The sequence below is a fragment of the Polistes fuscatus genome, unplaced genomic scaffold (assembly GCF_010416935.1).
Source record: "Polistes fuscatus isolate 324 unplaced genomic scaffold, CU_Pfus_HIC Scaffold1, whole genome shotgun sequence".
NCBI classification, from domain to species: domain Eukaryota; kingdom Metazoa; phylum Arthropoda; class Insecta; order Hymenoptera; family Vespidae; genus Polistes; species Polistes fuscatus.
Genome location: NW_025112997.1, coordinates 14,262,723 through 14,551,080, shown reverse-complemented (window position 1 = coordinate 14,551,080; position 288,358 = coordinate 14,262,723). Strand labels below are relative to the sequence as shown.

At 31.4% G+C, this 288,358-nt stretch overlaps 15 protein-coding genes and 9 long non-coding RNA genes across 39 annotated transcripts in view; 14 read left to right on the top strand and 10 right to left on the bottom strand.

The window, feature by feature from the left end:
- LOC122514032 (inactive rhomboid protein 1) overlaps positions 1-54,384 on the bottom strand; it is a 255,032-nt gene extending 200,648 nt beyond the window's left edge. For all 5 annotated transcript variants that reach the window (XM_043630648.1, XM_043630639.1, XM_043630659.1 and 2 more), the window contains exons 1-2: positions 52,488-54,384; positions 24,537-24,779 (exon numbers count right to left, since the gene is read on the bottom strand). The gene's annotated coding sequence lies outside the window, so the exon portion shown is untranslated. The remainder of the gene's footprint in view (positions 1-24,536; positions 24,780-52,487) is intronic.
- On the top strand, positions 27,693-28,558 carry LOC122514049. Its single transcript, XR_006302927.1, has 3 exons — positions 27,693-28,151; positions 28,286-28,395; positions 28,519-28,558. It is a non-coding gene; the product is annotated as an uncharacterized LOC122514049 (long non-coding RNA).
- Positions 54,385-56,084: 1,700 nt separating the features above from the next.
- On the bottom strand, positions 56,085-57,193 carry LOC122516400. Its single transcript, XM_043634213.1, has 4 exons — positions 56,904-57,193; positions 56,782-56,828; positions 56,369-56,671; positions 56,085-56,189 (listed from the first exon to the last, which is right to left on the bottom strand). The coding sequence occupies exons 1-4, from the start codon at positions 56,968-56,970 to the stop codon at positions 56,085-56,087; spliced, it is 522 nt and encodes a 173-aa protein (XP_043490148.1). The 5' UTR covers positions 56,971-57,193.
- A 324-nt stretch (positions 57,194-57,517) lies between these two features.
- LOC122515137 (facilitated trehalose transporter Tret1-like) lies at positions 57,518-61,102 on the top strand. Its single transcript, XM_043632357.1, has 5 exons — positions 57,518-58,148; positions 58,200-58,379; positions 58,907-59,103; positions 59,424-59,730; positions 60,168-61,102. Exons 1-5 carry the CDS (start codon positions 58,070-58,072, stop codon positions 60,791-60,793), a joined length of 1,389 nt encoding a protein of 462 aa, XP_043488292.1. The 5' UTR covers positions 57,518-58,069; the 3' UTR covers positions 60,794-61,102.
- A 5,074-nt stretch (positions 61,103-66,176) lies between these two features.
- On the top strand, positions 66,177-67,783 carry LOC122516329 (DNA-3-methyladenine glycosylase-like; the record flags this gene model as incomplete). Its single annotated transcript, XM_043634088.1, has 4 exons — positions 66,177-66,204; positions 66,274-66,483; positions 66,560-66,769; positions 67,275-67,783. Coding segments are annotated over 4 exons (840 nt in total), but the record flags the coding sequence as incomplete, so codon positions are not given.
- A 215-nt stretch (positions 67,784-67,998) lies between these two features.
- On the bottom strand, positions 67,999-73,024 carry LOC122515107 (vacuolar protein sorting-associated protein 18 homolog). 4 transcript variants are annotated; one of them, XM_043632326.1, is made up of 20 exons: positions 72,933-73,024; positions 72,544-72,628; positions 72,288-72,471; positions 72,058-72,215; positions 71,801-71,974; positions 71,643-71,690; positions 71,327-71,516; positions 71,130-71,251; positions 70,825-71,043; positions 70,604-70,720; positions 70,410-70,522; positions 70,225-70,336; positions 69,954-70,136; positions 69,536-69,853; positions 69,323-69,458; positions 69,023-69,244; positions 68,787-68,938; positions 68,612-68,709; positions 68,210-68,521; positions 67,999-68,121 (listed from the first exon to the last, which is right to left on the bottom strand). In XM_043632326.1, the coding sequence occupies exons 2-20, from the start codon at positions 72,622-72,624 to the stop codon at positions 68,058-68,060; spliced, it is 3,003 nt and encodes a 1,000-aa protein (XP_043488261.1). In that variant the 5' UTR covers positions 72,625-72,628; positions 72,933-73,024; the 3' UTR covers positions 67,999-68,057. The 4 variants fall into 4 exon arrangements, with proteins under 4 accessions (XP_043488261.1, XP_043488252.1, XP_043488243.1 ...); XM_043632317.1 differs by having other exon boundaries at positions 72,544-72,645; positions 72,933-72,992; XM_043632308.1 differs by lacking the exon at positions 72,933-73,024 and having other exon boundaries at positions 72,544-72,916.
- Positions 73,025-73,033: 9 nt separating this feature from the next.
- On the top strand, positions 73,034-76,378 carry LOC122515128 (DNA-directed RNA polymerase III subunit RPC5). Its single transcript, XM_043632345.1, has 8 exons — positions 73,034-73,177; positions 73,492-73,748; positions 74,196-74,389; positions 74,464-74,636; positions 74,722-74,914; positions 74,993-75,195; positions 75,475-75,638; positions 75,728-76,378. Exons 1-8 carry the CDS (start codon positions 73,127-73,129, stop codon positions 75,987-75,989), a joined length of 1,497 nt encoding a protein of 498 aa, XP_043488280.1. The 5' UTR covers positions 73,034-73,126; the 3' UTR covers positions 75,990-76,378.
- A 7,452-nt stretch (positions 76,379-83,830) lies between these two features.
- Positions 83,831-93,085, top strand: LOC122523269. Its single transcript, XM_043644933.1, has 6 exons — positions 83,831-84,050; positions 90,922-91,150; positions 91,231-91,365; positions 91,445-91,642; positions 91,894-92,139; positions 92,767-93,085. The coding sequence occupies exons 2-6, from the start codon at positions 90,923-90,925 to the stop codon at positions 92,983-92,985; spliced, it is 1,026 nt and encodes a 341-aa protein (XP_043500868.1). The 5' UTR covers positions 83,831-84,050; position 90,922; the 3' UTR covers positions 92,986-93,085.
- A 7,134-nt stretch (positions 93,086-100,219) lies between these two features.
- Positions 100,220-105,295, bottom strand: LOC122523249 (WD repeat-containing protein 48). Its single transcript, XM_043644911.1, is given in 13 exon segments — positions 100,220-100,857; positions 101,046-101,170; positions 101,253-101,446; positions 101,449-101,498; positions 101,609-101,800; positions 101,882-102,047; positions 102,122-102,224; positions 102,306-102,623; positions 102,723-102,908; positions 102,989-103,284; positions 103,350-103,562; positions 103,650-103,866; positions 104,905-105,295. Coding segments are annotated over 12 exon segments (2,046 nt in total). The 5' UTR covers positions 104,953-105,295; the 3' UTR covers positions 100,220-100,857; positions 101,046-101,107.
- Positions 105,296-105,435: 140 nt separating this feature from the next.
- On the top strand, positions 105,436-108,306 carry LOC122523260 (CD2 antigen cytoplasmic tail-binding protein 2 homolog). The gene is given in 8 exon segments (XM_043644922.1): positions 105,436-105,712; positions 105,824-105,979; positions 106,226-106,383; positions 106,457-106,637; positions 106,740-106,924; positions 106,984-107,101; positions 107,197-107,223; positions 107,226-108,306. Coding segments are annotated over 7 exon segments (969 nt in total). The 5' UTR covers positions 105,436-105,712; positions 105,824-105,885; the 3' UTR covers positions 107,432-108,306.
- A 10,713-nt stretch (positions 108,307-119,019) lies between these two features.
- Positions 119,020-144,243, bottom strand: LOC122514020 (leucine-rich repeat-containing protein 15-like). Of its 2 annotated transcripts, none has more exons than XM_043630617.1 (2): positions 144,044-144,243; positions 119,020-121,087 (listed from the first exon to the last, which is right to left on the bottom strand). In XM_043630617.1, exon 2 carries the CDS (start codon positions 121,053-121,055, stop codon positions 119,100-119,102), a length of 1,956 nt encoding a protein of 651 aa, XP_043486552.1. In that variant the 5' UTR covers positions 121,056-121,087; positions 144,044-144,243; the 3' UTR covers positions 119,020-119,099. The 2 variants fall into 2 exon arrangements, with proteins under 2 accessions (XP_043486552.1, XP_043486560.1); XM_043630625.1 differs by having other exon boundaries at positions 119,020-121,082.
- Positions 144,244-155,726: 11,483 nt separating this feature from the next.
- LOC122516253 lies at positions 155,727-175,999 on the top strand. The gene is made up of 10 exons (XM_043633965.1): positions 155,727-156,009; positions 165,702-166,097; positions 166,164-167,789; positions 171,622-171,928; positions 172,999-173,168; positions 173,350-173,560; positions 174,228-174,340; positions 174,560-174,797; positions 174,910-175,075; positions 175,206-175,999. Exons 1-10 carry the CDS (start codon positions 155,963-155,965, stop codon positions 175,385-175,387), a joined length of 3,456 nt encoding a protein of 1,151 aa, XP_043489900.1. The 5' UTR covers positions 155,727-155,962; the 3' UTR covers positions 175,388-175,999.
- Positions 176,000-177,420: 1,421 nt separating this feature from the next.
- LOC122516119 (prolyl endopeptidase) lies at positions 177,421-181,616 on the bottom strand. Its single transcript, XM_043633692.1, has 13 exons — positions 181,376-181,616; positions 181,034-181,147; positions 180,347-180,570; positions 180,082-180,269; positions 179,768-179,993; positions 179,528-179,687; positions 179,233-179,433; positions 178,975-179,157; positions 178,778-178,891; positions 178,554-178,702; positions 178,257-178,469; positions 177,642-177,969; positions 177,421-177,538 (listed from the first exon to the last, which is right to left on the bottom strand). The coding sequence occupies exons 1-13, from the start codon at positions 181,532-181,534 to the stop codon at positions 177,473-177,475; spliced, it is 2,325 nt and encodes a 774-aa protein (XP_043489627.1). The 5' UTR covers positions 181,535-181,616; the 3' UTR covers positions 177,421-177,472.
- Positions 179,308-180,727, top strand: LOC122516147. Its single transcript, XR_006303502.1, has 3 exons — positions 179,308-179,322; positions 180,049-180,248; positions 180,405-180,727. It is a non-coding gene; the product is annotated as an uncharacterized LOC122516147 (long non-coding RNA).
- On the top strand, positions 181,139-185,133 carry LOC122516143. Its single transcript, XR_006303501.1, has 2 exons — positions 181,139-181,413; positions 185,098-185,133. It is a non-coding gene; the product is annotated as an uncharacterized LOC122516143 (long non-coding RNA).
- Positions 185,134-186,068: 935 nt separating this feature from the next.
- On the top strand, positions 186,069-188,736 carry LOC122516130 (lipoyltransferase 1, mitochondrial). Of its 2 annotated transcripts, none has more exons than XM_043633710.1 (4): positions 186,069-187,067; positions 187,410-187,517; positions 187,628-187,841; positions 188,174-188,736. In XM_043633710.1, exons 1-4 carry the CDS (start codon positions 186,519-186,521, stop codon positions 188,521-188,523), a joined length of 1,221 nt encoding a protein of 406 aa, XP_043489645.1. In that variant the 5' UTR covers positions 186,069-186,518; the 3' UTR covers positions 188,524-188,736. The 2 variants fall into 2 exon arrangements, with proteins under 2 accessions (XP_043489645.1, XP_043489636.1); XM_043633701.1 differs by having other exon boundaries at positions 186,069-187,079.
- Positions 188,737-189,636: 900 nt separating this feature from the next.
- On the bottom strand, positions 189,637-191,497 carry LOC122516190 (toll-like receptor 2). Its single transcript, XM_043633847.1, has 4 exons — positions 191,249-191,497; positions 190,884-191,117; positions 190,610-190,770; positions 189,637-190,339 (listed from the first exon to the last, which is right to left on the bottom strand). The coding sequence occupies exons 1-4, from the start codon at positions 191,495-191,497 to the stop codon at positions 189,769-189,771; spliced, it is 1,215 nt and encodes a 404-aa protein (XP_043489782.1). The 3' UTR covers positions 189,637-189,768.
- A 908-nt stretch (positions 191,498-192,405) lies between these two features.
- LOC122516085 lies at positions 192,406-192,984 on the bottom strand. The gene is made up of 2 exons (XR_006303485.1): positions 192,797-192,984; positions 192,406-192,509 (listed from the first exon to the last, which is right to left on the bottom strand). It is a non-coding gene; the product is annotated as an uncharacterized LOC122516085 (long non-coding RNA).
- A 457-nt stretch (positions 192,985-193,441) lies between these two features.
- LOC122516057 (zinc finger protein 395) lies at positions 193,442-287,887 on the top strand. 6 transcript variants are annotated; one of them, XM_043633618.1, is made up of 9 exons: positions 193,442-194,803; positions 195,193-196,067; positions 239,305-239,468; positions 248,799-249,016; positions 250,099-250,418; positions 253,559-253,630; positions 283,237-283,337; positions 284,032-284,308; positions 284,504-287,887. In XM_043633618.1, the coding sequence occupies exons 2-9, from the start codon at positions 195,684-195,686 to the stop codon at positions 284,723-284,725; spliced, it is 1,758 nt and encodes a 585-aa protein (XP_043489553.1). In that variant the 5' UTR covers positions 193,442-194,803; positions 195,193-195,683; the 3' UTR covers positions 284,726-287,887. The 6 variants fall into 6 exon arrangements, with proteins under 6 accessions (XP_043489553.1, XP_043489544.1, XP_043489562.1 ...); XM_043633609.1 differs by having other exon boundaries at positions 195,079-196,067; XM_043633627.1 differs by lacking the exon at positions 193,442-194,803 and adding an exon at positions 194,810-194,999.
- LOC122516112 lies at positions 235,426-236,029 on the top strand. Its single transcript, XR_006303497.1, has 2 exons — positions 235,426-235,491; positions 235,723-236,029. It is a non-coding gene; the product is annotated as an uncharacterized LOC122516112 (long non-coding RNA).
- On the bottom strand, positions 254,960-275,265 carry LOC122516098. Its single transcript, XR_006303494.1, has 3 exons — positions 275,185-275,265; positions 255,326-255,527; positions 254,960-255,148 (listed from the first exon to the last, which is right to left on the bottom strand). It is a non-coding gene; the product is annotated as an uncharacterized LOC122516098 (long non-coding RNA).
- On the top strand, positions 263,509-265,542 carry LOC122516102. The gene is made up of 2 exons (XR_006303495.1): positions 263,509-264,098; positions 264,989-265,542. It is a non-coding gene; the product is annotated as an uncharacterized LOC122516102 (long non-coding RNA).
- LOC122516088 lies at positions 266,570-269,039 on the top strand. 2 transcript variants are annotated; one of them, XR_006303488.1, is made up of 3 exons: positions 266,570-267,188; positions 267,830-268,262; positions 268,858-269,039. It is a non-coding gene; the product is annotated as an uncharacterized LOC122516088 (long non-coding RNA). The 2 variants fall into 2 exon arrangements; XR_006303486.1 differs by having other exon boundaries at positions 266,570-268,262.
- Positions 275,964-276,627, bottom strand: LOC122516105. Its single transcript, XR_006303496.1, has 2 exons — positions 276,250-276,627; positions 275,964-276,149 (listed from the first exon to the last, which is right to left on the bottom strand). It is a non-coding gene; the product is annotated as an uncharacterized LOC122516105 (long non-coding RNA).
- Positions 287,888-288,358: the final 471 nt, after the last annotated feature.

Genomic DNA, 288,358 nt, shown 5'->3' with positions numbered 1-288,358 from the left:
TAATATTTTTCAGTATATTTCTTTCTCTCTATAGATATTATATATATTTAAGGATTGACATGGAATGAGAAAAAACAAAATATTACACGAAATAATCCATTGGAAAGCTTAACATAAAATAATGAAATAACACGATATCGAATAAAAGTACGAAATAAATACGTTCGTTGTCGTTTTAAATAAATATTTTTTATTATATTGAAAATGACGTTGGTTACTTGTTTTATTTTATGTTTCGTTTTTCTTTTAAATATTACTATTATTATTATTATTTTTATTATTACTATTTTTCTTTTATTTTATTTTTTCAAAAAATATGCACCAACATGTTTTCTCATAACAGTCGAAACATATTTAAACGAAAATTAAAATATCTATAGTATTCTTCGTTCGTTCAAATATCTTTTGTATTTGTTTGCGAAGATGTTCGCGATTTTTTAATAAAAAATAATATTATAAACAATAAATTTATCATTAATTCAATATACTACAATTAAAATCATCGAATTATTTCTATTAAATATTACATATTATTAATTCAATAATAACATACAAATATACACATTATTTATTTTCTTTTCTTTTACCAAAAATGTGTATAAAAAAAAATTCATATTTAAAATTTATCCAAGTATTTAAAAAATTATTAAAAAATAAAACTTAAATAAATAAATCTAATAAAATTTGATCTATTGCTGATTGCAATAATTTACATTATAATTAAATAATACGTGTAAATGTGCATAATCCATAAGTATAATTATTTAATTTACACAAAAACGTATACAAATATTCTTGTTTAGGTAATTAGCGAAGGGCTGGATAATTGTATAAGGGACGAAAATTGTCGATGATGGGTAAAGTGCACGTTTGGACAGTGTGACAATTAATGCTAAGTATTTAGAGAGACAACGAACCCTCGTCAGCCTTCGTTACCTCTTCCGGTAGGGTTTGTTTTCTCTTTTGATTTAACACAGGAGACCCTTTTCTCAATGCATAGTCTAAAGTAAATTGTTTCCAACAATTGCAGAATAGGAATCATTGTTATCCAATTTATCTTATTCGTTGTATATACACCTGTAATGTAAACCTATTCTGAAAACCCTATCATATTAAAAACACAACAATAATGTGTAAATTTAAATATGAAGATCATTAATAAAATAAACAAAATATATATATATAAACATAGCAAACAATAATGAAGGGAAAAATACTAAAAATGGATGTGTATTAATTAATAATTAAGAAAATATAAGCTCAGTTAGATGAAAAATATTCTAAAATGTTGGTATCCAAGAAAATTTTCAAAATTGACAAAATACAAAATAAAAGAACATGAATATCATTAAAATATATTTAATAAATAAATGAGAACTTTAAATAAAAGAAAAATATTGTGTTCCAACGAATTTTTATTAATTATTATTATAATCGTGAATATTTGAACTCATTTATGTTAAAAACAATGAAATTTCTATATTCAAGAACATTTAAATATAAATTTAAAAAATTACAAAATAATAGAAAATACATAAACATTTATAATAAGAACTAAAGAAAAAATAATAAAAAGTTGTGGCTATGAATACTTATATTAATTACTAAATTTAAAAAAATATTAGTCCTGTTATGCTGAAAATATTCGAAAAATTATTCATCAAAGAAAATTGTGAAACTTAGAAAATCAACGAAAAATGTTTTAAATTTATACAAAAGTAGACAAATTTTTAAAAAATAAGAAAAAAGAAATAAAAGAAGTAAAAAGAAACTATGCTAATTGACAACAAATAAGTCTTACGATACTAAAAAGTAGAAAATAAAATTGATATATACGTAAAATGACAAATTTCAAACGTCTTTTAAGAGTAAAAAGAAAAAGAAAAAGAAGAAAAAAAAGTTCTTTCATAGATATAAACTGATAGCTTTCGTAATAACGTTGATAATAAGGGCCCTCAATGAAAGATCGTAAATAACGAGGAAATGCAATTAAAAATGAGCTGGCTAAGGGTATAAAACTCTATACTAAAAGCAATATAGGTTTAAAAGGCAAAAGCAACTTTGCACACACAATGCACACGTCTCACTTCTATAGTTGTTATATAACGACTGACTCGAAACCAATGACGATAAATACTATCGAGAATGTTGACATTTCCTTCCTTTTATTTTACCCCCAACTTCTACCCAACATCCCTCTCCCTTCTCTCTCTTACTCAACTTTCATACTCAACTTCTACCACGAATCAACACCTACCTCACACATTCGTTCTCTCTCTCTCTCTCTCTTTCCCTTTCTCTTTCTCTTCTACACTCTCACTAAAACTAGAGACATCGAGTTAAAGAGAAAGGTAAACTATGGGAACGATGATGCGAAAAAGGGGGTCGCTCATGATCGTTTTAGCATGAAACACTCACGTCATAACAACATGACGGCTGTCGAGCACACATTAATATTCTCCGATTATTCGAGCTTCGTTAATGCATTCGTGTTTGCCAATCATATTATACTAATCGTCCCGAATATCCAACTAACCGGTAAGAAATAATTTCTCTAACCAATCTGTTGTCGGTTACGCGTTTAATGTTAGTTGCGTTATTACTGTTCGATTTAATACTTAGAATTTAATATTCGATTACGTTATTAGATTAAACGTAGATAATATGTTTTGACTATTTTTCTTTTTCAATTTATTTAGCAATTTTTTATTAAGAAAAACTTCAACGTAAAAGGAAATTCAATAAGTAAACGAGATTGATGAGAAAAATAAATGATTCGTTGAATAATGCGAACGGAATAATAATGCTAATTGGTGAGTTTTAGAAGTTTGATATGAGACTGATTTTTATTTGATTTTTTGTCTTCTCTGATTTTAAGAGACACCTTCTTACCTTGATTTTGACCTTGGATTTAACGTGAACGAAATTTTATTTTGATATATATTATATATTTCTTTTTTTCTGAAATATTTGATTATATATTCGTATGTGTGTGTGTGTGTTTGTGTGCATGTAGATATTTTATCGAATTTTAGATAAAAAAAGTTTGGAATAATTATATAATTCGAAAAATGATTTATAAATATTTTCAGATTTATAGAAACGAATAAAAGAAAAATTTAATGTCGATAGATACCTTTTTTCTCGTTAATTGTTCAATCGAAATGAACAGATGAGAAACGTACCATGATTTTTGATGTCAGTCTATGAAATATTACAATTTACGTAAACCCGTAAACTAAGAAAATTGTCTTATTTCTGAACCATGAGAAAGCAATAAAAGTAAGAAAAGCAATGATAAAATAATGGAATGATCATTATTATATTATGATACATATATTAATAGCAATATATATATATAAATATACACTTATATTATATTAGATATACATATATATATAACTTGGTAGATGTGATCAAATAAAAGTTCTACTAGTACTACATAAATCCACGCTAAATGGTAACTATAAATCTTACATGTATGTATGTTACTATGTACCTGAGTAGTTACTTGACGAATAGCCAAACTTTCTTCCCTGAATAGATCTTTTCCTAAGAATATCTTTTCACAAATTTGCATGGAAAAATAACGGTCACTGAAGTACCTTTATACATATAGAACGCTAATATCTTAAGTATTATATCACGTTCATAAATATAATATCATGATCGATTTATACAAATTCTAACATCGCTCAGAATCAACTGGTTATATTAAAAAGAAAAAAAGAAAGTAAATTTCACTTATATATGTATAACGAATCGGCTGAAAATTTTTTTAGCCTAACATAGAAGCAATCATTTTGTCTGTCAAATTCATTTTCATTGAAAGAAAAATAAATAATACCTTTTTTATCGAAGCTCAAAAATTTGATATTTAATTATTTATCTTAGAAAATAAATCGTAAAATTAATATATTTTCAATTTTGTTGACTTGTTAGATCCCTGACAGAAATGCTGAATAATGACTGAAAATGATGTCTCGCACCGTTTTTAAAGTAAATTGATACTATAAATATTTGTTTTCTCACTGATAGAAAGGATCACATTTACTAATTCAATCCATGAAAAAGAGAAAGAGAAAAAACAATGAACATGTTTTTTTCTTTCCCTCGTTTACCCTCGGGATTCGACTCCCGATCTCAGCACTAAACATACATATGTAAGTATTTACCTAACATTTCAAACAATATGCGAAGAAAAAGAAAAAAGAGAGGTTAGATAGAATGTAGAAAATCAATTCCCAAAGCTACCCCTCGATCTTATCGATATTCCAAATAAAATTCTTCCTTCCTTTATCAGGTTAACACGTTTGTTTCATAACAGATTGATTTTCGGTGACTTTTTCAACAAAACTTCCTTATAAAAATTACGATTCTGTTTTTTTCTTTTATTTATTTTTCTGTAAATCACATTTCTCGAATTAAAAAATTAAATACATCCAAGTGAACAAATAAATAACGAAGATATAAAATAAAAATTAAAAGATAAAAGAATTTTTTCGTAAAAAAGATTAAGAAAAAAGTAAATTGTGTTTCCAATTAAAAATAATAATTCAATGATTGAAAATAACATTCAACGGTTAAGAATAATTTTTAATGATAGAAAATAATTTCGAATCGTTCCGAACAATGGTTAATGTTAAAAAAATAATAATCAATGGTGAAGAATAATCGTTAATGGTGTAAACAATAATTTTTAAACTTAATAAATAACAGTCGAGCATTATATGCGTTTATAATTATAATATATTGTATAACATTATCGTTCTTTGGGTACTATTTAATAATTATACTGAAAATACAATAATTATTTCTTCGTAGGAAAGCAAAACGGACAGATGGAGAGAGAGAAAATAGAAGGAAGAAAATGTAAACGACGGGGTCGTTCGTTCGAGAATAAGATGGTGATTTAGATTAAGATTAAAGATAGCTTAACGAATTTACTTCTCCTAAAATTACGACATGGCGGTCGATAATAATGATGATGATGATGATGATGATAATGATGATGATGCTACTGCTACTGCTATTGGTACTGTTGGTAACTAACTGAGCCTAGGAAAATATCAAAAAAGAGAAACACAGAAAGAAAAAGAAGAAGAAGAGAGAGAGAGAGAGAGAAGGAATTCAGTTTGCAGGGATGATGATAGGAAAAGGTTAAAAGCAAGCAAGCAAGCAAACAAGCAGGTAAGCAAGCAAGCCAAGAAAGGAAGGAAGGAAGAAAGAGAGGAAGGAAGGAAGGAAGAAAAAGGAAGGAAGAGAGAGAGGGTTGAAATTCATTTCCCTAATGGAGAAAGGAATATCGTTGCTTCTAACGACGCCCGCTAGCTAAACAACCCTCGTCCACTTCTACAAACTTATCCTCGACCCTCTGTCAACCACCCTACACCCCGTCATTCCCTTCACAGTAACTAAGACCCGTACTGCTACCTTGCATCTACTTTAAAATCTTCCTTTTAACTTCTTCCCTCTTTCTCTCTCTCTCTCTCTCTCTCGCTTCTATCCCTTCTTAACCTACCACTCACCCTTCTGGTCTTTCAAAATATTCGAATGGCCACCAAGCTTAGGCAGCATGCTTGCTCGTTAAAATTTATGGAATTCATTGGGAATTCAGGAGCACGCAAGCCAGACGTAAACGGAATTCTTTTCAATACCCACCCTTCTCTCTCTCTCTCTCTTGGTAGCACTATCTCGTTCTCTCTTAAGTCAGTATAAACTGTCCTGCAGAATCCTGGCTATGTGAGGTTCTCCGATAACGCACATATACACACGTGTATAGTTACGTATGTGGATTTACGCGGTAGGAATGCTGACGTTGTTGATCGGATTTAAAGAAAGAAAGGAGGAGAAAATAGAGAGAGAGAGAGAGAGAAACATAGAGACAGAGAAGGAGGATAGGGGGTGGATAAAGGGAGGGGGAGGTAACGGAAAGTATCTAAGGAAAAGCTCTACGATCCGGGAATTTAAAGCTTTGTTTGGGCTTGTCTTTTCTCTGGACCTTGCGCACGTCTTGAATTAGAACGAACAAATGGTGAAAACGGTTCCTGTATCGTACCATTCCAATTGGAATTCGAAGGAAAAAGAAATCCAATAACGAGTTCAGAAAAGTGTGTAAATTTTTCTCAGCTTTCTCTCTCTCTCTCTCTCTCTCTCTCTCTCTCTTCTTTCTTTCATTTTATATACTTCTATCTTTCTCTCCCTCACTCACTCTCTATCTCTCTTTCTCTCTGTCGATCACGTTCGTTCTCTTTTTAAATTCTTTCTTCTCCTCCTTCCTCTTTCTTTTTTTTTCTTTTTGTTCTTTTCGTTTATTTTTTTTTTAATCCTATCTACGTGTATTTTCATCGACGTACTTTTGTGTATGCGTAAACTAGACTAACAATTTTTATTTATTTTCCCGATACTTTCTATTTATTTCTTTTTCTTTTTCAGTAGTAGATTCTTTTTTCTAAAAGTTTAACGATTGAAAATTTAACATAAAGCACGATCGAGAAAAAAAATTGTAAAGAAGAAAAACGGAGTCGAGGGAGGGAATTGTATTTATGCTATTTATTTATTGATTGCAATCAATCGAAAGTATTTATAATGTTAAATGGAAATATTAGTGTAAATTAAATTTCTTTTTTTATGTTAAATCTTTTTTAAATATTTTTACGATTCTTGATTTCATTCTTTTGTAAAATATATATTATTCGAGTCTAAATGACCAAATGTTATTGAGTTTTTATTAATAATTATTTAAATACTAATTTGTACAGAAATAATGTACAAATGAAATATAAAATTTATAAATAAAGTAAGTAATTTCGTTTATATATATTAAAAATAATATGTATTATATTTATGTTGGAAAAATGTATAATAAATATTTATTAATTTATAAATTAACACGGATCTTCTGGCTAACTCAATAATATTAATAAATAAAATTTAATATCCAAAAAGAAAAAGAAAAAAACTGGAATTCTTACCTTTTTATCACTTAAAACGAGCTTTTTATGCATTTGTTATAATTTATTTTTTCGCCACTGTATATATAAAATATCAATCATTTTTACATAGCAAACTTCAAGAAGATTTACATTTAACCTAATCGAAAAATGTGAACAACCTAAATTACAATGCGATTGAATTCGAAAAATAAACTCTAACAACAAAATAAAAATGAATTATCAAATATAAAATATTAAAATTCGCTTGGTATATAAAATAAAATGTACGGGTCAAAAGTCACAAATAATCTCGAAAATAATTTTTACTTCGAGGAAATGAATATTCCCCAACAAGAATTATATTCACAAACATATTATATTCGGTAAGCTACTTTACTTAATTAAAAATTAATATTTCTTTTACAACAAATCATAAAAAAAAATTATCGCAAAATGTCAGAGAGAATAATGGAAAAGGAAACAGTTATGAAAATTATCAGAAAAACATCGACGAGTCCAATTCTTGTACTTGTCCTAGAGAAAAAAAGTTGCACGACATAAAATCATTTAAAAGAAAAAATCTCAAAGCATCGTCGACCTTGAAAAACACATCGTAAGAAATATTAACGTTACATTAAAAAATCAAATTTAAAAAGAAAAAAAAATTTTTATCTAATGCTTTAGAAAAAGATCTAACGTTGGGTATATTTGATATTTCTATTTCAAAAATATATTTTATAATTGGGGTGTGGATATTAGCTTCGGTTTGTAGAATTTATGGTACGGAAGAATTAGAATTTAATAACAAAACTAAGATATATATATTATTATTATATATATTATTATATATTATATTATATCTTTAATAATAATTTTTTTCCAATTAATAATTTTTTTTAAATTATTTGTTAAATATAATAAATATAATAATATATTTTAGAAATTATATATATACGAAAAATATGAGTTGAAAAATTTTAAGTCTACCATAGAAACAATCTTTTTTTCGTATCGAGATTCAAAACTTCTTAACCCACCTTCCTATTAAAAAAAAAAATGTTAATGCTTTTTTTAAATTAGTATGTAAATGGTTTATTATCTCCATTTAATTATAGTTAATGGAATAAAATTGTTTCTATTATTGACAATAATATTCCAAATATACTCAATGATAGATCGAACATCTTAATCATGAAAAAATATATTTTTTGTTTGTAATATTATATAATAAATAATATTATTAGAGAGATAAATATGAATGATTCAAGAATAAAAGATAAAACGCCGAGAACAAGCAATAAAATATATCAAAGTAAAGAAAAATGCAGCGTTCCAAATTGTTCGATTATTTATTACAACAAAACCGGGAATTACGATCGAACAGAAAACGATTGTCATAGCCCATTGAAATCAACGGAAACTCAGGTTCATTTAATATTTAATCTTATTTTCCTGATATAAATAAAATAGTACGATTGATCAAACGAATAAAAATTAAAAAAATAAAAAATCATACGATCCAAATTCGTTTTTTCTTTATATCTAATTTAGAATTAATTTTACAGAAAAATATGAATTGGATAGAAAGTGATTTGAATATTTACACGTTTCCCGTAACAGAAAAACGTAGGTTATTGTTTGGTATTTACATCGAATATTTCAAAGTTTAGTCGTCCATTATAAATACATTCTCGCATTGCGTAACACGAATATTCCATGGTTATAAAGCATGAAACGTTCCGTTGCACGTAATAAAACGCAACTTCCTTTTGAGAGCGCACACACCCCCTTCCTCCTCCTCATCCTCCTCCTCTTCCTTCTCCTCCACCTCTAACTCGAGTTCTTTCGCGAAATGAAATATTTCTCTCAGGAGAAAAGTAAATAACGCTTGCTTGGTCCATTCACGATGATTTTCAACAACAAAAAAATAAAGAGAAGAGAGAGAGGGAGAGAGAGAGAGGTAACAAGTCATTGAAAAATATTTTTCATTTTAGCAAATATTTTTCTTCTTCTTCATTTCTTACTTGCTTTATACATGAAAATGAATGAAATTAAAATTAATGGACATATATTGTTACGTTGAAAAGTTAAATGTAGCATTACCGCGTGTAACTACGAAAGAAAATTAAATGAACGCGAGAGTAAATCAAAAAATTTGTTAACGGATATACCATCGATTCCTTCGTGTGATTTACCCGATCTCGTGGAAAGAAAACCGGAACCGGAACTCCTAGCAACGGTATTTATAATGTCCGAAAATGAAGACTTAAGAAAAGCTAAGCCGGACGACATTTTTGATAAATTGTTTTCAACTTCTATGAATGATCATCATTTCAGTGAGTTATTTTGATTATTTAATAAGCTTTTGATAAAAAAGAAAACGTTATTGTTAAAAGAAATTATTGTTAAGAAAGAAAAATATTAATACGATAGCAACAGATCAGAACGAAACGGTGACTAGAAGCAGTCGTGTAAATGATAATGTAAAGACAAACGTTATTGACAAAAGTAAAAATTCCAATTCGGGGAATATTCAGATCGAAGAATTTGCAGAAGAAAATCAACAAAATTTTGGGTGAATTATTTTTATAACAAATAAATACTCAAAATTAAATCTTCGAAATTGTACTTAACATATATTGTCTTATTTTATTTTATTTTTGTTTTCTATGTATTTTTTCCCGTATTTATAATACTATTAATATTTAAAAATATAATGTAAAATAAAATATTTTCTTATGTTTTCTTTTCATATATATATGCATTTATTATAACATCTTTCTTTAGTAATTAAAATTAAAAAAGATACGATATAATGCGAATATAATAAAAACAATAATAAATATTTATTATAGATCAAAGAATCCGCTCACACCATTGAATGAGAGTACTCGAGAAAAGTGGATGAAAAATGACGATATGCTAGAATATATGATGAAAGCAGAAGAAGCACCAGCTTATAGGAATTACGTTCAATTGAACGGTTCTGTAAAACCATCCTGGTTTCCTGGTTATGCTCTGATCTCACCCTTTATACCGGACTGCATCAGGATAACCTCTGACCCCGATGAACCGTTGCTAGAGGCGTGGCGCCTTTTGTCGACCTCGACACTTTGACGAGTTCTCCAAGTCGTTCTTGAATACGACTTGATCCACTTTCCAAACTTTTCGATCCCCATTATTCCCTTTCTTTTTCTCACACGCTCACTCACTCTCTACCTATGTCAGAGTTTTCTTTCAATCCTTGGAAGAAGGAATGAGAGAGAAAAACGATAGATCGTGAATTTGGTACAACCCGAAAATAGTTAAACCAGGAGAACCGACAAAATTTCTTTACCAAAGTACGAGATACTTGTATCAATTATTGTTCAAAAATATCATATATTATGTAAAATATAATTAATCGTAGATAATATTTTAGTTAATCACTTCTATTGTCAATTTTAAATAATTCATATTCACTTATAATGCAATGTTTCAAAATTGACCGAGTCTTCTTTTACTAGGAAATATATTTTATTAAACCTTTGTAAATTTTTCTCTTTGCATTTTTTTTATTTCTTTTTGTTTTTCGTTTTAATACTACGAGTCTTTATACCTGCTTTTTGTAATTAAAACAAAAATATATCAAAAAGAAATTCTTAATGTATAAAGTGACCTAATTAATAAAGACAATAAAAAAACATTATATTCATAAGATTATATTCTATAAAATCAAACACGAAATGTTATGTGATTATATCCTGATCACCAAATTTTTCATCTCTTTAACACACATTGATAAAATATTTCAATAATATTCATAAGGACATGTATTAATAAAAAGGATCAATAGTAAATAGATGTGTCCTGTGTGAGGCCAATCTAACCTTATCCAAATGATAAAAATAATCTTCGCAAACTAATTACAACAAAAATTTGTTAAATAAGATCACTTAAATAATAATAATAATAATAATAATAATAATAATAATAATAATAATAATTATAATAATATTAATAATAATACTACAAACCATGTATTTATATTCTATGAAAACAAACACGAAATGTTAGATGATAATTTTCTGACCACGAAGTTTTTGATCTCTTTAACACATTGACAAAACCTTTCAATTATGTACATAGACGGATGCATTAATTTCTATATCCCTTTCACTAGGGTTTATATGGGTTAATAAAAAAGATCGATATGTGTGTGTGTGTGTATATGTGTGTAACCGATCTCGTCTTTGCCCTTATCCAACCGATTAAAATCTTCAGCTTTACGAAACTAGCCAACCGACCATCGGCCTCGTCAATGGCCTTGTTTAATAAATGCTGTAGTCTCTCTCTCTCTCTCTCTCTCTCTCTTTCTTTCTCTTTCTCCCTCATCCAATAAATCGATATTCTTTGAGTCGTATACACATTTCACAAGGTAGGCAGTTTAATTAAAGAGACCTGTCACGTTCATCGTGTCTCGGTTTTTCTTTTTTCAAAGTCCACCTACTCCTTTCTCTCTCTCTCTCTCTCTCTCTCTCTTTCTCTGACATGGGCGCGCGCGCACATACGAGTATGCTGTTATAATGAAATACGTATTGATTTGATGTACATGAATGTGTGTGTATGAAACGATTACAACGCGACACGCTTTGTTTACACCGTTAATTAATTCCTAACAAGCGTTGGATATGTTGGCGAATTCGTGGCAATTAAGTTCTAAACTAACGTTTATCGTTTCATCATATAATTTTAAATAAATAACATTTTTTTTCTCCTAATTTCTTTTTCTTTTTTTTCCCCCTATATATAACAAAGTATAATAATCTCTGTAACAGAATCGATCGATTTGTTATTAACAATATATTTACGTTTGTTCATTTATAAAAAATGTAATATCACATTTTAATTAAAAAAAGAAGAAGAAAAGACTATTCCAAAAATTGTATTTAAATTGAACCACATGAAATTCTTCGTAACAATAAGAACAACAGAACAACAGCAACCAACAACACTAAGGAAAACAATAACAACAATAGGATCGTTGATTACATTGCTGCAGTATTTTTAAAAGAGAAGGGAAAATAAAATGTGAGAAAGAAATTTTTATTCAAAAAATAAATCCAAGGATTAACTGAACTACTAGCTATCGCTGTTCCTATCGTTTTTATTATTCTTATGGGGGAATTAATTTCTATAGTCTTTGATCAAATAGATCCTGTTTTGTGACTTATATTTGATACAATCTTGATAAAAGATATTATCGATCGAACAATCAATTGATTTAAATCGCATGAAAATTGGACCAATGTTGTTAAAAATATTGTGCAAAATTTTGATTAAAAAAGAAAAAAGATCATAAAAAAAAAGATGAATTTAATCGGAACCAAGAAATTTCCCGTAACAGGAACAACAATAGCGATAGTATCGTTGACTGAAGCGTTAAGCCTCCTTCACACATGGAGGCCCAACAATGGACGACGTTTTGACAAGAACCATTCTCTCACGTTCAAGCATTGTTCCTATGTTCCTCGAGCAAGGTAGAAAAGCGATATAGATGAACAACATCTTCTCCTTCCCCTTCCCTTTCCCCTCCCCATCCCTCACCGATGAACATTCTGCCTACCTTTTAGAATTACTACGAAGTGGAAAATCTTTCAAGGAAATATCAGAAGATGGACAACAGTGCAACTGGTCATTACTAACATTATCGCAATCTCAAGTAAATAGAAAATCATTATGTAACATAAGATTCTAAAAACATTGGATAAATGTTAGAAAACAGATCAGCGAGTACATGTTCTCTCGTGATTTAGAAATATATTAATATAATATAATAGAAGAAAATCACACATTGTGCAAAAGAACAAAATTTGAGATACAATTGGATTATTCTTTTAAGTAAACATGCAAAGATGACAGTAACACGATTGGTCAATATCGGCAAACTGATAAATGATTGTTTTAGCTAGAATTTAAAAATCATTGAATAAATGTTAAAAGATAGATCAACGATTATATTTCCATGATTTAGATCCAAGTGCAAATCGATTAATGATTCAACAAATAATCATCACTGCTTGTGCGGAAGAATAAAAGTTAAAGTACAAGTGAAACATCTTTCAAGGAAACATTCGAAGATTGACATGTCAACAGGATCACCATCACTACCAACACTATCAACAACTAACTGACAAACGTTTTTAAATGGATTGGGTAGATCAATAATTATATATACGTTCACGGTTTAGAAGCATAAAATAATGGAAGAAAATCGCTGCTTGTGCAGAAGTCGAGATAAGGGTTGGTTGGATAGTTGGTATCCTTGAAGAAGGTTACATGTTTCTACCGTTATTAATGTTGCTTCTAGTACTGCTAGCTACTGTTACTGGTGCTGCTAACGTGGAGATGCACTATCCCCTTTTCTCGAGGTCGCATCACAGCACACCAGCTAGTTTGCCACTTCCGCACGACCGCACCACTATCCCTTCGTTGGTCGAGGTGCAAACATCCGGTTCTCTCTCTCTCTCTCTCTCTGTCTCTCTCTTTCTTTCACTCATAGCCGGGTCGATAAACCCTTCCAACGTTGAAAGCTACCTGAAAGCCGCCTGAATATTTTGTGCGGCGTATAGTAAACGAACTGACGGCTAAAAAGATGCTGTTATACATCAAAAGAATCTATACATAAACTTGTTTTTCTTTTTTTTTTTGTTATCGATTATGCGTGTACGTGGTTTTCTTTATTTTTTTGTGTTGTTCAAACACACGATAAATTCGATGTTTTTCTATTTTCACAAATTTACTACGAAAATATATCTTTATTATCGGATGGTTAATTCGTTTAGTGTTGAATCTATCTACAAATGAAAATGTAATTCGTGGTGTATATAGGACAGAAAAAAAAAGGATATGCGATGCCTATAAGTGCGATAGAAATAAAACTCTTATTATCATGTGGAAAAATAATCAATCGATTCGTTTATATAGTTAGCGTTGCTTAAAACTTAACATCGTTACGTTTACTGAATTCTTCCTTGGTAATTGATGATATGGTATGCTTAGAATGAAGAAAATTTAGAAATAAATACATCAGTATACCTTAATTACATATGTAATGAGTTTAACACAAAAGCTTTATTTATAACAAGTGAATTGAACGAATGCAAAAATAATGTACAGGAAATGTCCGTACCTTAAAATCGTTCATGTTTGTATAACAGGAAAAATATATAATTCAAAATATCAGTAGAATAAAATAATATGTTCGATTTACCTTAATTGATTGATAATTAATCGAAAAAAATGTATATTGTAATTTAGAAACACGTAGTATAAGTTCGATGTACCGTCCTCTTCGAAATCCAACGTTAGACTGACTCATTGTCCTCTATGAAAGTTCTTTTATTGATTATTATTTATATGACTTTCCGAAAGAGGAAATTCTATTTATTATGCATATTATTCTCCTTATATATAAATTTATATCCATCGGAAAGTTATATAAACTGCGAGAAACTGAATAGAAGAATGTTTACTGACTTTCATAGAGTCTAACGGGAAATTTTGAAAAGAACCGCACGACGAAACTTATATAATTCCATTTAAAAAATCAAAATTAATCTTCATGTGACCTTTTTACGCGTCCACCTACATCAAAACTAATAATATCAAATAATGTACCTTCTTGAACCATTCAACTTTTGTCTAACACATTTTTTTTTACCATCAACAATTTCGAAGATATTTAAGTGGATCGATTTAAATAAGACACACTGTATATATTATTTGAAATGAATTAAACATAAAATAATTCAATATATTTTTAAACTTTTCTATTTAGTAACATAAAAAGTCTAATAAATATCCAATGTACATTCTATACAAAAAGAAATATATCAAACGTATTTTAATCATGCAATACATAATATTATATGTATATATTTGATTTTAAATATTACTAAACATAAACGCATGCAATATATATATATGATTTTACATTCGTATATTAAACATATGGCATACATATACATATGTCGCGTTGAATATGAGAGAAGATATTTTAATTACAAAACTAAAACCATGTAAATGTAAACTTAAAATTAAGTACACGTATACCGGATGGCGTATGGCGGTGAAGAGAAATTCGAAATACTCCCGAGGAATAGATTAGTAAAGGTCGAATGTAAATTCCAAGAGAGCTGTTTCGGTCAAGGAATAACGTCAAGAGAGAAAGACGGAGACAAAGAGCAAGAGAGAGAAAGAGAGAGAGAAGGTAAGAGGTTTCCAAGACATAACTTCTCTATTTCGTGTTCGCCTTCCATTCTCCTGGCTACAGAATTTAGACCGCAAGCGAGCAAAGATTCCTACGTTCTAGTCCACCCTTCTAAATTCAACATTATATATATATATATATATATATATATAAAATATATAGATACATATATATATATATATATATGTATATATATATGTATTGTACGTATATACAGTTCGCAGTTGATACTTTGAAAAGCACGTGAATTGTTCCCAAAGTGGGAAATATTTCTTATCGTTGATCCTTCATCTCGAAATCTCGCCATCTTTCTTGGAATCTCTTGGAAAACGAAAAAGAAATCAAGTATGGTATAGTATGGTATGGTATGGTATGGTATGGTGATTGGTTCTTTGGTAGAAAGAAAAATGCATGGATTCAAGAAGATTGAGGAAAAAGAAAAAGAAAAACTCATTCGCGAAATTCCATTCTCGCAATTTACTGTGATAAGTGAAAAAGAAAAAGAGAGAAAGAGAAAGAGAGAGAGAGAAACTTTATTACCACGACTTTCAGACAATTTAAATCTTTCCACGTTGTGCGAATGAAATGACATTAAGGAAAAGTCTACGTAGAACTAAATTTCTGTAGAGAAATTGTAAGGAAAATGGAGTAGGCGTAGACAAAATGATAGGGGTCAGGAGTAACGGGGTAAGAAAAGGGTTGCATAGGAAATACGAAAAGGAATTAACGAATGGGAATTACAAAAGGGATAAAAGATAAATGAAAAAGGGGTAGGAAGTATTGGAAAATGATGGTAGTATACGAAGTAAGAAAAGACTAAAGGTAGTAAAAAGGACAAGGGTAGTAAAAGGGAGAGGTAGTAAGAGAACAGATTGGAAGGTAAAAATTGAAAGAAACCACCACGAAGACCTATTTTTATTCGTAAATGATTATTTTCTATGGTTAGTTTTGGAGAGCACAATTTATGATGCAATTTTTATCGAGAACATAACTTCGTTCTGTTATCGACACGTATTACCTGCTGCCTTTTTACTTCGACCAACAAATAAAACTTTCTGACTGTTCTTATTTCGAATTCTTTTACCTCTTCCTCGAACAGATTCGTGTAACTTCTTTCATTCTCAAATCTTCTTACTTCGTTTCATTGGAAAAGTATCAATTGTAATACGATATTTCAATACCAGACTAAATATCTATCGTCAAGTGAATCAGTCAAATTATAAACTTCAACGATTTGGTATAATAAATTACTATTATTATATATATACCTAATTATTAAAATATAATTTTAATAATGAAATGCATGCAAAGAATTTTTGTTATCGAATATTTCTTATTTTGAACAAATATTTTTATCTTTTAAACATTAAATAAATCTTTTATCTGAATTTTAGTATAATTTTGTTGAATATGTTTTTATAAACACATTATATATAATGTAATCTTCATTAAAATATTTTAATAACATTGTTCGATTAAAACTTAGGAAATCCTCGAAAATTATTGTTTACATTATTCTTGCATAAAACGATCATAAAATTACAGTATAGACGTAGTCATAATGGTTCATAAAATAGAAAAACTAACGAATAATGCAACTTCTTTTTAAAATATAATTAAATAAAAAATAATAATGGATATATATATATATATACATATAATTTTACGTTCACAGAATGTTGAACAATTCGTTTAATTAAAATTTACACAATATTCGCACGGTTCTAGATTCAATCATGTTTTTACCTTAACAATACCTATTATATAAAGTATAGTCGAAGAAAATGTGCACGATAACGAGCACGTCGAATTTCTATAAGGAAATGTATTTTCATTGTACGGAAATAAAATAGAACGTAAGCTTTTTATTTTCTCAGATAATTGTATCAAGAACAAGAGAGAGAGAGAGAAATAAGACGAAGGCAGAAAGCAGTGGCGTGAAAATCTAGAATTATTTCTTAAGAAAAATTTCGCACAATATTTATCTCGCGAATCGATTCGCGTATTTAAGAATATTATTTTTGAACAAAAAAAAAAGAAAATAATTAAGAATTATAGTAAAAAGAAATATTTTCTTTTTCGATAACGAGCACGTCCAATTTCTATACATATTGTTATATATATAGACGGAAGTATAATTTTTATATTAAAGAAATAAAACGGAACGTAACCATTTTTTGTTTCCGAAAGAAAGAAAGAAAAAAGATAGAACTATAGATGAGAAAAAGGAAGAAAATGAATAGGATGAATAAAGTTGTGAAGGATGAAAATCTATAATTTTTTTCCTTGAGAAGAATTTTATACAATATTTGTTCGCGAATCGATTCATTCTGAAATATTTTACCTTAACATAATAACTATTGTATGATAAATAAACTATAGGGGGAAGAAAATTATTTCAATAACGAGAATGTCGAATTTCTAAAAGGGATAATATATTTTTGTATTACGAAAATAAGGTCGAATGTGTGTGCAACTGCTTAATTTTCCAGAAAAAAATCTATTGCGTTCGCATAAAAGAAATAAAGAGAGAGAGAGAGATGGAAAAAAGGAAAAAAATATGATGAAAGAATACGATGACGTAAGAATACTGAATAATCTTTAAATAATAATAAATTGCATATTTTTCTTTGTGAATTTATTAACAAATATTTTACTAAGACATTACAATTATATGTAAATAATAATATTTAATTTCTAATTGGAAGAATACTTTTGTTGTATTTACGAGGATGAAGTTTAATTCAACTTTATTAATTTTCCAAACAAAAAAAATGTATCGCGTTCGCATAAGAAAAATAGAAAGAATAAATTAGTATACGATAACGTATAAAAAAAATGTTGAATAATTTTGGTAAGAAAATAAATTCCCACAATATTTACTTGCAAATTGATTAATGATTACCACAACAAGGTAATTATAATATTATATTTAATTATATTGAACAATATATATATATCAAATTTTTAATCAGAAAATATTTTTTCATATTATTACGAACATAAATTTCACAATGCGACTATTTAATTTCCCACTGAAAAATGTACAACGACGAAAGAAAAAGAATGAGACAGAGAAAGAGAGAGAGAGAGAGAGTGGATAAATAAAAAATAAAATGATAGAAAGAGAAGATAGACGAAAGGAAAATGCGGTGGCGTGAAATTAATTAATTTCAAGCCCGGAAGACGAAAAGTAGAGAATTTCTCGTTGACGTAAGTTACATCGTTGAGAATTTTCTGTTATATTGTACAAAACCGCATCCGATAGAAGTGTACACCAAACACAGTGTCGTCATAAAACTTTCGGTTCCATAGGTTTTCTACGCGAGCGTTTTTCCTCTCCTTCGTTTTCAGTCAGTCTGTCTCACTCTGTCTGACTCGTTGAAGTTACTACTTCTTATTTTTTTTTTTCTTTTTTTCATGAAGCGTTAGCCAGCAAGCAAAAAAGAAGAAGAACAAGAAGAACAAGAAAAAGACCAACAACAACAACAACAACATCAACAACTGGAAGTAAAGAAAGAAGAAGAAGAAGATGTTGAAGCAAAAGTCTCGTTGGACGCAGCCCGTGCTTTTGCTTGTCCTCTACGTGATCCACATAAAAAGAACAGTGAATGAGAGAGAGAGAGAGAGAGAGATAGAATGGGGAGAGGGATGAAGAAGAAGGGTAGGAGGGAAAGAAAGGAGGAAAACATTTCGTCGGGAAGAAATTGCGTTACTTTCTCGGAATGAGGGCTTCACCCCTCTGTTGAAGCAACGAAATTCCGGTTGGTAACGAGGACACGCGTTACAACACGGAACTAAACTCGTTTTCACCTATTTCTTTTTTTTTATTTTTTATACTTGGCAAATTGATGCCAACATACGGGGCTGCCTGCAGGCGTAAAGACCCTTTTTTCCTTCCCTTCTTTCTTTCTTTCTTTCTTTCTTTTTATCTAATAATATGAAATAATATAAAGCAGATAGTAAAATGGACGGTATGGCACTGGCGTTGTCGAAGGGAAATTAATTTAATAATCTTGATAAGGAAAAACGGAAATTACGAGTGGAATATTTTTATTGATTGGAAATGTTTTACCCAATTAATGACAGGTTCGAGAGTCTACGGTAAAGGGAACCGTTTTACTTTCTAATAATAAAATATTAATAATAATAATAATAACATGAATGAAAATTTTAATTCAAAACTTGCTCATTTTTATCGAACTGATGTTAGCATATATTTATGTTCCATAGACGAAAAGTCCCTGTATTATTTCTATTCAATAGTAGAATAATAATAATAACGATGATAAAAAAAGTAAAATATAATCGAGTAAAATTCGGGTTTGCAATTGAAACAAATTTCTATAAAAGTAATAATGATTAATATGAAGAAAAGCACAAAATTACAAGTAGAATTTTGTGTTGTTTGTCGTAAATGGGAGAACCATCTAGATTTTTAATAATAATTATTATTATTAATATTAATTTTTTTTAAGGGAAAGATTCGATAGAAAAATGTTCTCTACTTTCTCTTTCTTTTTCTTCTTTTGTTTCAATCCGTAAAGACAAGTTAAATATTGGCAACCCCATCGAGACGCGGACTAATTTCGTCGACCACTTGCAGCGCCATTCGGTGAAACGAGTAAGGGAAGGGAATTGGAGGGGAGGGGTGGACCGGGTCGTAGCGTATAATTAATCAGGAATTCCGACAATTAAGATGAACTTCTTCAGGCAGCGTTTTTCTATTTCCCCTTCTTTTTCCCGTTTTTCTGGCCTCGAAGAGAGATTATCAACGGTAGAAGTTTAAAGTTAAGCAAGTATTTCGATTTCGTTTCGTTCAACTCCGAGCCAACGCACTGAACTCACACCCCGTTTCTCGTACTTTCCATTTCGACGAAGAAGATCTTCAAAACTTTCCTAATTGCCCTTTCTCAGTCCCCTCTGTCTCCACCGTTCCCCCTCGGCCCCCATTTCCTTACAATCCTCGAGATACAAAATGTATTTATTATATTTATTTTATTTTATTCATCAAAATAGTATCTCGATCTATGTTCACCGATCGGTGATCGCAAAAAATTGTATTATCCTGCGATTAATCAGAAAATTATTTATAATACAAAAATACGAACATCGATGTTATATTTGTTAATAGTACAAAAAGGAAAGAAAAATAGACGCCAACAAAATACCGAGTTTACATATATGTAAATCGGCAAACGCGGAAGTAAAAAAAAAAAATTCGACAGAAACTCTAACAATACCCGTATTATAGATCGCGATCGACAATTGAACGTTTCCAAAAAAAAAAAAAAGAAAGAAAAAATACCAACGACTCAAGTATCACAAAACGAAAAGATATAAAAAAAAACGACAAGGGAAAATTAATGAGAAAAAAAAGACCAAAAGTTAGGGGAAAAAATATTAATAAAAAAGCAAAAGGAGAAATCGGTTAGAATTCAATAGGGACGGAGGGGGGAAGAGGTGAGTGCGTGGATTCGTGTATGTGTCGTGTACTGATTGATGGACGAAGTTACACAAAGCGGACTTCCGAGCTCACGAACGACACACCCCACCAGGTCGGCCCCATTTTACGAACCACCACCCTCATTCTCTCTCCCAACTTTACCCTCTCTTCCACCCTCTTTTGAACGAGAAACGTGTAGCAAACCAAAACCCTTCTGCGCGTTTCTCTAGAGGTTATTTCTCTTTTCTGAACAAAATCAACCGCAACGACGGATGTTTTCACATTAGTAACCGTACTCGTCCCTTCGGGGAAAGACTTCACGTGCTTATTGCCACCCCACTCGCAATGATATAACATATACATACACACACACATATATATGAATACACTAAAGGCCAAAAGTTTGAAATTGTTTACTTAATTCCGATAATATCCTATACAACGATCAATTTTGAAACGATTTATCATTGTTATACATTATTAGTTAAACAATGTTGTACGACGCGTTGAAATATATCAACATTTTCTTCACGCGATCCGTTATTCTCTTATATTATTTATAACACTCAGTTGTAAACCAATGCTTAGAATAAATTTTTTTATCGGTACATCATCTTTCTCGATTTTTACAAAAAAGCATGAATAAATATTAGAATAAAACACTCAACAAAATTAATTGTTACTTTATTGATTATTAATAAAAAGAGTCGGGAATTTTCATTCGTCGTCCCTGGGTAAAATAGAATTAACACAAAATAGTAAAAAATTCCAGATGTAAAATTTTATTTTTTCGACAAACAAATCTATCTCGATTACTCCAAACGCATTTGTTTCTTCTTAGAAATATCTTGTATCTCTCTCTCTCTCTCTCTTTCTCTTTTTTTTTCTCTCTGACAATTTATGGAGAGATTGCAAACTTTTGGGAGATAGTGTACGTGTATATCTACACATGTTAACAGTTGCCTTCGGCGTCTTATATTCTTCGAACAAGTGCGGAAAGTCGACGAACATTATCAGGAAAAAGACTGCAATCACAAGAGATTATTTTCCTTCCTACCCTTCCTCCTCCCTCTCCTCCACCTCCTCCTCCTCCTCATCTTTTCCTCCATCCTTTCTTCCTACCCCCATTTATTTCACAATCAATTCTTTCTCCAATATCACTCCATTTTCAACGTCCCGTTTTCACGCGACGAACATCGACGCGTTGAACTCTTATGTTAGATAATAGTTTATGAAATATCGAAGAAATAAAGATGCGAAAAAGAAAAAAGAAAAAAAAGGTGAAATCTCGTGCGCGAATGTTGCTTATTACAATGAGATATATTATATTTATCATTCCTTCTTTTTTTTTTGGCCTTTTATTTAATCGGATAAAAAATAATAATGTAATTAATAAATTTGTTTTCTTTATAAAATAAATCATATGGTTAATTGATCGTTGAATAATTTACCATAAAAATATTCTTGTCATTAAATATTGTCGATCATAAAGAATTTTCATTTAAATATAAGAATTTAAGTATCTCGATCTAATGATACGATTCTAACTTGTTAACGATATATTAATTTAAATCGTAGATTCAACTTACAATTAGGAGAAATCGAAACCTTCTAACTTGGAAACACAGGAAAAAGGTTTAACGACTCGAGCGTAATACAACATAATTACCAATCACGAATCACCAGTGTGTGATATAGGATTTGTTATGTAATGTTTATCCCTCCCCTATGGATAGTTCCGGTTGGGAACATTATAAATGCAAATGGATTGGTGCTTCTGTTACGAGCGAACGAGAATGAACGAAAGAGAGAAACATAGATCGATAAAGTAAGTGTGAGAGAGAGAGAGAAAGAGAGAGAGAGAGATAAAAATAGTCTGTTCTTTCAGGTTGCTTCCTTTCAACGGATAATCAAATTATATTTCAATTCGCCATGAGAGCTTCTCTAAGGGACTCAATATAAAAATTAAAAAATAAAATAATAAAGAAAAAAGAAAATAATAAGAAAAATTATACGTGAATAATATATTAAAGAAACGACTATATTTGATTCTATATTTAAATGATTACATCCGAAATAATATGATAAATAATGAAAATATCGAATTCTGTGCATATCAATTAAGCGAGATAATAAGCTTCGTAATGTCCTAACAGTTTGCGAAGTTCAACTCGAGCGAGGATGATCGCTTTGAAATTCGTTAATCTAGTGAACTAAAGTTATCTGAATGGGTCGATAATTAGAGGAATTAGTGAGATGTGTGATGAGAAGAAAAAATTTATAAAAAAAAGAAGAAATATAAAGAAGAGGAAATTAACGAACGAGTAATTCACCGGATGGATACTTATGTGCGTATTTAATTATTGTTGAAAGCTTATTTCACGCATCGTCCGGTAGTGTATTTCTATTTATTATTTTACACATTTATATATATATATTATAAAATGTGTAATATATATAAATTTATATATTCTGTATTAAACTATATTATATTATACTGGACCCAGTATAAAATACAATACAATATACAGTATCAGTATTTTTTGTTATAATTTTATAATGAAGCATTTTAATAGATCACGTTAATAAAACATTTAATTCATATTTTCACGTATAGAACATACTGGTAAAAATTTTAAACGGAAGAAAATTGGGACACTTACTTTCATATACGAATTGTTTCAAAAAAATTGAACAAAGTTTCGAAAATGGTTGAACTATAACTAGGACAAGGAATATAATATTGCGTTTGAAATGAGAGTTGACTAACAAAATCTGTTCTTTAGAATTAGAAACTTTGTCTGTGAGTGTGTGTGTTATCCACTTTAATACTTATCTTTCTTACATTTTCTCTCTCTCTCTATCTCTCTTTCTACTTTCTCCCATACCCTTTGTCGTTCTCATGACATGCATGCAGCCTGCTGAAGCTCGCGTTGAAGGTCAGGACTATGTAATACCGCAAGAAACTGCCGCAATTGCGGTCTGTACGCCGGCAAACGTTCCGTGGCACAATGAGCCACGAAATTCACTCTCCCCAAACCACGGCCCATTTACTCCTACTTGTTTTACTACCAGATTTCAACACTTTCGCACAATATTCGTAACGTAAACTATTACATATTATATTATATTAAATTATATTATATGACATTTGATAAACATAAATAATATTCTTATTATTATTCCATAATTTACGATACGATCCTACGATTATGTAGACAAGTTTTTAAAAAGATAATAAAATGAAGAACAAAACGCGTTAGATATATTAATCGAAATTTTGATGAAACGTAGAGACAATTATAACAATAAAATCAAAATATTATTATTTATTTCTCTCTCCGGGGAGGAGGGAGGGGGTGGAAACTTATTACCTGTTGTTACCAGAAAAATGATGGTAATTATTTCTCACAGAATAATTTTACTAACATAACGTAGGTTGTAATAAAATAATCAGGGCTTCAAATTTGTATTTATGTAAATATAAGAATAAAAAGAATTAAAAAACTAAAAAGAATTATCGACAAATGCGTCAATAATTTTACAAAGCGCTTACTAAATAATAAGTCAATTAATAAAACAAACAACAATATGCGATTTATTTTAAAATAAAAATTATTGATGCAATCGAATAAATCGCAAAGATAAATTGTAAGTTAACAAATTGGTAATATATATTTTCGAAATAATAACATCCTACAAATGTAAGCAAAAAAATAAAATAATATTTAATTTTCGTAATTCGATTTCATACGTTTCTGAATAAAACGAAAAAAGAAATTGTTATTTAATAATAGAATAAAATTTGTTCTATCGAAAAACAAGAAGAAGAAAACAAAAATCCCCCCCAAAGAGAAAAAGAAAAAATAGGAAGGAAAATGAAGCGAATAATTGAGCAACGAACCTGTTCTGCTGTTCGTCGACGGTAACAGACTCGAGGGTGGTTTGTAGACGTTGACCGAGGCAACGGGGTTGCTCCCCCCGTTGCGGTGCTCACCGGCCGGTTGTTCGGCCCTCGATACGCTCCAAAGCGAGTAGACCCTCTCCGACACCCTTTGAACCAAAGGTAATACCGAGAACTAGCGCTACTGCGCCATGCTTTACGCCTCTACCCTCGTCGTCCTTTGGTTTACGCATACCACAGATTCTGTAAACACAAAGGAATTGCCATCTTAATTCAATCGTTCCTTAATTATATTACCATATTCGTATATTTATTATATGAATTTAAAGAAAGAAAAAAAAATAAATATTTCTAAATTAACAATTTCATCTTCGTTCGTTAACGTCATATCAAAAATTAATATAGTAATTTAAAATATTTATTATATCAATTTTAGTTCTGTTACATAGAAAGTAAATATCCAATAATATCTAAAAATTAAAATAAGAACAAAAACTTATTACAATTTTTGTTTGTTTCCTTTTTTGTTTAATTGATCGAAAGCAAATATTTGTGATGGGTGAGCGTGTAAAAATAAAAAAAAAATCATCTTCGTGCACTGACGTCAACGTTCATTCTTTTGCGAAGCAAAAGCTTCTTCTTGGGATGTCATTCTTTTAAATAAATGCAAACGAATAAATACTTTGATATTTGTTACTTTGAAAACCGTTATATAAACAATCTAACTTAATCAGCATATTTACATATACACACACGCGCGCTGGCGCGTATCTTAAAATTTCCAATGGTTATGCATCTATCGAAACTGATTACAAATAAAAAAGATAAAAGAAGAAAAACACCAGACAATTTTGTAAGCACGTGGTATACGTGCTAAACAAAATTACATAAATCGTAATGAAGTAGTACTAATTTGAAACGTGTTTGAAACACATATTCATTACGTACGTATGTATATTATATATATGTAGAAAATATTCAAAGGTAAAATGAAGACACATAGGAGAGAATTTCGCATGCGCATTATAAGTAACGCTTAGAGAAGGTGGTATACGCAACCCCTCTTATTCCTACTATATGCTTCCATCCCCTTTTCTCTTATGTGTCGCCAACTCTGTTAATATTCATTCCGTTAATAACCCCAGAATTTCCCTACAAACGCGACGACGACGACGACGACGACGACGACAACGACAGGGAGGACGAGTTTTCTGCAGCCGCGTTTCCCTCGAAAGTCGTAATAGTTGTCAGGTGTTGGCACGTAATTAACGCAATTTTTTAAACGCCACTATCTCCCTTTTCTCTTTCTCTCTTTCACACACATACTCAAACTTTCAATATATTTATATTTTCTATATTATTTCTACACACACTACCAAACTATTCAATTATATCTATCATGCGTTCGCTCACTCATATTTATACATTTTTTACACTACTACTATCTACACCACTTCTCGCACACTACATTATATACACTAATTGGTATTATATATACCAATTCGTTAAATACAAGACACTGATATCTAAATTTATCATTTTTTCTTTCGTTTCTTTTTTCCTTTTTTTGACTTTCTGTCTGTCTCTTTCTTCCTCTCTTTTTCTCTTTTACATTTCTCTCAATGGACAAGTCTTTTATTTTTTTTCCTTTTTATTTTTTCTTTTTTTTTTTTTGTTATATTTTTCATGTTAGTTGACACCTCTCATGATGAAAGGAAAGAACGATGATCGTGCACATATGTATTTTAAAAAAAAAAAAAAGGAAAGAAAGAAAGGGAATAAAAATCCTTTATCGTTATTACGAGCTCACGTGTCGTCCAGTTGTCAAGCTAGAACTATGGAAAAATTTGAAAATGGGGCTAACATTTTTTTCTACCATCCCCTATTTTTTTACTTTCCTTTCTTTCTTTATTTCCCACTCTGTTGGATTAAGTAGAAGGTTTTATTAAAAAGTATAATAAAGCTGAAGTTCCTTTAAAGAGATCGTGTGTTCTTCTTTTTCTATCTTCCATTTCTTTACTTTTCTTTTCTTTTCTTTTCTTTTTTTTTACGATAACATTATTCCACCCCTCGTTGTAACTATACTTTTATGACAGAGATAAACGTGAAAGTAGATAGATAATAGCATTTTTAAGGATTCCTTATATTCTCTTTCGTATGATTTTTAACGAACTAAAATAACAATAACGATAATGAACGAAAATAATAATAATAATAATAATAATAATAATGATAATAGACATTATTGAGATAATTTATAAAAGACGAATGAAATATCCCTTAAGTGGGATAAAAAAAATTTTTAGATTATTTTTCCAAATCAATTGCTCTTCTTTGAAATATTTTTTAAATCGTAATTAAATTTGCACTATTATATACTAAAAGTTTATACTAAAAAGTTTGTAAAAAATCTATGCTTCTCGTAAGTGCTCCTGCCCTTGTAATCTTGCAATATTTATTAACTGAAAGAGAATAAGATTGAAATATCTTGAAAGGAAAACAAAATTAATGAATTTTTAATATGATCTAGTAATTTTTGGTTCACCTTGTAAAAGAAATATCAAGTATCATAAACAATTTATAAATAGTGGACTAAATGTTCCTAAGTGATATGAAAAATGAATTACTCTTCTTCAAAATTTGTCGAGCTCTTAGTTTAACCTGCAATGTAAAAAAACAAATATTACACGATTAACAACATGAACAATAATTAGCCTAAAATGTCTCGAATAAGAGTAATTAATTCTTAATATTACCTAAATAACTTTCTTTTAGTCCAATTTGTAGGAAAATACATTGAAAATAAATTCGAGGCTAGAGAAAATATTTTTCCTTTTATTTTTATTTTTTTTCGTCTTTATTTCTTCGCATCTGCCTCGTTTTTTTTTCTTATTTATTGATGGACTCGTAAAATATTGATAAGAGGGAAAAAGAAAAATGATAGTTAATGATAGGCACTCACGAGTGGGAGACTCGAAACGAGCCCGGATGGGTCAAAATTAACGTGAAAACTCACGCAATGCCGTGACGTGTTACTCTTTCTCCTTCTATCATTGGTCACGCGATCTTCTTCTTCTCATTTTGTTTGTACAGTACCTACTACAAATTATTCCAAACTCATCTAATTCATTCTATTTTCTTTCGCCCCTTTTATCTAACGAAAACAAAATGAATTCGAGTAGTTAACCCGTTAACCCGATGAAATTTGTGATCGACTTAACACGAAACCTATGCACGTCCACCACATTACTTATTTCATTTATTTTTATCTGAATCCAATAAAATTGTTCAATAGTCGTAGCCGGCAAATGAAACGAGAACATTTCTAAAAAGTAATGGCATTCGATCAAAAAATTCGAATTTTCACAACGATCCCGCATACATTTTTATTATGAATTCTTCCCAACTCCCCTTCCGAGATAAAGGAAAAAGAAATAAAAACTAAATAAGATCTGATAAGGAATAAGAATTTTCGATGGACGGGGTTGGGGGAAAGAGGAGAAAAAAATAAATTGAAAAATCCAAAAAGTTAAAAGGAAAATCAGAATTCAATGGTCGAACCTCAACGACGATTGTAAAACTCGTCGTTAGCATGAAAATGGAGAGTACCAGAAAGTAAGTAAGCAAGAAAGAAAGGAAGCAAGCAAGCAAGCGAGCGAGCGAGCAAGCAAGCTAGCTAGCTAGCTATAGTAATACACAATTATCGTTACTATCGTTTTCACGTTTAACCGTAGACTTTTTTTTAACAGGTTTTTCTCTTAAGTCGATTTTCCTCGGTGCGTGGAGTCTAAGCACGATCGTTCTTTCCAAGTCACTTTTTCATGGTGGAACAGAACGGCAATGGTTAAAAGCTGGTTCGGTAAGGGTCCCTTTTACATTTTTTACCCTTAACTCCTACTTTCATTCGGCTAAAAGAACGCGTCGCTAAACGACGTAACTTTTATCGCCGGCCATCTCGACTTTGCAAACTGTGCTGTTACAGGGGGGAGAAGAAGAAGAAGAAGTAGAAAAAGAAGAAGAGGAGGAGGGATTGAGGGGAGACAAGAAGAGAAGAGAAGAGAAGAGAAGAAAAGAGAAAACGAAAACGAGAACGACAACGACGAAGACGATGGCTTCGACCTAACGGGGAGAAGGTTGGAGAGGTTCGAAGTCGTTTAAAGTTCTACGAGCCTTTGACGCTGGCATCTCTTCCTTCAAATTGCTTCGAGCGCAGTTGACTACAACAGAAAGAGAGAGAGAAAGAGAGAGAGAGAGAGAGGTAGCTGAGAATATAGATTTGTGCATATATAGATGCTTTTATATAACTTTGTATGCGTGGGTTTATGTATGTGCATATATAAGCGTTTACAAGTATGCTTGTATATAAATTCGTGTAAATGTACATATATAAGCGTTTACAAGTATACTTGTATATAAGTTGTCGTGCGTGGGTTTATGTATGTGTGCATATATATGTGTTTGGATGTATACTTGTATATAAGCGTGTGTGAATGGATTTATTTTCGTACTAATATATATACCTGTATATATACTTTTATATAAATTTGTGTCCGTAGAGATTTATATTTTTTATATTTTTATATTTTATTTGTGTTAGTGTATATATACTTGTATTGTATGCTTGAATACATGAATTTATGTGTGTGCAATGATACGTACTTGTATATAAGTTTATATACTTGGATTTCTTTTTATATAAATATTTGTGCACGCATGTACGTTTATATGTAAGTTTTGTGTGCATGGATTTTATGTGTTTTCGTGTAAATGTGTACGCATAAATGTTTGTATACATATTTGAGTGCATAGATTTATATATATGCGTATACAAACGTATTAGAATATATCTGTGGGCACGTTTATGTGTATGTATGTATCTATGTATTTATACATATGGGGATGTATATACATTTGTGTGAGTATATGTGTATCTATGGGAGTGTATTTGGGAAGAAAGAGACAGAGAATAAACGTCGATGCCAAGCAAGAAGGAAGGTACTGTGTGCTTACAACAAACTTTAATGAGCAAGTGAGTAAGAGAGAGACAAAGATAGATACGGAGACACAGGAAGAGAGAGAAAGAGAGAGAGAGGCTATTCGCAAATCGATAACTCGCCAAGTGAAATGTACGCACGACCGAGCCGAAAACCAATCTACGGGAATTAACTTTAATTCGATATCAATAATTTGCTTCTCTCGAAGGCGTGGCAATTCGTTATTATCCCCATTTCCAACCCTCTTAAACCCTTCTCTTCCACCATGGAAACGTTTAAATGGAAACTTCATCTTTCATTTCATTTCTTTTTATTTTATATCGATTATCTGAACGTCCTGAATATTATTAAACATATTATCTTATAGTCATATTTATATTTTATTAACAATAATATTTTATAAAACGACAAATAACTTTCTTTGTATATGTAGGTCAATTTTGTTTTATGTAATACATTTTGTATTAAATAAACAAGTAACCAAAATAAGTTAGTGCTGATTTTAATCGATAGAAATAAATGATAAAAAAATGTTAAAACTCTGACAATTTTTCTTGGGTTATCTGAGATATTATAAATGTAGAAAAATATATATATACATGTTGGATATAGCAAAGAGAAACTTTTGATCATTTTCAAAGTCCGAGTAATGCTATTATGTACTGATAATAAGAAAATCGATCAGCTTCAATCAGGCTTTTCAACGGTCTAAGAAGATATAAAGAAAAAAAGGAACGTTGTGAAAACAGGAAAGAGGTAAGAGGCTTTTCTTTCAAAATCGAACACAATTGGATTAATTTTTCTTCATATTGATACTCAAGATCTATAATCCAATTATATTTTATATATGTAGGTACAAATTTGTAAAGAAATAAGAAACATTTTTATTTATTGTTTATAATAATTATAGATACCTTTCAAATATATATTATTATTTACACAATTATTTCCTCACAAATTATTATACATTCTACAGTTTAAGATCCATATAAAATTTGATTTTCTCTTTAAATAAGGATTAATGAAGATTGAAAAATATTTGTTTTCTTTTTCATCGTGTATAGATTTGTTTTATTTATTTTATATTATATTTTGTCACGATTATTAAAACAAACGAAGCGTTAAACGCTTGTTCTTCTATTATATGAAAAATTATCTCGTATAAACACGTCTGTCTCAATTAATTCATATAACATAGACTCTACTGTGTACGTGCACGCAATAATTTGATTTAAAAATAATCGTAATAAAATAAAACGATCAATAATTTATAATATCACATCTATAATATCTGTTGAATAAAATAAGATTAAAATCTTTGTTTCTGATCAATCCAATACGTGCATAAAATAATTCGAATTGAAAATAATCATAATAAAATAGTAATGAAAAGTAATATTAATAATAATAATAATAATAATAATAATAATAATAATAATCATTGACACGAATCTCGTCATGAATTTCGACGAAAAAAGAAAAAGGAAAAAGAATATACCAAAGTGAAAAGAAAAAAGCGAATTATGTTCATTGGAAAGAGTACAAAAAGAGATGATAGAAAATCACGCGAGAATGTAAACATATATGCTAGATATTTGTTCGTAAAGATCTGGATAAGTTTGAACGGGTACACTACTGACGCACGCCATTGTAACGCAACCATCGGATACCTCCTCCCCCGACACCCCCTCCCATTGATCCATTGTCCGTGACGAAATTCTTTTGGTACCCTGAGTACCTGATGCCGCCCACTTTCTTCATTAATCTTCGTCAGGTGGTTGGAAAATAAGAATACCTAAGGTCGCTTCTCAACACCCCTACATTACTACTACACCATCACAAATCATCAATTCCCTTAACTTACACACACACACACACACATACGCGTAATATATATACAAATAAATTCTTACATAAATTCATAGGTAAATAATATATGAACATAGACCACCGATCAAAAATTAGGGTACATTTGTTGGTTACATTTTTGATTACACACTTATGCACAAACACTATCGGTTAGATTTCCTACAAAGTCACGATAATATTCGTGCGACCTTCAAAAAAATAATTAGAAAAATTCTTAACAAATTAATCGCACGAACTGGAGCAAAACTTTATAAATTAGTTAAATTAAGTTTGATGAGAGAGACATATTTAGCAACAGCTAATAATGTTTTAACAAGTTCGTATATTATAGTAAGATTTTCTAATTAATTTTCTATATATGGATAAACAAGTATTTTTATATATAAAATAATAAACTATTTGAGAAACAGTTTTTCAATATTTCAATAATTTCAATAACTTCGGGATATTTCATATATGAATACGTATATCTAAACTATTAGTTGGAATATGTGTAAAGCATATACACACATATATACGTACGTGTTATATATATCTACAAAGATAAGAATATTTCTGTTTCTTTTTTTCATTCGAGCTTAGATATCCATTTGTTATACGCCCAGATGATAACGTTCGTCTGACACGTCATCTTTCCATTTCCCTTGAACTCGCCCTGAAAATTCGATTTCTATGACACTGATGTGAGTGAGTAAACATGTGTAAAGCTTGAAGAACTTATATACAAAAAAAAACAAATTTATGAGAGTCAAAGCTCATAAATGATTTAAAAAAATCAATTCTACTCTTTTTCGAAACATTTAAAACTAATTTTGATTCTCTTGCATTAAAAAATTCCATGCAATATAAACTTTTGACCCTCTTTGTGCAAAATTTGAGATTCTTTTCAATTCAATGCTTAGTATCATCTATTTTTTTTTCTCTATAGCATATCTCGAATTTTGGAGAGATTCAGTGATGAATTTTCAAATGGATGTCAATAGTAATTTCAATTGTGAATATTTTCACTTCCCTTTTCGGTCGAATTTCAATGTGTGAAATATTATGGTTAGGAATGTAACAGATTAAATTTAAAACTTCAACGGCATTTTATTTCTTTTTATCGAATTTTGACGAATAAAATTTTATTATTACTATAACAGGTTAAACTTTCAATGATAAAAATCTAATTTTTTCTTTCTTTTTTTCTTTTTTGGTTAAATATCGTTGAATAAAATGTTATCAAGGACGAGTGCGGAACAAATTTCCAGGAAATATATTCGAATTCAACGATATCTTAGATATTTCCTTTGGTAAATGACGTTCTGTTGACACTTGGTATCATGCACTGGGGATTCCATTTTTTGGTATTTACGAATAAACATACTTGTTGCATTTATCTATAGAAGTGAAAATACACACACGTAATATATTTCATACGTAAAACGAATATTTTTGCAGTTACGTATCCTTTTAATCCCAATTTGTATTTTAAATAATAAAATATTCGTTTCAAATTTACGATTGATTTTATTTATTTTTTATTTTGATTTTATTTTTTTATGACACATCATACGATTGGACGTGTTCCAGATTCGTAAAATTGTTCGTCAGCACGTGCGACCTACTTGGAAACTTTCATTTTCCGAAGCTAGTTCCGATTTCGAAAAGAAAAAAAATATAAAAAAGAAAGAAAGAAAGGGAAAGTAATTTTCTTTGTAGCTTTCAAAGACAATCAAATAAAACGAAATGAAGTCGACTAAAACGAAAAGAACAAGTTGATCCGGATTGAAAAGTACTACTATCATATCTGGTTTAGTTTTATTTTCTTTTACCAAAGAACACACAGAGACGAATTTTCCGAACTAGTCATTTTCTAGTTGACTATTCCAACAAAAAATACAATGCACATACATACGTTTACTATCCAGAATTGTGTATTTATATTTTGCACACAAAACAAAACGAATTCTAAATATTTCTCGATTAGTCAGCGTCCCTGTGTGTCACCGTTTTTCTTTTTCAGCCTAATTTTTCTTTTTTATTTTCTCCATCATCTCCATCATTTTTTATTTGTAAGATAAGATATCTTTTATTTATTAAATATTTCTTGAGACCCACCATCGTGTTTTGTACCAAAAAAAAATCAAATCTATCTCAGTAAATAAAGTTTATACGCCTTTTCATTTTTTTTTTTTTAATTAAATCGTTCAAACAAACATATCAGCATATTAGACTTTGCAATGGGAATGAGATTTGAAAATATAGGTCCCATATTTAAAAAAAAAAAGAGCTAAGTTCGTGCCTTAAAATAAATGCGGCCTTGTTTTTCAATCTTCTACACTCAAAAATAATAATCTTACTTATTTGAAACATAGGAAGTTAACGTTAACTTATCGGAACGAAATGAAAAAAAAAAAAGAAGAAAAATAGAAAAGAAAAGAGGATAGGGTAGTCGACCTAACGATTGCTCGTTCCATTTTGAAGTACCAGGGAGAAATAATAAAAGCGAACGACGATGGTAGAAAGAAGAAATCGTGCGAAAGTAGTAGAGACGTGAAAGGATCGTGTCCTTTCGTAAAATTGCCACTACAACTCGTCCTTCTTTTCTTTTCTTTTTTTCTTTCTTTCTTATTCTCTTTCTTACTCACTCTTACATATACACACAACACGCGTACATACAAATCGACTGCTTTCCATTCTACATCTCTGTCTTTGTCTATCTCATTCGAGCATTTTAGAAGCCGTCTACGAAACACGAATTGCTTGAGTTATTTAAATTCTTCGAAAAAAATGAAATTCACGATCTCTCTCGTGCATCGTTACAGTCGTTTTCGCGCACGTAACTAAAATTTAGCGACGAGGGAAAAACAAGAAAAAGAAAAAGAAATTAAGCCAAACGATACCCAATGCAGTAATAGTTGCGTGTGAAATACGCAATACAGTTGCCCAGAAATCATTTTTAAAAGAAAAAGAAAAAAGGAAAGAAACAAAAATTAATGTTGTAATAATTATTAATAAAAAAAAATATAAGAGATCTTTGAAAACATTTGATTAATATTAAATATTAATAAATTACAATATTATTTTTTTCTCATTTCAAAATATGAATTTTCTATAACATCGTAGATTAAAAATTATAAGGACCGACGATATCATGACTCCAAATATTTGCTGACAAAAATAAATCATATTATATCAGTCCGGTAAAGTGACTTTTGGGACACCTATAAGGGATTCCACCACCTTAGAAGTTCAGAAAAAACTAGTATAAAAAGAAAATTTTGTAGACGCAATTTTCGAGTAACGTCCATCCCTCTTTAGATCTCCAACTTAGGCCCGCAAGCCAAAATTAGCCACTAATCGTAAGCCTAAATCGGGCCAAATGTGAGGCCTGATGGTTAATGGAAACATTATTGGAAAATTACGTCAAAACAAAATTTTCCTTTATGGTAGTTTTTCCGAATGTCATGATGGTGCAAACCTCTTAAAATAATTTCCAACTATAAACTTTCAGTTAGAAGTTCTTCTTTCTATCTGAAAGAAGAAACAAAAAGGTAAGAAATAGAAAGAAAGAGAGAAAGAAAGAGAAAGAGAGGGAAAACATGTTGGAAGAGTAAGCGATCCCTTTAAAATAATCCCTGAGGGACTTTCACCTCGACTGTGTTGTGGTTGTACTTACTATCGATCTGCCCTTTGTTTCTCTCTCTCTCTCTCTATCTATCTATCTATCTATCTATCTATCTATCTATCTATCTATCTATCTATCTATCTATCTATCTATCTTTCTTTCTCTCCTTTCGATTCGATTAAACCCCTCGTATATTTCATTCTCGTTTCGATTTTTACAAAAGAAAGAACAGTAAGGAGGGACCCTACGACAAGAGATAACGATGAATGATACTAAATAAAACTGCTAAAGCTTTCGTAAATACACAGATACATATATTCTTATGTATACTCTTTAACCATGAGTAATGTGTCCGAATATATATATAATAGGATATTTCAAAATATGCGAGTATAACTTCAGGAATAGTTACAGTACGTTAAAATAAGAAAGAAAGTAATTCATACAATTATAGTCTCGATGACCCCGTTTCCAAATTTTAGTCATTTTTGTCTTCCAATAATTCATGTAACTTTACTGGCCGTTACAATCAATATACAATTTTACCATATTCAAGAAAATTGTCAGCATATTCAAACATCTGATATTTTTAAACGAGTAAGAAAATTTATTACAAGGTGTTTGGTAGCCCGCATCGAAGCCAAAATTTTTCTATAAAATATCATGTAACTCGTATAATACAAAACCAGCTATAATTCGAAAACAAAGTCATATCTAGCATCCTTGAAATTATGCTGAGATATTTTGTAACACCCTGTACATCTATATAAGTATTCTGTTTACTAGTGAAATGTGTGTGTGTGTTTGTGTGTGTGTCTCTTCTAATGCTCTAGATCACAAAGAGAAAAGATTTGCTGCTAGATTAGGGAATATATGCAAAGATGAAAAAAAAAATGGTGTGTTCTCTTAAAGAGAAGGACTTGCAAAATTGTCCTGCAGAAAAGAGCCAGATATTCGCCTAACCTATATATGTATGTATGTGTGTATGTGTGTGTGAAGCGTATATCGATTTCAGAGAAAGAGGAAATGTAGGTGGTGGTAACCCAACTCCTCTATTCTGCACGACACAATACTAAATCCATACTCTCGTAGATCGAGCTTACATTTCCGCAACAACATGACATTTATCTACAGGATGCTCCAAATGTTACTATCCGTAACAACCTTCCAAATTGTTATCTAAGAAATTAATAAAAATATTGATCACATTTTTGTTGTTAATTAGTACAAGGGAAATCATTTTTCTTTCTTTTTATGACTTTCTTTCGAAATTTTTATAAAGAATAATTAATATTAATTCAAATAAGTTTGTTGACAAAGTAATTTGTTTAAAAAGTTTCTCATTGTTTTCTACGAAAGTCAATTAAAATTTCTTTCATCGATTCTTGTTTATATGAATTTTTCGAAGGAATAATAATAATTACAGAATGCAAATTTTCCTGTACAGTGAAACCTTAGTTTGCGAACATAATTCATTCTAGAAATGTAAGCACTCGTAAATATATCAAAGGAAATTTCATCACAAGAAATACATAATGGTTAATCGGATAATTCATTTCTACTATTATTTATTCACGTATTATAAGAAATATTATATATGAGATATAAGTATTTAACCATTACCGAACCAACAAGCTCTAAATTAATATTTATCTATTTATTTATTCATATAAAAATGATATAAAATATTAAATATTAACAATAAGTAAAAATTATATAAACAAGTTAATTCACATTTTACTTAATACGAATACGCTTCGGGGAAAGATATTTTATTTCATTTTATTTTATAGTTTGTTCTCGATCGTGTGTTCTATTTCACTCTCTGTTTCATTACTTTTATGCTTCCTCTCTTCATATCGTTTTATAATATTTTATCGTTACCGTCACCTAAGAAGTTTCATTTTCAAAGTTTAAATAGCATCCTATTCGTTCACTTCAACAAAATTTCTTCCGCGTTAAAAAATGTTAACACTCCTGTACTATTTAATTACCGTAAAATTGAAGTATCTTTATTGAAGTATCATTAGTAAAAGAAAATAATAATAATAATATCGTTAACATTTCATTTGAAATTACCTGTACCATTCGATTCTGCTTGTCGATATTATATTCAAATAAAAGAAATCGGAATATGTTTTCGTATTCTTGTGATTCCCTTAGCAAAACTAGGAGCATAAAAAGAATATAAAATGTGAACAATATATGAAGCTAATTTGTTCGAGAATCAATAATGAAGTCAACGCTAAAGGACAATGAAAAGGATAATAATAGTAGATAGATTACACGCGCTAATACACAAGGCTATTGTTCGACATAGTTCGTCAACGTGTTCATTAATTACCTAAATGCACAACATCATGACGTGCTTGCTGTACTTTGCGTTCATATTGCCTTCCTAATTTATTGATTTATACGGACGATATATAATAGCGCTAATAATTAATATCTCTAATTGGACGCTTTCCATTGGCTAATGGAAAGATTCGATGTACTTGCAGATAAAACTAAAGAAGAAATAAAAAAAAAAATAAAAAAATAGAAAAAGCAAAAGACGGATATTAATTAAATTTAATCTTCTATCTTTCTCTCCTCTTCCTATTTCTCTCTCTCATTTTTTTCTTCCTTCGTTAGATGATTTTATCAAAGAAAAAACTTTTCTACAATATTTTCTCAAAGATATCTCAATTTGCTTGAATAATTAATGAAAAGGAAAGACGGGGTGAAGTAAAAGCAAATGATAAAACAAAAAAAAAATATATATATATAGATATGAAATAAAGGATATAAAATGAAAATATAAAATATAAAATATAAAGAAGAATACTCGCGTAAAAAAAAAGAGAAAAAAAAGAAAAAGGAGATGTAGGATGGGGGCATAAATTAAGCGCGAACACTGAATCAGACCGAAATAAAGACCCACCGTCTGTTTGTCGAGCACTCAGGATATCCGCATGAAAGTTCGTCGGGTAAAGGTTGGAGTGGCCATTTTACCGACCGAAAAATACCAGACTTACGGCCGCAAATTTCCCCGAGAATTTATGCTCCAAACCCCGAGAAACTGTGATTAATTTTGTTCTTTTAAAAACCGCTAAGCACTAACACCGCCAGGCCACCAACTATAGCAAATATTTTAACCTGTGTGCGAAATTGATTTCTAATTCATCAGTTACGACGTCGCCCGGTTAAATTTCAATTGAAAATACCAAAACAAAAAATAGTATTCGTTCGAACATTTTGTCTAAGTTAATAAAAATAAATAAAACAAAAATGTATGTGTGTGTTTTTCATTTTATGTTGAAAGAAATATACATATATAAAAAAAGAAATACGCGAAAAAGAATATGAAGAAAAATTCATATTAAAAGTGAAATCATTTTTCACGAGGTCAAAATTTCGTTTCACAACGATGAGAACGCAATCGACGTTAGGTCGATTTTGCACCTTTGAATGAGACTATTCAAAGGTGGTGGTATTCATCGTTAGCCCCATACCATAGCGCATAGTTTCATTGAAATGACGCGAGACTCGCATTCACGCAAACCACAACGGCTCTATTTCGCGTTTCCAGTCACCCTGGTCCTTGCACACATATACATACATACACACACGCAAAATCATACACATATACATTCTCTCTATCTCTTTCTCTCTTACGGTAGGCAGCCCTATGCTTTATCCAGAAATCGTAGCTGCAAAATCCCGATAGGACATTAGGATATTGCGAAGCTAGTTGCGTTGTGTCAGCCATTCATTCGCAGTATCTACGGAGATTCGTAGCAAACAAATCTGTCTCTCTCTCTCTCTACCTTTCTCTCCCTTTTTCTCTTTTTCCTTTTTTTTCATAAACAGAAAAGAATCCATAAAATTCCTATCCTACAAACTCTTACCGATTCTTTCCACTATTCTGAAAAATAGAAACAGGATATTACCGTACAAAGTAGTCTTTAAAGTGTAAAGAATAAACATGTACATTGAAACTGGTCCTTTGCATTCGTTCCAATCAATATACCGTTCAAACAAATATAATACATTACATATTTACTTCCTTTGCTTTGGTCGAAACAATTTCTAAAATACCAATAATGAGAGACAGGTATTTATAATCCTATTCAATAAAACTATTTGTACCTTGCAATTTAAATCGAATTGAAAATATTATATTTATTTAATACATTATATAAATCTAATGAAATAATAATATAATTTAAAGATATTATTATTTAATATTGGTACTGATTAATTATGAGAATATACTTAGTAAAGGAAAGAAATTACAATAATTAATTTTATAATTTATTTTATATTAAAAAAAATCGTTTCGAGCGTATAATTTTATGAATTTTATTTTTTGGTACTTACTTTAGCATAGAAATCACTCCCCTCCCCATAAGTTATGCCCGATTTTGAAACCCACTGTATACCACATGCACAAGTCGAAGAATTCTTCTACTATTGTTTATATTACTTTTAAACAACATAAAACAATTATATCCACTAGCGAGAATCCTTTGTCAGTGATGACGAAATAACGATGATTAACGAACTTCGTCTAATTTAGGTATGTAATTTAGGTAGGTAAGTTATTAATTAACTAACGATAATGAAGCGTGCTACGATGGACGTATGCGAAGAGGAATACAATCGGATTATAATCGAGGATACCATGATTGCGTTAGGTTAACGAGATACCTAGTCATAGTTAAATCAGAGAAACTACATTCCTAACGACGTATCGATCATGATGAATTGCTAGGATAAAAATAATGATCGATAAGGTTTCAGTTTTACTATCAATTGAAATTCGAGAAATATTTCATTATTATCTAAGTGGCCTGATTAAAAGATAAAAGTTTTCAATTAGTAAATATATATATTATTTCATATTTTTAATATTCTCTCTTATTTTTAGAAATATTTAAATACTTATAAATTATTTGCAAAAAAAGAACGCGTGTAGTAGTAGGGTTTGCCTAGTCAGTTGATTTTTATATTTTGATATAAAATTTTTTCCCTTTTTTTCCCTTTTTCTTATGAAATTATATATATAAATATTTAACAACACACAAAATTTTGTAATAAACGAAATATTTAAATGTCAATATTACTCAAAATCTATATATGTGTTTAATAAAATGTAGTAAGAGTAATAGTAGTAGTAATGTATAGGTACGTACGTGTATATAGAAAATATATCGTTCATTACAACATTGTTCACGTATTTGCAAAGATTAATACAAAAATGGTATATTTGTTAAAACCAAACGTATCGAACAAAAATATAATAAACACATTTCGAGAAGAATTTATTCTGCGACATGAAAAATATAAGCGTAAGTAAATATGCGTATGCTAGAGAAGGGGAGAAATAAATCCATCGGTTTTCGATTCATCGTTGATAGGAATCAATCTGCCACGAGAGACACGGTAATATTTAAAATTTTCAAATACACCTGCGAACAATCGCCTGGCAATATCTACCGATAAAATGCATAGATACGCTTTACGAATTTTCGACGAACGTTTGCGAATGCAAATGAATTAATGTATAATAATAATAATACAAGAGAGAAATGAAGATAGATTAAAAAATACGAAAATATAAAAAATAATAATAATAATATGACGATACTCTATTGTTATGTAACAATAACTTAAAACAACAACTTAACTCCATTTACTACAAAAAAATTAGAATATTCCATTAAGGACTATCACAAAAATATTAGACAAATTTGATGGATATGAAATAGAAAATTACAACTCTTAGGAATGTATGAATTTTTAATATAATTTATAACATTTTACTATGAGAGAAATACTTTAGAAAATAATATACGTGTGGTTCCATTAAAATCAAAAACTAAAATTTACCCCACATGACTCCTGTCTTCCTCCAACAATTAAAAAAAAACATATTTATATATGTACTTCCATTAAAAAACAGAAATTAATTTAGCTTTAAAATTACTCCAACCATTAAACCTAAAAAACAAAAATAAATACATCAAATTGACACCATACTTACTTATCTTCTTCATCAACAATTTTACGCAAACAAAATATTCGTAAATTCAATCATTTAGCAATCAAAATAATATTCCAATTTTTCAAGAAAAAAAAAAGAAAAGAAAAAAAACAACCAATATATTTATAATATATAAAATTATTTTTATTAGAATAAAAAAATTGTCTCTAAAAAAATAAGAAAGACTCTATAAAAATAAATAAAATTGATTTTTTTTTCTCTCTCTAGGGGTATGACCGAACAATCTCAAAAAGAGACAGAAAATAAAACACGTATGTTTAACGGTTACTGCATTGCAAGTAAACATTTAAATGCAAGTCCTACGAGAAGTCTCAGAGACGAGAGGATTATTAATCTCTTGGCAAACATTACTAACGAAGGACGACCCCGACACAGCTATGTACCTATCTAAGCAAGAGGAGGACTGTGCAAAGTCGGGATTGGCCCTCGAGCAAGCAATCAATCTCTTTTCCCTGTCACCTTCCTCTACCTTCGCTTAGATTTTATTTCAGTCAAGAAAATCTTCTTCTTCCTCTTCTTCTTATCTTTATTCTCTACCATTCTTTCTCTTTCTCTTATTTGTTCGTAAGAAGATAACACCTTCTACATTGTATTACAACAAAATCCCAAAGTAATTCGATTATTTTTTTACGTTGCTACTTGTTCAAAATTATTTGTTAAAAATATCATAGATAAAAATGGAGAAATAAAACGAATTTATTTTATCTCTAATGATATGCGTTTACAAATATTTTCTATTGAAATATTTGATATTTTATCAATTGTTGTAAAATAATAAAGAATGTTAAGTAATGAATGATTAATTGAACGTGTTTCCTTGAATTCGTCTTTGATACGTAAAAAGAAAGAAAAAAAGGTAACAAAAATAATACAGCAAAGTGAAATTTTAATCTCTGATAAAATTTTAATGAAACTACCTTATTTCTTGCATGTCCTGTGAATTCTAAGATGAAACAAAAAGTAAAAAGGAAAATAAAACTCGTGCAATTAATAAAAAAAAGTTCCTCGTTTATTTCTTCCATACGATTATTATCCAGATTATGATCCAAAGATCATAATTCAAATGTCGGAGAGGTTCGTCGATTATTCGTGAAAGTGGCATTCAAGGCCATCTAGTCTACATTTATTTATTTATATTTATTTGTATTATTTTTATTTTTATTTTTTTATTTCAATTTTGTCAAAAACTTTTCCTTTTGACTTTAGAAAGGCTAGAAGACTTGACTTGAAAGATAGAAAGAAACAAAAAGGAATATGAAAAGAAGCTTGTATGAGTCTCAGTTGTGTGGCCAACTGGCAAGGTTCGTAAAACGAATTATAAGGGAAGCCAGGTTAGTTATATGGAAAGACTAAGAAATATGAAAAGATATCTACGTGTGTTGTGTTAGCGCATGCGCCTATCACTACTACTAGTATTAGTAGTAGTAGTAATCTAGCATAAGGATAGTAGACGAGCATTCCATTTACTGCAATCGCATTTTTGCCGTCGCAAGAGGGTGCAAACGGGTCGGCTGAAAGGAGCAAGAAAAAGGATGGAAAGTGGTTCCCATTTCTTAATTAAATTCGCAAGTAATAGCCTCCTCGTCATTCTTTCTTTCTTTCTTGGCTTCTTTTTTCTTTTATTCTTTCTTTTCTTCTTCTTCTTCTTCTTCTTCTCTCTTCTACTATTACTACTACTACTTCTTCCTCTATTATAATTTATTTTCCCTTTTTCATTTTCTTCCCCCTTTTATATTTTTTTTGTCGAGGAACAATATTCGTAAAAATCCACGGGTTCACAGATCGACTAGACCGTTTGGCATTTTTTCCTTTTTCTTTTTTCCATTCTATGTCGGTTTAATTCTCCTTTTTTTCTCTCTCTCTCTTTCGTTAATTAAAAGAATGAAAGAAATACGAATTACGTTTAGACCAAGGTAACGCATTCATACCTTTGAAGGTCTTAGGCATACAATTATTATGAGATCTCAAAAAATCAAATAACTGATGCATTTCAATTAATCAAATTCGTACGCTTGTTTTCTTTGTTAGTTAATATTTTACTATCGTGTTTTCTTCCCTTCCTTTTTTTCATATATATATATATATATTTTTTGTATTTTTTTCATATATATATTGTTTGTTATGTAGGAAAAGTACAATTGGAAAAAGGACCTGGAAGTGTTCGTTATTTTTATATTTTTTCTATTATTTTTTACGTTCTATATATAGAAAATATATACTATATTTTCTATTATATTTTACGTTCTACCATAAGGGACCAACCAATACATTCTGTGATTAGTACGAAACTGCGTGCAAAAAAAAATATTAGGTTGCAACGAAAAAATTTCGGGCTGGTTTATAAATATTTCGAACATGGTGCACACATTTTTTACTTTAAATCGGCAAACATTTTCCTGGCAACCTAATGTAAAATTGTATCGTTAGCAGGAAAGTTTTTGCCAATTTTAAGAAAAATGTATGTAAAATATTGAAAGTATCAATCAACAACAACTTTCAAGGCAACCTAATAATCCATCCTATCGTCCATATTGTTTGCTTATCACACAAGCATATACCCTTCTTATGTAATCCTATAAATCAACGTTATTTGCGAGGTGTTTTAATCTTTTAACTGAAGATGAATTCATTTCATTCCAGTACTTTGAAAATACAAATAAATTTAAATTAGATGCATCATTCCTTTATCTTTTATCTTAAAGTAATTTTTTATTTTATTAAATAATATATATTCTTTATTTTGAGATCTTTATTCTTTAATAACCATGTTAAAAACAAATTATGACTTTACGTATTAACTTTAATTTTAAAACTTACATAATAAATTTGCCACGGCATGCACGAAATGGACTCTTGGAAAATTAGCTTCCCACTTAAAATGTTAAAATGTGACCCCATAAAGAGCAAGAGTCACATCTTTATGTCTAAAACACCTTATGGTAAATATAGCCTTCGTTAATATAGAATTTAATATTGATACAACTTAAAATACAACAAATTTTAAATAAAAATAAAATTCAAGAAGAAGAGAAGAAAAATACGGGCAATCAAAATCTACCTTATGAGATACTTCTTCGTAAAAGTCTTTTTCTTATTCTTTTTCTCTACCCTCTTTCTCTTATTCGTTTTATTTATTCTTTTTTTTTGTTCTTTTTCTGTATCGGAATGTTTATAAGTGATTTAAAAGTTGGCTTACTCGAAGTGAGCACGATCTGCGCGAAAGTCGGAAGTTCCAAGTTTATGGCAAAACTCGAATCGAAATCTACGGATTAAAAGTTCCCCAGTGCTGTGTTCGAGTTAGAAATTCTACGAGGAACTCGATTTATCTAACAGTAACCTCTCGATTGAGTAGGGTTAAAGCGAGAAAGATCCTACTGTTATTGTGAAAATACGTGATGGCTTCTCTTTCTCTCGTTTCTTCACTTTTAGAGATGAGATTTTATCGCATGGATTATAAAATGTGGATTGGAGGAAAGGTTATAAGGATAAAGGTGGGAACGGAACTTCTCATAATTTCTAATAAAATGCTACAACCTATCTGATTTTACGAGTTATTCGAAACCTCAACCAACCCATTTTTTGTTCCTTTTTTTTTATTATTTTATTTTTCTTTCTCCTTTCTTTTCTTTCTTCGATAACACGGCTTCCATTGTAACTAAGATAAATTCGAACACACGCCAACAACACTTTTTTGTCTCCCCTAGGGATTTTTTTGGTTTCTTTTCTTTTTTTTTTTATATATACTCGAATACTTATCGTCGCGTGTTCACAATTAAGCTTACGAAAAGTAGGTAGACCTCGGCGATCTCCATCTTGAATTTATCAATGACAGATCAATGTCAGATTAAGAAAAGTGAGGTTAGGGGTCTCATTAAACGCACGAATGAGAAAGAGAAATCGTTTGATAACTTATTGTTGTTAACGTTGTTGGTCATTATTGATTTTTAAATAAGTCTCCTTTCCCATTTGTGTCCATTAATTTATCCTTATCGCGATTAAGCTCGTCATAATATCTCTAATACACGTATACACTTTTTACACGTACATATGTATAATACATAAATAAATATATAATAAATAAATATTTATAAACAATTTATATTTACGTGTATTTTCATATACATAAACATTTAAAATACACTGTTTTATTTGCATATAATACGAGAACATTTGTTCAATGAAACATATTTCGGAAATCTGTGTCTGGTAAAAATAAAAATTATTTTTAGCGTTTATATGTATAATTACTTATGTATACATATATATGTATATATATATATGTACATGCATAGATAGAACTTTTGGCGAAATATATACGTTTGCACTATGAATACTTCAATTCGTGCTCGAGTTAATATCGAAGGTGAATATTTTGCATGAAATTGCATCGACGAAAATCACAACATATTTAAAACGAGACACCTCGTGGAAACATTACCTTTCTTTTTTCTTTTTTCGTCAGGAATTTATTTATTGAACGTAAGAGATGTCGGAGAAAGAATAACTTAGTGTATGATTAAGGTTTAAAAATAATATAGATAGATGAAATCAACGTCATTTCATTTCCTTTTAACCTGATCGTATCTTTTCTGCGCATTATCTCGATATTATTCATACATTTATTAATGCATATCTTATACATTGCTTCAAATGATAATTGTAATGAAAATAGTAAGAATAAAATTGTATTATTGTGTTTTAAGTTTTAATGAAGAGATATTTTTAAGATACGCATGCGTACGCGTAAAATATTTAAACAAAATAATTTAATCTAATGATATAATTAGAACAAATTTTATAATTAATATAACAATATTAAGAATAAAGTTAGATTATTGTATTTTATTTTAAAAAAAAATGTAAGATATATACATACACATACACACAAGATTTTTATAAAAAATAATTTATAAAAATTTAACAATTAAAATAAATTAAAATTCTAACAATAACATAACTTTATTATATTCATATTTTAATAAAAATTACACTTCCACATAGGCGTACAAATGAGATAAATATTTATAAAAAATATTAAATTTTAATTTAATAAATGAACAAAAATTTTGAGTTTAAAAAAATAATATATGTACAAACTTCCAATAAGAATAAAGAACGTAAATAACTCTAACAATTAATTAAATAGCAAGAGATGTCAAATTGCGCAACATCTAATTGACTGGCATTACTTAACCTTCCGATTAGTTGTCAGATGGAAATAGTCAAGAGATACAGGAAGGTAAATCGTAGCCGATTGAACGAGGAATTATCCATGACGCTTTACATTCGGTATTCCTCTGCATTCTGACTTACACGATTCGACTCGGTATTCTAACTCGACAGTTGAAACGGATTCTCTTAGACGGACAGCACCAACCATATTAGAAAATTGAGTTTGGATAGAAGGAATTTTCAATGGCATTCTTAAAAATGACGCTTCCGAAAGAGAAGTTTTGCATGGTATATCTGATAGGTATATACATTTGATCGATTTACCAAAGGATAACTTGTCAAATTAATATCAATCCTTGTCAATTCGTGACAGTTACGTATTTTTATCTTTAACATTTTTCAACCTAATTCATTTTTACATATTGTTATTCGCAGTGTATGTGCACAATTAATCAAATTAGAAAGTATACGTATAATTTATATTTACTCGTAATGCAAAGTTTCAAAAATTCATCTACACAGTAACATATTTTAGGATCATTAAACATTCAACTTGATGCAGTAGAAACTTCAATATCCGAATAATAGAGTATTTCTTTTTTCATTTCAATTCGTTTCCTTTTCGATGCCATTACTATGTGAGTTGTAAATACATTAAATATCAATTTCATACCAATGCAATGAGAAAAATATAATATTATACAAAAGGTATACTAACTATCTGTTTATCTGACCATACGTTTAATATCATTTCATATTGGTGCAAGAAGAAAGATATAATATTGTACAAAAGATGTACTACGTTGTCGAACATTTGTTTTGATAGCAAATTATACAAGCCGGAGAGTATATAGATAATGTTCGCATAATAAAATGTTGTGATAATGGATTATGCGAATAGTAGAAATACTAAACCGTCGAATACTGAAGGTCCCAATGTATACATTTGATAGCAAATAAAATTTTATTGTTAAAGAAATGTAATTTGACATAAATGATAAGAAAAGAGTATTTGCATCTACAGAAGATATAACAAAAATGAAATTAGTATTTTTGCAAGTAGTACTTGATTTCTCCTCCTTTGTATCTTATAATGCGTTTTTGATGATTAGTCAAATTATGCTTCTACAATAAGACTTACATTCATTTTAAAATATAATTATCCTGAATAAGTACACATTGCATTATAAGTAAATATAAATTCTTTAAAGTTGACTAATGTAGGTTAGAATACTCGTGTAACTAATTACGTACATTTACCAAAAAAGAAGATGCATAAATATGAAAGAAAAAGAAAAAATAATCTAACCAAAACTTTTGTTTGAATAACATCAAATGAGACCGTGCCAAAAAAAAAAAAAAATATCCGTGTCAAAAAAGTCTGCTTAAACAAAGGGATTATTTATCGCATATACAAAGTATGCAGTGAATCAAGAAACAAGTTTTTTCATTTCCATTACTATTCTTTATATTATATGATACATACACCTAAATATTTTCTAAATGCAATAAAACGATACATATGTTAACAGTATTCACGCCAAACATCTAACAGCTTATCTTACGTTAGACTTTAAATATTTAATATTATAAGTGCTTTTCTCTGCGAGTCTAATCCTTCTTTCGAACTTATACTTTCTTCTGCTTATCCCCTCATCAGGGATATAGTATATGAATATTTATTAAAGTAGTTGAATTCTTGTTTATTAGAAGATATATATATATATATATAATATTATAAACAATATTAAGCACGTGTAAACATGCATGTAAGAGAAAAATAGAAAGAAAAAAATAGGAAAAAAATACAGAAAGATGAACGAAAAGGAAAAAAGAAAGAGAGAGAGAGAGAAGGTTAGGATCATAAAGTAGATAAAGTCGAAATAGGTCATCCAATCGAGCTCTGGGATTTCCCTGGTAGTAAACGCTATTCAGAGAGGGTCAGACAAACATCGAGGGAACCGTAATTAGGTCCGCGAATAGACGCAGATTAGCAACTCGTTGTTGAAAAATTTCTTCCTTCTTTTTTTTATTGTTTTTTGAAAAAAATCCTATTGTGATCTAGGATAGAAATGAAAGTTGAATATGAGAACGAAAGAGAGAATTTGTTAATAAACATTATCCTAAATTCAATCCAATGTTGAGTAATTTTTTTGTTCTTGTTTCCTTTTAAATTATATAAGTTAAAAAATTGAATTTTATTATTAAAATTATTAACTAAAAAAATAAAGCAAAATACGTTGGTAAAAATGATCCTAAAAGCGATCCAATATGGTATAGATTTTTTCTTGTTTCCTTTGGATATTTTACAAGCAGAAAAATTGAATTTTCTAATTAAAATATTCATATACAAAAATAGAACAGGATAAAGAGAGAGAAAGAAAGAGAATTGGTTGATCGAAATTTCGCAACAAAGTCAACTTTTGTTTTTCGTTTCTATTTAAATTTTACGAATTAAAAAATTCAATTTTGTGATAAAAAAAAAAGAAATAATAAACTTTTTCAATCGACATTCGCAATACAGTAAGGATCTCTTTGATTACTCGATAATAAACATTCTCATCTCGCTGGTAATCTCTTGTATAGACTCGAACTTTGATCAATATTGAATTAACCCCTTCGAAGAAAAGGGTAAAAGAATTCCGATAATATCTTACGATATTATGATTCGCGAAAAGAAAATAAGAAGAAGAAAAAGAGAAAAATCCGATAGTAAAAATTATCGATTTATGTTGAAATACCTATTTTTCTAAATCCCATAAGAGTTCTCGGAAATTTATATTACATAAACTATAAAACTCGTTTTAACAAATATTTTTTTCTTTCTTTCTTCTCTATTTTATTTAGTAGAGAAGAACGTAAGTACTGAGAAAAATGTATATCCTAACAATTCATCCTCTCTCTCTTTTTTTTTCTTATCTATCAAATACGGATTTGGATTAAATGTACCTTTTCTTTTGTTGCGAGAAGCTCAGTTACTTTTTTATTTTTAGACTGGATCGATTTTTTTATATATGCTATCTTACGTTACATAAATTCTCTGTTAAGCAGAATTCTTAGTTTAACAGAGAAGCACTAATAATACTATTATATTATATATTTGAAACACAATGTAAGGTCAGATCTTAGATTTTACAAGTGTAACTCAATAATACATCTATGTCTCGTCTCATTTCGTCACGTCTTTTAATTTATTTCCTTTGTTTTTTCAATAATTAATTTAAATTCTTAAATTCGATAATACTAAATAATAATACAAGGAAAATTTAGTTATCCTAATTCTGCCTTTTTCCATTTAATAATTTATTACACAACCATACTTAAATAAAATGTGACTAAAAAAACTGGCGCCAAATTTAAACATCCGAACTTAAATTTTGCTAACACTTATTTGTAAATAAATTGTTGCAACAGTAAATAATTATGTTTTCATTTCTAGCATGACATACGAGTTCAAATTGTTGAAATATAGTGGCAAAATAAAAATCATAATTATTTCTGCACCAACCTAATACAAGAAAGAAAAAAAAATATAATATTGCTTTCCCTTGGAAAATAAAGAAGATCATTTGCATAATAATAAGCGTTTGACTCACTCAATAAACAAATCTTTCTTTATTTCTTCTTTCTTGTTCTTGGAAAGAGAAAACGACTTCCTCTTTCTTCTCTCTCGTTATTTCATTCTTTCTCTACATTACTGATACTATGGATACTGTGAAGTCGTGAAAGTACGAATAACTAAATGAAAAAGGGCCGAAAAGTAGTGTGGTGGAATAGAATGTTGGAACTCGGCCAATTTTCCATACTCGATGATTCCCCATTAAACTTGCAATATACTCGATACGTACTGCGCAATGCGAAGTTTCAAAAGAAACCTTAATAAAGTACCAAAGAGAAAAAGAAAGATGAAGTGTGTGAAAGAAAATAAATATAAAGAAGAGAGAGAAAGAAAGAAAGAGAGTGAGAGAGAGAGAGAGAGAAAGAGAGAACAAATAAAAGAAAAATATTTTCAAAGTCATGTCTTGCGAATCCTTCCTAACTAAATTAAACTCAACAAAAATTTTAAACGTTAAACATATTTTTTGTAACAAATTAAATAAAAGCCTAATTATTTTTTAGATCTAAACAACAAAGTATACTAAAAATAGAAATAAATTTTAATTCATTTATTTTATATTTAAAATACATGAAATTATAAACTAAATTTTTTATACAAAATTAAAAATATTTGTAAAATTTTCCAATATTATACAATATCATATCAAAGTATGAAATGTATGTAATAAAAAATGAAAATGTACGAATTTATATGACAAAAACAAAGGGAAAGTGAGTAATAATATAATTGAATTCACACTCGAAAAGCTCTTTCGTAAATCCCGTAATACTTGCGGACCGTTTGGAAAAGCCACAAATCTCGGTATTTCATGACCATTAATGAAATCACATTAAATTGGTGCTTCGAGGAGTCTATTCATACACTAAATTCTATATATTTTTACGTTAATTACGATATTTGGTATTAAATAGAGAAATAGAAAAAAACTCAATTATTTTTTTGGATATACATTTATATATAATAAACGCGTATGTGTATACATAACTAAATTAATATTTCTAACATTGAACACGTTAAACTTGATATTATTAGGTATAAAAAATATATTTAAAAATATTTGTAAAAAATAAGAAAAAATTAAGAAAAGAAATTATTTCATTTCTACTCATGTATGTACATAAATAAAATTAATAAATCCAACTTTGAACTAATTTACAATCCTAGAATTAACAAAAACAAGTCAATATGTTTAAAATAATCTAAAATAAAACTTTGAAAATTCTTATTGTTATTAAAAAAATATATACAAATTCAATAGGTAATTTCGTTTAGTGAAATTGTATTTCTCCTTACACAAAATCAAAGATCTTTAAAATATCAGGAACGACAGGTAAATCATTCATATTAAAAGCAGTAACAAATCCTTATTAATAATCTTTTGTTTCCCCAACTTTGATAGAAATTCTTACATAATATCGAGGAATATAATAGAAAATAGAGCACGTATTTATACAAAGGTGATACGTCAACAAGAGAAAACTAAAACCATTGAAGCCACATTTCTACCGTAGATTAAATTTTCAAAAAATATTCAATCCTCTTAACTATTCGATTCAAATAGTCAGAGAGAAAAATAAAATAACAAAAATGCAATTAATAATTCATTTTTAAGATATGAAGAAAGTACAAATAACAGAAGAAGGAATATCACGAAAACAGTAATAATTAGCAACATAATTCATGATAGTTTACATTATTTGTTACATTAGACTAGTTCACTTTTGACTTTACATTTGAATATTAAATTGATTCCGATCTTGCATGACTATGATATACACTTTTGTAAAAATATGCGTGTTGATTCAATATATGTTCGACTTGACTTTGTTTTTAAATTTTAGATGGCATTCTTTATTCTGTACCTATATCTTTCGTATATAATTAATAAGAAGTTTGTCTTGAGAGAAATTACCGAGGAGTATTGGGAAGGATGATTCAAAATGCCCGCGCTTTTTTCACTGAACGAGTAACAAAAAAAGAATATAGAAGGATAAAAAAATAAAACAATAAAAAAACTGATTGTGCTACTAACGGACTCGTTAATGTTGTGTAGGATTATATGAATTTTGTAAACTGAATTTTCTTTTCTGTTTCTTTCTTTCTCTCTTTCATTTTTTTTCCTTTCTTACTAAAAAGAAAATAAACTGAAAAATAAAATCACGCAAATAACATTTTTTATCTTTCCCTACCATTTTTTTTTCATTTCACTTCGGTAAAATTTGCGTTACACTTCTATTAAATCTTATCACTGAATAATTCTCGTTAAAGAAATTTCACTTAACCTTTCGTTAGTAATTAATTTATTTCATCAATATGTTTCCACTGTACGAGTCACGAAATCAGTACTTTACCGGAGAAACAATATATCAATTAAATTTAGTCCTTAAAATAATATAAAGTATTGATGGAAAATCATTATAATTCAAAATACTGTTTTACAGTAACGAAACTTTAAACAAATTGTTAAAAAATAAATCGTCGTTGGTAAATTGAGAAAGTTCACTATAGACAGACTGCAATCATCATTAATAGAGAACGAGTATTAACTCAGAAATGTTTTAAGATTGTCGTGTGTTATCGAAAGGATTAATGGGAAAAAAGAAACCATAAGTAAAAATATAAAAATAGTGTTACTTACGTCTAATGGAGAAGAAAATGATGTCGTCGTAGTTTTCGTGTAATCGTCGTTGTAGTCGTCGTCGTGCGTTGACCACGCGCGTAATCCCTTGTGTCTTTGCAACAACGTCGAACGGCAATATAAATAATAATAATAATAACCATGGAATAATATGAACACACTCGTAATTGTCGCACACTGTTAAATCCGGCACTAATATATTAATAATATATATTACATTATTGCAATAATAATATAATTAAAGAGAACGAACGCGAAGAAAGTGAAGGAAATACAATAGTCGTTCACTTAGAGAGACTCGTCGAACGCGAGACCCGACACGACGAGTTACCGAAAACAACTAACGACGACAAACACTTTATCGTTCCTTCCGATACGTTCCGATAAGTTCCGATTTGAAGAATTTGTAAGAAGAAGTTGTTTATTTATTTATCTTTACTTTTCAATTAAAAACGACGACGATGATGTATTATTTATATAACCTTTGTTTTGAAGGTTACACCGGAAACAGCACACCAACAACGAAAACATTAGCTGCGAGAATGAAAACCTTTTTTGGTATCACTGCGTTCGACGAGGAAGAGAAAGAAATAAAGTGAGTGAGTGAGTGTGAGAGAGAGAGAGAGAGGGGGAGAGAGAGAGAGAGAGAGGCAGAGAGAGAGAAAGACAGACAGGCAGACAGAGCGAGGAAAACGCGCGTAGTCGAAATAAACACGAACGAATATAATCTGACACGAGTTAACGATAATAAATAAAACTAGTAATATAGAAAAAATAATATTTCACTTGTCGCGCACTTTCATATCTTCCTTGACGATAGACTCACCCTCTTTCACGTAATATAGATGCATATGCATATCATTTAAGCTCTCGGCCGAGCCGATTTAACGCGCGTAACATTCTCGCTAAATCGTAGTCGAATCTTCTAACGAACCTCCTCCCCGCTCTCACCCGTTCTTCTAGCGTTCGGCAGCTTTGCAATCGAGCGAGCGTACTCCTCTCCCCGTCGTTGTCGTCGTTGCGTCGTGCTCATTTATCTTCGTTTTCTTCCTCCCCCTCCTCCTCCTACACCTTCTGTCTTTACGATCATCGAAAGACCAAGCGTCTAGTGTCGCGTCTTCACTTTCTTTTCTTCTTTCTTTCTTTCTTTCTTTCTTTCTCTCTCTCTCTCTCTTTTTCTTTCCTTTTATTTCTCTCTCTCCCTCTTCCTCTTGCTCAAGATGCGTGCACCCAGTCCACCTGTCCGAACAACGCACGATCTGGATACACGAAAACTCGCGAATTCGAACGATCACGAGTTTGGCACACCTTTGACCGATAACAAATGCCCGCGTATTTCGATTTACCTTAGATTTTTACTTCTTCCTTCTTTCCTTCCTTCTGTCCTTACTGTTTCTTTTTTTATATTTCTTTACGTTCGTTTAATCGTCAAATAATAAAACACGAACAATTTATAGTGCGTTATGTAGCACAAACAGGAAAGCACAGAGTAATCAACCACCAGCACCACCTTCTCCGTCCGTTCGAACTCATGACACGACACCTGGATCCTTGATTTCCATAGCTACATCACCATCTACCACCCTCGAGCCCCCTCATCAACACACCATTTCTATTTGCTGATTTTCATTGTTTGCCAATGAGGAAGGACTATGTGGTCTCTTCTTGAACGATGTATCCATGCATGCATCGAATAACCTCGCGCACCCAAAATGGTGGACGACACTCCCGTGTTCCGCGTTCGCGCTTTAACTCGGTCGCTGCGACCTCCCCTCTCTCTCTCTTTCACTCTCTACCCTTGCTCATATGCTGTGTCGTTATATCTATCTCTCTTTTTCTCTCTCTTTTTTCTATCTTACTTACTCTATTTCTCTCTCTCTCTCTCTCTCTCTCTCTTTCTCCTTCTCTCTCTTTCTATAAGTAATTTCTCATCTTGTTTCTTTTCGTAAAAAAAGGAACAAGAATAAATATTTCGTCGTCACGATTACTCGGGCGTTGCTCGAGTCCGAGAAAAATAGTTCACGAGCTTCGAGGTCACAACAAGAAGACACAGCACCGCACAACTGTCACCTCGATTCTCTTTTGCATTTGAAAATGGACCACCCGTTTATTTGATTTTTCTTTCTTCCTCTCACTAATTCACTTTCTCTCTCTCTCTCTCTTTCTCTCTTGCTATCTATCTATCTATTTACCTTGCTTTCTTTTTCTTCTCGTTCTCCCTTTCCTTCTACTGTCACCCTACTTTGCACTATCTACCCCCTCACTTCATCCCTATCCTTCGCTTTGCAACTCACAGTGCGTGAGTTCTTTCCTCTCTTACTTTTCACCCTTTTCACCCTTTGACACTGACACGTCCGGCTGATGAACGCGATAACTGAGACGCGGGTAGAACGCGGAAACGACGAAACAGCCGGATATGGTGTTGGACTAGGAGGTAGTCACCTGATCGCGACGCGAAAAGGCCCCGTAGAAAGGCTCGACGGTCTCCTCCTCCTCCTCGAGGGCATTCCAGCGCAGGCAGGGTGGACCGCGACAACGGAAGCAAGGACGGAACCAGCGCCATCCGGCGATCACGAGGCGAACCTCTCGACCGACATGGCCGCCGTTTTCGGCCAACCCTCGCGTCAATAACGAGAGGGGGCACCCACTACCACCACCACCACCTCAACCGCTACCCTCTTCTTTCTCTTCCTCCTTTTCCTCCTTCGACACGCGTCCAACCAAGCAGCACTTTCTGTACTTTTCTATCATCCACCGTGCCGCGATCGCGCGCCATCGAGGAAACTTCATCCTCTCGCGACGCGATCGCGACTCCAATCTTCCCAATAAATTCTTATCCTATTCTTTCTATCTCTCTTTTTTTATCTTTTTTTCTCTTTTTCTCTCCCTCTTTTTCTATCTACCTATCTATTTACCTATCTATCTATCCATCTATCTATCTATCTATATATCTATTTATCTATCTATCTATCTATCTATCTATCTATCTATCTATCTATTTATCGTTTGTCTCTCTCCCTTTCTCTCTCTCTCTCTCTCTCTCTTTCTCTTCTCTTCTATCCTCTTTCACTTTACTTCTCCCTGCTGCCCTCTTTAGTTTATCGCTTTTCTACCCCTTTTTTTTCAACGCTTTTCGATGAAGCGGTCACCGAGATAGAACGAGCGGCTGCGCGATTCGAACTGAACGCACCCCCGCATGAGAAGCGCGAACCGTCGCCGAAGATGCTCGATTCGCATCGGAAATAAACGAGCTTGAGCTTCCGCGAGCGTGATACCATCTATCGGCGCAATAGTAAGTTCTTCGGTGCTTTGAAGATCCCTTGAATGTACTAGGAGTAGTCTCCAGTATATGGTCCGGCAGAAAACCGTTCGCTAATATTGCAGCCTATTATTGCCTGGAAATATTAATTTTTTTGTTTTCTTTCTTTTTTTAAAAATAAATACATTATTATTGTATAGTTATTACGGTATATGTTACGTTGACACAATCAAAGAAAAGAGAATATAAAATAAATTTTTTATTATTAAAATAATTGTCATGATAAAAAATTATTGTAGAAAATTAATGAATTTCAATAAAGTTGATTATGTTCGTTTCTAATTATTATTGTAACGTTGAAAATTCCAATCCACTTCTACGTTTTCCTCTTCTTCACCTGTTGTCATCTGGAGAGCCTCTTGTTCCACTTCTTCTTCCGGCGTCTGAAATGTAATTACATTTCTTAACATATTGTAATAAATCTAGCCTAATTGCGGATCTATTTGTACCAGTTGTATCATCAAACATCGTAAACGATATAACTCTTCTTCTAACTCCAAATGTCGTTTGTTATCTTCCAAAGATTTTTATAATTTAATAACCAAAAGCCTAAATAGCCAACCGGATCGTAAGGTTTTTTTGCAACAATTTCTTTGAATGCCATTCTCAAAGGAATCTTCATGTATTTTCTCAACCATTTTCCATCATAGGACAAGTTTAAGTCTTCCGTGAGCGAGCTAGGACAACTCGGTAAAGTTTCTACTTCGTCTTCTTCTTCTTCTTCCTCTTCTTCTTCTACTTCTACTTCTTTTGTTATCTCCCTCTTCATTTCTTCGTTGGTACTCTCTTCATCGTAAAGATCCCATCTAATATCTCTGTCCCAGGTAACATCGTCTCGCTTTTTTATACTCTTGCGAATTTTCTTCTAAAAATATTATGCGAACATTATGCGTAACATTTTTACCTGATGTCATTTCTTTTAACTACTTGTAGCCGTATAACCACTTGTTTTTTTTTTTTTTATTAAACATGTACCTTATATCTTCTCTGATCTTGAAGATGTCTTGCTGTTTTTCGAGGATCTAACAAGAAGAAGGAACAAGTTAAACATATTTATACGGTATCATTCCTTATACGTAATCTTCAAAAACACTTACCCAACATATCTTGAAAAGATTCCGAAATGCTAGATTGATCTTTTGATACCAGCATTAAAGATGACATCAATAATTCCTTTAAAGTTTCTTTGCTAAGAGTGAAAAATAAATATTAAGAACGGTACTTGGACTCGGAATAATTTGTTGACCAAAATTCATATTATATTTGACCTCAAGTCACCGTAAACGCGTGCACTTCTATGACCAAGTTTTTCCACAACAACTGACATAGGATCACGAACACGCAACTCTGTAAGCGGAGCCTTCTGTTTCTCCATTCTCATCTCGCGTCTCTCCATATTGTATGAAATATATTCAAGTTTCTCTGGTGTTTTCTCTGCCTTCTCCGTCAACTCGAACATATATTAAATGTTAGATCTTCACGCGAATTATAAACGTCAAGACGTAACAATAATAGAGGAAAAATAATATAAAAGATGAAGATCGTTTTGAAAAAAGTAAAAATGACTTATTGCAAATATAAACGGTGTGACGTAAAATTATTCCAAAGTTGTATACGAAGTTATCGGAAATAACAATTTTGTCCTATATCGAATGATAAGATAAAATAAATATTCATTAGAAATTTTAAAGCCACGTTAAACAATATGCTATTTTCACTACGTTCTAATCAGTGTAATAAAGTCATAACAATCATCTCTCGCGTAACGTCCGATGTCACATCGGCAATTAAATCCGACATATTTCAGCGATAAATTTCTACAATAATCTTCAATCGTCTCTAGGAAAATGTGTAAGATGATTACACGTGGCTAATGTTTTCCAACGATTCGACTTATATTTAAAACGTAAAAACGAAAAATAAGAAAACAAAAAATAAAGAGACAATGACAAAGTTTAAATTACCTGACGACGCGTCGTGGAAAATACATTCAGATAACACCACCTTTTATAGATCGCGCGATCTGAGATGCAAACACGCGAAACGTTTATGAATAATCAAATCGTGTCTTGACGATAGTAAATATGTCATCGTCTTATCGGAAAGTAAATGCATCACGTCTTGTCTCCTGTCGCCTTCCTCGTGTGGAGGATCCGTGTATTAGGGTATAGGAAGACAGTCTAGAAATCATTGACGGCACACGCAATACGTGTGCTTTTACAACCCTCTGCTGCTGCTAACTGGAAAATCTAACGATCGAAGAATGTCCGACACGAAGGATCCTGAGAAACAGGAACGTCCAAAAATAATAATATGGACGCAATGGTTAGCAGCTTGTGCAGGTAAATATTTTTTGTTCTATCATACAAAATTCTTGCTAATATTTTGAACAGTAAGTTTAGCTCCGATCGTGAGTGGTCTTGCAAACGGTTGGACATCGCCATACTTGGCACAATTGACATCAACGACAGCTGACGTATCTACCAAACTAACGGAAAACGAAGCGTCTTGGATAGCTTCTCTCTTAAATCTTGGTAGAGTTTTCGGAGCTCTAATCGGTGCGGTAATTCAAGGTAATAATGTTTCATTGAAATATCGGAATAAGGATTCGTTGAGACAACCTCCTCCTGTTGAAAATCCAAAAAGTTTCTCCGATTGTCAACAAAAGTTAATATAAAATATTATTTCGAAGAAACAATAAAACGATATAACGAGGAAGAAGAATATTCACAATATAATCGTAATAGTTTGATTCAGTTGACTCAACCGATCCTCTATTCCAGCATGAAAAAACAGAGTGAACAATTGGCGAAGAGAACAATTTGAGCACAACGCGATACGCGACCTAAGAACAAGCCAGCCACGACTCAGCAATTATCGAATTGTACGATAAAGTGGCGATATGTAGAAACAAAAAGATCTACATTCGAATTAACTCTTTGGAAGGAGGAAAGCAAAAATGAAAGAAAAAAGAACGGAACATCGATCGAACCGAGTCAATAATCCTGATGAAAGGACAGGAAGAGAGTGTTCTGAGTTGTGGTGATCTTGTTCTCAGGATGACATATCTGTAATGCGTGTGTCACGACACGATCTTCAGAGTATGTTGGACGAAAGAAACAGCTTGTCATCGGTGGTCTACCATTGGCCTTGAGTTGGGTATTCAGTATATGCGCAACGTCAGTTACGTGGCTCTACATATCGAGATTCTGTTCTGGAATTGGATCAGGCATGGTCTGGTTATCCCTCGTTTTGTACCTAGGAGAGATCGCTGATCCGAAAATTCGTGGAGCTTTGGTAATGTTCTATATCTTCTTATTTAATTTCTACAAAAATATTCGATTTATTTCTTTATCTATACTCTTCAATTTATTCAAAATTCCTATACAGAGAAGATAATATTATAATGTTATTGATTCTCATATTTCCAAAATTAGCTTGAAAATTCATATACACGTATCAGCATAAATATCGAATCGATACTTACTACATACAGACACACACACACATATATATACATAGATATACGTAATTTCTTGTGAACGTAAGATACCCTAAAGCTACTCAGCTTAGCCTTTTCACAAAAGAGAAGATCTTAACCGAGGTCACGCCTTCAGATATCCATGAACGTAAACGCAGCGTCCGTGGGTATGTTCTTGGGCAACGTGATGGGTCCTTATCTGTCCATGGAGATGTTCGCTTACGTGAGCCTCGTACCGAATATCCTCTTCATGGCTCTCGTATCCCTGATACCCGAATCACCGTACCATTACGTCCTCCACGGAGATATCGACAAAGCAGAGGCATCTTTGAAGTGGTTCCGACGAGAAGCTGACGTGAAGGCTGAGATGCGAGAGCTTCAGGATTTCGTCGATGGTGCTGAAAGCAGTATTATCATGAGACTTAAGTCATTCATACTTCCAGGTATATCTATTATTTATTATATATATGTATATAACCCCGTGGTATATATATATATTGAACTAAAATAAATATATATGGTAACTAACTTTAATATGGAACACTTCATTTTAAAAAATGACCAAATTTTCGTTAATTTTGTAGAAGTTTAAGTGTCTGAAATTATAAGAAAAAATATAAAATAATAAAAAATACAGTAGCTAAGATAGAACTCCTAGGAAATTTGTAGGCAAAACTTTATTTTTACAATAAAAAATGAATATTAATATTCAAATGAAAAAATATCTTTTGGTTTGTAAAATTTGTTTTATATTGTATTCATTTGTTGTGCTTTAGTTATCGATAGTTTACGTTATTTATTTGCCATATTAGTGACAGTTATCCTATATATTAACCTGATAACAGGAAGACTAATAATTATCGTATCCGTTTGATCATAGGTAATTTGAAGAAAGTCATAATCCTGTTCATTTTGAACGTATTCGTTCACGCAAGTGGATACGCAACAATTAACGCCTACGCTGAAATAATCGTAATTAAATCTGGCATGAATCTTACGGCTAGCGTGGTTGTCATGATTTTAGGATTTGCTACGATTATAGCTGGAACTAGTGCAACTGTGATAGTAGACAGATTTGGCAGAAGATCTTTGTTAATGATATCGGGTCTTGGAGTTGCTATATCTCTCGGATTACTGGGTCTACATTTCCACATCTTGTCGATTGGCATCGAATCGTCAATCCTCGAGTGGCTACCACTCACTTCAATGCTATGTTATAATATTTTCTTAGCTTGTGGCTTCGTGTCGGTGCCAGGTGCACTTTTAGGAGAAATGTTCCCTGCAGATTTGAAAACCTTAGCTTCTCTTCTATTAGGATGTGGAAACGCAATGCTATCCTTCATCTCAACGAAAAGTTTTCAACCTTTTATTGACCTAATTGGAGAAAAATTCGTTTTCTGGTCTTTCGGTTTTATCGTCTTGTCCTGTGTTCCTTACGTTTATTATTTTATACCGGAAACAAAAGGGAAAAGTCTTCTTCAAATTCAAAAGTCCATTAAAAAATAAAACGTCGAAGCGTTCCTTCAACGGTAATAACGTTTTATTGACCTCTAATTCTACGAATAAATTTATTTAAAATATATCATCTATGTTCAGCCAAAAATCACTAATTAACATTTATGCTAATTTGAGGTATTGCTCGTCAAACAAATTTTTAATGACGAAAATCAGGTATGGGGAAAATATACTTTTTGTTAATACTCTCGCAAACATATTTCTAAAGTCATCAATAATTAATGTAATAAATTTAATTAAGAATTTAATTATAATTTATATAATAATGTGATACTCTACATATAAACAAAAGACTGTCGCAACACTGACCGTAGATAATAATTATAATAATGATAATATTAATTTTAAGAAATCTAAATATAATGATATTTAAATATAACAATATTAAACAAACTCATATACTACCTAATTAACTAATTCTATGTCTCCTAAATCATCCTTTTTATACCTATTTTTTGTTAAACAAAAATCAAACAATCTAAACTTAAATGTTATTATTAACCCTAGTAATATCCATTTTTCTCTGGTAATCTTAATCAACCTCAAAGTGTAAAGAACGTAAATTTCATTTGTTAAATCTTTCTACAATAGCTTTATCAACGATGACATTAGTCATATGACAAACGAACGATCGCTTATCACGAAAAGTTTTTGCCTTTGAGAAATGTTATCGTGATTGAATTTTTAATTAGGGTGGGGAAAAAGTTTCTTCGCATAATGAGGGTGGGGAAAAAAAGTTTCTTCGCGTTAATATTACGTTCAGGTAATGTTATATGAATATTTTTTCATTTCCATTTCTTGAATGCTTTTGCAAACTAATGTTATACCTTTGTTGAGAAAGAAAAAAAACAAGAAAGAGGGAGAGAGAGAGAGAGAGAGAAAGAGAAAGAGAAAGAAAAAGAGAAAGAAAGAAAAACGTCGTCTCGAATAACTCTTAATACAACATCCTATCCTCGTTTCTCTTATGTTAGTCACGATATGTTGTCACGATCATACGACAAAGTATAGCACAAAGACGATATAATTCAAGCAGGAGATAGAAAGATAAATAGATAAAAAGAGAGAAAGATAAAAAAAATATGGTATTCTCTTTATATTCTTTCTTTCGAGTCTTTCGTTAAATATTAATGAAGTACAAGTCGAATGGCCGATAACAGTATCGGTACTCTATATTTTATGTTTCTTCACATCAATTCGTTTAATGAAAGAAAGAAAGGAATAGAAAGAGAGGGAGAAGGAGAGGAAGAGGGAGGGAGAGAGAGAGAGAGACAGAGAGAGAAAGAAAAGGATAAATGAATGGTGCAAAAAAAAAAGAGAAAAAGGACGAAAGGAATAAACAAGTGATCGAACAAAGTGGAATTATAAATATTACAAAACAACACCGATTGGTAGAGGAAACACAAAAGGCAGCAACAGCAGCAACAGTAGCTCGTTTATATTCCTTACCTCTCAAATATCCTGTCATTTCCTTTTAAATCCTTTTAGAGATTCTCAGTACTGATATTACACGAGAGACTCATCTTTCTGTCATCGATAAGAACTACCTTCATCTTGTCTTTCAATAAAGACTAACGTTAATTGAAGGAAAAATAGAAAAAGAATAAATTCAAGATCGTAATAAAAAGACGAACGCTCGAGAACGTAAAACGATTGGTTATTACATCGAATACTTCCCAATAAGATATTATGCAATATAAATAGAGCATAGAATATAACCGATCGAGAAGAGAGAGAGAAAGATGAGGAAGAAAAAAAAACATTACAAAAGTATCATGATGGAAAAAGTCTTTCGCTTATTTTCGCGTGTTGGTTACTTTGACAGCTGTCAGCAGTGTTCTCGTATCAGAGATTTTAACGATAATAGTGAATTGGAAAAACCTTGAAGTATTGACAGGTAAGTTTCGACTGGATTTATTTAAACACTTTAACTATAAAATGATACGAAAATATGTAAATTGATATGTATGTGTATAAAGGGTGTCTCGAAAGTCATGAACCAATATTGGGTGATAGGAAAGTTATTTCGAATAAAACAAGTCTTACGTGTTTTTAAGTTAGTGTTTATACAAAATATTCAACTGTGTTCTAATAATTTACTGCTTAAGAACAAAATTAAAAAATTAGTGATTGAAATTTGGGAATAATTTGGTAAAATTCAATATTTACAGCATTAGAATACTTTTGATTAGATTATTTGTAAAAATAAATCATTTCCAAAAGTAATTAACTATATTATTAACTATATTACTTTTTTTTTTTGAGAATGTTCTCCCCTATTATTTTCTTTTGTTTAATTCATGACTTTTAAGACATCCTATATATATCCATATATTGATAAGGCACTTGCATACTTAAGATTTCTTACTTTATAAGCAAAAGTTGCATATCTACGAGCATCGGTCAGCTACTATAGTATTCAAAATGATTTACTTATTGACCAAAAGAAAAGTATCCTTGAAGTTTAGAAGACATAAGGAAATGTTGGTACATGTCCAACGACGCAAACTATAGAAAATGAGATAAGAATCTTGCTCGCAAAGCTAAGATATTAACAATAGACTTTTCTTTTTTTGTTGCAATTTTACAACATTTACGATCATTACTGTGGAAATCAAAATTAAAGAAGCTCTCTCGAAAGATAACAAAACAAATGAATTATCATATGCTGTAAAACATCTGATAGTAATATTAGGTTGATCAAGAAACAGTTGTTTCAGTCTAACATGAAAACTTTTATTTAAAAAATGAAATAAAATAAAATATTATTAATTCTTTTTTGTTGCGGATCAAAACTTTTTAACCCATCCACATATCTAGTTAAATATGTGTATAAATAAAAAATACTAGGATTATTAATTTAAATACAAACAAGTAAATTTTCCGACATTCATTTTTAATCATCCCAATCGTTTATCGATTTTTAAAAGTATCTTTTGATGCAATAGAATTTACCTTGTCAGTCCTTTTTTAATCTATCATAAAGCAAAAGGAAGATTATTATTTTTATTTTTATTACTATTACTATTATTGTTATTAAGTATTTATAAATAGATGTGGGGTAATATTTTCAAATCAAGTATAAGCCAAATACTTTGTAATCTTCGAACTTTGAGATTGGCTTTATATGTCGAATTCTGGCATCGGTTATCTGTTGTACCGGAATCACCGGTTTGGACGCCACTGTAATGACCTTGATACTGTATATATGCGGTCAATTCAAATTAATTCAAGCATGGTTCCGCATTATTGGAAGGAATGTCGGTCAAGCTTTGATAAAGGACAATACGATTTCCGTGAAGCTTAAAAGTCAGATAAAGAAAAGCATTGAGCATTGAGCATCATCGATGAATGATAATATAAAATGAAAACTCAATGTTTATGCAAATATATACAAATACATATATGTAATGTTTACCCTAGATAAATTAACTTCGCTTAAAAAAAAGATAGAAAGAAAGAAAGAGAAGAGAAAATTTTGTCAAATTCGAAGAAACGTGTCAATTATATTTATTACTTTTATATTTGCAGTGTAATTAATGAAGCAAACAATTTAATAAATCTCATAATCTTTGTGCAACTTTTGACAATCAGATTAGAAATTTGTTTGTAAATGACTAAACTGCAATCTAACAGTGCTTCTGAATTAGGTTTAAATAAAATTTGCTTCTTATCTATCCTCGATGATAATGCAATTATTAATTTGTTGAAGATCCGCAGAATTATTTGTTTAGAAAAACATCAGATTTGTTTTACTTAGACATACATATTCTGGTACAATTTGTCAAATCTACGTTACCAGATCGAAGAAGAAAAGGGAAAATATTAAATAATAGCGAGGAAAAATATTATAGTATTCGTAATTAAATTAAATTAGAAATGTAATTACGTGTCGTAAAACATGACTCATGTCACGTGATAAGACATAGAGTGGCAGTGGGGATAATGTGACGTCATGTATTCCCTTACGAGGGATTACGATCTATTGAAGTAACCTCTGTCGGATAATTGTTAAAACTCGAGAGCTGCATAGCCGCGGTAATATTCAAAGTTTTATTCCTTCGACTCATTACCAAGAAGTTTTTATTTTATTTTAATTTTTATTTGAATAAAAACACACAATTCTTTTCGATTATTTTTTTATATAAGTATTTGGTAGGCCAATAAGTAGTGTTAGCGTTTTTAATATTTCTTTAGATAAATAACTAGTATTTTTTATTGAAAATATTTAATATTTTATATTTCTAAGTGAATTTTGTTTTAATCCTAAATTCCAATATTAATTAGTGACCAAACTAATGAAATATTCTATTAGAAAAAATAATTTCTTACTTCTGAATTTTGAAAAAAATGTAGGTTAAACATATTTTCATTTAAATTAAATTAAATCATTTGTTTCTCTCTCTCTTGTAGTTCTACTTTATTACTATTATTCCTTTAAATATCTATGCAAACTAGTATCCGACACGATATTTTTTTTTTGAGACATTTGAAATACAAATATTCTCTCTTACGTTCTTGAAATTGGATGAAAAAACAAGTTTGAGAAAAATGTCATTATACATAACCTAACAAAAGTTTGCCGATCGTTTTGATAAATATCGTCGAATATTACGAATAGATACATGTCGTCGATGAATAAAATTTTCCAACATTTGATTAATTATAAAACGTTAAATAAAGTCCTGCATCGTACGTATAATTTTATTACAATATTATACTAAATCAATGTAAATAAAAACAAACAACAAATCTGCATAGCGTTGATCTTAATAATATCAAAACTATTTATGATCTTTCCTTTTCACTTTTACCGCCACAACGAAATACATTTAATTGTAGATATTTAAATAAAATTATCTTGAGATATACATCTCGGTTTATTTTGTTTTTAATTTAATGGTGGTACCACTGACATTTGACGTTTATCTTCTCTCTCGTTCAACTTCGAACATATTCTTGTATCGAATAATCAAATTAAATGGTTAATTATCATAACATATTCTATAAAAAATGATTATTTAATATTTTTAACAGAATTATTTTTCAATAGAATATACAAAAGTAAGAATCATCGATCGTAAAATATCTAGTTCTACATTTAATAATTCCTCAATGAAAAGAACCAAAACGATTCATTCTGTTAATAATAAAATTAATCCTAATGAAAATAATACTTCTGAAACAATTATGGTTGCAGAAACGAAACAGGTAGTTTTCTGTGTAAATTTAAATTAAAAAACATTTGTTGATTTATTTTTTCTCATTTATAATTATATATAATTCTTTTTAGAATTTACTTCAATCAAAGGATAAACAAATAAAAAAATCTAAAATAAATTTAAAAGTATTACGAAATAAAAACGATAAATCTTTAGAAACTATTAAATTAAAAGATTTTGAGGGTAATTGAATACAAATATTATTGATATTAAAATTATTTTCTTTTTTGTACTGATAAAAAATCTTTATAGGAAAGAAAGAAATCATAGAAATATCTGATACGGATAAAAATGTAACAAGAAAAAAAATAAGAGCTGTAGTTGATCTAGAAATGATGAAAGATGAATTGAAACAATTAGAGGATCCACCCGTTACACCTTGGGAAAAAGAAATATGTTCTTCTCGTCTTCCATTTGAATTTTATGATACACCCTGCGAAGATCTTGCTCAAAATCTTTTAGGTAATTAAATTTAGTTTACATGCAAAAGTATATTTTTAAAATATTTATATAAAATATAATTTTTATATTTTAATAGGAAAAGTACTTGTTCGTCGGTTAGAAAATGGAACGATTTTAAAAGGTAGAATTGTGGAAACCGAAGGTTACTTAGGTAAAATTGATAAAGCTTCTCATTCATACCAAAACAAAGTTACGCCTCGCAACATACCAATGTACATGTCACCTGGCACGATTTACATATACATGACTTATGGCATGTACTATTGCTTCAACATATCTAGTAAGGGTGAGTTAAGAAGAATTTTTATTATATATTAATAATTATTTTTTCAAAGACTATATTTTAAATAAATAAAATAAAAATAATAAATAAATAAATAGAATCCAATACTTATGTATTAATCAAAGCTGTGGAACCTTTAATTGGTCTTGAGTATATGGAATTGCTTCAAAATATGCGTGTTAAAGAAAACAAAAAGGAAAAAGAAATAACAAAGGATGTTAAAAAATTTAAAACGACTGATCTTTGCAATAACTCGTTTAAAATTTGTACTTCATTCGTTATCGAAGAAGATGAATTTAATGAAAAATTAATTTATAATTGTAATTACTTATGGATAGAAAGTGATCCTTATGAAAAATCCACTACCGTTGTCAAAGTACCACTTGTAAATGTTGAAAGTTTGGTAGACGAACAACCGACTAAATTATTTCATTATATATTAGAAAATCCCAACATTAGCAAATGTAATAAAGAGTACAAAGCTAACACATAAACTTTAAGATTTTAGATGATGGAAGTGCTGTACTGATAAGAGCTCTCGACCCTTTAGAAGGCATGGAATATATGACTAGTCAACGAATCTTGAAAAAAAAATCAAATATGTCGAAAGGAACTATCAAAGATCTCAAAGTACACGAACTCTGTAATGGACCTTCAAAACTTTGTATGTCTTTCCAATTACATAAAAATCATAATAAATATTCACTCTGCGAATGGAAAGGTCTTTGGATAGAAGACGATTCGTATCAAGAAAAAATAAAAATTATTCAATGTGCAAGAATAGGTATTGATAGTTGTGGTCCTGAATGGTCAAGCAAACCCTTACGTTATTATATTTATGGTAATAAATCTGTCAGCAAACGTGACAAAAAAGCGGAAGCGTTAATAGTAAATACCTAAAAAATTAATAATTACTATATGAAAAATATGATATTAATATTATTTAAGTACGAAATTTGTCTTTCTTGCATGTTTGATATTAAAAAGTACTTGGATTAAGTATAGAAAAAAATTGAATTTTTGTACACATTTATTAATTTATTCCTGGACAGAAAGAAATAAAACTGTAGAATACAAATAAATTGCAGATTGGATTAAAAACCATATAATATTTCATATATTTTTTCATAATATATCATTTTTATATAAATAAAAATAAAATGCTTTAAAAATAGTGACTTATTTCGGTGTATAAATTACGAATAGACAATAATATTTAAACAAGGCGGGCATCATCGTTTATATTTTTATTACGTATTTTCTTAAACATTTTACTATACCTTCACTGTATTTATGCCCATTCTCTCATTACTCTTTCATAATCTTCTTCTTCTATAAATGGTTTATCAATTGATCTGAAATATAATATTTAAGAAAAATTTATTGTAGAATTATAAATAAACAAATAGACAATATTTTATAACTGACCAAAGAAAAACTTACTCTATCATTAGTTCTCCACAATATAAGCATTCCGAAGCTACCAATTCATCGATATCAGCTTTAATTTGGTCCTTAACAGGTAAAGGTGCCAATCTAGCTGACGCTGTATTTTCAGATCTATTTGAAATAACTGTAAGTTGACGTTGAAGGTCAGCGAGTTTTGTTCGTTGATCCATTGATAACATAGGCGTTAACGCAGCAACTAAACAGTCACTATGAAATCTATGACCGCAAGGAAATACATAAAAAGGCCTTAATAATAGTTGGACGTCGCAAGAATTGCATGTATCTCTCGCATCTACGAAAGTGCACCTGTAAAATTATAGTTATAACTGTATACTTGTATTTTTAATATTCTTTTAAAAGTATTTATATTATATTGATGTGTAACATGAAATACACCTGGTTCTAAAAGTTTGTATATCTTTTCTAATAACTTCAGCTGCTTTCGTTGCTTCTTCCATTTCTTCTTTCAGATCTTGAATATGCCGATTATAATCCTATTTGAATAATAATAATAATAACATTATTTAAAATGTATGCATTTATTAATTATTATTCTATTCTATTAATTTACCTGCAAGGATTTACAAATAGCATCCTTAAAATGATCTATCGTAACAAAATCTGAAAAGAATGGTAAAATATCTTCTATCCTAACTAAATCACATTGTTGTAAAAATTCCATTACTTGTTGTATATCGTTCTTTTCACGTACTACATGTTCAGCTAAAAAGAAAATAAATAAGAATGCAAACTACTGTTCGTTTAATAAACAATGCGATAAAAAATAAGAAATAATTTATATATCACCTATTTTTAACCATAATTTTTTACGTAAAGCATCGTCACGTTCGGAGGGCATTGCTGCAATTTGTTTGGCAAGATCGACTTTAATCGTCAATGCTAAATCTACTGCCGTTGTCCACAAACCAAGCAAAGCTGATAATTGTACACATGCCTCTGTTAAACCAGCCTCCTGGCACAGTTTTAAGGCATAATGTACATCGTAATGTACCATACCGATATACTGGCCTTAAAAAAAATATGATTATGCTATAAAAGAACAAAGTATGAAAAGAAAAATTTATATATACTGTAATAATTACTTACCCTGCGAACTAATATAATGCATAACTTCTTCTTCTTTATAACGAGCGTAGAGTGAAAGTAAAAAATTATGTATTGCTTGCTCCTGACAACTTTGTTTATAAACACAAAATTCTAAATATCTGATGATCTCTTTAGCCTATGCACAATACAAATAGAAGATATTAATATAATATGTTAAAGAATATAATTTAGATATTTTTGAAAGCCTCTTACATGTTTCTCGTCGCTATTACAAGATACTAAAGCTGGAAGCAATTTTGACGGTTTCAATAAAGATCCTTGCGAAATTAGAGCAGTTACGGTAGGACGTGGTAATTCTTGAAGCAACGTACCAGAAAATTGATAAAATAAATCTTTGTTAGTTTGATTTTTTAATACCTCTAGAGCTTCTAAGTAATTGTTTTTATATAAATGTTGTCGTATTACTTCTTCATAATTACTATGCATTATTGTTAAACGCATTAGATTTTCTTTATCACCATGACTTGACATTAATTCATAAATTATTTTACGATTTTTCTTTATACACTCCTGTATAAAGAAAAGAAAGGACAAATTAATTATCTTTTATAGAGATAGCATATAGATAACTATTTATTTTTATAGATTTCAAACAAAAATAATAACATACCTCAACTTTATGCATAGAGAGGAAACTGTCAAATTGTTTTTGTAACGCTATATACTGAGGATTATGTGTATATGAACTATCCTTGCTTCTTACTTCTCCCATTTGATTCATAAATAATTCTATTACCCACACAACGATCATGGTTATTTGAGTCTTATCTTGTGATTTCAAACCATCGAGTTTCTAAAAGAAAATTATACAAAATAAATTACTAATAAATTTTTATATCTATAAAATGAAAAAAGGTAAGTAAAATGAAATTTATGATTACTTTTTTTAAAAATATTTTCAAAGCTTCTATTTGCCACTCTTGTAAAAATTTCAAAGAAATTTCTTCGAAAGATGAGTGAGTATCTGCGTACGTTAAAGCGCTTTCCTCGTATCTAAAAACAAAAAATAACATTATTAGATAAATATTAATAAATAAATAACGAAAAACAGTTCGAATCTACTTACTGTTTATTTTTAAATAACATTTCTGCTTGTTTCACTAGTACTTGATCGATGTATGCTGGATTATCTTTACAATACTGTTTAGCTAGTTCGAATTCTTCTTTGTCTAGATAAACCTAGAAAAAATATAATTGTTCTTTATACAATATGTGTGTGTATTCATTAACTATTAATTATTAATAGAAAAAAATATATACCTGCCAAACATTTCTATCTTCTTTGGTTACTTTATATTTGAAGACTGCTCTTTCACTGTATGCCCAAATACTGCGGTTTACCGGATCTTTCACAATATTGAGTAACTTTTCAACTGTCTACATTAAAATATATTATTAAAATAGAAAATATAATATTATATATATATACATACACATATATAAGTAATGTATGATATAATGCAAAAATTAATCATATATACATCATTATATATATCTTCGAAAATGAGATCCTGATTTAATAACGATATGCCCTTCACACGATCCGGATAAAGTAATAAAGCATGGAATTCTGTTAATACAAAAGAGAGTGGTATAGTATTGATATAAGATGTGTTGTTTCCCATGAGACTCGTTTCAGGACATGTTATCATCTGTTGCTTTACCAATACACTCTTTGGATCTGATAAATTTGGATCTATCTAATATAGAAAAAAATAAGATTAAATGTTTTATTATTTTTCATATTATATAATTTATATCAATTTGTAACAAATTAATTACTTACATATGCATACAATATACCTGTCTCGGTCAACCAGCCAAATGACTTTGGTAATGCACCAAGCGATGGATAGAAAAATTGTAATTTTGAATAAGTTAATGAGCTTATCATTTCGATGAAACTTTCTACACAAATAAAATTAATTATTTGCAAAAATATTTTAATTTAACATACAAAAAATAATTTCAGTATTTACTTACCTTGTATATTTAAATATTTGTTGAATACTTGTTGTAATAATGGCTTTTCATCAGGATTTTGTACAGATCCAATGTATTGATAAATACGCATAACGGTAGTCACAATAATCATATATTTATCAGAGTTAGGTAATTTATGAAATTCTAAACCAGTAATTGGAGGTTTACTATTCTTTCCTATATCAAATACCTAAAAAAATCAAAGTTTAATAATAAAATAATATTTTATTCGCTTTATTAATATCAAATATGATTGTTATAGCTTCAATGAACAGGCACACCATTGATATGCTAAAATAAGTTATTTCCCACTCACCAATCCTTCTACCTCCTTAGCACCATAAAGAGGTAAATAGTTAGGAAGCTTTGGAAATAATGAATTAAGGAATAAAACAAACCAATGAACTATAATGTTATGTTAATCTATTGTACTAATGATATTATTAGTATAACGTAAAGCTTTTGCAAATTTACCTGCCGCCAATATTGTTCCAAGCTCGTATTAAATATTTTATCTCCATCGCTGATCTCCGTTTCAAAAATTAAACCTTTTGAAGTGCCCAAAAGAATTGGTCCAGTTATTGTCTCTGAAGTATTCGAAAAGTTCCATCCTACTGCTGTAATTTCATGACCTTTGAACTTTCCAGCCTAAAAATAAGAAAGTAAAAGCATAACGTTTCATATTAAATTATTGATGTACAGTGATATAATAGATTTGTATCTCAGCATACTTGTTTTAATTTTGTGGTCTTCCTATGTAAATATAATAATTCTGGTGGAGGATTATCTCCATTCTTTGATGTTAACGTTATTAACAAATGATAGCCTAAAGGATCTAAAAATAGATTAGACATTTTCATTCCTACCGCGTATTTGGAAATGTCAATTTCTGCAAACATATAAATAGTCTTTTAGAAGTTAATTAATTAATTAGAATTATATATTTTTATAAATACAATACCTTCTACTTTATCAGGTTGTTTCATATCAATACGAAGAAGAACATTATTAGCCATAGCTATTACAATTAAATTACTACTGACTACTAAGTGAATAATTTTATCTGAAGGTGAAAAAATGATTTTCTGTTTTGTGAATATCGGACTGTCATCTTGTAATTTCATTTGAATGAATCCAGCCGTACTCTGTAACAATATTATTTATTAATATAAGAAAAATAGCGTTAAACTTAGATAATAAAATAAATGTAAACTTACAATATCTGTTCGAATTGGTGGAGGGACCACTTGTTTAGATCTTTGAGATGCTTGTTCGTATTGATAGAACATCGAAGTCATTTTGCTGAATAATAAATTGTACTAAACAGTGTGATAATAAAATTAATATATTATACTAAGTTTATCACTTATGCATCAATTAGATAGTTAAACTATTGTGAACTATTTATTTCTCATAACAATTATGAATCATGTGAATATCAAAGTTGAATTTTATTAACTATAATACATAATTTTTTTTAACTATGTTTATTATTGTAAGATATAAAACTGTACACCATCCATTGTTTTAAATAATTTTATTTCTACGATGAAGAAGAATATAGGATAAACGACTAAAGTGAACAATTTATAATATTAATACGTACGTTTCTCGTTTTGTTGGTAACAATGATTAAAGGTCTCTACTTTTATCTACAGATAATTTTCTATCTCGATCATCTGATCTTCAAACGTGAACGCGTGCAAATACTGATATTACAGGATTAGTCCTGCAACGTGCTTGGAGAATTTCTGGGCTTTATCTCTCCATTAAAAATCTATAATAAAATATATATTCAAAATGTCGAATTTAAATATGACGGATAGCGTTGATGATCCAGTAGTTAAAGAGGTAAATTTAATAATATATTTATTTATTTTTTATTTTTATATAAATACTTATTACATGTCCTATCGAACGTTTATGATGTTGAGGTTAGGCGTTTCTGCAGTAATGTGATTGAAAGTTTCTTCGAATAATAAAATATATTAATAATTTACTTGAAGTTATTTACATTATAAATTAATTAATTAAAGGACGATTAACCTAAAAATATTTATTGTGCACAATGTACATTTTTTGTGTGTGTGTTTATGTATATTTATTTATTTCAAACGATTCAAGAATTCAAAGCTTAATAATATATTAAATATTGGGTATTTTAGATTCCAGTATTTTTATCTAAAACTCTTGAGAATAAATTATTCATCTTCCAATATCCTACACGTCCTGCTGAACAAGGATACGATGATGCAACATTTTTGAATTCTTCTATAAAACCAGAAAATACAGAGGTCAGATTAGAAATAGCTTATGATACGTATAGTATTAATTATGATCAAATGAAAGGAAGACAAATTGCTATTAATGCCGATGGTAATTCTAAATTTGATCAAGAAGACGACGTAAAAATTTTTGACAGGTATTTATAGAATTTCTGGTATTACGAAGGAAATATAATGATACAAGCGAACAGGAGGTGATTTTACGTATAAAACTAAGTAAAAAATGTAGAATAAAATTTATCAATTATATGCGTGCACACACACACACACAAACACACAAACACACTTGATTCAGTTTTAATTCGATGGATTTTACTATCTTATCGAACGAGGCTTTTAATTTCTAGGGCTGCAAACTCAGTTAAATATACGTGTACTTAAAAAGTTTTCAAACATATTTTTTTCAAAAATAAAACTATATGAACAAATTGTATTCCACATTTTCTACTTAATTTTTCATGTAGAAGCATCCCTCTGTTCGTTTGTATTACCAATTACAGAAAATCCTATGTATAGAGTTCCTTTTAGATTTATAAAAATATATTTGCTAAGATTCGGTTTTTATAATAAGCAATTACTTTTAGTGATCTGATGGATAAGATGACTTTGCATTCTTCTCGTACATTACCAGAGGCCACAAATTATGCGGCTACTGTTTACCAGGATGGTGAGCTACATATCACTCCAATTAAAAGTATTGTCCAATTAAGGCCACAATTTAATTATCTCGATAAGAGTGATAAACGTGCTAGAGAAGAAACTAAAGCTATTGACGAAGGTAAATACAAATATTTAATCTTTATTTATATACGTTTAATTTATATTAATATATATATATTATTAATAATATAGATACCGAAGAAGAAGATGAAGGCCCTAAACAAGTTAGTGTAACTTTTGATAGACAAAAACCAGATTTTGTTAAAAAAATGCAGGAACAATCCTTCCAAACCTTTTCAAAAATAAGTTTAGCAGAAAAATGGATACACACAAACTATGTTCCGGTCAACAGTACACAAGCCGATGTGTGTATAACCATTGATTAATTTTTTTCCAATGTATCTATTGCTAAATGCTTACAATTTTTAAACACTTTTTTATTTTTTATAGCTTACACGTTTGGAAATGTTTTGTCCATCGACCGAAGAAAGTATCAATTCATTGGATCTTACAAATAAGCAATATTTAGAACTTTTAGTGCCATCTCATAGACAGGAACAAAATGTCAAAGATCATTCCCTGTCCCTTGACTATATTAAAACATTACCACTTCTCGATCAAGTCAGGACTCATGTTAAACATAGTATGTAAAAGAAAACAATATTATTCTATATGAACAATTTGATTTATAATAATTATCTCAATGTATTATTATTTCCAGTGAAGGTGGTGTCATTCACAGCGTTACGATTGCTTATATTACCAGAACACGATACTGCATCTATATTAAAATATTTACAGCAGTTAGCTGTTCTAGTGCAAGGAAACTGGATTGTAAATAGTGAACTTATTTATACTAAAGATAGTGAATCGTCTAAGAGTGGTATACCAGCAGATCTCATGTGTAAGGCTAGAGATTACATCGTACGTATCACAAATGTTAATAAAAAATATCAATTAATCTAAAAAAACATCTACTCATAATATTTCTTAATTCATTAAACGCCACGTCGGTTCTTAAAGACCAGCTTAAGACTTTTTGTTCAGGCTGCGTCGGTCACCAATGGTTGGCATTCTAATGTTTTTTTATAAGTAACAGATTATTGTGGCATAAATGGAAAGCTCAACAAAAAAGACTTGGCGCTTAATTTGTTAAATCTAATTTAATATATATGTGTATATACATATACCTATATGTTTCAGTTATTATTGTTCACTGAACAACAATACCTTGATCGAAAGACTGTATCAACCGTTATTAAAATTCCTTCCATGGAAATAAACGAGATATTTACAGACATAGCAGTACAGATTCCAAAAAAAGGATGGCATTTACCAATACCACCAAATATGGATTTTTACAAAAAGTATAATCTTTATTTCAATTTTATACTATTACATGTAAAGTTTCAATATAATAGCATATGTATACATAACATATATTATTTAAATACAGATATCCAGAAATAGCACAAAGGCAAGAAATGTTGTGGGAGGCCAAACGAAAACATTTGCGTGAAACATTAATGTCGCAAAATCAAGTACCACAACGTCAAAGAAGAAGATCTAATAGAGAATCGATTGGTTCTGAAAATGAAGAAAGAAACGTAGGTCGAGGAAAAAAGTTAAAAGATTCGCCGATTTCGGAAGACATCGCGTCAGAAACGGTTAAACATAAGAAAGTAAATAGATCTAAAAAAGTTTCGGAAACTACATGACCAAAAGCATAGAATGATTAGGATATAAATATAAATGTATAGTAGCACTTATATATTATACAATTATTGTGATATGTTTGTTTAATACACTGCCGTACGGTGACTTACTCTGTACTGTACTGGTTATCATCACTACTTCTCACTGGAAAGATCTAGATTTTAATTCTGGCTACTGTCCTTCTTGACATTCTTTTCAAGAATTAGTGGGACTGTAATTAATATTGATTCAGAGTTTTTTTGAGCATAATTAATTCAAAAGTTTTCTGATCCTAATAGTCCTTACAATCACAAAAAATAATCATCCCACTAAAAATGTAAATTCTCGGGACTAGTCAGTGAGCACTTAGTAGGCCTAAGTTCCACCATGGACTGTCATGTGCTAAGAAAAAGTAAAACAAAAAAACTGCCGTGCGGTAAATACATTAAGAAAAACATTAACATCACATCACTAATACAACAAATTTAAGTCGTTTATCTGCAAAATTCCTTATGTAGATGAAAAATCATGAAATTGAAATATAATGCGATCCGTTGGATAAAGCAAAACTAGATATTTTTAAAATATGAAAAATTAAAAAATGAATTAAAAATTTTTGATGTACATAACGGACTTTGGAAATAAAATATGAAGAAATATTTTTATTTTACTGTCAATAGTTAATAACAATTAGATTGTTTTCGAAGAAATGATGATTTATATTGTTCATATAAACATAATATTTTTATTCTGTTAGAACCACATTTAGTAAGAACGAATGAGTTACTTTTTAGTCCTTAATCATTATTTGTTAATAGTTAATTAAATATTTACTTTAAGTTTTACTCTGTTAATATAGAAATATGAATATTTTTATCATTATTTTACCTTGATGTAAGTATAATGAATCATACATGTGATGTCTCATCAAAAATTAGGAATATCATTACTAGATATTTTTCTATCTGTCACAATTCTTTTTGTATTGCTATACACATACAAAATTAATAAGAAAAATCGTGAATAAGAAGATTGAGAAATGAATCAATGTAAATACATCTAAATCTATCAAAAATATTTAATCATTAATTAAGATATAACGAAATAAGGAAAACATATATATAGTAATATATATAACTATAAGTTTATATATATGTATGTACATAAAATCTTTATAAATATTTTTTACTTTTAGCTAATTTTTCTTTATATTACGTAATTAATTTTTATACATAAGGAATAGAGCATAAATAGAATCTATACAACAGGAAAAATAAAAATATAAATATAATAAAATAAAAATAAACTCGTCATAATTTTAAGAATAATATTGAAAACATATTTATCTATTATCGTGTATATTATTAACAATGTACATATATGCGATTATATCATTATTTATCTGCTTTATGGTAATTCTTTTTGTATCTATAGAATATGTTTTATTTATTATAGAAGATATACAAATATATAAAAAAAAAGATATAAAAATCCACGTACATAAGTTTCACTCTGCAACCTGTTAAAACTCGTATTCGTATTTTTATAATCGCTTTAAGCTTTTTTTATGTTTATACTATATCTAGAATAACGTTTCGTTATAGCTATAAGAAAAAAGACAAAAATAAAACAATATTGTATACATGTACGTTCACCGCTAACTCTGGAGAGAATTTTCCCCTTTACGATTAGCAAGGCATTTCCTGTAAAGTTACGTTGCCATTACCAACAACGTAAATGGATAAATAGTAGCGAGTTATCTCGTTGCATACCAGGTTTGGTCCTGTTCAGTTTTGTAAAATGATATGTAATATAAAATACTATCAAGTTGAAACAAATTTAATTTATAAACAAACAAATTAAATCTCGCAATAAGATTTGTTTCAATTTATCCAAATTAGATACATATGTTTACCCTTGTTTTTGCAATCATCATGTAAAATATATTAGAAATAATTATACACATATAATATTATATTATATACAGGATGGGTTAAAAGTTCCTAAGTAAGCTAAAAATTTTGAGTCGATTAAATTTTGTCAATATTAATAAATTCGAATAATAAAATGTTGGATTATTCTAAACATTTTCTTATAATTTAATTCAATTATACAACTGTATGTATGAGAGTGGGTTGACAAGTTTTAAGCCTCCAAAATATACTTATTCTTTTTTTAAATAAAAGTGACTTAAAATTTTCAACCCACCCATGTGCTTTGTGCATTGATGAGTATATTAGTTAATTCTTAATTTTTGTTACAAAACATAGAAATATATTTTTAAAATAGAATTACACACAAACATAAATTGTATATGCGCACCAAAAAAGCTATAATAAATAAATAGGTAAAAATCATCTAATAACTTTTGACCCATCCCCTGTATAATATAAAATTATTTATACTTATAATACTTATAATACATAATAAGCGTATATAATATTATATATACTATATTATGTATATAAAAATATATATTCATAATTAAAACGGATAAACCTATATACATTTACATTTATAATATCAGTATCAATTTATTGAAGTTACAAAAGAGAAATTATTTAATCGTACTACGCGATTTTGATTATATAATATTGACATGTTTTGCATATGTTAATGAGTTCATAATAACCAGAAAATGTGACTTTTCCCGTATAACAAGTCGAAAAAAAAAATCATCTAACTTATCGTATTATGTGTATGTAAATTGAAATTTATTACGAATTGTAAGAATTCTGTTAAAAAAAAGTTGATGCCATTGTATTATTATTAATGCATCTATTAATAGCAAGGGAGCTATTTAAAAATATTGCGTAGAAAAAAGGTTGCCAAAACGACGATGAGATTAACTAACTATTTACAAATGACAATGTTTCAAAATAATTGTTATGTTTAAAAAATGGCGAAATAAAGCTACCTGTTGGTATGTTACGTGATCACAAAAGAACATCAACTGCAATCTTTCTTGAAGGTCTCTCAAATAAAATCTCTCACAGTCAGTTTACTAAGGAATTTATCTTATTTCGTTTGCAATAATAAAAGATATAAATTTTTTATTTGAAAATCGACAAATTTAAGTTTGTAAATAATAGTTATCTTTGCAAAGTGGCGTCGTATATGTGCTGGTACATAGCATAACGATGAAATTAAAATTGTTGAAAATCTTGTATAAAATCACATGGAATTTAGGAATACAAATTGAAATTTATTTGTAAAAAAAATATGACGGGCTAATTTAGAATTAGTTCAGTGGAAGGGGGACGAACAATCTAATCGTCCTTGGACAACGTCCTTTCGTTCTCGGTCAAAAGATCACCTTCTATTTTCTTGTTTTTTTCTCACCGTATTTTCCTCTTTACGGTTGATTTGTGTACCACAGGGGCGTAACAGAGGGGCGTTGGAACTTTCTCTTATGAGGCCGAACGTCGGTGTCGGTGAAAGTGTTTCTTACGCGTTCGCGTTTACACAGAGAGACTTGTAGTAGACCTACCAACCGAATGTTTCTTTCTTTCTTTTATTCTTTCATTCTTTTATTCTTTCATTCTTTCATTCTTTCTATGTGGACCACTCCTCTTACTGAATTATAACGAGTCGACGAGTTCGAGGAAATGCTTTTAAAAGAGTCCCTGACCTCTGAATGTGGGAAAGTTCGTTAAGTAATCTACCAATTTCAACTTTTGAAGTGAAACTTCTTAGGAGGGTGTAACGATAAAATTTTATGAAATTATATTTAAAAGGAGTAGGGAGAGAATGAGATAGAACCCATTATACAGATTTCCCTATCCTCGGTTTATTTACCTAAAAAATATATTAAAAAAAAATATAATAAACGAATAATTAATAATCTTTTATATTTAATAAAGTTATTAGCATTAAAAAACTTAGGAAGTTTCATTACGGTCGCGTATGAGTTCCATGCCGCTTTTTGATTTTTTTACTCCACTGCCCCCCGTTAAATATTTTTATTTTTATTTAAAATATAATTTTGTTGTAAAATATGTGAAATTTTTAGTTAAAGATAAAGAACAAAGTTGAAACCTTGAAACTAAATAATTCTTGTTTAAATACATTATAATATAGTATTATTATACTAAATTAGATATTTTTTAATTAAAAAAAATATATTTTTATATTAATAATTGAGATTTAAAAAATACAGAGTTATCTTATAATGTATATTATTAAGTATCTGACTTCAAAATTGCATTTTCCTGTAGAAGAAATTAACTCTTTCTCGAGTACCCAATGATGGATGATTATAGTCTTCGATAGTATTGAAAAGATTAAGATACTAGTTCAAATCGTATAAAAATGAAAATTTTATGAACAAAATTGTGTTCATCATTTTTCCAGCGAAATCTTTGCACAAAGAAAAGCATTGAAATTATTGAAATCAATTTCAGGGATTCTTACTAATTAAAAGAAATTTCAAAATGACCGTGCATGACGTTAATCCAAGAAGTTTGAGAACGTAATTAATTCTTTCCTTAATTCTTCGGATAACATTTATTAGGAAATTTTAACGAAGTATCATCTTCACGAATAACAAGGACTAAACTTAAATACGATCTCTGCAAGAAGGTCAACTTGTTACTCTTGAACACGATGCATAGAAAAGAGGCAAATGAGCACACGAGAAGGGGTAAGATTAACGTTATGGAGATTAATTTACTTTCATAACAAATAAACCTTTTTCTTTTTCTTTCTTTTCTTATCTTTTCTACACGTTTAATATGCGTGCGTGCATGTATGTGTTCATTTAAATTCAAACGCACAAATAATTCTTTTAGTTCTCATTAAACGATTTATTTTCTTATTTAATACAAACACTAATTAAATTTACCGCGAGATCGTGATTTTCATTTTCTCTCAATTAACCGTCTTATTACAAACCATAAACGAATCAATTAAGAACAATTTTCCTCCTTATTTTCAACCCTCTCTTTTTTCTTCAAATGATAAATAAATAAATAATTACAAGAAAATGAAATAGGATTACAAAAGCGATGTTAATGAGCTTAGCTGGGAGGACCTGTAATGTTTTTTTAGAAAATCCTAAGAATTTATCGACGTGTGAAATCAAGATTCGCTGATCCGTAAATCGAACGAACGAATGAACAAACGAACGAAAAGGAAAATTACAGATCCGACGCGATACTTTCGATCTCTTTTTTTATTCCTTCGATCTTCACCCAGATCGAAAAGTAAATCCTCCTCCTCAACTCCCACCCCTTTTATTTCTTCTCCTTCTCCCCCTCCTCCTCCGCTTCTTTGATTCATCACTTTTCACTCCTCGACAAATCGAACGCACCGCTTAGCACGTAATTTATTGAAATCGTATGGAATCGGATCGTGCAACTTACTTTCTTTTGATTCAAACTGCGAGGGTCATTGTTTTCACTTGTTCTTTTTCAAAAAACGTTCACAAATTACTATCTTTCTTTTTTCTGAAAATTAAATTGAATATTTTTTCGTAAGTTCATTGATGAAAGGTCGAAAAATTAATTGGAAATTTAGTAATACTAAAATATTAATATACAGTTTTATATAATACTGTAATTAAAAAAAATATACTCATTTACTTATCAATATAAATTTATAATTAAAGTCACATTGAAACAAAATTTTGTTTAAATTAATAAAACAAAATTGTTAAGTTAAAAAACAAAGTTAGTTTTTTAATTATATTTCCAAAGAATTTCAATATAACGTAAGATATACTATATGAATACGTAATATATAGATCATACGTACAACTCCTGAAACTCTGAGCTTATTGCCCAGAGGTAGAATTTCATTTTTGAAGTACCTTTCCTGATGTTGAAACACGTACGAGACATATTACATCGTATGTATGTATGTATATACTTCGTTAAATCAAAGAGAGAAGTCTGGCAAGGTATTGTCAGTAGCTTAAATATCACTCGTTTCCTACTCGGTAACGAAATGCATACGTTTAAATGAAATTGTTCAAGGAGATTTAGAATAATCCGTGTGTCGTCTGTTTGATTGTGAGATTAACAAAATCACGCGTTTACATTTGCTTGACATCGTAAGTTGCTCATATATATTATACGTGAATAAAATTCTAATGAAGAACGAAAATACTTAAAGTTTAAAGTCGTCTTATACGTTGGCCTACTTGAAAGGAAATTTTCGTCTGGCACCTGTTAGAAAGCCGGAACGTCCTTTTTATTTCAAGATTATTCCACTCGGAAGTGTCTCCTTGCGATGTCTCGCGAACGTCGATCGAAATAAGAACGAAAGCCTCTTGACAACTTATATATATGTGTATATGGGTATATGTGTTGGGTGTGTCTTCGTAAATATGTATATATATTATGTTATGCATCGATGACATAAGCTTACCGATCAACCGTAACTCGATTGATCGAACATTTCAAACTTCTTCTTTCAATATTCAACAATATTATTATATTTTTTTGATCTTTCTATTTTTTTTTTTTATATTATTGTTTTCCAATTTTGATCAATTAAAACGAGGTTATAACGATAACGATTATATGTTTAAACAAATAATTATTAGCGCTAATCAATAATATTTAATTAAATAAACTTTTTGAAAGTTATTTTAGAAGAGGAGAAAGTAATTTTATCAATATAAAAATTAAATTTTATATTTAATTTTTCTAATAATTAATCTATTGTAGCTTAAAAAGTACAAAATTGAAAATGAAATAATTTCCACGCATTTTCAGATTCTATTAAAAATAAAATATAGATAAATAATATTCTACGAATCTAGTAGATAATTAAAACATTATTTTTATCTTTTACAAATATCTAAAATTCTAATAATTGCTTTTTTTTTTTTTAATAATTTACGGAACTTTAATTTGTGGGAATTCATGGATCGCTTAAACTTTCTTTACAGGTCTTTTACTATTACTAAAATAATAGATATTTCTTATAACCGGAAATAAATAATTATGTAAGTAAAAAAACAAATAAAAATATTGATAAAAATCGATAGATAGCAAAAAAAGAAAAAGAAAAACAAAAAATTGATCGACTTTTTAAATAACTCGTTAAAATATGATTAACAGGATGCAAACTAATGTTCACCGAAAGTGCGACAGATAATAGGATGTTGAAGCGGATCCATTCTATTGTTTAAAGGTATTATGAGTCAGAGATTATTGACCACTCATGTGGGCGTATTCCTGTCTATGGTCAAACAAAGCATAAAGACTACTTTCTTCGATGAAAAAAAAATATATACAACATGTCGGGAGACTTATACTACTATATTTCTTGTCCTTCGATTTTAAACAATCGTTATTACATTTTTGCCGTAAATTCGAACGATTCCAATAACACACATCCGGTTGATAGAAGAAAGGAAAATTATAATCGAACATTATTTATTCGAATAATTACATACCATAAAATTAAGATTTCTTATACCTTTTTCTATAATTAATTGATAGAAATTTCAATCTTCTCTTACAATAACATTATTCTTATTTAATTTATTAAGAATAATTTTAACTCGAAATTATGAAATGTTTATTTTGAAAGTTAACATTTGTTTAGAAGTAAAAAATGAAAAAAAAACTCATTTTAATATTCTTTATACACATTCCAAGTAATAATCAGTTGGTTCGTAGAACAGAGAAGAGGAGGAGACGCCTAATTGCAGAGAGTTCCAACGAGAAAGGTCTTCATTAGCATACAAGAGACAATAATGTAAGTTAAATATTTTCTTCGCGTAGAAATTCTCGCGATAACAATTGTTTTATCTTTTTAAAGATAGATCAGAACATAATTGGTAACTAATTTATGTTTAGTTTAAATTTTTCTTACAGGATCTACGATCTGACGGATCAAAGTCGTGTGGTGCATCGATGATAAAGGAGAACACAGTGTTAGAGTGTCTCTCCTCTCCCCCACCATAAAAGAGAATCCTGAGTTTATACCTGGTGGAGGCAACTTTCAGCGGGTAGCACTATATAAGAGAATGACGAGCCGACCGCTCATGATAAAAGCTCGTGTGTGTTGTCAATCCGGTGTACGTGCTCGTTGTTAACTCTCCTTCAATCTACCTTAGTGTTTGTCAACAGGTAAGCGAAGTTCCCAAAATTTAAATTTCCTTTTTTTTTCTTTTCTTCTTTTTTACAGAACAGAACAATCAACGTGGCGATTCATAAGATACAAATATAATACAAAAACTTGTTAGTTTCTTCGAATACGTGAAAGAGATGATCCAACGAGAGAACAGTGAAGTGTCTTATTTTTGTTGAATTTTGATCAAACGTTGAAAAATTATATCGATCTATTTTTTTTCATGTTAGTGTGATATTGACGGTGTCTCATTGAAATTGCATTTTAATGTGAACTCGATAAATTAATGGGATACTTCGTGCCAATTATTGGATTTAATAGATGTTTGTTTTTTATTTTCTTATTTTTTTTAAGATAAGAGAGATTTATAAAGATTTGTTTTTTTTTATATCTTTATAGAGAGATCTAAGAACAAGATTTCAGGGCAACGTCCGACACGATTGTAACATTTAATTAGACTCGCTCGAGTATCGTAAATGAACGATACATTTTTGTCGTAGTTGGAAAATGTATGAAATTAGTTTGGTCACGCACGGTGTGCCAAGAGTTATGACACGTGCGCTCACGGAAACCTCCGTGAAAACCGGTCGTTCTTATTACTACGAATCAGGAACGAATTTGCACGCGTGGATAGAGCTAGGCGATAAATTGAAAGATTTACTTTCAGTTTATATGTATACATATATCATCCATTTTGACTTATCGAGCAATTTCTCTTAGAAATTATAACCAATTTATGATTTTAACCGATTGCGAGTATTTTTTTTCAATTAATTTCTCTTTTTCCACAATTTTTTATTATATTTTTCTTTTTCTTTTTTTCAAATTGTTTTTAAATGTAATTTTTCTCCATTATCAAAATTATATTTTACATTGTTTTTTTATCATTTTTCAATAAAAATAAGTTACTTCGTTCATTGGTTCTAAATTTGACAACGAGTATTTTTTCATTCTATTTCTTTTTCACGATTAAATATTTAATTACTATTATATTACTACACATTTGTTTTTTCATATAAATTTTTAAATTTAATTTTAAATTATTTCTATAAATTTGTCAATTAAAATTATTTCATTCTATTATAAACTTTACTTTAATTCTATTTGATTTAAATTATAACTAAAACTTTTACTACTATATTTTTCAATATTTTCAATTATGTTTTTTACTTATTTTTTTATCGTAATAACATTTTTTTCTTTCTCTCTCTCTGTCAATGAGAATAATTTTAGTAATTTCATGAAATGCAAATATAAATATTTATTGATAAAATTGTATACAATTTAAGAATTCCTATAGATAAAAAGAATTCGCGCAGAATTGCAAAGGGTTTGGTAAAAAATGTCGTTACAAGAATAAAGTGTGCTCCAGATTTCCTTAAGAGCGTGTCCAGAACCAGTCGGGTGGTGGTGGTGGTGGTTGGCCGGTTACGTGTCCTGCACGCGGGTTATATTATACAGCCGCGTTCTCTGCATTTATACTTGCGGGACAACTATCTCTTTTTATATTATGCAATTGCTTTCTTCGACCGATGAACGTTTTTAAAAAGAACCGCCAACGGATCTGATATATCTGCACGTTCTTTTTTTCGTTTCGAAGAAAATCTCTAAGGTATCGGATTTAAATCCCCTAACATTTTTTTGTTCTTACACTCGTTGCTAGACATCCCAACTACTTGAATAATAATAAATTTAGAAAAAAATAATAGGATCAGAGAGAAAGAATTAATGTTTTACATTTTGTTCTTCGTTTTTGTTTCTTCTTCTTCCTCTTATTCTAGCAATTTTTTTAATTTATTATTTTAAATAAATTTTATTTATATATTATTGTTTTATTATTCATAATCACCATTAATTATGAATTCCTTACACTCGAACGTGTTTTTTCTATTCGAATTACTAACCACTTATTACACGATACTTTTTTTGGAAAGATTTAATTTACGATTTCTTAATCGAATAAATCTTTACATTACTTAATTATTATGTATTCATTATTCGGATTATATTATGATGTGATAATATATATATGTACATATGTCGGTAATAAAAAAAAAAGGTAAAATAAGAAAATCTATTCAAATTATAAAAAACTACCAATGCAAACATTTCATGATTTAGATCTCTTTCGTTATCACTGACTTAACAAACACATATCAAATATTTCAAAACCGTTGGATTAGAATTAATTGAATAGAAAAGAAATCAGATGATTCTGAATTAATGAATACACGAATACCAAAGTATTTTAATCTTGATCGAAGTGACAGTGATACTTGACCCATACGATACTACATCGTATTACGTTCGACTTGCGCAACTTTCAACGTTTTATTCTCCAGCTACAACCACAGGAATGAGACCATACGCAATCGGAGAAATGTGTCTATCGCGTTACAATTCTAATCTCGATAAAAAAAAATTCGAGATTAATTTGAGCCACTCGGTGCGAGACTCGATTTTAATTTATCTCGAATCGGAGATTGAACAATTTCTATTGCACCAATTTAGGTAGCACGAATACGTAATCTAGTAAGTAGTATAGGATTTTTTCTTCTTTTTTTACGATTACGTGAAAACAGGAAGGAGTTGTCTTTTTTGGTTTTGTTTATTTTTCTTTTTTTTTTTGTATTACACGATTGATTCTATTCTTTATCGATTTGAAAGTTTCAATGATTTATATGATTCTGTCTCATTATTACAAGAGAAATCACGAAACACGAACGGAAGTAAATATTTAAGTATATCTATATACTTCAAATAATATTTGCTAATGACGGGATGTTAATTACGAATAAAACTACCAGCTACCGGTGTTAACTCAATAAAAAATAAGACATAAACTAAAATTATGTACCATATTTATACGTACATACATGCATTTATTATTTTTCTTACGTGTAGATTTACAATTAAAATATTTTATTAAATGAAAAATTTTTATGTCTTACATCTTAATATTTATCCATAAATAGCTAAATTTTCGTCTATTCAAAACTAGTTCGATATAAATTAGTTACTCGGAAAACTTTCTACGAAATAATTCCTGTGCACGTTACCGTCTTTATCTTAATCGACTTATTTGATTTCTTTCTTGTTTTTTTTTTTCTCTTATTTCCCTCTACTTATCGCGCTCGATCTTACCTACGCAAATATCATATGAAAGCAGTCGATATTTATGCAATATGCATGATCGAATTTATGATTTTACTTCTTTCGTAAAAAAAATTAATTAGAGAAGCTAGTCGAATATATACAAAAATTATTTTATCTGATAAAATAGTTTTTGTCAATCATTGAAACATAATCAATAATTTTTTAACTATTTTATCATTACAATTATCTAGTTACAGATTAAAATGTTATTTAATCACTTTCTTCTATTATTTTATTATAATTATTTGGTATCAAATCATCAAACTTGTATTGAATTTTTTTTTAATAATATTTTTATTAAAATTATTTAACTTAAAATTAAACTTTTACTGGATATTTTTTCATCTATTCTTTCATTACAATTATCCAGCTTCGTAAATTAAAGTTGTACGCGCGCGTGCAATAATGTTCATTTATTTTTTAATTATAATTATCTAACAATGAATTATAAGTTATGTACTCAATAACGTTGGTCTATTTCAATTTTTTTTTAATTATTATCATTATTATTATTATTATTATTATTATTATTATAGTTATCTAACGCCAAGTTTAAGCAAGGATTCACCGAATAGTATCAAAATTAAATTCAAAGTGAAGGGAGACAAATATGCGAACAATTTTCTTATCCTGACGGATTTACGGGATTAAAGAAATTGGAGTGAAATAGAAGGAAATAAGAAAAACAAAGAAATAGAAAGATAGAAAGAAAAGAAGGTGGAAAGAAAAGGAATCATGTCGGAACGATTGAATTCCACGTGACATTCGGAGTAGAACCAAAAAGTCGCAGTCCTTTCCAAGCGTTGCAAGCGTACTTTTGATATCTTTCAAAGTATATATATATATACTTAAATATATAGTACATATATACAACGAATAACTCGACTTCGAGATATCCGATACAGACACGTTTGTTTTTTTCTTTTTCTTTTTTCCTCTTTGTCGAGCTGATTTTTATACGCAGCCCCCTCTCACTTTCACTTCATCGAGTCTCGAGCCACTTTTCTTAACGATCAACTTCAAACCAGAATTACCTTTATAATTTTTCGAACTCAAACAGGCCAGGGACAATTGAAATTTCTAATATCGATCAATCATTTAATATTCTAATATCGATCTTCAAAATCGTTCAAAAGATTCATCGTTTCATTACTAAATTTTTGGATAAAATTTGATTTTAATAATCGATAGATGAAACATTTTAATGAAACATAAACGTGAAAATCTTAAAAACGATCGTAAAAATCGTTAAAAATTTCGATTATTTCATTATTAATTTTGCAATTCAAATTCAATACTCACGATCGATCGATCATCTTATAAGTATCGATCAAATGTAAACGAAAAAGTCATGAACATTAATATCGATCATCCAAATCGTTAACAATCTCGATTATTTCATTCTTTATTTTTTAAAGGAAACTCAATTGAAATGATCGATCGATCGTTCAAATGTAAATGAGAAAATCGTGACCACCGATTTTCAAAGTCACGTATAAATTATAATAATCACGAGAAATTACTTGGAAAGTAAGCATCCAATAAACAATACATCTTGTACACACACACAAATACATACTTATATTTTATATTGTATATTTATCTTCTCATAAATTGATCGGATGCATTAAAGATTTCTTGTTATATTTATTATAACATTATTATAACGAGGACTTAATTTACGATTTATTAATTATTTAATAATTATTTAATATTATAATAATTTATAATTAATTAATCGAGGAATTAATTTACGTAATAACACGTTTACCATTTAACGAAAAATGATAAAAATATATTTAACTTTTAACCTTTTTCATCCTCTACCTACAGAGAAGGAATCTTATATAACAAGTCATAACTTTTAGGTTGCACTTTCAATTTTATAGCGAACAGGTGCATTAAAAGGATGCAACAAGCATTATAATTAGGCTAACAGAAGTCTAATTAATTAGTGATTAGATCGATCTTATCGAACTATGAATAATTTCCGTTAGTCTATCATCATCATGCAAATGTAACACTAAATAATTAAAAAAAAAAAGAAATTAAATCGATTAAATCATAAAGATTTATTGAGACAGATCGAATAATTATCGTGATTAGGCAAACGTGAGAATAATTAATCAACGATAAAATCGATCTTATCGAACTAACTTAAAAATGATTTTGATTAGTTTATCATCATCATCATCATACTCACCATTTTCATCATGATTATGCAAATGTAATATTAAATAAATGATAATCGGAAGGATTTATTTTTGATCGAATGAATCTCGTCTCAGATAAAGAATCTTTAACGAATCGTGAAACCAAACACTTGTCCGAGTTTTGCACGCTTAGAAAGTAGTAACACGCTTTCCACGCAGCTGTTTGCCACGCAAACCATAAATGCGCTATAAAAATGAATAATTGACTAAATGTTTAACTGTCCGATCATCGGAAAAGGACTCACGTGAGAGTTGAAATACGAACACTTTTGATTGAACGAGACAATATTGCCATAATTTCTCTATGTAAATGTGTCTTTGTAACTGTTGACTCTAATTGATTGACTTGTATTAACAAAAGAGACTATTCATTTTTTGTCTTGTAAAATATTCTACATTGACAACTTTCATCGAAAAGAGATTTATGCGAGTATTGAAACGGAAATTCTTTTGATTGAACGAGATAATATTTCCCATCATTTATACACATATATGTGTCTCTTTGTAACTGTTGACATTAATTGATCGATTTTTATTAACAAAAGTGACCATTTACATGTCTTGTCCTATTAATTTATATATTCCTACTAATTCGTATTCTAAATTCATCCAAAAATTAATTTGCAGTAGTTTGTTCATACAAATGTATCTTTGTATCTTTTGACTGAAATTTATTGATTTTTATTTTAACAAAGAGACCATTTATATGATTATCGATCCATTAACAATCTTCATTATTAAAATTGAAATAGAAATTTGTTTTATTTGGCGAAGATCATTGTTTTTTTCACTCCACATACAAATGTGTCTTTGTATATTAATTCAAATCAATTGATTTTTACTAACACCAAAGACCATTGATTTACTCTCTTCACAAATATTAGTATTAATTGTAAACGTTTACAATCAATCTTAACGATTTTTCATGCGAGGTAAGTGTGTTTTCTCTTTTCGCCTAAAACAAACGAACTCTTATGTGTGCTTTTTATCTCTTTTGCATTTAGCTTTCCAGTTTATTTCCATAAACAGAGAAAACGTTCGTTCATTGACGTGTAAAAGGATCATGAAGGAAGAGAAAATAAGAAAGAAAAGAATAAAAAGAAAAGAAGGACACAAAAAAAGAGAGATAGAAAGAGATGATAGAAAGTGGTGGTTTAGATCTTGTCGATTGGCCGAAATAAAGCGCACCCGTTGTTGGCTTTCTAAAAATTTAACTAGTTTCTTACTTTCGCTGTAACGAACATAAGCTCGCAAATCTTTTTTTCAAATACGAAAACAACGTTAATTATCTATCGTAATTTTGTATAATTGAAAAAACTTCAATGGTCAAGGTTACTTTCGCTTAAGTATTTTATATGCATTTACGATAAATGTATGCGCGCGTGTGCATTAAATATAAGAAATGAAATCTATCAATTATACTAATTACAGTATATTACAGAACGATCATAAACATTTATAATAGTTGAATTAATCTTGACTTTCTCGTTGAATATTTCAGAATGCATCGAATTTGTCTGCTGTTCGTAGCCGCAACAGCGGTTGCTCAAAATCCTTACGATTTAGATACAAGAGCTGTTACTCTTTCCGGCAAGCAAACTTTAGGACCACTTTACACGTCTGCCTTAAATGGTGGTCAAGGTTTTCGTGATAACAGTTACGAAGATAACGCAGTAACACCAACTCCATCGTCAGCACCACTTTACAGAAATCCTAATAATCAACAACCTGTAATTTCAAATTTGTTTCTATTATTACAATTGTTAAGTTCTATTGATCGAATCATGTTGATCTTCATTTTATATTTAAGTTGTATCGCAAACCATCGCCATCGCCACTCGATGGTTCCCGTGATTATCAATCGAGTGTAAGAGTAGGAGGAGGAGGAGGTGGCCCACCACGTGGACCTCTTCGTGGTGGTGGTCCAATTGGTCCTAATGGTCCGGTATGTAAATTATACATTTTTATATATCAACTATTATGATTATTAATAATTTGTCTAATACAATCATTTGTATTTGAAGATCAACGCCGAAGAAATCGAGGAAGAGAAAGAGGAACCGGATCGTCTGACGCTTCTTCTTCCACAAAGTAAATTCGATTGTGTTGGCAAACAAACAGGATATTATGCAGATGAAGATTTGCATTGCGAGGTATTCCATTATTGTCATGAAAATGCCAAACATTCATGGATCTGTCCAGAAGGATTTACTTTCCATCAGGTAAGTCGAGAACATTTTCACTTTACGATCTAGCTAGATTAGTAACATGTTTGAGAATATGCTACTTAACTTTTTAAAAATTCTAATCGACTTAAGAGTGCACCTGGTCTGCCAATTTATTCAAACAACTTCCGGGATAAAAGCACCTCGTATTTTCTTACGAAGTAAACGTAAACGATCGCGTATCGATAACTACTATACTCCTTTCGCTTTTCACCAAGTAAAGATCATTAACTGTGTTCGTGTTCTAGGTTCACTTGATTTGCATGCCACCGAGCGGTGATATCAGTTGCAAGAAGAGTTCTCAGTATCATTTCGTCAACGAGTATCTTTACAAACCATTGAACTTGGCCGAAGCTGAAACGAAACCTAATGTGACCTTGAGATATAGCGAGAGGTATTATCCAGCTGACATATATACCGATGAAAGAGAAGCAGGAGATTATCAGATTACTCCATCACCGGCACCATCGCCTGTTAGACGTCCTTTGCAGCAGGTACCGTTACCATATCATTTCTGAAGACTCCCCTTAGTTCGTCATACCAGCACACTGACGTCCACTACAATTTGGATTCTCTTTTCGTGAAGTGTCTAAACATCTGCCTTGTTTCTAATGAAAAGCACGAAAAAGAAAGAACAAAAACAAAAAAAAAAGATAAAAAATAAAAAAAATAAATACAATGAATGAAAGGATTTTTGTAATTAACGTGATCAACGTGATTATTATTCGCATGTTGTTGTTCATTATTGTTATCTATAAAGTTGAAATATAGATTGGATTTCTCTGTGCATGTTGTCTTTCTCCTACTCTATCTTTCTCTCTTTCTCTTTCTTTCTTTCTCTTCCTTTGCCTTTTCAAGCTTTTTGATCTTTTTTATATTCTCTTTTGCTTGATTCTATAATTTGCTTACTATTGCGGCCTTCTCTATTGCACTTTTCATTAAACTATGCTGCGCCATCGTTTATCGTGCTCTGCTTAAATCAACTCGAATGATAAGAAGAGTCCACGTTATTTTGGGAAAATAAATAAATAAAAAATCGCGGATGACGATCCCAATAGTTTTTCTTACTATAAGAAGATCGTCGTTTCTGTTTATTATTAAAATTTTCCAAATTCGTTCAGGTTTTCGTCGGCGGTCAACCATCAGCAGCATTGAACAGCATTCCTTCCTCGGCACGTTCTCAAATCCAACTTCCGCAATTTCGTTTACCAGTGAACCAAGTTTTTCATAGCCCGGAAGAAGTGAATATACCTCTTCAACATAGACGACCACAGCCACAACAGCACCAAGCGATCAGAAGATTCCCGCAAGTTCGACCTGCGGAAGAAGACTACGAGTAAACTTTTCCAATTAACTTCTTTATTTTTTTTTCTTTTCTTTTCTTTCTTGATCATTACTTCTCTCAAATTCATCGACAAATTCGAAATACTCGGAGACACATTAAATTCGTTTTAAGAATCATATTCGACCTCTCATTCTCCGTCATTTCATTCGTTCATTTTTCAATTTTTTCTCTGCCAATTTTATTATATCATTTTGCTGTCTCTCTCTCTCTCTCTTTTTTTCCATTTTAAACAGCATCAATTTATTTTGTAGTTTAATCGACATGATAAAAGTTTAATTATAGGAATTTAGAATCAATATTTATTCCATTATATATTTTTTTTCAAAGTATAATAATACTCGTATATATTTCTTTTTTTTCTCTTTTTCTTTATTTCTTTCTTTCTATCGTACAATGTGTGTATTTTTCTTTTTTCTCTTTCCTCGTATTTGCTTTACATTCGTAAGTTATACAAATTTAGAAACTTTGTTCCATATCGCCCGTTGGCTATGAACGTGTAACACGGAACATAAGAAATATTATTTTTAATTTGAATGATCTTCCTTTCGTTATATTAAAGATTTTGAATTTTGATTAAAATTTTAATTGAGCCGATCTTTTTTGGCATTGTTATAATTATTGTAAATAATAAGCGATAATAAATTAGGTATAATAATGCGAGATCGTATGTATGTTTCGTTTTTATTTCATTGTATAATTTTAATTTAATTACTTCGTATGGAAGATCAATAAATTGTTATCGAATTACTTTTACTTTTTTTTAGAATGACGATAATTATATAATATCAATATTTTTTATGAATAAAATAATAACAATAGCCATCCAAGGGGGCGAGATTTACACCGAATTTAATCCCAGGAAATAATTTTATATCTTTTTACAAATTCAATGAAAAACTATACAAGAAAAAAGTACCTTTGTTCTTTAAAATACGCTGTAAAATGTGTGTAAATTGTAACATAAAATATATATGAAATTACGTAAAACATCTTACATATTCTGTATTAAATTATATATTTTATTTAAATATGAATTATTTTTAATAATGGTGTACACATACGCCGAAGTGATATCACGTTAATACAAAGTAGGCGATACCTATGAAGAAATCAACATTATTTCTTTCACAGTATATGAATTTATTTCACATATCATTATCTTTAATCTCGTATCTTCTTGTTTTTTTTTTTAAATACACTATTTCAAAATAAATTTCTATATGTGTGATGATTTTCGCGATTATTACAGAGTATATGATTAAATGGATAAAAATATAACAATCTCTGTAAAGCACAGGATTAATAATACTGTCTCATCTTATAATTTACAATTAAATTTTACATCAATTATATCTTTAATACTGTACACTTTAATCATTGCAAGTACATTTCATATTTCTTTTATTTTACTATTGATAATAATAATAATAATAATAATAATAATAATAATAATAATAATAATAATAATAATAATAATAATAATAATAATAATACTAACAATACTAATAATAATATTAATAATAATATTAATATTAATAATAATACTAAGAATAATAATAATATTAATAATATTAAAATTATAAAATAATAATGATTAAAATGTTTTATTTGAATATGAATTATCTAAATTTATTTAAATGAGGCAGTATCATTCGTAGTTTGCTGCTGCTGTTGAAGAAGAAGAAGAAGAATAGAAGATGATACTCTAACGTTTCCGTAGTTATACATATTTTCATAATTTCTACACAGCATCCCTTTTTACTACTACATGCATATCTGATTTTAAAAATGTCTCGCTTCAAAGGGACGATATAGAAAGATTAAACAACACTTCGATTCTGTATCTTGCAAAAGAATCTGTGCAATCTGTAAGGAACACTGCTTTCAGTATAAAGTTTGGCACTATTTTATATAACCATTCTCTTTCTTGTTGTTCTTTTTTCTCCCTTTACAAATAATGAACATTTTCTTCTAACTCTTTTTTAAAAACAATACGCACACAGTGTGATGATGATGATGCGAGGACTCATTCGATTTGATTTATAAATCATGCACATTATTTTCGAACTGCGATTAAAGGAGTTTTGTTTTTGATATCTCACATTATTTACTACTACTGCATTCTTGGATGAATAAACAATATACATTATTTTTTTTCGTTTCTTTTTTTAATCAGGAAGGCTTACTAATATATAATAGTTTCTTTTTTAGATGGTTTTTAATAGATGTAATATATATATATGTATGTATATGTTTTGGTATACGTTATGTTTACATATACATATATATAACATCCTCTCTACACAGTAACTTTCTTCTAAATATTACTTGCACCGTGTTATATGAATCGCAAATAAATGTTTCAAATGTAATATGAACTGAGAAGGAAAAAAGAAGAAAGAGAAAGAAGAAGAAGAAAGAAAAAAAAGAAAATATGAATAAATGCATTAAAGAATGAAATATACATTTGTTAGAAAACAAAACAAATTTATCAAAAAAAATCACAATTTTAATAAATAATAATAATATTAATTATTATTATTATTATTAATTTAAATCTATATAAGTGCAATATTTAAAAGAATAATAATAATATATATCCTAGCTATTACCGCATACAAGATTAAAAGAAAACAAATAATAATAATGATTGTAATAACATATATAAATAATTAATAAATGTCTAATAATAATGTATGTGTATGTGTCTGTGTGTATGTGTGAATATTAGCATACTATTAAACTGTATTTTTTTTTTAAACAACGCAGTCACAACTTTCCATATCTGGTGGGTTTGCATAACTTTCTATAATATACAATTACAAATTTTCGATTTTGATTTTATGACAATGAACATTTAATTATATATTATTTTTCTGTCCGTTAAGGTAGAAATGTATGTAGAAAAATTATAATTCGTTATCGACAATCAAGATCTTGCGACATTTTTTATGTGGATAAAATAAACCAATGAATACAAGTTCCTGAGAGACAAAATACGTTTTGCAACTTAAACAAGAATATTTCCAATAATATTACATAATACTTAATGAAGATAATCGAGCATTTAATTTGCTTGTAGAATATAGAAAAAATTAAGAATAATTATTTCAAGAAAAAAAAATTACGAGAAATTTAAAATAAAATGAAATTTTTACAATGTAATTTTAACGATCAAGTGATACTTGTTCTTAATGAGCTTAGGCATTAAGATATGTATACTGAATAAAGTGGTACCCTGAGTAAGAGAGAGAAAGAGAAAGAGTAAGATCTTAGATAAAATAAAATTTTGAAGAAGCAAGCGTACTGATTGACTATTATGCCAATTACTCTACACACAAAAATGTACTTGTACTTATATTTAATTAAATATATATATGATCATGGGGGAAATTTGTATGCTAATGGTTTCGCATGCATATCTTTATTCTTTTTAAACCTCTTATTTAATTAAAGTTTGGCGAACTATGATAAATTATTAATTTTGGTTTGACCTCCTGTAGCAAAATGAGTGAATGAATTAAATAATCTTACTAATAATGTCATGTACATTAATACATCCTAAAACTAAGCTTTCAAGTAATACATTTAGAAATAATGAATGTATATAGGATGTTTTGTAACTAGTAGTAAAAGCGAAGATGGGATGATTCTACAATAAAAACTAAGTAGAAAATATAGAATCACCCTCTATTCACTCGTATCACCAGATACAAGACATCCTGTATACTAATAAATGCAAAATTGATACATGATCTAAATAAATATATAACATATTGCAAATCCACCAAAGATATGTTGTTTCAAAGAGAAGCAATGTAAAAGTTAGTTCATCACTGGAAATATAATATTATCCTTCTACTATTTATCTGCTATTTTTTTCTTTAGGTACATCTGAATTTGCTTGCATATGATGTAATAATAATGTGAATAATATGAACAATTTTTTAATTAGAAAGAATAACGTGTCAATAAAATTGAAGATATAGGTCTATACAAGAAATGCACTTGTATACACATTGCTGACATATAAAGATAAAAACAGGTTAAATATAACTAGGAATGTACATAATATATCTTTTTTGATAGTTATTTCTCTAATATTCTTTCTCGACTCTACACGAAAAAAATTATTCCGCTATTTAATCTGTTGATTTATTTTTATTATCCAAATGTGATTGATTATTTTAATAGCAGCGCAACCAAAATTAATACTCTATCATAGTAAAAATTCTGTGTTGCCAAATTGTGTGTACGTACACTTGGTTTTTATTTGTACGGTAACAAATCGATTTGATTATAATAACACATTACTCTTTCTTATGCGTGCAAAATTTTTTTTTTCGTGAAGAGAAGTTACTTTTATAATTATTATAGTATCTTAATATATATATATATATATATATATATATATATATATATATATATATATATTTTTGTTGTTTTTGTTTATTAATGATTACAGTAAAGTCCCCACAAGATCAAATTCTGTTGCAACACTTATATCCCTTAATCAACAAACATGTATGTCATATAGTTAAGATTAGGTATATATTTTACGTGAACCAAATTATTATTATTATTATTATTCTTATTATTATTATTATTATTATTATTATTATAATTAGGAGTTTAATTAAAACTGGAAGTCCCATACATAAAACAGAATTTGATCTTGCAATCTTGAAGACAGATAAGTTCATTCATTTCCTATATTACAGATAGGAAATTTGAACTGGTATAATTTGGCTGTTCAAATATAATTTGATTAAAGGTAAATTGACATTTCCTTTTCTCTTTCTATGTTAATTCATTCTGTAAGATATGAAGGCAGGTGTGGAGTACAATTGTCATGCTCTTGTTATTTGTAGTTTTTTTTGGTTTTGTTTTCGTTTTTATGTTTTTCTTTATACACCCAATTCTGCTGTTTTTACACGAACTTCTTTTGATTTAACTCGATTGACCCAAATTCTAAGAAGAAAATTTTACTTTACTTTTATTTTTATGACTGCGACATTGGAAACGAGGAATTAATTTTGCGTAAAAGTCAATAAATGGTAAGTTATAGTTTTAAAATCTTTGTTTTATTAACCCTTTAGCCTACAATATCGCCTAAGAGACGTAAGTCGGCCGGGCCAAATGTAATCAAAATATCTCATATTAGAAGGAGTCAGTCAGTGAGGAACATCTCAGATTACTTTCAAATTTTGCACACTTGTTGTAGTCCATGAGAATGTTGTGCCTTTAAACATGGCTTATATATCCAGCCGTTTGCGAAAAAACGCGGATTGGAATTTGACAATGAATAAAATCTTTTTATGCGTAACTCATATTATCTTGCATAATTTTTATGTTCATGAATTAGTGACATGTATTTTTTCTTTTCAAATGATAATTTACTTTGTATGATATATGTGCAATTTTTATGAAATAAAATGTTTAAGATCTTAACATGAAAACTCATGGTTTATTGTATTATTTTTGCTGATTTCTTAGAACTGGAACTAATCTTCTATTTTTCCATAGATGCAATATATTTTTTATACGAATTTTTTTTACACGTATTCTTCGGGAACGTATCTATCGTGTAAAAACAGAATTAGGTGTATATTTATATACATACAGCGGGTAACAAAATATTCATATATACTTGCAATTATATATAATAAATATATATATAATAAATAATTTATAATTTTTGTAAGTTCTACATTAATATTTTATATGTAAGTTTTACATATATATTTTATATGTATTCTTTTAGCATAAAAAATGGCTTGTAACCTTTTTAGCATGGATTTGACCAGTTTCTGGGTTACTTTTTTTGATATTTCCGTTCATTTTTTCAAAAGCACTCGCAAATCATTTTTAATTAACATTTGTAAATGATTAACTATTAATGAAAATAATTCTTGTCGACGTACCATTTGTTTGCGTATCACCACAAAAACTAGCTGTACAAATACTTTTTTGTACCCACTGTATATACCTTTAATAAATACCTAAAAATTTTACTAAAGGTTTTTCAAATAAAATATTACTCTTCTCTTATATTTATTAATGATTATATATTAAATTTATATGCTAAAAAGTGTGTTACTAAAGTTATTCTTTTTTAAATATTAAAATCATTACCAGGGAACAATAGTAAGCAGTGATTTCCTGGGCCATGCACTCGATCTCCATTGTGCTTTTGCTATTTGTTTTTATACAGGATGAGTCTCGTAACATGACTACTTCAAATAACTCCGTTATTCGTGGTACAAAAAATGTTACAAATAAAAATTACATGGTATCTAGGGAGACATATAATGTTCTAATCTGTTTTCTATTATCTTACTTTTTTATTGAGATATTAGGATCACCTTCAGTTTTTTAAATAGAATGTCTAATATTGTTTTGTTAAATTTGAATAAATAATCAAATTTTGCGTAAAAAAGTATTATACAAAGTGGGACATAAAATGAATAATTACTGAGATATTTATAAAATAAGTTTTATTTCAAGTGGTATTCGAAATACTGTCCATTACAATCGATGCATTAACGTAATCGAATTATCAGTGAATGAAGAACTTTTTCTAGTATTTCTGTAATTATTATAATCATGCACTAATAATACGTTATCGCATATCTTCAGCTGTTGTTGGTGGTTCGCGATAAACTTCATTCTTTAATGTTTCTCAAAGTAAATAATAATCGAATAATCGAGCGATGTTAATTTGGTGAGCGAGCTTGGCCAATCAATGTTATTTGCACGTCCGATCCAACAATTAGGAAATATTCTACTAATACTTACCGTGATTGCAGAGCATAATGTACTGGGCAGTTGTACTATGTGGTATCAACATGATACTATATTATTTGATGTATTAAACATGGTACATCTTTTAATAGGCCTAGCAGTATTTCAGATAAGAATATAGAGTATTGACCTGTTAGTGGTCTTTCAATGAAATACGGTCCAATGACCTGGTGACCAATTATGTCGCACCAAACATTCAAATTTCATCAGTGTTGATGGTCAACTTCGTAAATGCAGTGTGAGTTTTTCAATATTTCATATTGATGATTTCTAACATTTAACGGGGAACATGCTTATAAACATGACTTGCCGTTGTAACCAAAGTCGTGTTAAGAATCACGTTGACTATACGCATTTTTCCTAATAGAAGATTATTAATTTAAAAGTATCTCAGTAATTATTCACATTAAGTCTCACTTTATATACCTTTTTACGCAAAATTTTATTTATCCGAACTTGAAAAGAAATATTAGATATCCTATATAAAAAACTGACGGTGACCCTAGTATCTCAATAACAAAGTAAGATAATAAAAAATAGATTAGAGCATTGTATGTCCCCCTAGATACTATGCAACTTTTGTTTAAAACATTTTTCTGTACAACGAATAACTTATGAGTAAGTCATCATGTTAAGAAACTCACCCAATATAGTGATACATTTCAAATGGGAAGACACTAACTGGCTGACTCTGATAAGTTTTTTTTTAATACTCTAAATATATCCAGGTACAAAAAGCATACTAATTCCAGAAAGCACATGATTCGCAAAATAAATTTTACATCTCCTGGTTCATAAGGATAAGTTCAGCCACAGGATATAGACCATTATTTTTATATATTTAAAGAAAAGAAAAAAATAGGAAAAAAAACAAAATTAATAATTTCTGTTAATACTTCGACGTGTTATTGCCTTATAAACTTGTTCAATCTTATGTACTCCATAGGTGCCTCTGTTTTCATCGTTTTACGAAGCATCCATTGAAAACAGGCTAAATATTTCATAAAGTGAAGTTGGTATGTGATTTTGCACTCTACAAGTAGCCCATGTATTTTCCATTATTCTGTAAAAATATATATATATATACATATACATATACATATACGTATACATATATATATATATATATACATATACATATAAGTATACATATACGTATACATATATATATATATATATATATATACGTATATTATTTTATATCAATAAAAATAGGACTTTCGTTTAGTAAAAATGATCAGAGTCACGCACTTAACAACAGTACAAAACCAGGCACACTTCAGGGATCCATAATTTGATGTATTCAGCATTAACTATTTGACAGGACGATAATGAAGTGTTAAATCTGCTGAACTTTTCCAAATAAAGTGCCTTACCTACAATAATATCGAGACAAATTTAAAATTAAAATTTTAAGGATTCGTATACGTTAATCGATATTTGAATTGTTGAACTTACAGTCCTCAAGTCCATAGACGGATCTAGAACTTGATCATTACATAAAATTTCGACTTTTTCTTCGGCTAATGAAGATGAATCAGCATTAGAATCTGTATTAGCTCTATCTCCTGCTGGAGAACCACCAGATACGGAATTACCGCCGCCAGTTACTAAACCAGAATCACTGCCTGCACAAAGTGCTTTATCAAAATATGTTCTGCCACTTTTCGAATTTGTATAAAATCATTTGCAATTAAACGATCCCTTTAGAAGAGAAGAAAAAAAAGAAGAATAATATGAATGAATTAGTGATAAATCATATGTATATATATGTGTAACGTGGTGCAATTTCAAGTAAATAAAATTTACGTTACTTTTTCAGACTTTTCACTCCGGAACTTGCGTGCGGAGTTAAATAAAATGGTATTTTGATGAATTGTGGAAGATTTTTATTTGCTACGATATTGGATACCCATAACGGTACCGTGTCATTTAATAATACACTTTCTGTTTCACCTGCGGCATCTCGTACTAGTAACCTACACATTGTTCTACCGCCAACTTCGCTAAAATGTACAATTTATTTTTAATTAGTTTTGTATCGATATGTTGAGGGAAAACAAAATGCGTTTGAGAATCTTACGTACCTGAAAATTACAGGTGTATGACCAGGTACAGAGAAATACAAATTTCTACCACTATCATGTGTTGATCCATTTCCATCATTACCATTTCCCTTATTATCATCGTCAGCGTTCATTGGTCGCCACCAGTGTTCAAGAAGTGCTTGTAAAAGTAGGCTTCCGTAATTTACTATAAAGAATTTTAATGATATTCTTTTCTTTCACAAGATAAAGTATTATAACTCTCGAAATAAGATAAGATACCTTTTTGATCTTGACTCTTATTATCTGTAAGACCGGCTTCTTTAGCAGAAACCCATGCAGAAAAACAATCATTTTCATCTTGTCCTAAATGGATGCTCAACATCTAAGAAAGAAAATAATAATTTTCAACAACTGTTTAATTTCATCTTTCAAGGACTAAATCGTAACGAGTAAAAGTACAAACCCCAGTCTTGAGGTCGACATTAAACCAATTTGGAACATAAACCATCTTATTTCTCTTTTTAATTTCTTGTTCAAAATCTACACGACCTAAATCTTCCACTTTACATGCTTTTAATACATCATATAACGCTACGTTTTCATCTGTATCTTTTGTTAGAACATATCTCCTATCATTTAGGATATGGCAGTGTCGTATTGCAGGGGCTCCTGATATCCTCTGGCTCGGTTCTGTATTTAATGGTACACCAACATTTCCTGCCATTCCTCCGGCAGAGTCACAATAATCTCCAATATCTTGCCAATCTCGTTGGCTTATAGACTAACAAAATGAAATAATTATGTACGTTAATGAATTATTATCTACTAAATTAATGCTATAGTTATCTTACAAATGATGTAAATCAAATGAATTAATTACCCAATTATTAATGGTAGATTCACTAGTTGCAACCCAAATACTAGATTGATCAGGGGTCATAGCCATTTTGAGAATAGGTTCTTTTTCTTCACATATAACAACAGATTTCTCTGGATGGCTTAACTCAGTCATTACAACTCTCTTATCTCTACCACCTGATATTACATGACTAAAAGTATCTGTAGCCTACGAGAAAATAGATTACAGTAATTATAGAAGTACTTATTTCATAAATACCTGATTAAAAGAGATAACATAGAAAGTACCAATAACGCCCAAACACCTTCGTTATGTACTCTATAAGTTTGCAGACATCTTTGTTCACCGAGTGACCATAATTTAATCGTGCCATCTGAACTTGCAGATAAACATTTGGTACCATCTCTATTTAGCACTAAAGCTTTAATATTGTCCGTATGGCCACGCAGTTTCATTAATTTTGTACAACATCTTGGATCCCATACTCTAAGAACTTTTTCCGTACTTCCGCTAACTATAGCTGTTCCGGTAACGTTCATAGCAAGGCTATATATCGAATCCTTGCTGCCAGACAAAGTTGATGCTACAACATCACTATATTTTAAGCAAGCTCTGTCCTAAGATTTATAATTTGCAAAGCGCACTTACTCGTCACTGTATTATTACTCGCAGTGAGAGCTGTGAGGGTATTTACATCCCAGAGGTAGATTGTTTTGTCTAAGCCTGCGCTAGCTACTAGTTCTCTGTCTTTAGCATATGCCAATGCTTTTACGTAGTCCCTATGAGTTCTTAATGTTGACATACAAAATCCTTTATGCGCGTTCCAAACCTTGACCGTGGTATCAGAGCTAGCAGATATAACTAAAAAATATTATTTACATTTTCAATCAATAAGATAAATTTTTATTAACCATATAGGATTTTATCGAAGAGAAAGAAAATACATACGAGTCTTTCCGCTACAACATAAGACAATATCATTGACCCAATCTGTATGATGTTCCATTGACTGTATATAAGGTTCGTTCATATTCTTGCAATTCCATATTCTTATAATACTATCTCTGCCCGCAGAATAAAGTCTATGTAAAATTGGATCATATTGTAACGAGTTAACTCCAGCTCTGTGCCTTCTCTCTACTTCGTCTCTTATGACCATGGATACCTTTATTGAATATTTATTAAAAATAAATCATTTCCGTTTAATTTATAATTTACTTCTTAATTTACATTGTCTGTTGATATTTATGATTACTTGATATACATGTGTTCAATAAAATTAAAATTTACGTGATAATATTAACAAAAAAGACAGGTATTTAAATTAAAATATTAATTAATTTCATTCGACAATTGCATCTTAATAATAAATTAAATAATTAATTAATATAAAAATGTAAAATTACAATATATAATTTAAATACACGTCCGTATTTCGGTCGTTTAAAATACGTGCGTGTAAATTTCATCCAAACAAGCAATATGGCGATCGATGAATTATAATTCGATAGTTGAACTAAAGTACCTAACAAGCTACTGTAAACAACCTTGTCTTACTTCAACATAAATATTTAAACGAATGTAAGATTATTACAAAATTTATTATTCGAATTGAATTCATATATAAATGAGAAAGAAGTTTTCAAAAACGATCAATCATATGATTCTTTAAGAACTTCCAAGTAATGGAATTATAAAAGAATTAGAAAAGAAAATAAATAAATAAAAGAAAAGACAACTTGATAGGTAGCTGACCTTTACATGCTACCGTGTGTAATATCTGCTATGTACACACACTATTGTTACATATATATATATATAATATGATATGTACGATGACATACATGTGTACGAGTCTATATAAGTTGTATCCACATATAACATATACACACACACACATATATATATATATATATATATATATATATACATATACATTAAGAAAGGACGTATGATACTTTAAAATCAATGTCTCGTTAGAAACTAAAATAAAGTAAAGAAAAAAAGTAATTTATATTCCTTACTAAAATTCTAATCACACCTGATATAGTATTGTCATAAACCAGATGTTCAAAAGATAAATAAAAAACAAATAAGAAACTGAGCAAGAATGAAAAAAATAAAAATGAATCTATGGATTAGAAAGATGAAATGAATATGATGAAGAGGAAGAGAGATAGATAGATGATAAAAGAAAATGTACCTGTATCTTCTTACGTGTACTCTGTCCTCCTGTCTTATGGGCTGCCATTATTATATGCCGCCGATGTTATTTCGCTTATCCCCGTGTGTATTTAATTTATGTTGCAAAGGATGAAAACATTCGTAAAATAATTACTGAATTTCAAGCGGGATGGCGCGTCGCGAACAGTACAACAAACCGGCTAGTTGAATCATCGTCGAGCGTAACTGTAACCTCGCACGATTGTCTCGAAAATCGTGCTCGTACGAGGACGCGAAAACAATTCATCGAGCATTACGCCGTGTACGTCGTTATTCCTAGATTGCCACCAGTCGAGTAGTAATCCACGATAGTAGATATATATTATAGTACGTATTTACTCCCACTTTTTATTGCAATGGTGACCTCTAGGGTCCCTAACATTTCGAATATCTACGTTCGAAAGATCGACTACGATGTTAATTGTCTTTCTACTCGATCAGATGGCGCTTAAGTCGACGTCGATAACAAACTCGATTATTTGTTGGTATAATCGTCCAGGTGACGGTTCAGACGACATCGATAACCTCGATCTTTGAATATTTTCAATTCATTTTCTTTCTATTATCGTGGTAACATTGATTTTAAAGAACAATCGTTTTTATCAAGATTTTTATTTCGTTACCAACTTTATTATACTTCTTTGCGCGGAATAACTATAATCTATGTGATATTTTACGTTATGTATATCTACATTAGGTATCACTATCAATAAAAGTCATCTGTAGAAATTATTACTTTGAAGGTTACGAATATTAATTAGATACGAAGGAATTTGAATCGATAAGTCGTAAGTAAAAGAATAATGTATTTAAAAATTAAGTGAACTTTGTATATTTAAATATCTGATGTCTTATGATTGTTTTATATCTATTATCTGGATTATTTCTTTTTTCTACAGATAATATAAATGTAAACTCTATAAAAATATTGAAACGTCCATTTGAAGAAATAGAACCTACCATGAGCGAACAAAAAGCGTCACAAAATTCTTCGGATGAAGAGGACCAGGAAACAGAGACTACTGATAATGTAATGGATGAAAATGATATTGAAGTTGAGTTGTTTTCTTTAAATACAAATCTGTATTTAACATGTTGAACATTCAGTTTCTTTTGTTGAGCTTTCTATTTAAGCTATGATAATCTATCTGCCTTAGAAAAACAAGAATGTTAGATATTGGTGACCGATGTATCTTGGTCAGAAGGTTTAAGACTGATGTACTGGAATTGATGTGGTGTTTAATGTGTTGGAAGACTTTTTGATAAGTCAAAGAAGTTAACGATTATAAATATTGTTACAGGTGTCGAAGAGGGACCTACTGCTCCAGAAGTTGGATTTACAGCATTTAATATGAAAGACGAATTAGAGGAAGGTTATTTTGATAAAGAAGGTCATTACTTATGGAAAAAAAGGAAACAAATAAGAGATAATTGGTTAGACAATATAGATTGGGTTCAGGTCTGTTTTATTATGAAAAAAGTAATATTTACTTTTTGTTTGTTTGTTTTATAAAGCTTTATAATTTTAATAGGTAAAACCTAGATCTGGGCCAGATGTTACACAAAAATCAACAAAGAAATTTCATGGACTAGCTGATAGCGAAAGTGACGATGATGAAACAGACATTATGTTTGATCCAGTTCATCTGTATAAACAAATACTCGAATATCTAAAGCCTGGAGAAACTGTATCGAAAGCGTTATGTAGACTTGGTAAATTTTATTATTTTATAAAATCTATTTTTTATTTTTTTATAATAAATAAAATAAAATTTTTGAAATGTTTATATAAATTTATATTTATTTCAATTTTAGGCAAAGGTAAAAAGAGATTAACGAATGCTGAAAGGTGGAAGAGGAAAAAGGAAGGAAAAAGTTTAGAAATGGATGATCAAAATTCTGTGCAAATAACTAAACTGACAGAGTTAGCTAACGAGCTGTTAACACGTACTGGTAACATGGACATATATCAAGAAAGCTATGAGTTTATTAGTAAAAAGGTAAAATATTTTGTATTTAATTCTGTAATAATTTTTTCAAGCATATTCTATTGTCATAGGTTGAAGATCGTGAGAAACATTGTCATCCATCTAAGAAGGAGGCAGATTTGGACATGTATGCGGATGACTTTGACATAAAAGAAAAAGCAAAGTTAGGTGAACATAATACAGACAATGGTAAGATTGATATTTATATAATAAATGACATATTTTTTTAAGAATATTATTATAACATGTATTTTTCTAAAATATATAAAATATTTTAGAAATAGATAAAAAATCAGAAGAAATAGAAAATAAACAAATAATGATGACATGGAACAAGTAACATGGGAATTAAAGTGGTCGCAAGCAGAAGATGCCGAAGTGCATGGTCCATATACATCTGAACAAATGCATGAATGGTCCAAGAAAGGTTATTTTAAGAAAGGTGCATGGGTAAGAAGAAGTGGCCAACAAAATCAGTTTAATAGCGCTGCTAGAGTGGACTTTGAATTATATCTGTGACACACGAAACACATAATTACTAATAATTATAAGAACCTTATTATATTTTACTTTTTATAATTGATATCTAATTAATTATCTTTTAAAAAAAATTTATCTTTGTGTATACATCTCCAAATTTATCTACAAATATTATAGATTAGATATATATTTAATACATACTTACTCAACAACATTTACTGAAACTTGCGGAAGTACATTAAAATTAGACGTTTACTGTAATATAATCAAATTCTATCCGTCTATTTATATTTTGTAATTATCTGTTCATTCCGTATCAAATATGTGTATATTATATATTCTCATAATTATTTTTAAATGTTAAAATTTATTAATTTTAGATTATAATCACTTACATTTTCTATCGATGACAGGCCGTTATCAGTGATAATGAAAACAATTTAAATCAATGTCATGTTATTCTCTTATTTAATATCATGTATTACACAGGGTATCCTATAATTGGTGGTACAAATGAGAAGAGAATGATTCTACATGAAAAACAAAGTCGAAAATTTAGAATACAATTTGTTCATATAAAAATTTGGTTTTGAGAAAAATAAATATACAAATTTGTTAAATATGCTTGCATTTAATTCAGTTTGAGTTCGATGGATTCCACACTATTTTCACACATAAATTTTCAAATTTGTTTTTTTCAAAAACAAGACCTTACATGAACAAATTTTATTTAACATTTTCTATTTACTATTAATTATTTATGTAAAATCACCTCCTTCTCGTTTATAACACCAGATGAAGGACATCCTGTATATTATTTAGTGACCACAAAGTTGCTAAGAAAATAGGTTTTAATACATACAAATGGATCTCTGCATATGTGTAGGTATAACATATGTGAATACTGGCACACGTATGTGATTCTATTTATTTTCTTACCTGCATTACTAATGCCCTTTATGATAAAGAGCATCCCTATGTAGCACTTACGGCAGAGAAAGAGTGAGAAAAAAAAAGTGAACTAATCACATGCTGGCGAGACTTCCTGCGCACATGACGACAGAAATGGAACGAAAGAAACTTATAGTCTCAGCGGAGTTTCGTAGTTGTAGCTCTTTAAATAAGAGACACGAAACTAAAATATCTATTTGTATCAGGAGCTGCAAATCTGTAGCTTAATCGTTCGTATTTTTTTAACGGCATATTTAAAGGGGATCATAGAAATACAAAAAGGACGATATTACGAAATAATGCAAAAAAGAATCTTTACGAGACATTATCACAGTTAATACAAGAAACGACGGAATGATGAGATACAACGTCAACGATAATAAAAAAAAAAAAACAGCGTTGAAAAAAAGCATGGAAAGAGAAAAATTATTTTTTACAACATTCTCTCTACGATTTTTTATTAAATATATATTTTCGAATCTAAAATTTAAATGCAATTTAAGTTAACAAGGATTAAACGCGTATACAATTAAAATAAAATAAAAATAAAAAATAGAAAAGCTTTCAATGAATTTATTTTTTATTTAAAAAGAATTTGTGTTTCATTGTTCTCCAATAAAAGGAGAAATTAAATTAAAAAATCATTTACAGATTCGTGGAGGATATTAGAGAAAAATTTAATTTCCGCTAGTATGTTTGTTCGACGCTGTATATTTATACAAAAAAAGGGAAAAAAATGAAAAAGATTTAAAAAAATATGCTGTATACTCTTTTAACTTGATTGATGAGTCTTTGACACAATTTTCGAACGAATATAAAAATAACTCGCACGATATGGGTGGAAAAAAAAAAAAGAATAAACCAAACCCATTACAAATGATTCGAAAAGAGACCCTAACCGGGTAATTACTTTGGAGTCTATTTTTAAATAACTCACTCAAAATTCCTCGAGACTCGTTAGTTATATCTGTGTATATGCGTTAGCTGCCCAACAAACAGAAATATCCGAAGCTATTAATCAAACTTTCATCTATCGGCTCGTAATTTGTACTCGATAATGCATAAATATTGTGAATAGAAAAAGAAAAAGAGAGAGTAATTTTTTTTATTTAGATGTCTTAAATATTTTTTATTAGCAATGTAAGAAATTTCTATACGATTACTTAAATAAAATACCATGCATATGCATATTTGGATTTGTTGTGTTATAGTTGTATTTAAAACAAGTATCCAAACTTTACGCACACGCGTGTTATACACGTGTACATGTACATATACGTGTGAACATATACATACATATTATGTATATATTTAAATATATATATTTTTATATTATTTATAGTTTGTAATTTTAAATTCGTACTTTTTTTTTTATTTTTTGTTATATATAAAATCCGCATAAATTTCAAAGAGTTTTTAGAAGGTAGATTCGCGACGAGTATAATTAGGGATTATTTTTGTGATAAGTATAAAAAACAAATATTACGAAACTTTATCATAAAAAAGAAAGACCGATAATAAATAATTATTAGGAAATAATATTAAGAAATTTTCGAGATTACTACGTTATATAAATTTACTGATAACTAGATGTAACGTACAACGTATGCGCATATGTATTGAAAAGTTTTGAGCCTAACATAGAAACAATGTTTTTTTTTCGATCAAATTCATTGTCAGTTTTATTTAAAAAAAAAAAAATACAAGTTTTTTTTATTGTTGAAGGTCAAAAATTTCAATCTATCCACGCATACGCATACTGTCATACATTTGAAACCACGCAGTAGATTCCGAATTTTTCAAATAAACCCCTTGCAATGAAAAAACAAGGGACTATTGGTAAAGAAATGTTTGAACATAAAAAAAGAATTATTTAAAACAAAGAGAAGAAAACAAAGGATTGGCATTGCGGGATAAAAAAGGAAATCGTCAGAAACGAATTGTGATTTGAATATTCGAAGTTTTAGCTAGCGTTGCTACTTAGAAAAAAAATGTATACGTATGTGTATATGTACAGAACACAATGGACGATAAATCTTACACGGAAAAGACGACACATGGACGTTACATAAATATGTACAAACACATTGAAAATACATTGAGTTAGGTTTTACACATATACATGTATATAAACAAAACGAATCTACAGAGACTCGATGTAGTAATCAGTTCCTTCGAAGCTCTGGAACGTGTACGGTCGGACAAGGACAAAACGAAAGGATCGTTGAACAAACACATACGTAACATGGACGACGACGATGAATCATTTCACAAGCCGGTTTTATGAGTTTCTAAAACAACTATTTCAAGTTATTTTACCCCTTAACCTACAACTACGGGCATAGCCCGTAGTACGATGATCGGACCAAACGTAAATATCACGGGCATAGCCCGTAGTGCAATGACAATTATTTTTTATCTGTTTGATATTAGCTTGTTTAATTTGTACATATTATTCAGCAAAATAAATAACGGGAAAAAATAAAGTTATGTTGACTATATGATCGATATAGCAGAATAACTATTGAAGAATATGGCCCAAACTTTTGGAACGTAAATCGTAGGTTAAGGGGTTAAATCGATCAAGATCGAAGATCGAGAGAAGGCAGTCTTGAAAATCATTTCTAAAGGTAATCTCAACAGGTTGTTTTGATCAATTTTAATTTAATTTATATAAACTTCTGTTTATTTAATTTCATTTAATTAAGCTAGTAATTATGAAAGTGGTAGTTTAATTATAAATTATTAGAGATATTAACAAAGATATCTTAAGATATTTTACTAGATTTTATTTTTAATATTAGAAAATTAAATAGAAGAAAATTATTTATTATAATAAATGAAAAGTACAGGGACAAAGTAAACAGGGTCAGGTAAAATTTTATTAATAAGTTGTGTATGGTTATTTGCACATGTAATAAATTTAAATATCTCATATGGGAAATGAGATGATATTTAATGGAAAAGTCCAATATGTGCCATCAACAAATAATGTGGATTTAATAAAAATTAAATTGTTAATTAAAAAGTTGTATAATTTTGTTCTGTTTACCCTTCACATATACTTCAGTTTTTCTCTGTACTCGTCATTATAGAAAAATAATTTTAAAAAGTAATTATATAAAATTAATAATAATAATAATAATGCGTATAACTAACAAGATCACTTTCATAATTACCGACTTAATTATTCTTCCGAAGTATTATTTGCGTTAGGATTTTCAATCAAAGTTTTCTCGGTGCTACGTTATTCGATTAGCATATTAGACGTACTTACTATAGTATACATGTGAGACGATTTATTCGGGAAAAATATGAAAAGTTTGAATTGACGTTGCAGAAAATATATAATATAGTTTTATTTCTGTCTTCTTATATGAAACCAGCACTCATAAAGTTAAACAGACACACAAAAAGAGAGAGAGAGAGAGAGAGAGTGAGAGAGAGAGAGGGAGAGGGAGAGAGAAAGAAAGAAAGAATGAGAAAATGTATATATAAAAGAGAGAAAAAGAATATGTATAAAAGAGAGAGTACGTATGAGATGGAAATAGAGAGAGAAAATGTATATGAAGAACAAAAAAAGAGAGAAAAAGAAAAAGATAGAATTGCTGTATGTGTGTGTATATGAAAAAGAAAGAGTTTGTATGAGAGAAAAAGAAAGAGAAAATATATATATATATATATGAATGAAAAAAAAAAAGAGAGAGAGGGATAAAGACAGGACACGGACATTCACAGGAACGTTTACTTATACAAGAAACGTGACGTACATTCGATATTTCGTTATATATACATATAAAAATAACCTTCGTCGTCGGCGTCGTGACGCCCCTCATCTTCTTTGCACGACGCTTACACGTAGCAATAGCAATAGCAGCAGCAACAGCAGTAGCAGCAGCAGCAGCAGTAGTAGAAATGGTAGCAGTAGTAACAGTGGCAACGACGACACCCTTGCGGAAGTGTTCTTTTCTCTCTCTCTCTCTCTCTCTCTCCCTATCTCCCTATCTCTGTCTTTTTCTTTTCCTTCTTCCTTTCCTCTCCTTAATATTCGTAAATAACTTTTTTGGCCCTGCAACCCTCACAAATTTCTTCTATCTTCCATTTTCTTCTTTATTTTATGAGATCGAACAAAACGATATCCTTCATAATAGCTAACAAAAGAAAAGAAAGAGAGAGAAAGAGAGAGAGAGAGAGAGATAGGTAAAGTATCTAATCTTCTCCTATCTCTCTCTTACTACTCGTTATCACGTTTCCGATCGATGGCAAAAGGGAGACGAAATCGAAAAATTGATGAACGCTCTCGAGAAAGAACGAACGTTGATGAATACTTGTACTACCTACATATTTTTTATCCAACCTCCTCTCTCTCTCTCTCTTTCTCATACATCTTGTAATATATCTAATACAGTCAAAAAGTATCCCTATAAATTTATGTATGTATTTATGTATGCATGTATATAAGAGTATCATATATGTATAGGCGCGTGTAGGCGAAAGAAAAATAAGATGTTAAAACGAGGAGGAAGCAACGTTATATGCGCGTTTTTCCTCTCACGCGGTCCTCTTTCATCCCCTTCTGCCCTTCTTTCTCCTCTTCATCCTCTTTCATCTCGCCTCCTTCTTTCGTTCCTCAGCAAGATGCACGTAGCGTGACTAACCGTCGTGACTAACGAGCCGGGCCCGATTCTGTGCCTTCTTCTTTCCTTTATTTTACTTTACTTTACTTTGCTTCCCTTCCCTTCCCTTCCCTTTTCTTCCCTTTTCTTCCCTTTCCTTCCCTTCCCATTTCTTCTTTTCCTTTTCTTTTATTTCATTTCCTTCCTTCCTTCATTTCTTTCTTTCCTTCTCGTTTAAAGTAAACTCGCCTAACCGAGCGAAAGAGCATGATGATCGTTCGAAATATTTCCAGAACCAATGTTTCGGTCGGAGCACACTTACGTACATCAGAAAAGAGGGTTGCTCGATTTTTATTATTTTTTCTTTTTGGTACTCCTTGACGTAACGTTTCAATTCTTCTACTTCTAGACCTCCTCCCTCCACTTCCTCCTACTATTTTTACTTCTGCTTCTTTTCTTCCTCGATCTACCCCATCTACGATACCCTTCCCCGTTCTTCCTCCTCTTTTCTATTCTTCGGTAAATCACGAATGCATCCTATCCGGATAATATATTCCCATACATCATGGATGCATCTTCTTATCCGGATAATGCATTCCTTTTTCTATACGCATATACATATACGACTATATATCATTATTATATTCGGAATATAAAGAATACGTTTGTAAATGTATATATATATGTATTCATGTATGTATGTACGTATGTATGTATTTACATATGTTTGTATCTATGTGTTTGTAAGAAATCTTACTACAAAACTCGTTAGTTTCGTTTATACATTTACCGGAAAAGTAAGATAGATTTATGGAGAACGTTAAGAGGATAGATAAAAAGAAAAAAAAGGTCAGATAGAAAGAAAGGAAGAAAGTAAGAATGAAAAATGACTTCTCAGAATTCCAATTTAAGCATTAAGGTAATTAAGTAGAGTACGCGGATGTAACTACATATGTCACAATATGTCAAAAAAAACAATACAAAATTTGGACTTTTAAATATTGTTTTGAATTCTGGATTTCGACCAGTCCAGCAGTAATTTAAAAAATATCTCGATTGGAAATTTATTTATAAATGTTAATGCACGCGTTTGCGTTTGTGCACGTGATGAGTTATTTAGTTTACCTTTGTTTAAATATTTTTTTCTTCGAATTGATCATTTCTTTCTACGAGAGCTAAAAAAAAAACTGTTGTCATTGGACTCTTTTTCTTTCTTTTTTATCTCTTTTTATATCTATTTCTCTCTCTCTCTCTTTGTTTTTCTCGTCTCGTTAGAGAGAAGCAGGTTCTCTCTCTCTCTTTCTTTCTCTGTGATGTGAGCGTCGTTAGAAAATTCAACTCGCGTAAGCGTGTCACGAATGCAACTTCTTTTAGAAGGGTTGGGGGTTGAGAGGTTAGGGGTTGGGGGTTGCGAGGTTGCAGGATTGAGGATTGAGGGGAGGGGTAGTCATAGACGAGCGACAAAAGAGATACGAAACAGGTAGGTGAGAGAGTGTGCATTCGCAAAGTCGTCCGGACATTTCTATCGAGAATTTCGATCCGTAGTCGTTCTCGTCTCTCAGATAGCTACCATCTCCCTGTCCCCGTCCTTCTTCTCCTCCACCTCCTTCTCCTTCTTTTTCTCTTCCTATCTCCTTCTTTTATTTCTCCCTTTGCTTCCTTTTGGTTGCCGTCAAATTTGCGAACTACATACAAATCCTATGTTCAAATTTTTAAAAGTCTCACTAACAACGGAAACGTACGCACATTATTGTAATATTATTACAATATCGAATTATATTTTTAATTTATCTTATCATTGTCGTCGTTATCATTGTCATCGTCGTCAATTTCATTTTTTTTTTTCTTTTCTTATCATTCTCATTTGTAACGCCAAACGTAACAAATTTTTCTTTTTTCTCAAACTTAACATTATAAATTAATAAATAAATATATATATATATATATGTATATAGTTTTTTTTTGTGTGTGTGGCGTGTGTATATATATATGTTATACTTTTAATTTGTATATAAATGCGTATTTTTTTTGTTTGACTTCTTGCCGTTTTCGCATAGAGTATGTTTTAATCAGTATTCAGTATTGTGTATACGTCTAACGATGAAATTTGTATATATCTATTAATATTATTATTAATTTTATAAATATCATAATTATTATTGTTATTATTATTAATATTAATTATTCTTTATTATTATTGTTATTAATTATTAATTATTATATTATTATTATTATATTATTATTATTATTATTATTATTATTATTATTGCTTTAATTTACAATTCTCTCGAAAAAGGACCTTTCGCAACAACGCCCGTCACATTTGGCGGATTTAACGGACTGCTGTTTGTTGTTATTTTCTTTTTGTTTTTTTTTTTAAATATTACACGCGGATTACTAAACTTAAGTTTTTGCTCCCTTTTAAGCGTGTATTTCCTGCCAAAAAAAATTCGGCTAAAGTTGACCAATCGTCAACGGGGTCTATGAACGCGACACCGTTTACGCGTCTACATATTTTATTATTATTTTACTATTTCAAAAAATTTGTTCACTCGATCAGATAAATAAATCGATATCGCATCCTCGACGTTTAACGAGTTTCAATATTATTATTATTATTATTATTATTATTATTATTATTATTATTATTATTATTGTTATAAATGTGGACCGAATTCGAGTTTCGATTAGAAAATTGTATATTTCGTACATCATCGTCCGTACGATAAACTTCATCTTCAACGAGTTCATCTTCATATTTTTCCGCGTTAGATGATCTTGCGTTGTTATATAGATGTCATAAATTTTTGGCAGGATCGTATATGTTTTTATTTTGTTTTTTCTTTCTTTTCTTTTTAAAAGGAACGCGTGTGAAAGCAATATTTTTCGACATAGGTATAAATAAATCGTCGTTCTTCGCGTAGTATCAAGTTGGGACGACGAAGTGAATACGCTTGAGGTAGCTGATCGTTCATCGAGAAATCTTCTTCTTCTTCTTCTTCTTCTTTGGAAGAAAAAGATTTCTTGATTTTCAACGATTTTCAACGAACGTATAGAAATAAAGAAGATAGAGATAAATAGTTCGATAGAGATTTGAACAGAAACAAAAAAGAAAGGAAAAAGATAAAAGAGAAAATAGAAAAAGAGAAGGAAAGTGAAAGAGAGAAAGAGAGAGAAATAATCTAATCTTCCTACACACTCCAGACAGGTTTTGAAACGGACAAACGAGTATAGATAGAAAGAGATAGAAACTAGCTGCCTCATCACCAACACCCACCCTCTCCCCCGTCTCCCGCTCACCCTCTTCTCTTTCTTTTCTACTCTGTTGCTTTGATCCAACCAATTCGCCTAACTTTAAATTGCAAAATGAACGTTTGTTAGGTGCGTTGCACTCGCGTCCGAACATTCTATCCATCCATCCATCTATCCATCCATCCATCTATCCATTTATCCATCTATCCATCCATCCATCCATCCATCTATCCATCCATCCATCCAACCATCCATCCAGTCGAGAGCCAGTTTCGACTTCGATAGCTAGCTTTACGAAAATAAATACGAACGGCAGCTTTTACCCTCTCTTCTCTCGATTTTTATCGTACGCGCGAGACGAGTTCTTTTCCTTGCTTTTTGTATTTTTTTCTTATTTTTTTATTTTTCTTCTTTTCTTTTCCTTTTTTTTCTTTTCTTTCCTTTTCTTTTCAATATAATGTACAACGATGTGTATTATATCGTCTATGTTGACCCAAAACTCACTAACTAATATTATTTATATTAATTCGAGTTATTGCTCGTGAAAGGAATTTTTAATGAGAAAAGTCGAGTTTCGATAAAGCATATTTTTTGTTAACCCTTTTAGTACCGGACAACAAGATATATCGTTGTTAACAATACTTCAGGCAAGTACCAACGATGATATTATATTCTTAATGATTTTTAAAGAAACATTATTATTACGATTTTTAACAGACATTGAAATACACTTGTCGTTTATTTCTTTTGCTTTCATTTCGTAATATGTTAATTTGTGAATTTTGTAAATATCATTGTTATTTTCATTTTTATACTTGTTTTCTTGATCGGTATTTTTCTTTTACGTACAATTTTTTCGGTCTGCACTGAAAGGGTTAATACTTTCACACGCTATTATCGATACCTTTTGTGAAGTAATTATTAGTAAATTCGAAAAATATAATTTTCTCATCAAAAACAAATGAAAATTTTGTTAATGATTTTTGGCTTAACACATAGACGATATATTTATATTTATATTTTTATATTTATATTTTTATATTTATATTTATATATTGTATATGTATATGTTACCGTTAAAGCGTGAAATCCGTTAATTCATGAAATAATTATACCGACCAGTTAAAGCATGGAAGAAGGCAGAATTACGTACTTTAACTAACATAAGTATTATAAGAATCCACTAGAGGCGAATAGTTAAAGACGGATCGAATTTCAACCTTATACTTTAATTATACATACGTTTCTCGTAAATTTATACTTTATCTAGTTGTTTTTTTTTAAACAACCAGCTTAACAAGTGTACAATAAAATTCTTTTCGTATGCTTTCCTTTAAAACGCCAAGTTTATTTCGTACAAGATCTGAATTTTTCATGAATTCATTGAATTATACATTTTAAAGGTAACATATAGTATATGTATGTGTTATTTATGTATACGTTGTGTGGATTATGCTCCCTCAATTTTTTAAGAATGCATCCTAGTTATACTACCGGCGCAATTACATATCTCGGAAGACATTTCATTTCATTTTTTTTCGTTTACCTTTTGCATAGAACTTGCCACTCCCGGTACAAGAGTGAAAGAGTAGATGATAAACGAGAGGAAGAGAGAAAGAATGAGAACGAAAAAGAGAGAGATAGAGATAGATAGATAGAGAGAGAAAATTCAGCGTGTTACGTCATCGAGTACACCGATCGATCGTCTTCGAAGAGGTGGAAGGAAAAATCGTGAATTGCTGTTTTTTCCTGATACGTCGAGCCTTTGACCGGAACTACTGCAACTATTATATCGACACTACTACTACTACTTCTACTACTATTACTATTGCTGCGTGAAATCTAGATTCTCTCGGTTTTAAATGTACTACGATGACTAACGAAATTTCTTCTCTCCTCTTTCTTCGAGTTAATTTGCATGAATCCAAAAAAAAATAAAACAATTCGAAAAGAAAAATATTATAAAAAATTAATTAAATGCGTACGTAGGTACGTACGTTTGCGTAGATAGAGAAAATTAAAAAATATATAATAATAAATTAATATCAAATCGAATGAAAGATAGAGAACGTTTCTTTCGGATAAGGTTTTAAAAGATAAAACGAAATTTAAAAAAAAAATAATATTCGAAATAAAGTATGAATGTAACAACATATTCGATGAGCCTCGTAGTCCGATATAACCGATATTCGATATCACGGATCGTATCGAGTCGTCCGATCGTCCAAGTGTCCTTTCCAAAATTTCTTTTCTATCCGGTTACAACGACTACGAGAGCAAGAGAATGAAAGAGAAATAGAAAACAAGGAAATAAAATAAAAATAAAATAAGGGAAGCCGGGGATAAGAGAAAAATCGAATAAAAAATAAACTCAAACAAAATCAAACCTTTAGTATAGATATAAATATGTATAACACGCATATACAAACACACGCGTACGTATTGGGGATGGAGGGAAGGGGGGGGTAAAGAACACACAATATGTACGTATCGACGAGTTATCTCAGACATTCCCAAACGAGTAAGTTCGTTCTCGAAAAGATCGAAGAAGCGCAGCTGTTCTTGTCGAACGAAACGACCAGAGAAAGAGAGAAAACGAAAGAGGGGAAGATAGAGAAAGAGAAAGAGAAAGAGAGAAAGAGAGAGATATATATTTGTTGGAAAAGCGCGATTGGAATCTCGATTTGGTCGAGATCATTCTTAACGTACAACGGAATCAAGAAACTCTCTTTCTATCTCTCTCTCTCTCTCTCTCTCTCTCTCTATCTGTTTCTCTTTCTTTCCCTCTTTATTTCCTTTTTCTCTTTCTTTGTCTCTCACTCTCATCCCTTCTATCTATCTATCTCTATCTTTGTTCATCTAACATACACTTTCCTTCCGTTTTTCGTTCAAACGAAGACAACGTGAGGCTTGTCCGGAAGCGGTGGCTCGTAATCATAATCGTAGTCATAATCGTAACCATAATCGGCGCGTTGTACGTTCATTCGTGTATTCTGCATACGATAAAGGGATAACATTTCCGGTGGTTCCTCTCGAAGACCGGTTACATCCGCTACAGCGTAGACACCTTCGTCTAACGGTGGTTGTTGTTGCTGTTGTTGTTGTTGATGTGGTAGTGGTTGTTGTTGTTGTTGTTGTAGTTGTTGTAGTTGTTGTTGTCTTCCATGAACACCGGGTATGGAGGTAGGTGGTTCTATCACTTCTAATCGTCGTTCGGGTCTCGCGTATCTCGGTGTCTCGTAAATGTTGCGATCTTGCGATCTAGGCACCCTAACAACTGTTTTAGTTCTAGGCGTGTCATAAGAAGTATCCTCGTGCCGTGCTAATAATCGTCTGTTACAGGATTCCGCGTTCTTCGCTATATCTTCATTACTTCTACCAACGTAAACTAAAAATTCCGGCCTGTTAGGTGCCGCGTAAGCCAATCGTTTCTTCCTTTTGGCTCTCGTAAGATGAGCTATCAAAGCCAGGATACTGGCTGTTGCCGCGAGGCAACCAGTCGCGGACAAGCCCAGATAGAGAAGACTCAATCTGCAACGTAAGGATCCTTCCGGTAGGGCGATCAGTGGCTTTCCAGCAGATTCCTCGTCCGTACAGACGATGTCGTTCGTGTCGAGCTCCAATCGTGTCTCGTTACGTTGTTCTTCCGCTCTGATAACGTTCCAGAGCCAGTGCACCGAACAGTTACAAACGAGAGGGTTCCCGCCGACTCGTAGCAAAGCGAGATCGTCAACCGGAAACTGCGTTGGTTGAAGAGTCGCGAGACTGCAATGACGCAGAGAAACTGATTTTAAATATCTCGCACTGTACAATACCCGTCCAGGTAATTCCTTTAATTCACGATTACCGTCCATGGATATACGTTCGAGATTAACGTTATCGGCAAACGCTCTCGCGTGGATATTCTCAAGCGTGCAATCGTCCAGTTCTAGGCTTCGCAGTTCGAAAAGATTGCGAAAGGCTACGGGATGTAAAGTACCAAGGGGATTTCGATTGAGGATCAAACTGGAAAGAACGTTAAGTCTGGCCAATGCAGCAGTTGGGACCGAAGTCAAATTGTTTCCCGAGAGATCGAGACGCAACAAGCCTGGCAATCGATCGAATACGTCGTCGGCTATACTTCGGATCACATTGTCCGCTAGATTCAACGAGACCAAGGACGGTAAGGACGGCAAGGAGTCTCTGGTTAATTCTTGAATCAGATTCTCCGAAAGATCGACGTTCTCCAGGCTCGGTGCCAAAGCTAAGTTATCGGCTGGTACCTCTAGAAGCGAATTTCTTTTGAGAACCAACGTTCTTATCTTGTGTAGATTCTTCATCAGATCTTTTGGCAAACTGGTGATAGAGTTCCCACTGAGATCGAGCACTTCCAACTCGCTGGTATATTTAAACGCTTGCTCGTCCATCTCCGTGATATTGTTATCAGCCAGGTTCAATTCTCTCAACGATTTCAAACCGTTCAAAGCATTCTTTGCAATGGTCCTGATGGAATTGAAACTAACGTTGAGGGTTAACAAGCGCGTTTGAAGTGCAAAATTGTCCGTACCAAGAGTACGAATCAGGTTCGAGCTCAAATCAAGGCTCTCCAAGTTACCGTAGAAACCAAAAGTCAAGTGTAGGTTCGCGACCCGATTGTTGGACAAATCCAAATGTCGTATCTCCGGGTTCAGCTGGATTGGCACGAATTCGAAATCCGCGTAAGCGCAGGATGCTTTTAAGGTTTCGTCGTCGCAACGACATCGTGGCGGACAAAAACCGCCCGACACGACGACGCTCGTCAAAACGGCGAGCATCGCTATTGCGATCGGCCCCCTTCTCCTCGGCGAGGATCCACGCGATGCCATTCCATATGAGCTTCCTCCCGACCGAAACTGTTCTGAAATCATAATTACACAAACTATCCATTAGTTTTATCATTATATATTATATAGAATTATGTTCAATTTAATATATATTTTATTATTATATATTGCATCTTTTTTTCAAGTGAAACTTTGTAGAGAGTGTGAGATATAACTCAACAAAGTCTATCAATTCGTTCGGGTTGAACGAAATTATGGACAATTCTAATGTGTGTGAGTGTATGTATGAGATACGTTATATCATAAGAATATTCGAAATATCTTAAATTAGGAATGACTAATTTTATTCTATATGCGATCGACTTTTTGTTATAAAAATAGATCGCAATCTATCAATTAAAATCTCATTATCTAACACATTTAAATATGTTTCTTGTGTACTAATAGATGACAGTAGGGAAAAATGGTATTAAACCAACATGATATTTTATTAATATATATTAATTAAAAAATAACCACAGAAAAAAATACAAATTAAATTTGATTTTCTTATAATATAATTAATGGGAAGTATGCGTCTGCATCTCTTCAACAAAGCGTTCATAATTTAGTACCAGTAGCCAGGTAAAAATGATGATTATGAATTTTCAATATAGGAATCAGTAAGTTTAATATTCGTGAATTTCAAATACGAAAAAATCGATTCACATAAATTAATCTTCATCAAGTTTTTTAGCTCGTAAGATTAAATTAGTTTGCAGAGTTATAATTTCATTTTTTAACTGGGTTTTTATCAATATTAAATGCGTTAGAAATCGTGTATTGTCGCCGATCGATGAGCTGATCGCTCCTCCTTTAAATAAATTATTAATTAATTGAAGGATATGTATATTATAGTCTAAAACCACGGAATATAAGTTTTGATGTTCGTTTTCTTCGAAATCCATCGTTAAACTGTCTTGTTGTCCTCTGTTAAGTTCTTTTATTGATTATTGTTTATATGACTTTCTGAAAGAGGAAATTCTATTTACTACTATTATTATTCTCATTATAAATATGTAATCTTCGGAAAGTCATATAAACAATAAATCAATAAAATAACTTTTAAAGAGGATAATAAGACAATCTAACGGTGGATTTCGAGGAAGATGGTAAGTCGAACTTATATTCCGTGCTTTTAAATTACAATATACATTTAGTTAGTTCAATTAATTATCAATCAATTAAAGTAAATTAAATCTATCTAATGTATTTTACTTATATCTTCTCGATTGTTTAAACTAAAATACATTTCATTTTAACGTTCCTGGTCATTGATGATTTTGAGTTGAACATTTTCATTTAATAAAATATCAGATAGAAATTATTTAATATTCGAAGTATATGTAATTTTTTAAACAAATTAACTTTGTATTATTCTTACTTTAATGAATATTAAATTTATTCTGATATTAAAAAACATTTAAACAACAGTACATATAAAGGATGATCAATTGTATTAAATATAAAAAAACCGGGTATTCTGCCCCTCCCCCCTCTGTTCTTACAGTTATATCAATACTTACGATTTTAAGAGACACTTGCTGTATATATGAATTAATTGATTATTTTCCATATGATAATATAAGTTTTACTTTTATCTTGCGTGAAGACCACGTACATTTCTTTTTTATTAGAAATATGCTTGCAAAATTTTCAATCAAATCTCAACCATAAACAATGTAAATATTTAAATATTCTAATCCAAATATTTCATCCATATATTGGATACAACCATAATTAAACGATCGATTATTTTTAATATTTTCGAATATTCTTTCTCTTCCTTTTTATTATAAAAGAGATGAGAAAATTTTCAATGAAAAAATAATATCGAAGATATTTAAATGTTCCGTTTTACGTATATTGGATGCAACCATAATTAAACGATCGATTATTTTTAATATTTTCGAATTTTCTTTCTCTTCCTTTTTATTATAAAAGAGATGAGAACATTTTCAATGAAAAAATAATATCGAAGATATTTAAATGTTCTGTTTTAAATGCTCCACTTGAATACATAGAATGTAAATATAATTTAACGATTAATAACTTTTACATTTTTCAACATTTTTTTTTGTTATTTTTAGTAAAATACGAGGTAGAACATTTTTCAATAAAATAAAATCTATAAAAAGAAACAAAGACAAGTGAATGTGTTAATCTGAATTTTCCACTTTAACAGGACGTTACCATAAATAAATGATCGATTAATTTTATTAAAATATTTTCGAATAATTTTTAATTAAACGTGGGATAGCAATATTTCCAATAAAAAAAGACTATAAATAACGGAGATATTTAAATATTTCATTCTTAATTTTTTTAGATTGCTTGTATTGGATGCTAACATAATTAAACGATAGATTGTTAAATGTTTAAAAGAAGAAATAAAAAAAAAAATTTGTTTTTCCATATAATTATGTATATACATAGCAAAAAATGAGCAATTTTTGTGTTTATAAATATACAAAGTGTTTCATAATTTTTCTCTCGTCAAAAATTGTAGCAATGCTCGAATACTTTTTATCGTGTATGCTCGTAGACATACACGAGGGAGAAAAATTTGAACGTTTTTCGTCGAAACGATTCCAACGAACTTCGAAAAGTAGGACGACGCGGCGGTGTAATGAAAAATATTCTGGCTGACTGTTATCGATGACGAAAGCACTAGCGGGAGGGAGGCAACTTCGGAAATATGAGTGTCGAGACACGAAATGAAATTAATCCGCGAGTAAACGAATGATCGTTCGAATCGTTGCGTCGACATGTTAATTCGATTAATTTTTTTTTCCCGAAAAAAAGAAGAAAAAAAAGAAAGAGAGAAACGTATAGGCAATCATCAGAAAAGTCAAAATGAAAGTCAGAGAACAGAATTAAAATTTGTTTGGTGTTTTGTCCAACACACTTATTCGAGATGGAAATTAATCCAATTCGTATAAATGAAAAAAATGAAATGACAGTAGTATAAATTAAACAAATAAAACAAAAATTAATTTTACGATTTATTTTATAAATATAATATATATATTTATTATAATTAAAATATTAAACAATTTTAATATTAAAAAAATATCATAAGATAAATTTTTGTTTTAATTTTTCTATTCACAGTCCATTGTTATAATCATAGGTATAGATGTAGATGATTATTAACAAAGAATGACAAATGCATTTTGGATGTTAAAGATTTGAATCTGACAATGAAGAAAAACTAAAAACAAAATAAACCTCTAAAGAAAAAATATTAAGGAAAACAAGATAATAAATATTTATATATGTAAATATACTATGTACGTATGCATGTATAAGAAGGACATAATTCAGATATCGATATTTGGATTGTATGATTCAAAGAGATATCGTGAGTTTATAATTTATGCATTTCTGGACATGGCGGAGGAAAGATAGAAAGAGAAAGAGAAAGAGAGAGAATCGTGGTCGTTCAGTTTCCTACCTGTTGGACCGCATCTGGCCTGCCACCTGTTCGAAAAGGATCGCTCTCCGCCTCCCTCGAGGCACCAAAAGAAAAAGGACGCATTTACATTTCCCAACAGCAGCAGCAGCAGCAGCAGCAGCAGTGGCAACAGCACCAACAAGCTTGCTAGCCTAGCCTAGCTAGCTAGGAAAAGAGCTAGGCTAGAAAATATGCAGTGATGGCAGCGGCTGCTCGTTCAATTCGACACCGGTCTGCCTACCTCTACCACCACCAATCCCAACTTTTCAAATTTAACGCCCTTTAAAATCGTCCGCCTTTTAAAACCGTCTGTCGATCTTTCTCAACCATCTGACTGCATTCTGCTGGCGATCGTTAAATTTGATAACGAGTGAACGAACGCTTCTCATAATATTCCATATTAAGGATAATTAGGAGCTTGGATTCTGGCATGTAATTTTTTTCCATAAAAATGGGAAAAATGGTCTAGAAAAACTGGACTTTTAAAATAGAAATTGTTTGATAGATTAAACTTACGAGTCAAATATTTTCCTACCGTTTCTTTTAATACCATGCGCAATTCAGATATTTTCTTTATGATGCCATGAGAATATTTTCATTATTTGAATAATATAACGATGTATAAAGTATTTTCTTATTATATAAAATCACATTCTTATAAGTAGAGCGTTTATTTTGCTGGTGTTACTGTAGCGCATTTGTTCACTCGATTACACTTGATAAAAGTTTTCAGAATATTTCTTGACAAATATTTCTACAAAAATCCGACAAAAATGGTTACCGTGTATCGCGGCCAATTACATTAGCCAATCTTATTTATGCTTGAAATGTTTTAATACGATACACTGTTAGACGATTAATTATAACCCGTAAAAATAAATGCACCTCTATGAAATAAAAGTATACACGATGGTTAAACACAGGAAATTAAATGCTATATAATATGATAAAGATTTTAGTTCCGTTTTACGAACGAAATACCAGAGTTGATTTTATTTTAATAAAATATAGAACGTTTTAATGAACATCTCTAATATCGTTGAATGGTGAACTTTTTATTTCAAAATATTCTTTTAATTAACAATGATATTTAAAATTCGTTAACCGCAAACGTTCATTCAATGTTTACAATTATAAGTATTCAACGTATGCCGGTCATTGATGACCACCGTGGCGCCACAAGTAAAACAATCTGCGGTCACCAGTGCCCATCATGTCGGTCAACGCGTTAATAGATCGTATATATATATTTATATAAAATAAAAAGAGAGAGAAAAAATAAATAAAAAAAAGAAGTCGAACCTAAAATCGGCCTTTTCCGAGTTCTCTTTTAAAGCGGAAGGTAGCGTGAAATTTTCATAAAACGATCAACAGGCACCCTTTTTTCCCCCTCTTGTTCTCCTATTCTCTCTCTCTCTTTCTCTTCGTAGGAAAAGATATTTAGGTTCATCGAAATCCCCTTGTTCAGAGTACGACGTGCCTGCCGGAAAGTTATGCAAATTGGAGAAAAGACTTCTCCTCGAAGAGTCGTTGTGAGGGTGTCGAGAACAGGAGAAAAAAGGGAGGATAAGAGAGAAAAAGAGAGGGAGAGAGAGAAAGAGGTAGAAGTAAAAGGGAGGGTGAATCAAGAGGATAAGAGTATCCTGAAAGAAGGGTAAGAACCGTAATAGGTAAAGATACATCCTAAAAATATTGGAATACACGTACATACATATATAGATATTACTAGTGCAAGAAAGTATCCAAATCTAGGATCCAGATCGTAGATCCAGCCGGTAGATCGAAAAATCTTTAGGAAATATTTCCCTCTTGGATGAGAGAGAGAAAAAAGAGAAAGAGATAGAGAGAGAGAGGGGGACTCATTTTCCTATCTTCTATCTAAAAACGACGTTAACCGTTCTCCTACCTTGGAAATATAGTTTCACAGAAGAAGCAAACCAGGGGCTCCTGAACGAGCTGCGGACAGGAACCCTGTTGTAAGGAAAAATCTATCCACGGCTATCTTGCAAATTACTTTATTCCACCATTCCGTCCGGCTATTTCGAAAAACCTTTCCTTCCAATATAGGCGCGCGTATGTATGTGTGCGTGCGTATGTGTAATACATATATATAGAAATTTGTGTATCTTATCCGTTTATAGGGTAAGTGTACCTAATATGAACAAAAATACGTAATATGAAAACTAGCAATATCTTGGAAAGTACTTTATCGAAAGTACTTTATTTCTGATTTATTTATAAAAAACGTATTATAGTAACACTCTTACTTTTTAAGTAATATTTAATATATGAAATAAAATATCAGATATGTGAATTAATTTATTGAATAAAAATTAATGATATGGAAAAGAAATATTATTCATGCATTATCGCTGAAATATTTTATTCAAGATGTTTATTCGCGGTACGTAAACATGTACGATTTATAATATTGTTGTTATTAAATTTATACGAGGAAATATGAGAGATGCAAAATAATTTATTGAATAATGTATGTAATGTTATAAGAATAAATTATCTAATAAAACTTTTACATATAGAATATTTCAAATCATGCTGACATAACTTCATGAGTGGTTTCAGTATATTAAAATAAGAAAACAAAAAAAAAGTTCATTTAATTATCATAGGGGGAGATAAGAGATCTATAAAGTTGTATAAATTACCGAAAAACAAAAATGATTTTAATTTGGAAAACAAGTAATCATTTTTTTACTTTAGCGTAACCTTGAAATTATGTTGACATATTTTTAAACATCCTGTATATTAGCGTATTCTTCTCGAGCATGCACATAGAGAATTTATGTGTATATATTATATATATATAATTCATACACATACACACACACACACACACACATATATACCTATTCATATATCCAGGTATAAGAGTAATAAGAAGAGACTGAAAATCCGATAATATAACGTAGGATTAAAACTGAAGTATCGATTCCGTCTGCGCGACGTCATATCTCGCGAAAAGAGGTGGATAATAAAATTTCGATGAAACGTCAAATTCATCGACCTTCAAAGAACGCTTCCGATAAAGGATTGTTGACAGTGCTCTGTAAATCCTAGAAGACCTTTCACATTGGAGTAAGTACAATAGTAAGAAGAGTATAGAAACGGGATAAAAGTAGAAGAAGAAGAAGAAGAAGAAGAGGAAAAGTGGAAGAGCGGGATAGGTGGGTGGGGAAGAGAACATCAACGGTAAAGCCTCGACATTCTTTCTCTTGGAGATAATAAAAGAGAAGTAAAAAATAAAAAGAAAGAAAGAAAGAAAGAAAGAAAGAAAGAAAAGCTCGCGATTGTACGTTGCCGATAGAACAAATAAGGGTGGCAGACCGGGAAACACAAACTTATTCTGCTACTTTTATCAAAAAGCCGGGAGGCGGCTCGGAATACATAGGATCCGCTACTATACTTCGTTGAGAGTTTACACTGCCAGTAATATTATCTTCTAAATTACGAGGGAGAGAAAGTTCGTTTTCGTTTTTCGTATTCGCCAGATAAACGTTATCAGTTTGACGATGTCTTTCTCTTTTCCCACCCCTTCACTCTCTCTTTCTCTCTCTTTATTATTCTTCAGAACTGGTTATAGGAAATCCTTGTATTAAAAGGACAGATAGGGACAGAAATAAAAATAAAAACAAAAAAAAAAGGAGAGAAATAAAAAAAGAGAAAAAGTCAAAGTTTGTTAAATTCTTCCAGGCTAAAACGCATATGTCTTTTATCAAACGACGAAGGAATAAATCAGTTTGAATGTTACATAGAAGATAAAAGGAATATGCTTGGAATATGCTCAAAGAGACGATTCAGAAGATGAAGAAAAACAAGAAGAAGATAAGGGGAAAGAAAAGAAAGAGAGGAAGAAGATACACGAATGACGACAAGGTAGTAATGAACCAAGAGATAGAATCAAATAGAGATCAAATACTTGACGTTGACACGATCCACCCTATATACACACACTCGTAGCGTGACAACTCGAGCTCGAATTCGAGCTTGAATTTGGACGGGACTATTGCAAAGCTATTTTAAGGGGTTGCGTAGGAGATTAACGCATCGACTGTTCCCGCGTGTCCGTTTCGTATTTCCACAAGGGGAAGAAGAATTGTGCTCGATCGGTCATCGGGCATCTCAAAACCATTTTGCGTCCTACTCTCTCTCCCTCTCTCTTTCTCTCTCTATCTTTCTCTTTTTTTTTCTCCCTCGTAGCAATGGTGGTTTGTCTTCTTCGTTGCGGCTGGGGAAGTCTGCGCGTGCGACCAAGTAAAATATTGCTTTACGTGGGGTTTTGTTGCATGAAAGAGTAAGAAAGATAGGTATAAAGAGAGGGAGAACAAGTGTGGGAAGAAAAACACGGAAGCAAAGAGGGATAGGAATAGAGAGAGAGAGAGAGAGAGATAAAGAGGGTGGCAAGGAAAGAAGAGAGAGAAAGAGGGGGTTGAATGGAGTGGGAAAAAGCCGTCTGCAATTGCAATCCGCACAAATATCCGGAGCCGAGACGAACGGCGAACGAACAAAGAGAAAAGAGGAAAGAGAGAGAGAGAAAGAGAGTGGAAGTGGAGAAATTGTTCGAGCTACTGCGAAACGAGACGAAACGAGACGAAACGCTTCTCTCGTACTCCTAAGTAATATATATTTACTATACAGTATACTGTAGTATACTCATATTTAAAGAGACATGTACACGTGTATATATTTATATAGAAGAGATCTTTATTTTAATCGGTTGCATATATATTATTTAAGTTGTTGATGCAACGCAGATAAATATTAATGTTTCCATTTAAGGTTTACTTATGTTTGTTATCTTGATAATCAGGATTATGATTGATGGTAATATTTGCGTATAAATAAATAAATAAATAAAAATAAATATATATATGTTATATTATAATATATTATACACATATTTGTTTCTAATTAAATATAAATGCACAAACTAATATGTATATATAATATTAATTAAATAATTATATATTACATGGGGATATAGAATGTAATATATAATACGATAAAAAAAACAAATATAATATTATTAATTTATACCAATAAATATACTTATTATCGGTAAATGAACACACGCACACACATACATATCCATATAATATTTATCTATATAAATATTTATTTATTCTATACCAAAATGTATAATATATACCAATATCTATAATCTCAACGAAAACCCAAGCATAAATTCATTTATTAATTTATACCAATATTTTATTTACCATAAATACATATATATATATATTATGTACGTAGTAGTCGATAAACCGCGTCTGCGTAACTGAAGAAGGAAAATGAGAGAGAAAGAGAGAGAGAGAGGGAAAACTACCCCTTCGTCAATGGCGTTACCATCGACGTAGTCGTTGTCGTCGTCGTCGTAGTCGTTGTGTAGTTGCTTCACGGCAGGCTTCCTTCTTTCCTTGGGAAAGAAAGAGATGAAAAATATGAAAGTACGTAGTTTATCTGACTCTCGACGAGCGAGGGAAACCAATCGAGCTATTGTTTCTCTCTCTCTCTCTTTCTTTCTTTCTACCACTGTTACGCCCGCATGGAACTCCTTTCCTTTTCTCATTCTCAACCCAATACCACCCCAAGTATTTTCCAACGACCGTTATTTAAGCCTTTTAGTATTGCCAATGTCGTATATCGACTCTCTCCATTTCTCTAATTCAATCGGCAAAATAAAAGGAGAAAGAAAGAGAATCGCTCGCGTGTTTCCGTTTGATACATTGATCGAAAGTCAAGATTATTACTTCTTTGCGTGTGTCTGTGTGTGTGTGTGTGTGTGTGTATGCGTGCACTTTAAGTGTGTAAGTAAAAATTACTTTGATAGCAAATACAAGTACTTACAATCGCGAATTTCAAAATTTACTTTTATTCTAACCATTTTATTTTTTACCTTTCTTTTTTTTCTATGCAATTAAATTAGAATTTTTTGTTCGGAAAAATGTTCAACATTGATTTTTATTTGAGTATGAAAATTTTGTGAATTATTTTTAAATTATCTGTAAAAAAAAATCATTCGACTTTTCGAGTAATCATTTTTATAGCGAACAAATTGGTTTACAAAACCTACGAACGTATTGATAATAAATTTGATGTTTTATAAGTCAGATAGTAAATTCTCGTTTGAAATATTACATAGACATTATTTAAAAACATGTATTTGTTAAATGTTTTACATTAAATAATTAATTTCTCTTTTAAAATAATTCCAAATGTGCTGTCGTCAATCAACGCGAACATTTATCGACAAAAACTTCCTATTTAATAATTTATATCCATTTTGTGTAAAGATCAAATAGTTTCCGTCGTTGTCGTCGTTGTAAGCTCGAAGAAGTACATTTATATTTCGAAAAGGAAGGAAAAAATGGTAGAACAAAACGAAAAGGAAAAAGAATCGTAAAGATTATCTACGTAAAATAATTTTTGTAGTGAACAAATTGGTTTGCACAACGCACGAACATGTTGATAATAAATTTAACGATAAACTGTTTTATACGTTAGATGGTAAATTCTCGTTTGAAATATTACGTAGAAATTATTTAAAACCATGTATTCGTTAAACACGTTTTACATTAAATAATTAATTTCTCTTTTAAAATAATTCCAAATGTGCTGTCGTCAATCAACGCGAACATTTATCGACGAACACTTCCTGTTTAATAATTTATATACATTCTGTGTCAAGATCAAACAGTTTTCTCGTCGTCGACGTCGTTGCGAGCTCGAAGAAATATATTTCTGTTTCGAAAAAGATTGAGAGAAAAAAGAAAGGAAAAGATAGCAATAAGAAAAATAAAAAGAAAAAGAAAAATAAAAGGAAAGAGAGATGTAAAGATAGAAAGACGGAGACGAATAGAGAAAGGAAGGACATTTTCAGCGTCGAAAAAGATTTATTCCGGGTTGAAAAGGAGGTATTTTGTAGTAGTAAAGAAAGAAAGAAAGAAAGTAAGTAAGTAAGTAAGTAAGTAAGTATTATAAGAGAGACAGATACGGTAGTAGTTGTGTGCATTTTCTGGTATAGAAATAGAAAGGAGAAAATTGTAAAAAAAAGTAGTGAACGAAATCGCGAGGCAAAAGGGACGATATTTTTCTCGAACACCGAACTACCTCGTGATTCGACGATATAAATATCACTTTTATCGTACCTGCAACTTGCCTTGAGTTTTGGAAACATTAGTACGAAACACGTTTTAAAATGAGAGAGAAAGAGAAAGAGAGGGAGAGAGAGAGAGATGGTTTTAAAACGTAGGTAAGCGATAACTTCAACGTGCGCCTCGTAATCGGAGTTGAAACTTTTGAACAAGAGTCAATGAGAAGTTACCTCACCTCTTTCTTCTCCACCTCCATTTTCTTTTTTTCTTCTTTTTTTTCAATCCTTTTATTTTATTTACCCCCGCCCCTCTTCTTTTTTCGTTTTTTTTTTCACCTTTTATTTCACGAACAAACTTGCACGCCAACACTTTAAATTCACCTTATCGAGATCGACGCGTATATGTAATACTTATTGCACTTTCCACCAAACACACACACACACACACACACATACACACACACACAAACATACACAACCAAACATATATATAACGTATACACACATATATAAATAGAAGGTACATACGTTGTGTGTACGTGTATACGTAACGCGGTTAACAGAAAGAAAAACGTTTTTCAAACGAAATCGCGTTGGCAATTACATTTCAGAAGACTCTTTTTCTCGATTGTTTTAAATCGCTCGCGGCAAATCGAAGGAAGACGCTTCGGCGCAAAAGAAGGAAATAGTAAAGGAACGAGAAAATAGGGGAAGAATGAAAGAAAGGAAAAGAAATGCAAGAAGATTGACGATTTCCAGAAGGGAAACGCGACCAGTTCGATGCTTCGACATCGTTCGATGCACATCGCCGCGTCGATTTAAGTATTTGAAAAGGTGTGTGTGTCAACTGGATATTCACCTCTCGTTCTCTCTCTTTCTTTCTCTTTCTATCTATTTCACACAATCAGTCTTTTTCTTTGAGTATCAGTCACTTTCATTAACTTTCTCTCTAACTCACATTTTCTCTCTCTTTCTCTTTCTCTCTCTCCGAGTATTTCTCTCATTGTCAGTCTCTCTCTCGTTTACTTTCTCTCTAATTCACATCTTCTCTCTCTCTCTCTCTCTCTTTATTTCTTTCTCTCATTCTGTTTCATTCTATTTTACTCATTTGTATACTCTCTCTCATTCTTATATACTTTATATAACTATTTCTCTCTCTCCCTCTATTTTCCTTTTTTTCCTCTCTTTTTGCACACTCTCTTATAAACTCTCTCATTAACTTTTTTTCTCTCTCTCTCTTTCTTTCTTTCTTTCTTTTACTAATTTTTTCTATCTTATTAACTTTCTTTCCTTTTACTCGTTATTTTTCTTACGCTCTTTCTTTCTCTCTCTCTTTCATTATTTTTCTTTTTTTTCCTTTTTCCTAATTTTCTACCCCTCTTTCTTTCTCTCTCACTCTTTTACTACTTCTCTCATTTACCTTCAATTTCTCTCTCTCTCTCTCTCTTTCTCTCTCTCATTTACTTTCAATTTCTCTCTCTTTCTCTTTTATTTTTTTTTTAATTTCAGCACGATTCACTCGAGCTAATTAAAAACACGAACTTTGATTCGAATAACCGATTGCGGATATTTAAATCGTTCGATATATTCCGATAGATAGATTTTCTGGCATCGATTGAACGATACCAACGTGGAATGTTATATTTCATGCTACTTTAATTCCATCTAATCCTAGATATTTAACGTTCAAAAACATTCCATAACGGTGGTCCCGCAAAAATTTCGAGTATGTCGGTTTGTCGCAAATCATAATAGAAAAATTAAAATAAATTATTGAATTAAAAAACGATATCATAATAATAATTTGATTAAAATTTATTGAAATATTTCGTTTCAGTTAATCAATTCGCAAAATCAATTTTTTTTTAATTTCCTTATATTGAATAAACTTGGTTCACACGTATTTCTGTACGTATACATTATATATTCAGAAAAATAAATAATTAATTAACGTAGTATGGGAAATATATAAAATAAAAGTTATCGATGTCTCTGAAGGAATTTTAATGATCCTACGAATTATAGATATACATGACTTTTGACATATTTCCATATATGTAACATTAATAAAACAAGTTTTTCTTTTTTTAAGTAGATTTTATGATTTATTTTGTATTATAATTATCTATATTATAAAATATACCAGTAAACAAATTTTATTTCGTATTATTTACATATAACAACTATTTATATTATAATATAAATCATAAAATAAACATTTTCAATTGTTTGATTTAATATACTTGAATTATTAGTCCACTTTCACGATTATTGGCATATATTATACATTATGCATCGTAACAATTTAATATCCACAAAACGAATACAATTGTAATCCACATCGTTAAATCAAATATATTTCTTTACGTATGCATAAATCATACAATATACATAAATGGATTTGATATGAAAAAGAAAAATAAATAAGGAGAAGTAAAGACGCTATCAATCTCGAAGTAGGAATTACAATGATCCAACGATCTATGAATCCAAGTGTTCCATCATGTATTCATGTAGGTTTCTATGTATAATATATAAGAGATAATAAAGAGAGAGAAAGAGAGAGAAAAGAGAAAAAGAAAAGGGAAAAAAATGATCGATAGACATGTGAGAGAGAGACAGAGAGAAAGAGAGAGAAAGTAACGGAATCTTCGAGGGAGAAATCCGGTGCGTAACGCATGAGAATAATACGGTTGAGTTCTCTTTTCAACGAGGACCCTCGTATATCGGAATTAACTTGCCACCGTATAGAGGATTAGAAGACTAAATATGCGTATGGGCTAGCACTAGCTAAAGAAGAAAACAGCGTAGGAAGTATCTCACGTTCGAAATATCAAGAATAGGCACGTGTATGTTATATATGCACATATGTATTTAGATATATACAGGGTGAACCTTTTTAATCCGAATACTTTAATATCTCTGTTATTTATGGTTCTATGGAAACATTTTGAATAACAATGTTATAATATTTGAAGTAATTTTGTATCAGTAAAATAATTTCTTTTTGTCAAGAACATTTGTTTCAAAGATTTCGAGTTTCATTATTAGTTTTGTTTGTTTGAAATAGAATTAAATGTTTTTTTATTACGGTAATTGATCTATCTTTTAATTTTCTATTAAAAATTATTGATTTTTGTTTTAATTTAAATATCTCTAAGAAACAAACGCAAAAGGTTTCCGATTACATTATAATAATTTAGTACTCACACACACATACACACACACACAGTTTCTTAATAATATTCAATATAAATATTTTACTATTTTACTACATTTTTCATTAGCATCATTTTGTTTTGAGCACTTATTTCGTAAAAATGTAGAAAAATAACGAAGTTATTTAGTACATCCCATCCGTATTTTAAATGTCCCACACTGTGTATAAAAGAAGCTAACGCAGTAAAAGAACTTCTAGTCTCATTCCTTTCACGTCAAACATCATAGTAATTTTTTTTTCTGTACACATCTTTTCTTTTTTTTCTCTTTTCCTATCTCTAAACTCGACGAATGATGTGAACTTGGAATTTAGAGAATTTCATTATAAAAAAAAAGAAAAAAAAAGAAAAGGAGAATAAAACGGAAGAGTCTTTTTATTCATAGAAGAAGAGTAACGATGAAAAGTAAAAAGAAAGAAAAATGAAGATAATTCCTCGCATAGGACATCATCTCTCGCGCGTCATTAAATTTTGACGAATGGATATAAAACAAATGACGAACATCGGGTTGAGAATAAAATCCTCTCTCTCTCTCTCTCTCTTCGACTTTCATCTCCTACCACATCAAGCCTTGGTTTTTCGTTTTTTCTTTTTTTGCTGTTAGCTGTTGTTCTTCTTCTCGTGAGACGCATTTGAAAAAAACGTTTTGAAATGGACCAAAGGAAAAAAAAATATATATATCCGTAACGTACGTTCCCATGAAAGTTAACGTCCCGTTCTCGCGTTCATTATCGCGACATTGTGCTCGTGGATAATCAAATCTCGAATTTAAAGAAAATAAATAGGTACGTTTGTAGGTATATATGTATGTTTGTTGTATGTATGTATGTATATAGTATACTTACATACATGGCAGTTCGATTCAATTAATGGGGGACGATTGTTCGAGACAAAAGAAACGTTCTACGAGCGTGTTTCCTGAATCATGAGCGAGTGAGTTCCTTGGTAAGCACCTCAGAGGAAAAAGAGAGAAAGAGGGTCCAGGGGAACGACAGGGAACAACCGGTAAACAATGCTGCCTTAAGCACAAAGCGTCGTTACAAAAGCAAAACCCGATATTCGCGGACCTCTTCGAGGAGTGCAGAGTTAAAGTGCAAGTTCACCTAACTTGACATAGAGAGAAAGACATACACCAAAAGAGAGAAAAAGAGATAGAGAGAGGGAAGAGAGTTTTAAAAAAGTATGAAAGAACGATAGACGACGGATAGTAAGGTGAATAAATATTTATTTTACTTTTATCTGACAAAGAGCGGCAAACAATAAGAATATGTATTAACTAATATTAAGAAAATCATTTTTATCTAATATTGTTATTATTATTATAATGTAGTATTTTGAAGTTACTTAGTGTTGCCATCTTCAGCGTAATAAAAATAATTTTTATTAGATACAAAGAAGAATAGAAAGAATATCAAAACGCAGCGAATAGGATAAAAAAAATAATAATATATATGTTTAAAACAATATCTAACACATAACAGAAATATATGTCATAAGGAATATTAAAATAAAGCAATAATACAATATTTGTTAATATTAAAATAAATAATCTTTATATTTAAAACAAAATCAGAGACCAGGAACGCTTTATGCATTATACATACATATATATCGAAAAGGATATCAAAGGGAATAAAAATTTAATAAAAAATATAATTTTCATCTCTCAAATAATATTGAACAACAAGCGCTCGGAAAATATGAAATCATAAAAAAGAAGAAGCAAAAAAAAATAAAAACTCCTAAATAAAAAAAAGAAAAACAATAACAATAATAATAATAATAATAATAATAATAATAATACAAAAAATACTGCGAATATAGTGAAATGGTAGAAATGCCGATATGAAAATCAATTAAATGTACTGACAGCGAAACGAAAAGAAAGAAAAAAAGACACAAACATCAAAATAGCAAACGAACAAATAGAAAGAAAAAAAAAGAAAAGATATAATAAAAATAGAAGAAAAAAAATATATGTTCTAGAGACTAACACCTTTCTACCTTCTACCTATACATTCTTTTCGTATGAGACTCGAGAAGAGAAAGATAAAATAGGGAACGGTTAAGCGTGGCCATGTTTATTTTACACGACCAACAAGTTCGCCAATAAATCTTCCCTCATTGAGAAGCCTTGCTATAAAGCGAAACGTGCACGCGTGCGCGAATAAATCGTGCGATAAGCGACCTGACTATGCGGGGGGTAGTAAAGGGGCGTGAGAGGGGCGGCTAGTAGGGTGCGCAGGTTGGAAAGAAGTAAAGAGTAAGAGAGAGAGAGAGAGAGAGAGAGGAAAGGAGAGTAAACGGAATAAAAAGAGGAAGGGAGAGGTTGTATTGCAATTTATGAGATTCCAACGCGGCAATTCGTCGATGCTGATTAATGGTCCGGGCACGCTCAAGGCGACCGATTGTTCTTGACGCTTTTAGCACCGATTCAACGATATTAACTTTTTCTTTGGCGTACCTAGCTCGAAAGAACGTCGACGTTTCCTGAAGGGATCGAACAAAGCGAGAGAAAGAAAGAAAGAAAGAGGGATAGGAAGAAGAAAGCTTGATTTTGTTCTTCCTAACTCCCATCTTGTCGATTATAATGATATCGAGAAGATCGTATTCGAACGTAAAATATTCGTTGATGATTAATTTACGATAGCGAGGATATAAATGATTCATTAACGTTCGGCAAATTTACATAACGACCGAGTTGAATAATTTAATGGGGCAATGTTTTTCTAATTTCGCGATAGCGTCCACCTCTTCGCATAATTTTGTATGAAGTACACACAAACACGCACAGAGGGTATAGTGAACATAATACAACTGTAAAATATACACGGACATGTGTGTATACGTATATATGTATGCATAACGAGCGTTAATAATATAATAATGATATAGGAACGTTTCATAGGTTGAGTTACATTCGATAGGATCGAACAAAAGAGAGGAAACGTAAATCGCATGCTTTCCGATCGAAATCAATTATTCTCGATGTGTTTACCTATGTTTATTTATTTATATATATTCATGTGTATGTGTGTGCTTTTAGCATCAATAGAGAGAAAAGAAAATAAAAAACACATCGACAACCGATAAAATAGTGTTGATCGTTTATCGAACGACAACACCTCCACCTTAACCTCTAACCCCTGGATCTGCAGTTTTTTGTCGACTCGTTTAGTTAAAGACTCCATCAAGATTTCTCTTCTAAACGATAACATTATCTTTTATTATGTTTGTTCTTCTTGTCTCCGTTGTGTCGTGTGGACGATTGATGTAATTCGCTTGTCCATTTTCTTGTAGAGACGTGTCGGTCTGTTTGCGAAGCAAGAGTAATCGGTATACTACAAACTCACGTGTACACTAATACATAAATGGATACATAAGTGGATACATGTATACGTGAACATATAAACACATAAGACTGGTCTACAGGAATCCGGCTACTCTCTCTCTCTCTCTCTCTCTCTCTCTCTCTCTCTCTCTAGCCTTAACTCATCCTCTCTCTATCTTTCTTATCTTTCTCTATCTATTACTTTCTATCTATCTATTTTTTTCTCATTCTTTTTAGTTCCCTATCTATCTCCCTCTTACATTATTTCTGTTTCTATTCCTCTTTTTCTCTCTACTTTTCTGTCTCTCTGTTTTTATCTCTTTCTATTTGTCTCTTTCTTTCTCTTTATATAACTCTTTCTCTCTTTCTCTATCATTTTCTGTAACTTTCTCTTTCCCTTGCTCTTTCTTCTCATTTTATTTTCTCTCTCTCTCTCTCTCTCTCTCTCTCTTTATCTAACCTATTTATCTATCTCTATCTCTATTCCTCTCTCTTTCGTTAAACCGAAAGGTAGAAGTTCTGTTCAAACAGGGTATGGGGGATCGTAAAGTAGAACTATTTCGTGGATCGGCAAGTGATTGAAAACGTACGCGCGACTTAACGCGCCGATCGTCGGCCCTGGTTGAAAGGACGAAAGCCGTGCGGTAACGGCGGCCCATCGATTTCTATTATGTTCACGGTAACGGTATACTCCTACCTATCTATATGTCTATCTATCTCTCTTTATCTATCTATCTATGTACGTACGTATGTGTGTGTGTGTGTGTGTGTGTGTAATGTGTGTAAGTGCATAGACCATCTCGTAGGTGCAGTTAGGTGGTAGATACTTACTTACTCTACTACGTCGAATGAACTGACTAGCTAAGTCCGGTTGGTCGATCGAATCGAAAATTTGACCAAGCAAATCCTTCTCCCTTCATCCACGTTTTACATACTATATATATATATATGTGTGTGTGTATACTTAAAGTGAGTCACCAAAAGGGACTATTTTCATTCTTCAGTCGATATTAATGTCCGCTAACTTTTCGATAATAGTCGAAAATGTGTTCGGACAACTTTAAGATTTCGTTTCTGCTAAACGTATAAAGATAGAAATAGTAGTAGGAAAAGAAATAAGAGACTTTTCAAACTATATACGGAAGAATGCCGAATTCTTTTCACTCGAGAAACTACCATCCTCCCCCCCCTCAATTTTTTATTCTTCCCCCTAAAACATACTTAAACGAACAACGTTGATTTATCTCGTAACTCGAAAGTTTGAGCACGAAGATTGGACCCCCTCCCCCTGCCCCTCCACCATTCTACTACGTGGCATTTAAAATCGTTCAGGAGGATGGAAAGGAAAAAGGAATAAGAAGGATGAGTTGAAAGAAAACAGGTAGAGACGCATTTAGTGGTAAATTCGAGGTGCCAATAGGGAAGCAGAGAACGGTTAAGTTCCCCTTCTGATTTTAACGATGGTAGTAGAGATGGTTCGAAGAGATCAAATGAGCGAGAGAGAGAGAGAGAGAGAGAGAGAGAGATAAGTATCTCTGAAAATAGGATTGCCGCGATACGCATTGTGCGGAGGATAGTGAGTCTCCTTCTTAGTTCCATTCTCTCAGCCCCTGTTTCCCCCACCCACCCCTCCCCATTCACTTTCTCTCTCTCTCTTTCTCTCTCTTCTCAGCCCTATTCGACCTTCCACGTCATATTTATAGCCTTCGCCTTTTCCACGAACCTTTTGGTTCTGGGGTTGCTTAATTCGAGAGGATGAGAATGAGATGGATGAACGGAGAACGACCAAGAGAGAAAGAGAAAGAGAGGAAAAGAGAGAGAGAGAGAGAGAAAGACAACTAAAGAAAAGACTTGAAGTGAAAGAGAAAAAGCAGCAGCAGATGAACGAGCAAGAGAAGAAGGAGAAGATTAGGCTACGAGCAGTAAAGCCAAAGACTTCTTTAGAAGAACAAAAAGAAGAAAAAGTGGAAGAAGAAGAAGAAGAGGAAGAAAAACAGAAGGAAAATAAAGAAAGAGACAGAGAATATGTACGTTTGGTAGGTAGGAAAAGAAAGAAGGTAATCCAGCGTGTGCACAGGCAAATACATACATCTATCCTGGTCTCTCAAAGTGAGTGAGAAAGCAAGAGAAAAAGAGAGAGAGAGAGAGAAGGGAATAGTAAGAGCACCAGGTGTGCTGTGATTTAGCGTAGCCTAACCGAAGCCAGCCGTGTGCCGCAGACTCGATCGTATCGCCGGTTATTAAAATTTCTTGCGCGCTTTCCACCGTCCTTTTCCACCGTGATTTCCGGCGCGCCGATCCTATATAACCCTACTCCTATTCCACCTTCCCCCCCTCCCACCTCCTTCTCTTTCCCCTCCTCATCGTAATACTACTTCTACTGCTACTACTACTCCTCCTACTCCTACTCCTACTACTACTACTACTACTACTACTACTATTACTACTGCTAGCTACGCTAGTACCACCACCCATTAAAACCACCCCTTCTCACTACCCTTCGTAAATGCATATTTCCGCAGCTACCGAGCGACGATATATTATGAGAATCTACGAACGTTTCATCCTTCTCTCTCTCTTGCTCTCTTATTCTCTCTTCTGTTTGTAATAAGCGGTCCGAAAATTCAACGCGATAAGGTTAGCCTTGTTGTTGCGTTAGTTTGGGAAGTCCTCCTTCTTCTTCGTCACGCGATTTCGTCGAATTAACTCAAATCCACGGACACGCTACTAGTATGAACAGAGGAATGGAACAAGGTGATGGGAGAGACAGACAGAGGGGGAATAAGTAATCGTCTTGTCTCTCAGATTGCCTCTTGCGATTCGTTCATTCGACAATAGTATATAGTATAGGATTGTGTATGTATGTATGTATGTATGTATGTATGTGTTTATGTATGTGTGGGGAGGACATGGTAGGGAGATAAGTAGGAGGCATATATGGGAATACGTATATATATATAGTTAACAAATGCGAATTGTTCGAACAACTCGACAAGATAATGTTCCGCTCATCTAATTGCGAGTTTGTGTCTCTGAACGAGTCGCACCACCGTGTGGATAAATTTGACGATTTTCCGAGAAAATTCAACCCGATTATTTGGGAAGTTAATTTTCCGTAAATGGATACGAATATTAGTTAATTGGTGAATTTTTAGGGGATGGGGTGGTTTGGTTTTCTTAACAAAATTACGAAATTGTCTAGCATTATTCGGACTTATTTAAAAATTTCCTTCATTATGTATATATGTTATATATATTATATATACTATTATGTTTATAATATATTGATATATTGTATAATAAAATATATAGAATATCTAATTTTTATATAAGAAATATTATATACATTTGATAAAAGGTAATATATATATTTTTAGATTTATCTTTGAATATAACGGATATAAAAATGTACGTAATGTAACAGTAAATAAAACTGGTAAAACGTTTTTAAAACGAAATGGTGGGCAACGGTGAACCCTCTTACCAACCATTCGACACGTACAACTACCTAGTTTGGAATGAATAAAATCATGGAGGACGATTTGGTCGAACGGAAATTGCACTAGGAGAGGATTAACGAAGCATCCAGTGGTTTTTGATCGATGATGCTCAATGCATCTCTGCAGGCATCTCATCTTCATTTATCAAATCCCTCTTTCTCTCACCCTTCCTCTTATTTTTCCTCTCTTCTTCTCCTCTCAAGGGAAAACTCTCACGAAAGTTAGACGATTTAAATCCCACGAAATAATTAAAACAACCAGAATGAAATTCGTCGGCGTACAGAGATCATTTTTCAATCGTTCAAAAACACGAATATAATATATTTAATCAACGAATATCAACGTTGTAAATATATTCAAAGTGATATTTTTCCGATCCACGATGAAAAGAAAAAAAATATGAAAAAAGGAAAAGAAATGACGACGGTAGAGAAGGTTCGGAGAGGGGGAGGATTTGTTAATATATTCATTTTTGAACACTCCTATCGAGGGAGAAGGTTTGACGGCACATAGAAGAAGAAGAAAGAGAAGAAAAAGAAAAAAAAAGGAAAAAAAAAGAAAAAGAAAAGAGACGAACGGTGTCATTAAAGAGGCATATGAAAATAAATGCCAGAAGAAGTGCTTGCAAGGTAAAAGTTCAAAGTGAGCTTAACGTTGACGGTTGGATGTTGTTAAACACAGTGCGTTGGGTTGCACTGTGACGAAAATCACCAACGACGTTGACGTTGACGTCGAGGTAGGTAGGTAGGTAGGTAGGTAGGTAGGTAGGTAGGTAGGTAGGTAGGTAGGTAGGTAGGTAGGTAGGTAGGTAGGTAGGTAGGTAGGTAGGTAGGTAGGTAGGTAGGTGGTAGTCGTCGTTGGATAGGACGCGTAAAACGTGCCTGACCCGTTTTCAATTACGACTCCGTTCCTCAAAGAGAAACGAAAGAGAGTGAATAAGAAGGAAAAAAAAACACAGAGAGAAAGAGAGAAGAGGGATGGAAAAAGAGTAAGCGTTAAAATTTAATTCGATAAGAAAGTGTATATACTCGGTTGTAGCGACAAGGACGACGGTACTATGTACTTAATTCCCTGTTCGACGATACGTAAGCCGCTCTCGGTAGCAGTTCGTAGTTGAGAATACTTTGACTCCCAGTTGGCAGCGCCGCCGGCTCTCGTCGGCCCGAGGAATAATAATGTCGCCTAAACAGAAGCAAAAGGAGGAAGGGTGCATTTCATTACGCGCCGCGTCTCGACCATCGGACGGAAAGAGAGAGAGAGAGGAAAATAAAGAAAAAGAAAGAGAGAGGGAATGAGAGTTGCTGTACAGCCAGGATTAACTATATCCACGGCATCGGGAAATTAATTATGGAAATCGATAGCCGCTTTACGTACCCGTAAGAGCCTCGTTCCAATTTGTTAAGAAAGATGATAGCGAATAAGCTAACGTGATTTCTACCTGATATGTATTAAAAAAATTAAAAAAAAAAAGAAAGAGGAAAAAGAAAAGAAAAATATAATTAAATAGGAAGGAAGGAAATGAAGTGAAAAAGTATTTATTTTCTTTTCTTTTCATTCCTTTTTTTCTTTTCTAATTAGGCATTTGAATGATTATTTAATGTTAAAAAAAAAGCGTGGAAAAGAAGAAAAGATTTATAATGATAAAAGAGAGAATCTATTTGAGAGAGAGAGAGAGAGAGAGAGAAAGAGAAAGAGAGAGAGAGAATGAGTGAATAAACGTGTATCTTCTTTGAGGGAAGTTTTTCTACAAGATGAGAGGTACAGAAAGACGTCATCATGAATGTTTCAGCCGAGTGGTAATTGCGTTAACGATCAAAGAACATGCTCGACGTTAGAAGTAGGTGGATAGATTGGTAGGGAACAAGTATTAAGGTAGTTTCATTCGAAAATGCTTGGATAAAATGATGAAAAAACCAAAAGCCAAAGGCCCTTTCCTAACTTTCCAATTGCGGATAAGTCTGATGAGAGAGAAAGAGAGAGTTTAGAAAGTTTTTTAGAGTGTCCTAAAAATCCCAGTTCTATGCAATACGAAGTGAGTACCGTGAAATGGAAATACGGTATCCGGTAAATGTTTAAAGGGGGTAAAGATTTAAAAAGAACCAACCCGATGTATCATCGAACGCGCAAACCCTACGGAAAATTCGTTTTCGAAGAAAACGTAGGAAATGGGCGGAACGAGATCTTTTAACGGCGGAGGGGGTTGGGGGGTTGGGGGACTGAGTATTGAGGATAGGAAAACGAAGAAGGGTTGCTTTCTTCGTCGATTATTTTTTTTTCTTCCCCGGCGAAAGTTCCCAAGGATTGGGTAGAATTTTTTTCTTGCCTTTTTTTCCTTTTTTTATTCGGGTTTATAAAATAAAGCGACGATACTCACCCCGACGGAAGTGAGGCGTCACTCGATTCCCTCGGTGTCGTGCAGTACATCGACCTGGTTCAATCCTGAATATAATATCTCCTTTTCTTGGATAAACGAGAAAGATTGTCGAACGGAGAAAAGTGTATAAAAATGAAACTTAATGATTAATTATTAAGTTTATCCTTGTATTATTATTGTTGTTGTTGTTGTTGTTGTTGTTGATGTTGTTGTTGTTGTTGTTGTTATTACAATTGTTGTTGTTATTATTATTGTTATTAGTTAGTTTAATGATAAAACGATGAGAACGAAAACGATAAGAACAATGATGTAGATTAACTAACATCGATGACTTTTACGAAACCGATCGAGTGATCATCCTCCACGTGATTGCGTTGAGACGGGAGAAGCACGACGGTCGTCGCGAGAGGCAACGCGTGTTGTTCGCTGCCATAAAAATTCGAGAGGGAGATGCCGCACGAGAGTCTTCGAGAGAGAAAGAGAGGGAAGGAGAGAAAGAGAGAGAGAGAGAGAGATGAACGGACAGGTGAGAGGAAAAGAAAAAGACAACAAAGAGAGAGTGGAGTGAGTGAGTGAGTTAACGAATTATCAAGGTGGTAGGGATTTTCGAGAGGGAACAAGAAGAGAGATAGGTGAGAGTTGTTAAAAAGAGAAAAGAATCGCCAAGAACGACGACGACGACGACGACCACGACGACGACGACGACGACGACGATGATGATAATGATGATCTGTGGGTAAAGGAGAAAAATGATGCAAGAGGAGACACGAGTGGTTTGAAATAAAAAGAAGTCGAGAGAGAAGAGAGCAGGTGAGAATGATGAAAGAAAAGAGGGAGAGAGAAAGATATATATGTATAGGTAGTTAGATAGTTAGATAGATAGATAGATAGATAGATAGATAAATAGATAGAGAAAGAGGAAGAAAGAGAGAGGAGAGAGAAAGAGAAAGAGAGAGAAAGACGAAAGACTCTCCCTGAGATTTCAACGTGCACTGCAAAGAGGAGCCACGGATCCTCACTGACTCGTTCCGAGTTGTGTTACGTACTCGTCGCTCCCCGAAAGACTTGGGGTCTGCGCAGTTGGCCGCGCTCATCACCACCGTTTCCACCACCACCACTAGCACCACCACCACCACCTCCAGCACCACCATCGCCACCACTACGACCACCAGCAGCAGTGGCGGCAACGGCACCATCACCACCACCATCGCCAGTACCACCACCACCACCACGGCCACCGTACTAACCCCAAATCTCCATGGCTGCTCCCCTCGACGCCAACCCTAACCTCCATCCGGCAGCCGCCCTAAAAGTCCGCTTATAAACGTTCTCGAAGAGGTTCACGAGGAAGTGGAGAGAGCTTTTCTCTCTCTTCTTTACTCCTTCTCATCTACTCTTCTCATCGTACTCTCATCCTCTCTCTCCCTCTCTCTCTCTCTTCTTCGCTTTCTCTTTTTTTTCTTTCTTAGGTACGAACTATCCTCACCCCTTATGTTCAAGCACCACCAACGTACGTATACCACCACCCCCTCCTCCTTCACTCCTACCTCTCCCCCACCCCCCACAGAATCGGCTCTCGAGCGATGAATTCTGATATTACTTTGCTCTTCTCTCGCGCGTACTCGCGCGTATCGAGCGCGAGATGTCGATGAACCCGAGAACACGCGACACGAGCTTGCAGCCCTGCCAAGGCTGCTTTTATGACGTACGGCGACAACGACGAAGACAACGACGACGACGACGACGACGACGACGACGACGACGACGACGACGAAGACGATGAACTCCAAGAAGATAGGGAAAAACGATGCCTCGTCTTTTATCCGTTGGTCAATGCCGTTCGATAAAAATGAATAACTTAAAGTCAAGCGTTCGACTTCTCTCACTTTTCTTGTCAACTATCATGCACTCTCTCTTCCAGCCCCCCTCTCCACATCTCTCTCCCTTCTCCATCTTTCCTCCATTATTCTCTCTTTTTTTCTATTGAAATTTATTCGAACTATTTGTATTTTTGTTTTATCAAGTCTCTTCCTAAAAGCTTCTTACCTTATCTACCTCTAATTGTAAGTTAAACGTGCACAATATTTTTGTAACTTTCCTTTTTTTCTTTTTATATATATGGTTTTAACCGAATAACATACGTAATTATTATAAAATGAGAAAGAAAACATATTGTTCGTAGTTAAATTCTTAAGACAAAGAAAGAAAAAGATAAAATCTTTTTTGGAGGACCTAAAGCGAGATACCACGTGACTCTATTTCTCTCTTCAAGGGTAATATCATATAAAGGAGGACTTTTCTTTTTTATTTTCGCATAATAATGGCCGGCCATATTTTGTGTTCACCTGCTGCACGAAGCCGAGAACGAATGGTGGTGGCTGGGATGCTCGAGAGTCGGGGGGAGGGGGTAGGGTGTACGTCCCTCGCACATCCACTCTTTATGAAACGATGATTCTATCAATATTTTCTGTCTAACGTGTACTCAACCTCGTGAACTCATGTATGCTCGCTCGTTCACTTTTTCTTTCTCTTTCTCTCTCTCTCTCTCTCTCTTTATCTCTTTTTCACATAATCTATATTCTTAGTGTCAATATTTCGATATTCCGATATCGCTAATTACTCGATAGATATTGAATTTACTTTTCTATTAACTCTGTCAACTTTCATTACTGTCTCAATTCTGTGACTTGTTTATCCTTCCTTTTATTTTTAATTTTTTTTTCTTCTTCTTCTTCTTGTTCTCGTTCTCGTTCTCGTTCTTCTTCGTCTTCGTCTTCGTCTTCGTCTTCTCTCGTCTTATTCTTTTCCTTTTTCTTTTACCTTCCGCGTAATTGGTACAACAGATACAAGAGTAGAAGAGTTAGTTTAGAATCACGTGATCTTAACGATCGTTCGTTCAGGTTTCGTTTGATCGGATTAATCCAGATTAAATCAACTTAGAGATTTTTCTCTTTTACTTTCTTCGACGAGTAACCGAGAAAAAAAGTCAAGTTTAAAAAACTAAAAAAGGGAAGAAAGAAGTTAGAGAGAGAGAGAGAGCGATGAGAAGAGAAGGGTTGTGCGATGACAAGGTCGAGGAAAGTTTTTAACGCGTGATAATGATCGAGAAGCACATCGTCCTCGGTGATTCGTCGATCGCTGGAAAGTTTGAAAGTTCTTTTTGACTTCCGAATTGAACGAGGGGGTGGAATGAGGAATAGTAAAAGAAGAATTGGAGGTGGCGGAGAAAGATGAGAAGGAAGAGGAACAAGAAAAGGAGAAGAAGGAGGAGAAGGAGGAGGGGGAGGAAGAAGAAGAGATGCCAAACGGAAACGTCGTTCGGGTAAAACGCAAGATGGAACAAAAGAGAAAGACAGAGAAGAGGTCTTGTCCGTAGCTTCCTAGAGTTCGTTGCTCTCTCTCTCTCTCTCTCTCTCTCTCTTTCTCTCTCTTTTTCTCTTTCTTTCTTTCTTCGTATACGCGACTTGTCCCCTTGCTCGCATTCTACAGAACGCTGGACTAATGCCAAAGTCATTCTCACATAATTTCGAAAGAACACAATTGCCAAAAAATATATGTGACACGATTCGCTATTTCGCGAACTGTGCTATGGCAATGCCGAACTAAAGAAAGAGACAGATAGATGGAAAAAGATAAAGAAAGATCGAGAAAGATAGTTAGATAAAAAGATTCGTGTGTAAAGAGATACGATAATCGGAAACTTTCGAATTATTGCGATCGTCGATATTCATTTCTTTGATCTACGTTTATGCGTGTGCCCGTTCGATCGGGAAAACTTAAAAAAAGAAAATGGAGTTTAACGCGCTATAACTTCGCGCCAAATCTTTTTACCAAATTTAAAAGTACTCTTTTTCTTGTTTCATACGACACGAAACAATATCAATATGAAATTTGCCAATGATTTATTATTGAAATGATCTTCATTTTTTATTTCTTTTTTTGTTTTGACGATTTTGTGCTTCTTATAAATAAAAAAGAAAATTTTAGTTTAATTTCTTTTTCTCTTTTTTTTGGAACAAAATTTTCGACGTGATATAAGGGCGCCATCTTGCGATCGAATTTCTAATCCACGATCAAAGGAAGAGTCGATAAAAAGATATACAGGGTTAGACGGTCAATTCGAAATAATCTTCGTTATTTATGATTTTATAGACAAATTTATAAGGACAAACGTTATATTATTTCAATTTTTTTCAAAGTTCATATTTTAACAAAATTTTTTATATGAAAAATTAAATATAATTCTATTTAAAACAATAGTAATTACCTCGAAATTTTTTAAACGAATGATCATTAAAAATAAATTATTTTACAGTTGCATGTATCCCTTCAAATCGTGTAGTTTTGTCCCTAAGAATTTTTCTTATACAATTATCAATAACAAAAATATCTATATGTTCTAACTTGAATATTTCACCCTGTCTATTTTTGGTAACACATGGATCTTAACATTTTACATCGTATTGTTCTCCCGGAGAAATGATATTTTTAGTCGCGAAGAATTCGAGTATTTCTATGTATATTTGTGTCAATCTTATTGAAAATAAACATCATTCTGACTTTTATTCGATTGGTATTTATTCTCAGATATATTTATCAACTTTATCGTTCTATTTCGTAAGCTTTAATTTGACTCTTGCCAAATACTAATTATGTACACATGAATATGCACGTACGTATACCTCTGGTAGACGTGCAAAAATATATGTAGAAGTCAAATTTTGATTAGGACAAGATAAGTATACTAATATATTTTACATTTCTGTCCTTAGCTTATAGTATACTCTTTACAATATATGCATGTATACATATTTTGTAAGTCCAATGGAACGAAACATTCGTTATCATAACTTTCACGTCTACAATCTAACATCTAATCTTACATTGCACTTTAAATATTATAATTTATAAGTACTTCTCGGTAAAACTAATCATTCTAATTTATTCTCTTCTGTTCGTTCATCATAAGAAATATTACAATTGGTGAAACGTAATTAAGTTTTTATGTATTATAAGTAATTTCTTATTCAATTTTTATTTATAAAAAAATACTATAGGCCAGTCAAAAATTATTTAAATAAAATTTTCAAAAAGTGATTAACGATAATATGTCCCTGGTGGAGAGTCGAATAAGTAAAATTCAGTTCAAATCATTTTGAATAAGTATGCTAATATATTCAGTAGAATTATTGCTGTCCTTTTCTTATGTTATGCATATTTTGTGAGTCCAACGGGACGAGACATGTATTATCAACTTTCACGTACAAAATTATACTTCAAATATTATAATTTATAAATATTACGCGAGAAGAATGAAACAAAATTTTCATTTATTCTTTACATGATAATTTTTGATGAATGATTTTATCTTTTGTTATTTTAATTGATCGTTAATTGCGTTAAATATCAACTTCTAGAAGTTAAAGTGTGAACGACAAATGAGATAAGACTGATGAGAGACTATGAAACCTTGACATTGTGATCATAAATGATGAAATATAAAATATTACGTAGAAATAAGCGTAAATAGATGATCTGAAGTGATGTTTTATCGATTCCGGAAGTAACGATGACGATAGTAGAGTTAGAAAATTAGAAAAAATAAAAATGAATTAGAAAAAAATGAAAATTCCTTTTTTCATGAACTATCGGTTTGGTCGTGTAAGAAACGTGATACGCACAAATTGATCGCATTGTCGTCGGAGTTCTTCATGTCGTGATCATCTAATGCTGATAAGCGTAAATGAATTACTCGCGAATTACGTGCATGCGAACGTCGACTCTTTTGTTTTTATTTTTTCTTTCGCTCTCTCAGTATCGTCGTATGTTGGGGACATTTACACGAGCTCATTCGTTCGTTCGTTCGTTCGTACGTTCGATATCGTTCCTTTCTATCGGAGGGGTCTCTATTTTTATCGTTTATATATGTTCTTTTCATTGTTGCTAATACGATTAAAAAATAATAAAAAGATTTGGATAATTAGCGGTAAATTTATGCGTATTTTTTATTTGAATTATAATTATTGATATTAATTTAAAATTATTAATATTAATAATATTATTTAATAATATAAATTTGATAATATACTAATATTAATGAAATGTTTAATATTTACATTTATAATATATAATTTAAATAACTATTAATTTTTAAGCATACAAATATTATATAACATTAATAAGATTACAAAATATATTATTAATTGATCTATCTATTTAATTATCATTATATGCAATATAATTATTTACTTATATTATATTATATATTGTATATACTGTTATTTATATCCAAAAATAAGGTATAATTATTAATATTATAATATACACTTATAACAAAATATTTGCTTAATACTAATATAGAAATAAATTCCTACCAATAAACACACCGAAGTTTCCCATTCCGTAGATAATTATTTATTACAGAATAATCACAAAAGTGGGAAGGGTGGAGAGTATAGGAGATCGAATCGAATGGTGATTAATATAGGTAAATATACGTTTGTCACGTCCAATGTCAATAGCAATATTAATCGATGATCCATCCAGTCGATTCGGCATAGTTGATCGAAAATGGTCGTCTATCTGTAATTGGCAGGTCGTTGTTCGAGGCAGCACGAACTTAAAGATGAACAACTAACTCGTGTGCTGTTTCTCTAAGCAAACATGGAAACCTCCTACGATTTCTGCTTCCATCGAAATAGTTAACATAAACGTCCTCTCGTATTTCCTTTAATAACGAGACGATACGACACGACACGACACGACACAACATGACACGTCACAACATGGTGACGATGCACGATTATACGAACTCTTCGTTCAATCACGTGATGGATAGACAGATAGATGTATTTATATACTTACTTATGTATTATACAAGAACGAATACGCATTCGAGATTCACGCGTGTCGCGAACGAGACCACTGTTTACCTTATATAGAATATTATATGTAACTTTGACTGTGCGTTAGCGGTAACAAAGATAAAGAGAGATATATGTAAATGAGTACATACATACTGGGCGTTCCAGAATTATTAATATAAATTTTCAAATATTATATAGTAAGTAGGTACAGTGTGCGTAAATCTGAGTATCTGACAATTTATTAGGTTGGTAAATAGGAAAAAATTGTCTTTTATTTATCATTAAATAAATGTAATTACTTTCCGAACAACAGTAATAGTATTCCAAAGTTCTACTATTAGCATAATACATTATCAAAACGTTGTATTATACGAAAACTGTGTGTCCTTTCCTGATTCTATCCGTTCCCGAACTCCTATCCTACATTTTTCTGATTGTGTTATCTACTATCATCTATTAGTCTTTTTGCTTTATTATATTTTTTATTATATCTTTCTATACTGCATTGTATTTGATCATATTTTCTAAACACATGTTAACAATCATAATAACAAATTAGAATTTTACTTTATAAAAATTCTTGCATATTAACAATTATGTTTTCCTATTCATTCGGATATTGAAAGAGAATTTTACTGTATTTAATATTAAACTTTTAATTCACTGTCGTAATAATTCGAAAGAAACGAGAAACTATCTCAACGTTAACAGCAACTTATTTATTTAATTTTAATGTTTCAATTGTACGTAACGTTGAAGTTAAGTACTTAATGTTATGCATACATTCAGATATTTTTAAAATCCTATTTAATTTATCATCACAAAATTATTTATTAATTTACGTATAGAGTTTATAATAGTTTTTTAAGTTCAATAATTCGAATATTGTCAACAACAACAACAAAATAACGTTACAAATTTTTATCTAATTTTCAATTAATTTCTGGATGGAAATATTATACGATATTTATTATTTTTCATTTAACAAAAAATTTAACGTTCGCTTCAAGGTTAACTTTCTTCTCTTTTAAATGAGAATCTAGATTTTATATAATTGCAGCATGTTCCGGGTAAAAAGACAAATAAATGTAGTCGGAAATGTTTTTTCCATTCCAGATTTAAGTAAAATTGGGTTACATAGAGATTAATTACTACATATTAGTGAAATATTTCAGAGAATAGTATTAAAACAATTATAAAATCTGTTATAAATTACGACCACTATTTCTGACACAAAAAGTATGTTGTATAATTAAACGAATAAATTCTTCGAAACATCTGCGAACGATTATATTAAGCTCATGGCGAGTAAAAATAATTTTAAAAAATAATTAACTCTCTTTTTTTTTTAATGAAAATAATATACGTAAAACTCGACAATTGATTCAATCAAAACTCCAGATACCAAAATCAATTGATACTCAAATAATGATTAGATTAACAACTAATAATTTCAAATTTTAATTGTATTATCTCGATAATGAAGAATTCTTCCTAACCCAACTCTATACAAAAAATAATCTTTAATTTCATATTTTCTCTATAACATTCGACAAATAGGAATAGAAATTTTGAAATACCCTGCATATATGTATAAATATATATATAACGTAATACACACATGGTATAAAAGCCATATCGATCTCCCCATTGTCTCCTACGGATATTAACACGCCTATCGAACGCATCTATGTTCTCTCTTGACACGCTATAACACGTTACAATAGAAAAGAGAAATTTTTAATAACGGAATACGAAAAAGACAAAAGAATAAGAAAACAAATCCTATAGCAAACTTATAGTTCTATCTCTATCTCCTATCTCACTTTATCTCTTTCTCTCTCTCTCTCTCTATCTCTTCCTCTTTCTCTCTCTCTTCTCTCTCTTTTTTACTCTGTGCTTTACATACAACCCCGAGGAAACTACACCCTTGAGTCAGTTTTATGACACTTTCCGCACGCACGACTTTTACCCTCTATTCCTTTCTCTCTCTCACATACTTTTTTACTCTCTTACTCTTTCTATTTCATTCTTTTATATATAGGGGTATACATAGTAGATTTATGAAGGTATATAAATATATATATGTATTTATTATATATATTGGATTATATATTTTTTATACTATATATTTTATATATATATATATTTTTTTTTATATGTATATATATTTTATAGAAATATATTTTATATATGTAATATATATATTATATATATATATGTTATAGAAAACATAAAATTAAAGATTATTTTTTGTGTAAAGTTGGGTTAGGAAGTTCTTCATTATCGAGATAATAAAATAAAATTTGAAATTATTTGTTGTTAATCTAATCATTATAAAATATATATACGTATGTATATATATTGAATAAAATATATATATTTATATAAAACTATTTCATTTGTGTGTGATCACTTCAAAATAATTGAATACATGTGCAACTTTTCCCTTCTTTTTCTTGGAAACGGTTAACAATGAGTATTGTGTGCTATGTATGGCCCTAATGTACCCTTACAACTATGTAGAATTTAAAAAATATCGATGTCTTGTTAAATGTGTTCGCCTTTTGCAAATTATATTTTTTATATATTATAATAATTTTACATTAAAAAATACATATTTACCAAGAATTAAAAATATAAACTATTATCCAGGAAAAATGACATTCTGAAAAAAAAGAAGAAAAATTTGTTAAACAAGAATTATCTGATTTAAAATAAGACATTTTATGATATTTACTGCTTTCTATTTAATGGAAGTGTTTCCAGATTATTTTTCTACGTACCTGCTTTTTTTTTGGAATTAAACTCTGACGCAACCATAACAATATTTCTGTGCAATAAACGAAATTACTTTCCGGACAACCTACTATATAATAAGTCATATATACAGATATACATGGTATATACATATATAATATATATTATATATAGGTATATGTATACCTTTGATATGAAGCTGGTGTTCTGTGTTTTTATTAACGCTTTATAGACCGACGTCGACGACGTCATCCGTGCAAATAAAAATTCCTATAATCCGTGACGCCGGAACTTCCTGCATTTCGAAGTTATATGCGACGAACCTCTTCCCCTCTTTTTCTTTTTCTATGTTTCTTTGTCTTTATATCTGTTTCTCACTCTACCGAGTAAAGCTCGACTCCGACAATTAAAATATTCATATTGTTCGTTTTAATCCTATAGTAGACAACGACGAAAACGCCGACTTTTTGCTGCATTTCATTTTGGCAAATATCGTTAGAGAAATGCCAGACGAGAAGAACAATTCCGAGTCTCAGTGGCGAGGGATTAAATCGTAACGACAAATTCGTTGTTTTATCTTATTTCCGTTCTCTCTGTGCTCTTGATTGCCCCCTTGTTATACACACATACACACAAATATATATACACACACACGTATATATATATATATGTAAATGGATATATGTATCTGTGTATACATGGTGCTTAATCGTCGACGATTTACCGCTTTACATGATGACCTGTCTTTCACTGTCATTTCATCTACTTACATATACTTACATTTGTACAAACCTAAATATCTACGTGGCTGAGTTGAAAAGTCTTGAGCCTAATTTAGAAACCAGTTTTTTCGGTCAAACTCATATCAATTTGAATAAAATAAAATAAAAGTCTTTATTGCCGAAACTTTTCAACAACAATCTTGTATATACGATTTATATATATCTATGCATGTATATAAAAAATATATAGGACATATATACACGTATTTATTACTTACTATATACATAAACACATACATGTATGTACGAATGCTATAACAGATAAAAAAATTACTCAATAAAAAAAGGTTGTTCGTTTTATTACTCAAGGTGAGATGGAATCATACAAATTATGAGTTTCCATATAAACAGATTTATATTTGGTCTTGAAATAATCTTGAAAATGCTCATTGAATTAGAAATAATTAATGCTGTTAAAACTTGTCTTCTTAAGGTACAAATCTTTTACGAAAATAGAACGTTTCCAAGACATTTAAGTGTCTCAATTTAAAAAACAATTAAAAGATACAAAACGTACTGTGAAAGATAAAAAAGTTACTTGTATTTTTAACAGATCGCGATTTCATCATGTCAATTTATATTTGTCCTCTTTCACGTTTAAAGATTTAATCAATCAGTGTCAATCTTACGAGGGATGATATGGGACTATCGTTTATTGACCAGAATCTACAAATGTAAACAGATATCTGAATAAATAACCATTTTCTTTTTATCTTCATTTCGATGTTAACTTTTTTACAAAAATATTGAAAAACAGTTTGATTAAAAATATCAACCATTCGTTTAAAATATTGAACAAAAATGTATAAAAATACTGACCCAATAAATGGAAACTATAATTAATTTCTAACTTTAATTTGAAAAACGGATCCTTTTTCGGATTCATATTCACATATGAACTCATTTTATAATTTTAATTCTAGAAAAGTGTTTAAGCGATATTCATCGGTAATCTTTTGAAAAGAGAAACACATTGATAATTATATCACACTTTAAGACGTGTCTACAAAATTATAAATGTATAAACAATTAAGTTTCATATTTAACCGCCTGCGCAGAATATTTTGCGCGCAACGAAAGAAAATATATTATTTTCTTTCTATTTCGATTTAATCGTTAGACCTTCTACTTATGGGGATCGACGATATGGTATAGGTATTACATAACACATATATGATAACGTACTTTACTTTTCATAACAACGTCTTCTTCCTCTGAAAAAGTCGTCGTTGTTCGTAGGTAGTTGTGTTCGTTGATTGAGAGAGACGCATGCGCGTGTGTAGGTATATGTTAGTGGTTCTGTTAGTGCGTAAGTCGTGTTGTAATCGTTATCTTCTCGTTGGAAAGAGAACTGTGCCGGCAAGAGAAGAAGCTTGAGATAATTCATAAGAAAAAACGCGTTAATAAATTTCACGCCGAAATTCTCATTGGTTCCCATCGTTGCTGTCGTTTGTGATAGTGATAGATGTTGCTAAAAGTAACACAATTACCGATAGAAGCCAAATAAAAACATGGACGAAAGGCGGAGAGAGTCATTGCTGTTCGATAAATCCTACAGGTAACATCTACTCGACTTCAACAGTTTTACTGGAGTCGCTACCAGCGCTTATTCTTAGTCAATGGCATACCATCGATCGATTTTCTCTATTACGTACGTTTCTGTGCTTTTCTTTTTTTATTCCTTTTTATTCCCTTATTTTCACGTTTTTGGTTAACAACCCTTGCTGCATAAATTTTATCCAACCCTTCTTGGTATTTTTTTCTCTCCCTCTCCTTCTCGCTCTCTTTCTCTCTCTCTCACACACACCATTTTCCCCTTTTTTTTCTCTCAGCTTTCGTTGCAACGCCTGATAGCATCGATCAAACGTTACGATAGCGGAAGCGTTTAACGATTGTTGTTTTTATTTATTGTTTTGATTTATGTTTAACGTGCGTTTTATTTCATGTTTAAAAATTTTTCCTAGATATTTGATGCTAAATGGTACTTTGAAATGTTGATGACAGATTTGTAAAAATTTGATTCGATCGAACGTGTTGATGTATATAATTAAATGAATTTGATTTTTTTTTTGTTATCAAGAATTTAGCAAGATTAGGTTAAGTTAAAGAGATGTCCGAAAGGCGGGATTTCAAACGTGTGTCGATAAAAGCGGAATTCCGAGTGAAAGGCGGTACATACGAATTTATAACGAAAACGAATGAATATGTACGAAATTCATGATTATTTAGTTTTATTTTTGATTACTAAACGTACTGGTACGATGAAAAGGCAGATGCCGGAATGGTGGAATATTAAAATTTTTCAAAATTACATATGTATTTTGGTCGTATCTATTTAGCATCTAACTGTATAAGTTTGATGCACGTACAGGATGAGACAAAAATTCCTAAATTTATTTTAAAAGCAAATGAATTTCTTTTCAAAATAATTTTATACTCCATTTCTATTTTCTCAAATAGTAAAATATTTATGGCCCATTTAATTAATATTTATTATAATTGTTAACCCATTTAATCGATTTATAATCTACTTCTTCGACTTCTGAATTACATATTATGAAGAAATTTTTTTTTAACAAATGAATCTGTATGAAAATAGAAAGTTCGTGCCGATTTTGAAGGAAGATTTTAACGCAACGCATTTAAGTTTTTTGGTATATGTGCCAATAATTATGAAAGTGGTCTAAGTAAAAATTAAAAGAAAATAGGTTTATTAGTTATTTAACACCATATTATTTTAAACTAAATTAATTCAATGTAATTTTCACGGTATTGTCAAAAATAAATCGTTAGATAGTGTTTGTTATTTCAATATTATACAGAATTCATTTAATGTTCAAATGTAATCCTTTAAATATCTCGAAACAAGAAATATATGACTTAGACCACTTTCATATAATTATGGGCACATATATTTATTAAATTATTTAAGTACCACTTGTGCAAATTCCGTCCTTCCAGAACTTCTCAGGTTTTTCAGCAAAAAACTTTTCTATGTGATTCTTTATTTCGACCGAAAATCGCCACGAACTTTCCGCGGACAACCTAATAATAATTATTAATATTAAATTGCAATATAATTTTTTATATTACTTTAGTTATCTGAACTTGTAATTACAAGTAGATACGTGTCGCAAACAACGTAGTTAAAAAAGATTACATGTCATACGATCTTTTGAAAGAACATGACGTAACACTTATGTTAGTATGAATGATATTCCATTTAGGAATAATTATGAATGTAAAGGGTCCTATTCAAAAGTGATGATCAATTGAAGTGACAAAAAGTAGATATATCCAACATTTCTGTCATACGCAACGAAAATTTCATTTTGATACGTCGAAAATAAATAGACGCGACATTTTCGAACGAGCGAATTAACGAATAAACGGATAGACAGACGAACGAAAGCGTATTTTTCTCTTGTATGAAATTATTTTAGATTTTCACGAGTATCAATACGTTACGCGTTATGTCGTCATCATGAATATGCCACAATGTTTTACTTCTAAACAAAAACAATACCAACTGTTCGTACGAGTATTCAAAGTGTTCCGTTTCAAAGTAACTTCTTCTAATTATAATTAAACAACTTTTCACGTTATAAAATATTAACCAGAAACGGTTCCCAAATTGAGATAATTTGATGATGAAAGAAATAAAGAATTAGAACAATTTTAATATGAACAACAACTCATTTATTAAATTTGTATACCGTGTAACTTTGAAGTAACACACTTTAAAATATATAACACACTAAAAATAATTTGTTAATTCATGAAGGTAGTTTTTAAAATTTTAACTCAAGTATAGGTTATGTACAATTTAATATAATAATACTGCTTGAGTCTGGCAATACTATTTTTTTATTATATATATATTTTTCTTTTATTAAATTCGTATGAATAGCTACAAATTATTGAATATTACAGAAAATGTCATATTAAAATGATGATAAAAACTGTTCATAATTAAAAGCCGCCATTATTGTTGACACAGAGAACAGACAATGTGTAACGTCGTATAATTGAACGATGAAATTCTTCGAAATAATAACGAACAATTACAAGGATCATCAAAAGCAAGAATAATTCCAGTAATTAATTAACTCTTCTTCTCTATTGATACGCGTCCCATAAACGATTGATTTAACATGAGCCCAGATATCAAAATCAATTGGGGTCGTATGATAAAATCAATAAAGAGTTTCAAATTTCATTGAATTAATTCAATACAATAAGACTTCCAGTTATTAATTAATTATGAAAAATAATTTCATTTAAATATTCCCAATTATACAAGTGAAAAATAAAAGTAATTATTCTGAAACACCCTGTACATGCACTATCAATATTTGGAACAGCTAGTTCGAAATACTCAACGAAAGAGCCTATTCGTTTAACTGGAAATCGATGATTCCCCGATACTTGACCGATATTTAGAAAGGAAGTATCGATAACTCGCGAATTACTATGACAATTGTAAATACGTAAATAAGTATGTATATACCTAACCGTGTATCTAAACGACGCCGATATCATCTTGATATTTGTTTTCGATACTTGTTATCGATTAAAACAATACCTAATATTATCGATACTCATTGGATCGATTATTTTGATGATTAGACGAAATCGTAAATTCTAATTGTTGTTCCTATTTAATATTCAAAGTAAAAAATACTTTACTATACGAGATTTTTAATTTGTTTTTTTTTTTTTTTTAGTGTGAGAGCTGTATATATAGGTGGGTTAAAAAATTTTCTGCCGAACATGAAAAAGATTTTTTTTCGATTAAATTCATCTATTTTTTTTAAATAAAAATTTTTATTCGGTTGGAAATCAAAACTGTTCAATTCGCCCTCGTTTATTCAATATATTTTAATATATACTGGGTGTAACAAAATAGGGCGTAAAAAATTTTTATTTCGACAGCGTGGAATTTTAAAAAACGATTTTTCTGACAATTGATTTCCGATTTAAAAATTTAAATACTATGGCATTTAATGTTTCAAGCATTTCATTTAGTGGAATTTTTTGAGGTTGTTCAAAGATCAATTTTGTTTTTTAAAATAGAAACTTAAATTTTTATAATGGCAATCCATTAGACGTAAATAAATTTCTGCCTGAAATATATTTTTATCTCGAACGCGATAAAAGAAATTAAATCATAAAGAGTTTAAATAATAATAATAAATATGTAAATTGATATTGAATCGATTCAAATTCTAAATAACATAAACATATTACTTGATATATATTTCGAAATCTAGTAGATCATACTTATGTTAATACACTCTCGTAATTTTTCGTAGAATATTCCGAAGAAGCGCGATAAAAAACGGCGGGAAAATCTTGATTATATTCGTCACTGATTGGTCAGATTTTGTTCGAAGATTCGAGAAGATTGAATATCGATGAATATTGAGGTTGTGTAATAATGGCAGTATACACGTGTGTATTTAGATACGTTGAAGAGAGAGGGAAAAAAAAGACCGAGAAAGAAAGAAAAGGAAGACGCAACCCCAAGAAAGAAAGAGAAAGATAATAAGATATATGTATACGAAAAGATAGAAAAAGAGAGGATACTACGTCGAAGAAAAGCAGATAGAAAGAGAGAGATGGGTCAGTTCGTATCTGACACCAGGTCTCGCTACGATCGTTCGACGGTGTTGTTCTCTCTTCGCCGGTCGTCAGAAATAACTTGATTTTAAAGGAGAACTCGTTTCACGTTCAACCATATCTTACCTTTATAATATTCAATCGTATTAACGAATATAAACGTTTGTGCAAATTTTGAAATAAACCGAACACTTCGGTGACATTTTTATTTCCGTTTAGTGACTCACATGGTACGTATATGTATGCGTGGCTATACGCCAATATGTTTTTAAGTTTTACACGAAAAAGAGATAGAAAAAGAGAGAAAAAAGATTAAATTAATAAAAATTCCAGAGATATAAATATGTATATAATACTTAATATAATACTTTATATATAAGTAAATATGTTTTCAGTTTTAAAAAAAAAAGATAAACAAAAATAAAATTTTCGAAAATTCTATGTTATGTATACGTGCGTGCGTATGTGAGTAAATACATTTTTAAATTGAAAAAAAAATATGAAATTTACAAAATTCTATATACATGTATTATATGCGTGTTCATATAAGTCAAGATGTTTTTAAATTAACAAAAAAAGTGTAGAGAGAAAAGATAAAATTTTAAAAACTTTCAGCTACCGATTTATGTGTGCATATGTGCATGTACATAATCTTTCTATTTAAATATATACTTATATTTTTAATGCGTATAATTATAGAAAGTAGTAGACGACAGTTATAATACAATCAGTCAACAATTGAACTTGAACCATGTTATTTTGATAGATTATGCTTATGCGTCATTGTCATTGGCCATGATTACTTGTACTTCGTGAATCATACGATTTTATGGCGACATAACCTTTAAGAATCTTCTTTTCTTCTTTTTTGTATCTTCTTACCGTACTTTAATAATATTGTTTTTCTTTATTTGTTTATAAAAGAAATTTTGTTTTTCTCTTTCTCTCTATCTTTCTTTCTTTCTCTCTCTTTTTCTTTCCTTCTTTCTCTCTTCGAACAATTTATTTATTTATTTATATATTCATTTTATTTTGTATATGTGTATATGTGTATATATGTAATAGAAAATATTCGTGTATTTTATTTTTTTTTTATACTATAATTTCTTTTTATTTCATTTATTTTTAAACTTTATATTTTTATGTATTCGTAAATATATGTATATATGTATGCAATAGAAACTTCGCACTCGGAAGATAATTCATTCAAAGGTGTCGATTATTGGGTATTGCGTAATAATAATGAAACACTATTCGCAAATGCTATTAACCAGATAGAAAATCACCGTGCACGTCCAATGTGTTTACTTAATTGAGTGAAACTTCGATCGACCGATAAAACATTTGATCTCGATTAGAATAGGGAGCGTCCTTCCTATAATTCATCCTACTAGATATAAAGACGCAGGTACACATTACATACAGTATGTCTCAAAAGTTGGTGTCTTAACAAAGGATGAAACAACAAAAATTGATATTGAATAATTTAATAGAATTACAATATTTTATTGTTCATTTCGAAACATGAATTTCCGCTTGCAATGTTGTTAAAAAAGTATAAGACTGAAAACAACAAATATCAATAATTAATTTATTAATAGCATTACAATATTTTAGTATTCATTTCAAGGTACAAATTTCAAGTTAAATTGTTAAAAAATTATGGACCTACGATAACGCCATTTTATATATCTGTAAAAATAATTAATTATTTTTCAATTTGATGAAAAGCAACATTTAGGACATTTTGTATTTATATTTGATATATATCAAATAAGTATATGTACGTGGATCGATGATCATCGTACCTTTTCGTAATTTATTCGTTAATTGAACAAACGACCTTCGCGGGAAATTGTTTTCGACCATATGTAGGCTGTGCAGCGTAATCAAAAATGGCTGAGTCGTTAAAAATACATGCTGCATACGATACTGGTCTATTTTCTCTCTCTTTCTCTCTTTCCACTACGATGGCACTATAATCTTTGCCAAGAACGTATTAGATTATAAGAGAATAAACGAATAGACAAATTCAACGAGTTCTTATGAAAATATTTTAATCGTGAAAATATAAATCTAATCTGTTTTTAATGAATTTAATTTTAATTCATATATTCTAGCCTAAGTTTTATTCTAGATTTTATTTTTAAGCTAACTACCTCGGGTCAACCTATTTACCGCTACACATGAGTTTCTTTATATTCTCAGCACACAGTTAGAAAAGTGTTACGGACGATTATTTCTTAAATTACTTACTTGAGACATTGAATAAAAAAATTTTTCTCTCTTTTAATTTTGCACGTTTCAAAGCTACATTTTTTAAGTATCGTATTTATGTATGCGTAAAATAATGGATAATTATTTTTAAAATTACTTACTCGAGAAATTTTGTTTAATATTATTTTAAATATTCCCAATTCATACAAAAAAATAATTTAGATATACTTGGTATGTGTACCCATTTAGTCATTAATTTTACGATCGAACAGAGAGATTGATTCCATATTAATATTAAAATATAATTCTAAAAAGAATACAACGATGTAGAAATCAACGTTGAAACTTTTTGAAAATATTTCAAACAGTGTCAGGATATAATTGCAAATATATTAATTAATTTTTTACAAACACAATTATAAATAACGAGTGAGTAAATAATTGAATTTGTACATGCTAAATAAGAAATATGATTCTCTCTCTCTCTCTCTCTCTCTCTCTCTCTTATAATTTACGTTATAATTTATTTCCTTTTTATTTATTCTTTCAGAGCTTATCACTGAAAAAACGTATTACTTGTTATGTACAGTCATCTTTTTATCCATGATCGTCATACATACCTGGAAACACACACAAAGGCACATAACAAAGACAAACATATACTTACATACTTAATGCTAGTCTTCGGAGTAATAATTTTTATTCACAAGTTATGCTTGTATCCGTCCTTTAAGTTAGCATAATCGTACTCATGAATTCATTCCCATCGCGACGTTCGTTCGTTCAGCATTTTTCGTCCAGCTCAAATTCGCCTATTCGTAAATCTCTAACACTCATATACGTATATGTATGTGTGTATGTGTATATAATATATATCCCATGTAAATATAAATCTTCCCAAGCGCAAAAGGGACGACAGGATGGCGACACGAACCGCGTTTGGAACGCGCGCGTAGATTTAAACAGTTCCATGATTCGCTGACGCGCTTTCTCGTTCAAGCATAACACGGTGGTATACAACACCATACGGGGTGAGGTATTTCTATGGGAGTTTGTGTCAAAATGATTTGAGATTCACGCGTTTTACCCTACGCGGGAGAAATATTTTTTTCCTTAGAGACAAATATAAGTGTTTGAACAATATACTGAATTCGAAGAATTCTCTTCCATTTTTATTTCTATTTTTTTATTATTTAAACAATTAATTGAAATTATTTATTACATTGGAACAGAAAAAAAACTAGACAAATTGAAAAACAATTTTTTTTTTATTTCATTTCAATATACAGCGAGTCTGATAAACATTTATTAAATATACTCTTTTATAAATGTTCTTCATTGGAAAAAAATATTTTTTTATTATTATAATTCTTAGATGTGATAGCAAAAAAAAAGAAATGCTGAAAAAATGTACTTTTCAAAATCAAAAATAGAATAATATATGCAGAATGGGTTAAAAAGCTATATTTTTTTGTTAGGAGTTTAAATATAGACTAATTTCTTTATCAAATATTATAATTACAAAACTTAAAATTCGCGTAACACTTCAAACTGTTTGGTTCACCCAGTACATATAATACAAACACAATGAGAACTCTCATGGTAACATTTTTTTTCCACTAATTAGAGAGTTCAACGAACCGGTGTGTGCATTATTTCGGTGATAGGAGAATTAAAACGGTCGAGTAAACTCGATAAGCGACAAACACCTGTAAAATTCTTTGCGCATCGTATATATACATTTATTTTGATTTTATTTTTTAAAATAAAAAAGAAATAGACAGAGAGAGAGAGAGGGAGAGAAATGGAAAAAAATGCTAGAAAACCAACGCCATTTTATTTTTGGTCTCAACCATGGAATATAAATAAGAGAATGAGAAAGAATATTCGGTTAGGGGCAAGTGGTCCTTGAAATTAACTGGTTGCTTTAGAAAACGAGTTGGAATAACCATTTTTCTTCTTTCTTTTTGTTTTTATCTTTTTGTCTTTTTTTTCTTTCCTACCCAACAACCTTCGAGTCGAGGCATGATCATTAAGAGAAGACTCCTTGTCCCTACCATACTATTTTTTTGCAAGTTCAAAGTGTCTCATGGATTCAGGAAAGAAAACGTAACGAGCAATCGCGTTTGTTTCGGGAGTCAAAAGCGGAAGAAAGCTAATTATCCAAAGTAGAGAGGGACACCCCTCTTTTTTATTCTTTTTTTTTACTTCGTATACATGATAAAGGAAGAAAGAAAGATAGTAGAAAAGAAGAGGGAAGAAAAAGGGGGAAGATAAAATCAGTGAAAATAGGGGGAGGGGAGGGGTACAAGGGTGAAAGGAGTTAGGTGAGGGAGGAGATGAAGGGTAGGTGTGGGAGGATCACGTGGGGTGACTTAGGTGGAGCCGAGACGTAAATTCGAGTGGAAAACGTCCGCCCCGAAGGTCTGAAGTCTCTCCCGAAGGCTGAACTCTGACGCATAAAGAAAGACGATATTTGCAAAAAGTATGAATGTCTCGGGTGGAGTTTGAATGCAAATGACTGTCGAGCTCGGCCGTTCCCCAAGAGGAGGAAAAGGATGAACACCGCGACGACTACTACTACAACAACGACGAGTGCTAGGGAATCCTTCCTATGAAATGAGATTTCAAGAGAAAAAAGAGGAAAGAGAGAAAGAGAGAGAGAGAGAGAGAGAGAGAGAGAGAGAGAAGATTCGCGGCGCCAAAGGCAAGACGACAGCGAAAAATACAGAAGGAAGAGATCGAAAACGGAAAATGTACCGCCTTCGAGCCCGTCCTTTTCTCTCTTCCACCGTTCTCTTTTTTTTCTTGTCTTTTTTGTTCCCCCCTCAAGGGAGGTAGTCGTCGGTAAAACGGGCAGAGGCCGAAAGCAAACTCTGCGCGGGTGGAAAAGCTCTTGGAATCACTCGACCGTGTGGAACGCCTACCGTGTCGTTCTCCCGGAAAGCTCCTACTATTCCCCATAGCTTCGTTCGTTGTACAACTACCCCCAGTCTCATCCTTTCTCTCTCTCTCTCTCTCTTTCTCCTTTACTTTCTTTCTTTCTTTTTTGCTTGATTTTTTTTTTCCTTTCTTTCTTCTTTCTTTCTGCTCCTTGCCAGAGGCACCGACGAGTTCCTCCTTTGTCCGCAGCACTCGTCTATTCCAACGGGGGATAAAAGAGAGAAACGCCATAACGTTCTGCAATGTAATTTACCACCGAGACCAAAACTCACCTCAGCGTGATGATAATCTTTAATACTGGACGCCCGCTACTTCTGTTATTTCTAATACTCCTTTCGTTTGTTCATAAATATTTTTCTTAGACTGTCATATTTTGTACGTCTTTTAAATATGTCACATTAATTCGTTCAATGATGAGATAATACATATTGTTAGAAAATTTTTCTATTGTCTTGTTTTTCAATTTAGATATCAAACAGCAAGAAGGATGTTAGGACTACTCCTGCTTTTAGCTTGTCTAACAACATCGACTTACTCTTTGAACGGGGAATTAGTCGAACAAGAATGTCCGGTGGACTGTCACTGTCACTACTTTCGTATCAACTGGGTTACCGATTGCTCGGAAAGCAACCTGACAAGCATACCATATAACGAACTCAGTCCTAATGTCTACATACTTGACATGAATGGCAATAACATACAACATGTTGGATCGTTTCCACATGGTATTAAGCTGAGGCGACTGCAGATGGCACATAATCGACTTGCCCAACTCAATTATGAATCTTTCGCTGGACTGACGTATCTCTTGGATGCGGACTTCTCCTACAATGCCATAACGCACGTAGATCCAGAGGCTTTTAGGTAATATGACACACCGTATATGAAACTAGACAGACGTTTAACACGTTAACTCTTATCCTCTAATAGGGACAGTCCAGGCTTGATCACGTTGGAACTTCAGAACAACCCAATAGCCGCGGTGGAGGGCCCTTTCCTAAATTGTCGGACACTACTCTATTTGGATTTGAATAACTGCGGGATTCATCAACTGAATACACGATTTTTTCATAACACAACGAATCTGAATAAACTCGACTTGTCTTACAATCCCCTTCAAAGGATAGAACCTGGCCCGTTCGACCACTTGACCAATCTCGAGTATCTCCAGTTGAACGGCTGCAACTTGACTCACCTGTCTCCCGATACGTTTGCGCATTTGGAAAATTTGCGAGAACTCGAGATGCAGGAAAACGATTTGAAAGAATTGAGTTGGACAAACGTCTTAGCTCCTCTTATTCGTTTGGAGAATCTCAATATAAGAAAAACATCGATTAATTATTTGCCGAGAGATGCTTTTGCTAAAAATTTGTATCTCCGACAATTGGTATTAGCTGACAACGAACTTCAACATTTGGACGTTGGTAATACTCTTGGTCATAATCTGCACAGCTTGCAATCGTTGGATTTGTCCAACTGTAATCTTCAAGATCGCTTATCCGAAGAAGCTTTTAAAAACGCTAGTAAATTGCGAGTATTAAATCTTAGCGGCAATCCAATGTTGGCTGCTGATCTGACTGTAGTCTTACGCCACTTACCTAAGCTTCACAAACTCTCTCTCAGTCATTGTCACTTGCGTAAACTACCGACCGCTTTCGAGGTTTTTGAAAATCTCGAAGAACTCGACATCTCACACAATCCACTATCGGATGCTTTCGTTACTTTGTTAAGTCCATTAAGCTCCTTAGAATTTTTGGATATGTCTTACTGCGACCTCGGCCATGTTGGAAATAATACATTCGCTCAAATGACTTCTCTTAAGAAACTGATACTATCAGGAAACACGCTTCACACTTTGGAGGAAGGCTTATTCGCCAACTTAACGAGATTAGAAAGTTTGGAGATGAATAATTGCGATCTTCGCAACCCGATCGATCTAAGGGTTTTTGGTGATCGCAACATCACGAACGTGATCGAGTTGAAGCTCAGTGGTAATCCACTTAGCGTCCCCGAGAAGGATGCCCTCTTACCAACGCAACTATCCAATCTTGAAATTCTTGACATAAGCGACTGTGGCCTTTCACACTTACACGAGAACGTATTCTCCAAAACAAGAAATATCACTCGATTGAATCTATCTAATAACAAAATATCCGAGGCAAAAGATCTGTCTAGTTTGAAATTATTAAGATCTTTGGAACACTTGGATCTCAGCAATAACTATTTACAATCAATCAATTACAAAATCTTCAAATCAAATCCGAATCTCTTGTCGGTTAATCTGTTAGGTAATCCATTCGTTTGCAATTGCTCGGTCGTAGAAATGTGGGACTGGGCTGAAAAAATAAAGAACGATCTTCATGTCCTAGTTGGTAGTCAGCCTGCCAACTTTGAAACGGGTGGTGAGAAACTTCGTAAGAGTTTAACTTGCACTTACGACGACAAGACTTATCGAACCGTTATGGATCAAAGTAGACCGTTCGTTCGTAAGGGTGATCTCACACCTAATCGTACATGGGCGAAATTCATTCGCGAATCGAATTGTACTCGTCGCTTATGATATCCGAAGAAAACAGGACAACATCCAATATTGAACCCATTAATCCCCAAGCATAAGCTCGAGTTATAAACGTTTAATATTTTTTATGGATGTGTCCTAATCGTATTACATTTATATAGGTATTTCTGTTTACATTTTTTTTTCTTTTTTTCTTTTTTAATTTTTTAAGTTTTCTTTTTTCTGTTTCTTTTTCTTTTTTTTGTCTTGAAAGAAAATTGAACAGCTACGAGCAAACATTGGAGACTAATATTTCGTTCTAGTATAATCAATTTATTTATAATACATAGTGCCTCAAAGACCAATCAAGCGAAATATATATTATTACGATTTTTTTTTTCTTCAGATAAAGATTCTAATTCTATGTTAGAATAATATCTATAGTTAAGTTAAACTATAAGTTTCTAATTCATTGCTTATTTATACATATCTGTAATATATTGTATGCCATATTTTATCGAAAAGTCTTCGAATTTGTAACTCACGGCAGAAATTAACGGTTTATTGTTTCCTCCTTTTTATTTCTATTTTTCTTTTCTCTTACGAAGAAAAGATACAAACTATAACTAGGTTTTTGTTTTTGTTTTCTTTCCCAAACATATTCCTCGAATCTCACGTTATTGTGTAATTTACTTACTATAACAAGCCTTTTTTCTCGAGAAAAATCGATCATAATCGTTACTGCCAATTGAAACTATGAGAATAAACAAAATGAGCGAACATAAAATTCAAAGAAGTTAATAATGATTGTATAATATGCGAAGTCGACAGAAAAGGAATTAAGAACTTTAAATCTTATCGATATAAATCGATTGAAAATTATTTATTATTTAATAATTTTTCTAAGGAAGTATGTAAGGGCGTCGTTAGATGAATTTATTTCTTAGAATATTTCGATTTAAAATCTTACAAATTGTATCTGAGAGAATGAGAGAGAAGTTATTATAAGAGAGAAAAAAAGAGAGAGAGAGAGAGAGAGAGAGATCATAGATAAGAAATGGTTTGTAAATTTTACTGATGTATAGTTTTTTTTCAAATCTCCAAGTTATGTGTTTTGTTAGCACGTGTACATATAATATCATATAAAATTTTCTTTTTATATAAAAAATAATGTTTAAACATTCAAATTAACTTGTTTGACTCAAGAAACAAGAGAGCACATGTTCCCGCAATCCTATCGTTAAATTTATGTAATAATATTTCAAGTAAGATCAAAATAATTTTTGTTAAATTGAGTCTTCCATAGACATCTTGACCTGTATATTAAAATTATTTGCAAGGAAATAAAAATATATAAAAGAAAATAAAATAAATGGAAGTATATAAAAGAGAAAGAAGACAAAATATATTCCAAACAAAAAATGGCTGCATAGATGAAGAAATCAATCATCGATCAATTGACAAATAAAAGAATAAAAATCGTGTAAATATGTTTGTCGTCATATTTACGAAACGAAGGAGAAACTAAAAATGGAAAAATAATGCAAAAGACTGTGTCGTTCAATAAATGTATCGTTTTTTCTTGCTACGAGGATGAGAGTTCAAAGTTTTTGTAATCCTCGACTTTCAGCATTACAAAATTTCTTTCGTTAAGTAGAATTTTCCACGTACATCTTTAGCTTTATCTTAAAATTCGCCAAAAAATAAAAGTAAAAAATAATTATAGTATATTAAAAAGAAAAAGAAGAAAGAAAGAAACTAATTGCTTTCTACGTTTCGTATTTCAAAAAAGGAAATAGCGACGTACACGAGAAATCATATTGGCGACCGAATGTAAAATAAAAAATTAGAAAAAAATATAAAAAACGAAAAGAAAATTTCGACGATTATAGAATTTTTGTGTTTAAAATAGCATTTCTTTGGAATAGAAGTGATAAGAAAATGATATATCGATACTTGAAAATATGAAAATTAAAAGATTAATTGATGAAGGATATCATGACAAAACATAAACGGCTCACTTGATATCTAATCGTAAATGTTAAACGTCGCAATCGAAATGAACATGTAAAAAATAGTAAAAATATCTTTTTTTTATTCTTCTTTATTTTTTTCATTTATTTTTATCATTCATTTCTATTCATGGCTAAATTTAATGTTTCATATCTTGAAAGGAAATAATTATCTTTTTTAAAAAATGAAAATGAATTAGAAGTAAACAGAAATATATATTTATTTCTTATAATCAAGGACAGCAATATATAAAAATGATTAGGAAAATGTTTGAAGTCGTTAAAAATATAAAAAAATAAAATATTATCACACTTTGTGTTTTTAAAAGTAATAATATGTTGAAATGTCTTGAACTTCAAAAGAAAAGAAATTTTTATTTTTTTTTTAAATAAAAGTGAATTTAAAAGAAATAATTATTTCTATATAAGACTGAAAACTTTTTAACTTCCCCACGTGTTAACTTTGTTTGTGCCTTATAAAAAAATAATTTGACTCCGATATTTTAGAAAGAAAAAATATTCCAAATAATTTGAATCATAAAATATTAAAATCCCATAAAAGAATAATTTTATTATGAATGAATAAAATGTATTATTTCTATATAAGTTTTTAATAACAAAAGAAAAGTAAATATTTTACAAATAATTCCAAAGTAGAGATTTAAAAAGGAGAAAAAATAATTCCAATGATTTATTAGGCCACTTTCATAATCCTTGGTTCATATACATGTATAGATGCATACATACACACAGATTCAAGCTCACTTGATACTAGTCATTTATTCGATTAGCCCATGAACGGAGTCGACTAACTGAGTGTAGTGAAACGTTTTCGTCGATTAATCGGCTAATAGAGTGACATGGTGTTAGTTGAATAAGATTTTTTGTCATTTAATCAAATCGACCGTGTAAACGGTTAATAATCGGTCAACTACATTACTACGGCACGATAATCTCTATATGACGATAAGAGATTGATGCCTCACGCGCGTTAAACGTTTAATCAAAACTTTTATTCCCGCGTAAATTCATTTCTCTCATCGTCATTTAATTGCTGTCAATAACGTTAACGATTAAATCCTGTTATCAAATTTTTCTCATTATTTTTCTATTTAAACCAAAACAGTAAATATATAAGCCAAGGAAAGAAAGAAAAAAGAAAAAGAAAAAAAGAAAAGGAAAGAAATTAAAAAATGTCGTTTCAATATTTTTCCGAACTATTTGCCAAAGTCCAATCGATAGGTCGAGCAATAATCAACCTTATCGTACAATCAATCAGCAAAGAATTATTATAGATATTTTTATGCGTACAAAATTTTACAAGTAAAATATTTATATTCTTTTAATCGAGACAAAATATATAATAAAAGGAACATGAATAAAATGAAAAATAAAATTAAAACAACGATAGAGTAATGTAATAGATTTTAAAAAATAATTTCCTAAGTATATATTACAATTTTCAAACAACAAATATCTCACAATCAGAAGTTTAATGATTGTTTTTTTTAAAATATCGCTACCACAAGTCAGAAATATACAACTTAACTAGATTTGTTTAATAAATCCAATAGATCAATCATTTGAATTCGACCTAACGCACACATATGTGATTTACAATTCATAAAACATAACATTTCATTTATAAACCAATGTCACGTACATTTAACGATTAAAAAAAAAAATTCCATCGTTTGATTTAATTAATATACTTTACGTATACATAAACGATTGTGTTCTACTCATTGTGTAATAGATGTAAAAAAAGATATGATTGTAATTTTTTTCAAACCAGATGATCGTGATTGCGATTTAATCGGAAATTTACATTGTCCAATTAGGCGCTGCAGTAACGGGATGGCGCTAGTGTCGCGTAAAGAAAGCTGCAATATATTATTAGGACTCATATCTTGCGGATCTTTGGAATATACTCGGACGACTCGGTAGTAGTCGTTGTCATCATCATCCTAGTGTCGTCATTGTCCGCTGCCGTTACTATCGGTGTAGTGTCCTGTACTCCTTTAATAATCGACAGTCGTTCACACGCGACGAACCTCGCTAGTTTAATTCAACGAACGATGGTGGTTCTCGATCTTTTCGAAAATATATCATCGGTTCCGAAGCTTTATTATGGAGCTTTATTCGGAATTGGTTTCAGCTTTTATTACCTTTTCGAAGTTGTTAAAGTAAGTACAGATTGTTCTATATAAATGCTTCTTTTTCTCTTTTACGTAACATCACGTATATATGTATATATATATATACGTGATATATAATATATACTCCTACTGTCAATTTGTGAAATAATTGATATTTGCTTGTAATGCATAATTTTAAAATTATTTTACTCATAAATTTATTTTAGGATTATTAAATTTTGTTATTGATATTAATTTTATTGCATATGAACGTTTTATTATTGGAGATATATAATTTTACTTAAATGATCAAAAATTAGTCTCGCGAGAATGTTTTTATCCTATATACAAGATATAATAAAAATATGATTACTTTTGTAAGTAATACTTGGTTGGACCCTTCTTTACATCTTATACGATTAATCTGTTATGAGATCAGTTTTTTTATCAGTTATGTCAAATTTTATTTCTATTATAATTAAAAGCTCTTTTGCGATAAAATTTATATCAATTTCAAAATTTATTGATCTTAAAATACGTTTTTGTTTATAAGAATTTTAATATATTGTATTACAAGAAAATATTGTGACTGTTTCAAATTGACAGTGTGGGTACGAATACTCCCGGGACTCGCTGTATATGCACGTTTATACTTAAATATATTCATATGTGAAATAGTTTAAGATATTTGGGTTTATTTAAATTGTTCTTCTTTAATTCTAACGACTCGTTACGATATTAATATTTTAAAAATTATATAGTAGTTATAGCGCGCCAATCGCAGATTTGAAAAATTTCTGAGCGTGGGAATTTTGAATTTGAAAAAACAAATTTCTTATATATTCTTTTATTTCAACCTTAAAAATAACGAATCATTGATGAAAAATAATCATTATTTGATAAAAAGATATTCCGATGGATTTCTAATTAATTCAAATTTTTTTTGAAACTTGATCCGTGTATTGTAGTAATGTAATATAGTAATGTATATGTAGTATGTAAATATAATTATATAATATATATAATATACACGCACCACATTCATAAATATTTTTTCCAATCATTTGTTTCTGATCAAATGAGTAATATTAACACATTTAAATATAAACTTTTTAAAGACTCCATTATTGGTATGTGCAAAAGGACCTTTCCGTTCATTCCTAGAAGATCACGTACCATTGGTGAAAAACAAATTTTGGCCAACCCTATGGTGTTTCGAATCACGAGCACAAACTGTACTTGCAAGTATAGTTAGGTCACGTGTATTACCAGCGATACAGTACCGCAGGTTGGTAGGTAGATAGATAAATAGATAGATAGATTGATAGATAGATAGATAGATAGATAGATAGATAGATAGATAGATAGATAGATAGATAGATTGATAGATAGATCATTGAAAGATATAACGAACCTCGATTGATCTAGTTACATTATATAGATATATGTATCAACGTTTTATTCCGCAGAGAGATATACACATTGTCCGATGGTGGCGAAGTAGCTTTAGATTGGGCCGAGGAGAACTGTCCAACTACGTCACCGATAGTTATCATTTTACCGGGTTTAACCGGTGCAAGTAACACAGAATATATCAAATGTCTAGTATCAGCTGCTAAAAAATCTCGTATTAGATGCGTTATATTCAATAACAGAGGATTAGGTGGTGTTAAATTGAAGGTAAAGAACAAAATATTATATAAGAAAAATTAACAAGAATGTTCGTAATTAAGCTTGCATCAGATGCATAATATTTAATAACGGAGGATTGGGTCGTCTTTAAATTGAAAGCAAAGAAAAAAAATATTAAAAAATTAAGAAAATCTCTTCACATCTTATCGAACGAACTTCGATCTTTTATTTTTTATGATTTATTACGATTACAAAAAATTTATCGATAAGGAGAATCCATGATATTCATTTATCGAGAAAGCTTTCAACCAATACTAAAATAAGAGTAGCATATTTCCCGGCAGTTCCCTATTTAATACAATTTCATTAAACGTTAACTGACAGTGTTACGAAATTGTTCTCTATTGAGTAGTTACATCGCGTGACACTATCTTGTAATTTGCTGTCGACCCTTTATTCTCTATTTAGGACTAGTATCGAGATGTGTTATTAACTTTCAAAATGACTCGTATATATTCATTTGAGAATGAATGATTAGGTGACAATGTCTATTTACGTATATGGGTAATCTACTTAAGTACTTTAAAATGACACTATAATATTATTTTTATTTATTTTTAATTACCACAATATATATGTAAAACTTGTTCAAAAAATCACACATTGACTTATATATTTTTTTTTGTTTCTTTTTTTTATTTACTTTTAATAACAGACACCGCGTACATATTGCGCCGCTAATTGCGACGATCTGGCAGAGATAATCGAGCATTTAAAAAAATTACATCCTAATGTTCCTCTCGGTGCAACTGGTATTTCGATGGGAGGGTAAGGATAATTCCATTTTTTTCAATTATTATTATTATTATTATTATTATTATTATTATTATTATTATTATTGTACCGATAAATAAGTGATCTCATTAAATTTATCGCATTATTATTATTATATCGCATATTTGGCGCAAAATATTATCAATTATTATAATTATTTTAGTGTATATATTCATATATATGTATATATATATGTATTGCACTATATTTCAGATTGATATTAGGTAATTATCTAGCACAAAATGGCGAAGCTGCAAAAGATAAATTAAAGGGATGTTTTATCATCTCAGTGCCTTGGAATGTATTCGCCGCGACGAAAAATATCGAAGATAATTATATTAATTTAATGCTAAACAAACATTTAGCTAGCAATCTTTGTCGCACGGTTAAAAAATATTATTCCTCTTTGGAAACTGGTTTAGAAAATATTGATATGAACGACGTTTTACGCGTAAGTAAATATCTATTATATAATAAGCGTGTTTTAGACAAGAGTATAATGATAGTAATAATATAGGCAATAATAATGATAATAATAATAATAATGTATTCAATTTTTGCAGAGTCAAACCGTGCGAGAATTTGACTCGAACTTTACGGCCAAGCAATTTGGTTTTAAAGATGTCGAAGAGTATTATCAGAAAGCAACATTGCATGACAAATTGCATTTAATAGAGGTACCTGTATTGTGCCTTAATGCGGCAGATGATCCATTTCAACCATTAGAAGGTAAAATATTTGAAATCATTTTGTATAAATTTAAAAGTGAAGGAAAAACAATGTTAATATTTTTTATCTAAAATAATTAACAAAATTCTTTAACAGATAATAATAATATATTAATTCGTCTAATTTCTAGCCATTCCATTAAATGAATTTACTAAAACTGAAAACGTCGCCATTGTGGTAACCTCGCGCGGTGGCCATATTGGGTTCCTCGAAGGTTTTTGGCCGGTAAAAGAGGAACAATATATGAGCAAATTATTTTGCCAATATTACACTGCATTATTTACCGTTGGTATGGAATTAATTTCTCATTGAAATATTTGAGAATCATTGTTTTTTCATTTATTTTTTTTTTTATTTAAAAACAATCGAAGAGAGAATTGCCGATGAAAACATTTTTAATGACTATTATTCGGAAGTGATCATTCAAGGTGCCATTGTAAGTTATTGCATTTGTTCTTTTCTAATCTGAGATGCGGAAATAATTCTGTCCACCTTGAATATTTCTTTTGTTTACAATTGTATTAAAAAATTTGAAAAGAAAAAGTTACACTATTACAGGAGGAAATCTAATCGTTAAAGGAATTTTTTCTCTTTTTACGAGATTTCAAGGTCATCGATATGTTTATTTGTAAATGAAATTATATATATTTTTTCGCAATATTCTTATAAAGCACGTAAAAATGATTAAAAATGATCTTTCATTCTGATCATTTATTTTCGAGATATTCACATATAAAAATAATTTCTCTATCCACCTAGAATATCTCTGTTACAAAACTTGCATAAAATAGAGGGGGCATATTGCGATATCTATTTCTTTTCCACAAGGTATGACGTAGAGAAAATTTCAAAGTAATCTTTATATTTCTTAATAGAATGATTTACTTTTTTTTATCGTTTTACGATAGTCGGCGTTAAAACGATTTCAGCGAGATATTAGTGCAAGTCATTCAAGGTCAAATTTAATAGTAAAATAAACTTCCTTAAATTACATAAAATCTTACAAATTGTGATACTTTGCGTTATTATGAAGATAAGACATATCAACGTACAACAAAACGTTTACAGTTTGCATAAAGTGATATAAAATTAAAAAAAATAAAATAGAACAAAAGAAATAGGAATCGCAATATACTTTCCTCTATGCTATGCAAGTTCTGTCCTAAACATCTTTTTTCATATTATTACAAATAACAAAGATATTCAAGGTAGACATAAATATTTTCAAATATGAATATTTTGAGAATAAATGATCAAAATGCAGATCATTTTTATTCATTTTTTCGTGCTCTATAAGAATATCGAAAAAAAATATATAATTTCATTTAAAAAAAAAAACTTTTTTCGATAACCTTGAAAGCTCGCAAAAAAAGAGAAAAAATTTGTTCAATGATTAGATTTCCTCCCTGCAACAGTGCAACTTTTTCCTTTAAAGTTTTTTAATACGATTGTAAGTAAAAGAGATATTCAAGGTGGATAGAGTTATTGCCCCATCCTGTATATTATATCTATATATATAAAAAAATGACACTTTACATGAGAAGAGAATTAATATACAAACGGTAAATTCTTAATAAAAGAAAAAAAAAACAGAAAATATTTCAATAATAAACAGATAGACTTTTATTATCATTGATCATTCATAGATTGCATTTTATACGTTAAATACGATTTAGCTGTACCAAAAAAACCGACTTTTTACATGCAATTATTTTTCTTGGAGTTTTTAATTGGACTAAGTTACGCAGATGTTTATCAAACCGCAAATGATAAAAAAATTAATTAAACGTGATACAAAGTTTTTATTTTTTATGGTTTTTATTTAGCAAAAAATTACTAAGTATAATTATACTAATCATTATTAAATAAGAAATTTAAAAAATTGTAAAATAAAAAATAGAATATACTAAATAGAAATGAAATTCTTTATTTTTTAAATGAATATTTTCAAAAAAACTAGATTTACTAAAATTTCAGATTGTGGGTTGGCAACTTGTTGCATAACTTGACCCAATTATAATTTTGTATACGATAAAATATTCCACACGTGAGATAGTGAACGCGTAGTGTGTTTTGTATGCATGTGCGTGAAATAATTTTTTCATAATAATTTATTAATAATAAATAGGAAAAAATAGAAAAAAAACAATAAAATAAACAAAAACAAAATAGTATGTAAAAAAACACAAATATGCATTTATATTTCAGAAACATTTATGCCAATAAAATGATAGCTTATTTTTATTTTTTATTTTCTTCTTTTTTCGACGACAGGGACAAATATATTATATCACAAATAATAATAATAATAATAATAATAATAATAATACCTGAACCATCCCGTCATAATAATTTTAGAAGATGTACAAACAGTTAATATATAAACATTTACATACGTTATAGCTTGAATTTTAAATTCAAAGCTTGAACGATGAACGATAAAATGTCTGTGTTCTCTTCAATCTAAAACAGAACAAAGGAAAAATATAAAATTGAATGTTTATACGATTGTTAATTAACAATTAATTGTCTCGTATTAAGAATTGAATTAATAAATACTACTAACAACTTTAGTGGTTGGTTTACCACCACCATGACCAGCCTTCGTCTCTATTCTTGCGAGTAATGGATTTGTTTGGTTTGGTACATTTCCAAGTACATATTGCAAAGTTGCTATGAGCTTAAGACTATGCAATGGTACAACACGATCATCGTGATCGGCTGTTAAAAGCAACGTTGCCGGATATTGAGAACCGTCCTCTGGTATTTTAACATTATGTAATGGTGAATATTTAATTAGATTCTCAAAATGCTTCGGATCTTCTGAACTTCCATAATCGGAAACCCAAGCGGAACCAATTGTAAACTTATGAAAGCGTAACATATCCATCACACTGAAAGAATTTATACATATATATAAGAGATATATTATTATTTAAATATAACAAACTTATATATACTTTTATCACGTTAATTGCCATAACAAAGCATTTCGTAAACATTTATATACAATATATGTAAAAGTAACGATATAAGAGTAAAACGTAATGTATAATCTTTTTGTATCTTTTATCCATAAAAAGTTATAAAACAGGTACCTAATATATTGATTATAAGATTGATACGGCAGTCAACGTGTTAATAATATTATCTTCTTAATAAGAATAATAATCTAACTAACCCGACTTGTGCGATAGCAGCACCAAATAAACTTGGTCGCTGATTTATACAAGCAGCTACCAATAATCCACCATTACTTCCACCTTGGATAGTTAATTTGCTAGGTGTAGTATACCCATTGTCTATAAGATATTCAGCTGCACATTGAAAGTCATCAAATACATTTTGCTTATTAAATAGTCGACCACCATTGTGCCATTTTTCTCCGTACTCTCTAAACCAAGACAATGATGTATGTATATAATATAAGTATACGATAATATATTTAACTCCATTGTTAATTATGTATTCTTCTTACCCTCCACCTCGGATATTTGGAATAGCAAGCACGCCATTTAAATGTTGCACGAAGACAAGTCTTGTTACGCTAAATACAGGTTGAATACTAACATTGAAACCGCCATATCCATTCAATAAAGCTGGCATAGAATTATCCAATACAGCATCCTAAATTGCAATATATTTTTTCTCGTAAATTTATAATTACTCCGTGGAAAATCACATGTTATTAAAAATACTTACGCTTTTCATAACGATGAACATAGGAATTTGTGTACCATCTTTACTGGTATAAAACACTTGCAACGTTTTATACAAACTTGAATCAAAATTCTTAACTTTGATCTCGCGAAATATCTAGAAAAAAAATTGATATTTATTTTATAAAATAATGTTTATATTTATTTACTTTCTTATATATTTATCGTGAATATACTAACTTTTGGTTCGTCGTCGTTTTTGAGATCAGCCGTGTATATGATTCCAGGCGTTAAAAAAGATGTGAACTGATAAAATATTTCAGAATATTTTTTGTCACCAGAGAAACCAATAATCGTACCAACGTCAAGTGGGAACGTTCTTAGAAGTTTACCGGTTGTTAAACTATGCAATTGCAAAATATTCTGAAAATGCATATAAATTAATTTTTATTTAAATATACATCAAAATTAAATAATCTAAAGTATAAATATACTAACTTTAACATCTTGTATGTAACAGGCAACAAACTTATCCCCGTCTACTGCGCTCGCCCAATCCAAAACGTTATCAGGATGTTCAGGTAACAGGTCAGTCCATTTATCTTCTTTGTAATCCAACAAATCTATTGCTATTAACTTGAAGTTAGATGCATTCTTGTTTGTACGAAATATAGCTTTGGTACCAACATTCGTCATGTACTAATAATCAAATAATTAATATATAATATTATATTTATGCATAAAAAATAATCATAATGTTTAAATTATTCTACTAAAAATCTATTTTACTAACTTCATAATCAGCTTCAAGTTTGTCAACGACTTGCGTTAAAGGTAATAAACCATCTATTTTTGAATCAGCTTTTAGTTCAGTGAAGTACACTAGATTATCACGACAATCTTTAACAGGTGTAACAATTAACCACTTTCCACAATCAGAAACTTGTGCGCCTCTAAAAAAATAGAAAAAAATATTAACATTTTGTTTATAGTATTAATTTATTACGTGTAAAAGATTTTCTATGTTACTTACATCCTCCACAATGGTTCCTCAGGGAATTCTACTACAATCACATCTTCTGATTGTGGTGTCCCTACACGATGATAGCACAATTTTTGATTCTGATCGTCTTGAGTTTCTAGACCGTCAACTTTTCCTTTTTGATCGCGATAATGTCCATAAAAGACGCCAACGTTATCATGAGTCCAAGTCAATGGAGAAAATTTTACTCTTTCCAATACCTCAGGATATTTCTCACCTAAATAATTAATATACTAATTAATAATAAAATAATCTAATAAATAACATTTAAGCATACCTCAGCATTAAACTTATATTCATCATACCAGTATTCGCATTGATAAAATGTATCGTGTTCCAATCTGAGCCACTACTGGACAATCCGTATGCAAAAATACTACCATCTTCGCTAAATCTGCTAAATGATATTGCAACCGTGCCATCCTCAGAAAGAGTATTTGGATCAAGAAATACTCGAGGCTCGCTATCCAAGGTATCTTGCACATATAATACACTAAAATCAAAATCAATTGTTGAGTTAAAAACGAAAAATACACATGAATATAAATAAAATTATTTTTAATATATAACCTCTGATTTTGCAAGCCAGTATTCTTGTAAAAATAATATCTATTTCCATGTTTGGCAGGACACATGTATTTAGGAAAATCCCATAATTGTTTAAGTCTATCATGAATATCTTGACGTGATTTGCAAGAAGCTAAATATGGTTTGGTTAATGCATTTTGAGCATCGATAAATAATTTTGTTTCTTCTGAGTTCGGGTCCTCCAACCATCTGTACGGATCAGTTATCTGTCCGGACAATTTCATTCATCATATTATACAAACATCCAAAATACTTTGTGTTTAAATATATTACAAAAAATGCATACACATATAAAGAAAAAGTTAACTAGATGTGTATAAATATTGCAGGATTTCATTAACAAATATATTTAATTATACGAAAGGTACAAAATATTCTACCAATTATATTTGGTAATTCTTTTTTGTTCACCCATTAGGAATCAATAAAAATTCATAAATTTTATTTCTTTTTCAGAAGTCAAATTATTCAGGAAAATTAATAATGTAAATAATTGATTAAAAATCATTCTTGAATAAAAAAAGCCTACTAGAAAATAACAAAAATTGTTCAAATAGATTTTAAATAATAGTGCAAAGCATCGGCCAATCTCAGTCATAGTTTAGAGTAAAGAAGTTGACTTGACATAACCTAGAAACAAATCTTGAAGAATATAGTACATGAACTAACCTCAATACCGTGATAGTTTTCAACAACAGTTTCGTCGCGTCGGGTCACGGGATACTCCAATTTGGACATTGTTGTAGTTTTAAACTTATTTCTTGATCCTCGATTATAAGAAGCCTAATTAATAATTGTGGAGAAAGAAGTTCGTTTTACGATATTAAGAGAATAAAGTGAGCAAGAAGAAGATATTCGACAAATACAAAGAGAAAGAAGAGAAGTAAAAGAAAGAGAGAGAGAGAGAGAAATAGAGATAGTGTGAGAGAAAGAGAGAGAGGAAGAGATATAGAGATAAAGATAATTACACAGCATGTTTAAATATCATTTAATCTCTTTTAATATCCTTACTTGTGGAATCTTCGAAAACGATGAAATGTGAAATTGACGTAAGTGAGTAAAATTTAGCGTCTTTTTGACAAGCTTTTTATCAATGCCTACGGCGCACCTAAAAAGTTGCCTCTGAAATGAATTTACCACTAAGTAGAATGATGCCCCAACACCAGCCATTGCGCACGTTTTTCTACCGACTGAACATTATTTTTCTTATTTATTTTTTAATTACGTTTTATTAATCTATTTATTTTTACTTTTGCTTTTTCATTATTCAATTTCACATTTTTTTATAATTTATATTTATATGTAAATCGATTTGTTTTTTATTTTTTTTTTAGTAGTGGAAATTATCTCGATCGGTAAAAGCGATCATACCCTAAAATGGTTGTAGATGTTATAAAAATATTTTGTTTGATAGGTAACTACGAAAGGTATCATTTTATGACAGGTTGATTCATTTTAGAAATTACGATATGATTGAATATTCGAGTATTTTTTAAATTACGTATTAATGCGAAAAATTAAATTAATATCACAAAATGAATTCATCTGATAACGGCAAACAAAATAATACTCTGTGATTCTTATAATAGTTACAATGTATATATATTAATTTGCATGTATATATATATCATATTTTTATTCACACACATTATAGAATGTGTAAAATTAACAAAGATATTTTACAAATTTTTCGTTCAGCCGATAACAAGTAATGCATCGTTTTATGATTCACCGTTGCAAATATAATAAGGTCAAAAAAAAAAAATGTCCGAGTAAATATGAAATTAATTATTTTAAAACTACATATTAAAACGAAAAAAGCCATTTATTTTTTCATAAATGATAACATTAAAATGCTCGACTTGGCCTACGATGAAAATGTTATGAACAAAAACGATATCGTTTATCAAATTTGCAAATATTAGATAAGATATGATTGCAATTGGGAGAATGGAAGACATTTCGAAAAACTCGTTTTAAAACAATTCGTAAATTTCATTAGGAAATAAATGATAATTATTATATTTATATTATAAATATAAAATTTTTTTTTATAAAAAAGTGATATATAAATGAATTATAGAAGAATATATTATATTATTTATATATACATACATACATGCACGCACACGCGCCCGTACACACATACAAATGCGTACCTCAATTGAAAAATAGTATTACAAATTGGTAGAGTCCAAGGGGAGTCCAGAATAAGTATAAAAGACATACAACGTACGTTTTTATCCAGTGACCTTAATTGCCCCCTCTTAATACCATGTGATAATAATTGACACGTAAATGTGATTTTTTATGAGATGACAGCCAGCCAATAGAAGCTATCGACACAGCGTCAACGTTATGTCTGAGATGGCCATTAACCCCTACAACGAAACTATACATTTAATTTTTTTTAAACAAATTCGTACGATATTACTCTTACTAACGCTACATTTTCATAACTTAAGACAAACAATGTTACTATTTGCAATTATTTTGTAGTATTTCAAGTAGACTTTGAGATAGGGTCGGTAAGGAAAATTCGTCTATTATCGATGTTTATTCTCCTGTCAATCATTAAACTCGTTAATTAACAAACAAATATATACATGTATTTACAAATTACGCATGCATATGCTATGTAATTACATAACATCTATCATGTTTATATAATAACGAATATTTCTAAAAATATCTGTATTATTCACATAGTTCAGATTTGGAAAATTATGCATATTTGGATGCAAAGTTGAGTCGTAAATTTGTTAATTAGAATTACCGCTTTATTTATTATAAAATCTGCAAAGCAAAAATAAATATGAATATCGTTAAAAACATAATTAATATTCGTAGAATACAGGCGTGTTGTATAATCAAATAATAAGCCTATGGTCGTTAAATTACGATAGAGTTATCGATAACATGCGTCGAACTTGCGTCAAAAGATAGAAAAAAGAACGATGAGTGACAGCCTAGAAACGAACGAGAAAACGAACAATATTTGATTCTGATGCAAAATATATTTGGAAAATAATTATTTTTAATTACTTGACGATGGTTTTTTGTCTTTTTTCTTTTTCACTTACTGTTATCATTTTTAACAAACGAAGTTCTTCTCGTTGTTATAAAAATATGCAAACATTGATGTGACAAAAAATTAATTATTTGAAATAAATTTGTGTTAATATTGTATTTATATATGTTACATTTACATATTTATTTAATTTTTTTATTAAAATATTTATATATTTTTTTTTTTAATAAAAATAATAATAATAATAATGTATATATAGGATGAGGCATTTAATACAGGTCACCTGAATAATCCGACAGAAAAAAAATGTGTCAAAGAAAACTCAATTGATTTTTAGCATAGCACAATTTCGTGTTATGTATAATTAACGTATTGATTATGTTATACATGTTACGTTTTTATTTATTATATAAAAAGATAAAAAAGGATATTGGTGAGAACGTAAAAAAATATACAATTTCATTTAAAAAATAGGGTTGACCTTCATGTGGCATACCTAGTATCTTACGTGTCTAACTGGAAAGAAACTATTAACGTGGGATTTTGGAAACCTTGAAACCAAGTAAGTTTCCTCCAACATATTTTTTTAAATCACCGATAGCAATCGAGTTATTTGAAAGGTCTGTTTTAAATGTCTCATCTTGTATATATTTAATATATAATTAATTAGAAAAAAAAATATACATATATATAACAAATACATATGTATGTATAACGTTAATAAATTTATGTAGATTTGAGTTTAAAAATATTACAATCTTACTCTTTCAAATTTTATACAAAAAGATACGATATTTAAATGTAAACTTTTATAATATATACAAATATATTATTAGAAAATAGTACAATGCAAGATCTTCAGTATCTCGAAATTCGAATCTGGACCATGCTTTTTTCTTTTTCCCCATTTATTTTCTTTTTCTTCTTTCTATCTGATAATTATTGAAAAAATTTGCCGTTGTTTCGCGTAAAAATAAAATTGTTTACATGTATATATGAGAGATCGTCTCACTTTCGATAAGATTATAAATATGTTATATATTTAATATTTAAACAGCATACATATTTACGAGGACGATAAAGATGAACTTTTCAAAGTTCGTTCTAACTTTGATCGATTTCGATATGACGTTTGATTCAAAAACGTATTTATTTTAAATACATTTGTAAACAAATTAAACACACACACACACACACACAATACAGGTGTTCGATAAATATACTCATGTAGAGAATTTGTATGTGTGTGTATATATATAAAAAATAATATTAAAAATATATAATTTAAATATAATAATTAATCCCGAGATAATTCTAATTAACAAGTTTATGATGTGTTTTTGTACCGAAATACGCAAATATTTCGAGATAACATGAACATACTACGTAAAGAAAAAACAATTTGTTTACGAATATTTATTATTATATGCGTATAAAAATTTTAAATATTTTTTTCATGTTTGTTCGTGTATTATCGTTTAAAAAATTTTCTTTCTCTTTTAGAACCGTGTTTTTCAATTTGGTGATAGAAAAATGTCGAATAACGTATTATTATAATCACGCTGCTTTCTCAATAGTTCTTTCTATGGCCTATTTTTAAAACGACTTTTTAACGAAGTATTTTCTCTTAGTTTTTTTTAATTTTATTATAATATTATTAATTAAATTGTTTTTATTGAATATTAATAATTTTTTTGTTTAGTTCAAGAAGAAACATAAAGAAAGACAGCCATTAAAATGATCAGCCATTTCTATTTCGTAAGTAATACAATAATATATTCTTTCCATAAAGTAATTATTAGATTTTCCATTATCAATTTATGAAAAGAAGGAAAAAAAAATGATAAAAGTAATCTCAGCAGTTGAGTTCACGTGATCATAAAAGATCACTTTGAGATTATTGAAATTTCCAAATTTCGATCTATAAGCGTTAATTTCTTAGTCTTATCTTCTATTATGTGTTCATATTTGAAAGATTTTTAATTAATAACTACCACCCTGTGAACGCGTGAATAGTTGATTGGCGGGAAATATTTAGGTGGGGTTGAAAAGAAACGAAAAATAGCATCGAGTCGATATAATCATGCGTTGGTACTTTGTGCCTCGAACTCAGATAACCTCTCTGCGTGTGTTAAAAGACCCGTTTCCTTTCTCCTTTCCTCCCTTACACTTTGCCATCGTCGTGTAGGGTATGCGCTCGATATAATGTTAAAAGTCGAACGATCGACTGTTATTCGTCGAGAAATTTGCAAGCGAATCGATTCGAACTTCTTCCTTTCTTTAAATTCACATGAAACTAATCTACGACTAACTTTCCGTATACACACGTATACTTTCTACTTTGTGAAGGGGTTATAATCGTTTAGTCTCTTTCTTTCTTTCTTTTCTTTTTTTTTTATTAAAGTCAAGTGACAACAAATTCAAAGTTTAGACGTGAAACCGTGTAACTGTGTTCAAATCTTTTTTCTTTTTCGGAGCTATTGAAATTTAATTCTTTCAAACTGTCAGCACACGGAGGAATGCAAAAGGATTGTCGAGATTGTCTGGGTATCCGGTACCGCATTAACAGCCTGGATCAAACGTGGAAGTGGTTACACCAGACCATTGCTCTTCACGACTACCTAATCTCCATCACGGCGAGCCAATCCGACGTTACATTGAGACATACAACTCATTAGAGTAAAAGAGAGAGAAAAAGAGAAAATTGTTACTTTATTTAAAAAAAAAATCAATACATCTTTCAAAGCTGTCGTCTAATCTCTAAACAAGAATTTCGAGGTAGTATAATATTAGAAGAAGAAAAAGAAGAATAAGAAGAATAAAAGAGAGAGAGAGAGAAGCCTTGACGTTCGTGTTTAGTCTAATTATAAAACTGATAATCGTCGGATCAACTCATCGTAACGGAGAAAATAATAATAAAAAAATAAAGAAAAGAAGATAAAAAAATTAAGTAACCATCAATAGTGTTCTGTCTTACCGACGTAACAGAGAGAAACAAAAATAAGAAAATTTGAGTTACCGACATTTACCGATCGTCGACAACGATACGGAAGTATCACATTACTCTGTCGATAAATTGAAGAATAAAGTCACGTGGATACAGAAGAGAGAAAGTGAGATAAAATGTCTTTGATTAACAAGTGCGGTAGAATAATCATCGGCAGAGGTGTTCTCTGTTCTCGTTGGAATACTTTCGAACGAACGAAATTGCAAGTAAAATGGGTCTCGTCGAGTTTCAATGTGAAACAAGGGCAGAACGGTTCCAATAACGATTCTATCAGGAAGTCAGTATTCATATCCCAATCCACTGATGTGTTCACCAATCTGGCATTAGAAGATTGGCTGTATCGTAATTTCGACCTCACGAATCATCATATATTGCTATTGTGGCGTAACGATCCATGCGTGGTAATCGGCCGCCATCAAAATCCTTGGCTCGAGTGTGATACTCGTACCACGGAGAAGCATAATATAGCATTGGTACGTCGTAATAGCGGCGGTGGTACTGTTTATCACGACAATGGCAATCTTAATCTTTCCTTTTTCACGCCGAAACAAAGATATAATAGGAGATATAATTTGGATATTATCACGAGAGCATTATATCGAGAGTGGGGATTGAAAGCTGTTGTTAACGAACGGGAAGATATTGTCGTCGAGGGACGATATAAAGTATCCTTTGATGTAATGTATTTCTCATAATATTTCAAATTCCCGCGTATTTTAACGTAGACGTTTGAAAATTGCATTCTTTTGTGACGTCATTATACCTGTATATTGTATACGTGTTTACATTTTTGTATTGTATTGTTCTAAAATATGAGAATTAGTTTTTTTCCTTTTTTTTTTTGAGGTACTTGTCTTTAATGTTTGTATTATTCTTTATTAAGTAATAATATTATACAGGGTATTGTTATAGTCAAATAAATGGCAGCCATTTTAAAACGTCTTCAAAGAAATCGAAAGGTTATTCTTTATTATTTTGTATGAAGCCTTGACTGTATTATAACTCAGGTATCTGGTACAGCAGCCAAACTAGGACGACCTAATGCTTACCATCATTGTACGCTCTTAGTAGCTGCTAATAAAACTTTGTTGAGTATGAGTCTCCAGAAGAAAGAGGTAAACAAATGTTTCAACCATATTTCACTTTTTCTTATATGCATATTTTCTTTTGTACATATTTAAAAAAAAAAGAAATTTTTTATTAAAATGTTTGATCAATTTTACAGACTGGAATTAAAACAAATGCTACACCGTCTACACGTTCGTCAATAAAAAATCTAACGGAAGTTAATTCCGAGGTTCAAATAGACAAGCTCATAAATGCCGTAGGCTGGGAATATTTACGTACAAAGCCGCTTGTCCTCGAAGATGGTGGCTATGACCATATACAAGAACAAAAAGGTTTTCAAATGATCAATCCCTCCGAGGATTGGTTCCCAGGTAGCTAGATTTCTCTTTTAACTTATTCAAGGCCTCTGCTACATTGTGCGCGTATATTTATTTTAAATCCCATAAAAAGTTATTTCTTTTAGCAAAATCCTAACACATAAAGCAACATATATAATTTTAAATAAATTTTCTATCCATAAGATAAATTTCTTTTATCAAAAAATAAATAACATTTTATTTACTTTATTGAACGTAAATAAAATTTAAAAAAATGAACAATTTTATTTTCATCAGTTTAATTTTAAATTCGGCTTTGAAAAAGTCAGTCAATAAAATGTCATTGTAATGCAACAATATTTTAATATAATAAATTATTATTCTAGGTATAGATAAATTGAAGGAACAATTCTGTTCGTGGGAATGGACATATGGAAGAACTCCAGATTTCTCAGTAACGAAAACTTTCGATGTACCAGCACCAAATGGAAATATTTATCGGCTCGATTTGACTTTAGAAATACAAAAAGGTATAGTCGAGGAAATAAGAATGAGTTTACCGGCAAATTTGGCATCGTCCGATTTTAATCAAAACACTAATGTCCTCACCAATCTTCGTGGTATGAAATACGATAGCAACGTTATGGACAACATAATTGCATTGATCAGCTGCAAGAATTTCGCTGAGAGCATGTCTCAGAATACAAAGAAGACTAATATGGTGGCGACTCAATGATCGATCGTTATTCCTTCGGACGATCCCAAGAAGCAGCAACATCGATAAGATAGAATGAAGGGCAAATGAAGAAATCAATTATCGAGTAGAGATAACATCACGTTTTTTCAATGATATTACATTTTATCAATGATATCACATTCTATCAAAGATTTTCCCATCATTCTTGTATTTTAATATTGTATTTTGATTTTAATTTTATATTCTACGCTATTTTTTTTCTTTAGTTTTTTTCTTCCTCTTTAGTGTATATATATTTTTTCTTTTTAAAATATTATAAAACTGATATCGTGTGTATATAAATATATTTAATCGTTTTTATATTAGATATATGTACAAGGTGAACCATTTAAATTGATACATCTAATTATTTTTATATTTATAATTTTATGAAACAATTCCTCAAAGTTATTTTTTAAAGAGATTTCTTGACAACTACCCCTCTTTTAAAGGAATATTTTTTAATGAATTCTTTATAAAAAACCAAAATAAATATTAAACCATACATGTTAAAAAATTATTGTTTCGGAAATATTTAAATTTAAGTACGAACTTGGTTTTTTAGCAATTTGAAATAACGGTTATCTCGAGATCTTGTAAAAAAATGATCTCGGTAAAAAAAAGATTTTATTACTAATTGTGCTACTTTAAATAGAGTAAGTTTATCTTTAAAAATTTTTCCATAAAACCATAAATAATGAAGAAATTTAAATGGTCTGATTTAAATGCATTTCCCTGTATATATATTGTTTATATCATATATATTTTAAAGATAAAATATTAAATAAATAATTCTTACAAACATCCTAATTTATGACGAACTATAACTTTAGGACTAGATTTTAATACTTTTAATCATTTCGAATGTTATCTCTCCAATTTATGCAATTTTTATTTCGTTTTTTATCAAATTTTAACAACTCGTACTATTATAATTTTTATATAAGGTATGCACAAAATAGAAAAAAAATGTTTTAATTTATAAAACATACGTGGATGAATTGACAAGTTTTGAATCTGACGTAGAAACCAGTTTTACCCGCACAATTTTTATTTAAAACTAATATGTTATTTGTTGGGACTCAAAACTTTTCAATCTGCCGTGTAATATACTGCGATGATGAAAGCACGATAATCGATTTATTAATTGACATGAATATTATTATACGATGGTGCGTAATATAAAGGAGTCTCTTTTTTTCTAACGTTACTTTGATCACGTACCGTATCCGGTAGTATTGTTATTTAAATTGGAGTTGCGGCTCTATAAAGTCCCGGTCGTAACATAACTTCACGATACGGTGGCGGAGGAGTACCTGGACAGGATACTGTTTGACTTGAATTGAGCGTAGGCCCTGTTGCTGCTACGTGCCATTGATTACGAAGTAGAAAAACTCCTTGAGTATCGTACGTCGTACGAGCATGATAATTGTCTTCGCGACAGCAATATATGAATTTTTTCCAAGAATACAAATAACAAACTAACATGCCCGTAGCACAACCAAGTAAAAATCCCATAATTAAAAACCAATAGGGTTTCATGGACGAGTACTTTTTATAAATCGTTTGTAAATCTTTAGTTAAAGTAGTAGATGAATTTTGGATTTCGTTATTACATTTAGGACTTTCCTCGAGCTTTACATAATCCTTTGAAAAATTCGTACGAACTTTCGAATCCATCAATGGCTTCAATATCATCTTCTCGAATTTCTTTGGCCCTTGCGATGTTTTATTGCAAATCGGGTCATATTCCACGTGCCTCAAACGTAGATTTTTTTCCAGATCATATATTATTCCATTGCAAGACCATGGATTTCTGAAAAAAATAAGATATGTTATTAATATTACTGTTAATGTTACGTTATATCGTTTCAGTCGGTAAGGTAGATTGCAATGCATACAATGTTAGGATAAAGCAACGAGAGATTCTTTCAATGATAATTGGCGATCTTTTATTACCTTATAAAAGATCATTCTCGTTTATTTCGGACTAAAGTCGTTGAGCTAATTTAGTTGACAGTTAGAACTAATGGAACCTTACATACAATGAACATGCATATAAAGTAGGTTGAAGATGTCAACGTACCCTTCCAACAATAGTTTCCTTAAGAATTGCAAGGGCTCGAGGATAACGTTATCTAGCTGAATCATCATGTTGTTTGTGAGATCGAGGCTTCGAAGATGAGTCAGTCTTGCGAACGTGTCCAAAGGTATGTGACTGATTTGACACGAGCGCATATCCAATTCCTAAATAAACAATTTCCCATAGATTATAATGAATTTATACAAATATGATTCATTCATCGGGAATTCTATGTTATATGTCCGAAGATTTACATAACAAAGTATACAATACTTACCGTCAACCATGGACAATCCAATTTCGGTACGTGTGTGTCAAAATGGTTCCAGGATAATTTCAATACACGTAGATTCTTGGTTTCAAGAAAGATGTTTGAGAGAAGATGATAGAGACGATTTCTTGAAAGATCTAATACAGTCAGCTCGGTGATCATAAAAAAAGCTTTCAAACTAATATCACTGATTGAATTTTTTGACAAATTTAGATATTTCAGATTTGTCAACCCGACATCCTAAAAAATAATATTGCGTAATAGAAAAAAGTCTGTAGAATTATAAAACAATTAGCATGTTCCAGAGTTAAAACAAGATTACCTTTCTTTATCGTGAATATCATAAAATATATTAATATTTTTATACTTACTGCAAGTTCACTATTTCCTAAAGAAGATATCGAATTGCCTGATAAATCTAAAGCTTGTATAAAATTGGGTGCACCGGTATGAATACTATAAATACCTCGTCCAACACAACTGGCACGTTTCAAACCGTACCAAATGTCACAATTACAGAAAACCGAACAAGAATAATCGGCAAGAACGAGAGAGGAAAGGATAGTGATCGAGCCAAGGATCGCGAGGAAACGCGAACTTGTGATTATCCGGCAAGTCATATCGAGTTTCACAGAATAGAGAAGCGTAAGAAGATACTTTGTTGTCTCATTATTACGGCTTGACACGATTTGTAGCGCGATAGAACGAAAGAGACGGTTTTAATAGAAGTGGCATACACGAGAAGAAGAACACTCGCGATAGACACGTAATCTTATCTCTTTGGTTACATATATACGTACACATGTACACATGTATACATATCGCATTTAGATATATGAATTGTTCGATATGTTAAGTATTAAATAAGTCTCTCCCAAATTTTGTATTTATACATAAATAAATACATACACATACATATACACATACACAAATATCTATAATTCGCACGCAAAACGCATTCATGCACGCACACGTATACACGTATAATATTTGTAAGATTGCAAAGCCTCTCTTAAGTTTTTGTTTTGTTTATTATTGGACAGTTCAAATTCCAAAATACATTTTAACTTTGACCACTTTCTCTTTTTCTTGTGTCCATTTTAAAGCTGTAATTTAAAGAAGATTTTTATAGTGTAAGATAAATAAAAAGAAAAAGAAAGAAAAAGAAAGGGAAAAAGAGAAAGGAGGGTAGTGAAGGAGGGTAGTGTCATTAAATTTGAAACGTTTCTAGGAAGATCATTGTCGTGAACGATGAGAACGCTCGTTATTTGCACGAAGTTCCGAACATTCGAGAATGCATCGAAAAGGAAGGTGCTTAGGAAAGAATAAGGAGATCGATCGATTTCAAGGGCTTAGATCGTAATTTAAACGTTTAGGTCGTTAACTGTTATTATAAAACAACTAAACGAATGGCGTTAGTAGTAATCGTTTTTTCTGAGGTAGAAACTATGTTTTCAATAGTTTCTCATCGATCTTTTTTTTCTTTGTTTTTGATCTTTCTGTCATTTTCTTCTTCTTCTTCTTCCTCTTTTTATTAGGACTTCGTCTTGTTGTAGTAGCTTTTTTATTGCTACTTCCAGGAGCACTTTATTGTTTTTACACTGAGGATAGGTTGCCAGCTTCACCCTCTTTCTGTCATTTTGATTATACGAATTAATTGTATCTAACGAATGCATCCCATAGTTCAATTCGAAATAAATAAAAAAAATCATCTTCAGATTATTTCAAAGTTTTGTTATTTTAAAATAGAGAAAGTATTAACCTTTTGGAACTAAATAGTATTAATAATACATTAAGTAGATTACTAGTTAAAGATGATTTGTTGTTTATTTCTTTAAAATTAAGTTAAGAAATGTATTCGTCCAAATTCCTTTAAAAGATAGACCACTCCGATAATGTATATGTTTTTGTATTCTTACGTCAAAGTAAACTCGCAATTTGGGAGATAGAGAATAGATAGATATTCTTTTGGTCGTACGTACTCCCTCTAATTTCATCGTTCACTTGATTTAAAGCACATTTTCGCGCGATTTCGTCACACCAAGCTATCGTCATCGCGAAAAGCGTTTCGATTTCAGTCGCCCACGTTTGCACACGAGGAATAGAAAGAAAGAGGAAGAGAAAGAGAATGAGAAGGAGAGAAATAAAAAGAGAAAGAGGGATGACGAAAGCAATGATAAACGATATGGCGTAGGACGCATGTAGCAGTGGTGGGGGAATCCCCGGAATAGTTCGCAGGGAACGGCGCTAGTGTCGGTCTCCGTCGAGTGTGCCGCGCGCGTTTCTGCGTTCCTCGATAAATAAATACGCAACACGATCTAAACGTGACGCATTATCACGGACACGAAGTTAACGCAACGAAACAATGGACGTGGGAAGAAGGAAGGTGGAAGGAAAGGGAAAGGAAAGAGATAAAAGATCTTTGTCGTCGTCTTTGAAAAAGAAATCATCATTGATTTCAACAGATAGACAGAGAGCGAGAGAGAGAAAGAGAGAAAGAGAAAAATTTGGTGGTATCAGTTCGAAAGCGTCGATAATAAGCATCTCTTTGGGCGACGGTCGGTTAAGAGCATCTCTCTTTTTCTTTACTCGAATGGCGCGCGTGTCGTTTCATTTTGTCTTTCTCTCTCTCTCTCTGTTTCTTTCTTTTTCTCTTTAAACAAGCCGTCCTCGTTTCGTCACCGGCGTCCACACAGCTGATGCGCCGTCTCGCGAACGCGATGGCAACAGCTGATCGAGAAAACCTTCGTGTTAAATATCGAATACTAAAAAAGTACATTGAAATATGAATCTTTTTCAAAAGAATACTGTCAATAATAAGAAGAAAAATAGAATGAATTTGATTATAATTCTCGAGATGTTGATTTTCGAAAGTTTTGTCTCGTTGAGCCAACGTGTTGAGCTAAGTAAGAGTGAGAAAGAATGAGAGAGATAGATAGATTGACAAGGAGGAAAGGAGGGTGTGGAGTAGGGATATGGATTGGGTAGGAGAAGGGAGATGAAAGAGGAGCGGTAAGGTAGGCCGGGAGGGGGTTTCATTAGCGGGGAGGAGGTACGGAGCTCGGAGGGTCTCAGCAGCGAACGAGAGAAGAAAATAGTGTGAGTGAAGGAGCGAGGGAGGTAGGCGCTCGCGTTCCAGCCTTTCCCCGATTCTCACTCGCTTCGCTCGGCCAATCGGAGTAAGTAGGTCAGAGCGGTTGGCCAATGGCGTTGAGCCGGACGGTCACGTGTCTTTGTTGTTATCTATCAGCTGTTTTTCCTTCAGGGGAGAGGGAAGGGGTAGGCAGGCGGGTGGCCGGCCGGCCGGCGCAGTGAAAGCCGTACGGCTCTGTCTGTCCTCAGTCCTTCCCGGCCGCTCAGCTGTGCGTCATATGTCAGCCAACATCGCGTGAATTAAAACCATATCGTATATTGAGATAATACCGATTATCATCATCGGTTCTTGGCATCGTCGTCGTAATGGTTTTTTAGTGTCGTTGTTCTATACTCTTGCATCAGTTGATTATTGTTGTTTACTAGCATTATTACTATTGTTACGATTAATCTTTCCGTTTTTCTTTATCGTTCCGATTTTAATCAACAGCATCGTACGAGTTTTGTTGTTGTTCTTCTGTATTATTTCCAACCGGTTACCGGCATCACGTACATACATACATACATAATATCTATATATGTATATAGTATTATTTTGTTTATTTCCCATAATTATTTTTGCCCGAGTCTGAAGTCGCGTACTTTGGACGAGCGAAGAGAGTGTAGTGCGTTGCTTCCACGTATTATGCCGTCGTTGGTTAGGTGCGAGCGAAAGTACATCGACGCGAAATCGATCGCGAGGTGCCGGTGTGAACATGAGGACGGCGTGACGACGAGGAGCACTGACAGCGAAAGCAACAGCAGCAGTAGCAGCAAACGCAGCAGCACTATCAGTAATCATAATAATAACAACAATAAGAAGAACAATAATAATAATATTAATAAGAGAGACGACGAGAACGGTATCTTCCGTTACGTCGTCCGTACGACAGAAAATTACGACGCTCGTCGTGGCACCGTTTAAAGAGCCGCGTGTGCGCGCGCGCACGCACGCACGCACGCTCGCGCCGAATAGCGCCGAGAAGAGGGGTGCGTTAACGATCTTCAAATCGATTCATTTTACTCTTCTATTCGATCTGTTGTTATTACTGATACTGATCGTCCTCAGCTATCGCATATTTTCATTCCACTAAATCGATCTCGAGCCGATCGAGATCGCGTTGCGTCATGTGGATCATCGGATCGTAACGAAATCGTAATCAATATTAGTGAAATTGTTTAGAAGGAAGGACTTGTTTGTTAGTTCGAAAGATACAAAAATACAAGAAAGGAAACAATTAAAAGAAGAAGAGAAAGAAGAAGGATAAGTGTGGTATAATAAAAAAAGTGCAAGGTCTCGGTGAAGTAGGAAGAGAACAGAGCGCGCAGTGGTAGTGTGTCGTGTGGGGGGGAAGAGGTGCGTCAAACGGAAGGCGGAAGGGCGAGCGAGGTTCGCGCGAAGACTCGAATAAGTTGAGTGTGTTAAGCCGAACGTGAAAGAGAGGGAGAGGTAGATAGATAGATAAAGAAACACAGTACGTTGTCGCGTTAAGTGATCAAAAGAGAAACAGATAGATGATTATATAGAGAGATATATATCCTATATCCTTCTCTATATAATAAAAGAAATAAAATAATTTTTGAAAAGGGAAAATAAAAAGAAGTCAAATTCAGTTCTTCGTAATCGCGTCGCCGACCGGCAGAGTGGAGAGGAAAAAGCTTCGAGCTCGAATAATGTCGACGGGCAAGAGACTGGCGAAGCGCAGTATAATCGGTACGAGGGTGTGCGCGCCCGGTGAGGACGGCAAATATTATAGCGGTGTTATACACGCCGTTAAGACGCCGGCATCGGCGGCGTCCGAGTCTGGTTTGAGTATAACACCGAAGACTCGGTACTCCGTTAGATTTGACTCGGTGCCCGGAGGCCGACCACCGAGTCCAAGTACCGAATATTCCGACCGTGACCTCATAGGACCCGGATTTGGTTCCGTCACCGGCGCACGCCTCGTACCCGGTCAGAAGGTTTACCTAACCTACAACGGTAGGGAGATACAAGCCGAGGTCACTCAACATCGTGAAGACGAGGTTGACGTTATCATTGCACCTAACGGACAGGAGGTGAGTCATTTTCACTTCTCTTTTATATTTCTCATTATCATCAAACCTTTTTTATTCGCAATTATATTTCTATATCTTTATTATCGAACAATTTATAATTTTATTCTGTTCGATTAAATTCTTATCTATTATTTCGTTGTTTATTACCGTTCAACGTACATTTTTTCCTTTGTTAAAATTGCTTTAGATTAGATTTGTTTTGTTTTTAAATAGATAGTAACGATCTTTGGCGAGAATATTTGAAAAGTTTTGTCGTCGAACGCGAGATCGTTCTCGCCGGTTTTCCCGGCGAGTTGACGCGCTTGCGCGCATGCGCGGGTCGCACACCGCAGCGGCGCGGCGCATCGAACGATCCTCTCTTTTTCTTTTTCTCTCTCTCTCTCTCTTTCTTTTTCTTTCTTTAACTATCTTTCATTCGATTCTCTCAGCAGCGGTTTTTCCTTTCGGAGCTTCCAAAGCCACGCTTGAGCAATGACAGGTCGTACGTGCGAGGAGCTCGATCGCTAAACCTTCTCGATGTTTGCTTTCCTTCATCCGATTAAGAACGTGCACGCACACGAGAGGAGAACTCGTTAATCGGGTTAACTCGCGCTTAACGATGCACGGAAGTAACTGTCTTATGTTATATGCATAGTCAGACGAAAAGAAAAAAAAACAAACAGATATGAAAAGAAATCATCAAATGAAATTGGAAGGAAAGAATCCTTTCTTAACCGATCATCGATTTTTTCTTATTACAATTGTTTTTGATGAGGTTTACGCTACGTCATTGAAAAAACCAACACGGATATACCACGGTTGAAAGCTTCAATTTGTTGGTTGTTGTGTCGTTAGATGCAGCTCAACTCTTTCTTTCTCTCTTTCCAAACCGATGTAACTTTCAAATTACACGCTCGTGTACTAGCACGTAATTTCCCTGTTTTTCTTTTTTTCTTTTTTTATCGTTGCATCAAAAGATCGTTCTTTTTTCTAATGATTAATATTTGCTTATTACAAATATAATTTAGACTTGTATATTTTCGTATTAATACCTTTCACATTGTATAATAATTTTTTTCATAATACATAAAAGTAGTTGATTAATATTTTAGAAGATACGCCAAGTATTATGATGAATAAATGTCTACTGTTTGAATACTCAAAATATTTATCATTTAAAAATAAAAATCTTCATATTTAATTATCATCGTATTTTAAGTTAAAAAGTATAAAATAAATTTAAGTATGGATTGAACAGTTTCTATGTTGGGATTTAAACTTTTGAAACACCATCCACGTATAATGCAAAAATAAAAATTTAAATGTCAATCAGTATATTTAATTGTTCGAAAACAACCGATCATCACCAACACTAACATCATCAGCACTATGGTTTAACTCGCGCTCGATCTTGTCACCTTTGTTTCTGGTTCGCACGCGCACAGTATCGCGTTGCATCGAGTTGCATCGTATCTAAGAACTGCGTCCGAACTAAAGACAAAGCATACGCATGCTATCTCTATCTCTCTCTTTCTTCCTCTTTCTATATGTTTCTTTTTCTTTTATGATCTCAGCATAACATTCTCAAAGGCGTTAAAACAGAACCCAAGTGCTTAAGATAACATATACACATTGATCGAGTTATTAAAAGGTACTTAAAAAAAAAAATTTAATAAATTTTAGAATAAAAAGAAAAAGAAAAGAAATCAATTTAATTTCACAGTTGCAAGCAAGATTAGTGTATTATTAAAAATCATGACGAGTAAAGTAGAAGATGATAAATGATTAAAATCTCTAACTCTTCTAAACTGAAAAAATGGATTAAATTGTATCTAAAAATAGAAAACATTTTTGAATAAAATTTAGGTTAAGATTAGGGTAAGATTAGGAAAGATGAGGAGAAAGAAGAAAGAATAATACTAATAAGAAGAAGAAGAAGATGTTGACTGTATATTATCATTTATCTCTTCTCTCTATCTCTTTCTCTCTCACTTACACACTCCCGGGCGTGTGCGTGCCGTTAATCAGAAAATTTAATTTTCGTGACCTCGTTCCTAAAGCGGAGCGACGAGCGTGTGGCCCATTTACGTCGTGCGCATGTGCATGCCGGCCTGTTCCCCGCGGCACTCACGGGAACGACAAGAGTTGAAAGGGGGTAGTGGTGGTGAAGGAGTAGGAGGATGATGGTGGAGGATGATGGAGGAGGCCGGCCGGCTGGGATTTTCTTTCCCTCCTTTTCTTACTAGAAACTCCAATGCTACATCCTAGTGATGTAAGCGCCGTTCGAACCGAAGCGCTTTCGACTTTCGACTTTCCCCTCTTCCTTCTCTTTCTCTCTCTTACTTTTTATCTTACATTCACCTCTCTCTAATGTAAGCTTTGATTTTATATACGTGACCACTACTAACAATAAGTTGCAGTTCAACGGAAGCATTACATTGTTTTTTTTTTTATATGTATCTGTGCATACACGATTCGTTCATAGGTCAAATGAAATTAATTCAACTTTTAGAATTTGGACTAATTTTATTATCAATCAAACTTCCCTTTTCTTTTTTCTCTTTCTATCTTATATTCACTTTTCTTTAATGTAAACTCCGATTCTTTTATATATGAGTACCTATACAAGATGCAGTTCAATGAAACTATCTTAATTTTTCTTATATCTGTTTACGAGCCAAAACAATTAACTTAACTTCTTTTTATGAATTTTATTATTAAAGCACTTGATCAATATTTAATATTTTGTATTTAATATAAATTTTCTAATAATTAGGCTCTTAACATTGTAAATGAGAAAAATGTGTATGATCGATCAATAACAAATGATACAAAAATTTGTTCTACTTTTTATCGTGGAGTTCATTGATTTGACAAATGTGTGACTCATATGTCGGTCTTATTTTAAGTTTATTATCATTTTGTTTTCTTTCCATTCTTTTTCTTTTTCTTTGGTTTGAACAGATGTACAGGATTAGACTTATTTGGATTCGTTTAGGTTTTTTAGATTTCTCTCTCTATATGATATTAGGAATAAATTATTTATTCTTTCTCAAGACTTGTTACAGCCTAATTTTTGTTTAGATTTTAAGACTATAAGTCTAAAAACTTTAGATACACTTAACATTTAGATAATATCGTTCGATATTAAAAAAATTTAAAACATTGATTTCAATGGTTGCAATAGTTTAGAATTTGGAAGGGAAAAGTATCTTTTGTTGAATTTTTACTCGTTTTCAAATAGAAAGAAAATATTTATGTAAAATATTCAATTTTAGATTGTTCAATTTCTCCAATCAATTTGAATCCTTATCATTCGAAGAATATTATAATATATTTGTGTTTAAGAATTATTCACAATAACATAGAATCATAAAGTAATCTTAAACAATTCGAGAATATTGCAACATGTTGCTAGCCAAATCCAATATTGATGAAGAAATAGTCACATACGATAGCCGTTTATTAATAAAAATATTTATAAATATTCCCGAAAGAAGAAGGAACACAAGAAAATACATTCGACAGATTTACAATTATTTGTAATAGCGAGGATTAGAAAAGAAGCATTATAAGGGTTTGGATTTTTTGTGGGAAAAGTACGTCGTTCGATTGGAAACTAATACGAATCGAATTTACTCGCGGTTCTTTTCAGAGGGAATTTTTTTCTTTATGCACATCTACACACTTATACACACAAACATATATATATATATATATATATATATATATATATACATACATATTTATATTAAAAATTTTTTGCCAGTAATTTTTGATAAAGGAAGGTAGACTTTGGCACGTTCGGCGGCGTTTGGTAAATGCAACGTGTGCAAGTATCACGTAAAACGTGAAGAGGAATAAAGTAAGAGCGTGTAGCGTGTAGCGTGTTGCGTGTTGCGCTTGGTCAGGCGTGGCAAGGAAATATATCCACGTTTTGCTCCCGATACCGCTACGTGGGCGCGGCTAGATTTGTAAAGGATAGAAGCGTACCGTAATACACGCCACCGAGTATAACCACGTAAGGAACGCATCCAACGAGTCACATTTTCAACGCCATTTTTATCCCCCATTTTGTTGTACTTTTATCATTTTTCCCCACGTTTTCTCTTTTTATTTTATTATTTATTTAAATCGTTTGTCTCAATTATTTGTTAACGATTGTTTGTTTAACGTTGACACAACGTTTGCAAATTTTTTCCCTTTACTTTATCATTCCTCCCCTACACTTTTTTCTTCTTTCTTTTTTTAATTTTCATATTTATTATTTACTGAATTATTTATTTAATTATTTATGGTGATATTATAAGTGCCAATTTGATAAAAAATAAAAAAGAAAAGTATTATACGTTCTTTGTTATCAACGATTTATTATAATACATAAAAAGAAAGAAAATATCTAGTAGCTTTTATGTATTGTGTATATATAGTCTGCAAGGTCGGGAAGCCTTCGATTATAAACGGTATCCGCGTTATTGGATAAAGATTGAAAATAGATGACCATAGAAATAATAAATGTATTAGTACGAATAATCGTTCGAAATGTTGACATTTTTTTATTCCCTAATTATTTCAATGAAATTTGTTATAATTTTACAAGAAATTGTTTATCTCAGTCTTCTTATAATATTAAAAATAAAATAATTGTATAATATGTATTGTATAATATATATGTATAAATATTTAATAATTACATTAATATTTAATATTATTAATACAAAAAATATTATACTTTGATCATCGAATTATTATAAATTACCTTTTGTATACATAGTTGCATTTATGCGGATATTAAATCCATACATATGTGAGTATGTGTTAATAATTAGAAAGAGAGATGGAATAAGTGAACAAAATCGTTGATCTAAGGGGAATGGAAAGGCGATTTCGTTCGATATTGGAATCGAGCAAATTCCAAGGATTAAAAAAGATAAGTGAACAGATAAATCGAGATCAAGAAAGACAGAGTCAGACGGACAGAGAGTGAGCAAAAAAAGAGAAAGAGGGAGAGAGAGAGAAGGGGGAAGGGATAAAGATAGAGAGAGGGTGGCTGGAAACACGACGGTACAGGAGCTACAGGTGAGAGCCCCAAGTCCAAGTGGAACACGCGTTAACGCAATATCTTTCCTACCTCCGTTAGATAGCTCAGGCGTGACCACGTTTATATTTCGTGGAAAATTAACGCATAGTAAAGCCGGTGAATAGAGAGAGAGAAAAAAAAAAGAAAGAAAAAAATATGAACTGGATAATTACCACTACGCACAACTATGTCCGGTTTCGATGTGAAACATATTAGTATAGTTATCATTTTATTTTCGTTGCTTAACTGGCACGTGTAATTAAAAATCGTATAATTTATTTTTGGTAATTTATATTATTTCAATATATAAATATTAAATCTTTTTATAAGTGAGAGATATGAAATAGGAACCGATTTATAATAGATCAAATTAGTATGAATTAAAAAAGAAAGGATAGGGGTGAGGGGGGTGTTAAACCGACGATATTTATCAATGTACAAGTTGGTGACCATGAAATCATTGAAGATAAAGAAAAGAAAAGAGTAAGGGAAAGAAAGATAAGATCGATTAATTGATAACGATGTATAATTATACATTCACAATGAGTATTTTATTGTGCAGTCAACAACAATTTTATTATAAGAGGATAAGAAATTACAAGAGATGACAAAGAATATAATATTTATCTGAGGAAATTTATATTTTCTCTTTCCAGCAATGATAAATCGTGGTAGAAAGAGAGAAAAAAATTAAACAACAATAAAAACAACAACAAAAAAAAGAAGAAGAAAGGGGAGGAAAAAAGTAAAGGAAGTAAAAAGAGTATGAGAAAAAAAAAGATATCGTTTAAACCGACATCGACGCGGGTTTCGTACGTCCTCTCTATGTACGGTCGCCACGGAAATATCCGGGCCGGCAGGCGCATTCGAAATAATGGCCGCGTTTAACGGTGTCACTGGTCACCACAGTACAGTACGAGTGCGAGCCGATTGAGCAAGAAAGACGCGCACTTCGTACGCGCGGATCCAAAGATAGAAACCCCGGCGACCGGCTGACCGAACTTAACCGGCACCAACAAACTTTGCATCTCTTTATTCTCATACTCTTTAATTCATTTTCATTTTAATCTTCATCTTCGTCTACGTCTTTAGCTTCATCCTTCATCTTCATCTCCATCTTCATTTTTATTTTCATCCACTTAATCGTCTTCGTCATCTTCTTCTTCTTCTTCTTCTTCTTCTTCTTCCTTATTATACGTTCATGGAAACATGTGTAGTATATTTGTGTTCCGAGTATGGAGGGATTAATTGGGTTTGTTCAACTATGAGTGATTTAACACGAAATGGAACGAGGGCAGTAAACAATTGAGAAACTATAGTCCAGTGAAACAGACAAAAATTGTTTTCCGACAATTTCTCACTAATGTTGCGTTACAAGTTTGTTTATTTATTTATTTGTTATCTGTGAGTGCTTGCTTGCTTGTATGTGTGCGTACATGTGTGTGTATTTATTGCACGCGCGAGTACTATTTGATCGACCCCAACTTTATCTTCTAATGTAAGATACTTACGCTTCCGGTAAATTGCGTTCATCTTATCACTTTAAAATGACTTCTTAAGCTTGTTCTCTCTCTCTCTTTCTCTTTCGTTTTATCTTATTTTTCAATATTTCTTTTCTTTGTTCCTTGCGTTCATATCATTATCAAGTTTATTCGATCGATGTTTTAATTGTTTGTTTGTTTTTTCAAAACTTCGTTCGTTCCTTGTATTATTTGTTTCCCTCGAAATTTTCATCGAAATTTTTGATCTGTGGAATGCCGAGTTCTTCCAATTCGCGTGTCGTGCGCCATCATGGCCGACATTCGGTCGACTCTAGCATCTGCGATCAATGGCGCGTTGATGTTCGTCTAACGCGTCGACAGGTGGTCGGATTCACTCTTCAGAATTCAAGGTTACCACGAATACGTTTCCATCTCTCTCTCTCTCTCTCTCTCTCTTATCTCTCAGTGTTGAGAAATTTCCTTGTTATTTGGATACTTGCTTCATATTCTTACTGCCTATACGATCTTTTCCGCCATATTTATTTCCACATTTCATCTTCATATTTAAATATAAGAATTTAATTAATTGATACATAAAGAAATTTAAATAATAATTAATACAAAAAATAGATAAATATTTTTAAAAATTGATTTCTAGAAGAAATTTCGTTGCTTGATGTCATACTTACATAGCCGACATGTTTCTTTCATCATATTTAATTCCACATTATCAATCATTACAATCGGTAAATATTCACAAATTATTATAATTCATAAAAATGATTGATATATATGATATTTACCTAACTTTGAATTTTATTTTCTCAATTGTAAATACTTTTTTCGAATGATTAGAAAAAAACAAAAATAAAAATATAAAAAAAAATAAAAATCTGTTACGTTTTGATACAGTAAAGTTCTTTCCCTGGTTGTATTCGTTCGCGCGATACTACATCGTAAGAAAGAGAGAGGAGAGAGAGAGAGAGAGAGAGAGAGAGAGAGAGAGAGAGCAGCGTTCCTCAGTCTAGCACATGCATACACGTGTGTAGTATAGGGAAGCGAAATTACGCAACGATGCGCGTCCGTATGGGTTTGAGGGGCGCATGCGCCCGCGTAGGTTGTTTTAAAATAGTGTTCGGAGAGATCGGATCTAAGCGCGGAGCGTGCTGCTGCACCGGATTATGTCATATGTACTCTCGTACCACTTTGCCGGTAAATAGGTTACGCAAGATGGATCGCGGATGGCCACTCTGAGCGCAGCGTTAACGCATCATGGCTGACTATATTCTATCATACTATTTGTTCCTTATGATGTTTACATGCTGTTGTTGCTGCTGCTAGTGCTGTTGCTGTTGTACGTTTCTTTACTACGAACTAATACCGTTTCTTATCCGATGCGAGTAAGTTGTCCTAATCGTATTTGTATATTTTTTTGTTTTGGTTATTTATGAAATACATTCCTCCCCTTTTAGGAGCGAGTTTATAACTTAAAATATAAATATTCTCTCAACGAGTCGTGAAATTGAAATATTTAAAGTGAAAATATTTGTCATGGACGATCGTTTGTAAAATATAATTTTTGTAAGGTTTGAACAATTGTTATTATAGTATTTAGAATGAAAGTGGTACTTTGTATTTTGTTGATTAGTAAAAATCCTACTATTCAAAGGATCTAGCAATAAGAATGAAACTTAATGGGAAAGGTATTTTCACGTAACAACAGTATACACCAAATAAGATTGTTGAAAAAGAAAAAGAAAGAGAAATAAAATATCCCATACCTTCTTCAGAATAATACTTTCTAACTTAAAAATAAGATACTTTCTTCAATATCAAATTGAACCATGTTTCAGCTAAACCCAGTGAAATAAACTAGAGGAATTCCAAACAACGACAAACCTTTTTTAAAACTTAATTTCTCAAAATTAAAAATGTCTCTTTATATCCAAATTTCTTTTTTATTATTTTTCAAATCCGATACAACAATAACTAAAATAACAATAATATTCTCAACAGGTCTCATAAAACCAAACCCTATAAATTTTGTTAACAAAACGTCCAATATATCATCGACTTACTGACTTATCATAGAAAAGATGAAACTTTCTATTGGTCCGAATTTCTTAAATCAATCGAGATGACAATTTATCGAAGAAGTAATATAACCCCATAGAATTCAAGGCGGTACATTTAAATCTAAAAAAAATTAAAAGGGATTTGCTATCGAGGAACAACGTCATAAAGCCACGGGAGCATTACGCTGTCAGGGTTACGACAGGTAGTTCTCCTTTCTCCTGGCAAAGTGCAGGCTTGAATTCGGGTTTGGAAACAACATGGCGATCGGTTACGCAGGACGAACTGGGCACGCTAACTTTGCTATCCTTTGCTGATATTATTACGTATGTAAAAGTGCATACGTGTACACGTACACACGTGCATATATATGTCATGCCAACTTAAGTACTTACGTATTACACCGTACCGTACCGTATCGTACCGTACTGTACCGTATGTAAGTATTTACGTGTAGTTGTCTACGATGCAAGACGACAACGAGTTGTTCGTTCGTTTCTTGCTGGTTGCTACCTAGCTTCGCCTACACGTCCTTCGCTCCACCAACCACTTTGTTGCACCTTCGAATTGGTTTACCGCGATCATGCCTGTGTTGCAATGATTAACTCTCCGTTGTGCGCCCGCGCGCATTCGCGATCGTGCTCTTTCGCCTACGATCACCTTGGATATTGAAATGATATTGAAACGAGATGGAATAGGATGCATGTATATGTACGTATGCTATGGGTGTGTATGTATGGGTATACGTGTTTGACTGTGTACCGTTGGTCTGTCATGTTGCTTATCGTTCCTTTCTAAGCCTTCAGGGAGACAAGAAATTTCTTGGACTTTTTTTCTCTTTATTTTCTGGAGAAGGTAATTGTGTTAGAAGGAGTTGAGTCCAGACGATCTAAGATTTTAAGGATTAGTATCATAAATTAGAGAATTAGCCAGTTTAGGAATCAATGATTGCAAGGGATTTAATTTATGCTTAGTAATGGTGGAATTTATTTCTTGTCTTTTATGGTAATCCTTATTGAATATAAAGTTATACAGAAGTTACATAAAAATGATATAAAATTTATTTAACATGTTATGAATTCTATTATTTTATTATATCGTCATTTATTACGAAATTATATATGATCTCATAAGAAAATTCTTATAATATTATACAACTCTTAAAATAACAATTATCTTTATATAATTCATCGTATTACTATAAATATACCTTCAATATAAAAAAATCTTTATTTTTGTGTATTAAATACGATATTCCAAAATATATACTCTGACAATGAAAATATATGCAATTTAAATTACTTTGATGTTTCTTTAATCGATAATTTACTTATTGTTCTCACATTTGAAATTAAAGTATTATGATACATTAGTACTTAAATTTCTCTATTTCATACATTATCCTAATAATCTTTCCAAGAATTTTAATCTTAACAAAGAGGGAGACAGAGAGAAAGAAAGAGAGAAATAAAGGAATAGAGAAATAGAAATAGATATTCGACTAGAGAGAGAGAGAGATAGAGAAAGGGAGAGATAAAAAGAGAAAGAGAGAGAGACAGTAACAAAGAGAAACGAGAGAAACGATACCGTATGCATTGCGTACGCAGCCAAGGTCGCGAGCGTAATCGAGAGCGCGGAATTAGGTCCGTGCACACCTCTCTATGCGAACGCTTTCGAGCTCGAAACATGTCTCACCGTGGCACACGAGTGTCTGATTGTGAGTTCCTTTCGCGATAACGAAATCTCACGTCCTCTCTTTTTCATCGAGAACGTGCGTTTTTCTATATAATACCTTCAATTCGAAGGCTTGATTTTTTTTTTTTTATTCTCTCTTTTAATATTATCTCTATATCTTTTTATCTATCTTTTAAAATTTATTTTTATTCGGAAAAATAATTATTTTCACATTTATCTCTCTCTCTCTCTCTCTCTCTGTTCGATATTTCTTTATTTCTTTTTTTTCTTTTTGCTTCAGAAAATTTTTTTTCTTTTCATTATTTTTCTCGATTAATTCCCATTTTCATTTATCAAACCTTTATTATTTCTTATTTACTTTTTCATGTTGAAAATTTTTCATTTTTCATTCTCTTATTATATCTTATTTGTGAATTTAATTACTGAAACGTTACATATAATATTATTGCAATTGCGATATAAGAAAGAACATTCTATTCTAGGATAAATTTAAAGTGCTCATAAACGAAAAGAGGAAATTAAGTATAGTAAATACGTCAGTTTAATCGAACTTTTCGACACATTCAGGAGGCACTCGTTAATGGTTCTCTTTTATCTTTCTTCTTCTCTCTTATATATTCTTTCTCATCTTTAATTTTTATTTTTTTCTTCCTCTTCTTCTTTAGCTTTGTTTTCTTCTCATCGTTTTCATTTCATTTGTGATTTTCGATAATGGATTTTTAATGGGTATCAACGCCCCACCCGTTATCTCGATCATACATGTTTTTTCATTTTCTTTTCTTTTTTACTTACATTCTTCTTATCTTATCGAAAAGAAAATATTCGAAAAAAGAAAGTAGAAGAAAGTTGTTTCATAGCTTTTAGATAATTATGTATCACATATTTAATATATCACGGTTTTCTCATATTTTATCACTTGTCGACCACATACGGGGTCGTTACTAATACTTTAAGAAACCTTGCTTTATATAATAGTCATATGTGTATGTTATATAAAAATATAGGTTAAGTCAAAAATTTTTAGAAAATTTTAATAAATAATTATATTTTTTTTTTATTTAGGATATTTTAATTTCTCCTTTTTTGTTCAATATCTTTTTTATTCGGGTAATTTTCAGTTCATTCTTTCTCCCCCTTAAACCCATAAAAGGGAAACTAATAAAGACGTTTCATTCTTTCTCTGAATTCCTCTTTTTATTTGGAAAATTTTTATTTCTATTCTTCTTTAAATTGATTCTCTTTCAGAGAATTTTTCTTTTTCTCTTTTCCTAAAATATTTTTTTATTTACAATATTTCTTTCTTTTTTTCTTTCAAATATTTCTTTTTCCAGGCAATTTTCTCTTTTTCTCATTCTCTGAATTATATTTTTCTTTAATTTTCATTTATTTCATTCTCCAAATACTTACTTAATAACTCATTTAAAAATGTTTATCTTACCCTGTGGTATATATTATGATATATAAATAAAAATTGTATCTATAGCATAGATCAGTGGTTTTCAAACTATGTTTCACGGAATCCTAGGATTCCACGCGACCTTCCCAAAGATTCCCCAAATTCTTGTTACATTGTATTAATATCTCTAGTAGTGTTTAAAAAATTCATATATATATTTAATTGTTATTTTTTTACAAGAAATGGTTTCTTAAAATATTTTTACACTAATAAGAATTTTGTGAAATGCAAAAGAATTTGAAGACCACTGATTACAGATAAAATATAAATAACATCAAATAATATACTATATGCATCGAATATATGTATATACATTAATATGTATTAGTAGGATTCTTTCGAGGTTTTCGTTATCCGTGTTTTTCAAGGCACGTCACGATGCTTCCGTGAATACACCAATGAAAGTGGGACGATGGAACTCGACGGATACGTGCCTTTTTTTTTTATGGAAGCGTGTTACATCTTCATAGTTAATCCTTCTTCTTTTTCTTTTTCGTCTTCATATCAGAAGAATCACTGTTCCCGATTCTTATGTTTGTACTTACACGCATACGCTTTCGATCTTTGCATAATACAATACTTATCTAATCTCATTAGCAGGCAATGTTTTCTTTTCAATCTAAAGTTATTAGGGATTCATTAAAATTCAATTAAATACGCATTACTTTTCTTTCTCCGCGCTTTTTACGATTTAGTTTCAATCCTCTACAATTTATTTGCTTCTAAATCCTCACAAAACACGGATATAGATATTTAAAAAAAAAAGAAAAGAAAACACACAATTAAATAGAATGCATTGTTCATGCGAGTATTCTATTTTTTTTTTAATTATTTCTAAGAATAAACCATAGATAATCTTAATTTTTTCTTTTTTTTTTTTTTTCATTAGAATTTTACTTGTAATTAATATATTATACTCGTGCTAAATGTTTTGCACATATATCTAAATACGTGCATGGGATAATATTTAATTAAATATTTAATTTCAGTTTAATTTAATTTAATTTTAAATTCCTTTTTCTTCATTTCTCTATTTCTTATTTTATAATTTTTTATAAAATTAAATGCATAGAATATAGTATTAGATTAAATGTATATATATACTTGTATACTTATCTTATATACATAATATGTAAATGTTGGTATTGACTGACAATACATTTTGTTTGTTTTTTTTTTTTTTAATATTATTTATTTTCATTACACTGAATTTTCACACAAATCATGCATCTCTCCTCATCTCCCTCTTCCCCACCGTCGCTTTTCTACTATAATGAAAATGTCAACTATAAATTTCAAATAAATTCTTGTCCATATTATTTTTGTATTTTATTTACCCACAAATTATACGTAAAAATATAAACGCACGCACATAATATTATACCCGTAAATATAAAAACGGTAATAATTCTTTTTCATTAAATTTGTTGTGCGTATTTAAAGTTTTTATTAGATCGAATATAACAAAACAAAACAAAACAAAATAAAAATCCTATTACTTTTTCTCTCTTCGACTTTTCGTTGTAATTAACATTTATAAGAAATTAACGTAACCTCCCTCCCTTCCTCTCCTTATACACACACACTTATATCATAAACATACATACATTGGAATAAAGATAAATATCAGCTTGCGGTTATACTCGACGATTATCATTTTCAAGCATATCTCGAAACCGTAAGCAAGTTGGTAAAAGCAAGATCATGATTTTCAAACGTGGACTTTCGAGGCTTGCTTATTCGTTGTGTTGCACCATTGCAAAACGAAAGGCGCGTGCCAGTCTTTGGTAGACGCGAACACCCGGAACACCGATCTCGTCCTCGCCCTTCTTCTTATTCTTCTTCTTATTATTTTTTGTATCTTTCATCTCATGGTTGTTATGGTCGTCGTTATCTTCTTCATCGTTGACGTCGTTCTACACGAATTCCATCATGCGCGCAACACAATTTTCACTGGTGCTGACTCGACTTATATATACAATAACTATGTATTTATATAAATTTATTTTTATATATTATATTATACGTACATCTGAGCACATTCATATCAAGAAATTATACGTGAAGTGTATGCGCGCACGCGTGTATGTGTGTGTGTGTACACACACAATATATCGCAATATGCAAACAAACAAGACTATTTTGTAGTCTTATAACATCGACAATCTTTTATCTATATATTTTATATTATATATTAGTAATATGTGTGTATATATATATACAATACTAAATTCTTTATTGTATACATTTTCGTTTATTTAGTTAACGTTAGAGAACCTTTTAAAATGGCTCTTTACGATAATTTCGTAAATATGGTAACTTTGTGATAGTATCGATAGGTTTCATGCATCGACCTTTAGCTTAATTAAATATTTTTTAGGGTAATATTTTATATAAGATTTTACAATTATATTACATTTTTTGTCAACTTTACTTTTTATTTAATTTAATATGTATTGTTATACTGATTGCTAATTATTGGTACAGTGTGTTTTAACGAGTTTAACATCTAAAGCTTTATTTATAACAAGTGAATTAAATTATTAATATACATCGAATATTAAACAATTTTGATCTAATATTTTATTAGATGAAAATTTGTAATTCGCAGTCATCACTAATCAGTAACGTTAAAACAAATATATTTTAGTTTAAACAATCCAAGATATTAGTAGAGTATAGAACTGTATTATATTTACCTTAATTGATTGATAATTAATCGAAGTAAATGTATATTGTAATCTAAAAACACAAAGTATAAGGTCGATGTATTGTTTTCCTCGAAATCCACCGTTCGATTGGCTCATTGTCATTTATGAAAGTCGATCAAAATTCTTTTATTTATTTTTGTTTATAGACTTTCTAAAGATTACACATATATATATATATAACAAAAGCAATATAAGTAGTAAATAAAATTTATTCTTTTGAAAGTCATATAAACAATAATCAATAAAAGAATTTTCATAGGTGACAATGGACCAGTCTAATGGTGGATTTCAATGAGGAAGGTACGTTGATTTTATACTCTGTCTTTTTAAACTACAATATGCATTTCCTTCGAATAATTAATAATCATTTAAAGTGTATCGGATACTCTAATGTACTCTACTAATATTTAGTATTAATCCAACTAAAATACATTTAATTTTAACGTTCCTGCCATAGTTTCGATTTTCAGTTGATAATTTTCATCTAATAAAATATTAGATCGAAATTATTTAATATTCCAAGTATAATTACAGATATGTCATTTTTAAACAAATGTACTTTGCATTATTTTTATTTTAGCGAGTATTAAACTTATTTTCAAATCAAGGGATTTTTGATACTAAGCATTTGTATAGGCATTTTCTGTACATTATTTTCGTACTTATTTAATTCGCTTGTTATAAATAAAGTTTTCAAGTAAAACTCATTAACTATGTAATTAATGTATACTAATGTATTTATTTATAAATTGTCTTCATTCTAAACACATTGTATCATTAATTATCAAGGAAAAATGTAGTAAGTGTAACGATGTACAATGAGACACTGTATTTTCCTATGCATCTTTATAATTATTGTATGATTTATTTTTTGTATAATTTTGTATGAATTTTATTCAATATATAACATAATTCTGTTTTTCTATTTAGAATAGGAATTAAAAAAAAAAAATCTATTCGTTGTATTTCGAGAAATGAACTTCGAAATCTCAGTGCAGCAAAGCGTTAAAAGCCGACTTTATTTTTAAGTTCGAGACACATACCTACGTATATATTTATCTACACAAACATACGCACGCACAACATACATACACTTCTACTTACGTCTATACGTACGATCGAATTCGCTTGAAAAAAATGCCTTCTCGACTTTCCAGAGCACTCTGCTTACCCGAAGTTATAAACAATTTTCTGAAACGACACAAGGAGAATTCTTCATTCGTATATCCTTTCCCCTTAACCCCCCTCCCTCTCTATCTCTCTTACTCATTCTCACTCTTCGAAATTCGTGTTCTCAGTTCGTTTACTTTCCTTTGTATTCGAATGAAAGAAAGATAAAGAATTTGCCAAATGTCTCATAAAATTTTGTATCTTATAACGCGTACACTGTCTGCAAAAAGTTTCATATCAAAATCGAACGAACCGATCAATTTAAAAATGATCTATCGTTATTTTAATAAATATTATTTCCAACTTCTTAAATTGTATTCGACAATCTCGTACGAGGTTTGCAGAAAAAAAATTTCTGCAGATGTAAAAAAATTCCTGTAAATTAATTTTAAACCAGTTAAATGACATTTAACGTATACATACTTTTGTGACTTTAAGATAGCGAAAAGAAGAAAATAGAATAGAGTTTAAGGTTGTGAAAATATTTATTAAACATTAAACCTACCCACGCACGGTCAAATGACCGCGTCTTGTAAATTTGTAAAAATCCTCTAATTTATAAAAAAAATGCGGTAAAAACGTATACAAAATTTACATTATTAATTTCTAAATAAAGTAAAATATTTTCTTCACCATCTAATTGACAAAAATCTTCATCCATATTAAGATATATGTTTTTTTTTTTAAGTAGTCATTTGACCGGTCACTCTTTTCAAAAGAGATTAACATTTTATTGATCGTATCGATACTACAAGTATTATAGCTCTCGATCAACAACATATTCGATATTGTCCCCCTTTTGTTCGTTTAATAGTAGGTAGGTGACAAAGAGTTGTGTAGGCGACAATATACGTTTAAATAAAATGTAAGAACACTTTATGAAACAATACTTTTATGTATATACAAAGAACCCGCATGAATGAAAATTTAAAAAAGGAACAATAACGGGCTCGACTAAAACGAGACGTTCGATCCATTTAATGTAATAATGTAATATGGAACGAGAAGGAGAAAGGGGGAGGAAGGAAAAGGAGGAGGATTTGATTTGCCAATAAATATTTTACCTTAACAAAGGGCTAATCAATAGTTCGTAGTTAATTTGAAAAATTAATTATTATTTTATTTTAATTTGTATTTTGTTCAATTTAAAAACATAAACGTATCTAGAGAAACTTTTGTAAAATTTCTAACAAATATTTAGCAACGTAATGTCTCGTAATAAAGTTAATTATTTGATTTATAAAAATATTTATCTTTACTTTTGGTTTAACCTGTAAAAAAAAAGATTACATTAATTATTGACTGAACTAATATTTAGATATTTGAATAAATATTTGTATAGGGGTCCAAAACGTTTATTAAATTCTTAATAGTAAAAATTTGTCTTGAAATATTTTCGAAAACATTTATTATCGTACATTAGATAATATTATTTAATTATTAAAATTATTTTTTCTCTAATGATGTTTTCTTACATACATATAACAAATTAATTTTTATTTTATTTTTTTTTTTAAGACAAAACGCATACACACACACACACACATGTATATATATTATATGTAATTACGTATAATATAAAAATATAATTGATTATGGTATATTTAGAAAGATGTCGAGTCAGGCTCGAAATCAAAAGATTGCAAAGGGTTAACGTACGGAACGGTTGAGGGACGGACGATCAGCTGATCGTTGGTGATCAACCTTCGAGCAATTCTCTTCCACCTGGTAGTATAAGCATCGGGAGTTTCTTTCTTTTTTTTCCCCTCTCTTTTTCTCTTTCTCTCTCTCTCTCTCTCTCTCTTTCTCTTTCTTTCTCTCTCTTTCCTTTACACTGACGTAAGAATATACAGAAAGCATCATAAATCGTGATGGATAGTGGTAACCTTGTGAGTAACACGACACAATACTCCTCGTAACGTCCATTTAACACCGGTTGTGCAGGTCCTCAAGTGCTATTATACACCAACACACTCTTATCACAGAGGAAAAACATTTATTGCCTGGCAAGGTGAACACGATATCCATATAGAACACAAAGAAATAGTTGACAGAAAGGAACGACGATTTGTATTTGAAAATAATCAGAGACAAAACAAAAACAAAAAAAAAGATATAAAGATGTACATAATCATTATACAGTATGTTTATTGAATTTGATCAAAGTAACGGAAATGAATCGTTCTGGTGATTATTTTTTTCTAATAAGGTATATAATATACGCGCACAAATAAATCATACGTATTTTCGTACATGAGGACATAGATATGTTATACTCGTATAGAAACAAACAAGACAAACCTACACTTTGTTCCTCGACAATCGGAGGCGCGTCATTCGGTTGCATTTTTTCAAGGGTCAAAGTCCCAAATCATCCATGACATTTCGTAATCGTTTTATTGGCTTGTATTAACTCAAGATAAAACTTGTCCTATCGAGATTACTATTCTTTTATATATACATATACAACACACTAACTTCTTACCGAGATGTTCTCTATTATTTTGTTTTTACGTATTCTATTCGATTAGTTTTAAAATTTTCTTTTGTTTTTTTAAAATATTATTACATTTACACCCCGTAGGGTATGCTCTTGCCACATTCGAATAATTATTTATATTTTTAAAATTAATTGTTACAAAAATAATAAAACAAATTATCGGATAATATTCTAAAAATCCTAAAGAGTATTAACATATAAAAAAAAAGAAAAGAAGAGGAAAATTTCCATGCTAGTGACGTTAATAAAATCTACCATACCAATGGAGGGATTTAATAGATAAAGAACGAGTATGTCGCATCGGTCGACGAAAAAAATAAATAAAAAATAATAATAATAATAAAAAAAAATCGGTGTAATTTAACGATCGTCGTCGTAGGTCGTCATCGTTATATTAGTGTGTGTCGTATTTCGCGCGCGCGAGCACGTGGTGGATGAGCAAAGACTCTCGTCCGTGTCGGATGTTTCTAGCCCCGAGTGCCATTAGTGGATACGCCAGGTTTCACGGTGTTACATCTGCGAACGTCACGCTGCATAGAACACGAGGACGCGAGGAAAAGTGGCGCGTATCTGCTGTTACAGAGAGGAGAGACCGGGAGAAAAGCGAGGTCGGGCCTTTCTCAGAAAAGTGGGTCGAGAAGGTACCGATTGTAACGCATACGTTCTTCTCTTTTCCACAGTCCTATATCTGCCTATACGTACTATTACGTACCTACATGTACGTATGTACGTATTTACTTACTTACATACATACATATCTATAAATGTATTTATGTATGTAAGTTCCGTATTTCCAACCCATGGAAAAGTTACCCTGTGAAAAAGAAGGAAAAAAAAGTATGTATTTATGTAAGTATTTACTGCGTATCTCTAAAGGCTTGGTAAAAACATTCTCTCTCTCTCTCTCTCTCTGTTTCTCTCTCCTTCTCTCCAAAAATTTTCACGACTTTTCATTTCTCTTTTTCTAACTTGTATTTGCATGTGCGTATGAATTTTAAGAGAAAGAGAGAGATATATAGTGTTTATTTTTTGTAAAAACGTTCTAATTCCTTTTATGTTGCGTGTGCAACTTTAAGAATTTTTTCGAATTTTCATTCTTTTTGTAAATACTTTCATTTGTATATGCGTGTGCATTTTAAGATAAAGAGAAAGAAAGAGAGAAAGAGATATATAGTAGTGATTTTCTTTGAAATGTAATTTATTGTTAATCTAAATTCCTATTGTGTATGTGTGTTACTACGTAGTTTAATCCATACACCATTACGAAATTTCGGTTTTCACGATGGCGCAGAAAGTCGTGCTCGGTGTTACCGTAACGAGCGATTAGCATATCTGAAATCGTCGTTACTACGGTATGTGGAACGAACGAATTCAGGAAAGAAAGTGTATAAACGCGTGAGAAATGTGTATTCATAACTACCTACGTATATGTGTATATGTAGAATATCTGTGTAAGAAACACCGAGTAACAAGAAACATGTTTATGTCTTATGTTAGTGGTCGTTGTGGATGGTTGAGCACCACTGATACAATACCACTATACAACGATGAGTTAACTCGATCTTCTTCCTATTCTCTTTACGCACGACACACGTTAGTGCACCAATGACATTCATTAGATTTGACAGCTAGCGATAACACAAAGTCGACTTACAGTCATCTGCATACTAACGAACTCATAAATTTGTTCTTTTTTTTCCTTCTTCTTCTTTTTCCTCTACATATTTTTTTTAGCATCTGATACGATCGATCATAGATATTATGATTTTTTATTTTTTATTTTACCGAATTATTCTCTCTTAAACTCGTTCCTTTTCCGGAATTTATCTTCTATACCGCATATGATCTAGGTGTGTTACACGTTTTTATATATATTATATATATATATATATATATTTATATATATATATAAATAATTTTCTTTTTCAGTTTTGTATATTATTTATAAATAATTTTCAAGCAACAATGTCGATTAAATTCGTCGTCAAATCTGCGAGATTAATTGATTACGTGAATGAGAATATTTGTATATATATTTATACATAAAAAGAAAAATGTTTAAGTAGCATAGTTAATCAGATTGTTTGTCAACTTTCTAATGAATTATTATTGGTATACGTGTAAACATTTGTAGTACGAAGAACAATAAAAAATTTCATAAAAAAATATTTTAAGCAACTGTATTATTCATTAGATTTCTTGTAAAATCTTCGACATCTAGTTCGTAATTAATTACCACTGTTAACTCGTGTTGAAAATCTTGTTAGACAAAAATATAAATGTAAATGTATTAGGTACGTGAATAAGAACGTTTCCTTCGATTCTTTTTTTGGACCGAGGTCTGAGTCAGGGACACCACAACAAGATGCATTGTCATTGAAATCTCCCATCTCGTCTTACCGATCTTCTTCATCTCCATCTTCATCTTCTTTCTCTTCTTTTTATTCTTAAGAATTTTTCGTCGAGTTGTATTTCGGTCGAGGAAGGCCGAAGAAAGTCGTGTAACGTCACGAATAGGTCCTCAACCATGCTCAGAAAATTGTTCAGACTAGATTTCAACAATAGGGTGGGTCTTCTATTCTTACTTCTACTCACGATAATATATTTCCCAAGTACTGTCAATCTCGTAACGCAGCATAGCCCGATTAAAAAAGAAAAAAATAATAACGAGGCTCCGTGACCTTGATAATAAAAGTGGAACGTCGATAATTTTATTCCCGGGTGATTAAGATTTTTGCATAAACAAAATAAACGATAATCTTTCCTTTCTGTTATAATAGAATTGTCTAAAATCCTTAATGAGCAACCTTTAAAGTGCCATAAGCCAAAATTGAAATTCTAATTAGCCACTAGAGCTGTAATATTAAATATAAAACAAACATTTGTATAATTTACGTAGAACGGTATTTTACAAGTAACTATTTTTTTCGCTATTTATTTGAGTACATTTATCTTAATTAAAATATAAAAAAAAGACATCTTATATTTACAATATTGGTGAACAAACTAGAAAAGATTTCGAAGTAATTTGTTCATTTTTCGTCATCTATTTCTCTGATTTAGATAATTACAATTTTATATATAAAAAAGAAAAAAAAATTCGGATAGAAAGGTCTCGTTCGGCATAATTCAAACCCAATTAAACATATAGATTAATGTTCCTTGAGAAACTATGCTTATAATGATACAATTTCGAAACGATACGAATACGAAATAAACTATATAAAGAATTATCGTTGATAAAAAAGAAAAAACCTTCGCTACAAAAAAAGTCACTTACAATTAGAAAGGAAAATCGAGCGTTTGGGGAGAATCAAAGGAAAATTATTGCAAAAAAAAAATTACATACGTACGTGAAACGTAACATGTTTGTTGAACGTTCTTCGAACCAGTTTCAAAAGCCAGAGAAACTTTTAACAAACTTTCCCTGTGAAATCGTTAACGAAAAAATTCTTGACATCGAAGAAATGAATAATCGTGCGAGAAAGAGAGAGAAAGAGAGAGAGAGAGAGAGAGATAGATAGTAGGAACATATCACACAGGTACCGATTAACAAATACTATGGTAGTTAGTAAGAGTGAGAGACATAGATAGATAGATAAAGAGAGAGAGAGAGAGAGAGAGAAAGAGAAATAGAAATAGTGAGAGAGAGAGGGGACCGAACGAGGAGTATTTTAAAGGAGGTCAGAGAAGAGGGGCAATGGCGGCCACGCGTTCCGGGATGAGGAAGATGAGAGGAGGAGATCGTACGCGTGAGTGCACGGCGCACATCGTTTTACGCAACGTCGAGTGTGTGATATAACGCCTTATAGATATATATACCCTAATGCAATAGCGTAGTCCCCTCGACTGATCGAAAGCTCGACTCTCGTCTTCGTACCCTTACCTGCACCCCTCACCTTTCTTTGTTTTTCTTTATGTTTATACAAATCGGTAGGTTTTCTTAAAGATTTGCTTATTTTTTCATTTTTTTTGGTTATTTTGTTTTGTTTTGTTTTTTTTTTTTTTGACAGTACATTTTGACCACCACCACGGTCGAACGACGAATGGGTTCTGTAATTTATAATAATGTGTAGTTTGTGTGTGTGTGTGTGTAATTTTTCTAGAGTGCGTGTGAATATTGATAAAATAATGCACATTATTTCGTTTCTATTAAATAAAAGAAAATATATAATTCATTATATCTAATTGACAAAAATTCTCATTCTATATTAAGATGATATGTTTTTTTTTTTCTAAAGTGGTCGTTTGACCGCTTACAATAGGAACAGATATAAATGAAGTGTCGTTAGGTTTTAGTGTTCAGATTTGTCGAATACGAAAAATGAAATAACATAAATTTAACAATTTGGTCACAATGGAAATATGTATTTAAAGATTTGAAATTTTTTTATTACAAAAAAATCAATCAGCGAACATTTGATTATTTTTAATTCGAATACTGATCGAATATTTTAGTAAAGATTCGTTCGAATCCGAATCCGAATCCGAATTCGAATGATTCGTTTCAGAAACCCTACACATCAGCAATACGTATTTTTGCTCTTTCAAAAGAATCAAAGGAAGAAGAATTGAAAATAAAATAGAGAGATAAACAGAAAAAGAGAGAGAAATAGAGAGCTAAAGTTTTTAAATAGAAAAAAATATTTAAAAAAAAACAGCCCATTTTCTACTTTTTAATCATTACAACAGAAAGATAAAGAGAGAAAGAAAGAGAGAGAGAGAGAGAGAGAGATAGAGAAAGAGAGAAATAAAGATAAGGAATTTTCTTAAGTAGAACAAAATATTTAAAAAGAAAAACATTAGTAGCCCTCCTTTCTACTCTTTCATCTCTGCAAAATAAAAAAGAATAGAGAAAGAGAGAGATAAACAAAGAGAAAGAGAGAGAGAGAGAGAAAAATAAGGAATCTCTTATAAATATAAAATAATATTTTATATATATAAAAGAGAGAAAAACATTGGTAACCCTTTTTCTATTTTTTAAATTTTCAAAAAGAAAACGAATAAAGAATGAGATGGAGAAAGAGATAAACATAGGAAATTTTTTAAATAGAAAAAAAAATATTTAAAAAGAAAACGCGTAGCAACTGAAAGAGAAAGAGGGAAAGAAATTTTTTCAATAGAAAAAAAAATATTTTTAAGCAGAAAACACTTATTATCCCCTTTTTCTAGCTCCTAAACTCTCCGAAAAAAAGGAGAATTACAAAATGAGATAGAAAAATATTTCACAAAGAAGGGGAGGAGGAAGTGAAAGAATGGTTTAAATTTTTTAACGAATAACGTTTTATTAAGAAATAATAAATATTTAACCCTTTTAAATATAGGTATAAAAAATAATCTAAATTTATTGTAAATCGACGTTCATAATAATTTTTATAAAATTCTGTATACGTGGGCCTGCATAATAAGCATGTACGGATTTTAATTAAAGTAATTAATCCTTTTAAATGTGAATCATATCCAAATGAATGTGATGATATAATATAAATGATATTGTTTTACTTATATTTAATATAACATTAATGTAAATCTTTTAAATTTATTATTTAATTTATATTATTTAATTTTAAGTGTTCTATTGTTTAAACATTATTTAATTATAGCTTCTCCCCCCAAGAATATTATATCTTTTTTAAATGATTGAAAAAAAAAAAATAATTAAGATAAATAAATAATAAAGATAAATAAAAAGATAATAAATAATTAAGATAAATAAATATAAATATAAATATAATAATTAAAAATAATAAATAATTAAGATAAATAAATAATAAATAATTAAAATAAAAAAATAATAATTAATAAAGACCTTACGATGTTTTTCACTCGTCAGAATATGAAATAATACTGTTTTGATATATTTTATATTTAATAGCCATAGGAATATCATACGTTCGATCTTAATGACGGCTTTCGACAACTTCAAATTAATAGTTGTTTACCTGAAATAAGATATCGAATTCATATGATTTCATAATTAACTTGTATTACGAGTTATTCAATGTTTATTTAAATGTATTTTCTACTATTCTTATTTTAATGCGTATTAAGCTAATTATGATACGGACAAATATTTAAATAATTGTCTTAACAAAGAATAACTAATTGTTAAACATGAAAAAAATCGTGTATTTTTCCTGTTTTTACAGTTTTACCAACACGTATGATTTGTAGTAATGAGCGTTTTCTGTTTATTATTTTTTTATTTTTTTAATTCACTTATTATAAATAATTATTTTTAGTTAAATCTATTAAATATGTAATTAAGATATACTAATGTATTTATTTCTTTAGTTTCTCTATTCTAAACACATTAAATATTAATTAATTACCAAGGAAAAATTTAGTATGCGTAACACGATGTACGATTTTAAATGACATAAACTATATATATATATATATATAACAATCAATCCTGAGATATTATTGTTTATATTAAAAAGTAAAATTTGTTACGATAACAGTCGGTTACGCTACATCATCTTTATTATTAACGATGTTACACTATTCATGTCTGCATGATCTATCTTATTATGCAAAATGATTTAAACGGATTCACGTATGATCTATGCATACATAAATGAAATCTATGCATCCCCGATCCTTCTGCGACACAGTTTAATTCGTTCCACGTTGTATTAAATTTTTTCTATTTTTTTTTGTTTCTATGAAATATAATTTACCCCGTAGAAAAAGAATTAAATACTAAATCGTTATCTTTCTTTTCTTTTTCTCTTTTCCACAGATTTACCATAAACCTATTTACTCCGTAGGATAAAAAAGAAAAAAAAAAGGGATAACAAAGTAAATAAAACTAAATAATATAATTGAGCGAATAAATAAATCATCGAAATATGTAAAATAAAAGAAAAATATGAAAAGATAAATGGATGGATACGTGCGTGCGTGCGTGTATCGTCCTTTCCAAAATGTCTTTTAGTTTCGTCACCATACGTGTGTTTGTCGCGAGGAACAAACACCTCTATACGCGTGCATATACACATAGAATACGAATGTGTACACAAGCCAAGCTCGATACCTGACCTAAATGATATCGACGAAGCAGGTCGCAACCTAGATACCAACGCGTTCGGCCTCCTCCTTCTTCTTGCGATGAAGCGCATTCGACTTGCGCCGACAATGAGCAAACGTAGTATTCTCTCTCTTACTCTCTCTCTTTCCCTCTTTCCCTCTTTCTCTCTCTCTTTCTCATCGATGTTCACCGTACGGCGTTCAACCCAGATTTTCACTTTCGCGCGGTGAACGTTGACACTCTCGCCTTTCGATAAAGAGCTAACTGGATCGAATGAACAACGGATCTCGATATATCTCACAGTTAACCGATCGAACGAACACCTGCTGCTGCTCTTTTAAGATTTACTAACCCTTCGGAAAAGGGTCTATTAAATTTGATCGTTCTATGTCTAGTCATAATGATATTATCTTTATTCGGAAGTATTCAAATAATACTTCTAATATATTAATAATATTATATATAATGAATTTTTGTATTCTTTTTTAATTTTAATAGCATTGAAAAAGATATATTAATATCTTTTTTTTTGTTAGTTTATTCTATGCTTATTCTTCGGAAAAGGGTGTCTAGAATTTGATTTTTAGACATTCGATAAAAATGATATTATCTTCAAGAAAAGTTTGAAACAATAATTTAAATATTTGTGTTACAATAGGTACTATTAAATATAATAATAATAAAAGTAAATTTGTTTTTTATTATAATTTAATAATACTGAGAATAATTAATAATTTTTCTATTTATTTTTTTCTAATTTTTCTAAGATCATTCAATTTCACGCGTTTAATCAATAAAAATTATAATCAATGATCGATTTAACATTTTTTTAAAAAGTAAATTCAACATATTAAACTTCATTTAATTTTTAAATTACCTTTTAAGTGATATATCGCAAGATAAAAGCTGTCATTTAAAAGTAAATGGTAAGTTTATCTGGTGTGAAAGTAATCCAACGTAAATGTTAATCCTTTCGATGTCGAAATTGATACGTTTTTTGTCTACAAAAATTTAAGAGTTATTCAGAATGACGAGTTTTACATTTGTTTCTATTTTTTTTAACGAAAAACTTCGAAGTGTAAACTTCGTTTACGAATATTTCCAAATGTTCTCGTTGATAAAAATCATTGATAAAAATTGATCGTTCCATTTGTGTCCGATCGATTAACAACGTACATCGGATGAGTTTTATATTTCGTCAACTGGTATTATCCATAGAGAAACAACGTGCGTGTATTCGTTAGTGTTTGTATCCGTCCCCGTTTCCGTGGCCAATCTAAACAGTGTCAATTTCTATTATCCGTACAATTAATATCCATAACGTAGAAAATAAAAAGAGATAGAGATAGAGATATAGAGAAAGAGTAAGAGAGAAAGGCAGACATACAGAAACAGAAAAAGAGATCACGACGACACGATGTACGATGAATCATGCAGTTTGTTGCAAATATTTGATCCGTGTGTGTCGCGAACCTCACACATATTATCATCGATCTAGAAAGATGGGGGGAAGAAAAAAGAATATAAAATGAGTGATAGCGGAGGGAAGAGAAGAAGGAATCCGAGTTGTGTGTTATCTTGCGAAAGACGAGAATTTAACATTTTCAGCAAATCCTTATCTCCTTTTTTCCTCTTATTCTTTTTTTCTTTTTTTTCTTTTTTTTAATTGTAAAACGTTAAAAACAAAGAGAACAAGAAATGAGTGAGTGAGAGAGAGAGAGAGAGAGAGAGAGAGGAAGGAGTGGATTTTATTATCGTTTAATATGAAAATGAGAAGAAAAAGAAGAAGAAGAAGGAATTGAATTTATCGATCCATCGAGATCACACAGGTTTTTTTCTTTTTTCAGTTTCGATAGGATTCATCCGTTAGGTTCGCCAACGTAACCTGCTTTTCGGTAGCGGTGTTTTTGCTCGAGGCTACTGTACTCTTTGAATGAGTAAGAGAGAGAGAGAAAGGAGAAAAGGGGTAGGGGTAGGGTAGGAGAACGAGAAAGATAACAGCACGCGGAAGTGCAGCAAGTTCGTGAGGAACAACAGGCCAATTATCGGGCCGAACGTACGAACGTCGTTCTCCGTTAAATCCGTTTCACGACGTCCACACACGGTATACATATGATACACACACGACACATACATGACACACACGCGATATTCACCTTCCTTATTTTTCAACCGATCACCGAATTTCGCCACGTAGGCGAGATTCCGTTAAAAACTTCGTGGACTATAAAAGATGAGACGAGTGTCTTCAATCTGTGAAAGCATTCGGTTGAAGAAAAATATTATAATATTTCGTAAGAATACTTCGTAGATTTATTTAATTGAAAAGCAAATAATTTTATATTACAATTTTAAAAACTCAAATAATTCAATTAGAAAAATATACTATGTATATATATATATTAGAATATAATATGTAAATTTTTATATTATATTTAAAAAGAAAAAGAAAAGTAAAATATTTCAATTACAAAAATAATATATTTATATTGAATCATATATATCTGTTAAACATATGGAAATATTTTTTAATTATACGTATACTTTATTTTCATATAATATACCAACAAATATCTTATATATTTAATATATTTCGTATATAATTATAAAAATTATTTAATTTAATGTATTTATTTATATCAATGAAACAAATCTTTCACATAAGAAAATGCACCTCTCTCTCTTTCTCTCTCTCTTAAAAATACACGTACACATATATGCACGAACACTTCGAAAAAATATTAAATTATTATAGATAAAAATCAAATGAAATATAATTATTCAGAATATAAATAATGCAAAACGTTGTTGAACCGTTTTTAAACCGAAAGAAACGAATCCTTCGGCAAAGTCCAAGGAATATCAAAGAAATGTAGTCGGTTGAGAGCTTGCAGGAAAAGCTCGAAGGGCGGCTTCTTTGATCTCTTACGAACCAGTTTTTACGTGGGTACAGAGTGGAACTCGCGACGCATTATCCTGCAGGTCGGCACTCTGAAAGTGCGATTGGTCGCCTTCACTTTTCACTCTTCTATGTTTTAATACGCACATACACACACACACATAAATACAACAGTGTAAGAGATAGAGATACCAATAAATAGATAAATTACATACATACAATTATATGCATACACACATCATGTATAAGCGATGCTAACGCTGACGTTTTTATAGAGTAGGAAGGATAGGGTGAAGTGCGGGGGGAGGGGGTAGGTGTAGGATGGAAACGACGATGTTAAAGAGTGACGTCATTGGCATTTAGTTTGACACACTGACACTCATCGATTATTCTAAAGTTTCATTATCATCTTCCGTTTTTTTTCTTCCCGTTTTCTTTTTCCTTTTTTTTTTTATTCTCGATTCAATTCGATCGTTTTCGGTTATATACAAATATGCCTATTTCCGAGAAGTTTTGTAATGTAAGTGTAAAATATGAGATATTAATTATTGCAAAATGAATATCTTATATGTGACATTTCGAATCGCAAAAATTTGTTGCACGTTAAATTGGAGAGTCTTATTGGATAATTGAATAATATTCGAAAGATTTTTAAGATTTGTTCAATAAATTATGCGTATTATCTTCCTAATAATATTTTTCATACAATATACATATGAATATGTTTATAGGAAGATAGATGATGTAAATGAGACTTGGAAAAATCTTTCAACTTTATCCGTGACGTTTCCTATTCGTATCTCTTCGTAGATGGGAAATAAAAAGGTAAATTAAAAAGAAAAAAAAACCGATTACGCGTCATGTATTTTTCCTTGATAATCGTCGAACGATTTCTGTTGTACGTATTTCCTTTGAAGATGTGTTTGAAATTACATGACACGAATTTATTCTTCGTAACTTTTTTTTTCTTTCCTATTTATTTATGTATATAAATTTTTGTTAAATAAATACTACATAATTACTGTTTAATTATTATACAATAAATGCGTATACATGTAATAAATAATATTAATTTTTATTGTCAAAAATTATAATCTTTATATTAATATTAATATTAATATAATTGAAAAAAAAGATTACGTTAATATATATGTATATATATATTTCTTTGCAAAACGTTTGTTTCGTATCGTCAAAAAGTAAGTATATAATTCCCGGTTGCTATGAATTGTTCCCCTTCAAATTTTTCTGTACACCTATGTGCAGCTAACATGACAGTGACAAACTGCTAAAAGAACGGACTTCCAGGGAAACATCGAGCCGGTATTTCGAGAACGAACACCACGAATGCGACTTGTTCTTACGATCATTTTTTTTCTTCTTCTTCTTCTTCTTCTTTGTTATGTTCTCTCTCTTTTCTCGAGAATGTCTTGCATCAACGATATGGGGACGACATTTACGAATAATACGTGTGATTGATAATAAGATGAATAACTGAATAAATTTTACCCCCACGCAACATATTGATGTATATATATTTATATCAATTGATGTATGTTCGAAATATTAATGTATAAGAATAAACCGAAATATTCGGTCTTTCATCCATGTATTTGGTATGTGTTAACAAACAACCATGTGATCTTGACATTCTCTAATTTTGGTATTTCACGGTTACATATATATATATACGTTTTTTTTTATTATTAGTATCGTTATGACATAAACGTTCTAGATTATCTTTCGAGAAGATAAAGATACAGATAAATACATACATACGCGTGCATAAACGTGTACGCACACGCGCTCATATGTGTGCGTGTGTGTGTACTTTATCGAGGTAGGTAATTTGTTTTTTGTAATTTTTTTTTTTGAATCGAATATCTTCTCATCTGACAAACGTGTAATAAAATTTCGTTTGTGAAACAATACTTCCGGGAATATTCTTCTGCGTATACGAGAATACAAAAAAAAAAATCATTCCAATTGGATCGTATGGAATGATAAGGAAGAAAGGTCGAATATCGAGTTCAACGATAAAGATTAAACCGAGTGCAAAACCTTTGACCTTGAGTTCGAGTAAACGTCAAGAGTAATTTCAATGTCGGTTCGCTACTATTTCATAAAGCGAGATGGATTTCATAAAACTGTATTTATCTTCCTCCTTCCCTCTCCGTCTCTTTTACTCTCTTTCTTTTAATACACGTTCTGTACACGGTATCTATAACTCGTTGCATAAAACGTGCTAACTTACGATAATACGAATGAAAAGATATTAAAGTATTAATACACATACATACGATATACTCGATTTATTCAATTCAAGTATATTATATTGATTTTTCCAAACAGTGATTAGTATTAGATGGATAGACGGTAGTATTCGTCTATCCATTAATCGATCAATCGATCGATTTATTACTTTAACGATTTCGATTGAATTCTTCGCTATGGTATAATCGTGTTTTGTAATTTACAAATATGAATTATATTAGGAAATGAAATAACACGTTATTAAAGTTATTATTAGTGTAAAAAGATATAACGTAATTTATGAAAGTTTAATTGTGTAACAATAAGATTCGATGAAAATGGTAAGGAAAATGTTTATTCGTTTGGTTAAGTTTTCTCGATAAAGAAAGAAAGAAAACAAAGAAGAACAAAAAAAGACGTTTATAGTATTCTGCTTAGGATAATATCTTATCTGGTATATCGCGACTGAGGAGGAAAAATCGTTGAATTTGTCGGGAAAATATCGTGAAAAATTTATGGATCCGGTGAGTTCTCCTTTCAACGAGACTTTCAACATTCTCCACTCGGAAGAACGTACATTATTCCGACAAGAAAGAGAATCAACGCTGAGAAAGAGAGAGATAGGATATATATATAAGAGTACGTGTGTGTGAAAGAGAGAGAGAGAGAGAGAGACAAACAGACAGATCGTACCTTTGTAAGAATCCTTGATGCAACCTCGATCGAGCTCGTGCAGTTTCCTCCGTCTTTGTCTTTCGGTCCTTTCCCAAGCTCTTAAACTCGTATTGTCGTTTATCCACAAGAAAAGAAAATAACTAAAACTGGAGATACAAATTTCCTCGATTCTCCACCTTTTAAAAACTTTTAATTATCGTATTAACATTTGTATTTTATTATTTTCTTTAAAATTAAACTTTATATTTACGATTTGTATGACTAATAAGGGAACAATTTTATATTTGGCAATGAAAATTTTGCATAATGGTGTAACGCATTTTTCTATTAACAAACTTTATTATTAAAGTTGTGATTACGTATAAAACAAATTATAACTATAAAATAAAATAAAGCAAAAGAAAAAAAAATAATAGATATATATTTTTAATTTTCGGTCTCATTGAGTTTGAATTAAATTTGCTTAAAATTTAAGAATTTTACTAACAATTTATGTATATATATAAAACTATTATTTTAGTAAAATAATCGTAAATATTATTTGATTTATTATTTAGGTCAGTGCTAAATAATTATCCGAACGCAATCGTAAGAAACATAACTTTAGTTAAAGACTGGTCATCTGACCGTTTACGGGTATATATAAATATACTTAACTGTATCCACATAAATTGTCAGTAGTAAGTTTAGCGTTAAATGCGATTTCTCTCTCTTTCTTTCTCTCTTTATCTTCCGAATTGAAGAGAGTCTTTAGAAATGTGACGTTTTATATACGCTTTATTGTTTCTCGGGCATGTAATATTTCACGATTCTACCAATTAAGAATATCATACCTTGGCACCTGACTATTTCAAAACTTGACATTGAAATGCTTTCAAGAATGATGATAATTCATTTCTCTCTCTCTTTCTCTCTCTCTTTACTTAAATCTTTTTCACAGGGAAGAATTGCGAATAAATTTTGAAATTGGCCAAATACCAAAGAGAAAATAAGAAACTGTTCAACATTAAGAATACATGCGCAATTTCTTCGTGTATATATGTGTATTTGAATATGTATATTAATTTATCTACGTAATTCTTGTCGTCGACATCTTTTATAATTTATCAGAATCATATTAAACTACACGTATCTTTAAAAGATACCGCGCGGCTTGGTAAATTTCAAACAGTTGATACCGCGCGTGTGCGTTGGCTCGCGCCAAATGTTTCTTTCACTTCCTCTTTCTTTCTCTCTTTCTCTCTTTGTATTTCAAATCTATGAAGCACATGCGGAAACGTTGGCAATATGGAGCAAGAGGACAATCGCATAAGCTAGAAACTATGGTTCACTCGAATGGAGTCACCGATTGAGTTGAATCATTTCATCATTATTCCTTCTCTATCTTTATTTCATTATTACTTATTTTGTCTTTTTCTTCCTCTCTCTCTCCCCCACTCTCTCTCTTTCTCTTACTTACTATATTCTACATTTCTGTCTCTTTTTGTTTCCTAGAGCAACGGCTGCACCCGCTCGTTACTCACCTTCAGGTGCAGCTTGCACGTGGAAAACGCGATTACGCGGTTGCACCATTAGGCTCCCTTTCTCTCTCTCTCTCTCTCTCTTTATTTTTCTCTTTTTCTTTCTCATTCCTTCTTTATTTATTTCTAAGTATGTATCTATCTGTCTCTTTCTTTCTTGTTCGTGCATCGGCCACCCCGATGCGTAACAAACTTTTCTCTCTCTCTCTCTCTCACTCTCTTTTTCTTTCTCTCTTTTCCTCCTCCTCCCTTCCCCCCTTCTTTATTTACTTCAAAGTATGCGTCTATCTGTCCTCTTTCTTTTTATATGGATATCTTGTTCGTGCGTTGGCCACCCCAGTGCGTAATAAACTTCTCTCTCTTTCTCTCTCTTTATCTATCTATCTCTTTTACTATTTCTATCTTACTCTTTCTAAACGTTTCTCTCTACGAACAAAGAGATTGGAGGAAGCATGCGCGAATCAAGAGAGAGTAGAGAAAGAGAGAAGAGAGATAGTAACGAATGTTGTCGGTGGCCTCTTTAGATAAAGTAAGCATCAACGTCTTCCCGGTAAATCAATGGACCATACCCACATCGTTTATACTCTTAAATCTTTATTTATTAATGTAGTTAATAAGTAATTACTTACTTACTTACTTACTTACTTATTTATTTGAAGTTCTTACGGTATATTTTATCATTTTAGTAGTATTTTTTTTTTCTTTTTTTATGAGAGCGAGAGAGACGAAGAGAGAGAGGGGAAAGATATTTAATAATTAATATTAATAAATGATGACTTATAAATTTTGCAGACTTTACTTAAAAGGGTTTTTTCTCTCTTAATAATCATTTTTAATATACGTTATGTAAAAAGAGAATAATTTCTTATAAGACACTGCGATGGACAATAAATTTTGTTTTATTATTTAATGGAAATTATTAGAGTGTATCGATTGGTAAAAAATTCATTTAACGTTGAAGATGCTGATATAAATGTGAATGTTTAAATTAGAACATTTGTTAAATATAATTGAATGTTGATAGAGTTATTCACCCTTGGTTATTCATAATTTAGTTTCTTATTTTTTCCAAAAGTATTTATTAAAGAATTTCAATACAATTTCTAGACTGTATTTAAAACGTTTAAAAAAATTTTTTTCTAATTTTCAAAATGTTAAAATTTTATTATTCGATAAAAGTATAATCAATAAATTCTTTTCTACAATTTTTCAATCTTAATTTTAATCTAATCAAAATAATAAGACAAGTATATCGACTCGTATAAAATTGTTTTACTAATAAAAACATAGAATATATAAATCACAACTCACATTAAATCAAATTAAGAATATTATTAACCCTTTGATACTTCGCACCATTTTCTTTTCTTTTCTCAAAAGGGGTCAATAAATAATTTCTACAATTAATAATCAATAAATTTAGCAAAATTTATCTACACCTTAGAAAAATAATTTTTCTAACATTAAAAATTCCATACAATGATTACCCCCGACAAGAATATAATGAACGATAAGTACTTTTCAATAAATATCGAATATTTAAAATATAATAATACTACTAATAGTATATATCAATTCATAGAAAATTGACTGACCAATAAAAAAATAGATATAAGAGTGAATATAAAATCAATAAGTGAGAAGGAGAATGATAATGAAAGAAAGATTAAAGAACAAAGATCGCGGATAGCCGAGTTATCTTTGTTAAATGTTACCGTCATTGGAAACAAGGCAGCTTATAAACACATCGAAAGACAGTTGAATCATCATCGGCATGCTACCCAGCAAAGAACGTTATAACAAAAGGTCATCCTTGAACTGTCTTGCTCCTTGTCATCATCGTCATCGATGTTGGAACATTTTCATTTTTACTCTTTTCGCTCTCCCATTCCCCCTCCCTTTCACCATCTCTCTTTTTTAATCTCTTTATCTGTATATTTATTTGATACTGTTACAATTACAATTCGAAATAAGTGAGAAGGAGAATGATAATGAAAGAAAGATTAAAGAACAAAGATCGCGATAGCCGAGTTCTTGTTAAATGTTACCGGCTTGGCAAACAAGGCAGCTTATAAACACTCGAAAGACAGTTGAATCATCATCGGCATGCAATACCAGCAAGAACGTTAAAAACAAAGGTCATCCTTGAACTGTCTTGCTCCTTGTCATCCATCGTCATCGATGTTGGAACATTTCATTTTACTCTTTTCGCTCTCCCATCCCCTCCCCTTTCACCATCTCTCTTTTTTAATCTCTTTATCTGATATTATTTGATACTGTTACAATAAAATTCGTAGACAAAACCACCACCAATGAAGCGGATGAACCACGAAACCTAAGCTAAGAAGTTTTCTTTGTTATTCCAAAAAAGGGCCGTGTATTATACTTATGTTCATGGTCGCGAGTTGAGTTTTGACTGTGACACGGGTACCAAACGCAACTTTCAATTCGAGAACTCAGGAAAACGTCATTAGTGTTTTCTACGTTTACTGTATGAAATGTAGTGGTTCGTAGAGGTACAATATTTTTTGAACTAATGTGTATGCGCGTATACTGCCGTTGTTGTACTTTCTGTGAAAAAGAGAGAGATAGAGAGAGAGAGAGAGAGAGAGAACGAACAGCCATCATGGGAGAAACGTGAGCAATTATCTTTCTCTCTCTCTCTTTCTTTCTTTCTATCTTTCTATCTTTTACTCTTTTTGTCTTTTTAATATACGTCCAACTACTGGTTCTCTCATATTTATACATACATGCATACATATGTATCAATATGTATGTATGTGTGTACGTTCATATATGCATAAGTGGATTACGATTCATAAGTTCGCACAGTTTACGAGTGTTAGATAGATTAGCTTCGGTTCTCTGCGATTAGGCTACGTGTATAGCATTTTCCAAAGGGTAATCTCGTTCCTCAATGTATAGGCCTTCCTTTTCCACTTGGCTAAGTCGTTTCTCTTCCAATAGAAAAAAAAAGAAGTAAGAGAGACAGAGACAGAGAGAAAGAGGGAGGGAGAGAGAGAGAGAGAGAGAGAGAGAGAGAGAGAGAGAAAGATAGTAAAACATTTTACTTATTACACTATTAATTTTTTCTTGTTTCTTTAGAAGACCCAAAAAAAATTAACAATAATATTAATAATAATAATAATAATAATAATAATAATAATAATAATACTATTACGAAACGATTACTCGAAAATAAAAATGTAATTATTTTTCTTACTGTTTTCTTTACACTTTAATTCACCAACAACATCTATACGGTGGTTCTTCTTTTTTTTGAACATGTGACATGTTCGAATAATTATTATGTATATTATTATATAATAATATTATGTTATTATATATTGTATAATTAAAAAATATTATTTTTTTTTGGTAAATTCGAGTCGTCATTAACGAAATAAATTATTAGACAATATTGTAAAAAACCGTAAAGAGTGATAATAAAAATATTTTTAAATTTGTTTTTTTAAATAACAATAACATCGAGAAAACCCGCTGTCCCACTGCGGTGTTGGTAAAATTCTCTTTAGCGAACGAAGAGTCGTATTAAAAAATAATTTATGATTTTATCGTGATTTAAGGATTATCATCGTCTTTGTATTTATATGATGTTTATTTTCATTGATATTTTTTCCGTCCTTTCATCGATAAAAATCTGCGACGATGAATTTGCTTCTATCGTTCAAAACCATACCAACTTTATAATAATCTTCAAACGAGAATCCCGCATCCTTCTTTCATTCCTTCCTTCCTTCCTACCCACGAAGTAGTAGCTGACGTCAGGCTCGAAGGTGGCTCTCTCCTGTTAAGGTTAACGGAACTCGGAAAAAGGAAGGCAAAGACAAAAAGAGAGAGGGAGGGTGGGAGGGAGGTAGGGAGATACGAAACTAGAAACGAACGAAGAAAATGTCATGACTTTGATAATATTACTACTTACTTGTATCCTTAACCTCCTTTTTACTTCTTTAACTTTCAACTTCTTCTTCTTCTTCTTCTTCTTGATTGCATTTGAGCGGAGGTCAAACTCCATTTTGATTTTCGTAACTCTAGGTTTGCATTAGTCACTCTATAATTTTATTTTGGATTTTATTTTACGTTTATCTTTGTTTATTTTTTATCTATTGTGTTTACTACTATATATTGTATAAATTTATAATAATAACTTGTTTGTATATTATTTAATTTTTATTATAATATATTATTTTATTTTAAATTTTATATATATAAAAATATAAAATAATCGAGTTTTAATTTAAATCTTTTTTAGAATCAGATGAAATTTCATTTAATTCGTCGTGTAGAATATTTACGTATTAAAATTCAATTACAAACTAAACGATAATAATTCATTTATTAATGATTCATAATGTATTAATTATATAAAACGTTACTTTGTTTGTTAAAATTATATTGGATTAGATTGTTCGAAAAGTAATCTCATTTTTTATGCTGTGTCAAAAGAAAAGAAAAGAAAACTATTAGACGGATCGAAACACGACAAGGTTCTAAATCAAGTAAGAAAAATGTCTGTTGCTAGAATATAAAAATTAATTTTGAAGTTTAGAGTAAATCTACTTTTTCTTTAAGTATCCAATATTTACATTTGTCATCTATATACGTTAACAACTTTTAAAAATAAGAACAAAACTGAATTTAAAGTCCTGTATTCTTTTTCTGTCTTTTAACTTTTTGTTCCCGTTCAACAGCATCGGTTTAACGTTTCAAAACTATTTTTAAAAGAATTCACCGGCCTTTGCAACCGAGACAGCAGACGGTCGTCCAGACTACACGGGATCTTTAAAAACTTTTTTTTTTTTAAATGGCTGAGTAAAGTATGTCAGTAGATTTTAAAGAGATGAACTTAGCAAGTCTTTTCGAAATAGAAAAGAACTATTGTCGTATTATTTCTTTCTTTCTTTCTTTCTATCTTTTCTTTTTGTTGTTAGCTTTTTTTTCTCTTTTTTTTGCATCCTCTTTTACGTTTCTTTATTCGAACTTATCCTTGGCAAAAAAAAAATTGCTTATATGTGATACTTATTCACACTTATTTTACATTGTATATATGCATAGACATCGATCATGGAAAAAATGGAGGAGAAATTTTCAAAGGTCACCCTGAGTAAGGAAGCACTTTTTGGATTATCGTAATACGATATTATTATTATCATAGGGGGGAGTTCCTGTTTTGATATACCAAATTATCCTACTCAGGTAGCTAGTGACAAATTTTTCCCATCATGTTAAAAATAAAAATTATTTATCTACATTATTTAGGTCGATTATAGTTATATAATAATTGATAGATATTGAAGGATAAGAATGTCCTTACTTTAAACAATTCCAATGATTTTAAAACAATCTGTTCATTTTGTTAAATGCTATTTAAAAAAAAATGCCTTTTTTAAATAAAATTTCGTCTTGATTACCTGTGTGAGAGTTACAAGTCGAATAAAAATACAATACATTAGCATCTATAGCTTTGTATCATATTGATTTTAATCATATTATCGAATCGATTGAAATAAATTTCAAATGAAATTTCATTTAAATCGTTCGCGCGTATAAAAAAAAATTTACGAAAAATCTATAAACAAAAATTCGAGACGTCTCAAATAACAATTCCTATCTTAAACCATAAGCGAAATCTCGTATAATTAATTAAAATATTATATTAACGATGAGAGACAAATATCATGATAATAGCATTTATTTCGAAAAAAAAAACAAAATAAAAATGTGTAAAAATTCGAAAGATTCGAACGAATAAGAACAATTATGGTAATCGCACATTTAGTGGGCGTGGGTTATGGTGTATGGGGTCAGAGGCAGGGGGGTAGGGGGGATACGGGGAAATCGTCTTACCAAATAGTAAGAACGTTTCTGTTTAAATGTTGCAACACGAGTTAGGTTGTAAGGAAACGAGTAGGGAACGAAACTACTCTTCCTCGCGACCAAACCTCTTGCAACTGTGTGAAATGAAGCGAATGCACTTTCACCCGATGCCGGTGCCATTGCCGTTGCTATTGCCGTTGCTATTGCCGTTGCTATTGCCGTTGGAGTTTAAGTTGCTGTTGCCGTTTTGTAGTTTCGCAAAGAGAGAGAGAGAGAGCAAACGGTTCTATGTGTATTCGACGAAAGCGAATTTGCGTGAACATCATGCAAAGCTATACAAATTGGCAAGGTGGTTCTCTTTTTTTCTATAATTCCTGACCGTGAAAATCAAATACACGTGTATATGTACGCGCGTACAGAGACTTTCGTCGAAATGGGAGATAAAACGAAATAAAAAAATAAAGAGAGTAGAAAGAACTGACACGATGCAACAAATCGTTCTTCATTGTCTAGATATCTATTTTCTTTTTTTTTAATAAAAAAAACAATTAAATGGGTGTATAGGTTAACGAGTTTTCAGAGACTAATGTAATAATTTTGTCTTTCGATTGAATTTACTTTTATGTAAAAAAGAAAAAGAAACAAAAAAAGTTAAAAAGTCAAATAAGAAAGACAGATCGTTTTATTTTCATTTGAAAAAAAAAAGAAATAAGAAGAAAAAATTCGCCCCCGCAGAGGTCAAATGAAAAATATTAAACAAAATAATACATTATCTCTAATTGCAAGTTAAATGGACTAAACAGACACGCGACCAGATGACCCTTTTTTTCTTACCTTTATTTTTTGTTTCCCTTTTATTACTTTTATTTCTCCATATCAATATGTTCTTGATTTATTTTTTGATATTATTGTTCTCTTCCTTTCTTTCTCTCTCTCTTTCTCTCTCTCTATCTTTGTTATGACTATTAATTCTCGCCTTGACTTGATCTCAAGTATACTGAATCTAGAATCGAGCCAGTCGATGATGTCATTAAAGACACCGGTTTCAGCCGGCATCTTACGTAAGTTATACGTTTTTATCTATCCATCTATCTCTCTTTCTCTCCCTCTCTTTCGTAGCTATTGCAATATCATTATACATATTATTTTGAAACGCATATAACAAGTAAAGGGTGATATGGGCGATTCGATGTGCAACGACCAACCTTCTACTTCTACTTCTATTTTTCCTCCTCCTCCTTCTTCTTCTTCTTCTTCTTCTTCTTCTTCTTCTTTTATTTCTATCGATGCAGGTACACGAAGGATCCGATCCAGTGAAATCACGAGGGTTCTTCGACACCGGGCGGAGATTAACCGAGAAACTAGTAAGGTCAACGACTCTCCTTCTCGTTCCACTAGTGCAGACTGTGAAAGAAGAATAAGAATAAGAAGAAGTAGAAAGACAGAAAGAGAGATTGAGAGAAGGGGGGGAGAGGGTGGGGAATTTATCGTCGTCGAGCATCGACCAGGAATAGGCGTAAAAGATGGAGACGAGCACCCATTGCAAAAGAATAACAGAGGTGAACACAGAAGAGTAACAAAGAGAAAGAAAGACAAAAATAAAGATTAAAACGGCGAGAAAGAGAGATAGAAAGTGATAGCTAGAGAGAGAGAGAGAGAGAGAGAGAGAGAAAAAGAATATGGCGGGAGAGTAGAAATTTGAAAGTTCTTCTTGGTGAAAGTGTTCGCTAATGCAGCCACAAATCGAACGGTAGCAAAGCCAGCCAATGATTGCACTACGTGACCAATCCCTTTTACTTTTTTCTTTAAATCTTCATATTTAATCTATATCTTCATCTTTATCCTCAACTTCCTTCTTCTTCTTCTTCTTCTTCTTCTTCTTCATACAACTATTCGTATCTTTGTTTCACAATTAGTCTCGAAACCGTATATTTAAAAGTATATAGATAAAATACTTCGACCTTTGAACAGTATTCTTCTTCTTCTTCTTCTTCTTCTCTTTCTTTCCTCCCTCACCCCCTCTTCCACCCGTCCCCCCTCTCTCTCTCATTCTCTTTCTCTTATTTTGTTTTCTCTTTTGTGCCCTTTAAAACGAGACGCCTCTTTTCTCGCGAAGAACCCTATCTGAACTCAGTTCATCTGGAAAAAGAGACTTAGCACTCCCTTTCGAGTTCTTCTCCAATGTTGAAACACTCCAAAGAGAAAGAGAGAAAGATAGGGAGAGAAAGACCTTATGTCAGTCTTTCGAAGAGTAGAAAACTCTCTCTCTTGTGTTTCCACATAACACAGAGAAAATGTCGATTCTCTTTCGAGTCGTTGAGCTCTCCAACAAGAGAGAGGATATCGGCCGAAAGAAATCGTTATCTAGGAAGGTCGTGCATGCTAATCGTTAATCGATTAAGTATTCACGTTTTTTTCTTCCTTCTTTTTTCTTTTTCCTTTTTTTATTTATTTTTTACATCATTCAACTTCTCTTACTCTCCCCCACCCTTCCCCTACCTAACCCTCATCTTTGTTTCTCTTTGAAACTTTCCCGAAGGAATGTAAAAAGATGAACGAAAGTATCACGTAGACATTTCTTGTGATGGAAAGAAATCTCATATTGTATCCCCACCCTCTACCCTCCTACCCCTCCTCCTTTTTCCCCTTCGTAACCCTCTCTCACTCTCTTTCTCTCTCTCTCTCTTTTTATCAAGTATTACACGCGTGAGTCTCTTGGAGAACGGTGAAACGTAAGAAAACTATAGAACGAAGCGACGTCGTCATTATATTCGCATCATGAGATTTGTGTGTATGTGTATGTATGTGTGTGTGGTACTGACGTGACTTGTACTTTCTTTATTTTTCTTTGTTGGTTAACTCTTTCTCTTACTCTCTCTCTCTCTCTCTCTCTTTCTCTCTTTTATTGAAACTTACTAGGAATACAAGCATAAGGGCTATCTTCCCTCCGTTCACGAGAAACATAGGCGCTTCTCTTAAATTATCGTCACGATCATTCGACCGCTCGATTACTTTTTTCTTTATTCTTTGGGAATATCCTTTTTTTACTTTTTGTTTTTCTTCTTTCTCTCCCCGCCTCTCTTTAGAAAAGGTTCCAATAAATGTATTCGCGGTAAACGAGAAAATTGTTAGGGTATTTTTGAGATAACGCGTGATTACGATTTCTGAGAAAGTCTTTTTGTTTTGGTTCTTTATGGTTGAAAATATGACAGAACTTTTTGTCACATTTCGTCTGACAATGAGATTAACGAGAGATTTCGATTTCTTCTTGCAAATCTTGGCTTTTTTTCTTCTTATCTTTACTTTTTATTTAATAATCGATTTATTGTAATTTTGCGTATAGGGATAAAAATTGAATGATAAATTTTGTTGAAAATAATAATGAACTCACGTGCTTCTCTTGGTTTCTTTTTTAACGATGATTCGACCACTTGTTTCTTTCCTTCTTTGAGAATACTTTTTTTTTACATGATGTTTATTTGTGGAAAATAGGAAAATCGAAGGAATTTAGGACGAATTTTTGAGATTAGTCGAAATTTCGATCACTCGACAATTGTTATTGTTTTCTTAATAATTGATTTATTGTTCTGCATAAGAAAAAGAAAAACTCGTTAAAAGGTATAATCGAAGAGTTAATATAAAAGTTTTGTATTTATTAAATCAAAGATCGCAACGATTTTAAATGAGAGTATGCGTCGAGAAAATTTTTCTTAGTTTTCTAAAAATAATAATAACTTTTATAAAATAGGATAATAAAAATCGTTGAAAAAGAAATCGCAGATTAAAAATCTTAAAGATTTAAAAACAATCGAAAGTTTTCATCGAGTAAATCGGTAAATAAAAAAAAATCGAGTAAATAAAAAAAAAAGAAAATTATAGCATCTGGAATACTATTTCCAATTTCTGAAAATGATGGAAAATTTTATAAAATTCGTTACAAAAAGAATTCTTAAAAAAGAAGAAGAAAGGGAGAAGAGGAACAAAAATATTACATATCACGAAATTTTTTACATGAAAGATTTTAGACATCAACAAAATTATTTTTAGTGTTTCGATATGTAATTTTTCGAAAAAAAAAAAAAGGAAAAAAAATATCCTGTAATAAGATGAAATCTGTAGATGTTGAGATCGTTAAATAAAGATGTTCGTGAGAAAGGATGACAGAGGAAGAGGAATTCGTGGATTACGGTTTATCTTGCTCTGTAACGAGGTTGATCGTGAATCATACGGTGTCACTTAAAAGACTTAGCAACATGTACCATTACTCAACTGTCCCTTCTCTTTCTCTTTCATCTTCTTTCGTCAAGTAGGCACACAATAAAAACGCACACTCAAATACACACGTACAAATATACATGCACATATAAACACGTACAAATAGAAACTCAAAAAACTTAAACACGTAAAAACACAAAACACACTACAAACAACCCACACGTACAAACAAACGCGCTTAAACGGAAATTCACACGTGCATGGAGAAATGCACCAACACGTACAAACACCTAAAAACACATGCTTCAAACTTATCCAACAAACACACAAAAATACAAACAAACGTATTGCACATGAACACGTACAAATAGAAACTCACACCTACAAAAACACGTTAATAATAATATATTCTCATTGTATTTTTAATAAGAGTAACAATTGTGAAAAGATGAATCATTTTGCGAATGAGAAATTTATATGAATTAATGCTTGAAAGAAGGGTTCATGTTATATACTGCAAACTTGTATCATAAGGAATCACAATTTAACATAAATTCTTCTTCCAGACGTATATTAAAATGAATTTAAAAACCAAATAAATCAAATGAATCAACTATAAATATATTTTATTAATCAAATGATTGTACGCGATGTTTCAGGGTACAATGAGTTTGACAAAACGCATAGACGAAATCAGATTACTGGAGTCACGAAAGAGTGCTCGGTTAGCTGATCAGGACACTGATTTTGCAAGGCTTGCCGATATGGCTGGTGATCGGAAACGTGCTTCGTCTCACTCCATTGACGTACCGCACGTGATCGGGTAAGTTTCTTTTCACCTCTCTTTCTTTTAAACACGATCAATCTATATTTCATTATATCCGAATTCTTTGCTTCAATCGAAAATCTATTTTCAATCATTTTTATTATTATTCACTTACAATTAAGTACTATCTTATAAAAAAAAGAACAAAAAAAAATACACAGTTTTATCGGAATTCTGTACACTCATTTCCGATCATTAAAATTCATTTCAATTCGAAACGATTGTTCAATATTCATCAATTATTTTTGTTTACTTTACTTACACACTACGACATTTTATAAATATAAATGAATTAATTTGAAAATAATGATCAATCGCTTTATCAATCACAACATTTCGTATATATCTCGAAAAGTATACGTTCAATCGATTTTATCGATTCTTATCCATTAATGATTAGTAAAAAAAATTTTTCAAGTAAAAAAAAAAGAAACAAAAGGTGTAAAAAAAAAGAATGCAATTTTCTTCGTACTTTAAATATCATATGACGATGCTTTTGTGTATAAGTGCGTACGCGCGTGTGTATGCAACAAGGATGCGTCATGTAAGGGAGAAGAAAGAAGAAGGGCTAAGAACCTAACAGAGAAGACGGGTTTGGTTCGGTTTGAATTTTCGGAAGGTCGTCTCGTGTTTTTAGCTCCCTCCCGCATCCGTCTAAGCTCGCACACGTGGGATGGCTGGTTGCACACCGACCGAGGTATTCGATGCTTTGAAAAAGGTGTATCGCATCCGAAGTCTCCTTGCTAAGGGGAGTGAGAGGGAGGAGGTCTGTCGCTCGTTCGACCGTGAACACACCCTTGCTTGGCATATCCTCGCCGGACACCTGTCCCTTGGCTTTGTATGCCTTGTCTCTTCTTCAACGAAAACCCCCTACCCCCTACCCCCACTGTTCCACCCTTTCGTCGATTTACTTTGCCAAATTTTAGCCAAAGTAGTCCCTTGCAAGACAATTCTTTTTTTTTTTTAATTACTTATACATTTAATTATCGTTCCTCGCAATTTAACAATTATCGAATTTCGTTCAAATGATTTTCAATGTTGTTTTCAATTGAATTGGAAAGATCTTTTTATATTTTGTTGGAAACGTTTTATTTCTCGCCAGCTATAATTTTCTTTGTTCTTTTATTCTTTACGTATGTGGGAGAATTATTTAAATATCTTGAAAATTTTTCGATGTTACGACGTTCTATTAATATTTTTAACTTTAAACGCGTTTTTTTTTTTGTAGAAACCTAACTTGAGTCTGTGATTACTCAAAATATAATTGATCGGTTTAACTTATAATAGAGCTCATTTCTTTTTGATTAATTCCTACATCGTTTAACCTATTGGAAAAAAAAACTAGATATTTTTGTTTTTATTTCAAGGGTGAAAAAAATTAGGGAAATCAAATTGCGTTGTACAATAAATATAATAATCAAATATCAATTATTGGATTCTATTTGATTCCTTTCTTTATTTTTCAGGAAAGTATATCTAAATTAAAAACTGTCAATTAATGATCCGATAAATGATAAGATCTCACAAAAGAGAGTAAACAACAAAACAATCAATTAATTAAAAAATCGATAAACGTTTTCCTCAACTCGATTACAATCAAGTAAACAATAAATGTTCGTAAAGAAGAATCGTAACCGATTCAAGAATTTTCTTTAAAATGATTTATCATTCACATACATAAATATGTAATAAAAATAAAAAATGTAAACACCATTAAGTAAAAATGTCAAAGTTACAATGGTACAAAGTCAAAATAAGGTTTTGTGTAGATATTAGGGTGTTATATTCATTGAATTTGTCGGCAAAACTTTTTATGACACTTTGGTGCATCGTTTAATTTGACAATGTGTCAAAGATTCCTATCTTGCACGAAGCATTGTGCAGCACCTTAGAACCGTTTTATTATTATTATTATTTCCATGAGGTCCTTTTCGTTCTCAAGTTTCGCTTTGCAGGTTCCGCAGAACTAATCCCCTTGTTCCCTTCGTTCGTTCGTTCGTTCGTTCGTTCGTTCGTTCGTCTGCACGTTAGTTCGTCGTCTCCTTATTCTTCTTAAAAAAGAATAGAACGGGCTCCGTGTTCGATGTTGGCCGTTTCGATGCCAATGACCTGTCCCAAGATTCTTATTCGTTTTGTGGGCGTCTCGTTCGAGCGAGCTTCGAGGATCCTTTTTTTGCAAGGGTATCCAAGGTTGGCAAAGTTGGCTGGTTCGATACTCTCTCTCAGTTGAGTTCAAGCGAGCACACGATCGCACGATTTCGAGGTGGCTGCTGTTAGTTGGAAGAGAGACTGCTGCTGGCAGCTGAGAGAACCGAACGGCTTGTGTTGCCACCTGATCCTACCTTAACGCGACCTGCCCCACGCGAATGGGAAGGTCAGCGGCTCTGAGGACGAAAGCAAGAGAAAGAGAAAGAGTAACAGTAGAAATCGGATGCCTTTCGAATTTCTACAGGTTATGTATGTACCGATGACGACAGACTTGCTGCAATATATACCTTAAATGTATATGCATATATATTTGCATATATGCATATTGTTTCTTGCCTTTTAAACCTTCGACCTTCTTTCATTCCTTAACCATTCATATTACATGAGATACCGATGGATCCCATTGTTTTCACTCAACCTCGAGTGTATTTACTTTCATATCAATTAATATCAATTTAAATCGAGACGATTATTATTATTTTTCAATGATTAACTTTCACGAATTGTTAAATTAGAAAAATTCATTCTATTCATTTACTTATCTTTTATCGATTATTGTAATAATCGGTAGGACTAATCTTTTTTCTTTTAACTCAGGGGAATATTTGATTTGAATATAAAGAGAAGATTTTTCTAAAGATTTATTCTAATCCATTTTTTTCACCCTCTCTCTTTCTTTCTTTTTTCTTTCTCTTTTATTTCTTATCTATGTTTTCGATCGATGATGATAAAAGTTTGAAGTGAAAGTCGTGGTTCGACTTCACCGGAGGAAGACTCTCTCTCTCTCTCTCTCTTTCTCTCTCGTGAAGTCTCCTTTCTCTCTTTCTCTTTCTCTTTCTCTTGAGCTCAGTAAGTCACTGGGTTAGCTTACATAATTTCGGCCTTTGCCGCGGCCTTTGTCTTTGTGCGGGTGCGGAGGCGAGCGGCTTCGGGGAATTAGGTCAATCAATAACTCGCTCAGATACTATATAGGTCAGGTGCACTAGCACTCTTCGTGCTATTGCATGCCCGTTAGACAGACAGAGAGAAAGAGAGAGAGAAAGGAAAAGAGAAGTGTGCCCCCTACCAAATACCCTGAACCACCCCTTACGACCACCCAACCGACCCGGGGATGAAACCACCCCACGCCCTTGCCCTGAGCTATCAACATCTACATTTCAACGTTACATTCGTCCCAAAAGAACCTTTGAATGTCTTTTTCTCTCTCCCTCTCTCTCTTTCAACAAACCGATCTAGATTTCGATTAGTTTTTCAGGCAGATCAGTATTTGTGTATGGATAGATTAATGTTTATTTATAACATTTATCATGGGGTTTTTGTCACCTGACATTTGATTTATATATTGTAAAGTTAAATCATATTTTTGATACGAATTTATTTTCCTGGATAAAATCCAATAAATATTCGTTAATTAATAAAAAGTATAATAAAATAGTAAATAAATCGTTTGTGTGTTAAAAAGAAATATCGAAGGGAATTCCATGTCATTATTTCGTTGTTCCAGATTTCGATCGGTTTTTCAGGACGATAGATTTGTGATATGTGTGAGTTGGTAGATCAGGGATTATTTATAACATTTATCATGGTGTTCTTTAGTGTGACATTTAATTTATATACCTATTCTTTAAGGGTATGCAAATGAATTCTTGTTTAAAAATGATTTCTAACATAATATCATAACATAATTCAAAGAAGAAAAAGAACGCTTGTGTAAAAATTGAAAAATTTCAATGTAGGTTTGCATTGTTTCTGACACAAACAACGATGAACGGTGGTTCTTCATATTTGTAACTCAAGAAAGTAGCTTTCGACGTTTCATAATAGATATTAGACTTTACGCGAGTATGCAAATCGATACTGAGAATCTAAGGAACTTAGAATCCTACGCGAAAGTTTGAACCTGTACTTATCAATTTTGCGGCCTTAGCTCGATAAGTCAGTCGAGGTAGGTACGATTGTTGGAACAACTTAATTACAGAGTTTTGTCCTATTGAAATAATCATTGGTTTCAGTTTACGTAATTCGTCATGGTGAGGTAGTAGTAGCAACAGTATCATTGCATACCATGCCATTTCGTCGAATTAAATGAAAAAGCAATTTCGTAAGCGTCTCACAAATGTGACATCATCAATTTAAATCGAACGAAGATTTTCTCCTCAATTTAATAACGATTTATTTCAACCTAATCGTATTTTACCGCTTCGAACAAGAAACGTTTTGCATAGGGTGGAGGAATAGCAGTAATAGCAACAGCAACAGCAACAGCAGCAGCACGTTACCAACGGCATGTAACTTAAACGGATAATACCTGCGCGCGCACACACATATACACATTTATATACACATAAGAAGAAGAGAGAGAGAGAGAGATAGAAGCCTTCGAGGATAAAATATGTCAATGAGTCGCACGATCTTGACCTACCGGCAGACAATATACAGACACTATTTCTGTCCTTTGACTCTTAGAATTTCAGTCAAATCAGCTGGAGCTTAATAATTAAAATTCATTCCTCATTCTTCAATCCACGATCACACATATCTAACAAAATAATTATAATTTATCGACAATTTATCGAGACCTATTCGAAAGATATTATACCAAATTGCATTATTTCAAGTAAAAGTATACCAAATTCTGGATGTCAAGGTAGGATAAAATGAAAATACTATTCCGATTCACGAAATGGATGTATACGAAAAGAATCGACTACTCGGAGGATTCGAACCTGATTGTGATGGTGGTATTAGTATTGATAGTAGTGTTGGTGTTGGTGGTGGTGGTGGTGGTGATGATGGCGGTGTGGAGAAATTGTGTGTCGTGCGCGGGTGGCAGGCCGGGGCCACGGATCTAGGCCGATCGATAGAGCTACGTATCCACGGCACCGTGGAATCGTGCTGGATAAATGGGTCAGGTACACGGAGAACTTCGTTTTCCCTCTAACCCCCTTCCTTCCTTCTTTCCTCCCTCCCTCTCGGCCTTCCTCTCTCCCTCTTTTACTTCCTCTCTCGTCCCGTTCCTTTTCCTACTTCCCGATTACACACATTCTCATACACGCACGCGTGCATCCATTTATACACATATAGAAAAATATTGATACACACATGGATACAAGTTGGGTTGGTTGTGTGTTTCAATCGGTGAGAGTTGTTTTACCGGCGACTACTACTTGTTGAAGAAAAGAAGAAGTTTATGTAGAAGAAAAGAATAAAGAAAGAAAAAAGAAAAAAACTACAAAGATAGAGAGAAGTTATTTCTAGTGTTTTCACTGTTCCAATAGGGGAAAAACTGTGCTACTATCTGCCGTGTAGAAAAGTAGGACACCAATGATACACGTGCTTACCTATCTTCCTTTTCCAAGGATACTACCATTCGTTCAGACCTTGTCCAGAAGAATTTAACTTTATTTTTGAAACATCGTTAATCCCTTAACTGTTTCTAAACTATATTTATGTTAGATTTTCTTACAAACTTCTGGCAGTTGTAACGCTCATAAATGTCTTCGACAATCGAAAGTTTCGAATGTATCCAAACAAGTTAGGGTGTAATTATAATAAACTACTACTTCGCATTGGCCTAAGGAGTTTACATTTTACGATCTGTTAACTTTATTCCTTTATTTCTATCTTTCCATCTCCCTTTTTCTTTTTTTCTTTATTTTTAGTTAATAATTGAAAAGAAAAATGGATACATTTCTTTGATCATGTTACGGTTTTGATCATGTAGCCTACTGTGGTTTGGTGTCAATCGAAAGAGAAAGACAGACAACGGGGTTGACCCAAATAACGTTCTCGTCCGGGTTGGCACGATTTGTAGAAACGTAAGCAGAGAATTGGGTCATTTAATGGGGTCGGCAAGTTTTCCGAATCGGGTTATACCAGGTTGGCTGACCTACTAAAGAATTAGGTCGCTCGATACAGGCCACCTGGATGTTAGCTAGTCTCTGCTCTGTTCCATATTTACTGTCCCGGATATTGCTAGGAACTAGATATCAATGTATGCGTCTATACATATATCTAATTGTAAGTTAATAAGTATATACACGGATACTTATATATGTAATATATAAAAGAACCTGAAAACGTACATATAAGAACATTGGCTTTGTAACAAATAACATTAATTCCATATTACTTCTCTTCTTGATTTTTGGTTTTATTTTGTTTATTTTCTTTTTACTTATCCTCATCATTTTCATCTTAAAGAGGATGTGCATACGTTATTTCTTGGATAAGAGTCGATCGTGATTTTACTTTCGCGTTCATTTCATTCCTATTAAAGCGGCACGATGGAAGAAGATTAGCTTATCGTACTATACTTTAAGGATACTTCCTACACGATTTCTGTGTTTGATAACAAATTAGGAAATTTTCATGTTACGTTTAAAAAAATTCGAAGATTTTGAAAACAGATTTCTTTAAAAGACGAGTCATTTTACACGTGGATTTATCGTGTCTAAAAAGATTAGTATCAACGTATCAGGAAAGTGGAATTTATATTCCTTTCGAAACGTGCCAGGATAATGACCTAGTTTCCTATCGGTTCACACATTCATCCATTATGACCCAGTTTGTTCTTCAAGCGGTATTCTCTTTTCCCATGGTTTAAACATTTTCATATTTCTCTCGATTTGCCTTTCTTTTCTTTTTTGTTTCTTTTTCAATTAATTCGATATCAATTAAAAAATATGAACTTACGTAAAACGTTACGGCACAATAATTCTATCGATAATATTACGCATATACAGGTTTATGTACGTGTGTGCATACGCGTATCCACTATTGCATTTTATAAATATTTCCATAGAAAAAAAGAAAAATCTTTTACACGATCGACACAAGCTCGTCCTCCGGGTTGATAATATTACGTAACGTTTGAGAGATGACTGCATAACGTAAACACGTAGGTGCGTGCGTGTACCTAACACTTCGCAATTTCCACTTGGCCGGTTACTTCATTAGAAGGTGCAAAAGTGTACACCGGTGGTTACATTAGATACACGTTATATGTTAGCTTTGGTAAACTTCTAATCCTTCGTTAACATATCACCGGTTCCACTTTACGATAAGGAACTAGCTTATACCTAACCACATAATATTTTTATATATCTTCACATACGTCTATACATGCATATCTACCGTTCAAATTTTTTTTTTCTTTTACACACGATTAGATCATCTTTCATTTGAAATTCCAAAGCGATGACCATTAATCTCAATAATGCAATTAGAAAAAAATCGATTACGTTTGTACGCGTGTATTAGATTGGAGATACAGTTTCTTCGTATTTCAATGCAATAATTAAATCAAGTTTTGTTTCCTATTTTGTATTCGATTTTCCTCAAATGTTTTTAAATTGTTTCATGGTCGATGTTCAGTTCTTTATTGATGTCATGACTGTTAATATGTAGAATCTTGCAGAATTTTTTCGACTTTTTGAATGATTAGTCGATCAAAATGAAGTGCATCTTTAACTTCAACATTTTCAAATTGAAAGAAATACTAAAACCAGTTTTGTGTTACTCGTACCGATACTACATCATGTTCATAAATATTAAAAATTTATTTAACCACCCCGAGTCGTATTCTTTTCGTTTTTTGTAACAAAATTGCAAAACGTATCGAATTATCTTTTTTATTTTTGTTAATTGTCACGATTAGATCATATTTAATTCGCCAATGGGTAGATTGTATTAGAAATTTCATAGGAATATAAAATTAAAATTCCAATGGAATGACCATCGATCTCAATAATAAAATTAGACAAAAAATCTATCAGATTTATGTAATACAAGTCGAGTAGATTTGAACAACATAATGCAATTTGTAATAGGTTTTATCGATATAATATATTAGTCGTAGTAATAGTAGTAGTTGTGTAGTAGTATCGAAAGTCGAAAGTGAAATTACGAAGTGGTCAATGCTGTCAGCTAAGTTAGTCAGACCATTCGAAAGTAACACCTGTTTAGATATACTCGTATATTACAGCTTATCGTTACATGCAAATCGTTCGATTTGTTTTCTTATTAGACTAATTGTAAGTAAGACGGTCGATTATTCGTAACAAAAATACACATACGCATACACTAATGAAATATCGAACGTTTGATATTTTACTTACAATCAGACAAAACAAAAATGAGATCCATGAGATAAAATGTTTAAAAAATTTGTTCGAATTTTATTGTTATGTTTACGAGTTACTATTACATGCTTTATTTATTTGATATAATGTTAACTTTTTTTAATATATAATAAAATAATAAAATACGGAAGAAAGCTATTGGAATAATGTAATGATCGATGAAACGTTCGATCCATAAAGCGTGCATGTGTTGCCGGTTAAATGTCATGGAAAGTGACTACGAGTATATTTCGCGCCGATTTCAACCGGTTGATCTTTAATACGGTGAAAGCACGTGCTCAAACGTTATATCTGCTATCTGGCATCGTTCTGTACGTAGAAAACGTATACGATGTCTTCGCTAATTTTATCCCATGGAATTTATATTTTTTCTCGTTTCCTCGTAAAATATAAACACTAATATCCGATTAACGTTTCGAAGAAATTAAATAGTCTTATCCTGTATAATTTTTTCTTTTCTTTTATTTCCAATGAAATCGATTATTTCTTCATTTCTAGAATAATACATTTTTATCAATTCCACGTATAAATCCAATTGGAAATAATTTTGTTATTGGAAATTGATAAACATTTAATTATATTATAATGAATATATGTGAATGTGTGTGTGTGTGTTTTTTATAATAATATATTTGATAAAATTTACAAATATATTGTTAATAACAATCGAAGCTGTAATGGGGGAACTATTTCTGTATAAAAGATAGATAGAGATTTATACAAAAAATAATAAAATATTATTATCGATTAATTTATTTTTTTTTATAATTTATTCCAAATAAAAAATTAGATATGTACATACGAGAATAATCTTTACAGAGATAAAATATTGTAATTTAATTAAGTAATTAAAAATAGACATCACATTTAAGTAAACAACATATTAGAATAATTTGTTTATTTTGTATTTAATTTGTTGGATGGTAAGAGGATAACTCTTATATAAAAAATTGATCCAACAAAAATGATGTTTCAGATCTAGAAAACGACGGCCAAGCTCGAGCAACGATTCTGAACGATCTTACAGTGGATGGAGCGAAAGGATATCTTACGGTTGCGGTCGGGAGGGTTGTCGCACCAACGAACGTGGTGATTGCATGGACGAATGCACTGCCGCGTTGGTTCTCATGTCGCTTTCATGCTCGCCCCACAGTCCTCACAACCCGTTACCACTACACTGCCAACACAATTACGGTCAGTAGCAAACGCGAAACTTCACGCTATTCGCCTCAATCAAAAATTATCGAATTATTTTCCAAAAAATTCTAATTTTTTATCTCATGCATTATTTATATTATATAATTTTATTACTTTTTTTACAATCTAATTCAAATACTATTAGGAAATTAATTCTATATAGTCTGATCTATTTTTGTTGTTGTTACAAAAAAATGTTTTTTTGAAATCAACAAATATTAATACAAATGTACAATATTTAATACAAATGAACAATATTTAAAGATACTCAATTAATTCCTATATTTCAAACTAGTACGAAGAATCTTTTATTGGTTACAAATTCAAATTATCAATTGGAAAAAAAAATTAGATTAAAAAATAATATTAATATGCATGCGATTTCAAAGTTACACGAGCATATAGAGAGTTAAGCAATTGGACTTTTATATATATATATACACGCGCGAATACATTTATTTTTATATTGAAAATATAATAATTACTTGGAAATAAATTAAAATGCTTTTGTATGCTATATGATTTTAACGTTATTTATTTTTAAATTTATTTTATTATTATATATTTATTTATTTATTTTATTTATTTAATAATATTTTATTGACCCTAGAGCCTAGGCTCCCTAAAAACCATTAATTACAGTATAGTACAATGTAATGTATAGATAAAACAAAACGGAAATGAAAATTATGTAATTATTATTAAACTTATCATTATATTAGTAGTAATGCACAGTAAATAGATAAAAGTAAAAAGAAAATAGTAAATAATAAATAAAAAAGTATAATGGTTCTATAATAGTAGTATAGTAGTATTGGTTCAAAGCAATAAACATATGGTTAAAAAAGGAAAATAAAATAAACAAAACAAAAATTAAATTAAATTAAATCGTAAGTCACAAAACACGCTGAATATCTCTATCAATAAAGTAGGCATAACATCTTAATCTGAATTCTTTATAAAAAGAGAAAAGAAAAAAAATAAATTAGCGTTTGTCCCTAGTGTAATAATTTCGCGAATTGAAATAACGATTAAAATGATTAATGTCAAATATTATTTCTTTGACTTTAATAATTAAGGTTCCTGGGGAGGTAGAGGAGGAGGTGGAGGTGGTGTAGTAGTAGGTTCACCAGGAGTTGGTGGTACCTCGAATAGTAGCAGCAGCAGTAGCGGTGCTTCCTGGCGAAGTGGGACTCCGAGTCCACCCCTAAGTGACGAGGGTGCACCAACGACTGGTTCGTTGTGGCCGACACCGGCTCACGTATCACACATCAATCAAGCTCATTATCCTTGCAACCTTTCGGGTTCATCGTCGAGTAGTACGCCAGGTTCGACGATCACCATGGACGAAGGCATAGTGCCGGATTATCTCGAGGAACAACATCCACGTAAAAAAAAGGTAAACGTCTAATTGTTTTTTTTTTAATTAAACATATTAGCAACAACAACAACAACAACAACAACAAATTACAAATTGAAATTAAATAAAAAATGTTACAACTAGTTTTCTATGCGCACATGTATGTGTGTGTGTGTGTATGTATATGTGTTTACGGTAAACCATTTAACATTGATTGATTATTTGATTAGTTTCTTTCGAAGGAATATTCAATTTCTGTTCGATCAAATAAAATTACATTACCTCGATTATAGAATTACATTTTCGATTGATTACAATATTTTTCTAATTCGTTTGTTTTCTTTTCTTTTTTTTTTTTTAATGATAATCAAACACTAATTCAATCGATAACTTTTATTTCTAATCTTAAACGAGATTTATCTATTCGTAATATCTTACGATCAATTTGAACATAATTAACTATTTTTTTTAATTATCAATCATTAAGATTAATCATCCATTTAATCAATTTTATAATAATTAATCGATGGAATTATTCATTGCATTCTTATCTTACGATAATACGTAATGTTTAGATTGGATAATAAACATGTTTATATTTGATTTTTCTTACACATGTAAAAAATTCCTATTTACACTACACATACACATATACATACATATGTATGCAAATATAAGAAAGAAAACAGTAGGACGTGCGAGGAAAATATCATAAACGCGTGCATGCATAGTCGTATGAATACATATCGACTTACAAAACGATACTAACTTGCATTTATAATAGCAGCATCTGTTTATTTCTCACTATAATTCGTTCTTTGTTAACATGACCTTCAGATACTAGAAATTAACAGATAGAACATTAGAATTTATATAACAATACTTTTAAACAAATAATTGATCGTAATTAGTAATTAAATTTAACACACGTAATCTACAAGGTATTTTAGTATTAATTATTCCTAATTTAACATTTGATGAATGATATTTGATTAATAAAAAAATTATCGAAAGTAGTCTAGTATTTTTAATTAATTTTATTAACGATATTCCTGTATATAAATTTTTTAAGCTCATTAAATTAATTATTTATGGAACGTATAAAAAGAAAATAACGAAAAGAAATTACTTGATAAATTTATTCTTACTTTTGATTATCTTCTCAACTATTTAAACAATATTTAATAAATAAAAAAGTAGTTGGAAGTTGTTTTATTATCGATACCACATTAAATTTTTTCATTGCATAACATTAATTATTTATTAAATGTATAAAAAATATGGAAAAAAAAAACTACTTGATAAATTTATTCTAATTTTCGTAGCTAATTAAATAAATTCCGAAGATCTATTTTTTTCGATCACACAACGCTGTCAACAATAGCGAGAATAATTTTTAAAAATTGTTTTTTATTACTGTTTTCTTACTATTTTCGTAACATCCCAGTAATTTGTATCCATTCATTAAAATTGTATATAAAAGAGTTACTTCTCACGTTGAGATTGTTGTTTCAAGTCCTCATTTATTTCGTATCGTATCTATTATCTCAACACGAAGGCGTTTCCCGAGACTACTTTATTACGAAAAGGTGTTCAACGGCTAAACATATCACGAATCGATCAAATGACCGGTTTTCAAATATACAATTAAAATTTTCTCTTCTATAATATGTTTATTGCTAATTTATTATTTGACATTAACGTTAATTATTATTATTAATAATTATTTCGAAAAATATTTATCGATTTATTATTTATATCAAATTAAATATTATCTCCATTCAATCGAGAAAAAAAGACATGAATTGTTTAAAGACCGATTTTAATTTGTAATGCGAATTTTTTACGTTTAATATTATTTTTCTTTTTTTTTTTGTTCAATTGACTATAACAATAATTATCATTATTATAATTCTTTTATTATTATCTAAAAAATAATTTTATATTATTTAACCGACTATGCAAATATTAAATATTATCTTTATTCAATTAAGAAAAAAACCATGAATTGTTTAAAGACTGATTTTTAATTTGGAATGCAAACTTTACGTATTATTTAACCCGCTATTTAATTAAATATTATCTACATTTGATCATTAAAATGGAAAAAAAAAACATAAACAAGAACTTTTATTAATAGATTTAATTATGGAATTATTACTCCCTACTGCATTAGATAAAATGAAAAGAATTACAATGAATATATCTTTCGTTTAGATAGAATTTTGGTATTAAAAAAAATAATACGTTATCTCTATCGACAAAAATTAGTGAACAATTATTCCGAAATACCTTGCGTAACACGTGCGACGAATAAGAAAAATGAAAGAAAGAGGGGAAACCTGGATGTATAAAGATAAAAATAAAACTAGAAAATCTTTTCGTTGAAAAGTTCTTCTCTCTCGTCGAATAGTCAAGGTTCCAGGCGCGTCGCGTGTATCTATCCTATCTACCTACGTACACACCTATATACACACATACACACTCACACATATACATATATATATATATATAGTATTATAATTCAACGAAGCTTGCTGGCAATGAGGAGGCTCGGCCCTGACCGATCGTAGCTGTTGCATCGACTGCAAACGTTTCACGTTCGTCGTCATTACTCTTGTACTATCTTTGCCAAGATACACACACACACATACCCACACACAAATATAGCCTTTTTCTATCCTTCCTTACTAACTTTTTCTCTCTTTCTCAATCTTCCCTTCTTTCTAATTTTCTTTCTTTATCCATCTAATTCATTATTTTTTATCTCTTTCCTCTCATTAACAACAATACAAAGCTAAATCTCGAATACTGGATGACATAAGTGTCGTGGGTCCGAGCCAAGGATGTAAACACGCCACAGATGATTTTTGTTATTTCGTAAGGAGAGGCGAGTTGCAAAGTTAACCAGCCGAGCCTTGAGGAGGTATTATCGCGCAACCAAAAGATAATTTTAGCACTAACTATAACACACCGACTAACTAAACTAAAATAGTTCGCTGCTCGAAAGGATCCCCCTTCTACCCCTTCCCCCCATCCGCCTGTGTTCGATAGGCTCGATTATTTCAAATATCATTATATTTTTATCATTCGAGATGTGCTTATTAATTTTATACTTACTTACTTACTTAATAAATATTTATGTTATTTTATCTCTTTTTTTTTCGTAATATTTCCAGATCCGAGCGAAAGTTGACCGAGATCCGGTCGAGATTGAACTGAGTTCCTGTGAGACCTTCGAAAGCGAACAGGTAAGTATATTTAATATTATTTATATTCATTGATTAAAATAATGATCCTCGAGTAATACCAAATATATGTGTTATAACGATTTGTTTCGTCTAAAGAAAAATGCAGCTTTAAAATATAGGTCTTTTTCTAATCGAACATGATGTTTTACACGTGTTTAGCCCTTAAGCCTGATTTTTTTTCCCTCGATTAAAGATATAAAAATTATTCATACAGGGGTGTGATTTTCTCCTTTATTTTTTATTATCTATAGAATATGTCAGTAATATAAAAAAAAAAGTAAGTATCTATTTAAAAAAACCGAAATTGACATTCGAATGATTTTCAAATGTCATATTTTAAATACTTGAGAGAAAGAAGAAGAGAGGGGGGAGAGAGAGAGAAAAAAAATACATTAAAACGTTCGTCTATAAATCGATAAATAATCTAGTAATAATAAACAAATCAAATAGATGATGATAATATAAATCGAAAATAAAACACGTAAAAAAATTAAAAAAAGAAAAAAGAAGATTTTTAAGGCAAAAAAAAAATTGTAAAAGAATTGTATAAAATTAAATAAAAATTTTAGATAAATGGATAAAAAAAAAAGAAAAGGGATTGCACGTGAGAAAGAATCGACGTTTCCGATTGCAAAATTTTCTCCTACTTTTATTCGACATCCGCTCCGTTTTGCGGCGAAGGTCGGATGCCTTTCTAAGTTTCTAGGTTTTCAGTATATATAGTACGTTACATAGACTCTTTTCTCGAGATAGATATATTGAAAGAAAGAAAGAGAGAAAGAGAAAGAGAGAGAGAGATTATCGCATTTAGTCAACCGATAAGACCATATCTCGACATCTTTTTCGATTACACACAGCTACTCGGTTCGCATACCAGTTCGTATAAACTTCCTTTTTCCTATTAAACGGATCATACAATAATAAATTATTAAGATTTATCTTTCATTTACTTGCACATTATCCTTTTTTCTTTTTCTTTTATTTTATTTTATTTTTTTTTTTTTATTAATTTTTCTTTCAAATAGAAATACCATACGCGAGAATTTTGTTGTATTAATTTCACAGTGTTAGTAATATGTATTCGTATTTTTTATAATCATTATTTATTTATTTATTTTGATTTTTTGTTTTGGATACCAGACTAACTACTACCTACCGTGATTTTCTATTTTTTTTTTGGGGGAGAGGAGATTAAACGGACCATTTAATGATTAAATATTACTATTTATTTTTTATTTATTTATTCTTTTTTATATTATATCAAATAGAATTACTCTATCCATGCTTTATATTCGTAATATGATTTTATTTGTTTGTAATATAGATTCGTATTTTTTGTAGTCATTATTTATTTATTTATTTATTTATTTGGACTTTTTGTTCTCGATACCAGACAAGCTACCTACCGTGATTAAGTATTTATATCTACTTCTTATTTATTTATTTTTTTATTTTATTTCGAATAGTAATACTAACACACATACTTGTTTTACATTCGTAATATAATTTAATGTATTCCTGTAATAAAAAAACAACATCTTCGTATATTTCTTGTTTTTTTTTTCTTTTTTCCTTCAAATACGTACAAATATTTGTTTAATATTAATAATATAATTTTATCCTATTATAATACAAAAATGTGTGATATAATAAGTGTTAAAACATTGATTATGTTTAACATAAAAATATACGTACTTGTTCTCTACTTTATGCGCCATGTATATGTATATAAATCACCGTCTGTCTATCTGTCCAACTGTGCCTGTCTTTATACAACGATCTCGTATCTCGACAGAGGAAGAGTAATTTTTTATTAGGTGCAAATTAGAGTTTTGTCAGATTTCTTTCGTTAGCCTGCATTGGCCCTGCGTTCGAAAGCACCTCATTATCGCAAAACCTGTAATTAGAGAGTTCTCGTAAAGACCAGTTTTTACGATCGACCCGGTGATAATAATGAACGTAAGTATTTCGTGCCAATTTCGTATCACTCCTCGAAACGTTTTTCGAAACTGTCCGATTATTGTTCCGATTTTTAAGAAAAATAAAAAAAAACTATATATATTTGTATATATACGTGTGAAAAAGTATTTAAAAAAAAAAGAAAAGATAAACAAAAAATAAAACAAGACAATTTACGTGAAAGGTAAAAATTTTTGACGCGATGGAAAGTAAAATTTGTCGATGATTATAATAAAAACTCGTAGCACGCTTTTTGCTTTAATCAAAAATGTTCCGCATAGTAACCGAGATAAGCCTTTAGTTTCCAAGGCTTGGTTAGGAATTTTTATTATTATTATTAACATTTTCGTTTTTTTTTCCTTTTGTTTTTTTTCCTTTTTGTTTTTTTCTTTTCTTTTCTTTAATTAATCTATAATTTTCAATCTGTAAAGCCAAAATTTTCATGCAATCATAGCATATTATTCGATCTTATTAAACTCTAATTATTTCTTTATACGGGTAAATATATAATATATATGTAAGTTATCACAAAGATTAGAATTTTGAACTTATTTTTTGAAATAAAAAGCATAAAAGTAGAAAAATTTTGTCCGATTAATAAAAATATATACAATAAAAATTAAGCTATCGCAGATTAGAATTTAATTTTTTCATTTTCAATTTTTGTTGTCGTTGTTAAATTGTGAAGTAAATTCGAGATAATTATTGCACCTTGATAATAATGTATATAAAAGACAAAAAAATTCTAATCGGTGTTTCTCTATCTATAAAAGTGCGATAAAAAAAAGAAAAAAGTATCACAAATCGGTATCTTTTTTTTCCTTGTTTAATTTTTTTCATTGGGATCTAAAAGTAATCGAATTGGAAAATAATAGTCGAAGAGTAGGAGGAGGCGGTAATATCATTCTGGTATCGGTGTCCCTGACGGAGAAGTTTGTTGGGTGGACGGAAGAGGGGAAGGGTTAGGCCAGGAAGTATCACTGGAGTTACGCCGTGAAACAACCGCGATGTTTCCTTCCCTCCGACTCTTCTCTGTTTTCTCAATATATAAAATATTGTTAGAAAAAACGATATTAGAAATATTTCTTATTGTTACACACGAATGCACAACGCGTGTTCGTATCGCAAAAAAATATCTCTTTTCTACTGCATACTGCATGTTTTGCATCAATAATAATTATTCATAATAAAGTTCTTAAATTATATTAAATATTGTGTCTTATATTTGATCTGTGAAAATCTTCTAAAACCAATATAAAAATTCATAAAAATTCATTCTTTTTCTTGATCTCTTGAAAAATGTTATTTACAATAGCATTCCTTCATTAATCCTTTTTCACGTTCGATTTTACGAATTTTTATAATGATTTTAATCCAATTTAATTTTGGTAGTAACTATGACAATTAAATGTTTACTTAAAAAAATATTCTCTTATTTGTTTAACGATACGATTAGTACCGTACAAACGACAATTTAGTCAGCATAGAAATCGTATCAATTCGAGAGAGAGAGAGAGAGAGACAGAGATATAATAGAAAAAGCTTTTATACTGGATGATTCACGAGTCACAGTAATCGGTAAAGATTACTTTGTTATTAGCGATCAGATCGAAAATGTTTTTATCAAGTATTGCATGGTTTGAAAAGAGCTTTAACATGCATATGTTACGATCAACCTATATAATGCCCAAAGAGTATTGGTCTCGATTTAGAATATATACTTTAATTAGAGGTGTTTAGAGCATTTAATTGTTTTTAAGCTAGCGTAAGTGAAAAAAATCATGGAAATTTAAAAATTTATACACAATGTCAGTAATATATGTTTCGGTGAATCTTTAAAATATGCTTCAGTGGGGCAGGTTTAGAGTATAAGGGGGGAAGAAGTGATCTTTAGAAGAAAGAACAACTATACTCTTAACAGAAACCGAGCACCACGCTAATCTTTATAGTAACAAAATAACAGTATATATTTTTAATTATTAATAACTGAATTCATGTCTTTTTCTATATTAAGAAAAACGTTCCTCCCCTCAGGTCTTTTTGAAGATTTTTCCAGGATTGCGTTATGGTTTTTAGGTTTCTTTTTTAGATTAAGAGGAGTATTTAGCTCAAAAAATCCTGACGCAAGCCTGATTCAACCATTACAAAACCCTCAAATTAAACATATTAATTTTTTCTCGATCGAGACGAAAATAAAAGTAACACATATTTTACGTTATGTTATTAATCAAATTCGTTTTGAAATTCCGTTAACAAATGGGCGTAAATAAAATATAGAAATTGACAAAAAATTGGTAAAAGATTTGACATAATTTAAAGATGCCTTAAAACTATGAAAAAACGTTTATTCATCACGATACATGAATTACCTTGTATTTTTCTTTCTTTCCGTTTGCATATTCGTTTTTGTTTTTTTCTCTTCGTGTTTTTCAGATATTTTCTACCAAGCTTTACTTGGAACTTAAAATAGAATTTTAATTAATCTTTTAGAACTATAAAGAGGAAGAGAGAGAGAGAGAAACCTTGCGAGGTCTCAAAAGCATCCAATATTACCTTAGGAACGTTCTCTATCGAATACATCGTTGTTTGGTTAGCCTCGACATACGTAGGAGACATAGATTAAAGATTAGGAGGTGGGAGGGGAAAAGTACGCGTGTCGAAGCACGTGTAATTTCAACTGCAATTATCGAGCGACCTACCATTGCGTTTGTTACGCTCGATCGCTTCGATTACGCGATCGTTCGATCATTTACTTTGTCATGACGAGTTAGATAAAGCTTGACTGACAGATAGAGAAAGATAAAGAGAGATAGAGAGAGATAAACAGAGAGAGACAGAGAGAAAGAAGGAGAGAAATGACAACAGCTATGTTTCTCTCCCCCTTCATTAGAGTTTCATTCGAAACCTAGAATTGTTGAACGATTAATGTGATGTTAAATTGGAGATTTTACAATGAACATCATTTTCTGATCCTGATAGATCAAATCTATTTTGATTGGTTAATATTGTATAAAATGATGACGAATAGAATTTTTTTTATGTAATATTTTGGATATTTAATCCATAAAGAGTTTTGTTTTTTTTTATGGTAATGTTTAATTGTATATTTTACAATGAACATGATTGTCCATACAGTTTGACTAAATCGATTTAACGAAGCTGAAATATATGAGACTGGTGATGGAGTGTTAATTATAAAATATGAAATGAAAGATGATGAATATGAAATTTTTGTATAATATTAGTGAAATACAAATCACGCAGAGTTTTTTTTTCACTATGATAATTTTTAATAACAATGAATATCATTTTTCATGCAAATCAACTAAACAAATTTAACGAAATTAAGACATATGGGATATGAACAGAGTATTGAATATAAATTACTTGAGTATTATAAATAAAATACAATACTGATTAAAATACAAAGTTTTATATTCTCGTTGATGTAATAAAATATTATTTTTTTACAATGAATACATAATTTTTCATACTGATAAAAAAAGCAATTTTTTTAACGCGAAAATACGAGATTATTGAACATAGTATAAAATGATGAATATAAATTCGTTGTATATAAATAATTATACGATCGATCTCCACGATTTTTTTTTTAATTATAAATTGTATTTTTTCAATACAATATTCCATGGTAATAAAAAAAAGGAAAAAAATTAAAAAGAAAAAACTAAATTTAATGTGTACTCAAAGTATCAGACTGTTTACACAGTATAAGACGATGAATATAGATTCCTCGAATATTATAGTCTTCGTTTGATAATGGTCGATATTACTATCGTCTATTACCCCCGTAACATCGAACGACCAATATTCGCGACAAGGAAGCCAGTCATCCAGTCAATGAATTCTAACTTATATGCTTAAACACTACATATGTAGATATACGTGTATGTAATTAGATGATAACAAATACGAATATTTGAAGAAAGGATCTCTTTAGGATATAATTCATCTGTTTTATACATTGTACATGTTTATAGGAGCACGTTTAGAAAGAAAAAGGATTGAATAAAAAAAATTATATTCGATCTTACGATCACGCCCACTCCTTTTTCATTTTTTTATCAGCATTCAATAATATTATCAACACGCCTGCACTACCAATTGAAATTATTTTACCATGTACAAAAACTTTCAACATTTTTCAAAAAACAAATGAAAGAGAAAAAAAATTGTCAATCGTTTATTTTCCTGATAAAATTAAATAAGTATAAAAATGTAAATTATTTTATTTTTAAATCAAGAAGTCATACTTCTATTGACAAATGACATATTCTGATTTTATTTTTAGAACAAACAATTGATAACAAAAAAGAAAAAAGAAAATTAGATTCCGTACTAATTTAAGTAAATTAACTTCCAATCATTTTGTAAGATGGTCAAATAATTTTGACAGGTAGTGTACGTCCACGTATCTATTGAAAAAAAATTACAAAAATCACATTCTATTTGGTTTCATTTTGTAATCATAGAACATTTTTTTCGGCTTATTAATCTCACAATAATGATTAACATCTTTCTATTAAACAAAACTCTTTAATTCTGATCAATACATTTTCATTATCGACTTTACATTGTAGAAAAAACACACAATGTTTATTCATTCTTTTTAACACACTACTTTCAAACACAAAAAAAAAACAAAAAAAAAGGAAACAAAAAAATCCACCTTTATCATCCGCTCTAATAAATACTTCTCTAACAAGAACAAAAGTGATTTATATATTTCTATCTCTATTTTTCTCTCTCATTTACCCCCCACGTGATCTAAAAATATTAACAAATTTCAAATCAACGACAAAAGTCCAAATAATAATAAGAACAACAACAACAACAACACAACAACAAAAAAGATCTGCATTTCCTCTCGCGTGGATGAACATACAATATAGGAACCTTCTTCACGATCTCACTCAGCTACTAATCAAAACGATCAAAAGAGAGAGATAGAGAGAGAGAGAGAGAGAGAGAGAAACATAACGAGAGAAAGAAAACTATATGTATATGCATAAAGAAAAAAAAGAGAAAAGCGCATGCGTGGCCCTCCGCCGTTGCACCGCAGTGCACAACGTGGGCTCGTGACGTCACTAGTGGCACGTGCCCCTCCTCCCTGAGCCCCTCGTACCCCTCATCATCAAACTTATAATCGTTTGACGTTGCTGCGGAAGAACGAGCGGGGTCGGACACTGAGGGTGGTGAGCTTGAGAGTAGCTGAGAGAGGAGGGTGGGAAGGGGTGGTGGGAGGTAAAAGAGAGAGAGAGTAAGGGGGCGAGTAGTGGTGAATGCAAAGAGGGGCAAGAGGAGTGAAGTTAAGGTCACTGTGGCCCTGACTACATGCGCGTCGCGTGTAATGTTTCTCTTTCTTTGTGTTGGTTGCGCTCGTTCCTCTGTATATATGTGTACGTGTGTGTATTTGTTCGTTCGTCGTTCGTTCGTTCGTTCGTTGGTTTGTTCGTGCAGTTACCGTAGTTGTCAACTGACAAAGAGACAACTCACAGAATAATTATTTCTAGTTCCGTGTCCAACCCCCTCTGCTCCGCCCCCTTCCTCTTCTTCCCCTCTGCATCCTTTACTTTCCACCATTCTACTTATGGTTTTGCCTGCATTTTTCTCCTCTATTCTTTTTTTATTGCCCTTGTTTCGGGATTAATCATTAATTTATTTATTTATTTGAATTTTATTTTGCAAATTTGTCAATCTTCCATCTTGAATATTTTAATTGGAGATTTTTAAATATTACTCTGGAAATAGTCTTATTTTTTTATGTAGTTTTAATAAGTTCAAATGCTTCTTTTCTAATCTTTTTATCTTTCTTCATAGACGCAAGAGTTAATTAATCATGTCTAATTGTATATGGTATATTGGTATATATATATACAGTCGCTAAGATGTCACAAGTATTTACGTCATACAAGTACGATTACGAAAGTGATCTGATTTTAATTTATAAGAACATGATTGCGTGCAATTAATTGTTTCTGGTAACTGGATAACGTGATTGTTTTATTAAATTAATAAGAATAATAATCTTTTGCATGTAAATTCTTATAATATATTTCCATGCGTACGTTTAATACAATTAAATGTAATTCATTGTAAACGTTTATATATATACATACATTACATATGTATGTACGTAACTAAAAATTAGCAAGCACAGGATGAATTATTCACATTTTTCGTATCTTTTTTTCTTTTCTTTTCTCTTTTTAAATAATTCTAATCAAGCATAACATCTGTAATTCTTAAACGTAATCATTGACAAACGTAAGTAATAAAAATTATATGAGATGACCTTGAGGTTCTCAAAACGCGCGTCATTCCGCGCTACTCAAACCTACAACATATCTTTTTGTTTTATTCTTCTTCTTTTTTCTTGTTTTTTTTTTTCTCTTTTTTTAATCAAACTCCGATAAGAAATTCTCGCATCGTTTCACGAATTTCATTCTCGCTTATAGTTCTTTAGCGACATGTGTATGTATAAATTAAATAAATAAGCATACGTTTATATGCGAAACGATCGTACGAACGTACGAACGCATCGATATCAATTGACGTATGAAGTTTTTATATTGCAACTTTATCCTCTAAATTTATTTCAAAATTTTTTTTTTCAAACACTATAACGTTCAAAATAATACATTATTCAATAAAAATGAATTTGATTCTTTTTTTTTTTTTATAAGCGTGGATTTTCGAAGCGAATATTATTAGATAGTAAAAAAAAATTGATCAAATTCGAGGTCAAGCAAAATATCAAATAAACACAGTTAAGTTCCTTGAAAAAAGAAATAAATCAGACATGTGTCCGATCGAATAGCCTTGAAGTGTTTAAAAAAAATAGGCGTAATAAAATAAAATAAAATAAAATAAAATAAAATAAAAAGAAAGAAGAAAATAGAAAGAAAGAAAAATGTCGTAGGACATTTAAATGAATGACTTGATAACGAAATATACCGACGTAAACTTTCTGAGTATATGATGACGTGCGTTTCGAGGAAGTAGGAAGGGAGGTTGTAAATCCGAATAGATCCGAGGACATTTCGATTCATTGCCAACTAATGTATACGAACAGCGTATGTATTCGCATACTTACACACATATATGCATCTATGTGCATACCAACTAATATATATATATATATATATATATGCATGCGGTGTAAATATCAACATACATGCATTTATGCATAGATACTTAAATATATGCGTGTATGTAAATACCTACATATATATGCATATAAATGCATATCCATGTATTGTACATATACTTATATGCAAGTATATAAAAGATAGATATAGATATAGTTATAGATATAGATATAGATAGCGTATGCAAATGCGTTTTACACGACGGGGCCTCAGTTACCACCGTGGTGACTTGGGTCGTATCGTGCCACGTCCATCCGTCTTATATAATAGAAGGTGTTGCGTAAACTTCGATGTTCGACGTAATACCTCTGCATATTTCTGTGCACACGGCAACAACGAGAAAATCAAACGAGAACGTGTAAGAGTACGAAAGAAGAATAAAAGAAAGACAGAGAAAGAAAAGGAGCTATGGGATGAGGAAAGAGGGAGGGGGAAGGAGGAAGAATGATCAACAAATTTCTTGTTTTTTCTTTTTATTTTATTTTCATTCTTTTTTTTCTTTATTTTCTTTTTTTTTTTTGAAACGAAGAAAGTTTGAGGAATCCATTGTAACCGTTTCATCGTTATTAAGCTTGTTAAAATAAATGTTAAAAAGGAAATATAATAATTCTATGGTAAAAATATATTTCGGACAACATATGGGGACAGCTGTGTTGCGAAATTTGTAATGACAGGATAGATCCATCGGTCCCTGTTTTAATATTTTTTATCATTTTTTTGATCATGTCAAAGTCACCGTTTTTTTTTTCGCGAATAACTTGTGGTTTCGTTAAAAAAAAAAAGGTAAAAATAAAAAAACACGAATTAGGAGAGTCAAAGGAAGGTCAAATTAAATCGTTCGCGATTTCGGTGAAAGTCAAGTTTAATTATCATCTGTTTAATCGTTCGTATCAACGGTGAGACGATTACCGAACATTAATTTTTAATGTAATATATGATTAATTTTTTGGCTTTACAATTAGATCGTTGATAATTATTGTCACATATGTATGTCTATATCTGATAATGTATATGCGTACGTGTTTGATTAGTACGTGTAAAGAGTGAGCGAGTGAGTAAATGTAAGAGAAAGAGAGAGGGAGAGAGAGAGAGAGTATACAGTTGATTGGACAATACTGACAGTGATCTCTCGCGTTTCAAGGACTCGAATTTGACGATTAGATACGATATACGCAATGTGTCGTATAAGATTACCGAAGCGGAAGCGAGTCGCTGTCTCTGAGGAAAATTACGACTCGGCAATATCCAACTGCAATTACTGGCGTTCTCTCGGTCGTCCTATCGAATCCTAGATACCGTACGACTTACACGCGCGTCTGCCGTTACGTAATAATACAGTGAGTACACGTTTCTGTTCCATTCTGACGTTAACGGTAACACACAACTACGGTACACACAATAGAGATAGTTATCCGTTTATGTGTAAGTGAGTGTATAACTAAACCATATACCGTGTTTCTTTAAACACTTATAAAAAAAATTTATGAATTTATTTTATTAAAAAAAAAAGAAAAACAAAAAAAGCATAACTTTTCAAAACAAATAATAAAACAATTTAGCAATTTATTATTTTGATAAGAAATAAATTTGTCAAAGTATTTCATATACATAGAGACACAAATATACGTATAACTATATATACAAGGACACATTTCAATTCTCGTATTAATTAACACGACTAGTTTCTTCGTGACCTAACCATTTGACCCTTTAATTCTTGGTATCTCGATCGGCTTGTCCGACAATGCTGTTACTCTCCCAATCTAACTTTTATCTTTTTTTTTTTTTTAAATATATTTTACGTATATAAAAGTTGGTACAATGTATGCTATGCAAGTGATTACGTCCTTGCTTGTTGATAAAAAGAAAAAATTTGTTTCTCAACTTTATAATATGTAATAAATGAGATTAAAATTTGAAGGATTATTTCGAAAATTAACAAACGAGCAAAAATATATTATTATACATAATGATATACTATAATTGTAATGATCACACATATGAAGGATTATTAAGAGTCACGTAATTATAAAAAAAGAATTCCATAAGATAAACCATTGAAATTAATGTGAGTCACACCTGGTTACGAAGAACGCATTCAATTATTATCTTACATCCTATGTGTATTATATACACATCTATGTATGCGCAAGAGGCTAACTCTTATTATTATTATTTTCCATGAAATCTCTAATTAATAAATTAAATCTAAACGATATTTTGACAGGATAGCGTGATGTGATGTAAGTTGAAAGTAGAACGTAGAATATTCCGAGCTAGCCGGTTTTATGGTCCAGATAGGACGTGCATAAATCTTTGACGCGGAACGATAACGGCTTGGGGCTCCCGTATATCGAACGATATTATACACACACACACATATATATATGTATATAATATCTATATATCAACGTGTATGTGTGAACGTGAAGTACGCACGTCCTTCGTCGACTCGTCATCAAGAAGAAAGAAAGAGAAAGAGAATATATAAAAGAGAGACCAACGAACGCTCGGACAAAACGGTTTTCTTCGAGGGCGTGGGGGACCAAAAGTTTTGCCCGGCCAATGTGGAAAGAGTACGAAACTCACAAAGAGAGAGAAAGAGGTGGTGGGTTGGGTTGGGTTGGGGAAGGAGAGGGGGGTCTTCAAGGACGCACGTTCGTGAATTTCAGCAGCGGCAAAAGCGACTTAACTGCCGATGGCGATGGTGGTGGAGGCGGTACTGTGAAACCGTCAGAGAAAGAGAGAAAGAGTGAGGAGGGGTGGAAAGGAGAGAAGGGGTAAAAGAGAGTGAGAGAAAGAAAGAGAGAAAGAGATATGAACGTGATGGCACAGCAAACCTCTCGTTGTCCTAGGTCCTGACCGCCTTTTTTACGCGCGCCAAATCGAACTCTCGTAATTCTTGCTTCTCGCTTTCTTCCTGCTACACCAATCACCATGATTGCAATAATAATAATCGGATCGGTAATAGCGGTACTTTCATAAGCTCATACTTTCGACTATTGTATTGTCCTACTTCTTCTTTTTTCTTACCAAAATGGGACGATATTAGGTCTCTTGGTTTATGTTGTACGGTCCTTTTTGATCGAGGATGATTTATTTGACTTGAAAAAGAAATGGTTTAGTTTCTTTTTTGTTCTTTTTTTTTTACTCGTATCGTCGAGTGATTATCGAGATAATATGTGATTATTTCGAAAGGATTTCTTTTTTCGGCAAAAATAAACGACGTTGTTGATTATGATACTTGAAAAAAAATCAGTCATAGACGTCTGATTTTGTTTCTAATCATTTATCACAACTCTCTCTTTCTCTCTCTCTCTTATCGTTAACGATCGTTCGTTTATTGAAAATACTATTTTTAAATATTTTATGAAAAGTAAAAAATAATTGATTTTCATAAGTACGCGCGTTGGAAAAATTTTGGTTAGACAAAAATACAAATTTTAAATAAAATTAAAACATTATTTCGTATATAAATAATTCTCAATGATTTTGAAGATACTTTCTTTTTTTTTGTTCTTCTAATAAAACCAACGACGATGATGACATTGATGACAATGTTTCGCAAAAAAAAAAAGAAAGAAAAGAAAAATAATAAGACAAAGTAAGAAATAAAAGTTTTCTTTCACCCTTTTCGAATTCTCGAAAACTTTTATCCTTTCTTTCTTCCGTTTTTTGTTGCCTTCGCGAAGAGAAAGGAAGAATAGGGGGTGAGCGGGTGGGGCAAAAAAAAATGAGAAGAAAGGAAGAAAAAAGAAAAAAGAAAGTATCTGACATTAAGCAAGGGAAGGAAAAGGAGGAGGAAGAGGGTTGGGGTGGAGTGGTTAGGGGTTAGGGGGTAGGGGGAGGACTCTCTCGTGGTACTCAAAAGCGGCCACGAGATCCGGGATTCGTTGAACGCAAGCGCGGTATCGATCGATCGGAGTCTACCTTGAACTTCAGTCTCGCGAACGTTTAAAAGCTACAGCTCGTTGTCGTTCGGGAGGAATCTGTTATCTCGGTGAAGAGCATCGAACCAAGAGAAAGATAGGAAAATAAAAAAAAAGAAAGAAAGAGAGAGAAAGAGAGAGAGAGAGAGAGAGGGAGAAAAAAAACTCTTTATTTGAATAATTTCGAATCGTCGAAAGACTCGACGTTCGAGAAAGAAAAAGCTTTTAACAGGAGTATTCGTGCGGTTATAAATATTTCTGACGCACGAACGATATTCCGGAAAAAAAAAAAACACAAATAAGGTTTTAAAAAGGATATCTCATTAGGGGATAAATATACTGAACAACGAATGGATAAAATGAATTGTTCGATCAAAGATAATAATAACAATAATAAAATACAATTTATTCTGATATAAGGATGTGGTTTATTTGTGGTACGGGTTTTATTGAAATTGCGTAATTGCGAATAAGGTAGAAGTAATTTAAATTATAAAGGTATGAAATTTGTTTTATACGAATGTTGGTCAAGTTTATTTCATTTTTGATATATAGAATACGTTTTTGAAAGTACCGTTTTATAAAAGGATTCATGATATTTAAATGTTCGTAGATTTAGATACACAATAAAAAAAGACCAATAATTAAATCCAAAATTTTTATAACATTTATGAGTTTGTTTAAAGTTGTCAGAAACAATCATCGATACTCATCAAATTTAATTTATAAAAATATTATATAATAAGAAGACTGTTGCAATTTTTGAACCGTATTATGTTAAAACTGTGTATTTTAGAGTACCCCGTTGAGTTGAATATATTATCTGAAAACGGTTTTTAAAATGACCTTGGATTTAGTTTTACCATAAATAGTAGTAATAAAGAAGTGAACAATTTCTAATAAATTTCGGAAAATTTTTCAAGATCAATTGCTGATAAAAAATCAGACCAAGTTTACAAAAATCCAATCTAATAAGATTTTAATTTTTGCGTAGTGTTATATTTGAAACCGTGTTTAAAAAAAAAGAATAAAAGAGTTGAGCGTATTAATTTCACATGATTTTGAATGACCTTGGACCTCCGACATACCATAAATGAATGATAGCAATAACAAAATGAAAAATTTCTAATGATATTTAGGAGTTTTAGAAAAGCTGTCAGAGATTGGTTCGTTGATAAGAATTGGAGTTTGATTTATTAACATCCTCTCTCGTGGCCATACGCTTTTACGTAAGAAGTTTCGCCATGTTCTCGCGGGGAGAGACTGTAATCGGCAGACTTTCTCCTATAATCGATTCCCCCACGGAGAGAAAGAAGGTAAAGCTTGTGTTAATGTTTCTTCATAATTCCATTCGTCCGTGAAAAGGACGTTTACGAGAAGTAGAAGTAGAAGAAAGTTCGTGCACGTACGGAAAAGTACGCTACGTGATTTTCTACGTGAGATCTTTTCAGGAAAAAAGAAAATAAATATTTTTCAAGGAGGAAAGAGGTAAAAAAAGAACACACACACACATACGCAGGGAAGAAAAGGGCTTGTTAAATCTACAAAACTAACAACAAATAAATATCACGGGTGAGATCCTAATTTAATTGCAAAATCTTTAAATACGTTTCGATCAATCAAAGAAAATTAATTCGTTCAATAATTTTTCTTTTTTGTTTTTTTTTTTTTTTATGAAACTTGGAGACCTGGGGGTAAAGGAGCTTATTAATTCGAAAAAACTTCTAATAAATTTCTTAATAGATTTTTAATCAATTAACCAATTCTTTGAACGAAGTTTTAGATCAAAATTCAAAACAATATTGTTCTCATTTTTTTATATGTTATTTAAATAAAACCAGGGAACTTTTTTAATAGTCTTACAAAAGAAAATAATTTCTACCACAATTTTGTGTATACCTATTTCGATCAAAAAGTAATTAGGATTACGTCAACATTGCATCAAAGTTTGCTCGTTTAATATTTTTTTCATTTACCATTATAAGAATAGTCAAAAATTTATTTATAAAAGCCGATTAAACTAATGATAATAATATTAATCGGATAATTTGAAAAACTGTTCTTTCGACATTTTCGATAAAAATAATCTATTATCATACTTGACCAAATTCTAGATAATTATCTTATCTACCATTATTATTTCTTTTTGTATAAAACTAATTATTAGCAAGTTAATACGTTCAATATGGATGACTGTCAACCGGTCGTAAGAAAGACCAGACCCCACCCAAGCAAGCAAGCAAGCTAGCTAGCTAGCAAGTGAACAAGTAAGTAAGCAACGACGTAGAGACGACGTCAACAACAACGTTGACGATAACACAACGACCAAAAGGAGGAGAAGTTGGAGAATAAATTGGAAGAGGAGAAGAGAGAGGATAAATAGTAAGGGGAATGAAGAAAAAGGGGTGATGGTAATGGTTGTGGTGGTGGTTGTGGTGATGGTGGTGGTGGTGGTGGTTCGTTGCTCAACTTGACTAAACCGAGGAGAACCAGCGTGTCTACAACATGGCACAAGGCTGAAAGAACTGAACGCGCTGCTGAATTAATCGTTGTCACGCTTAAGTAGCACGCTCGTTCGACCGATCTGCTCGTGCATACCCAGCTGATTTGCCGTTGGGCAAGTGTATAAGCCACGACCAACGAGAAGAGAACGGACATTGGTTACGATAAATACAACAACAAAATCAAAGGAACAGCAACTTCCAGCGAAAGGATATAAGGAGAAATAATACGAGTTTAACTTTAGAAATTGCATCCATTATACTACCTACTACGCTAATAACCTTTAATACGTTTCTTGGACACTGAGAAACATTTCTTTGCTTTTTTTTTCTTCACAATTATCGATTAAATCAAAGAGAGAGAGAGAGAAAGAGAGAGAGAGAGAGGGAGAGATAAGAGAGAGAGAGAGAAATAAGGAAAATTCTAAAATTAGTTCTAAAATATTCAAATTGTTCAATGATTTCTGTGATGCAATAAGAGAATGTAAATTATTATTCTTTTTTTTTTCTTTTTCAGAAATTTATGACACAGTTCGACTATTCAATCTGATTTGAAAACTAACTAGATTAGAGATCTACTATATTTTTTTTAACCCAAAAAAAATACACACACGTTTATTTTGTTTTTTTTTTTTTTTTACATAATATATACATCATAAGTTTATTTAAATGGATTATATAACTAACTCTGAATAGTATTTTTTTCTAAATCATATAAATACGAGACAGAAGGAGGAAATCTAATCGGAAAAAGAAGCGTCGTAGAATCGATGTAAATAAGGATCGATTCCATTAGCATAATCATAACTAATCAAACGTGATTCGTTCGATCGTCGCGATTAGTTAGTTAGAGAGTTGGTGTTTAAATTTTCTCGTCACGTTAACACTATGAACGTATTCTAATCACCTACTGTACGCAATTCGAAGAAAACAATCACTTGGTTGTCGTCCATCACAAAACTTGGTGTTCGTACATGGATACACGAATACATTAAATAATCGCGTACATACAAATAAAATGTTGAAGAAAATATATTGAGATAGATTCAATTTTTCTACAATATCTTTTGTAAATCCGTACAAAAATATGATCTAATATTTAATTTAAAAAACTTTTTTTTTTCAATAAATTTATCTCTCAAGTCTAGAGATTAAGTAGGTCGTGAGTTATGGTGGATTAAATCTTTATAATCCCATATAACTTTGAAATCATAAATATATATTGGGTTGTTCGGAAGGTAATATTCGTTTTTTGTACGAACATTTCGTTAAACGTGTTTACTGATACCTAAATTTACTCGTCATCTTCTAAATCATTTTGCACTTTTGTAACAGAACATATTAGAATAAATAAAAAATTAATACGTTACAGTAAAAATTAGTCATTATCAATCATTCCGTTCAGCACTGTTTATATACATATACATACATGCAAACATTATATATATATATATATATAAAAACACTCGGTCCCTGCTACTAAACAAACACGACATAGTGAGTTTTATTTTCGCAAGTGCTGTCTCTATCGTATGGCGTTCGTACAACGCGATAAAAATGAAACTTGTTTTCCTTTGGGGAAGAAAAATAAAAAAGAAAAAAGAAAAATAAAAGGAAAATAAAAAAATCCACGATTCCAATACACATCGTATTTGCTATCGTTGAGAAAAACGACGAGAAGAATAAAAAAAGAAGGAGTATCTATCAACAGAAGGTAGCTACTGATTTCAGTGAAAGAAGTAAAAAAAAAAGAAGACATATGTAAATTTGTCTTTTAAAAAAGAAAATGAGATTCTTCTTTTCTCCTCCTCCTCCTGCCCCTCTTTCTCCTTCTTTTCCACTTCTCGTAAAATCGAACTCTAAACAAGTCTATTACAAGTAGTACGAGTTACAAGATAAACGTTCTTTGCACAATCACACGAACATCCTTGAAAGACCTCTTTATCCTGTTCAACGATCGTCCGTTCCTTCGTTCAAGCTTGTAAAACGGTGAACGGTAACAACTCGCACGATCCAGCCACCCCCACCCCCCATCCCTCCCCCATCCTTCCACCACCATCCACTTAAAAACTTAACATACACACGCACACGTATCCCAAATGTATACGTCACTAATCTCATTCTATTTCTAGTTTTATTTTATTGTTTTTTCTTCTTTTTGGCTTCCTTTCTTCCTTTCTTTCACTGAATTGTTTCTAGTATATTACTGTCAACGGAGACAAGACCCGATAGAATCAATAGTTCTAGTGACTTACATACCATACATTGAAAATTATTCAAACCATTTTAACTTTCTTGTGAATAAATTTAACGTAGAACGTGCACGTGTATAATTCGAGATGTATATTTTTGCTAATTCTTTCTATTTTTTTTTGTTTCTTTTTAAACATTCCCATTTCGCAAGATCATTTCGAATTTCGATAGTAATCGAATAAACGACTATATAATATTTAATCCTATCTCGGATTAATACACCATTACAAAAAGAAAATTGATCCTTCTTCCTCTCTAAAAAATGATTTGTTTTATTCGCAGATTTAAAAAAAAAGTCTCTATAATATATCGATCTATCAATCGATTGCAATTCGATCTTCGAAACTCGTTTGAAGCGTGAACAGATGGAACGAATTTTTAATTTGTATATATGATTACGAATTAATTAGGATAGAGATAGATTAATTAGGGGACACAAACTGATTTTTAACTGATAATTATCGTAATTTTTTTTCTTATTTAATTAAATACAACGTAAAGGAACTGACAATATTTTGCACTCAATAACATCCAATTTAAAACAAAGAAACACAATTTGAATAGATTTCCATAGTAATTGTAATGGAAATAATTTATAATGCTTAATTACAGGCTACGATTAAAATATGTGTACGTCAATATATTTATTTTATAGATATGGATTATATATTAAGTTAACTCGAAAATTATTTGCTTTTTCTTAATAAATTTCACATGAATAATATTTACATGTGAATAATATTTTACAGTTTAATTCAAGTAAAAGAAATTATAGAAAAAATATACATCGATTAATTGAAAAGTTTGGAATGTAAAAATGTATGCGAAACTGTTCCCTTCGTTTTCTTTAAAACGCTTAAGTATTAGTTACTTACTATTTACACAGTTTATGGTACTGATGAATTTTTAGAACTGTGTAGAATTTACAAAAAAATATCGTTGTCCCGTCAACTTGGCTCACTTTTCTTGCCGGTAAATTATAATAATATTAAATTTAGAATATTATGCGTGTAAAATTTAATAAAACAAAAAATCAAGAAACTTTCGGGACGACTTAACACATACTATACAATAATATATTCATTGAAACGGTATATTGTAATTTATAGATTCATGAGGATAGATTATTATCCCGGATGAAAGGGGAAGACGTTAACGGGACAACTGATTTGTAACTGCTAATAATTGTAAATCTCTTATTTATTTTTTTTTGCAATTAAAGATAATGTGAAAGGGCTGACAAATATGTTCACTCGACAGTATCGTAAATCAATGGGGGAAAAAAAAATTCAATCGATATCTCCTAACAGTATTAATGAAAATAATTTGTAACATTTTATTTGAGCCAGCAACCTGTTAGCTATCGAACGAGTACACTCGTTCTAATAAATAAAAAAAATTGCAATATTTTATATTCCAAAGTGTATAATCGTTACATTCGAACAAAATTAATTACCATTTGTAATTTAAAATGCTATGAAATACCATTACGTAAAATAGTTTCAGGTGACGAGTATACTCGTCATATATATACAACTCTTCTTCTAACAGGTTAACATATATACACATATTTACATAAATAGATATCTATTGTATACATTGAATAATATATTCCTTACAAACGGTATTCGTTCGATAGGTCCCATGGAGATACATTATTATCCCGGATGGAAGAAAAGACACGAATGGAAGAAGAAAATCAATCGATTCACCGTTAACTCTCTTCTCCTTTTATCTCTCTCGCAGTAGGTTCTTCCTCTTAAACGGATATATCGCGTATTGCGTACACGATAATACACCGTCGTTTATTCGAAATAGAAAGAAGGAAAAGAAAGAACTAAAGAATAAAAGATAGATAGAGAGAGAGAGATAGAAGTAGAAATACGCTATAAGAATTTAACGGTGAAGGCATAAATCTTAGGAATACCGATCCACTGAAACTCTATGGAACAAGCATTGTACGCAAAAAGAGTGAGAGAGGGAGAGGGAGAGGGATAAAGAGAGAGAGAGAGAGAGAAAGAGAGAGAGAGAGAGAGAACCTTTTACTCTCCAACATAGCCGGTACCAGGACGATCATAGCTAGGCTACAAACATTATCCAGATGGTCGTAAAAGGCGGAACGCTTTGAGAAAGTATTTCGCGAAGAGTGGAATACGAATGGTTGGCTGACTGTCTGTCTGTCTGTCTGTCTGTCTGCCTGCCTGTCCCCCTGTTCGTCCGTGCATTCGTCCGCTCATTCGTTCGTTCTCGAACCAACGATTCGAAAACAACACGAGCCAAGTCCGAAAGTAAAGAATAAGTTAAAAGTCCAGTTAAAAGTCGGTAAAACATTAAACAGAAACAGAGGAAAGATTTTCTTCAAGGATTACTAAAAAGAGATACTAAAAACCCCCTTGATGATTTTCATGCACGGACGAGCAAGCTTTCACATTCTCCTGCTGGCAAGGTTGCAACCACTGGCGGATAAAGTTCTGTTATTCGTGCATGCATCGCGTACTAGAAGAAGAAGAAGAAGAAGAAAAAGAAGAAGAAGAAGGAGAAGAGGGAGAAGAAGAAAAAGAAGAAGAAGAAGAAGACTTACAAGCGGAAGAAGAAGGAGTTGTAAGGAGAGAAGGAAAAGAAGAAGAAGGAGAAGCGTGACTTCCGAGTTGAAAACGGATGTGCTCGCGTGCCCAATAGACTCGGGCGTGTGTATGTGCCTCCCCCTCTCTTTTTCTTTCTCTCTCTCTCTCTCTCTCTCTCTCTTCATCTCTTTTTCTCTCTTTCTCTACACAAAGAAAGTAGCAAATTAAATTGAGATCGCATCGGTTTCGCGATCGGTTGGGTCGAAGTAGTCTCGTGGAAAGTACGAGAAAACGCGTAATATCCAAGTCTTCTACACTGAAGTACCTCGAACATAAGATGGAAAGAGAGAGAGAAAGAAATTCCGAGTAACGTTCGGGATCGTTCCATAGAAAGAGAGAGAGAGAGAGAGAGAGAAAGAGAATGAGAAAGAAAAAGAGAGAGGATCGTAATCTCTTGGAAGTTACGCTTGACGTTCGCGGTCTCGCGCGCGTTATTTGCCGAGATAGGAAAAAAAAAACGTTCAAATTGCGCATCCTGCATACCGATCGACATTCAGTGCCGTAAGCAGGATGGGCTCGGCCGTTGGCGAACTTAAGATACTGAATATATACCGATGTCTTCGTCCATCTTTTATTGCTTCTCGATCCTCGATATCTAATAATCGTTCTTTTTTCTCTCTCTCTCTCTCTCTTTCGATGATGAAAATAAAAAAAAGAGAAAATAAGAGTGCATTGAAATAAACATAATAAAGAATACAAATTCTTAAATATGAGAAAAAAATATGGTGAAAAAAAATAATAATTGCAGAAGAGAGAACGTTAACGATCGGATTGGAGAGAGAGAGAGAGAGAGAGAGAGAGAGAGAGAGAGAGAGAGGGAGGGAGAGAGGGAGGTAGGGAGAGAGAGAGAGAGAAAGAGAGAGAGTACTGGACCTATTACTATTATTACTACTACAACACAACTATTACTAGTGATACTACTACTACTACTGCTACTACTACTACTACTACTGCTACTACTACTACTACTATACTACTACTATTACTACTACTACTACACTACTACTACTACTACTATTACAAACTCCTTGTTGCTATTAGAGCCCGTAACTCTCGTCAAGCAAAGGGTCGTCGAGCGAGTAGGCTTTTGAGCGACGTCGAGGCTCACACACGTACTATCGAACCCGTTGTGAAAGTGCACACGGCACCTTCACCTTCACCCGTCGTAGCTCGCGAACGTATGTAGCTCGGATGCCTGATCGGAAACTCAATCGTAGCGTAAGCATGCATCCATCGCAATCGCCTGCTTCGCCTCTTCTTTACTACTCTCTTTCTCTCTCCCTCTCTCTCTTCCTCTCTCTACCTCTCTCTCTTCCTCTCTCTTCCTCTCTCTCTTCCTCTCTCTACCTCTCTCTCCTACTCCATTGCTTGCCGTACGGATTGATCACAGACATGCCGTGACTACTGATTTGGAAAACGGATTCGATGCATTCTAGTCAATGACGACGCGTTCCTTCCTTGCCAATCTTTCTACGAAATCTAGGACGAAAACAAACTTACCTCTTTTGTCTAATTTCATTGTTTCTACAAATCAAATAAATCATTCTATTTGCAATAATATATAAAACAGATAACACGTGTTACTAGAAATTGAATATATTTCCGTAAAGTTTCAATTTCCCTTTGTTCTTTTAGAAAGCGAGACGCCGTCGATCCTATCGGATTCATCTAAATTTCTCTATCTCTCTTTCTCCGTTTATTTCTTTCTTTCTCTCTTTCAGCTCCTCTGCCCCTTCTCCCGTCCCTATGGCAATTTCTACGCGATGCACCGTGTTCGCGCACGACGTTGCATCGGCAGGACGTAAACAAGGCTTTTGCGCTTGCGCAGCCTCCACGGTTTCCCCTACCTCTCCCCTTGTCCCTCTTCTTCCTCCTCCTCTTCCTTCCTCTTCTTCTTTCCTCTGCGTCCTCCATCCTCCCATACTCCTTACCACCCATTCCCTCCTTTGACTCTTCTCAACATCCTCCTCCGTTAGAGCGCTGCGATCGAAGCATGCGCGACGCCATGTCACCCGGCACCAAGCCGCTTCATAATGGCGCCCGAACAAAATGCGCCTTCTTTCTCTCAACACTCGTGAAATCTAAATTAATAGATCGATTAACGGTCGAAAATTTATTCTTAATTATATTTAAGAATACAAGGAATCGTATTACTTAATAATCGTTCGATCTATTCCTTACTTTTTGATATATTTCAATGATGATTATTTCGAGGGTACCAACGCCATCAAGTACGCCATCTTGCGTCATAATCTTGACTATATATTCCTTTCTGCGTCTAACTCTTTTTTCTCTCTTTCTCTCTGATTCACTCACTCTCGTTTCTCCCTTCCAGTTGCACCACCACCCGGTCGAAACGACTCTTCTTTCTCTCTCTTGTGTCGTCGACCTCATCGTGCTCGCTCGAGAAATTGCGCCGAATCGCGCCTTCCCGCGCGTCCTTCTCCCACGCGCAGCTTGGATATGCACCTTTCGGCGGGCAAAGAAACTTCCTCGAAATTTCCGCCGCTTTGCTCGTTTCATGCACGACCCTTTTTTTCTTCTTTTTCTTTTCCTTTCCTTTCTTCTCTTTTTTCTTATTGTCATTATTTTTTTTTATTGATTCATACGAGAAATAAAAATATTTATCACGTGTTAATGCGAACGACGTTTCTTTAATTATTCGTATTTTATTTTTTATTTTTCTCTTTCTCTCTCTCTTTCTATATATATATATATATACATACTCGTTTTCTCTTTTTCTTTTTTTCTTCTTATTTTTATATATTTTATTTTGTTTTTTTTGGGGTTAATCCTTCTGATTTATTTCATTCGCATGTTTATTACTATAAAACAGGAACGCGATAATCGTCGTTGATTGCGCAAGGACGTGGAAGCGATCATGTTTTCGAATAACGGTATTCCAAGAGTACAACAGTGTATATATCTACTATCTGTAAGTGTCTACGTGGTTACTTACTTGTGTAAGTATTTACGTGTTTATGCGTTGCGCACGTACCTCGTCGCTACTCTTTTCCTTCTACAATCCCCCAGAGTTCGGATTCGCACGGTTTTTTCTCTCCCGTTAGGAACGATCGAAAGAGTGGATATGCTGAACTTGTACCTTCCAACGGTAGCAAAAAAAGAAAGAAATAAAAAAGAAAGAAAAGAATAGAAAAAAAATTAAACAAGAAAATAGATAATAATGAATAGGGTCGAACGAAAAATGAAAGAGAGAGAGATAGAGTCCGGTGATGCACCGCGTGCATGCACAGCGTCACGGAGACCAACTCTCGTTTGTTTACATCGTGCTGCTTCTACGTCTCAACTCTCAAAGAAAAATTGCACGTTGTGTTGCATGATGGCCGCAGGACTCTTTCTCGACATTTCTCGACTCGACATTTCCCCCATGACAGAATTTCAATGATAATTTACAAATGGGGATAATCGTGTTTAACCTTTATCGAGAGGCGTATTCCCTTTTTTTCTTTTTTTATTTCTTTTTTTATTTTTTTGTTTTTATCTTTTTTCTTTTTTCAACGAATTTGTCATCGACACCCACCGACCGTGCGATAAAGTTTTTATCAACAGACAAATTCTTTCACCAATTGCATCTCTACGTTTTCTCTCTCTCTCTCTCTCTTTCTCTCTTTCTCTTTTTACATATACACATATAGATAAGTAATTTACGTAGTATAGATGTATATTGTATACGTCATCGAGAGGCGAGGATTCCTAATTGATTTTTCTATCATGACTTTGGCTTCCCTCGCCGGAATTCCCCCTAACGCGTCCAATTTGGAAGGCATCCCACTAAGCCAAATACTTTCCATCCCCCACCCAATATAGTAGCGACGTATTAGAAGACAAATCTCCGAAGAAGAGGAGCACGATAAGGAATGCTTAAATGGTGCCACTGGGCAGTATTACTCTTTGAACTCACGCACAAAGCACGCTTTGCTTTATCTTTTTGTTGAGATGAAGAAGAAGACATAGATAGCAAGTAGTTTAGGGAAGAGGTGGGGGTTAAGAGTGAGTGGGGCAAGGGTGAGGGGTGAGGGCTCCGATGGAGTACTGGCTGAGATGAAGGAGGATTACTCTCCTTGTGTGCGAAGGAAGTCGAAACGGAGGTTACTTCGAGCAAAGTAAGAAGCAACGTCTGTGGGTATGGCATCGTCGTTTCTCCACGCACCGTTATTCCCTGGAAGAAGAGAGCAAGCGAGCAAGCAAGTCCCGCATCCTCGTCGTCGTCGTCGTCGTCGTCGGTAGCAGTGGCAACGGCAGCGACGGTGTGTGTTGCTGACTGTTTCTCTCTCTCTTTCTTCCGGCCTCTCTTTCTCGCTCTTTCTCTCCACCCTTTGCACAATTGCGCGGGGAGCGGGCAGACGTGCGCAACTACGCAGTAGGAATTGGCGCTTCGGTGTTGGCGCGAAACAGCAGACTCGAATCTCCGTTCTCCTTGTCCTCGTCCTCGTCCTCGTCGCCGTTGTCGTTGTCGTCGTCTGCTCTGCTTTTCTCCGTTCTTCCCCTCTTGTACACCGCCTAGCGTCGTTTTTGGTGCATCCACCCTTCTTTCTTTCTCTCTTTCTTTCTCTCCTCTTTGGTAGCAACAAACGAACAAGGAGCTCATATTTACGCGTACTATCATCGTCATCGTTCGTCGTCATCCATCTGTTTGTTCACCAACTTCAATAATTTTTCTTTTTTCATTCATTTCGCGAAACTGTATGACACACACATAGAAAAAGTGGATTGCAATAAAACGACCGGGTGCGAATGGTTTTCTACCATGGGAATAAAGAAAGGGATTACCCGAGGACGAGCCCATAGATTTTTCTCGCGCCACCCCGTAGATTGTATATACTTACGTCCGTGCGCCTAACGCGTGGTAGTATTAAGGAAGGGTCAACGGCCGACCCTCACCACGCGCGCGGCACGGATCGACGCGGCTCGTACGCGCCGACACACGGGAGCTCCGGTTTGTTTTGGTTTCTCGGCCGTTACCCCCTGGCTCTCCTCACCTATCCCCGCCAATGGTGAGTCGCTCCGACTGCTCCTCTCTCTTTCTTGCTTTATTTATTTATTTATTTCTTTTTATTACACTCTCGGCCTTCTTCGCGATTTCCATCTCTCTCTCCTCCTCCTCCTCTTCTTTTCTTTCCCTCCCTTCTTTTCTCTCTATCTCTCTCCCTCCCTCCTCCTTTCTTTCCCACTCTCTTCTCTCTCTTCTCTCTCTCTCTCTCCTTCTTTCTTAACAAGAAAGAGAGAGAAAGAACACTATACATTCGACGCCCGTGAAAAGCAACTCGGTATGATGTTAAACTAAAAAAAAAAGAAATAAAGACGGAGAGAAAAAAGAAAGAGAGAGAGAGAAAGTCGTGTTCCAAAATTAGCCTTGGAGGAGTCGATGTCATGGCGGTCGCCAAGCGAACACAACAAACAACTTGCTTCATGATCTCTCTTCCTGAGGAAAAAGCAGATACGACGTACGGATAGTAATAGCAGAAGCGTAATCGCTCGTACGATAGTAGTTAAGGATTCGCTGAGAAAATTGACGCTCGTGACGTCGCGAATGTGTGCAAAAGCCAGAAGGAACCTAACTCGTTCGCTCGCTCGCTCGCTCGTTTGCTTGCTTGCTTACTTACTCGCGTGCACGCGAGCGCGCGCGCGCGCGCGTACATTCAAACTCTGTTCATCGAGAGGGGCGCCGAGGACGCCGCGTGCGTATCGCCGGCCAGTGCACTCTCGTCCCACGAGGCGCTTCTCTTCTCTTCTCTTCTCTTCTCTTCTTTTCTTTTCTTTTCTTTTCTCTTCTTTTCTCTTCTATAAGTCCCTTCACCCTTTCTGACGATTACTCTGGTTCTACCGTCGTGTCGTTGTCGTCGTCATAGCTATAGATATCGTCATCATCGTTTCTTTCTTCCTTGCTTGCTTCCTTCCTTCCTTCCTTTCGTTTGTTCATTTTTCGTTCATTCTTTCGTTCGTTCGTTCGTTCGTTCGTTTGTTTGTTTGTTCGTTCGTTCGTTCGTTGGGTGCACAGAGAAAGCGTGGAAATGAGTAGCTAGACGTTTCTCTGGATACCCACTTTAGGGATCGATTTTACGACCCCTCGCGTCGCGCACTGATGCGTTTCGGACTTTCACGCTGACGGAAACGCTTCGACTTCTCGGATTTTACAGTCGTAAAATTCTCCCTAAGTCCTACTATATAGATGGATATATTTGTATATAAACACATATATATGCGTATATATATATATTTACTATACTCATGAGAATAGTGAAATCGATTTTTCGACTTATTCTCAATGTATGTGTCTATGTATACACGTATAAGTATTATATACAGTTGGTTAGGTTAATTCGTATAGGTCTCTCATATGATCGTTTACTTTCGTTTCGTTTGCCGATGCCAGAGAGTGTGGGAAGCACTTTCCTCTAACTTTCGTGCGTGCTTTCACGTAGCTAGAATTTCTCGCACGCTTTTAAACGTTGTTGAAGAAGTTACGCCTGATGTAACCAAGAACAGTAGTAGCTTGCTAGATGTTACTTTCGGTTGTCATATTTTATTTTCATTAAAGATCAACGAGCTCGCATTTTCTTGTTTTCATTTATTTCTTTTTAAAAAAGAAACATCTGCCAGCAATATACTATATAGATATATTTAAGTTTCCCATGGGTAAACATCTTAGAGGTAGAAAAATAACAGGCGCCGAGACCTTGACTGGAATTCTGATTTGTAGGTTATGTTGCTTTGACGCGAACGTGTGCTACCGCGTGCTCATTCTAATTATACGTCGTTCGACTTTACGACTTTAGAGACGAGAAGAAAGAGGTTGATAGAAGTGAAGGTGGAAGTGGAGGTGGAGGTGGAAGTAGCGATGATGACGCTGAAGGTGGTGGTAGTGGTGGAGCTGGTTGTTGTTGTTGTTGAGACTCATTGCTTATTGGAATCCCTCCTCGATCCTCTACTAGAACTCGTCGCGAAGATGTCGTGCAGTGCTGCGTATTGCGTAGAAGAAAAAAAGGACGTGAGAAGAGAGGGAGACTCGCTTGGACGAGCTCGGTATGGCCGGTACTCTCCGATCAGACCGTGCGCGTGCACCCCGTAGACTATCTTTCTTTCTCTCACTCTCCCTCATTCTCTCTTTCTCAAGTCCACTATTGGCAACATTGTATACCCCGTACGATGCAACCGAGAAAGATACTCGGCAACCCTGCTGTAGTATACACAGAACAACGATCAACATAGAGCAATCCTCCATCTTTGGGGTGAACCAACTCCTTAACTTACCCCTTGAACTTCTTTTTTTTGCAAATTTATTTTGCCAGAAAATTGTCTGCTCTAAACTTTACAACTGGTCTAACTTTATTTATATATATTCTCTCAGCAAAATATACGGATAGATGTCTAAACTGGGATGCAACAGATTGCATATAAGAAATCTGCGAGTGATTAATATTTAACAGTTAAAAAGTAACTTTCTATCTCTTTTGCTAAAATCTAGACGCGAGAAAAGGTCAATGTTTTATTCCACCACCATTGTAGAATTTTCTCGACCTTCCACAATGCGCGAATACGAAGTATATATCGAAACTGGAATACCGTTATTGCGAAGAGAGCAAGAAATTGCGTCGTTCCTCTCGTACGAATATCTCGGTCGAAAAGACTGAACGTTGTTGGGACGTGGCGGATAGATCGAATCGTAGCAAAACCATTGCTGAGATTGTCGTCGTACAAACGCAACTGAAGAAGGAGAGAGAGAAAGAGATAGAGAAAAAGAAATAAAACGATGGAAGTAAAGAGAGAGAAAAAGAAAGAGAAAGAGAAAAAGCAAGAAAGTGGGAGAGGGAAAGAGAGAGCACGTAGACTTTCAAGTTGCGGCGAATGAACGGTTGAGCGCAAGGCAAGGCAAGGCAAGGCAAGGCAAGGCAAGGCAAGGCAAGGCAAGGTAAGGCAAGGCAAGGCAAGGTAAGGCAAGGCAAGACAAGGTAAGGCAAAGCAAAGCAAATGGAGGGCAATGTCTACCGGGCAACGTAGGTCTGTGACCGGTGCGATCGCTATCCCGCTTTATACGACGTGATCAGCGCGTATCGTTTACGAGGGATGATGATGTCACGATGCATCCTTTATCCTCTTTCTCGTTTCTGGCTACAGCGATTCGATTTGAAAGTCGTTGACTTTAGAGGTTCGCTATAATCGCCCATTGGAGTAGTCACCTGTTACTCCGTTCCTCGTTCGTATTTGTAAGAAATAAGAAAAGAGGGAGGAGAAGGAGAAAGAGAGGTCAAGTATTAAACAAAGGAAGAAGATCCTCGGCCTGGTATCGGCCATTTGCACCTCGTATTATCATATATATATTATAAAAGACAATGAATATCTACTCTCAGGAAAAGCTTAAAAACAGCGAATTTTTGCCAAAGTAATTGTTTGTTCGTTAATGATCGATCGATTGATCGACACGATAATGACGATAAGCTTTTGAAAGAGTTCATAGATAACGATCGTCTGTCCGATGACTCTCTCACGCTAAACGTGCTACGTTCGCGCACGATTCGAGTTTCCCTTTTGAATTTTTAATCCCTAAATTCCACGTCGGCCGATGACACTAGCAGAGTCTGCTGTGTCCAAGAGACCTCTGTTGTGTTGTAGGCTAGCTTTCTGACGGTACTTTTTTTGTACGTAGGTGTGTATCACGCACGAGATCGTTCTTTCTTTCTTTTTATCGTTCGTTCGTTCATTCGTTCGTTCATTCGTTCGCTCTTTCGTTCTACGACTAGTCAGTTGGTCCGTCCTTCGCAAATGGGGGTTATATGCATCGTTCCTGGATCAATAGCACGTGACAGTCGTCGTTGTCGTCGTTGTCGTCGTCGTCACCGGCGCCTCAGCGTTGCCTTCCTTTCTCGTTGCGTTCTCTCTCGTTGACGCCGTTGGTCTGATGTAAACAAAGGAACTGCTAAACGCTCTCGCTCTCGTACACTTACACAGACTCGTTCTAACCGATCGATATTTTTTAACCCCACGAATTTGACTATTTTATCATTGAACGAATAATAAAAAAAAAGCTGCATCTTTCCTTTCCGAGACAATTATGTATGAATTTTCTTCTTTTTTCCTTTTGTTAGTTTTATCCACAAGCGAAAATTAGATTTACAAAGTTATTTATAATTTCTTTGTTTCTATTCTTAGGCCAATGCTGCCGTTGTTTTCAAATGTACATGGAAAGGTTGTCTCGAAATCAAGGCTACAGTCCCTCTCATTGAAGAACACGTGCGCCAGTCCCATCTTGGGTAAGTTCATTTTCCCTTTCCCCCTTCCTTCTTGTCATCTCTTTTGCGGACAGAAGAAGTTTCTTTACAAATTGTCAGCCTCGCAAGGGCGACTATACGCCCTGTTACCTAATCGAAAATAATTAACCCGTAAGAGCGAGGACGCGGAATAGTCTTCAGAGCTGACATTGAACCGTCGCGATAAGATAAGCAAACGCAAAATATCGCCATGTAATTACGTCTCGTCTCGCGTTAATACGTAAATACGTGCATACGTATTTATATACGCAAATACGCAAGTTTACTTGTGCGCGTGTAATGAAGAAGGAATTACAAACCGACGCGTCTTGCTCGCGTCAAATTTTTTCCTCGTGGCCGCTCTCGAAAATGTTAGCTCGTAAATACGAGATATTCTTCGTGCTCTCCAGTCAAGACTACTTCCTATCTTTCGTTCTTTAAATTCAACGACCGACCGGTTATACAAATAGAACGCGTGTAAATAAATTGCTACCGTACAAGTAAATAAAACTATTGAAGGCGATAATGTAAACAGAATAATAAAAAAAGATTGTTTAAACAAGTTCCAAGTGTTTACCAGAAATACGTGTTTTTAATGAATTCATACGTAGGCTTATTATAATATATTCTTACATTAGTTAAGTTGATGCATAAGTTTAAATGTCATTTATTAACGAAGATTGTTGATATTTTGCAGTCCAAAGAAATCGAAAGGCTATGAGAACGATGGCGAAGACGATATATCGGACCACGAGGAGGAATTTTATTATCAGGAAGTAGCGGTTGATCATATGAGTTCACCACCTACGATGTCACATCGGGACATGGCTAGGCCACCCCACGAGGATCCAGAGTATCAGAAACAACTTCGCTTGGAAGCAGTACCGGTGAATACGAGCAATACGGAAAGCAATAGTTCAGTGATGCCGTGCGTGAAGGAACGAAACAATGCATTCACGATCCTGCAGTCGCCCGTAAGTAGCGTACACAAAGTCCGTGTATTCGTTTGGCCGCAATGCCTACTACCACAATTAGATCCGTTTTCTCTGAAAGCGCTTCGTCATGCTTAGATATATATATATACATATATATACAATATATAAACAGACATTCACTTTCGTTCCTCGGAACTGGTGGGATCACGTATGTTTGTACGTTTAATTCGACAGGGAACGCCGATCAAGCACATCAAGTTGTCGCCACGTCCATTCCAAACCTATCACCAGCAGAACATGGGCCTGTTGACGGTTTCAACCGGAAAGATACCATCCTCCCCACGCCGGATTCGCGGTGAAACGAAAAAGTGTCGCAAAGTGTACGGCATGGAGCACCGCGATCTCTGGTGCACTCAATGCAAATGGAAAAAGGCCTGTAGTCGTTTCGGCGACTAGGCCAAAAAGCCGCCCCGTTCTAACGTCCGCGGGCGGAGATCATCGCCGAGCCGACCCCAGATTATTAGTACGATGCCAGTGCCAGCAAGACGTCGAATGTCCTCGTCGTATCATCGCCGACTACTACAACAAATACCTCCACCACTACCATTATTATCATCGATATCATCAACGACATCGCTATCGACACTACCAACGACTGCCAACGATGATAATCGAATCGAGAGAAACGAGAATCGAAGAGCCAGATCCTCGTTATATCGGCACGATCACTAAAGGACGCGATTCTTTAGCGAAGAGATATTACCCTCTTTATCGTCCACCATCTTTTTCAAACCGATGGCTAAAGCGTATAACCACCTTCAACGGATTCCTTCCGGTACGATCGTCCATCCGTAAGACGCGTTCCTTCTTCTTTCTTCTTCTTCTTCTTTTTCTTCTTCTACTTCTTCGTTCATCATCTTGTCTTGTCCTTGTCCACTTTTTGATCTCCCTGTCTTGTTAATTCTCCTATTACTCTCCGCATTCACTTTTATTTCTCCTATTCTTCTTCTTTTACCACTTGTTTCTTTCTTTTTCTTTTATTTTTTCTTTCTCTCGATGACGAGAGTTACGGCCAGAAAGAGAGAAATAAAGTCTCTTCCCAAAGAGAAACGTCTAATCCCATGACGGATGGCGGACGGTTATATAAGGGCCGATCTTCGTGCGTTCTCGTGAGCTCGTCGTTTTTGTTTATCGGGCAGCACATGGCAAACTATTTAGAAATACGGGGACAAAAGGGGTACCTTCGCCGTAACGAAGGATCTTAATTATTATTATTATTATTATTATATTATTATTATTATTATATTATTATTATATATGTATAGATAGGGAATAATTGCGTGGGTGGGTGCGAGCGTCCAAGGCATCCTCAGAGACCGACGCGCGCTCTCCTCATTTTATGTAAGTCTCGTCCGAATTTTGTTTTTAAGCTCGGAGAGCGCGAGACTCGGCCTCGATCGTAAAATTTCGCCGTTAAAAGAAAGAAAAAAAAAATAACAAAAAGACGTCGAACTATTTTTTTCGGTTCGGCAAGCTAGCCGAAAATCATCGATCGTTGATCATCGTACAAACTCGTTTTTAAACCAATAATCAATCGAATCGCGTAATCTTAAAGTATAATATTTTTTTATTATTATTATTATTATTATTATTATTTTTATTTTTATTTTTATTTTTATCAGACTTCTCGAGGTATTACCGATCTCAAATAGGGACTTTACCTTATCGACTTTGTTCAAGTAAAATTACTATTTTCTGTCTTGTCTCATCGATCGTACTTGAAATCACATTAGATAAACTTTAATCAAAAAAATATATCGAAATAATGTTCTTCCCTTTTGATGAAATGCGCGTATATGTATATGTATATACATATACACGCATATATATATATGAATATTTACGCGTTCTTACGCGTGTTATCTTTGAAAAGAAAACATCAAAGAAGTCAGAACAGCGGTAGCAAATTGGTATACATATTTCGACAAGCGTATTTTGTCGCGTCGATTGAGTCAACGGAAATCTACCTCGACGTTTATCTTAACGTTCACTGATCGAAATCGTGCAAGTGTATACGTGCTACGTAAATACATATATATATGTGTGTATGTATGCACTTACAATGTGTATGTATTTGGAATGAAAATAATATATCGCTGTGTCGAAACGATTTGCTTACTTGCTTGCTTGCGTTAACTGTCTTCGAGACTATCTAACAATTTGCAGAAAAACGTATTAAATATTCCGTTATCTTTGCGAATGATAAAAATATACTTAAACGTGTATACATGCAGTAGATTCCTGTATAACGCGAATACTTGCACCACGAGAATTCTTATAACGCGCTAAAAATTTTGCAACTACTGTTTCTGTCTACAACGATTTCTCGTACGTGTACTAAATAAAAATCTTTTTACATTCGATGGGGTTTTTTTTTATTCATATCACTAGTTACTTCACACTTGAATTCGCTATTGTGGCAAAAGAATAAATGAAGTTTTTACGATTAGTTTTTTTTCGTAATTTTATGAATTTGATATTATTATTTGTATCTTAAATCAAAATGGCTCCTCGTTACAGAGCCTTCGAGTTCAATGGTATGAAAAATAAAGAAGAAGGATATTAAATAACAAATGGCTTATTAAAAATTAAATTTTCTTTAATCGAGTATTACGTTTATCGTCTTTTATCGATTTTTTATGTTTCGAGAATTATTCTTTTTTAATTTTTGACCAATATGTTATCAAGAATAATTCCTGGATAAGAAGTATTGTCATAATATTTGTATCTAATATCTATAATATTTTCTCACTAAATAAATTGTAAATTATCTCGAGGAAAATTAAAAGTAAAAATCGTGTTATGTAAGACATATTTGTGTGCAACACCATTTCCTATAACTCGAATTCGATTATACAGAGATCTACTGTATTCGTAACGACTCATACATATTATCCTTGCAACCTCGACGAAATCTTATTGTTAGATGAATTATTTAATTGGATTTAAGGAGACAATTCTAAAGACAGAAATAAAAATCAAAGTTCATTTCCTTAATCTTTTTAATTATAAGTAAGTAAACAAATACGCCATTTTGTTTGGCATCAATCGTGTTATGATCGACGATCGGTATTAGCATAATATTCATATGTATCTCTCTCTCTCTCTCTTTTTCTAATTAGACAGATAGACAGATAGAAAGAAAGAAAGAGAGAGAGAAAGAGATGAGAAAGCCGCATGTCCGAACCATCTTTTCTTAGCTCATTGTTAAACACACACAAACACACATAAACAACACACACACACACGGATAAACAGCATACACACTAACATGCATGTTGTTCTTCCGGCATTGAAAGAACGTTAAGAGTTACACTCTGTGCACTCTTATCGTTCTTCGCAACCGTTCGTTTCTGCTAAAGATAAGAAAAATAAATAAAGAAAGAAAGAAAAAAAAATAAAAAAAATACATAAAGGAAGATGAAAATCTATATTAAGCAAAAATTATTATACGACCTATAATATTTTACACTTTCTTCAACTACACAACACTCATACACATAACATGAATATACTGAAGAAGTAACACGTATTAGCGAATGGATGCATACGTAAAAAGAAAAATATATATATACACACACACATATACCCATGTATATTTATATACATATTATATGCATATACATGGCATACACAGTTGTTAACAAACGATTACATATTAATAAATAATAAAATAAGAAAAATAGAAAATGAAGGAAAGGAAAAGGTACACGCGACATATATATAAGATTTGCAGTTTTATTTGCAAACGAATTAATTAATTAATAAATAAATAAATCAATCAATCAATATATATATATATATATATATATATATATATATATATGTGTGTGTGTGTGCGCGCGCGTGTGCACGCGTGCATATGTGTGTGTGTGTGCGAGTATTTAAATATAAGTAATTAATTGTTTTATATAAAAAACAATGAAAAAAATAAAATATAAAATATATAAAAGAGCAAGATGAGAGAAAGAAAGAGAGAGAATGACGCGAGCGCGCGGCCGCTTGATATAAAATGTATAAACTAACAAT

Bases quoted from the DNA above. Each gene is read 5' to 3' on its own strand.
- LOC122515107 (XM_043632326.1), bottom strand. From the start codon at position 72,624: ATGACTTCGATGTTCTATCAATACGAACAAGCATCTCAAAGATCTAAA. The intron at 71,517-71,642 runs GTGAGTGGGAAA...TGATTTTTTTAG, and splicing joins CTAAGGAGGTAGAAGGATTG to GTATTTGATATAGGAAAGAA. The intron at 68,122-68,209 runs GTAAGTTTTTCT...ATTATATTTCAG, and splicing joins TGTGGAGAACTAATGATAGA to ATCAATTGATAAACCATTTA.
- LOC122515128 (XM_043632345.1), top strand. From the start codon at position 73,127: ATGTCGAATTTAAATATGACGGATAGCGTTGATGATCCAGTAGTTAAA. The intron at 74,390-74,463 runs GTAAATACAAAT...TTAATAATATAG, and splicing joins AACTAAAGCTATTGACGAAG to ATACCGAAGAAGAAGATGAA. The intron at 75,639-75,727 runs GTATAATCTTTA...ATTTAAATACAG, and splicing joins AATATGGATTTTTACAAAAA to ATATCCAGAAATAGCACAAA.
- LOC122516057 (XM_043633618.1), top strand. From the start codon at position 195,684: ATGTCGACGGGCAAGAGACTGGCGAAGCGCAGTATAATCGGTACGAGG. The intron at 249,017-250,098 runs GTCAGTAGCAAA...TTAATAATTAAG, and splicing joins ACACTGCCAACACAATTACG to GTTCCTGGGGAGGTAGAGGA. The intron at 250,419-253,558 runs GTAAACGTCTAA...TAATATTTCCAG, and splicing joins AACATCCACGTAAAAAAAAG to ATCCGAGCGAAAGTTGACCG.
- LOC122516119 (XM_043633692.1), bottom strand. From the start codon at position 181,534: ATGGCTGGTGTTGGGGCATCATTCTACTTAGTGGTAAATTCATTTCAG. The intron at 180,571-181,033 runs GTTAGTTCATGT...TTGTCCGGACAG, and splicing joins AAAACTATCACGGTATTGAG to ATAACTGATCCGTACAGATG. The intron at 178,470-178,553 runs GTAAGAAGAATA...GTCTTGGTTTAG, and splicing joins CCAAATATCCGAGGTGGAGG to AGAGTACGGAGAAAAATGGC.
- LOC122516253 (XM_043633965.1), top strand. From the start codon at position 155,963: ATGGACGAAAGGCGGAGAGAGTCATTGCTGTTCGATAAATCCTACAG. The intron at 156,010-165,701 runs GTAACATCTACT...TTTTCAATTTAG, and splicing joins CTGTTCGATAAATCCTACAG to ATATCAAACAGCAAGAAGGA. The intron at 173,169-173,349 runs GTTGGTAGGTAG...TTTATTCCGCAG, and splicing joins CCAGCGATACAGTACCGCAG to AGAGATATACACATTGTCCG.
- LOC122523269 (XM_043644933.1), top strand. From the start codon at position 90,923: ATGCATCGAATTTGTCTGCTGTTCGTAGCCGCAACAGCGGTTGCTCAA. The intron at 91,643-91,893 runs GTAAGTCGAGAA...TTCGTGTTCTAG, and splicing joins AAGGATTTACTTTCCATCAG to GTTCACTTGATTTGCATGCC. The intron at 92,140-92,766 runs GTACCGTTACCA...AAATTCGTTCAG, and splicing joins TTAGACGTCCTTTGCAGCAG to GTTTTCGTCGGCGGTCAACC.
- LOC122516130 (XM_043633701.1), top strand. From the start codon at position 186,519: ATGTCTTTGATTAACAAGTGCGGTAGAATAATCATCGGCAGAGGTGTT. The intron at 187,080-187,409 runs GTAATGTATTTC...ATTATAACTCAG, and splicing joins GATATAAAGTATCCTTTGAT to GTATCTGGTACAGCAGCCAA. The intron at 187,518-187,627 runs GTAAACAAATGT...TCAATTTTACAG, and splicing joins TGAGTCTCCAGAAGAAAGAG to ACTGGAATTAAAACAAATGC.
- LOC122515137 (XM_043632357.1), top strand. From the start codon at position 58,070: ATGTCCGACACGAAGGATCCTGAGAAACAGGAACGTCCAAAAATAATA. The intron at 58,380-58,906 runs GTAATAATGTTT...CACGATCTTCAG, and splicing joins AATCGGTGCGGTAATTCAAG to AGTATGTTGGACGAAAGAAA. The intron at 59,104-59,423 runs GTAATGTTCTAT...TCACGCCTTCAG, and splicing joins CGAAAATTCGTGGAGCTTTG to ATATCCATGAACGTAAACGC.
- LOC122516190 (XM_043633847.1), bottom strand. From the start codon at position 191,497: ATGACTTGCCGGATAATCACAAGTTCGCGTTTCCTCGCGATCCTTGGC. The intron at 191,118-191,248 runs GTAAGTATAAAA...ATTATTTTTTAG, and splicing joins TAGGAAATAGTGAACTTGCA to GATGTCGGGTTGACAAATCT. The intron at 190,771-190,883 runs GTAAGTATTGTA...TTGTTTATTTAG, and splicing joins TGGATTGTCCATGGTTGACG to GAATTGGATATGCGCTCGTG.
- LOC122514020 (XM_043630617.1), bottom strand. From the start codon at position 121,055: ATGGCATCGCGTGGATCCTCGCCGAGGAGAAGGGGGCCGATCGCAATA.
- LOC122516400 (XM_043634213.1), bottom strand. From the start codon at position 56,970: ATGTCATCTTTAATGCTGGTATCAAAAGATCAATCTAGCATTTCGGAA. The intron at 56,672-56,781 runs GTACATGTTTAA...TAATATTTTTAG, and splicing joins AAGATCAGAGAAGATATAAG to AAGAAAATTCGCAAGAGTAT. The intron at 56,190-56,368 runs GTTGGCTATTTA...ATTACATTTCAG, and splicing joins CAAAAAAACCTTACGATCCG to ACGCCGGAAGAAGAAGTGGA.